Genomic DNA, 239,659 nt, shown 5'->3' on the forward strand with positions numbered 1-239,659 from the left:
TCTAGCCAACATTTGGTTAGTATCTAGCTCTATAATCTTGGGCAAATAACTTGACTCCTCTGGGGTGCAGTGTTGGGAGCAGAAAGTGGCTATCATCTTTGCAAACCATATACTCTCAAGCCATATACTCTGACAAGAGACTTGTTTTTCAACAGCCTACAACAGCTGAGCACACTCTAATAAACATCTTGTTTATCCCACACATTTTGTTTTGCTGTTTAGTGCCCCCAGCTACAAGGCACACACAATATCCATGCCTACAAGACACACATGGTATCCATGCCTACAAGGCACATGGCAAAACATACAAATATCCCAGATTTCCTTTCAATAAAGGAGACTTGAGACTTGATCAAAACCTCTGTCTTGTCTCCATTCTTCGAGTCTCTTCCCCTCTATCCCCACTCTCTCTCTTGCTAGACTCTGACCCACAGACCAGAGCAACAGCTCAGGCTGAGACACAGTGGCGCCCAAGCCAAACAGTGTGGGCCTCAACATAGTGGCCCCCAGGTGTGGGGCAGAGCAGTCTTCAACAGTGCAGGAATTAGTGTGTTTCTTTAGGACAATGATTTCTGAACTTTTAGAAGTTGCACATACAATGACTTGAATGTTCAGTCTGGAAGATAGAAGTAGACATGCTGGCTACTGTTAAGGGTGGACAATTAGCTCCATTGCTCCCTAACTCCCAAGTATTTGCTGACATGTCTGCCAAATCTCAAGGTCTCCCCAGAGGATGGGGACAACTATGTTAGAAGACCTCTTCAGAACATCTCAATCATACACGGTGAGGATGAAAGCCACTCAATACATTGCCATACATCTCTCAAATGGAAGTGGAACATGGCCTTCTAGCTATTAGTAGATTTATAAGTCTGCATGCAAATGTCCCTCAAGATCATGTTAAAAAAGACACACAAATTTTGTTCCTCCAAGTGCCACACCAACTCAGTGATGTGTGCAGACGTGACGCTGGGGGGTATCTGAGTAAGATAGAATACATCTTTTCTCCAAGAACTCAAGAGAATCATCAGAATGTCTTTGAACACTTGGTTTGGTTTTCCTGTTGGCAACATGGTCTCTTGAAATGAGCTCTATCTGGGTTGGCTCATCAGTTGACTGTTTGTGTCCTTTGAGTCCTGATGGGTGATCATTATTATCTCAGCGTGACACAATGGGGGATTATCTTTGGAGGCAGCCACAGAGGACACATTTGACTCTTTTTTGTTTCTTTTGGGCAAGTTTATGTACCAAATTGTGTTTTCATTAAGGAGTGGAGAAACAAGGGCCACGGGACAAATGAGAGACAGAATCTCTTCTAATGAGGCCGAGGCTTGCTCTGAGTTGCTAATGAGGAGAAACCTTGACCATAAGAACTATCACTTGTTTTCTGGTCCATTAGATTTCTCATCATCATCGTCATTGTCATCATCATCATCATCATCATCATCATCACCACCAGCACTACATTACCACCACTACCATTGTGTATCTCATCATCCAGTTAATACTGTTATTTTTGGAGACCCCGTACATCACTGTGTTGTGTAGTATGCTTATAGCTAATATTCACTATCCCACCACTCTTAAAATTGTTATTCCTTTTCTTTGAGACAGGGCCTCATGTATCTCTGGCTGGCCTCAAACTAACTGTATAGCTCTGGATGATCTTTAGTCTCTGATCTTTCTGCCTTTGCCTCCTGAACACAGGGGTTACAAGCATACACCACCGTACTGGTGGTTCATGTGGAAGGGCTTTATTCAAGCTGGGCAAGCTTTCTACCAGCTGACCTACATCCCCAGATCCTGCCTCTTACAGACAAAAAAGTAGGTTTAGAGAAGTGTGTGTGTGTGTGTGTGTGTGTTTGTGTGTGTGTGTGTGTGTGTGTGTGTGTGTGTGTGTGTGTGTGTGTGTGCCTCTTTTGGGCACACAAGAACAGTTTCAGATATCACTTTAAGGAATGCCAGGGTCTTTCACTGTTCTGGAGCTTACCACTTACGATAGACATCTGGCCCTAGAACCCTAGATCTGTTTTTTTGGTTTTTTTTTTTTGTTTGTTTGGTTGGTTTTTTTTTTTGAGGGTACAAGTTGTGTGCTACCATGCTCTTGCATTTTCACCTGGGTTCTAGGGATAAAACTCGGGTCCTCATGCTTTTGTAATGGAGTCATCTCTCCATCCTTCTTACTCACTGCTTTGGATTTTTCATCTAGCTAGCTAGTAGCTGAACTAGAAACAGGCATGAGAGTTAAGCCATGTCTCAATTATAAGCCCTGCTACTCTACCCCTATCTTAAGAACCACACAGTGCAAGCTTATTGCACCATGCTTTTATCATATTAACAGGGTGATAGTACCAACATCAGTGTGTCTCCTTGCTCAGGAACAGATTAAGGTCTGTGAGGTATCCAGGGTGGAGCTCGTGACAACTAAGCCCTCATTTGCTTTCTTTCTATGCTTGAGGCAGTTATGCTGCCTGTTGGACAGCTCAGGAGACCCACTGAATCAAGATCAAAGCCAATTAGCATGGAAAACCTGCCAGCTTCTTTTCTGGGAGCCCAGCTAGTAAGAACTTCCCACAAGCAGTGTGCTCAACCCTGCAGGGGACTCCCCAGAAAGAGCAACATGTCTGTCTACTAGCCTCAAAAAGTCAATGAATAGTTGTAGAAGCAGAAGTAGAAAAGACGGTGGAAGAGAGATGAATGCAGAGAACATGAGGATGGAGAAATGACTGCAGAGAAGGCCAAGCCATGAGGCTCTGGGCCTCATGAGAAGGGATGCTTAGGCTACAGGGTAGGAGGTGTCAAAATGAGGTCATAGTTACAGGAACATTAGAGGGACAGTGCATCTTGGTTTCCATCCTCAGATGACACTGACTTACAGTGCTTTCTGAGACAAGCTCCACCCCCCCAGCCCCGTTTGTGATTGTGTAGGATGGAGGCTAAGAGTGAGATCCCAGAGGCATTCCGCTTCAGTTAGACCCTCATTTCCACCACTGACCAGTGGGTTGAGATCAAATAATTTAATCTTTTCAAGCTTTGTGTGTCCCTTTCTACCAGTCTAGAAGAAGGAGATGGGGTATACTCAGGGCAGTATGGTTATAGATTTGCCCTGTATAGAATGGGAATAGTGTGTAACCCATTTCACATGGTTGTCACAAAGCCCAAGGAAGGATGTTTGCAGAGTACCAAGGGCAGTAATTGGTACACAGCATCATCTAATTTAGGATGCTTTCTGGCTTCAGTCAAACCTCCTTCTCAAAGTGGCTTCAAAATGCAAGTGCGGTGACTTTGTGTGAGCAGAGGTTGAAGAAGAAACATTTTCTAGGGCTGGTTAAGTTAATGTCACAGTGATGTTCTTACAAGTCTGGGTCTGGGCTGGGGAGATGGCTTAGAGGTAAAGTTCTTGGGAGGACCTAAGTTCAAATCCCCAGGACCCATGTAAATCTGGATTCAATGAGGTCATTGTGTCTGCAATCCTTGTGCTCCTACAGTAAGATGGGAGGCAAGACAGGAGATCTCTGGATGCTTGCAGATCAGTTAACCTGTTGTACACAGTGACAAACAACAGAGAGACCCAATTTCAAAAAAGTGGAAAGTGAGGACAAACACCTGAGGCTGGACAAACACTCTGAATGCCAAATGTGTGCTGTGGTGCATGCATTCCCACCCTCCCCCATGCACACATGAACACAAACACACATACACACACACACACACACAAGGCACATGTATTCCTACCCTCCCCCATGCACACATGAACACACACACACACACACACACGGCACATGTATTCCTACCCTCCCCCATGCACACATGAACACACACACACACACACACACACACACAAACACATACACACGGCACATGCATTCCCACCTTCCCCCATGCACACATGAACACAAACACACATACACACACACACACACACACACACACACACACACACACACGGCACATGCATTCCCACCTTCCCCCATGCACACATGAACACAAACACACATACACACACACACACACTCACACGGCACATGTATTCCTACCCTCCCCCATGCACACATGAATACACACACACACACACACACACACATGGCACATGCATTCTCACCCTCCCCCATGCACACATAAATACACACACACACACACACACACACGGCACATGCATTCCCACCCTCCCCCATGCACACATGAACACAAACACGCACACACAGAGCCTGGATCTCCCTCTCTTTCTATTTTATAACCCTGAGCCTCAGCAATACAACCTTAGTTGGCAGCAAGATGCTCACACGAGTCTTAAGCATGGCTTTTAGATATGTCTGTATGAACCGGAAGTGACAGGATGTCTCCCTTAGTACTCTATTTGGAACAAAGAAATACTTCATAGAAAATAGGATCCCAACCACAAACGAATACCTTCTCGTGCCTCATTGGCCAGAGGTGTGTCATGTGCTTATTCTAACCCATCACTGCAAGAGATGCCGGAGCAATGCTGTTTGCTCATTTTTAAATTAAAGACTGCCATTCCTTCACTAGAGGCTTGTGTGGCGGGATGTTGGAGGCCTAAACAAAATGGATGAGCTTTTAAAAAATTGGTTAGAATATGGCTGCTGGCTAGACACATGATAGAAATCTCTGCAATCCATAAATGAGGCCAGTAAATCAAAGTGAATGCTTGTAAGGTGTCTTTGAACAGAGTATTTTAAAGACATTCTCGTTGTTGCTGTTGGACTAACTCGGGCGCTGGAGTGACGGTGATACCTACTACACAGAGGAAAATAGAGTAGGGTTATTGACATTGGCTTCATATCTCTGCGTCACGAAACATCCCCTGCATACTGTCACAGCTTTCTGCCCAGTTGACGCTTACAAATATTTGTCAAGTTGGGGAAAAAATGTGCTTTCAGTTTAATTCGCACCACATGAGAGAATAGATTTCTTTAAAATTGAGTCTCTGTGTACAACCTCCAGAATGTGGCTTACATGTAATCCAGTAAGAGTGTTGCACAACTGTAGTTCTACCTACCCAGGAGACTAACTCAGGAGGATGGCGAGGGTGAAGTCAACTTGGCAGACACACAGAGCCATTCCCCATCTCAATAGAAGAAAAGGCTTCTGTTAAAAACACGAATCGGAGAAACATCTGCTACAGGTGGTGGCCATCTTGACAAATACATCAAATGTACCCTCTGAAGAAGTTTTGTCCTCAGCATCTCTCAAACAGCAATTATTTATTTTTTCTAGGGTCCTATGCCACCCATATATTCTCACTCATTGTGTTTTTATTCACAGTTTACTTTGCAAATGGAAGAGACTTTTATGCGTTCACAGCATAGGTAACATACACAGATACTTTTATGACACCTCAGAGGATAACAAGGTTTTCTGACTGAGTCTCCTTGGTTTGTGCCAGTTTTATTGTCCTTTGCAAGATGGTTTCTTCCTCCTTTTAACAAGAATCTCAGATTTTAGGCAGGCCCCAAGGTCATCTTACACACTGGCTTTGTCTAGAGGAGATCCACTGGTTGCTGTTTTTGCTGATATTACTGGTCCCTCTCTGGGGAGGAGTATGAGACTCTGAGGTTTGCCTTTTCTCCAGTTCCCAACTTCAGACTTTAATTCCATTGCAATTGTGAGTATATAGAGAAGTTGTTGTATTTCATTGAGAGGAAGAGCCAGTGGAATGTGTGGTGTTATAATTTTATCGGTAGCACCAGTGATTTTTTTTTTTCAGTTGGGGTAAAACAAATTACATTAAAGAGATTTCAGTTTATTTCACAAAGTGCAGATTTTCACTTGTTTCTGTTTAAATGAAGTGAAGCCAATATAAAGTCCTGTTGATTTTAAATATTAGTTGTCTATTTCTAGATTGTAAACTGTAGTGCTCACCAGGAAACTACTGTGTGCATTTTTCAAGTTGTTTTAATAATTGCTAACAGTAGAAAAAATTGCTAAGAGTTTTTAAAGGGTACATGCATGTATGTCTATGTGTGTGTGTGCATGGCTGTATGTGTGTGTGTGCATGGCTGTATGTGTGTGTGCATGGCTGTATGTGGGTATGTGTATGCCTGTATGTGTGTGTGTGCATGCCTGCATGTATGTGTGTGCATGCCTGTATGTGGGCATGTATATGCCTGTGTGTGTGTGTACATGCTTGTATGTGTGTGTGCATAGCTGTATGTGGGTATGTGCATGCCTGTATGTGTGTGTGTGTGCATGCCTGTATGTGGGTGTGTTGCTTGTATGACTGCACTGTGAGGCAGAACATTACATTAAGGGGCATGTGGTAGAGGCTACTGGTTCCCTTTGTGGTGTACTGGAAGGAAGAGAGAAGAGGACAGAGAGGAAGACAGGGAGGGGAAGGAGAACATAATAGACCTTTAAAAGTCAAGTTCCCAAACAACTCACTTCCTCCCACTAGACCTCACCCATTCAGGTATGACTTCATGAATGGCCATGTAAGAAGTCCTTGAGATATAATCAAGACTCAGCATTGCCACTTGAGGACCAAGTGGCCATTTTACACCTAGACTACAGTGTTTTCAAACTTAGTGGAGAAGTGCCATTAGGTCAGTAAGTTGTTCAGAAAACAAGTTTTCTCTCTCCATAAAACAAGTGATAAGGTCAACAAGCTAATGGCTGTGTGTTTCTAGATCTGCCCATCAGTACTTCCTGGAGATTTGTTCTCCAAAGAGGGCAGCAGGGAACAATCATCCAGAATATAAGCCTTGCCATCTGATGATATATTCATTCACCAGTGTAAATCAATCCAAAAAAATTAGTGTAGAGATAAAAGCTGGTGAAACTATGTCTATCATGGTTGCCACCATAGTGGGCACCATTTGTAACTATATGTGGATGGAGGGGTTTGTGCTAAGATAGGAACAGTGAAATTACCAAAGCTTGCTGGAAGCAGGGTTTAATATTAGGGATGGATGCCTGGAGGAAGGAGAGAAAGCAAAAGAGGACAGGGAAAGAATTTGAGACAGCATCCTCACTAGAATCGTTTCCCAGTGGGTCTCTGTGGCAAAATCTTTAGTGGTTACTGTCCCAGGCCATTGTGGAATGGTCCCATTCTGGCCCTATCTGCAGCTGATAAGACTAAATACAAACTATTCTAGGTGTTTGCTGTCAGTAATTTTAGCTATGTGTTCCTTTCTGAAGGGAGTTATGAGTGGTGGGTCACTATATCCTGTACAGAGTCCATATCCTGAATCTGGAGAAGGCTTTCTGCTAATGATTTGTGAAACTGTCTCTTAGTACCTCGAGCTAATTCTTGATCACAGCTGTTGGACAAAGTCAGTGAAATTCTCTAATTTTTACCATGATCCTCAGAAATCAATAGGTACCCATGACTTTCCATTTTATAGATGAACAAAATGAGGCTTGAGGCATTGGGTCTGCCAAAGGTCATCTGGTGGAAGAGTCAAGATTAGAACCTTGGGCTGTCTGTGTCCTGAGAGAATATTCTTCTCTTGGTACTATGTACCCTACCTAAGAGCTGGAGCTATGAGGCCTTTGTAACTAAGAAGGTGACAAGATCACATGTGTGTCCCTCTCCCAGCTAACCTCTTGAGCACTGCCTGTGTCAGGAAGAGTTCTAAGCACTTGTGAGTCATAACGCATGAGGCCTAAGGCCTGCCCAAAATGCATGATGCCCAACAACTCCTGGTTTTCTAGTGTCCTTCAACATCTGACAAAGGGCTGGGGAGATAGCTCAGCCAGCAAAGCCCTTGCCTTAAAAGCACAAAAATCTGAGTTCTATCTCCAGAATCCAAATGAAAGAAAAGCTGGGCATGGTAGCACACATTAGTGAATCCAGCCCTGAAACAAGCACCCACTAGCCAACCAGCCTAGCCTACTTGGCAAGTTCCAGACGTTGGGAAACCCTGTCTCAAAAAATAAAGTGGTTGGCAGCTGCTATTGAAAGACATGGTTGTCCTCTGGCCTTTGCCTACACATACATGCATATACACATATATGTATAACACACACACACACACCAACAAAGAAGCACCACCTCCTCAGAAAAACAGGACAGGTCCCTGGGTGCATATTTCCCATGTCATGTGTTCTGTTTCTTACAGAAGCATGACAGAGGTAGGGGCATCTGGATGTAGGATTAGACTGTGTCATTGTGAATCAAAACAACATCCTTCATGATCAGTGGCCTCTGTCAGCCTAGAGAGATTCTATTGTTTGGGGTTTGGGAAGATTTGCTCAGATTAGCATAGAGATTTCCTGGACCCTGGGGACAGGGGTTCAACAGCTGATGAAGGAGCAGCTGGAAGACAGTCAGCTCAGTTCCTCCCTGTAGCTCTGCAGCTCTGGAGTGACACAGCACTTCTCCAGGTTCCAGAGCAACAGGCGCCTGCCTGCAAGAGAACACAGTAGTGGGAATGACATCTTTCGGTTATCCAATCACTCTCCATTGGTAGTACTCCTTGGGAATGGTTTCAGCCTCCCTCTTGAACAGTCAGAGCTATAAATAAAGATCCCCAGAGAGGCCAAATTCTGCCCTTCATTCTGTTTGCTTCTGTGACTCATCCCACAAGCCAGTTCTTCATGCATCCCCCTGATTCTGAGGGAAGGGTGAGTCTAGGCAGGTGTGGAGGTCAGAGCCACACATGTCCATTGTCACTGCATCTCATGAGTATCCACTCATGTGTTGTCCATGTGTACTCACATGTGTGTGTGTGTGTGTGTGTGTGTGTGTGTGTGTGTGTGTGCGCGCGCGCACATCGTGCACATGGGCATCTCTGTCTCCTGTGATGGGTTGTTTAATTTTAAAGAAGTATCTCTCACGCAGGTCCAGGATGACAGCCATTAGATTAGCTAGGACTCCCTGTTATATCACAGGACCCTCTCTGCAGAACTGTCCTATGCTAAGCAAGGCGAACAAGGCGCTTTCTCCTGTGTCTCTGTGGACTACCATTGCTTAAAGCAAATAAAATCCCTGAGTTGCAGCAGAGCTTGAGAAAGCAATATTTCATTCAAAAAGCAGAACTTTTTCTGAAAGAGAACAAGGAAGGCAATGATTCCTGGGGCCTTCTTCTTCCAACCAGGTTTCCACTGAGCCCTGCACACCTATAGCCCGTGTCATGTCCCAGTGTCCAAAGATGGCAAACCCACTCCAGAGAAGCTAAACAACCTTCCTAAAATCACCGAAGCTGTAAGGGTTAGCAGTGAGCTCTCCAAACGGGAATTTGGGGCAGAGTCCAAGTGACCTTTTCATCTCAATGTTCATTGAATGCTTTCTGTACTCCTCAGACCTGGGAACACCCGTCATTCTGTTCCAGGGTAGAAAAAAATGCAAAGCTCAAGGCAAGCTGTTGGCGTCAGACAGCTTCCTGACACCGGGATGGAACGCCTGAGGCAGGCTAGTTGTGAAGCATAGTGGTTGAGAGCCCGACACCTGTAGTGGCTCAGCTCTAGCTAGTGGTATATTGACATGGTCTCATGGTGGAGGGCAATGGGAGTCACTCATGCAGAAGCAAGGGAGACTAAGAGGCACCACTGCCAGTTCATTCTCCTGAAACTTTACCATAGGCTATGAGTGCTCCCATAAAGAGTGTTCTCCCTTTTGACTGGAGGACCTTTCTCCAAGCTCCACCTCTTAAAGGTACCATATCTCCAAAACTAGAAAAACCCAGGCTTTCCATCCAAGAATCAATAGGGAACACTCCTGGAAGTGCTGACTCCCAGTCTGCCTCCCTTTCACCTCTACCCATAAGCGTTCTTATGTCCTCTGGCAAGAGAGACGCCTGCTCTAATTCCTTCCTCTTATCATTGCTTTTCAAATAGCCAGTGACAGCCACTGTGCCACTTCCTCCCTGAACTGGACTCTCAACCATTTCACACTTGAAAAAATTTCAAATCTCCAAATACATTAGCTCATCGCTATATCCCATGGGCTGGTACATGCACTGCTGTCGAGTTCAGGTTAGATAAATGCCAGTTGGGAGGATGAAGGAAAGAGTGAGCCTTGTTGTGGGGAGATGGTGCCATGACTTACTGCATGAAGTCTTTTGTCTTAATTATGTACATGACGCAAGAAGAAGAAAAGTCTGTCCTGGCTTGTTCGAGAAAAAGTTCAGGTTGAGTAGAAGGATGCATCAAGCTCAGAAGAAAGCTCTATGTGGGAAGATTCCAGAGACTTGCAAAATGAGATCAGTAGGAAAAGCTGCATCCCTCTCACATTCCTAACTCTACCCGCTCCCATTCCCTAACTCTGTGTGTCTCTCTTGGCACGAGTTTGCATCAGTATATTGGCTGAAGGGCTGTCACTAGGCAGATATTCTGTTGGGACAACTTGGCTATAAAGTTGCAGTTTTAGAGATATTAAAGATAAACCTGTAGAATCTGTGTACATATTGAGGCATACAACACACATTCGATTCATGAAGAATAGTAGTTCTCAACCTTCCTAGTGCTGTGACCCTTTAATATAGTTTCTTACACACTGTGGTGACCCCCAACCATAAAATTATTTTCATTGCTACTTAATAATTGTAATTTTGCTACTGTTACGAATCATAATGTAAATAAACTGTTTTCTGATGGTCTTCGGTGACCCCTGTAAAATGGTCCTTCAATCCCCAAAAGAGTCATGACCCACAGGTTCAGAACCACTGGTGTAGAAGGACTCTCTTGTGGCACATGTGATCTTTGGAACTGTATTTATCTTCAGCATCAGGAGTGACTGCTCTCCTTGACTCTGATGTTGAGTGTAAAAAGACCAATTTTATCTCTGTATCTGCATCTCCTCACAGCATCAATGTGTCCTCTGAGCATGTAGCACTCTTAAGAATCTTGATTTTTTTAATGAGGTCTTTTTATGGGACATTTCTTTGTGCCAGCATTGTTACCAACCCATTTTTTTTAACAGTTTGACAGTGAAGTGAGTTTCAAAGTAGCCTCTGAGTTTTCACTGTTGTTTTCTTTTCAGTGTTTTTCTTGTAGGGAGAATCTCAATCTCTCTCTCTCTCTCTCTCTCTCTCTCTCTCTCTCTCTCTCTCTCTCTGTCTCTCTTTCTCTCTCTCTCTAACTAGTTTAACCAGAAACTGTAAAATTAAAAGAACTTCTTTGAGATCCTATACTTAACAACTCAAGAAACATAGGTTCAGGAGCCTTTGAATCTATGTTCTAAAGAAAGCAGGGGAAAGTGGGGATTTGTGTGGGCAAACAGTTCTGGCTGTGCAGTGCTGGGGAACAGGATCCATGTGACCAATGGAAGACAAAAGAAAAGAATCTACACATCTAATAAAATGTCCATAAAACAGGAGCTGAAGGGCTAGAGAGATTGCTCAGAGGTTAAGAACACTGACTGCTCTTCCAGAGGTCCTGTGTTTAATTCCCAGCAACCACATGATGGCTCACAACCATCTATAATGAGATCTGATGCCATTTTCTGGTGTGTCTGAAAACAGCTACAGTGTACTCATGTACATAAAATTAATAGATAAATCTTTTTTCTGTTTTTCTCTCCTTTTTAAATAATTTTGTTTTGTTTTTAATTCATTGTTTAATCTTTTTTTACAATCCAGACTTTATACCCCTCCCGTTTGTCCTCCAACTGTTCCACATCTCACAACAGCTACAGTTTTCTCATATACATAAAATAAATAAATAAATCTTACAAAAAAACCCAAGAGCCAAATACTTATGAATATGTGTCCCAAGTCTCCAGTCGTCTGGCCTGTCGATGTATTTGTCTCACACATCCACAGTACAGGGTGGAGGTGACCAAGCTCCCTAAGCAGCAACATTGGAAGAGAAGAGGCTCCATCAGCTCTTCATTGGAAGAGCTTCTGGGGCTCCATTTTGAAAAGTGTTCAACTTAGCTTTTATTGTAACCTTACTTTTCACAGAGGATAAACTCTACATTTTAAAAGCATGCTGCGTTCTATCCAGTATCTGTAGGTACTTCACCATGCAGGCGTTTCCAGATTACTTAGGTCTGGGATATTTGTAGATCATGTGGAGATACATATGTAGAAAGATCATTGTTATACATATTAACTGAGATTTCAACACCAGTTTTCTTTTGCTTTGTATCTTAATGGTTCTGTCATGAACATATATTATTAAATAATGCATGATTAAGCAAGCATAACATAAGTTAAAAACTATCAAAACTACTGCTAGATGTATTTATAGCTCTGTGGTAAACTGGGTCACTAAACCATGGACTTACTCACCAAATGCTCCAGAATTGTCATCTAGGCTCTTTAGACATTGATGCCCTGATGCAAAAGGAAGGAGTACCTATTTGTTTTATTTTAATGGTGACAAATGTCATTAATAATACCCTTAAACTGACTGAGGGCATCTCTGCAAAGTCCCAGGAGTTTATGACTTTCTAGGAAGACCTTACAGGATAGAATTGAACTCCTAACACCAAGCATCCCCTGTTCTCACCTTCTCAGCCCCATATCCCACAGCTCAGCAAAAGTGTACCTGAAAATTGTAGCAGGGATCCAGACCCTACATCCAACTCACTCCATGATGCAAGTGCCATTCAGGTTGTAAAACTCAACACCTAGACAGTACCACCTGCCAAAACTAAAACAAAGGCCTAACCCATCAAAGTCCATAGTTCTTGGAGTCTCAAAACTCACTATCCTCACTTTTTGGCTTCTGTTTCTGGCTAATTGTTCCTGTTAACTGAAGTATGTTAACTCAGAACATGGGTTTTGTGCTTAAAAGGTCACCCTGAAGAAGGCTTGGGGCTACACTGGGATCCTGAACATTCATTGTAGTTGCCAAGTGGCTAATAAAGACTTCTGTTGGCTTAAAGCCATGTCTATCCAGTCCTCTATGGTGAATGCCCCACCACAAAAATTACAATATACCATTTTCAGTGATGTCTTACTTGCTTATAATGGTTTTTTCCCAGAAATCAGCTGATTCTCTGAGCTCTAGCACAAATGGAAATTTATGGAGTAATTCTTTCATTCTGTTTAAGGAAATCAATCAAGGTCTTCTGCATTCTCTGATGCATTTCTATTACATCTACCACATTTTAAAAAATTGTGTGTGTGTGTGTGTGTGTGTGTGTGTTTGTGTGTGTGTACAGGTGTGCACATGTCATGGGACATAGAGAAGTAAAAAAACAACCTGCAAGAGTCATTTCTTTCCATTTACCCTTGAAGGTCATAGGAGTTGAATGTAGGATGCCAAGGCTTGGTAACTGTCACCTTTACCCACTGAGCAGTTTTGCTGCTTCCCACATGGTATCTTAGCTGTTTAGGTGGCTGCTTTCCTTACTAATGCATGTCTCTAGAGTACAGGGTTCATATTTATCTTTAGTCTCAGTATGCCATATAATAATCTAGAACTTAGATTTAAAAAACACTTTAATAACATGTATGAGTGTGTGCATGCATGCACAAATGCCATAGTGTGCATGTGGAGGTAAATGGGAGAACTTGTGGAAACTGCTTCACTCTTTTTACTAGGTGAGCTCCAGAGATGGAACCCAGGTCCTCAGGCTTGGTGTCAGGCACCTTTGCCTACATCTCACTGCTTCTTTATTATATTTAATAAATCATTCCCAAATAAATTAGTAACTAATGATATGATTGTAGAAGACAGCTGAGTTAATACCTGATATAAAACATATGAATATCCCATGGGTAAGATGAGATGTATTTTCAGTAAAATCTCCAATCTATAACATAAATCTAACTTTGTTTCTTTTGTGTGTGTGTGTTTCTCTAGGCTTCATTGCAACATATTCGTCAACAGATCAAGAAACTCACAGGTCAGAATGACTATCCCTTATTGTTAGCTCAAGACTGATGTCAGATCAGCTGTGTTTCTGCTTTAAGACATAGTGTGTGGAAGAAAGTTGAAAAAGAGGGTGTGACTAGAGTAGAGCCATCTTTCCAACATCTTCACTTCCAATGTCATGCAAACAGCCCCATAACTCCTCCATGGTCCCTTTCCCCATGCTTCTGTGTCCTGTATGTTTTCATGGAAAGCCCAAAGTATGGGAAAGAAACTCGGTGGGTCAGGAGAATGAACAAAGAATAACTACCAGGAGTTTGACAAGGGAGATCTGTTACCTTTATTCTTCTACTATGGATTCGGGGTAGACATCTTTAAAAAAAAAGATGTATCAGGATCTCTGTGTATCCTGCTGCTACGTTCCCATCCCCATGCTTCTAATGGGGACACTTCTGGTCCATGATGAAGACAGCAGAGTTTATGGACTTTTAAAACGTTGATAGCTGTGCCATGCCATTAATTAGCTTCATGACAGGCATGACTGTTAAATGAAGGGGTTCTGATAGATGATATCAGTAGTTACTATACTAAATAGTTTCTTTACTCCTATTACCAGTTTCACAATTGGAAGACTCCAGGAAGAATTTTATAGAAAGTGATCTGACAAGGTAAGAGTCTGTCTTCAGACTATCCTACTGACTGTTTCAACTTGATACAAGCTAGCATCATTTTTAGAAGATTACTCCTTCCAGATTGCCCTGTGGGAAAGCCTGTGGTGCAGTGTCTTAACTGATGATTGATGTAGGAATGCCCAGCACACTGTGGGTGATGCCACCCCAGGCTGGTGGTCATAGGTGATATCAGAAGGCAGGGTGAGAAAGACATGAAAGCAAGCCAGTAAGCAGAGCCTCTGCATCAGCTCCAGCTACATGATGCCTGCCCTGAGTTCCTACCCTGACTTCCCTCCACAATGGAGTATGGGATTGAAAATTGAAAGATGAAACAAACTCTTGGACCCCAAGCATTTTATGGCCATGGTTTTTCATCACAATAAAAACCCTAACTAAGACATCACCTTCATTGTAAGTGCTAAAAGTATAAAATACCTGGTACTTTTACTTCCTTTACTATGGTAGCAATTGTCTTGTTCCTAAATTAACTTTCTATTCTTACTGGTTAGCTTTCTGGTACTTTGCTATCACTTCAGTTCCACTGACCTACCCTGCTGTGTCCAGTATTTCAGGACTTCCTATGGGCTGGAACCAGGGCTATATATTATGGTCAATAGACAAGAGCCTTGAACGGATCATCCAACATCTGGAAAATGCAAGGTCAGGAAAAAGAGTTTCTGGGTAGGGGGTAGAGAAATATTTAAAATAAAGGGAAGGAAGGAAGGAAGAAGAGTAAAGCGGGGGAGGGAAAGGAAAAAATTGAGTCGTAAAGAAGGATTTTTTGAGATTTATTTGTATTTTATGTGTATTGAGTGTTTTGCATGCATGTATGTCTGTGCGCCACATGCATGCCTGGTGCCCACAGAGGCCAGAATAGGGTATGCAATCCTCAGGTACTGGAGTTCCTGATGTTTGTGAACCACCATGTGGGTGCTGAGAATCAAACCTGTATCTTCTGGAAGAGCAGTTACTGCATTTAACTACTGACCCATCTCTCTAACCCCCAAAGCAGTGAGGTTGAGTTATTTTTTTTTGTTGTTTCTCTGTTGTTTTTTTGTTTTGTTTTGTTTTGTTTTGTTCTACTAAAAAATACACTTATTTGTTTTTAACTTTTCTTTTCTTTTCTTTCTTTCTTTTTTTTGGTGCATGTGTGCACATGTGTGCCATATGTATGTAGAGGTCAAAGGGCAAGCCACAGGTACCAACTCTTTTCTAACATGCAGATCTTAGGGACTGAACTGAACTCAAGTCATCCAGCTTAATGGCAAGTTTAATGGGAGTCTCTCTCTCTCTCTCTCTCTGTGTGTGTGTGTGTGTGTGTGTGTGTGTGTGTGTGTGTGTGTGTGTGTGTGTAAAACTTGGGTGTCATTTCTTGGATCTGCTCACCTTCTTTGTGAAATAAAGTCTCTCAGTCAAACTTGCTAATTAGCCTTGATTGTCCAGTGAGCTCCAAGGATGTGTTTGTCTCTGCTTCTCTGACACTGGCCACCATGTACTTTTATTATCGTGTGTGCTCTGGGGATAGGTTACAGCTTCTTTATTTATATAGCATGCACGTCACTGATTCATCTCCCTCACTTCTGGTAGAGGGATACTTTACAGAAATAACTGATGCTTGTGAACGCAACCCCTTTTCTAGCCTCACCTCCCTTAGACCAAAAATATTTTGTACTTGAAATGACCACTTCTTTTTTTCTATCCTAATTTTCCCACTACTGGTTCCAAAGAAAACAAAAAAACAAAAAATTTCTCTTTGTTTTTCAGCTCAACAGTCATGAAATTGAGTTTGTCTGAATCCGATAGTATGTCTACTACCTCCATCTCTGACACTGTGGCTCAGGAGATTCTCCTAGATCATTGTTACTGTAAAAATGGGAAACGTTCTACTCACTACAGTATATCCTTGGAATCGTCCAACAACAGCTCAATCCTGTCTTATCCTTCAATCTTTTCTGAGCTGACACCCAAGGAACCATGTTCAGCCACAGACAGCATAAAGGTCACTCCGATGGCATTGCGTCAGTTTATGGATGCAATGGGCATGATCCCAGATTCACAGTCAGAGGTAGCAGACTCTGCATGGAAAATAAAAGATAAGACTAACTTATCACAGCCACCCTACCAAGCTGAAACAGTGAGTATACCTCCCAAGTCATCAAATCCAGTAATTGCATCACTAAAAGCAGCAAGTCCTGAGCATCAAATGAGGGACTCAAGACCAAATCCAATCCCAGGTATCTCAAAAGTAAGTCCTGTAGCATTGTTTCACAACATGGATTCTAGGGGGCTGATTAATGAACGTGTCATACAATCAGCAGGACTAGCCCCAAGGCCACAACACCAAGTCATAGAATCAGAGCAGGTAGATACATTGCATAAGGATCAAGCTGTAGAACCAAAAAGACAAGTCCAGAGCCACATCATACAGTCTTCAAAGCTAGGGAAAGGATTCTGCAGCCTCAGCATAAAGTCATGGACTCAGGGTCACAGAATCAAGCCACAAAACAGATCAGGTTTACTCCTAGGCCACTTCAACGTCTATGGCCACCACCTAAAGTCCTGGATTCATCAAGGATGATTCCAAAATATTCAAAGAAATCCATGAGTGCTCTAAAGATAAACTCAGTGGTACAGGAGTCACCCATGGGAGTGATCACACCACTACTAGCTGGTTTGACTGCACAGTCAGTGGCTCAAACCAAAGAATATATAGAGTTGCCTTCTGTGCCCAAGGTACAAGTCAGAGACTCCATCGGGATGACACCATGTCAAGGCACAGAGTATGTGTCATTGACTCCAAAACTGCCTCATCAGGTCATGGACCCTTTGGAGTTCACCCCACAGCACCAAAACTTAGAGTGTTCAGAGGTGAGCCCAAGACAAAGTCACAAAATGACAGAACCTATGGGGTTGACCTCTGATACCTGGCCACAAAAGAATCCTACAGAGATGACACCATCACATCATCAAATAACAGAATCTATGACAACAGCCCCAAGGGCACTAGATCAAGGGACAGTACCTATAGGAACGAGCCAACAACATCAACTTATAAAAATAAAAAGAGATGGACTGTTGACCCCAATGGTGATATCTACAGATTTGACCCCAGAACAACATCAGCAAAGCATGCAGTCTGAGGAATTAACCACCACACCACAATTACAAACTCAGAAACCTGTCCTAGCAGCCCCAGAGTCTCAGCTTCAAGATGTGAAGTCTGGCCAACTGACAGTTGAACCACAACTCCAAAACATACAATCTGCTGGGTTGACCCCAAATTCACAGGTGCAAAGTGAATTAGTAAATTTGATTCCTGGTTCACGGTCTCAAGGTATGGAAGGTGTTCATTTGGCCCTACCACAGGAGGTAAAAGAACATATAAAAATGGTGGCATTGACCCCAACATTCCAACTTGAAGATATAAAACCTGCAAACTTGGCTCCAAAACCATGTTCCCGAAACACCAGCTCTGATAAGATAGCCCATGTACCACCACTGCTTGAAGATACGGAGATTCCTTTATTAGACTGTAGGAGTCTAATTCCTGAGACCCTGGTGGAAAGTACAAAAGTTGGTGAGTTGACCACACACCTTTATGCAGTAAAATCTGCAGATGTGAGCCTCAACTCAAGTTATTCTTTCCCAGAACCTGAAGGGCTGACTGAACAGCAACAAGTCTCAGAAACAAGGGTGACCTCTGACCCTTGTCATCAGGTGAAAGAATCTGCTGAGTTGACACAGTCATCAGCAGGAATGACTCCAGCACCACTGAGCCAAACCTCAGAATCTATGGAGATGAGCTTACCACCACTCCAAGATACTCTTGAAACTAGGACTGAGGTTGTAAAAGAGATGAAGGAGACTCCAGAATTACAATCTGAAAATAAAGATGTTCTTAATTTGCTACCAGAGTTAGAAGTGCCCACCATAAACCTAAAAAGGATGGCCCCAGAACCACAGTCCCCGGATATGAACGTTGTTCATGAGATGCCAGAACCATGTTCAGAAGTTACTAACGCATCAACAATAAGTGTATGTGAATACACAGAAAGCACCGAATTGACATTGCCTGAAGTTGATGATACACAGGGGACTATTGTAGAAACAGATTCAGAGATGGGATCTCAGGGGTTGAATCTAGAACCAAAAGTACAAATCAAGGAATCAGAGTCTTTGGCAGAAAAATTGAAATTTGAAGAATTAACCTCTGAACCATGTGTGCTAGTTGTAGAACCTGTAGAGTTAACTACAGAACCCACACCACATATTATAGATGTGATCCCAGTGCCACAGCTCCACAATGTACAGTCTATGCAAATAGATCCAGGACTAGAGTTACAAAGTGAGATATCTGTGGATTTAGTACAACAGTCATCTATTGGAGTGGTAGATTCTGAAAAAGCAAAAACAGAGCCAGGGCCACAGAGTTTACCACCAAAGGAGTCAGTTGAGGGGACACGGATTCCAAATGTGAAATCTGTGGATTTGAATCTGGGCCAAGAGCAGCCAACTGTCAAGTCAGGATTAATTCCAGGGCCACAACTGCAAAGTGTCAGATTATCAAACTTACATCAAGGGCAACTTCTTCAAGGGGAAAATTCACATTATAGTGTAAAATCAGATGAAGCAATATCATATACCCCAATATCAGAAATCAGATCATCTGATTTTATTCCGGACCCAAAGGTTCCAGAACCACAACCACAACTTGTGAAATCTACAGAAGTAAATCTAGGACCATGTTTGACAGATGTGAGATTTTCTGATTCGATCCCAAAACCCAAGCACCAAGGTTTCAAATATACACAGTTCGTAACAGGTTTTCTGCATCATGAAAGGACGTCTCAGGGATTTATGCCAGAATCATTTTTGCCATTAAACCAAGAGCCCAGGGTCAAATATAGGAAGCTTGCTCTGCCTACACAAGGATCAGAGTTTCACAGCATAAAATTTGCAACACAAGCCTCTGAACTAGAGCATCCACACGTGATATCTGAGGTGGTCAACACAGGACCTCAGAAACAAGATACTAAATCTTCTGAGCTGGCTTCAAGACCAAAACTTCAAGGGGTCAAATTTGGGGTGCAAATCTCAGGATCCATGCTTGTTAGTGGAAGTTCTATGACTCCAGAGTTAGGGATACAGGATCCAAAAGTAACAAAGATGACTCCAGGGCTACAGGATACAAAGCAGGGAAGTTTTAACTCAGGGCCATGGCTGCAAGATGTCCAATTTTTGGATATAATACCAGGAATTCAACCTCAAGGTATGAAAACTTCAGAGGTAAACTTGGAGCCACATTTAGAATGTGTAAAAACTTTTGAGTTGACCACACAGCCAGAGACACAAGGGATAAAGCCAGAATTGATAGTACAAGAGTCCCCGTTTCAAGATGTAAAATATGTCACAGGGAATCAAGTACCAAGCTTTGAAGACAAAATGTCTTATAAAGTGGGAGCTGAGCCACAGGCACCAATGGTGGAAACAATGAAGTTGGCTCCTGGGAGACACTTAGCAAATGTAGATCGTTCTGAGTTGATCAGAAGACCACAGACCCAAGGCATGGCATCTTCTGAATTGATCGAAGGACAGCTTTCGGGACATATGAAACCTGTGGAGAAGAGCACAGTCTCAAAGCAAAAAGCTCTGACATCTGTGGAATTAACACTGGGGGCAATTTTTGGAGGAGGAAAATCGACAAACTTAAAATCAAAGTCAGAGCTGGAGCATGTCAGATTGATGCTGTCAACCCCAGGGATGCAAGCAGGAGATAGGAAACTTGAGCTGCCTCTAGGCACCAGCTTGAAGGGTTTAAAACCAAAGTTACTACCTTCAGAGCCAAAAGTGGAAGATAGGAAATCTGTGACCTTAACTGTAGAAGAATGTCTCAAGAGGATAAAATCTACTGTGGTATCCCCAAGTAGTTCCCTGAGAGGAGATATGAAGTCTGTCAAGTTGATTCCAGGTCCAAGAATTCAAGATGTGAAAACTAAGGGGTTGGCCCATGGTACCCATGTTCAAGATGTAAGTGCCATGGACTTGAAACCTGAACCAAAGAAGCAAGGGGAGAGTCCTGTGACTTTTATACCAAGGATGTTGTTTCAAGAAAAGTCTATGGAGGTGTTTCAAGACCTCAACTGCAAAGTATAAAACCCAAGGGACTGACTTCACAGTCACAAACGCAAGACAGGAAACCTGTGATCTCCCCATGTTGGAAACAGCAAAGTCTAAAACCTCCAACTGTAGCCAAAACACAAGGGATCCGAGGAGTAAAATTTGTAGATTTCACCTCAACACAACAAGGGTCTCAAGGGATGGCACCCAGGGACTTAACTCTTAAGTCTAGACAGGATGACCAGATAACTGTAAAGTCACTAGAGTGGAAAGGTGGGATTTTTGACCAACAGAAAAAACAGCTTGAATCAGAAAATACATTGCCCATGGAGTCAGATCAAGGACCCAAACTTGCAGATATGAAACCCATAGAGATCAACTCTCAGTTACCATTCAAAGATACAACCTCATGTGAATTGACTCCTGAGCCAGTTGTTCAAAGTGTAAAAGCTAAAGAGTTCCAACATGAAGTACAGGTGCCAAGTCTGAAACCTTTCCAGTTGACTCCAGGGTCCCAGATGCACCAAAAGAAAGCCTTGGATGGGTATGGGAAGTAAACCCATTACAATATCTCATTTTGCACAGGGGATCAGGCCTCTGCTTTCCCTCACTGAGTTGGTGCCGCGCTTGATAGGCAATAGGCTGTTCCATCTTAAATATATAGATAGGGGGAGATGTTGGGAGCCGAAGTGCCAAGATGGCGCGGACATCCTGTCCTCCCACTTGTAAACAACTGACTGCGCAGGTGCAAAAGGCAGAAAGCACGCCAAAGTCACTGCCCATCCCGGGGCGTAATATTGGGTGATGAGTGAACAGCCAATCAGAAGTGAACACGCCACTCTAGGGTATATATAGCAGTGCCATTCCCGGGCTTGGGGTCTTTTCCGCTTTTGCTGTTACAAGAAGTAAAGCCTCTTCTGTAGTGATACCGGATTACTGCCTCTGTGTCCTTATTCACAGGCAAAGGGGACACAGAAGAGGTGCGCGTAACACCACAGCTTCAAGGTATGGAAACTGAGGCACTGAATACAGAACCCCAGACTGAAAGCACAAAATCTATTCAATGGATACCAATATCTCAGTTTAAAACTGAGAAAGGTATAGGGTTAAACTCAAGGTCACAGTCTCAAAATATCAGACCTACAGAACTGAAGCCTCCTATGCTATGGAGAGGTGTGAGGTCATCTGAACTGACTGCCAGGTCAAAAATTCAAGAAGAAAAATCTGTGGCATATCATCTTGAGCCACAATTACAGGGCGTAAAGACCTCTCCATTAGCAATAGGGTTGCAGGAACCCAAAACTTTTAACTTGACTACAGAAGATAAAGAACTTTCTGGGTCAGTCCAGCAATGCTTGTTTCATGGGTTCAAAACTATTGGCAGTAAATCAGAGCTGCCATTTAGAAGTATGAAAACATTTGACCCAACCTTGAGATCAATGATCAGTAATATAAAACCAATGACATTCAAACCCAGGTTCCATATAGAAGACAGGAGCTCTCTAGAACTGACCCCTGGGACACAATCACAAGAAGGGAAACCGTTAAAGTCATCCCCAGGAATACAACAGCCTCAAGATTTGACATCTTCAGTTTTTAAAGAAGAGTCACAATCTTCAGAAGTGAAATCTGGGGTATTAGGCCAAGGGTCACAGTCAGAAAAAAATAAAAATACAGGGTTGAAAACTGAAAAATCCTCTGAGTTGGCACTTCAGACAAAACCTCAAGGTATGAAATCTGAGATGAAGTCTGAGCCCCAGGGACAAAGTGCAAAATGTTCTGACTTGACACCCGAAGCAAAGTCCCAGAATATGAAATTTAAGTTAAGTCCCAGCTTACAGTTGAAAAGTAAACCATTTAGTAATTTAAACATGGGGACCAATATCCGAAGGGTCAAGCTAGACTCTAAACCTGGGCCACCGTCCCAAGTTATAAAATTGGATACAGTTCTGAAGACAAAGCCTCAAGAAATGGAGATGGAAAACTGTGAATCAGGACCACAGTTACAAGATCTGAAATCTTTGAGGACGATCCTGGGTGTAAAAGTCCAAAATGTCAAATCTATGGGCTTCAGTCCTAGACCACAATTCGAACGTGTGCCATCTGAAGTCATTACAGAGAAGAATGTTCATGGTATGGAATCAGTAGAAATCAAACCTAGTCCAAAATTACAAGGTGAGGAACCTGAGTTCACCCCAAGGAAGTTGTTTTTAGGCACATTGTCTATAGGGATGGATTCAGACTTTAACTTGCAAGATTTGAAATATCCCCAGCTGATCATGGGCAGGAAACTTCAAGATGTAGACTCTATGGAACAACACTTGACAAGTAGGAAACCTTCTGAGGTGATCACACAGATAAACTCTCAAGGTGTAACAGCAGTGGACTTCAATTCTGAACCACAGACGCAAAATAAAAAGCCTTGTGAGTTGTTTCAAGGAGAAAAGCTCCAAGATATGTAATCTATAGAGTTTAATCAGGGCCCAAAGTTACAAAGGATGACTGTGGAGTCAATAGCAAAGACAAAACCCCAACATGGAAAATCTGTAAAGGTAAGCTCAGGCCCTCAGTTGCAAGATAAGAAATATTCTATATCAGTTTTGCGGACAGAGCTTCAAGATGGAAGACCTCCAGAGATCAATTCTGGCCCACACTTACAGGGTGTAAAGTCTTTAGAAGGGATTTCAGGAGACACAGTTCAAAAAAAGAAACCCATGGCCCTGTGTATCAGCCACTTGGGCAAGATGTAGATTCTTGTAAATGGATTTTCTCAAAGGCACTTGATGGGAAACCTTTGCAGTTCAAGGTACCCTCTGAGTTACATAAAAGGAAGCTATCTAAGTTAAAACCAGAATTACACCTTCAAGGTATGGAGCCTGAGGCTTTCAAGCCTGGATTAAAGTTGGAAGAGGTGAAATCTGAGTTCACATATCCACAAACAACAAAGGATAAGGAGGTCAATTATGATGCAGACTTACAGGTTGTGGGATTCTCAGAGTTGGCCTCGCCAATTTATAATGTGGTACCTTTTGGACTCAAAGCCAGAAATCAGAAGCAAGATGTGAAACCTCACAAATTAAGTCAAAAGCAACAGCCTCAATATATGAAATCAACAGAGTTCAATCATGGGCCACATTTGCAATATATCAAGTCATCAGACTTGTGCACAACACTTCAAGACCTGAAATCGATGGAATTCAACTCAGAGCAACGGTTGCAAGATGTGAAGTGCAAGATGTGAAGTCCTCTGAGTTGGGCCTGGGAGCAGGTACACAGTCTTTAGGGTTCAACCCTGGGCCACAGTTACAAGAGATAAAACCTTCTTCAGTGACCACAGAGGTCAAGCTGCTGGAAGAGTCATCTCCAAAATTCAGTCATGAACCTAGATTGCAATGTAGGAAATCCTGTGCCTGGAGTCACAGTAAAAATGTTATGGCACCCAACACCGGGATACAAGATGTAGAATCATCTAAGTTGCACCCTGATCCAGACCTTCAGGGTGTAAAATCTAAGGTGCTCTGCCCTGGGTCAAATGTGGAAGATGTGAATTCTGCATGTACTCCCAATGTAAATTCTCAATATGTAAATTCCAGTGGGTATATATCTGGGTCATATTTGCAAGATACAAATTCCTCTGCATGCATTCCAGATCCAAACACTCGGTGTATAATCTCTGAGTGCAATACTGAAATACATTTGCCTGGAAAGAATCCTTCTTCATGCTTTTCAGGATCAAAATTGCAATGTCTAGATTCAACTGGGAGCAACCCTAAGTCACATTTGCAAGACATAAATTCTACGGAATGCACCCCAGAGCCAAGTCCTCAGTGTGCAAATTCTTCTGCACGCTCCCCAGAGCCAAGTCTTCCATGTGTAAATTCTACTGAGTGCAATCTTGAATCACATTTGCAAGGTGTGAATTCTTTTGTATACACTCCAGGGCAAAATCCTCTGTGTGAAAGTTCTAATAGATATAATCTTGGGCCACTTTTTCAAGGTATGAACTTCTGTAAATTTCCACCACCACAAATTCTGCATGTCAATCCTGTTTGGTGCAATACCAGAATACATTTGCAAGATATAAGTTCTCCTGCATGTACTCTAAATCAAGAATCTCAGTCTGAAAATTCTATTGGCTACTACCCTGGGCCACATTTACAAGCTCCAAAACTTCAAGAACAGCACTTGAAAGATTTGAAGTCTGAATTAACTCCAGAGTCAAACGATTTGGGTATAGCACCTATGGAATACAACCCTGGTTCACAACATCAAGGTATGAATGGTATGAATTCTTCTGGGTTTAATCCTGAGTCAAAACCTCAATGCAAACGGTCTGTAAAGTCCAGTTCAGGGCCACAGTTACAAAACATTAAGTCCTTTGACTTGACCCCTGGCTTAGAGTCTCAAAGTATAAAATCTGTTCTGTTAAACTCTGAATCATCTTCTCAAGGTGTGAATTCATCTAATTTAATGATAGGGGCAAAGTCTGAAAAGGCCCCATCTTTGAAGAACTGGCTTGGGTCATGGCAGCAAAGTGCACCACCTATATTTACGTTGAGGCCTCAGTCAAATAGTTTGAATTCTGTGGTTTTACCAGAATTGCCTTGAAGATAGAGAGTTTCCAGAGAAGACTACACAGACTATGTTCTCTGCAAGTGTTGTAGAACGGACTCCTGGCTGTGGTCTGAATGACCTGAGAAGTAAGGCGTTTTCACCAGAACCTTGTTTTCAAACAGTTCAAGCTGTGCAGTTGAAATTAGGGTCACAATCTCAAAGAATCAGTTCTTCAGAATTGACTTCATGCCATAGTTCACAGCATCCTATGTCTTCCCTCCCACCAAAGCCATGCCTCCATGATACAAATCCTCAGCAGCTGAGGATGGGATCTGAACAGCAAAGTCTGAATTGCCAATTGTTTCCTTCAGAGGAGAAACCAATGATGGCATCAGGACCACAGTCCACCAAGAAGCTCTTAACAGGACCAGAACTGACTAGTGTCAAATTCTCAAATTTGTCACTGAAATCACAGCAGCAAAATATGAAATCTTTGGCATTTACTTCAGAGCCAAAGTGGCAAGGTGTAAAACATGTGAAATTGTCATCAGTGTCTCTGCCAGAACCTGGAAAATCTGTGGAGTTACCACCAAAGTCAATTCTTCAAAATATGAAATCTGGGAACCTAATGGCACAGACAATTGATCCAGTCACAAAATCGACTAAAGCCACATATATACCAGAGCGACAGGTGGTGGACTTAGCAGAAATGATCATGAAGCCTAGGTTTCAAGTCTCTAAATCGGTGAACTTTACTTCACCACCAATTTATCAAGACGTGGAATCTTTAGAAAGGACAAAGGGATTGGGACAGAAAAGCACAGAAATGACGGAGAAATCTATGGAGTTGAGCTTTAAACCAACAGATAAGGTCATAGACTCATTAGATAAAGTCCTAGAATCATTACAGATGCCCCTGAAGCTAGATCTTCAAGTACCAGAATTTGTTGATCTGACTCCAACACTAAGTGATCAAGATTCAAAATCCTCAGAGCCAAACCTACAGAAAAGCTACCAGATCCCAAAAACTCCAGAGTTACATTCTTGGTCATGGCCTCAATTTCAAGATTTCAAGAAGTTACAGACAAATGAAGTTACAGCATCTGATAGAATGACCCTCGACTTGAAGAATCACGTTGCAGACAAGCTAGAGCTGACTTGTGAAGCAAGACAGCAAGGGAAAGAATTTCTTAGAATGACTCCAGAGCCAGTAAATAGAGAGACTGGATTTACAGAAAAATCTCCAAGGTCATGTCCTCAAGACTCAGGACCTCTGGGGTTGGGCTCTAAGAAAAGATCTCAAAGGGAACAATCTGTAGTATCAACACCAAGGTCATTCTGTCTTGTCCCAGATTCTGCTTCAGGAATAACACCAGGGCCAGGACCTCAGACTCCCAAATCTAAAAATTTAGCCTCTATGCTGTGGCTACAGAAAGAATCCTCTGAGTTATCATGCAAGCAAGCCAGTCAAGTGGTGGGAAATACTGACTCTGTAGAGCTCACTTTTGCTACACGGCAGCCAGGAGGGGTAGCAGCTAAGCTAACAAAACCTCAGAATCTGAGCCAGGAGAATGCAAGCATCACTCCAATAGAATCGCTGGATCAAATGATAAACTTTGTAGGGGTTAGTCCAAAGCCGCGAGATCAAGTGACAGAATCTGCAAAGACACAGCTTCCAGTTCCTCAATCAGTTGTCCTCCAAAAAGTTTCTGAAACTGTACAAGTGATCCCTGGACCACCACTTCAAGTTATAAAGTCTGAAATGATTCCAGAGAGTATCCCTCAAGAATCAAAATACAATGATTTGACTCCCAAAATACATGATGTGGTAAGTTCAGAATTTGTTCCAAGCCTTTGGCTACAAAATGTGCAATCCAAGAAATTAATCATAGATCCAACACATCAGGTTTTAAAAATAAAACGCCGGCCAGGCTTTCAAATGATAAAGACTTCATTAACTCCCAAACCACTGGTTCTGATGGTAAAATCTGAAGAAGTGGCACCAGGACCATGTCCTCAGACTGTAGAACTAATAGGACTCACCACGAGATCTAGCATTAAAGTAAGAGAATGTTTGAATTTACACCCAAGACCACATCTTCAAGACCTGGTAAAACCTATGGAGTCAACTCCAAGGGCAGATATTCAAGTGACTTCTGCAGAATTAGTATTTCAGCAAACATCTACCCTTAAGGAACCTACAGTGTTAACTCATGAGCAAAGGCTTCAGGCTGGAAAATCTCAAGGCCTCAAACCAGAATCTCCCAAAGTAATGAAAATTGAGGATTCCAATCAAGGATGGGTGTGTCAGAATAAAGACTCAGAGATGATCACATCAGCAAAGTTACAAGCAGAGGACTACTTATCTACGTTAATACACAGCCCTCCAATCCCATTTCTCTCAAGCGTTGACAAAACAACTGAATTAGAGCACATTCAGGGTTCTGGGGTGCCAGAAGTTTCAAGAGCTTTTGGTATGAAAAACCTTGGTGTTGGTATTTTGCAGTCTTCAAAGTCCTATACAGACACTATTATGATAAAATCTTCAGTTCTTCCTTTGGTCCTTTCAAATCTACCCTCTGATAAGACAGGGGACACCAAGGAAGCCCCATATCCTGAGATCTGGAGCATGACTATCTTATCTAAGGAAGAGAGTGAAAAGGAGAAGATGGAGGAATTCCAGAGGTATTCTTCATGTTCATTGAGATTACTATCTGAAGAGTTTCAGGCAGGATTAGGGGCTCGAAGAAGCTCTATCCGTTCTTTCCTGGGCATACAACAGAATGCCTGGGAAAGACATGTCTGTAAGCAGCGACTGCCTAGGAAATACCTCTCCAATATGTTACTGCTGGGGAATGTCCTGGGAACCACTCAAACTATGCATAATTTGTTTGGGGTTCCAGCTGAACTGATGGAATTTTCTCAAAGCCTGCTAGAGAGGGTTCCAAAGACCATTTCTCAGACTTCAGTGGTTAAAAACTATATTCAGAGACATATTTTATGTCACAGTAAAGAGAAAAAAATGCCTTTAAAGATATGGACACGTGCCTCCACGTCTTCCATAATACAGCAATACTCTGGTATTAAGTTAAAAGTAAAGAAAAAAAGTTCAAAGCTCAGCGATCTATTCCAGGAAGTCACTGAGCATGTGTCTGTGTCATGTACCAGGGCCTGGATTCCTGCCTTGATGAAGAAATCAGATTCTACTCTTGAGATACTTTACACTAGGGAAGATTCTGTATTCAGGGAGCAGAGTAAAATCCCACCATGTGGCTCACCGACTAGGACTTTTGAGTCTCAGACTTCCCTCAAGACAAGTTCTCTCTCCCAGTCCAAGACCGAGATCTCAAAACAGCAACTGCTAAGAGAACTAGAGCTAAAACTGACAGGAAGACTCATAAGCCAAATACCCCACAATGTCCCTCCACCTCTAGAGTCAGGTCTTGTTCTAAAGTATCCCATATGCCTAGAATGTGACCGATGCTCACAATTTTATTGCTCTTGTAAGTCACAGTCTGCTTTTGGGTCGTACCTTCTTATCTACTCACAGCTCCACCTTTTAAGCACCCCTGAAGGCCGTGGTGAGACTCGGTTGCATCTTGGATTTAGATTACAAACTGGGAAAAGACCTCGAGTCTCAAACCATTCTGCACAAAACAGAGCAGGTCCACGGAAGAGTGCTCAAAGGACAGCTAGATACTCTCCGCTAGCTTCCAAGAGTCCTAGTTCTAGAAGTTTCCAGTCCAGATCTTCCCTGTCTCCTGCTTCTGTACAAGGTCACACTCAAGAAAAGCAATGGGATAGCCACTCTGGTGTGACAGAAGAAACAACAGCCAAAGACTATGTGTTCTGTCAGGTTCACTCCGTATCCGAGAGTGACTATCAGGATGAAAAATGGGTTAAATCAAGCCCCAGAAAAACCTATCACCTAGCATATCCAGTGAAGACAACCACCAAGGGACCTAAAACGGAAACCACAAGGCTCTACAAACTCAGTCGTCCTAGAACACTGAGAAGCAGAATTCAAACTACTCAAGCAAGCACTGTTCCTTCCAAGAGACCTAAGAAATCCTCCCAGCCCAAATTCATCCAACTGCTTTTTCATGGTTTAAGGCAGGCATTTCAAGGAACACATAGAATGGTGACTTTCACCAAACAGAAACTTTCTTACAACATGAGGCCAGACAATTTGTGGTCAAGCAATAACTTACACCCCAAACAAAGAGCCAAGGATTCAATAATGGGAGATAGCAAAGGAGCCGGAGCACCTGTTGTCGGGCACAGGTCGACATTCTCAACCCCTAAGCAAATGGACAAGTTGCAGGGAGCAAGTGAGCACTGTAGACAAGCTCAACAGCCCAAACAAGTGAGCCCTTTCCTACTCAAACCCTTGCAATTGCAGAAGATCCTGGTTTGTGGAAGAGATGTCTTTAACCAAGCTACATCAGTCCCAGAACCTTTGAAGAGAGTTCAAAATGTCTACAGTAGAGCAAAGAAAGGCTGTAGTGGTGAAATGTTCAATCTAGAGTCTAAAAACTCTTCTAAAGTAGGAGCCAAATTTCAGGCCGAAGAGAAGGTTGTATCTAACCCACTCTTGAAAGGAATCCTAGGGAGTCACTTTGGAAAGAAACCCATATCAAAAGAAGAACAAGGCTTCTTCAGGGAGAGAACCCTATGTAATAAGCCATTTGAAAGGACCCATCGCAGGCATCCTCAGAGAAGTTATTGGAGAAGTCTCTCTGAGAGTAGACATCATAGTCCTTGGAGAAGGCATAGCAGTTCCTCTGACAGAACTCTCTCTGAGATTAGTCATCTGAGTCTTTTTAAGGAGAGAGGCCACAGTCCCTTAAGGAGGAGCCCTCAAAATCCCTCAAGTAGGACCCTTCCCAGTCCCCCAAGGAGAAGAGCTTGCAGTCCCTCAGTGAGGGGTCCTCACAGGTGCTCAGGGAGAAGCCCTTATAGACTTCTGGAGAGAAGAGGACACAATTCCTATATGAGCTACAGTCTACAGAGTCGGTCCGGGTGGATCTGCCCCTATTAAGTGTATTCCTGCTTAGCCACTGCCTGCACCCTCAGCAATGAAAGAGCTATCTGCCAGGGAAGAGGAAGAGAATGTGTCTGTAATTAGATCAATAAAGGGGCGATTTGAACTCATTTGCCTCTGTAAGACCACTTGTGGGATGGGTGGGATGCTGCTTCACCAGGAGCCCTTAAATCTTCAGACTCCACCCATTTGCTCCAACCCTCTGGCCCTGAAGGTCTCCCTATTCCCCAGTTGAGATGGGGGCGGGGTCTGAATAGAGGCTGAAGATGAGTCTTCACCTGACTCCTTTCCCACCACAGCCCCCTCGGAAGCCAAGTCGCCAGGCAGAAGTAGATGTTCAGAACAGAACTAGTCGAACAGCCAGCAAGACCACATCCGGGAGAGGCGAGGAGAGCAGAAGTGGCTTTGGTCTGGCCAGAGCCCTTGGGTGAAATTGGTAGGTGTGGAGGGGGAGTGATGTCTTCCAGACTCTGTGCAGTCACCGCCCTGAGGTTCTTGGTGTGACCATTATACTTTACAGATAGAACTGTCGGGCGAGAACACGTGGTCCTTTGCTTTTGTCTTGTACTCAGAGTTGGGTTTTTCTCAGAGCCCATCACCTACGCCGCACACTTTTACATCAGATTCACTTGCCCCTCACCCCATTTTTGTTTTTATTGCCTATTCCTCATATCCCCGTCTCAGTTCCTCAACAGATTATTTTTTATATTTCTTCAGCATCCCCAGTGCCTCCCATTTCTATATAATATGTAATATATAATATATACATATATATGTGTAATATATATATATATATATATATATATATATATATATATATATATCCATCTTTTCTTTCAAGCCTTCATCTAGGATAGAGTTTTGAGAATGGACAAAGATGAAAGCTTTGGTATTGTCAACCCATCTTTACATTGTAGAAAAATAGGATGGCACACATTTCCTAAAACATGTCCCTTTCGGTCCATTTGAAGTACCTGCCTGGGACAGCTTCGCATCTAGGTACAAGGGGGATTCATCTCTCTGTGGATGAGGTTCAAAGCTCCCTAGCACTCACTCGTATGCTTGTGATTTGCTAGACCCCGGGACCCACATCCCTTAGACAGCAGAGGAGCACCAGGATGGTGGGAGCTAAGAAGTGAGGTTTTCTGAGGACATTTTTGTAGTGCTGCTAAAGATGTTTTGTGTCTGCACTGTGGAGCATCATAGCCACCAGACAGGTGTGGCTTTGGGGCACTTGAGATGTGGCTAGTGCAATTGAATTACAAATTTTATTTCGTTTTCATGGACTAAAACTTCAGTAGCCATCTGTAGGTTTAGTGGCTACTGAATTGGGCAGTGCAGATATCAGCCTAGTGTGGGGGAAAGAAAACCTAGCTTGCAATTAAAATGTGGTCTAATAAAAATGGAGTGTGTGTTTCAGTTAGTGGTATTCCTGCATGTCCTCTGCCCTCACATCACGTGTGTGCTCATAATTAATTTGATGGACTTGAGGAAAATAAAAATAGCTATAAGCAATCTTTAAATTTCCAAGCTACTGCGTTGCAGCACTGATTTATTATTTTGTGTAATGAATGTGCTAAGTTTGTCCATGGCTAATACAAAAGAAAAGATTTTATTAACTTGGACCTACCTGGTGAGATCATTCACTTAGATAACACTTAAGAAATGTCTGTTCTGTACCAGCTGTGTAGTAGGTTGGGCACCCAGGCATGAAAACAGAGCTGTGGGTTCAAGCGATGAGGTGGGTAATTGTGGCAACACAATCCAGTGTAACAGAAAAAAAAAAAACTATTTTTTGAGGTAGGGGCTCACTATCTGGAAATTCCCTGTGACACTTAGGTTGGCCTGTAACTTGTAATCCTCATGCATCTGTCTCCTGAGTGCTGGTATCACAGGCCTGTGTCACCACATGCTCCTGTTTTTGTTTGAGACAGGGTTTCACTATGTCAGCCAGGCTGACCAGGAGCTTACTATGTAGCCCAGGCTGGCCTTTAACTTTTGCAGTCTCTGCCCTCAGCCTTCCAGTGCTGAGATCACAGGCATGTGCTGTGTTTTTAATCTGTGCACTGCTAGTAAATATTTTTATAATGGAATTTAATACCACTTTTGGGAAGTGGAGTGACGATTTCAGTATTACCAGAACAGTCCACTCATAGACAGAGGCTTAAAGGTCAGAGAATAATGCAGTTAGCTAGTGAGGAGTCCCAACCTCCTGTCCCAAGAGAACAGCATTTGAACTGATAAAAGAAGCTTATAATAACTAGTTCTGTATCATTGGCATGGGGGATGATAGGAGGTAGAGGGTATTATGGGGCGTCGTTAAGAGGAGGTAGCAGGAGCAAGGTCCATTAGGGAATGCTAAGGTGCTGCGATTGTAATGATCCTGGAGGGGAAAGGTCACCTTTGTGAAGAGATGGAGTGAAAGAAGTGTGAAAACTGGTACCAAGACCATTCTACTCAAACCCAAGGAAGAAAATGAAATATGGTGTGTGATTGTAACTGTATGTGAAACATGGCATGTAATTATAACTATGTCACAGATGCATGTGATGAGAGGAGGTGAGAGTTAAGGGGGGAAACAGGGTGTCAACAGGTTTCTGTCTTTGGCAACAGTTGGATTTTGGATTCATAAACCAAACTGGGAATTTTTTTTTGAGACAGGGTTTCTCTGTGTATCACTGGCTGTCCTGGAACTCACTCTGTAGACCAGGCTGGCCTCAAACTCAGAAATCAGCCCGCCTCTGCCTCCCAAGTGCTGGGATTAAAGGCGTGCGCCACCACCGCCTGGCCTAAACTGGGAATTTTTGAAACGAAATGTAACATTACCAACAAAATGAATGGGTTTGCACTTAAATGAAGAGCTGATCTGAAGTGCAGACTTAAGAATTACCTTCTGTGAAAAATAATTGGGAACATGTTATTGTTTCCCCCACAAGATGAATGCATTCATAAGCTCTTCTAGGAATTACAGTAAAAGCGATATGTGTGAGTGTGTACCTCGAGAAAACTGTTAAACAGTATGAAAGCAAATGGGTCTGTCTCTTAACCAGGATTAGAGTTGCTGGGAGTACTCACTTAACCCCTTTAGACTTATTTATATGTTTGTTGTTCTCACACGAATGTGTGCACCACAGACACCTCCCTTTCCTCCTCCTCTCCCTCTCTCTCTGCCTGATGTCCTGCCCATTCTCTCCTGCTTCACTATTGGCCATTCAGATCGTTATTAACAGGAGAATGCTTTTACACAGTACACAGGAGATTATCCCTACAAGAATCATTTGGCTTACACATCCTGAATTACAGTCCATTGAAGGAAGTCAAAGCAGAAACTCAAGGAGTGCAGGAACCTGGAGGCAGGAGCTGATGCAGAGGCTATGGAGGGTGCTGCTTTCTGGCTTGTCCTTCTGGCTTGCTCACTCTGCTTTCTCACAGCACCCAGGACGTCAGTGCAGGAATGACCCCACCTACAATGGACTGTGCCCTCCCCAACAATCACCAATTAAGGAAATTTTCTATAGGCACTGGGGTGGTGGCCCATGACTTTAATCCTAGCACTCTGGAGGCAAAGGCAGGTGGATATCTTGGAATTTGAGGTCAGCCTGGTCTATAGAGTCCTACAAACCTGCCTACAGTCCAGTCTTATGGAGACATTTTCTAAATTAATGTTCTGTCTGTTCAGATGACTTTAGTTTGTGTCAAGTTAACATAAAACAGCACAGAGGGCTTCATGGAAGATATTACTTTTAAAAGATTCATTTTTATTTGATGTATGTGAATGTTTGCCTGCATGTATGTATATGCACATATGTACAGGGCCCTGAGAAGACAGAAGACAGAAGTGAGCATCAGATCCCCTGGAACTGGAGTTACACACAGTTTTTAACCAATAAGTGGGTGCTGGGAAACAAACCTGGGTCCTCTATAAGAATAACAAGTGCTCGTTGGAGGTGTGGCTTTTGTAGCTGGGATAATACTACTGCAAACTATGGCCACTGGGTACTCCCTGACTCCCTGTAGATGTAGAGTGTCATCTCATGTTCTTGGGTTCTAGGAGTAGCCCTACTGTGGGGATCTATGTACCTCAGCACGTTTCTTTGCCTTTTTGCCTTCAGTGCTACAGATCAAACTCATGGCTTTGTGCATGTTAGACAAGTGCTCTGCCATGAGCTGCAGGCAGAGGTCTGTGCACATCTGTTTTGTGCTTGTTTGCTCTGTGTATGTGTGTGTGTGTGTGTGTGTGTGTGTGTGTGTGTGTGTGTGTGTGTGCCTGAATGTGTGTGTGGAGGTCAGATGTACATGTCACGTGTCTTCCTTAGTCACTTTCCACCTTGTTTTTTAAGACAGGGTCTCACTGAACCTGGAGCTCACTGATTGGGCTAGAGTGGCTGGCAGTGAGCCCCATGGACCTAGCTGTCCCTGCACCACTGTCCCAATGCTGGGGTGGCAGATGTTTTTACATGGGTGCTGGGGATCCAACCTCAAATCCTCATACTTGTTCAACAAATACCTGTCCTACTGAGCCCCCTACCTCTCACAGCCCATCCATTAGAGTTGCAGAGAGTTCTGTGAGAGTGTAGGCTCTCCCCCTCAGCTCCACACTCTGTTCATGTCTACAGACTGTGGCAGGCATGCTTTAGGGCTCACTTTGTGCAGCTTTGGAGACTGAGGCAAAGGAGGAAAAAGTGTCCGGTCTCCTGGGGATTTCCCACCAGCCACACTGGTGGTTCAGATCCAGGGGGCATCTAAGGTCAGCCGGCCAGCGATGTTTGGGCAGGGCAGCAATAAGTTTTGTGATTTACCCTGGGCCAGGAGTGAGAATGAAACCTCTTGACAGCAGAAAGAGCCTGATTGGCAGCTAGGCTTCAGTCTGAGAAGCTAGGAGGGTTGGGGTGGGGAGAGAAGGAGGTGCAGGATGAAGGGGCAACTCTTCTTCCTATCTTGGATCTTTGGCTTCTTATTGTTCATAGAGAAGCAGGTGTAGAGACATGGGCCTGAAATCTCAGCAACAGGGAGACTGGCAGGAGGACCAGTCATTCAAATATAGTAAATGCTGGGCACGGTGGCACACACCTTTAATCCTAGCACTCAGGAGGAAGAAGCAGGTGGATCTCTGTGAGTTCCAGGCCAGCCTGGTCTAAAAAGGAAGTTCCAGGGTAGTCAGGGCTACACAGAGAAACAGTCATGAAAAAAAAAGATATTATATATAATACATATAAAAATTTAAAAATATACTTGAATATTTTAATTAAATGTAATTAAATTAATAAAATCTAATTTTAATTAAAAGTTAAATATAAAAATTTTAAATACATATTTAGAATATATGTGGGAGGACATATGTCTCATCCTCCTAGCAACAATAGATAAATATATTAAAAATGTAGGGTGCGCTCAGCCGGTGCTTGGCTGTATGAAGGCAGGAAGTTTGAGGTGGTCGGCAGCAGGTGTCTGAACCTGCTGTGGTTTCAGTCAGTGTGCCGGGTTAGTATTGCTGAAGCTGAGATGATCTGCAGCACAGGTACAGGGAAATCCCTTTTAAAAAACAAGATCCGTACCTCCAGGAAGAAGGAATACACGTGTGAGTATCGAGATTACAAAGATGAGTCCAGATACAAAACTGTTGCAAGGTGCTGAGCAGTCACAAAATGATCCGGATGCAGGCAGTTCAAATCCTTGCCCAGCTGAGGGAAGCCCTAGGGAAATGGGTGACGGGACTAGAGTAGATCCACTTCCTCCAGTTCATTTGGCCTCTAAAGAAATCATAGAGTCCAAGGCACACAAAAAGAAAGCTAGCAGCTTGCATAAATATTTCAGTGTTGTTTGGTGTAAAGCTTCCAAGAAAAACAAAGAAAGGGAAGGCGATGCTATTCTTATTGTGAGAGGAAGGTCCTTCACATTGAAAGATTTGGAAGGAGAATATATTGGAAGGGGCATTGGATATAAATTCGAAGAGCTTGAACATGTAGAAGGCCAAACACTGATGACTGATGGGAAAGAGATAGAAATCCTGGGCACAGTCTCTTCTGAGCACTTCAACAGTGGCAAGTGTTTTCAGTATGGAAGTAGAAAGTCCTGCTGTCCCCAGTGCTCAGGCTGCCGGGAAGTGCTTTTCTAACCCTTTCAAAAGTGTGTGACCATCAAGCCAAGCAAAGGGAAATAGATGGAACGACTGGCAAAACTGCAAACCACGCCATGACCCGAACACACCAAATGCCCTGGGTATGCCGCGACCAGACAAGAGTCACCAGTGGGTGTTTAATAGGAACTGCTCTCCTATTGTGGATGTGGTGATAGGCCCTCCCCTAGTCCATCACCTCCGACCACATCAGAAAGACAGAATCATCTTCCTCTAGAGTGTGTGATGAGAATGAGAGCAATTGGCCAATGTGGTGCTCTTCTTGCTGATAAAATGGGTTTAGGAAAACCGTTGCAGTGTATTTCGCTCATCTGGACCCTAAAGTGTCAGGAACCCTATGGGGGCAAGCCAGTAATAAAGAAGACATTTATTGTTACCCTGGAAGCTTGGTGAATAATTGGAGAAAAGAATTTCAAAAATGGCTGGGAAGTGAAAGGATGAAGATATTCACTTTTGATCAGGGCCATAAAGTTGAGGGGTTTATCAGTTCTACATTTCATTCTGTCCTTATCATCAACTATGAAATGTTACTTCATTCCCTAGATCAAATTAAGACCATAACATTTGGCCTTCTGATCTGTGATGAGGGGCACCGTTTGAAGAACAGTAGTATCAAGACAACGGCAGCCCTTTCTAGCCTCTCTTGTGAGAAGGGAGTAATTCTCACTGATATCCCAGTTCAGAATGATTTGAAAAATTTTTTTGCATTAGTTGATTTTATTAATCCAGGAATATTAGGGTCTCTGTCCTCTTATAGAAAAATACATGAAGAACCCATCATTATGTCAAGAGAGCCTCCTTCTTCTGCGGAAGAAAGTTAGGGGAGAGAAGAGCAACTGAGCTCACGTGCTTCAGTGGACGTTTTATCCTTAGAAGAACTCAGGAAGTCATCAATAAATATCTCCCCCCTAAGATAGAGAAGGTAGTCTTTTGCCAACCAGGGGCACTACAGATTGAACTTTACCGAAAGCTCCTGAGTTCTCAGTCTGTCAGGTTCTGTCTGAAAGGACTACTGGAAAATAGCGCTCACCTCGTCTGCAGAGGAGCCCTAAAGAGCAGTGCAGTCACCCTTGCCTCTTGTTCAGCTCTGTGAAGGGTAAAGAGTTTAGCTCAAGTTGTGATGAAAATGAAGAAAGGAATCTGTGTCAAGGCTTGCTGACTGTTCCCTGCTGGCTACAAACCTCTGCAGTTCTCTGAGAACAAGTCAGGAAAACTACAGGCGTTAGGAAGGCTCCTGCCAGTGCTCCCTGAACTTCGTCCCACTGAAAAGTGATGTTGGTATCCAGCTACAGACAAACCTTGAATATTTTAGAAGTTTGCAAGCGTCATGGATATGCTTGTGTGAGACTTGATGGCCAAACACCAGTCTCTCAAAGGAAGCAAATTTTTGATAGTTTCAATAGTAAATACTGTACTGATTTTGTTTTTCTATTAAGTTCAAAAGCTGGTGGTATGGGACTTAATCTTATTGGAGGATCTCACTTAGTTCTCTATGATATGGATTGGAACCCAGCTACTGACATCCAGGCTGTGTCTAGAGTATGGAAAGATGGTCAGAAACATCCTGTACATATTTACAGACTCCTGACTACAGGGACAATAGAGGAAAAGATGTATCAAAGGCAGGTCAGTAAGCAAGGCCTTCCTGGGGCCGTTGTAGACCTAACCAGATCTTCTGAGCATATCCAGTTTTCAGTGGAAGAGCTTGAAAACTTGTTCACATTACATGAAAATTCACAGTGTGTTACCCATGACCTGCCTGACTGTGAGTGCACAGGGGGAGAAGATCACACTGAAGATGTGTCGGAAGGCCCCCGTCGCCTCTAGACAGTGTCAGTTCGGCTCTCAGAAGTCTAACTCCTTGAGACCTCTGTCCATGTCACAGCTGAAGCAGTGGAAACATTTTTCTGGAGACCATTTCAATCTTCCAGACCCATTTCTTGAAAGAATAAGGGAAAATGTGTCGTTCTTGTTCCAGAATATAACCAACCGAGCTCCTGCAATCTAATGAAGGACTACTTCCTAAAATTCCTTTGTTCCTCTTAAAAATTAATATAGGAATTAAATGTAATTTTGAAAATGAACAAAATTATTTAAATTATGATAGTGAACTTTGCCTTTTTAAATACAATAAAAGCTGATTTGTTTGCAAAAAATGTATATATATCATATTCTAAGATAAGTACTGTTCTATTGAACTACTTCCTCAGCCCAAGAATACACACACATATACAGAGAGAGAGAGAGAGAGAGAGAGAGAGAGAGAACAATAAACTCTGTACTACAGCCCAGATTGGCTATGCAGTTGAGGAAAACCTTGAATTTCTTACCCTCCTGTTCTTTCCTTTTGAATGCTTAGATTACAGATGTGCATTCTATACCTGGCCTCATGTGGTGATGAAGATCAAACTCGGGGCTTTGGACACCTTAGACAAAGAGTTCTACCAACTGAGCCAAATCCCCAGCCCCTAGAACAATATTCTTGTATCAGACTGGCTCGGCAAACTCGTTTACAAACCCTTTAGTTGTCTAAGCACAGCACTTTGTACAAAGCAACTCCAGGTTCACACAGACGCTCTAGGATGTGTTTTGGGGGCTGGCAGCTGAGGAAGGGAGGAGCCTAGCAGGCTTTGGGCTATGGTCCCTCAGCACTCATCGTCCTTGGACTCCTTGTTCGCTTGCTTTCGGACCTTTCCTGGTCCAGGGGCCATCAGCTGTCCAGGGGAGGCTGGAGCCAGGTTCACCCAGCCTGGCCCCTGGGGCAGCAGGTGGCTCTCATTGAGTCTGATGACCCGGTAGTTCTCGTAGTGTACATTGTGGGTGATGTCCTTCAGGTCTTGGAGATGGGAGCTGAATGAGGGGAGGCAAGTCAGTCTGGGCCACAGTGGTCCCAGGACCCCTTTGCAGCCACCCGATCACAGGGGGCCCCACACCTCACCGGATGAGCAGATCTCTCAGGAGAAGAAACTCACAGTGCGCCATGTTTTCCACTGCAAGACATGGACCTAGCACAGCTCTGTACTCTCAGAGTACACAGCTGCTGCCTGCTATGGTACCTTCTGGGACCCACTATTGCCATGGGTCTCCTGTCTTCCCCCACTTCCTCTTTCTTGGTTTATTCAGTCACTCATTAATTCATTCATTGACATACTCATTCATTCATTATTGTATCCTTGGGGCTTGGTTCCTACAACTAGTTGCTAAACTAGTGAATCTATCCTTCGTTACAGATAACACTAGGACCGTTACACCAAAGACAAAATTCATGACTCTTTTTTTTTTTTGAGCCCAGGTCTCATGAAGCTGAGGTTGGCCTCAAACTTGATCAGTAGCTGAGGATGACCTTGGACTTCTGATTCTCCTGCCTCCACATCTCCTACGCTAGGAGTATGGATGTGCTACCATGCTTGGCTCCATATGTTTTTAATAATGGTGATAATACGGTAATAATAAATCAGGGAGCTGGCTGAGGTGGTCCAGGTTTGTAAACTCGGCACTTGAGAGGCTGAGGCAGAAGGAAATCCTATTTTCAGGCACTTCGTGGGGCTATGTTAAGTTTTGGCAAGTCATGGTTGCCTTCCAGGTTTGGGCAGATGCCAGAGGAGGCATGTGAAGGATGCCACGGATGTAGGGTATGCCCTGATTTCCAACCTCCTACTCATTGCATGCCTGCTATCTTCCCAAACTTGCCTTCGATGATGCCCCATTTGGTCTTCCGGCCCAGGACACATCTCCCATTCACTATATGTTCTCGGTCAGCCCCAACCACAGCAAAAGGGATCTGTTCCTAAAAGAGAGAAAAAGAGAATCTGAGGCAGGAGATGGGCACATAAAACTAGGAAGTCCCAGGGCTGGAGAGATGGCTCAGTGGTCAAGAGTACTGTCTGATCTTCCAGAGGACCTGAGTTCAATTCTCAACACCTACATGGCAGCGTACAACTGACTAAAATTCCAGTCTCAGGGGATCCAACATCCTCACACGGAAATTCGTGAAGGTAAAACACCAGTACACATAAAATAAAAGTAAATAAATCATATTTTTAAAAACCCTAGGAAGTCCCAAAACGCCAGCTGGAGTTCATAGTACCCTCACTCCTTCTATTAAACAGATGCATAAATGGTGTTGACGTGGGCTGTTTAGCTCATGGTGAAGTGCCCACAGGGTTGGTTAAGTGTTGGCAGTGTAGCCCATATGGTGGTGCTAGCAACTCCTACATGGATAGCGCAGTTTTGGACCCAGGTCATGGTGGTGCATGCATTGCATTGGGCACAGCATTGGGGAGGCAGAGGCAGGCAGATCTCCATGAGTTTGAGGCCAGCCTGGTCTACATTTGTGAGTTCCAAGACAGCCAGGGTTATGAAGATAGATCATGGCTCAAAAACAAACAAACCACATAACAACAAAAAACTCCCATAAGTAAGAGGTTACTTTAAAAATTAATTACATGTATACATTTGTGTGTATGTGTGCACGCCTGTATGTGTGTGGTACCTGCAAGCCATGAAACATTGTCACAGGACGATTTGGGCTGGTTATCTCCTGAGGGTGGAACTCGGGTCATCTAGCTTGGCAAACACATTTATCCACTGAGCCATCTCACCAGCTTTGTCATAAACCTAAAATATATAGATCTTTTAAATGTATTATTGTAATTAAAAAATATTTTGCTTGAGACAGGGTCTTGCTGGGACCCTGGTTGTTCTTTAACTTGCTATATAGACTAGGCTGGACTTGAACCTACAGAGATCTTCCTACCTCTACCTCCCAAGAACTGGGATTAAAGGTGTCTGCCACCATGACCGGCTTTGTTTTGGGTTTTTTTTGTTTGTTTGTTTGTTTGTTTTAATTATGTTTATGTATTTATTTTTAATTTTTAATTTTTTATATTTATTTATTTTACTTATATGAGTACACTGTAGCTGTCTTCAGACATACACCAGAAGAGGGCATCAGATCCCATTACAGATGGTTGTGAGCCACCATGTGGTTGCTGGGAATTGAACTCAGGACCTCTGCAAGAGCAGTCAGTGCTCTTAACTGCTGAGCCAGTTCTCCAGCCCTATGTATTTATTTTTCAAGATTTAAAAACAGTGGTTGGAGAAATGGCTCAGTGGTTTAAGAGCACGTGTTGCTTTTACAGAGGTCCCAAGTTCCATTTCTAGTATGCATATCGGGCACACGCATAACTCCCTGGATCTCCAGCTTCAGGGAGCAGACTTCACTCACTTCTTTGGGCACATACACAGACACACAGGCAAACACATAAGTACAAAATAAATTAAAAATATTCAAAAATATTATTTTAAATTATGTATATGTGTGAGTTTGTATGCGTGAGTCATGTGATGGGTGTTGAATTCCCTGAGCTGAGTTACAGGTGATACTGAGCTGCTTAACTTGAGTTCTGTGAACAGAACTTGGGTTTCTGGAAGAGCATCCATCCAATCTCCTGACCTTTGAGCCATTTCTCCAGCTGTCTGTCTGTCTGTCTGTCTGTCTGTCTGTAGTTGGTTCTTTTCTTCCACTATATGGGTTCCAGGAATAGAATTAAAATCACTCAGCTTGACAGAACTAATTATTGAGTCTTCTTACCACACCTTATTCTTTGGATTTTAAAAATTCGTTTTCTGCCGGGCATGGTGGTGCATGCCTTTAATCCCAACACTCAGAAGCAGGCAGATTTAAAGCAGATAAGTGTGAGGCCAGCCTGATCTACAGAGCAAGTTCCAGGACAACCAGGGCTACACAGAGAAACCCTGTCTCAAAACAAACAAACAAACAAAGAAACAAAAAAACCAAAGCAAAAAAAAAAAAATTTGTTTTCTGAGACGGGATTTCATCTATCCCAGATTGGCCTTGAACTCATGTAGCCAAGGATGGGCTTGAATTTCTGATCCTCCTGCTTCCACCACCCAAGTACTGGGATCAAAGGGTTACAGGTATGTACCACCATGGCCTTCATCATTAAAACATATTTGATTTTATTATTGTTGTTTGGAATGGTAGAGATTAAAATCACAGCTTCGTGCATAGCAGGTATGCATTGTGACTCTGTGCTAGTTACCGAGGACCTGGGATGTTTCTTTTCTGTGGTGATGGGGACAAAGCCCAGGGCTTCCAAACACTCTACATACAGGCTGTTTCATTGGCATAGAAGGAAACCCATTGTTTTCTCTCCTCTGCAGCTCCTCCCAGGCCACAACTGCAGGGTTGAGTAATTGCACAGAGACTGTCTAGCCCACAAAGTCTAAAATATTACTGTCTGGCCATCCACGCAGAAGTTTGCCAGGTTCTACACTTGTTGACTTACTTGCGGTTGAAAGCAGAGATTCAAACTTGTCAGCTCCACAGTCCTTGGCCTGGTTTTTTGAAATAAGGAATCACGATATATCCCAATCTAATGTAACATGTAACACAGACTGGCCTTGTATTCACAATCCTCCTGCCTCAGCTTCCTGGGTGCTGGGATTACAGACCTATGCTACCACGCCTGGAACTAAGAGTTAAATTTTTGTTTGTTTTCTTCCAAGACAGGGTTTCTTTGTGTAACCCTGGCTGTCCTGGAACTTGCTCTGTAGGCCAGCTCAGAGATGCAGTTGTTTCTGCCTCCTGAGTGCTGGGATTAAAGATGTGTGTGTGCTTCACCACCACTGTCTGGCACATTTGTATTTTTTACTCATTTATTTTTGCGTGAGCGTGTGTGTGTATGTGTGTGTGTGTGTGTGCATAAACATGTCAGAGGTATATGTTTTGCACCATGTCTGGCTTCCCTTGTATATTTTACATTTTGATTGTCTCTTATTGTTGAGTAGTAAGAGTTCTTTATATGTAAGAATGTATATAAGGATGTATGTAAGAATGGCTCTCCAGGTAGAGCCAGGCTGGCAAGCATTTTTTTCTATGGGTTGTCTGATAAGAGCCATTTGTTGCTCATCTTGAATTTGTGGACAGATGAGGAAACTTTACACAGATACACACATTTCCTGGGATTGCAGAGAGGGATCAGTTTTCAGATGTAAAGGTCAAATGCCATTGGTGTTGCTGGCCTTCGCACTGTCTGCATCTTACCCGGATCTTACTGTTGAGGAGCCTGTCATTGACGTCCTCGTCGAAACACTTCTGTGGGTACACATCAATGCAGTGAGTTTTCAGGTTTTGCTGGATCTGGGGAGCCAAGTACAAATGACCTCAGTTCACCAACCACTCTGTTCCCTGCCCATTGACCCAGCTCTGCCTTGGACACCCAGATCACCCTGCTCCTGAAAGCATCTCGTTCTTCAATGGTTAGGCTGTCAGCCCTGGCAATCACAGGTACCACATTCACAGTCCGGCACAGCCGCCGCAGGAACTCAATGTCCAGGGGCCGTAGACTATAAGACAGTAACAGTGGGGCTTGGGTGGATGAGTGAGGGAAGTAAAGCCAGCCCAAAGCTGCTATCAAGGATCCTTCTCATCATGCCTACCCCCATCCAAGTGGCCCTCCCCACAGCCAGTGGGTCACCTCACCAGTGGCCAGTGGGTGGCACAAAGTACACACAGCAATGCACACGGGTGTCGGGGATGTGGCGCTGGCGGGTGATGAGAAGCTCCTCCTGTAGATACTGCTCATACTGTTGGTTGATGTAGCTCAGGATAGGGTCCCAGCTGGGGCAGAGATGTCTCCTCAGTGCCACCCCCAGGACCCACATCTCCTGGCCTCTGGGTGGTCTATCTACATGAGCAGAGACACACACAGAGACCTCTGCCTCTCGCCATTGAGGTTGAAGATTTCCTATTCATAAAGTGAGCATATTAATAGCATTTATTGGCTCAGCCTGGTGTAATAGGCCAGCTCTTCAAGAAACTGAGGCAGGAGGATTATAGTGAGTTCAAAGCCAGCCTGGATAATTTAGGAAAACTGAGTCTTGGAATAAAAAGCAAAAACTGAAGCTGGGATACCATTCGATGTTTGCTAACACATACCACACTCTCTGTTTATTCTCCAGCATCAACACATGCATATGCTAACATACATGTCATCTGTATATAAAATGCATAGACTAACATACATATCATATGTATATAAAATGCATAGACTAACATACACGTCATATGTATATAAAATGCATAGACTAACATACACATCATATGTATATAAAATGCATGTACTAACATACATGTCATATGTATATAAAATGCATAGACTAACATACATGTCATCTGTATATAAAATGCATATACTAGCATACATATCATATGTATATAAAATTTGCTTGCTTATTAAATGACAATTGGTCACCAGCATGGTTCAGGACACCATTATTTCTCACCTGGTGACTTGGTGGGTGCAAGAGTCATTGTGTATATGTCTCTCTGTGTGTGTGCACGCGCGCGCACATGTATGTACATGTGTGTGGAGGTCAGAGGTCAGTCTTTGGCTCTTTTCCTTAGTTGCTCTCTATGAGCTCTCTGTGTAGCTCTGCCTGACTTGGAACTCTCTATGGAAACGAAGCTGTTCTTGAGTTCAGAGAGACGCACCTGCCTTTGTCTCCTGAGCAAGTGATGGGATTAAAGGCAGGTGCCAGCTGGGCATAGTCGTATGTGTTTTAATTCCAGCACTTAGGAGGCAGAGGCAGGTGGATCTCTGTGAGTTTGAGGCTAGCCTGGTCTACATAGTAAGTTCTAAGACATCCAGACCTACTATGAGCCAGAGCTCGCTATGTATAGTGAGACCACGTTTCAAAAAGAGCAAAAGACGGGTACTACCTCACCTGACTTTACCTTGTATTTTGAGCTAGACTGATTAGCCAGCCAAACCCTAGGACCCTCCTGTCTGTTTCCCCAGTAATAGGACCTCAGGAATGCATGGCCATCCCTGGCTTCTCTTCCCACCCCCACTCCCCAACCCCCACATGAGCTCATGGTTTTTAATCTGGGAACTAAGCTCAGATCCTCACGTTTTCAAGACAAGCACTTTACATCTCTCCAGCCACCCAAGAATCTCTTCAGTCCTCTGCTGGGTCCTCCCTGCTCTTGTCAGCTCAACACTCCAACAAATCTGCTGACCATGCTCTTGGAGATGGAGCCCAGGGTTCACACATACTGTGGAGGCATTCTAACGCTCAAGTGTAACTCAAAGCTATACATATGCTCAGCCCATTCTTCACTTTTTCTTCTGACATGACAGTCTTGTAGCTCTGGCTGGCCTTGAACTCATGACCCTTCTGCTTCAGTTGGAAGAGTCCAGGGATTACAGAAGTATAGATTTCTGGTGCTTTTATTGAGCACCAGTTCTGTAGTAGACAGCTGCCTGAGACCTGTGCATACTCAACACGCTTCAATTTTGGAGAAAGAGAGTAGTACACACATTGTATACAGAAGGAAACAGAGCAGGATGGTTTCTCACAGACCTTGCAGGGACAGGGGCTGCCCACCCCAGGACCCACCACTTGTCATTGTTGATCTGGTCTCCAAAGCCAGGTGTATCTGTCACCGTCAGCTTCAGCTTCAATCCCTTCTCTTCGATGACTGTAGAGGGAGAGACATGAAAGACTATGGCCCTGGCTGGGCCTCGGGGGGTGGGGGGCAGGGTCACTCACCATGGGTCACAGAGTGCAGCTCCAATGTCTGTGGCATGGGTACATCCAGGTTGGGTACAGTTGACTGCCATACTTTGGACTTGAACAGTGTGTTCACCATGGTGGACTTGCCTAGCCCACTCTGCCCTAAGATGCAGAACACAGTGGCCATAGTCTGTTAGGATATGTATCTCAAACTATTTGTATATGTGTAAGTGAGTGTGTATGTGTGAGTGTGTGTGTGCGCACACGGGTGTGTGTGCACGTGTGTGAGTGTGTGTTCGCACGTGCACATGCACCTCTGTGGGATGGTTTGAATGAGAGTGGCCTCTGCAGGCTCATATGTGAATACTTGGTTTCCAGTTAAAAGCAGTAGATGTGGCCTTATTGATGAGGCAAGTCACTGGGCGTGGCCTTATTGATGAGGTAAGTCACTGGGCGTGGCCTCGAGGTTTAAGAAGCCCAAGCTCAGCCAGTTAGTCCCTCCCTCTCTGCCCATGTAAGTCTTCAGAGCAAATGTGAGCCTCAGCTGCTGTTCCCATGCCTCCAACCCATGCTTGCCTGCTGCCATGGCTTCCTGCCATGAGGATCAGAAACTGACCCTCTTAAACACTAAACAAACCCTACATAAATGATGGTTTTTATAAGTTGCCTGTAGCCGGGCATCATGGCACACACCTTTAATCCCAGCACTTGGAAGGCAGAGGCAGGCGGATTGTTGTGGGTTTGAAGCTAGCCTGGTCTACATAGTAAGTAAGTTCCAGGAGAGGCAGAGCTACATAGTGAAATCCTGTCTGGAAAACAAACAAGCTGTAGTGGGTTGGCCTGATGCTGCTTGTATTTAAATGCTAATGTTGGCTCCTCAAGACAGTTCTGCTTGGGACAGTACCCCATTCCACTTCAAGGAAGATACTGAACATCAATTACCTCCATATAGAGTTGCTTCAGTTGTGGCAGGCTAGCCACTGAGGGAAAAATGCCCTAACTTTATTGCAAACAAAATGCTGTCCAAAAAGAACAAATGGATGCAGGATAGTTGATTGCAAACTCTCCCAAGACAGGGTAAACTAATTCATAATTCATAATTCATAACTCCTGCTTCATTTAAGGTCTGTGAGATGTTCTGGGCCAGAAGTCTGAAGACAGATGCTCCAATGTTACAAGCAATACTGGGGACTGTCCAGCAATATAAGCTATCTCTGTTATTTCTTGATTTTTGGAGGCTGCAACCCTACACTTCATACATTCTCAATTTTGTTCCTTCTCAAATCTCTGATGGGGTTGAAAATTAGATATAATCTCACAATTGAACTTGTTTAGTGTAAAAGGTGGTGTTCTAGATTTTTTTTACAAAATGTTTTCTGGATGGTAATACTAAATTGAAAGATGATTTAGGCACAAAATTTTAAACTCATTAAAATAAGATAGATGGTAAAGTACCTCATCTAAATTACAAAATAAAAAGACTAGACTTTTAAATGTAATTCATACTTGATAATTTTCATAATTGTTTGTTACTATAAGAAAAAGAGCCTTTTTAATTGGACAAAAAGGGGGAAATGTAGTAGATTGGCCTGATGCTGCTTGTATTTGAATGCTAATCTTGGTTCCTCAAGACCTGGTTGCCCCAGAGGAGAGGGAGTCTGCACTTAGACTCAAGTGACACTGTATGACCTTGCCCCCCAAGATATTTCTGACTGGTAACTAAAGATGCTGACAGCCGATAGCTGGGCAGAAGGGACATAGGCGAGGTTTAGGATTTCTGGGCTTGGGGTTGGAGGAGAACCAGGAGAGAGAGAGAGAGAGAGAGAGAGAGAGAGAGAGAGAGAGAGAGAGAGAGAGAGAGAGAGGAAAGGAGGGGAGGGGAGGGGAGGGGAAAGGAAAAGAGAAGAGGCAATGGAGGAGAAGCCTCCACAGGTGAGGTGAGTTATGAAAAGGTGGCCCTGAGGACTGGCCATTTGGAGTTAAGAGCAGCCCAGATGAAATATAGTAAGTAGTAACTCAGAGTTCTCATTAGTAAAGTAGATGCTAATAACATAGAGGGTAGGTAGGTATCTGCCCAGCTCTTGCACTGTTCAAGGCTTAGTGTAAATATTAAGGTTGTGTGTGCCTTTTATCTGGGAACTAAATGATCAAGGCAGGGTAGACACCTCAGATTGGGATTAAAAAATCTTTACAACACAAACAAACAACGAAAAACTCAAAACAATAACAACAACAAAGTTGCCTTGGTCATGGCATCTCTTCACAGCAATAGATCAGTTAAGTAAGACAACGTGAGTGGGCATGCATGCATGCATTTATGCATGTGAAGACTAGATTCACCTTTGTGAGTCCTTTGCACTGCTGGGAATGCAAGCAGGCACTGCAGCCCGCCTTTCTACTTGGCTCTGCAGCCTCAGCCTCCAGTTTTCATGGCTTATGTGGGAAGAACTACTGAGTTGCTTCTCCATCTCTCTGACCCACTGCTTACAGATGCAAGTACAGTCTCAGGGATCTGTAGCATCTGCTTGTTTGTTCCTCTAAAGATATGTTTATGTTTATTTTACATTTGAGTGCTTTGGATACACACACGTCTGTGATAACATATGTGGATCGCCCTCAAGAGGCCAAAAGAGGACATTGGATCCCCTAGAACTGGAATGACAGTTGTGAGCTGCCACGTGGGTGATAGAAATTGAACCCAGGTCCTCTGGAAGAACAGCTAGTGATCTTAACCACAGAACCATTTCTCTAGGCCCCTCTCTTTCCCACTCCCCCAGACAGTGTGTCATGTAGCCTAGGATGGTTTCAGGCTGGCTAGGTTACTCATGAAGACTTGAATGCTTCCTGACTCCATTTCCTAAGTGTTGAGATTACAGGCATGCATCACCATGCCCAGTTTCTGTAGTGCTAGTGACTGAATCCAGGGCTCTCTCTCTCTCTCTCTCTCTCTCTCTCTCTCTCTCTCTCTCTCTCTCTTTCTCCCTCTCTCTCTTCTCTCTCTCTCTCTCTCTCTCTCTCTCTCTCTCTCTCTGTGTTGGGAGCCGACTTTAGTAGAAAGCAGCTAGATCAACTTTGCAGCCATCTGGAACCATATACCCTGATGAAAGACTTGGTTGTCAAAAGCCTATAACAGCTGAAGCACACTCTGATAAATATATTGTCTATCCCACATAGCTTGTTTTGCTGTTTAGTGACCTCAGCTGTATGGTGCACGTGGTAAAGTGTTTTCACCTGTGTTCTCCTGCTTGTGTATATAAATACCTCAGAATTCCCTTCAATAGAAAAGACTTGATCACACCCTGTCTTGTCTCCATTCTTCATGTCTCCTGCCCCAAGAGCCCCACTCTCTCTCTTGACTAGAACACCTTGCCCCAAAGTGTTGAGGCAGAGCACAGGTCCCAACACTTTGGCCCCCAAGCGAGTAAAGGCCACAACATCTCTCTCTCTCTCTCTCTCTTTCTCTCTCTCTCTCTCTCTCTCTCTCTAGGGTTTTTCTGTGTAACCCTGGTTGTAGACCAGGTTGTCCTGAGTGCTGGGATGAAAGGTATGTGCCACCACTGCCCAGATCCCTCTCTCGTTTAAAACACCTTGTTTTGTTTTGGTGTGTGTGTGTGTGTGTGTGTGTGTGTGTGTGTGTGTGTACATATGTATGTAGATGCACATACAGAGGAATAAGAGGAAAACTTTTGAGAATGGGCTCCTCTTCCACTCTGTGGGTTCTAAGCCATCTACTGAATCAGGATCAGTACTGCAGCACAGTCATGTGTGGTGAATCAGGATCAGTACTGCAGCACAGACATGTGTGGTGAATCAGGATCAGTACTACAGCACAGTCATGTGTGGTGAATCAGGATCAGTACTGCAGCACAGTCATGTGTGGTGAATCAAGATCAGTACTGCAGCACAGTCATGTGTGGTGAATCAGGATCAGTACTACAGCACAGTCATGCGTGGTGAATCAGGATCAGTACTACAGCACAGTCATGCGTGGTGAATCAGGATCAGTACTACAGCACAGTCATGTGTGGTGAATCAGGATCAGTACTACAGCACAGGCATGCGTGGTGAATCAGGATCAGTACTACAGCACAGTCATGCGTGGTGAATCAGGATCAGTACTACAGCACAGGCATGCGTGGTGAATCAGGATCAGTAAGTACTGCAGCACAGTCATTCGTGGTGAATCAGGATCAGTACTGCAGCACAGTCATGTGTGGTGAGTCAGGATCAGTACTGCAGCACAGTCATGCGTGGTGAATCAGGATCAGTAAGTACTGCAGCACAGTCATTCGTGGTGAATCAGGATCAGTTCTGCAGCACAGTCATGTGTGGTGAATCAGGATCAGTACTACAGCACAGTCATGTGTGGTGAATCAGGATCAGTAAGTACTGCAGCACAGTCATTCGTGGTGAATCAGGATCAGTTCTGCAGCACAGTCATGTGTGGTGAATCAGGATCAGTACTACAGCACAGGCATGCGTGGTGAATCAGGATCAGTACTACAGCACAGGCATGCGTGGTGAATCAGGATCAGTACTACAGCACAGTCATGCGTGGTGAATCAGGATCAGTAAGTACTGCAGCACAGTCATTCGTGGTGAATCAGGATCAGTTCTGCAGCACAGTCATGTGTGGTGAATCAGGATCAGTACTACAGCACAGGCATGCGTGGTGAATCAGGATCAGTACTACAGCACAGTCATGCGTGGTGAATCAGGATCAGTACTACAGCACAGGCATGCGTGGTGAATCAGGATCAGTACTACAGCACAGGCATGCGTGGTGAATCAGGATCAGTACTACAGCACAGTCATGCGTGGTGAATCAGGATCAGTAAGTACTGCAGCACAGTCATTCGTGGTGAATCAGGATCAGTTCTGCAGCACAGTCATGTGTGGTGAATCAGGATCAGTACTACAGCACAGGCATGTGTGGTGAATCAGGATCAGTACTACAGCACAGTCATGCGTGGTGAATCAGGATCAGTAAGTACTGCAGCACAGTCATTCGTGGTGAATCAGGATCAGTACTGCAGCACAGTCATGTGTGGTGAGTCAGGATCAGTACTGCAGCACAGTCATGCGTGGTGAATCAGGATCAGTACTACAGCACAGTCATGTGTGGTGAATCAGGATCAGTACTACAGCACAGGCATGTGTGGTCGCTGCACTGGAAGGCTCTTCATGATTATCCTTAGCTGGAGCAATCCAGTTCTGGCTGATATCTCATATATTTCATTTCAGCCTCCTGTGAGCTGTTAGGTCAGATGCCCCTGCAGATCAGAAGACTGAGTCCAGGACAGGTGAGATGCCTTCATTCATCCTCCCCTCTGTGGCTCTGCCCCTAACTCACCTACTACCATGATATTGAACTCAAACCCAGTCTTCATAGCCTTGATCCGCAGCTGGTCTAGCACAGCCTCAATGCCCACAGGAGCAAACATCTCACAGGGTGGGGTCCTGGGGCTGGAGGGCCTCGAAGAGCAGGGAGAGGGTGGTCGCCTCCCATCCATGGGGCCAAGGGTACAATGGTACCTGTTGCTGGGAGATTTTTGGAGAGAAGTGTTGTGTTGCTATGACTGGGCTCAGAGGGGCTACTCTGAGTAAACTTTTAAGAAAAAGTCTTAGGTGGCAATGGTGCATGCCTTTAATCCCAGAACTCTGGAAAAGAGACAAAGACTTTTTATACTGCAGTTTTATACTGTAGTCTAGGCCAATCTGGAACTCCCTATGTAGCTTAGACCAGGACAGTCTTGAGTTTGTGGCAATCCTTCTGCCTCAGTTTCCTAAGTGCTGGGATTATAAATGTTTACCAGCATACCTGGCTGGAAGTTCTCACTTCTAAACGCTGACTGAGGGTGTTGTTCCTGGCTATGTTCTATATCCTCTGGTAAGACTGAGTCTCCATGATCTCAGGTGGAAGGCTGGGGGCGTTGAGTCCCCATCCTGAGACATGCTGGTTTCAGAAATTCCCCCTCATCCTTACAATAGGATGTCAATGACCCTCCACTCAGACCCTAGTATTTATGTCTAGACTGGAGTCCTTAAAGAGTTACAGTTGGCAGGAAAGTGCTATTCATATCCCAACTTGGGGAAGGAGCTCAAAGAGCAGGGTTGGAAGAGATGAAGAGACAGACAGATCTCAAAGGAAAGACACACACACTCACACACTCATTCACACACAGATCAGAGGTAGGTTATAATGCCTGGGAGGAAGAAGAGCAGAAGGACAGGGACCCGTGGGCAAGCAGCAGAGGACACAGAGAAAGAAAAGCTGACTCATATAGCACCTGGTGGATGAGTCCCTTTGGGGAGCTGGGAGTAGCTGGCAGGCTGTGCTGAGGGGGAGGGGAGGGCTGGCAGTTAGCCACAGAACCCCAGCTTCCTTCCTCCTTCCTGTGACCTACCCCCTCCCCCTCAGGCAGGAGGGGCTAAGGCCAGGGACTTACCTATTCCTGCTTCCTAAGCCCTTGACCCCAACACCTGGCAATGACCCTGACCTAATCACACAAGACTCCCAGATAGAGGGGGATCCCAGGCACCCAGTCAGCTCCTGCATCAAGACTCTAGGTTGATAAAACCCAGTTCCGTTTCCCAGTCCCTGAGCCTTAGCTTTTGGGCCACTGTCTAGAAGTAGGCATCCTCCTATGGGTTAACTACAACTATCCACTGGGGAGCCCTGGGATGCTAAGGAATCTGTACCCTATAAAGTGATGTTTACATCTCAGGCTAAGAGAAGCTCAAGGTCACCCTGGGAGGAAATGGCAGAGCTGGAGAAGCAGTCAGGCTGTTTCTTCCTGTTTCCTGCTTACAGGAAAATATCTTATACCAGTATACTTTAGATGAGAAGAAGGCATGGTGGAACATACCTGAAATTCCAGCACTTGAGAAGCTGAGGCAGGAGGATTGTGAACTTTAAGCCATCTTCAGCTATACAGCTAGATCCTGTCTCAAAAAAGAAAAGAAAAAAAGGTATGAGGTAAGGCTGCAGAGATGGCTCAGAGTTAGAATGACTGCTCTTACAGAGGATCCAAGTTAGATCCCTAGCACCCATACATGATGGCTCACAACTATGAAAAACTCCAGTCCTGGGGGATATGACAACCTCTTTAGCCTTCTAGGGCATCACACACACAGTGCACAGACATGCATACAGGCAAAATATCCATACATAGAATAACAGCAAAATTAGGAATAACTTAGAAAGTATTAAGGCAACATAAAAAAATTAAGAAAGTAATATGCAGAGTGCAGAGGGAAAGGGGAAAAAAGAAGAAGGTGCAGAGGGAGCAGAAGGAGCAGGCAGCCTGGCGGTGGTGGCGCATGCCTTTAGTCCCAGCACTTGGGAGGCAGAGGCAGGCAGATTTCTGAGTTCGAGGCCAGCCTGGTCTACAGAGTGAGTTCCAGGACAGACCGGGCTAAACAGAGAAACCCTGTCTCAGAAAAAAAAAAGAAGAAGAAGAAGAAGAAGAAGGAGCAGGCAGCTTCTCCTTACCATGGGACAGAACAGGTCTTTTCTTAATAACAAGGCAGGCTTAGTCTTACTAAAGAGGACAAAGCTTTCTTCATACAGACTTGGGTTTAATTCATTTAGCAGTAAAAGGGTAGAAGCTTTTTCTCTATATATGCAATAAAGATTGGAGCTCATTCTTCATCCAGAATGAGTAAGTTCTTTCTGTACTGGTGCTTGGGCTTTTGCTCCATAGGCATATGTAAGTGTGGATGTGTGTGTGTAAGTATGTAATTGTGAGAATGTATGCAAGCTGGACCCAACTGGTTTGACTGGAGATGTCTGAATGTGTATGAACCTGTACATAAATTTATGTGAATTTATCCATATTTATTTGCATAAAGTTTTTTTTTCTTCATGTGTGACTTTCTTCTCCTTGTTCAATAGAAATTTATTACTCTAAACCTCCCCCCAGCCAGACAAAGAGAGGCTTCTGGACAAGAGGAAAAAAGATTTAGCAATTAACCCTTTACTTAATCTCTCCCACCCCCAAACACCCGAACCCCAGCCTCCTGCTGTTTTACTATGAGGTACCAAATGCCAGAGACTGCAGTTTTCTGACCTGAAAGGAACTCAGACAGGCAGGTCAGCTACCACAGCAAAGTGACTTAGACTTAAGATAGATAAACATTTTATTATTAAACAGCAACCCTAAATATCTCCTAAGACCAAGTCTTGTCCCCCCACCCTCCTGCCGCCACTCTTCCCACTCAGAGAAATGAAAGGCCTAAGACTCCCCAGAAGGGGACCCCAGGGGGACCCCACTCGAGTCTCAGGATGGCAGGCACCCAAGGACGCACAAGAGACCGACTTGTTGCAAGCACACGAGGTGGTTTAATATCAGAGCTCTGGGCCAGCCCATATCTCCATATCTCACATAGAAGATAGGGGGACTAACCCCTCGGCTCAGGGGTCTAGGGTTTATATATGGGCGGGGTGGGGAAAGGGGGAACTTTTGTGCAGGTGTACATGATTGGTTGTTTTATTTTTTTGAACATCAGCAGGCTGTACTGGTCCATGGGGGCAGGGTGTAGTTCCTCTTTTGGCCAGTCAGTTTCTGGGATGTTTCAACAGGCCTTTGTCTTGTAACTCCACCTCCTCTGTAACTAATTAACTGGGCTCAAACCTGCCGACAGGCATTTTTAACTATTTAGGTTAAGGAAAAGGAATCACAGGGCTCTGCTATTTTTATTAGTTTGGGCCTATTTCAAAATTTTCTTTCAGAACCACAAGAAAGAAGTGGTGTTTGGGATGCCCCTCTCCTCCCCAGCAACAGCCAACTGTAACTATACCTTCAGGTGATACAGCATTCTCTTCCTGGCCTGGGAAGGCACAGTCTACACACACACACATAAATAAATAAATAAATAAATAAATAAATAAATTTAAAAATATAAAAATAAATCTTTAAAAGGGGGTGGGGAGAGGACTGGAGGAGATGGCTCAGTTTGTAAAGTTTTTGCCATACAAGTATGAAGATTTGGGTTGAGATCCCCAGCATCCATCTAAAAAGTCTGGCATGGTGATATGTGCCTGTAACCCCCAACTTTGTCTCTGGGAAGCAGAGACAGGCAGTTTCCTGGGGGTTCACTAGCCAGCTGGCCTAACCAATGAGCCCCAGCGAGACCCTTATTTCTCAAAAAGGTGGGAAATGACTACAGAAGATCCAGATATCAACCTCTGTCCTGCACACACGTGCATCCGTATCCACACACAGATGTGCAGACACATACAAACATGTACATATACACACTGAAAATAAATAAGTAAGCCCCTGGACACTGTCCTCTTGAATGGGCCGGATGCCTCCTTAACACGTTACTTTTAAAACACTGTCATATGCCCAGGCTGTTCCACATGTAACCAAAGTGCTTGGATTACAGGTGTGTACAGCTGCATTTCGCTTTTTCTTCCTTAACTCTAGACATGGTGGACTTTCTGTAATGCAAGCTTTGGTTGAGCTGTTTCAAATGCTAGTCACATAGAGGACCAGATCCTATGACAAAGATTCCACAGCCTCCAGCAGCAGGTGTTAAAAGTGGCCAAACCTTAGGGATGGAAGGCTGTGAGAGGGGTGGAGCTTAGGGATATGAGTGCCTGTACAAGACCTGTTGGCTTTTAGATTACTGGAGATTACCAAGCAGTGAAGTTTACTCATGGAGAGGGTACTTGAGTGGTTGACTGTTAGATTTTAACCCAAAACTTTTAGGCTGCTGAGGTGGCTGAGCAGGTGTGTTGTTCCTTTCAACTGCTTCCATGAAACACTTGACAAAAGCAAGCTGAGGAAAGGGTTTATTTGGCTTAACCTTCCACATCAGTTCATCATCAAAGGAAGTCAGGACAGGAACTTAATTAAGCAGGGCAGGAACCTGGAGGCAGGAACTGATGCAGAGCCCATGGAGGGTGCTACTTACTGGCTTGCTCCTCATGTTCTTATAGAACCCAGGATCACCAGCCCAGGAGTGGCACCACCCACAATAGGCTGGGCCCTTCTCTGCCAACCACTATTTGAGAAAATGTCCCACAAGCTTACCTACAGCCTATCTGTCTGTCTGTCTGTCTGTCTGTCTATCTATCTATCTACTTATTTATTTGTTTTTTTTTTTTGTTTTGTTTTTTTTTTTTTTTTTTTTTTTTTTTTTTTTTTTTTTTGAGACAGGGCTTCTTTGTGTGTTCCTGGAACTCGCTCTGTAGACCCAGCTGGCCTTGAATTTATTGAGATTTGCCTACCTCTACCTTCCAAGTACTGGGATTAAAGGCACACAACCTCACCACCCTGTGTAGAAGTATTTTTTTTTCAGTTGATGGTCCCTTTTCTCTGGTGACTCTAGCCATGTTAGATTGACATAAAACTAGCCATCACTCATTGGTGACAACGGGTGACAATGCCATATGGCTTGTCTTTACAGGCCTTACCCCCAAAGTACTCACTTTACCTACCCTAGTTTCAGATGGTCTCTGCTCTCTTTTGCTCTCTTCCTCTTGAGCTTCCCCACTTCTCGCTTGCCTTCAAGACAGCACTGTACTTCGGAATCAACTCCAGGCTGGAGTCATCTGAGAGAAGGGAACGTCAGTTGAGAAATGCTTCCATAAGATTGGGCTGTAGGTAGACCTGTAGGGCATTTTCCCCCCTTTGTTCTAGACAGGGTTTCTCTGTGTAGCCCAGGCTGTCCTGGAACTCACTCTGTAGACCAGGCTGGCCTTGAACTCAAAAATCCACCTGCCACTACCTCCCAAATGCTGGGATTAAAGGTGTGCGCCACCACTGCCTGCCAGGCATTTTCTTAATCAGATGGGGAGGGCCCAGACCATTGTGGGCAGTGCTATCCCAGAGCTGTGCTTTAAGAAAGCAGGCTGAATAAGCCATGAAGAACAAGCCAGTAAGCAGTACTCCCTCATGGCTTCTGTTTCAGCGCCTGCCTCCAGGTTCCTGTCTTGTTTGAGTCTCTGACTTAGCTTCCCTCAGTGGACTGTGACTCAGGATATGTAAGTCAAATAAGCCCTTTCTTTCCCAAGTTGCTCTTACTTATGGTGTTTTACCACAGCAATAGTAACACTTACTAGGACAGACATTGGTTCCAGGGACTAAAACCATGATCTAGAGTCAACCCTGCCTTCCTTGTTTTTCCCAGCTACTTGATCACAATGAAATACAAGCAACTAACACAGCATCCCACTGTTCTGAGAAAACTTCACAGGATCACGGAATTCCCACATCATCCTGAGGCTGGGTGTGGTCGCACATACCTTTAATTCCAGGGATGGATTTCTATGAGTTCAAGAACAGCCTTGTCTACATAGTGAGTTCTAGAACAGTCAGGGCTATATAGAAAGACAGTTTCTCCAAAACAATTTAAAACAAAAGAAGACAAGACAAAACAAAAACAACCCCTCCCCCCAACCTAAGTACCTGAGGAAGACACGGGCCATGTTCCACTTTATAGACATGACTACTAAAACAGACAGTCAGAGGATGTACCTAATCTTACACACTGCCATGGTCTTGCAGGCTAGAAAATCAGAAGATATCTATCCCCTAACAGCCCAGCCAGTCTTCACTGGAGTCTGGTCTGTATACCTTTAAGAGAATCTGCATGCTCTCTTTGGAGCTTCTGAGCCTGAGGTCTGTCCCAGTCACAACAGAAAATGAATCAATTAAGTGTATTTATGACTTTTCATTAGTTGCTTAATGTCACAATGCCCCAGCTTTCTTTCTTCCCTTTCCTTCTTCCTTCCTTCCTTCCTTCCTTCCTCCCTCACTTTGTTTCTTTTTTCCTTCCTTCCTTCTTTTACTGCGCATGCGAACACATCAACCCACGTGGCACAGTGTGCACGTGGAAGTGAATGGACAATCTGACAGAGTCCTCTCCATCATGTGGGTTCCAGGAATTGATCTCCCGCTTACCCAGCTCGTTGGCAGCACCATTACCTGTTGAGCCATCTTGCTGGCCTCCCCAATCCTTTTAAAAAATAGCTTCATGAACTTCGGCCTGGCTTCAAGTTTATTATGTAGTTGAGGACAGCCTTGAACTTCTTATTTTCTTTTACCTCTAAGTATGGAATTACAAGTGCAGTTCATGTGGTGCCGGGGATCAAATCCATTGTAGGCAACACACCAACTCGGCTATGTTCCCAACCCCCAGTTTGCACATGTGGAGGGAGAAAAAGGGGGGACTAGTGAGGTTATCTCTTTGTAATCACTCTGAATAAGCCAGGGATGTATGCTGTGTCAGATGGGGGGCCCCAACACTGGATACTCCCCCTGCCCAAACCATTAAGAGCCACACGAATAAGAAATTGTTGACATATGTCCACATGTGTCTAGGCTGAGCACAGCATCTAGACTCTCAGGTGCCAAGAATACAGGAACAATGAGACCTGCTTTCACTGGGGGTCACCATTCCAAGGGCAAGGACCCCAAGCCCTTATGGACTCTAACCCTCTGGAATGTGAGTCCCCATTAAACGCTTTTTTAAAAATAAGTTATCTTGGTCATGGTGTTTGGTCACAGTAATAGAAAAACAACTAAGGCATCTGGGATACTAAGAATAGGTGACAAAAATTCCAGGGTGCAGAGCAACTGTTAGCTCTGTGGCTTTCCTTCCTAGGCCCCTGCAGTCAGCTGGCCCCTGGCCTTTGCCTGGCAGCAGGCCCTGGAGAGGAGGGCGGGGCTGGTTGCTAAGGCTTCAGGTGGTGCAGGATCCCGGAAGCAGGAAGCAGTGTGAATTCCCAGGACCTACCTGGCTTGGGGGAGAGGGTGCCACTAGAGACAGGTGGGGACACTGGAAGCAGCCTTGCTAGGGAGAGAGGAGGTAAGGGGATGGTGGGTGGGTTGGGGCTGCCCAGGTCAGGGTCAGCGTGGGGGCCAAAGGTCTAGGGGAGACAAGTAGGTCTGCGGAGGAGCTGGTGGGGCAGAGGTTGCTGGGTCTGGAGCAGAGGGAATGGAGGAAGGGGGGTGGAACAGTGCAGAGGCTGAGGAAAACAGAGGGGTCAGGGGTCATTTCAGGGTAGGGTCAGACTGTGTACGGCCTGAGAGAGGCCTGGACTGAGGTGGCCCTTTGGGGGGCTGGGGCAGGTAGCTGAGATGGGACTTTCTGCTGATGAGCTGAAGCATAAGCTGGAGGTCACTGCAGAGGAAGTACTGGGGAGGCTGAGGAGCCGGCAGCTGTTCCAGTCTGAATGGGACATCGCTGCCCTTGTGGTCTTTCTCACGTTTGCAGGTGAGTGCAGCTCCTGATACAAGGCCCTACCCTGGTGTTAGGGCAGGGCCACATTTGGGTGCCTCTCTGGTCTCCAGGCACTGTGGTGGTGTTGCTGTTCCTGGTTGTTGTCCACTGCTGCTGCTGCTGCTGCTGCACCTCCCCCAGGCCCCGGAAGGTGAGCCCCGGGAAGGTGAGCCTGGGAAGATGAACTTAAGAAGGGCGGGTGCCCCTCAGAGATGAGGGCTCCCATAGAAGCCGCCCTCATAGCTGCACTGGGGTGGGCAGGCAGAGCTTCAGAGTGTTACTTACCAGGCCCTTCTGTTTCTCTTGCAGGAAAAGCCTAAGGGCATGGACAATTTGGCCCTGGAACCTTAATGCTAGCTTGCCCTTGGCATGGGCCCTGCTGGATGACAGTAAAGAGCCATGTTTGCCAAAGCCTGAGTTTGGATTGTGTTGTAATCCTGCTGGGGGCAGTGTGGTGCTTCCCTTTTACAGTCTGAACTTCCACTAACCCGTGGGGCGCTCTGCAGTCTGGGCACAGGTTGTGATGTCAGCATTCAAGAGGCTGAGGCAAGATTATGAACTCCACCTCAAAGGCGGAATTGAAAATCAGGAGCCGGGCGGTGGTGGCGCACGCCTTTAATCCCAGCACTTGGGAGGCAGAGGCAGGTGGATTTCTGAGTTCGAGGCCAGCCTGGTCTACCGAGTGAGTTCCAGGACAGCCAAGGCTATACAGAGAAACCCTGTCTCGAAAAAACAAAAAAAAAAAAAAAAAAAAAAAAAAAAGAAAGAAAATCAGGGCATGAGAACAGGGGAGACCATGGGTCACCAGGGACCTTCAACTAGTCTCTACTAAGTAGGGAGATAGACAGACAACAGGGCTCCAGTCAACATCTGATTTTTATTTCTTAGAGGTGGGTTGAGGTCACAGAAAACAAATGGTCCCAGTATTGCACCTTATTTACAGGGAGCCTCCCCCCCCCCAAAGTCCCTCTCCCCTCCCCCACCTCACAGCTTAGTTCTAACCTCATCCCTCACTTTCTAATGGGAGCTGAGGGTGGGAGAGGGGAGAGGCCTGGGCTTGGTCCCACCCTTAGTCCAAAGGTTCCCAGAGTGTCCAGGAAAGCAGGGTTAGGGGCATGGCTACACTTCTGCTCATCTTCTTGACTGCCCCCCCCCAATCAAAAAAAAAAAAAAAAAAAAAAAGCCAGCAACGCCTTTCCCCAGGTGCCTCTCATATTTACTTCCATCAATACCACAGAGTAGTGAGGAGGGAGAAAAATAACTCTGGGGGAGAGGGGGTGGCGTGGGGGGTGTCTGACAGTGACAGGCACCACAGGGGAGAGGGACTACAAGTCAGGGCTACCCTGCTGGGAGGATTCAGGCAGGTGCTTGCTCAGAAGGGCCTGGAGCTCCAATAGCTGGAAAACACAGAAATCTGCAGGGGTGGTGGGGGGGGGGAGATGGTGGTGGTTAACATCAGGTTCCGTAGGGTGTCCACTAGCTTCAGGCTATGACCAGGGGGGTGCTATAGGTGTGGTTTCTGGGGTGCTATAACCACTAGAACCTAAGTGAGATGTTAAGGTTACAGGAGGGGACTGTGTCTGAGAATTGTTGCCGGATGATTGGTACGTATGGTCTGGTGGGTTTTACAACTTGGGGGCACTTAGGAAGTGTGGAGTACCCTCAATGGCCCTGTTCCCCTGCCCCACATGCCCTGGACACACCTTATCCTTGAGCTGCTGGCAGAGCTGCAGAGAGACAGTGAAGTACACCAGGGCGTCGTTGAGCCAGGGGATCACACATTCTACCTTGTGGACGTGGCTCACCTCGAGGCGCTGTGAACCCCACTCACTGGGGGGGGGGGGGCGTGTGATAAGAAGTGGATCCCTGAGGGTAGGCCTGGACCCCAGACCCCAAGAGTAGAGAGAGGAGGAGAGAAGGGGCTCTAGGACCCCTTCCTGTACACTTACAACATGGCTCCAGGGCTGTGGAGTACCGCGCCTCCTGCGGGTCGGAAGTTCTAGGCAGAAGCAGCGGAGTTGAGGTCTAGGTGGAGGGTCCTCGGCAGCGTAGTTTTGGGGGCGTTGGGAGGTGGGGAGGACTTTACCTTAGTGGAGGTGGGCTGCAGAGTGTGCAGCTGGTACACGGTGAGGCACAGCTTGTTGAGATTGATGTAGACATTGACCAGCAGGTCAGAGGGTAGGGTAGGTGCAAACATCCGCTGGAGGAGGCAGGAGGGATGAGACCCTCTCCCACTTTAGGCTGCACTGCTACAGGGTATGGAATTACGGGGGGGGGGGGGCAGTCCAGTCCCACCCCCAGGTGCTTCTCTATAGGCTGGAGCACCAGGGGCTTCCCATCATCTCTATGTGCTGGCTGCTAGGTTGGAAGCCACTGGCTGTAAACTAACTGGGTTAACATATTGGGGGCAAGATGCAGACTAAGAACCCAACCCAGAAAACTGCCCAGGCATAGAAGTCCCTCTGGCTGGACCTCTCAGTAGAGACTTCTTTCTTGGGGTAGGGGGACTGTCTGAGGTACTGACCGTGAGGCCGCTGGCAGCAATCTCCGGCAGGGTGAGGGTGGCTGGGGTAGTGAGCCGGTTTCTGGCTCTAGTCAGTTGCAGCATAACAGCATCCATGAGCTGGAGAGGGGTCGGCACCCACTGCTACTTGGGTAGTAGCAGTTGGGGTCCCCCGTGTCCCAGCCCCTAGCACCAGCAAGCAACATCTGTAGCTTCTGTTCTTGCCAGGTGACCATGGTTCCCAGGTCTAAACTCTGCAGCCCCACAGATGCTGTAATCCAGGTCATAAGCTAATATATGTGGTCAGACCTGTGAGTCATGACTGGGGAAGGAGCAGGTTCTAGAGAAGCCTGGGGACATAGAGCTGGCATTGTACAGGGTAAGGTGCTAGGACGGGAAGGGTACCTTGAGGACCTCCGCTCCTGTCTTGAACTGGTAGCTCTCATCCCGGTTTGCTAGGAGATAAATAGCTTGGCTCACGTGGTTCCTGGCATCCTGGATCTGGAAACAGCCCCCCACCACCCACATAACCAGAGTCTGTCAGTTTCAGGGAAGCCACATTTCTAGGTCTTCAGCCTGATCCCAGAACATGGGGCCCCACTTGAGAGGCTGACCTCCCAGGAGAAGGTGGTGCCATCTGTGGTCTTGATAACCTCCAAAGTATTTGAACCTGGATGGCCAGGTCCTGGACAGTCACGGCAGCCAAGACATTCTGGCTTTTGGCCCTATGTAGTTACTGTTCAGAAGACAAGCCCTAGTCCACCCATAAGGTGGTAAGTGTGCAGGGCTCAAGGGAGAAATGAGTGTGTCCAGGGAGAAGCAAGAGGGGAGACATGTGAAGCAGCTGCAGATCAGGGTGTGTGTGTGTACATGCCCATGTGTGACACATGGCCTATAGGTAGGCAGGTGGCTTATGTGTGATTGAAGGTACATGGGAAGCCCCTGTTAAGTGACATTCAAAGAGACCTTCAGCTGTCCTTACATGGCCGAAGTCACAAAGTACGGCAAGTTTCACAGACCTAATGTGGAGAAGGCTCTGGCATCCCAAGGCACCAGCCCCCTAATTCTGCTATGTTTGCTGTGGTCCCAAAGTCCCCACTGCTAGACTTCTCTGGGGAGGCCTTAGCTTGGACCCAGGTTGGGCAGTGGACCTCACCTGCTGTAGCTTCCACTGCTTGTCCTCCCGGAAGGCGAAGTGCAACAACTGGTTGTTCCGAGGCATCTTCAAGTTCACATCCTATGAGCCGGCAATGCAGTGGATGGGTGGCTGAGGGCCCAGGCCCCAGGCCCCAGGGAGATAAACAGGAGTGTCAAGAGATAGGAACTCAGGTCCGGCAAGAACCACAAAGTGGTAAGAGGGGGAAGAAGCTGAGAAAGGAGAAGGGCTGGAGAAGAGGGGAGTGGTGGAGACTGAACCATGGAGAGGGGCTATCTCTGGGCCTTGAGACCTTAGCTCAGAGGGTGGCTGATTCAACTTCAATGTGTGGCCAACCTGCCTAGGCTTCCCATGTCTGTATTTCAGAGTCCAGATGCCAGGTTGAACTAAGTATAAAGCCACCCGCTTCTTGTCCCTCCTTGAACCTATCTCATGGAGTAGTGTGAGGGTTGCCTGTCATGTTACAGACATACAAGGAAACAGGTCAGAGAAAACAAGGATCAGACCCAGGGCCACACAGCTAGCTGGTGGCAGAGCTGAGAATAGCCATCATCATCCTTGTCACTAGCAGGACTGTTGGATAGGGCCCCAGGGGACTCACCGCCTGGCTGAGGGCATCCCCTTGCAGAGTCAGCACCCCTTTCACCTGGTCAGTGCTGTAACACACAGGAGTCAGAGGGGTGCCTGCCACTGCTCCCTCCCCTTGCAGGCTGCCCCACAGTTCCATGGGCATTTCCTCCCTCAGGTACACCCCTTTCAAAGGCTCCTGTCCAACCCAGCTCACCCACAGCTGCCCAGGATGAAGTTCTCCTGCTTGGCAGGACCCTCGGTGCTGGGGCCTGGGAGAGTGAAGCGGAGCGAGGCCTCCTGTGGAAGACAGGGCAGTCTCAACACCTCCCCTCAGTCTGGCCAGCGTTCCATTCCAAGGCCTAGATATTTTGCCGATTAGCCTGGGAAGGGACAAGGAAGGCAGGCCTGACCTGGCTCCTCTGCCTTTGTCCTACCAAGCCTCCAAGATTCTGTGAACTCAGTCCGGTTCATTCCAGTCCTGAGTATGTCATGAGCAGGCAGGTGGGAACACAGACCAGAGAGGCACAGTACCTAGCTAACTGGAGTGCTGTGATGTATGTTGGGAGCAGAGTCACAGAATCACACAATCAGTAGTCACAGTGACATGCTTTCCTAGGTCACTGTCCTAGGCATTTTTGAGATGGTTTATTTATCTTTACATCAGCTTTGTGAACCTGGTTAGGGTAAGGGATCAGGCCCAGTAATCGGGTCATTTGGCTGAGATCACGTCAGAGCTCAGATTATCAGTTTTTGTTTTGAGACTGTTTTCTTTGAGACAGTGTTTCATAATGGAGCCTAAGGCTGGCTTCTAACCCGTGAATCTCTAACCTCCCTCTTCCTAGTGTTGAAATCACAAGCTTTCACCACCACCCTGCTTGCTCACAGATGAAATGTCCATTTCAAAGATAGTTCACACTCAAGACCTGGTCTAAGACCTTGGCTGGCACACACTGCTTGTGTAATTACACGCCACCATGCCTGCGTCTGGACTGTACTCTCAGAAGTGGTTATCTGAACGGGCCACGCTCAGCAGCCGCGGTGAGCGATTCGGTGAGACCCGGTGGATAGGAAGGACGACGGCAGGCCGGACGGGACCCGCGCGTGAGTTACCTTGAGGATGTCCTGCAGCTGTCTCAGCACGGCGTGCACCTCAGCGTGCAGCAACCAGCGAAACTCCTCCTCCTGCGGACAGCGTGGCGTCAACCCCATCCCGTCCCCGCTGCCAGTCGGCTGGCCGCCCCCCACCCTCCGCCCGCGTCCCACCAGTACTGCCCGCTCCGCGGCGCTCGCAGCCATCACGGTCGCCATCGTCCTGGCTGCGTGCTTTCTTGAGGTCTGTCAGGAGCTTGGCGTGCAGCGCCCGCCCCTTTTCCTCCTCCTCCTGTGACTGATTGGCAAATCGGCACAAGCTCCGCCCCCAAGACAGGGGCGCCTCAAGCGACCGGCTGCAGCTTCCAGTCCTGGCTGTTGAGTGGCTAGGCGGACAGGCCACGCTTCGCCTTCTATCAGCCCGCTCCAACCAGTTCTTCAGAGGGGCGGGACACTTTGGCTACCAACCTAGCTCTACTGCTCACTGATTGGCCGGTAGGGCCGCCCATCACCAAGTTGCTCCCTCAGGTGGCGCCAGCCCAGCAGGGTTGCAGGGGCAAAGAATCAGGTGGGTTGGCTCCTACCTATGCCCCTAAAGCATTTGGGCACAAGTGGCACAGCTATGGTACCAAGAAATGTTTTATTTTTTTTTCTTGCAGTAGCTTTGTTAATTGCACAAAATCATGTTTTGTTTTTGCCATTTAAACATTATCACACAATCCTATTCTGAAAGACAAATGTTCATCAAAAACAGAGTGAAAATAAAAATTCACAACCTTAATCACCTAGATTTGTCATTTAAAGGAAAAGAGGGAGTAGGGGCTTTCTTACAAGCATTTTCACAATGTCACATTTTCTCCATAAAAGGAAAGGATTTCAAAATGAAAGGTGAAATAGCTTAAACAGAAATAGTCATAAAAAGAAACTTTACAGAATTGTCAACAATATTAAGACAACATTGACTAACCGGTTTCCTTACAGCATCTTCCCCACCCCCAACCCCCAGGGCCAAGACAGGCTGTGTCCAGACAGAAATTGTTCAGCATCCCAGCGAATGAGCAACTGTGCTGAACTCCACAAGCACTCCCTGCTCCATGCCCATGTCCTGAGAGCCTTATCCCAGGTGAAAAGTCAAATCGTGGCTTTGGAAATCCAGACTCATGAGGAAGGTTTCCTCAGGGGATTCCTCTCATGTGACATTCTAAGCCTCTCTGGTCCCCCTTCAAGGAGAAATGCTAGGGCCTGGCAGAGGACTGGATCCAACTGAGGGGCAGTTAGGTTAGAACAAGGCTCCAGTTCAAGTCTGTCCCAAAAAAAAACCCAGGACTTGGACCCACTGCTACTGGCAGAAGTTATCAGTGAGGTTCCTCATCAAAAGCCCAGCCTATGAAATGCTCATCTATGAAATGTTCATTATTGGTGTTGGTCAGGCTGGGTCTGGGTCAAAAGAGGATGGGACAGAAATATTACCTCCATGGAAGGATAAGGGGAAGAGGGGCATGCAGGGGACCTGTGTAGAGCAGGCCGAACAGGTAGCCCACCCAGCTCAAGAGACTACCATAACGGAAACAGGAAGGAGCCACCCCTACACTCACTGCTCCCAGTGCCCTAAGACCCCTTCCCATGGGCTGGAATGCAAATCCAAATAAAACCTCCTGGGAGGAACCAGCTCCAGCTACAGAGACAACAGCCAGGGAGCTGAAGACTGTAGACTCTGCTCCCCCTAAAGAGGTGTCTATGTGGCCACGCTGGTCTCTCTTCAGTTCACAGAGACATTCTGCGAGCTGTTGCATAATGGTAGTGTCTACAGGAAAATCCTCCTCAGCTGGAGGTCCACAGAGCCTGCTCAGGGAATCTGCTGGTTCATGATGGCTGAGGGGCCTCTCCTTTCATAGGTCCAGTGGGGGCCTTGGACCCTCTGCCAGTCTCTGTCCTGGGGAAGTTGAGAGAAGGCTTCCTGTGCTCCCTGCCAATTCTAGTCCCTCTAGTCTCTTGCCCAGAAGGGGGCTGAGATAAGACAAGCTTGCAAGAACAGCCAGGCAGCAGTTTCTGGACAGCTTCTATCGTGTGTGTGTGTGTGTGTGTGTGTGTGTGTGTGTGTGTGTGTGTGTGTGTGTCACACAGAGACAGAGAACACGAGAAACAGAGAGAGGATACACAGGCTCCTGCTCCAGGGCCAATCAATGCCCAGCTCAAGAGCTTCTTCACAGCCATCTGTGGAGACAGATCCTCTTATCCCTGGCCAGGGCCTCAGGGAGGGAGGGTGCTGCTGTGTACTGTGCTGATGCAAGTCTCAAAGTCTGTATAAAAGGACACGGAGGCAGGTGACTGGTCCAGAGCTAAGTCCCAGAACCCTGACCCCCACTGCGGAGAGAGGTCAGAGGGAAGGTGGGAGGGTAGATGGGCAGGCAAGGCTTAGTGTATGTAGGCTCGGTACACGGCAGACATGTCATTGTCAGACTGGTCCAGTGCCTTGGCTCTTTTGTATACCTGGGGAAGAAAGAGGGAGAGGTTGGTGTGTAGCCACAGCGCCACTATGTGGAAGAGCCCTGACCCCTGGGGGCGTTTCCAGATGGGTTCAGCCTATCGGTTAGCAGGCAGGACCTGGAGCTTGAGGTATGTGGGTATGAATGCTGACTTGATGTGGGGCAAACGCCTGAGCCTGTGGGCTTCTGCCACAGCCCCATCTGAAGGAACTGTTACCACCGTCATGGCTTTATTGAGAGGAATACACTTACTCAGATATGTGAAGTGCTCAATGCTGTTAGAGGTGGCAGCCCTCAATGCAGCTTTCCGAGGATATTTTATTATCCCCAGGATCACTGTGCCCTACTCTCTTTAAAAATGGCTGGCACCTCCCAGCCAACTTTCCAAAGACACCTTTGAGCTCCTTATCAGCACAGCAGCTGTGCCCTTTGATGGACCAGCTACCTCTGTTTTATTACCTTAGAGCCTACATACACTATTGTATTTGTTTTATTCAATTTTAATTTTTTTTTTTCACATCTGTTTGCCTGCATGTATGTCTGTGCACCATTTGGGTGCTTGGTGTTCGGAGGGGCCAAAAGAGAAGTTTGGAGATCCTAGAACTAGAGTTACAGATGTACACGATCTGTCATATGGGTGCTGAATTTGAACCCGGGCCCTCTGGAAAAGCAGCTGGTTCTTTTAAATCATGAAGCATCAGCCCCAGTGTTTGGCTTTTCTTGTTGAGACAGAGCTTTTCTTACAGTCTACAATGATATCATGTTTGTTTTTCCCTTTATCTTCTTACTATGAAGCCCCAGCTCTCCTGGAACTATATCATGTCTGGCTTGTTACTATTGCTTTAAAGAAAGGGTCTCACTTTGTAGCCCTGCCTGGTTCCTTATGTAGACTAGGCTTGCCTCTAACTTACTGATCAGACTGCACCTGTCTCCTGAGTTTGGGGATTAAAGGTGTCACTGGTCCCCATCCCCACCCCACCCCCAGACAGGGTTTCTCTGTGCAGCCCTGGCTGTCCTGGAACTCACTCTGTAGTTCAGGATGGCCTTGAACTCAGAAATCCCCCTGCCTCTGCCTCCCAAGTGCTGGGATTAAAGGTGTGTGTCACCACCGCCCGGCTGCCACTGATTTTTATGTATATGGGTGTTTTGCCTGTGTCCGTGCACACTTTTAACTGCTGAGCTTTTTCTCCAGCTCAGCCTCCCCCAAATGGTATTTATTAGACTCTTCACAGTCTTTACTTCTTTAAAAGATCCACACTTATTTTGTGTTTTTTTTCCATTAAAATGTAAGTGAAGATGGGAGGAGCTGCTTGTATCCCAGCACCTAGAGCAGGGCCTAGCAATAGAAGCCATCCAAGACTCTGGTCACTGCATGAAAGCTTGAAAAGAATCAAAGCCACTGTGTGCAAGGCAACAGGGCACCTAGTTTTACTGAGGCGATCTGCAGGTGATCAACCTAAGCAAAGCACATAAAGGAGAGTACACAAAGCTCTGGCATATCTGTTAACCCATAATGAAGGCTGAGTAGCATTCTAGACTGAACACCAAGAACACCATCACAGGCAGGAATGTGATTAAAAAATAATGGTTTTTTGAGACAAGATTTCTCTGTGTAGCCTTGGCTGTCCTCAAACTCAGAGGTCTGCCTGCTTCTGAGTACTGGGATTAAAGCCATGCACTATTCCATTTGGCTTGATAAGAAACCTAGTCTTCCAGATGAAATGAATAATACTGGAAAACCTAAGTTTTAACAAGAAAATAAAGATGGAAAGGGCTACCTACAGGAACTAGCTAAGAAACTATGGTTACAAATGAGTAGGTGGCAAAGTGAGTAAAGTGGTTGTGTTTCTTTCTGGTTCATGCAAATTGGCACAGGATAAATTCTGAGGAGGCCATAAGTTAATTAAGGGTTTCTACTCAATACTGACAACAACCATTACAGAAAAACAAAGTACTGTGAAAAAGCCAATAAAATATGAATAAAAAGGAAATTCTACCACACACACAGATAACCTTAGAGAAGATGAAAAAGAAGGAACAGATAAAGACAGGGACTGACAAAAACAAATGCTAAAAAGGCAGCTCTGAATCCAACTGCTTTCCAATACAGGAGTGACAGGCTAGTGGGCAAGTGGCCAGTCTTGGGAGCCTGCCCTCAGGGTTTGCACAGTGAAGAATATGAAATCACATGATCCAGGGATTTCACAGTCCAGGTTCCACTGTGAAATGAACTGAAGCTCTGCTTCCAATGTACGCTGCAGAGCCAGAGCAGATGCAACCTGGATTCACCAAAAAGCTCTCCCAGCACAAGCCTACAAAGAACCCTTCAAAACCATATCTAAGAGGAGTTTTATGTAGAAGCTACAAAATACAAAAGAAATTCCCTGCCAAATTAAATAGGGGATGCAGGACTGGCTCAATGGTCTGGGCCACTTGCTTCAATTACCTCATTGGCTGCAGCTGCCATGGGAGTGGGGTGGTTGACTGCATCACCCAATGCAATGGCCAGGCGGAGATCCTTCTGAATGTATTTCAGGTAGAAGTCAGGTTTAAAGTTTCCTTGTAGGATATCTGAGAAGGGAAAGCCATTCACCAGAAGTTCAAGAATCTACATGAAAATTGGCTGCAGAGTATCAGGCTCACCTCCAGCATTTCCAAAGGGCACAGCCCTGTTCTTCCCCATGTCCAAAAGACTCAGGACCCACGCTGGGGCCTCAAATACCATTTTCACTATGTATCTGGGCCTCCACTGACCTGGGCAAGAACTGACTGGAAAGGGGGCTCTTTAAACAAATGAACCATGGAAGGACTCTCTTTCCTGGATGGTCTGACCCAGCTGCTTAGCTCTAATGAAAATAAAATTGCAAGAAGAGAGGTCACTTACTTTGGCACTTCTGGTCCAGAAAGATGCTGGCCAATTGTCCCTGATTAAGGATATCCAAGAGTGTCTGCTGTGATTGGCCTGTCACCTGGGCCAGCGTCAGCCCCTCAGCAATGGTGGCCATGAAGCTTCCTTGGACCATGTTCACAATCAGCATCATCTTGGCTGCATTGCCAACTTCACCTGCCCAGGGCAAAGGTCATGTCCCAAAAATTCTATAGACAGGTCATCTCTACTTGTCTTCACCCATGCACCCTGAAAACCTCTTTCATCTGTCCTAGACAGTACTGGTTCTTTTTTCTTCCAGGTACTAATTGTGCCTGGCAAAAGAAGCCTTCTTTTAGGAAGCCTGGTGAGAAGGCCATATGGGACAGATACTGTCAGCAATGTAGCTGCCCTACCTGCAAGCCTTCAGGCCCAGTGTGGCTAGAGAAGTGGGTAGGTATATTACCTAAAAAGAAGGAGGTCTTCCCCATTGCTTGGAAGCAGCTGCTGCAGTCCTCATACAAGCCCCTGTCTCCGGCTGCTAAGATCACCAACATTCCATCATTGGATAGCTGCTGATTCCCTGAGACTGGGGCTTCTAGAAAGCGCCCCCCTCTGGATACAATCACCTGTAAGGAAAGCCATAGCTTCTGATTGGTCTTGCTTCTCTAAGTATGAAGGAAGGAACATCTTTGAGGGTCATGTTGTCTCATCATAGAATATGTTAGCATGCTGCTATCAAAAGTCCCAAAGCCAACACATGTACCAAAGCCTACTACTGTAGTGGGACAGACAGGCTATCCTTATACAGAAGTTGAGTCACAGAAAGTAAGGGAGGTAGTATCTCTATCATGTTTCCCAGTATTCTGATTCTCAGAGACCAAGGGGCAAATATGGCCATACAGATGCCTGGGCTGAACTCCTGCCCTCTGAACCCTGCCCATCCCTGAATTCAGCCACCCTCAGAATACAAGTGGGCCCATAATATTGGGAAGAGGACACTATGCTAGACTCAACTGTAGACAGCTGTTTAAGCCAAAAAGGCCACACTGGCAGTCTGGAGGCTTCTCACTGTAGGAGGGCTGACAGCATGGGACCTCCTGTCTACTAGCCTGCAGTGACCTTCCATGGCCGTTCCAACCAGCTGAGGTTCTGAAGGGGGACAGTCAAGAGACTAGTCCCAAGGCTCCCGACGTCCGCTCTGGCTTTGGCTCTAGTGTAACCAAACTGCCCGTACTTGGGTGTGGTCAGCCTGGATCTTGGGCTCCCACTGAAAAGATGATCCAGAGCCAGCCTACATAAGGCTGCTACCTGGGCCAGCTCGGTGACTGTATCCGCATCCACCGTTGACATGTCCACATAGCACTTCCCGGGGCGGATTCCTTGCAGCACACCGCTGGGGCCCAGCACCAGCTGTGGGGACATAATGAAGAAGCAATAGCCCAGGCTTGCAGTTAAGTGCTCAGGAGTCCCTGCAGAACACAATCTGTTTTGGTTTTTTTTTTTTTTTTTTTGGAGTACACTTCCTGATCAGAGGCTAACTATTAAAAATGAAAAGGAAAGAGCCACTGAATATGTATGGAGAGAAAAGTAATTTCAGGCAGAGGGATCACTGAGTTCCAGGCTAGTCTGGTCTACTTACATAGCAAGTTCCAGGTCAATGAAGGCTACATATGAGATTTCATATTAAAAAAGAAGACAAAGCTAGGCTGTGGTGGTGCATGCCTTTAAGCACAGCACTCAAGAGTCAGGCAGGTCTCTGAGTTTGAGGCCAGCCTGGTCTAACTAAGTTCCTGGGCAGCCAGGCCTACACAGAGAAACCCTGTAGGCAAAAACCAAAAACCAAAAACCAACTAACCAACCAACCGAACCAAACAAAACAACAACAACAACAAAACAAAACAAAACAAAAAGTCATTCCAGAATGGTCCCTTTTATCTTCGTGTTCTCTTCCCAAGGTTCAAAAGACAGAACTTCACTACATATTTTGGGGGCTTCTTTGGACTAGATCACTCACAGTTTCATAGGGTCATTACTATACTTAAATTTGTAACACATGCAAATTCAGCAACAGCTAAAATAGGAGTTGGCCCTTGGACAAAAGAAAGGCACACTCAGCTACAAAAGAATCCAGCTCAGTAGAATATCTGGAGCCAGTTCAGAAAAATGTTTAAGCAGATTTCAAGAACCCTAGAAGTTCTTTCTTTGAATGAAAGGAAGTCTGTATTCAACTTTGACATGTTTCCCGAAAGGAGTTGGCCCACAGATGGGATACCCCCCACATGCAGACACTCACTCAGTGTGTAGGGGAGAAGGGGAGGAGGCCAGCCAGCTCTCTTGGCTACGACCTGAGATGCAGAGGGAAGGGGGATCCTTACGTCCTTGGCTGCCTTTGGATCCGACACACAGGCAAAAGTGATGTCACAAGTTGAAACGACTTCAGCGGGGGTTCTTCCTAGGCGGGCCCCCTCCTGGATGAACAAATCACACTGCAAAAGTCACAGATCCTAGCGTGAGCTGCATGCAATGCACAACAAACATGCCGGGCAGGCCAGAGATGTGTAGGCCCCTGATTGGTCTCCCAAGGCAGGAGGCTGAGGCTGAAGCCCTGGGACACTAGAGCTGGAGAACCAACCCCTTGAGTGTGAGAGGACAGAGACTTTTATAGACTCCTGTTTCTGTAGATGAACCTGGTAACTATCTAGAATAATACGGTGTTCACACAAGGCCAGTGTCTGCTGAAGGTTGGCAGTTTAAAAAGCAGGATACAAACAGTGGCTGTGTCCAGCTCCTCTTTGCTAGTGAAACTGGCAACACCAGTCAGTGACCTGAGCAACTAGCATATACAGAGGGAGTAGGGTGGGGCTGTGTGGTCCCTTCCTTTTGCCCACCATTCCCTCTTGGGCAGGCTGGCTCCAAATCCTATAGCCAGGTTAAGACTTATGCAGGGTCTCAAAGTCCTAACTTCTTTTTTTTTTTTTTCTAAAATTAAAATCATCCAGAATATCCTATAAAACAGATCACTGGTATTAGTGTACTCCCTCCCTTCCACAACGTATTGAACGAGATAATCAGAATAATCTGAACACACTATTTTTGTCAGTAGGCTTTAAAACAAAACAAAACAAAACAAAACAAAAAAACAAAACAAAAAAAACCAAAAAAACAAACAAACAAACAAAAAAAAAAAAAAAAAAAAAAAAACTTTTTGATGGTAGTGGATCACCTTAATCCCAGAACTTCAGAGGCAGAGGCAGGTAGATCTCTCTGAGTTTGTGGCCAGCCTGGTCTACAGCATGGTTTCCATGACAGCCAGGGATACATAGAGAAACCCTAAAACAGGATTGTCTTGAGAAAGAAAAAGTTTATCTTTTTTCCTTTTTGTGAGTATTTTCCCGGTGTATGCGTATATACCACATATGTGCCTGGTGCCATCCATGCTCAGAATGTGTTGGAGTCCCAGGAACTGGAGAGAGGGATGTTTGTAAGATACCATGTAGGTTCTGGAACTAAAACTAGATCCTCTACAAGACCAAACAGTGCCTTTAACCACTGAGCCATATCCCCAGAACTCCTAAAAATGTTTGTTTTTTTTTTTTTCAAATTGTATTAACTTTACTGTGTGCATGTGCATGAGTGCACACATGTGAAACACATGAATAATGCTGGAGACCCTTCTATGTGGGTTCTGAGACTGGGGGACATTCAGTATTGTCCAATTCTTGTTTTGGGAGAGTTATTATCCAGTAACTATGGATCTCGAACTGTAAAAACGACTCACTGGTTAAGAGCAATTGTTTTTCCAAAAGACTTAAGCTTAATTCCTAGCACCCACATGGGAGGGTGCAACACTCTCTTCTGACCTGCATGGGTACCAGGCATATATATAGTATAGAGGTACACATTTGAGCAAAACACTCATACACATAAAATATGAAATAAAAAAAAAACCTTATGGTAGTGCTGCATACTTTTAATCCTACCTAGTACTTGAGAGGCAGAAGGTGAATCTCCGTGAGTTCAAGGACAGCCTAGTCTAAAGTGTGAGCTCTAGGCAAAGCCAAGGTTATATAGTGAGACCCTGTCTCAAAAGCAAAACTTAAAAAAAAATGCTTTGAAAAGTTATTTATTCATGTATTTTATGTATATGAGTGGTCTGTCTTCAGACACACCAGAAGAAATTAGACTCATTACAGGTGGTTGTGAACCACCACATGGGCACTGGAAATTGAACTCAAGACTTCTGGAAGAGCACCTAGTGCTCTTAACCAACGAGCCATCTCTCCAGCCCCCATATTTACCTTTTTCTTTAGCAAATTTTGATTGCTTATAGATGGTCTTGGCAAATTTCCTGAAGATACTTCTCTGCTCAGTCTTTGCTATTCCTCCCTGGCTTATGAAAAGCCACCTTTATTGGAGTTGTCAACTTCTGGGACTTAAATAAGTTCTATGGCAGCCATCTTGGAATGAAGTTTTAGGTTTTATTTCTAGGCTAAGTGAGAGAGTTCTCACTGTGTGTCTGATCTTTTGATTTTTTAAACAGATTTTTTAATTATTTGTATGTATTCATGTTTATAGGTCTACATATGTGTGGACTCTTGCGTATATGCATGTGGAGGCCAGAGACAAACATCTACTGTCTTCCTAAACTGGCCTCAATTTTAATTAAAAAATAATTGTAAGTGCCCAGCTTTCAAGTGGGTATCAGGGGATTTGAACTCAGTGCACAGCAAGCTAGTTAGTTAACTAGCCATATTCCCAACCCCAGCTCAATTTTAAAGAGAAAACAGCTCTTAGTACATTTGCTACAAAAAACAGTGGGCATGGCAGCAACAGAAGAACCACTTGCCTCCTCCTCCTTTAAAGATTTATATATTTTATGGATATTAATGTTTGCCTGAATATAGATATGTACATCATATCTGTACCTGGTACCCTCAAGGGCCAGAAAAGCAAGTCAGATACCTTGAACTAGAGTTATAACGGCCATGAGCCTCTACTAGAGTGCTGAGAACTGAACCCTGGGCGTCCGCCAAGCACTACTGAGTTATTTCTCTAGCCTACCATGTACCCTCAAAAAAAATTTTCTTTTTGGACAATGTCTCATTCTGTAGCTCAGTTAGCCTTTAACTTGCTAGGTAGCCCAGGCTGGCTTTGACTCATGGTCCTTCTGCCTAAATGCAGGAGCCATCAAAACTCCATTTTACTCTTTCTTTCCTGAGAATTCAATCCATGTTCTTTATTATTTCAGAAGCACCAGCAGAGCATTCTATTTTGTCATTTTGATAGAGTGTCACTGTATCTATCATACAGTTAGTCTGGCCTCAAGAGATCCTCTTACCTCTACTTCCTTAACAGCTGGGACTACACTGTACCTGGCCAGAGAGCTATTCAAAATTTTTTTCTTGCTTTTGCTGAGTGAGTGATGTGTGTATATGAATATGTGGGTCAGAGGTTAGAGGACAAATTGCAGAGAAGTTGTGTCCCTCCTTCCACAATATGGGTCCACAATTTGAAGTGTGTGTGTGTTGGGGGTGGGGGGGACAGACACACACAGAGAGAGAAAGACAGAGAGAGAGAGAGAGACAGAGACAGAGAGAGAGAGAGAGGGGAAGAAGAGAAAGGAGGAGGGGGAAGAAGAGGAGGGACGGAGGGAGGGAGGAATGAACCGGGGGGGGGGCAGGGGGGGGAAGGAGACACACTTCATTAGCAGCCCTGGGTGGCCTATAACTTGCTATGGAGACCAGTTTGGCCTCCATTGAACTCAGACATCTCCTTGCCTCTGCCTCCCAAGTGCTGGGATTGAAAGCAAGGATTATTGTGCCCAGCCAAAAGATCATTTTTATCAACAGCCTTAGAAGAAATTCTAAGGGGATTACCAGAGGACTAACTGGCTTTTTCACAGAAGTCTCTTGCCAGGCCTGGTGCCGGGTACTTTAGAGCTGACTACTAATGGTCTCTGGCCTCTATAAAGTAGGTGTTCTCAACTCTACTACTCATAGGGGAGACAGGCAGAGTGTCCTGCCAAGGAAGGTAAACAGCACATCTGTGATTTGAATTTGGGTCTGTTTGACTCAATTCTTGGATGCTGTGCTGTCTTGTCCATTTTTCCTCATCAAGAAAAAGGGCAGCCAGAGGCACTTCTATCAAAGGGAAATGTTCACACATGCCCAGAGCCCTGCCTTCCCTTGCCTGCTCCATCCAGACTGCAGTCCCGAGGAGAATGTTGGAGCCGTCAGGACTGCAGTGCATCTACAGTGCTCAATACCTGTACCTAACTAGAGCACGGCCTTCGAGGCCACTGCCTAAGGCTCCCTACACAACTCCAACCATTTCTGTGTTCTTGTAAAGCACCTGACTCAGCAAGAAACAAATTTGGGAGTGGAGTTTACTGAGGAAGAGAACCAGGCCTTGCTCTAGCACTGAGCTATACTCCAGACCCTAAAATATTTTGTTCTGTGTTTTGGAACAGGGTCTTACTATGTGACCCTAACTAGTCTGGAATTCACACTGTATGTAGACAGACTTGTCAATAAACTCAAGAGATTTTTTTTTTTCTTTTTTTTGGCCCTTCTGGGATCAAAGGCATATACCACCACACCCAGCACCTATGATATTGTCACTATTTTGTCATCATTTATCTCCAGTATCTCCATTAGTGGTCAGCTCTAACTTCAGCCCTGCAGTTATCATTCACAGGGCTCAAGCACCCCGTATGTCTTAAGAGGGAGTACTTTTCTAGTCTCTGGTCCTTCACTCTCATTTCCTGTAGCAGTTTCTAACTGCACAATGGCTTGCTGCTCAACCTGCTCAGTATGGGCTACATTATAGATACAGTATGGTGGTTACAAGGACAAAGCTGGGTCTGCCTACAGGTCCCATGTAATGAGATACCCTTCATTTTATAGTAATGGCTATTTCTGTTGCTACTGTTATTTACATATTTTTTTAACTAAAAAAAATTTTTTTTTTAAAAAAAAGGTTTATTTATTTATTTTATATGTGAGTACACTGTAGCTGTCTTCAGACACACCAGAAGAGGGCATTGGATCCCATTACAGATGGTTGTGAGCTACCATGTGGTTGCTGGGAATTGAACTCAGGACCTCTGGAAGAGCAGTCAGTGCTCTTAACCTCTGAGCCATCTCTCCAGACCAAGATTTTATTTTTTATTTTTATTTTATTTTATTATTATTATTATTATTATTATTATTTTTTTTTTTTGGTTTTTTGAGACAGGGTTTCTCTGTGTAGTACTGGCTGTCCTCGAACTCAGAAATCCACCTGTCTCTGCCTCCCAAGTGCTGGGATTAAAGGCGTGCGCCACCACTGCCCGGCAAGATTTTATTTTTTATGTATCTGTATATGTGTGTACACATGAGCACAGGTGCCCCGAAGCCAGAAGAGGAGACTGGATCTGCTGGAGTTACAGGTGGCTATGAGCCACCTGATGTATATGCTGGGAACTGAACTCTAGACCTCTGGAAAAGCAATACACTCTTTAATTGCTAAACCATGTTTTGTCTTTTTTTATCGTTGTTGTTTTGTTTCTTAGTAAAACAGGTATAGCTACATAGTCCTGGCTATCCTATAGGTTGTTCTGTAGACCAGGCTGGCCTTAAACTCATAGAGATCCACCTGCCTGTCTTCCAAATACTGGGATTAAAGATGTGCATGTGCCACCATGGCAGGCTTGTTTGTACTTCTGAGAGAAGGTCTGTGGCCTAGACTTCCTATATAACCTAGGCTGGCCTAGAATGCGTAGCATCCCTCATGCCTCAACCTCCTAAGTGCTGGGATTATAGGCATGTGTCATCATGTCTGGCTATGCCTTGAGTAGTTTTAAATAGTTACAATTTTATAACAACATATTTTTCAAGATATCCTATATATCTTTCTGCCTGGACAAGCTCAGCTCTTGTTTTACTGGGTGTGAAATGTCGAGTAGAGACACAGATGTCTATTACCCTCAGTTACTTTACTTTCCAAAGCCTAACAAACCTCATCCTTGATACTTACTTTCTCTGCAGTTCGGTTCCAGACAGTCACTGTGTGACCCATTTTTAGCAAGTTGGAGACGATGCCACTTCCCATTAAGCCAAGGCCCAAAAATCCTATCCTAAAAGAGACAGAGGTTGATAAGTCCAGGCAAAGGAAGTCATCCTATAGCACAAATGACAATTTCTTTTTAATGGTGTTGGCATCAAACCCAGAGGGTGTTTTCACGTTAGGCTAATGATCAACCACTGAGCCATACTCCTTGGCAAAGCACTGTACCTCTTGCTTTCCTGGACAGTTAGTAAGGGTCCCTAAATGCATATGGCCAAGTCTAAATCTTTAACCATTAGAGAACAAAGCATGACTTTCATGGCTCATGGCAAGTCTTCCAATTGTGGGCCCCCTTTGCTGCTCTGATAAAGCATCCAAGCTTCTAACTCCACTCCAGTGACAAAGCACTGAGCTACAGCTCTTTAATGGCAACCCTTCTGGATCAGCAACCCTGTGCACTAGGCTTTCAGACCATCACAACTGGTGCCCTGAAATGCACAAGACACAGAGACAAGAGATGAAGTTGAGAGCCAGGCAACATCCACAATAGGCGTGCTATGCTCCACCCTCCCCTCCCAGGCTCTCACACTCAGCCTACCTATCTACATCCTCCAAAGCATCTTTCCCAACGCCTTCCTTTCTCTGCAGTTGGCATGCATACAGCAAATATTGCCTACGTTTAACTTTCATTACCTACTCCCTCCTGAAACTGGAGAACTTGGTGGCACTGCTTGCTATTCCTGCTATCTTTATATACTTGTACAGAGATCTACATCTTGTCTAAAAGTCTTCTCTAGTTCCTGTAAATTGTGAATATGTATAGGTCAGAAGATAACTTTGAATCTTATTCCTCAGACATTACCACCCTTTTTTGGAGACAAGGTTCTCACTGCCCTGAAACTTGCTAAGCAGGTGAAGCTGGTTGGCCAGAGAGTCCCAGTAATCTACCTGTCTGTCCCCAGCACTGATATTAGAGGTATGTACTGCCATGCCTGACTTTTTCATGAGGGTACTGGGAATTGAATTTAGGTCAATTATATGCTTAACCAATTGGGCCAATCTTAAAAATTGTTTTAAAAATTGAGATACGTTCTTATTTTGTAGTCCAGTCTGGCTAGATATGTAAGATACATAGCTCAGTAACCTCAACTTCACAGCAATGTTCCAGTGTCAGGCTTCTGAGTGTGAGGATCTGGAGTGAAGCATTATACCCAACTGGTTCTTACACATCTTTGTCTGTTCTTGCACAGCACAATAGTTAAATAATGCCTTTTTTCTTTTAGAAACTCCACTATTTTTTTGTTTTCCATTTGGGTTTTCTCTCAGCTCTCTGCAGAATCGCCATGAAGACTCTGTGCAACCTCTCCTTCCCTTTGGTATTTGGGAATTCCATCTTCAGGCATCCTTGGAAAATGCCTCCTTTACTTGGAGGATTACACTTACAGGAATACCCAGTACCCAACACTCTCTGTCCTAGCACATACAACATCTGAATCAAAGACACCACCTTCCTCAACAAACTAGGGTTCTCTGACCACTAGGTTTTATGCTTAGACAGCTGCCATTTGTAGCTCTCCTGTGTAGTACAATTTCCCCTAGGAATGCCTGTCAAAGGAAAATTTCTTTCCTTTTGTGTTTTGGAAAACCCAATAGATTATGAACGAAATATCAGTATTTCCATCATGACAAGTAACAGTCCAATAGTCTCTGTGTCAGTGTAGATTAATGTTGCTTTGTGGCTAACTTCAAACTCATGTTAAGAGTCAGTTGCCTTGAGAGGCAGTCAAGATCTTGGGTAAGAATATGAAGACTCAAGTCCTTAGCCCTGTGCTGGTCTTGTTTTTAAAACAAATACAATCCTTATTAAGAGATATCTACCTGCAATGCCTGGCCCTCACCTTTTTGTTTTGATACGTGGCAGTGCTAAGCAGCCCGTGTTAGCCTAGAACTCCTAATCCTTCTCTGTCCCAGTGCCTCAAGTGCTGGCTGGGATCACAGGCATGCACTGCCATCTCTAGGCTATACCTGGGATCACAGGCGTGCACTAACATCTCTAGGCTATACCTCCCCTTTGATCAGCTCCTGTCTTCGGCATACAGCAGAGTGGAGTTCACAAAAAACTTGTCTAACTAGGGATTTCAATAGTTTGAACTGTCAAAAAATATACTGAGTTTAGTCTGTGAGAGAACTGTATGGAAGCTACAAACTAGTTATACTGTCCATAAGACAGTCTCTTAGTAAAGACACCCTTTTCACAAAATGACTGCAGACTTAATAGGCTCACAATGAAGCAACAAAGGCAAGTAGGTGTATGGAAGGTTTGGGGCCCATATTCGAGGTAAGGTGGAAGTAGACGGCAGGTACATGGGAAAGGCTAGGAGGTGACGAGAGAGAGCGAGATGGGTAAGGCAAGACAAAGGGCTTTATTCCAAAAACCTTCATATCTTTCTCCATGGCTAATCTTGGGAGTTCCCATCATGGGTCTATTGAGCCACATTTCCAAGAATGGTTCCAGACTAGCAGTATCGGCAAGGGCAGTTCTGCTACTTACAAGGACATGAATTCTAAGGCTACACCTTCTATCAACTGAGAAGGACTATTTCAGGCTTGAGGTAGTGCTTAATAAGATATCTTTGGACTCCCAAAGAGAACTTCTGAAGCAGTTGCTCAGACTTACTGACAATTATGGAGCCAAGCCCTTAGCCTATTCCCAAGGGATAGACCTTGGGGAGAGATGGCAACTTCCACTTCTGAGAAGTGAAACTGTTCCCAAATTAGTATTAGTGGCTTGGACGCAGCCCTTCAGGGTTTTCTTGGTGCCCCCTCCCCAGCTTTGCTAGAATCCAGAGCTTCCAGGAGGTCCCTCATCCAAGGTCTTACTTTTTGTCTGTGGGTGTAATGCTGCCATTCACGGCTGTGCTGTCTGCTGCCTGGATGGAGGTGGAACCAGTTTCCTAGGGATAGGAATACAAATAACCAAACATTCAGCATCTGCCCAAGATGAGACCACAGGTGAAATAAAACCTCGAAGGCAGGGAGCCTACATACCTCTTCACAGATTTTCAACTTCTTTGTGATTGCCTGGTAACAGACAGCTGGCTAATAAAGAGGGAGAAGAACAGACCATTTCTTAAGTGTAAGACTTCTACATGGTAACTCCCCAATTTAGGCCTGAAGTGAGGTTGTAACACAGAATCGTTTTTTGTTGTATGATTTTATCAAATGCAGAGTAAACATTCATTACCTCAATACTCCACATAGTTCTTCAAAGGTCTCTGACTCTGAGCATCAAAGGTGCCAACTTATGTGCCTCGTTTTGGAGTTGGTCAGAAGAGCTGGGCTGAAAATGACATCTGCCCACTCCCACTTCCAAAGCCACCCACTGCCATAGGATCTTTGCAAAGTCTGGCCCAACCTCTGGCCTTCCTGCTGCATCACAGGGCTGGGAGGCCACCCTGACCACAGGATGTGGCACCAGGAACATGGGCAGCCTCATGGAGATGGACAGCCTGTATGTCTAGCTCCTCCTGCCTCAGAGTCTGATTTCCTCATGGGCCCACACTGTCACTTAGCTTGTTGCTGTGGCATTGATAAACAAGTGTGTCCCAAGTAAGCACTCACCTTCTCTGTTTGGCTCAGCAGAAAATGATGGAAGTGAGGATCTGCATCTTTGACTGGCTGAAATCGGAGTACAAAGAAATCAAATGAGCCGCCCGCTATCAGTCTCTTCCTCTTGCTTAGAAGAGGGACTCCCTCTTGCGACATGGCTTCTCCAACCAAATCTCCTTCACAGCTGTCTGGAAACTTCTATTTCTGAATTAAGTTTGTTTTTTTTTTTTTTGAAACAGGGTTTCTCTGTGTAACTCTGGGTGTACTAGAACTTACTCTGTAGAACAGGCTGGCCTCAAACTCAAAGAGATATCTGCCTGCCTCTTCCTCTGTGGGTTTTTTTTTTTTTTCTTTCTTTCTTATTTTTTAATTTCCTGAACTAGAGATGGAATCTAGGGCCTTGCCCATGATAGGTAAGTGTTCTACCACTGAGCCTCTCCTCCAAGCCTTCTTTTCAGTTTGTTTTTGTTTTAAGAGATGCTTTCACTTTATAGTTCTGGTTGGCCTTGAACACAGAGAGAGCCACACACCTTTGCTTCTTGAACATTGTCTTTTTTGAGATAGTATCTAAGTTCCTCAGCTAGCCTTCAACTTACTTGGTCACTTGGACAGGCCAAGAACCTGTGATCCTCCTAGGAGATCCTCCTTTGCTAGGATGACATGCCTATGCCACCAGCCTAATTCTGGTCTTTCATAAACAACTGCCATTCTAGCTAAGGGAAAAGTGCGCTCAAGTACAAAAGACAGATGTTTCTGCAGGTTGAGATCAATCACTCTAGTAACTCTGTGGAATAATATTACAAAGTTCTCCTGCATTTTAGTACTAAGCATTCACCAGACATATAGTTGGCCTGGCTATATAAACTGAAGCAATTCCAGGACTCTTCTACCTTCAGAGTGCTGTTCTCCTTGGGTTTGAGGCCAAACCCTTATAGGTCTTGACTTCCTGGGGCCAATTCTGATTATAGTCATTATGACCACAGATCTCTATAGCTGTTCATAACAATGCCTAGAAGCAGATACAGGCACAGTGAAGCCAGTGTTTTGACTTCTCGGATCCCCAAGCTATGAAACATCAAGAACTGCTTTGGTGGCTACATGTCTGTAATCCCAGCACCTGGGTATCTGAGGCACAAAGATCTTCAGTTTGAGGCCAGCATGAACTACACTGTCACAAGACAAAATAACTTTTCTTCTTAACCCTCCCCAGAAAAAACAAACACCTCCCCCCTGGGGTGGCAGGGAAGCAACAAAACAGAACATTTATGGAAGACAGGGTATTTACAATAAACACAAATGCAATCCCACCCTAAACAATGAGAATGATTGGGTCTATAATCCCATATGACACTAAACAGGCAAACTACCTGGAACCTCTCAGACCTAAACACCCAGTACTCTGAGGTACTTAGTGTTTGTTTGTATGTATGTATGTATGTATGTATGTATGTATGTATGTATTTTACCTCCAGACTTCTATAGTGCTTTCCAATAAAACAACCCCCCCCCAAAAAAAAAAAAAAAAAAACAAAAAAAAAAACAAAAACAGAAAAGGGAGAAAAGGAAAAGAGGACCACACAGGATAGCCAGAAAATCTATGTTCTTGTTCTGACATTGTGGCCAGTCCTACTAGCAGGAAAAGTTCTTTACCTCGCTCGCAGTTGGCTGCCATTTAAATGCAGCCATTGGTCCAGTCATTATCCCCTTTACAGTGCTAGACTCAGGGATGGTGAGGTCCTGCAGGAGAAAGGCAGAGAGCATCAGCAGTTTGCTTCCCGTTTTGGCCACATTCAACCCTCAACTAAGCTCCTGGCAAGTGCCATGATCTAAGTGTAAATTCAAGCCAATACCCTGGGCAAGGCTCTAAGTGAAAGAAAAAGAACAACTGCTTTCTGCAGTTTTGTAATAACAAATCCCGCTAATATACTCATGTCACAAGGAGGAAAGTTAATAAGAGAGCTGCCAGCAAGTCACAGGGAAATTCTTTATGGGAGTAATAATCACTAACAGTGGGCCAGAGGGAAATCTATCTTGTCTTAAAACAAACAAAAAACCAAAACCAAACAAACAAAAAAACCCAACTGCATGGCACTGCTGAGACCTGCCCAGATTTAAGTTATGATGCAGGTCAGAGTACACTTGGGGTGTTCTCAGACGAACAACTCTTCATCTGCATGGCTTGTGCCCCATTCCCTTGTACAAAGTTGGCTACAGCTGTAATAATACCTCATACCTCATATTTCACCCATCTAAGTGGGATACCAGGGTGAATGCTCACGTGCCCCTCTCTGGGCCTATGGAGACTAGTCTCTGAAAACCAGCCCAAGTCAGACCTTACCATACTTTCCCAAAGCCAACTCCCCACTTCTCACAGTGAAGCTAAAGTCTGCTGTGGAGCCTTCAGAGAGGGCTCTAGTTGGACACTTTATTCCACTTCATCATTCCTGTGATGAAGTCCCACCTCCCTGGTGCCAGGCTGCTTCCTCTACTGCTTTGCCACCATAAAGTCACATTTCCCTTTGTCACTTGTACCAAACTGGCCACCACACCATCAGCATTGTCAGCAGGCAGCTGCAAACTGAAATCTCCAGCTCCCTCTCTGGGCCTATGGAGACTAGTCTCTGAAAACCAGCCCAAGTCAGACCTTACCATACTTTCCCAAAGCCAACTCCCCACTTCTCACAGTGAAGCTAAAGTCTGCTGTGGAGCCTTCAGAGAGGACTCTAGTTGGACACTTTACTCCACTTGCATCTCTACCCAAATCCTAATTCTGTTCCCTTCCCATCATCAGTACACCATTCCCCTATTTCAAGCACTCCAAACATGAACCTGTCTCAGGACCTCTGTATTACTGGGGATGGTCTTCCATCCTGTCTACTTGACTCACAGGCTCACTTTAGGGCACTATGGAAAGGTCTCCTCATCACAGATGCTTTATTTGACCTCTTTGTACCTTTCCCTATTTGAAGGTAATGTTGATTATAGTGACAGCAAAGGTTTCGATCACCTTAGTACTAATTTACATATGTGGTCTCATATAATCCCTATTGCTCACAATGAAGAACAAATATTGTCTTCCTTTTACAGAAAAGAAAACTGAGATGTAGAGAGCTCAAGCAGGATTGGCCAATTGTGAGACAGATTAAAAATTCAAACTCGAGGCCTGGTGTTGACTCATGTCTTTAATCTTTGCACTCAGGAGGCGGAGGCAGGCAGACCTCCATTTGAGGCCAGCTTGGTCTACAAAGCAAGTTCCAGGACAGCCAGGGCTACACAGAGGAGCCCTGTCTAGTCTCCAGGGTGGCAGACATAGGCATATCTCTTTGAGTTTGAGGCCAGTCTGGTCAACAAGCCAGCCAAGGTTACAAAGTGAGACTCTGTCTCAAAATATATATCAAACCAAACCAAAAGAAAAAAAAATTACATGAAACAACTCACATTACAGCAATTTAGACCCAGGGTTGGTACTATTACAAGTATGTTCTCCTTGCCTTGCCTGTTTTGTCCACTCTACTCCACATTGGGAATCATGTTGGTATGCAGATGAAGCTGAATATGTATTAGAGAAGTGAGTATCTTTCTTCCTGAGAGGGGCCATGTCTGCCTCTTAGGCTATATCTAGATGTGGCCTGCAGTAAAGCTGCCAAATAAGCACCTGTCTAATAGAAAGTCTAGTGTAATGCTGCTACAAAGACTGTTCTGAAATTACAGATACAATCTCTATCTGTGCTAACACAGAAGCCTCCAATAATGTTACGACACAGCCTCTGACAAAAAGCTGGTGAATTTTAAATTGCAGTCAATGAAGTTGAAGCAGTGGAGCTCCAGAATAGAGCTTACAGCTCTTGGTCCAACCCTGGTTTATTCTTCTTGGTGTGAGTGTAAAATTTTATGAGTACCACAGATCTGACACATTTCTGCAGGGATGGTCTGAAGTTGAAGCTGTAGTTCTCAGCTTCAAAGTAAGGAAAGGAGAGCCCAGACAAGACATAGGAGCAGGGCTCCAGGCTAGCTCTCAAACAGAAGTCTAGACATAAATTCAGCCTTGTCTGTAGGTAAGCATTTGACACCTCTGAGCTCTAGGATGGCCTTTTGAGTTATTCTCAGGGGGCAGAAGATTACACTACAACAGAATGGCACTCACCTGGGACTTTGCAGCTAGGAGCCTGTGCTTTATTGCTTACTTCCAGTCAAATGACAATTGCTATGGCAACACACCTGCACTCTGTGAGCTACAGGATAGATGGGGTCAGCTGCACTGTCATTCCAGTGCCAGCATACTCTACCTGAAGCATCGAGCACAGGTCCAGCCCAAAACACCCAGAAAGAACCCTTTTAGGGGTGGCTAAGAGGATGTTGTTCTCCTAGACTGAAACCTGGTTAAAAGTTACTACATCTGTGTTGTAGGGGTAGATTGTTTGAGGAAAGCCTTGAGATCAGAGAAGCCTTGGCAGGATCTAGGGAGGGGTAGACTAAAGACCTTCCACTTCAGTTCTCATTGTATACCCAGCTCCTATCCTTGGAAACAGCCCACACAAGGTTTGGATCTGATGCCCACTATTCTCCAAGTCTCCCAGTAAACCTATGAGAGTTGCAGGATCAGACTAGGAAACTGAGGGAAAGGAATTAGGCCATGGTTAATCAGTTGCAGCAAGCCACAGGTTATAGTACAAAGGCAGGACCTTTGTCCTAACCTCTCCATTGTATTTCCCTTCCAAAGGCAGCTGTTTTTGTCCAGGAGTCTGTGAGAAGCTTGCCTGAAGACAGTACTAATTTGGAAGGCCATGTAATACCTGAAGGCTCCAATTTCTTCTCTACTGAAAACTGTATCTTTTGGGACTCATCAGGCCACATCCCTTGCAAAGTCTAGTCACTGAGGCTGGCAGTTCCCTGGTTTCCTACTTCCTAAGCATGGGCATAGGGAGACTCTTGCTCTCTTCCTTCTTCTTAGCCTTAGGACAGCGTAAAGAGCCTTCTCTGATCAGAGGCCCACAGAGGCAGACCAGACTGTGCCTAGCCAAAAATATTCATATGGAACCCTAAAGTGTTTTTAAAAATGTGAATCATATTCAAACATTTAAACTTAGGGTACTTGACGTACAATTCTAAATTTACAGCCTCTCTCAAGGAAAACCAGACAATCTGGCAGCAGTTGGCCAGGCACCCTGTGGATAGAGTGTAATTGGGCCAGCCCCAAGATGCAGTGAGCTCTTTGCTCTTTCTGCAAACTCAAGGCAGCTTGAGTTGTTCAGTGCCCTGTTCCACTGGTGTCTGAACCTGCCGGTCCTGCTCTGCCGTCTACTATCTCATCAAAGTTTTATCCTCCCCTGTTCCATCAGCCATCTGACTTCTGTTCATTTTATCATGGTTGCATATCTCCCACTGTGCTCTCACTATTCACAGGCCACCCACTTTCTCAAATTCAAGGCTTGTTAACCAGAAGGTAAGAGATATGCCATTTCCTCCTGGTTTCATCTGGCCACACTTACAACTTCATTAGCCCTGACCACATACTTTCTTTGCAGTGCAGCCTGTGCTCTTGAGCACCCCTCCACATATTTCCAGGAAAAGCTCATCTAGTCTCATGGATTAGACTGTTTTTTTTCCCCTCTAAGATAGCTCCCCAAGTCTATAATTCTAGTAGTTTCTGGGTCATGCTTCACACTAAAAAAGATCTGAAGAATAGTTTAATGGTAGAGTGCTTGTCTACCATGCATGAAGTTCTAGGTTCTACCCTTAGTTCCATAAACAAGACAAGAGCAAACCCCAAATCCCTCTAAAAGCCACAGAACCACTTCTCTCTTCTTTGAACATGTAGGAAACAACACTATCTCTAGGAGTGAAGCTTGAAGCTTCCTTACCCTCTCATCTTCACCTTTCCACATAACCATGCCAAATCACAGGAAGGCTGCCTCTGACATGCTTCTCCTTGACTCTTTTAGGAAATGCTACCTCTTGTGGATATACCTGTGTCTTTGACTTCAGGCCCCTTTTTCTGACCTTGCAATTACTAAGGCCCAGCTTGGCACACTACCATGTCAACAACCAGCTTAAACAGCTTCCTAAGTACTTCCACTATCTTGAGTTTACTGAATGGCAGGCAACCCAATGTCAATCTATCTGTACCTCTGTTTGCCCCGTCCCTCAACCTGCACAGGGATACTCATGCCAGAACCAGGCCTCATGCATGCAGGAGTGCATGCTCACCTCTATAGTGTTTTCCCTTCCTTCTTGCTAGTCTTGCCCCTGGCCTGAGCAACTCAGGAGAACTCCTGCCGTCACCACCTGCTCCTATGTCTGTGCATCTTGCTCTCACTTTGGCTATAGAACATGGCGAAGACTCCACACTCACTAGATGAGCAAGATCATATTTAAGAGCATGGCTCTACTTTACACCAAAAAAGACACTAGTCCCGGAAGCTACAGCAGTAAGACAAACCTTCTCATCCTTTGGGGGCCGACCCCGCTTCCGGGGACTTTGCTCTTGGGCTCTTTTAAGGCATTTGGAGCCTCTGTCTGTAGAGCCTGAAGTCACCCTCTTCTTTCCTTCTCCCATGTTCTTCTTCACCTTCCCTTCAGACAGGCTAAGCTTGCGTTTCTCATCACCTGAGTTTGGCCTACTTCTCTCCTCACTGGAATTACGCCGATTCTTGTCATCAGCAGAAGTGTGGGATGATGTCTGAAAGTTCAACAATAATAATGATAACCACTACAACAACCACTACCACCACTGCCACCAACATGGGCCACATAGTTCTCTCAGCAGTTCTGTGAATTGTCTTCATAGCCACCCTGAGAAACAGGATCCTTGCTCACCTCTGTTTGCGCTGGAAAAGCAGCTTAAAAAAAGAAAATCATGTCACTTGTCTACAGCCCCAAAGATGGGAGGTGGCTGTATTCCTAAGATCTTTGCCTGTAGTGTGAAGTTCAGCTACTCCTCCCCAAAACAACATGCCTCAAAAAAAGTGAGCCTCAGAAAAGTAAGCCCAGGCATGAGTTCTGGACACAGTTGTTCTCTTGCTAGCATCTCATGGGAAAGAAGTGTGTCTGAAACAAATCATCTGCTGGTGACCATTCAAAACCACTGGCCTGATGTTGGAGGGGAAGGACTGCAGTCTCTCTCACCTGGTCTTTCCCTTTGGCTCTCCTGAGGAACTCTTCGACAGCATCCACAGCTTGCTGGAATCGTTTGCCCTTGTTGATCTTTATCATCTCCTCCTTGTGAGCATGGTAAGGCTTTAGCTGTTCCACTTTGATCCACGCACTAGTAGAAAACAAACACAGAAAGAGTTTCATCCATACTGCATATGCCAACACACTCCAAAGAGCTCACTAGGGGAGGATTTTAACACCGTTTGGTTTTTGTTGTTGTTGTTGTTTTTTTGGTTTTTGTTTTGTTTTGTTTTGTTTTGTTTTGTTTTTTGCTGAAAACTAAGAGAGGCAGAAACCTTACCAACCATCCATTGCTAACTCTTGAGTCTCAAGTACATTTTCTTGAAATGAACAGAACCACAACAGGTCAGAACCTTGCTCCAGTGAAGTAACCATATCATATACTGTATTTCCATTCTCACCTACTAGTTTTCTATACCCAACTACACACACCTACAACTTGCTCAGTGCAGGCAAAGCCTGTAGATTGTCTGCATGAAGGCCAAGGAGATCTGCAAGCATTATAAACCATGGCAACACTTTCACACAAGGAAACAGCTGTTGCCTGCTGCTGATCCACACCCCACCTTCTCCTCTCTTTTTCTCTTTTCTCTTCTCTTCTCTCCTCCCCCCCCCTCTTCTTCTCTTCCTCCCTCCCTCTCTCCCTCCCTCCCCCCCTCGCTCCCCACAGGCTTTCAATACATTGCTCTCTCTGGCCTGGCACTCACCATGTAGACCAGGCACTCTTTCTATCTTTGTCTCTTGAGTGCTGGAATTACAGGTGTGAATCATCACATTTGACTTAGTCAACTATTTGAACCAGATTACAAAATCTGTCCACCAACCTAGGGTCAGGAATGTAACCAGAACAATGAAATATAATTTTGTTTTCCAAGACAGGGTTTCTCTTTCTCTATGTAGCCCTGGTTGTCTTAGAACTTACTCTGTAGACCAAGCTGGCCTCAAACTCACAGAGTTCCACTTGCCTCTGCCTCCCAAGTACTGCGATTAAAGGCATGCACCACCACAGGCCAGTCTTAAAATAAATTAAAAAAAAAAAAAAAAAAAAAAAAAAAAAAAAGGTAAAGACTCATCTATCTTCTCTTCCTTTCTTTCTTTTTTGTTCTTTTTTTTCTTCCTTCTTCTTCTTCTTGGAGATAGGGTCTCACTATCACAACAATCAGGCTAGCCTCCAACTAATGGGGATTTGCCTGTTTCCATTTCCTAAATAATGTAATTAAAGCTGTGTGTGTCACAATACCTGGCAAGGACTCAGTGTATAGTAAACTGGCTAAAGTCTACGTAGCTAAGGATGACCTTCAACTCCTGATTCTTCTGCCTCCACCTCCCAAATGCTGGGATCACAGGTATGTATCACTTCTCCTGGTATATACATGGTGCTAGAGACTCAACTACCTATCAATCAAGCATTCTATCCCAAACACAATATCTAAAAGTTTGCTATTCTTATTATAGACATTTGCAGCTACTGAGTCTACATTTGTTCTTAAATGATGGTATCCATGGCTACTACATCATACCCACATATGCTTTGGGATGAGGGCAGCTGTCACAAAAGGAGACTTTAAATGACATTCTTTTTGAAAGGCAAAATGAACTGTATTGTTAATTTCAACTGCCAATGTGTAACACCTTAAAGTTAAAAAGCAGTCAGCTGCTAGTTCTGAAGTATCTGGCCTGTCATGAATCCTGAGCAAGTCTGCTGCATTCGGCTTTCTGTGGCTTTCCTAAATGATGCTCTGGAATCCAAGTGCAAATGAGAACATATTACAGGCTTGGCAAAGTATGAGTTAATTTATATATGTATTCACCTACATTACTCATTGGGTCTCACAGCATAACCTTCAGAAAAAAATGGGCCAGACTAAGGATATAGAGACTGGGTTACATCAATAACTGTAAAGCATCTTTCTTTAGAGAAAGTTGGAGAATATTTACTAATCATGGCCAAAGTGCTTGTTATCCACTCTTGCTTTTTCATTCTGAGTACTGTGGGAACAATTGTGAAGACAGGTCAAAAACAAAAGTGGCAGTCCTGGGACACAGTTCAAGACAGCATACCAGGGCAGACATGATACCTATGGCTAAAGCAAATAACACACAGGGACAGACAGTGGTCCCTGACACACAGTGCCAACCATATCTATCAGTGGAGAGAGGTTTTTTTCGTGGCCAGCTCAACTAGAGTTGACAACCTGACATGAGAGCCATGAATCCAATCCACAGGGAAGAAGCTAAGGTATTGACCCCCTAAATGTTGGCCAGTATGTCCCCAAGGACCCACCCACAGCTCTTCACTCTATTTACAGAATCCTAAGGACAGAGGTGAAGGTAGTAGAGCTGCAGTACTAACTGGTGGCTCAGCTCTGAGATCACACCAGCGTCAGGGATAAAGCTCAAAGATGGTTCTCAAGACACACACTGTCCATCCTCTAAAACTAGGTTAGATGCTTTGCAGGCAGTAATCCCATTCACTCCTTTTGTCACTGTCATGTCTGCCTCCTCCTACCAACCTGATTGACAGAAAAAGCAAAGGTGAGGAGGACATCTATGTAATAAATGCCAGTAAGTCAGCCCCCATTTTTTTGGGCAACGTGTTTTAAACAGATTTCCGATTTCTGCAAGAAGAACACACACAAAATTCTACTCACCTTCCAGATAGGACTTTGAAAAACTATAGTGAAATCTTCTTCAATACAATGATCTTTAAAATGTTCAAATGAACTAACTGACGATACAAATACAACTTTGAGAGGATAAATGCAAAAAATGTTAATCTACTCAAAAAACTGACCAAGTGACCTGCCTCACCAGAAATATAGTCAATAAAATGCCAGCTCACCAGAGCACAGGATTACCCCTAGAAAGCAAACCACACTTGAATCACTTCAGTCATCAGAACAAAATGTGTTCTGTAGTGGTCACATCGCAAAGCCCCGCCTGCTTAATGACTTGGTGCCTTTTAGCTGAACTCCAGCAATGTCTCTAATCCTGGAAGAACAGCAGTATAGGCTGGCAGGAAACTGGTGCTCTCTAGTTACCCTTAAGTGATGCCGCCGCCTTACAGCCATTTTTAGGGGTAGAAGACCTGTTTGACAGTGGGTAAAAGGTGATAAAATGCTCAGCTGGGTAACTATTTTATCTTATTTTAGTTCACATATATGAATATTTTGTATACAGGTATGTTGGTATACCCCGTGTGTGCCTGATACTACTCTTGGAGGCCAGAAGGTGGTGTCCGATTCCTTAGAACTAGAATTACAGAAGGCTGTAAGCATACTAGGAGTCAAACTTTGGTCCTCTGGAAGAGCAGCCAGAAGACTCAGTCACTGACCATTTCTCCAGTCCCTTGGCTGGGTAACTCCTTAACATTTTTTTATTGTAATTAATTAATTAATTAATTAATCAATCAATGGTGGTAGAAGGAAGGTCTAGCTTGGTCTGGAGTTCACAATGTAGACCAGGATAGCTTCAAATGCATAGAAATCTGCCTGCCTCTGTCTCTCAAACGCTGCAATTCAAGGTGTGCACACTATCATAGCTGGCCTTAATTAAAAAACAAAAAACGAAACAAAGACATTCTCTATGTAGCCCTGGCTTTTCTAGAACTTGGCCCACAGACCAGAATGTCCTTGAACTCAAGAGATCTGCCTGCCTCTACATCCCAAGTGCTGGGATTAAAGGTGTGTACTGCCATACTATTTTAATTTCTGGAAGTATGGGTCTCATATAGCTCAGGTTGGCTTCAAACTCCATATGTAACCAAGGATGACTATAAACCTTTGAACCTTTTATTTTCACTTCCCAAGTGCTAGGACTACAATTTTATGAGTGTATATCACACCTGACTAATAATGATAGGAATTAAAACTAGAGCATTGGGAGGTTGGTGAGATGGCTCAGTGGTCAAGACTGCTCTTCCAGAGGTCATGAGTTCAAACCCAGCAAGCACCAGCAAGTGGGGGCCTGGAACAAGCGGGAGCCGGAGTGAGCAGGGGCTGAAACAAGAGGTAGAAGGGAAGGGGGAAAAACCGTAGAGCATTGTATATGTTAAGTAACCTCTACCTACTGAGTTACATCCCTGCTCTTGTAATGGCATTTTAAAGATCTTTTTTGGGAGGTGGGGGGGGGGGTTGTGTGCTAGGATGAACGCAGGGTTTGTACATGCTAGTCATGTGCTCTACCAAAAAGCTTAAGACTCAGCTTTACACAACTGTTTTGTTTCTTTACTTGCAATGAGCTGTAACCTATGACTTGCCTAACAACCTTGTCCTAGGACCCAGAAGCTCTACCCATTTAGCACTTTGCCATGGATCAAAAAAAGTCAACCTTTATCAAGTCTGTGCCTAAAGTGTGAAGTCTTGGTTTTATGTACAGTAGAGTTAGTTATACATTGTTTGTGATAGAAAATGATGGAAAACAAACTAACTGGCAATCTGTGAGGCTACTTATTCAGATACTTGGTTACGTGTAAAAAGCAGAAAAAGCACTATGTGTAATATGCTACAAGCTACACAAAGGAATATACAACTTTTTGATTCTGCATAGCATTTCTGGGGTGGTACAACCCAAGAAACTAGTCTACTTGAGCTGGGTATGTAGGAATACACCTTTACTCCCAGCAACTGAGAGGCAATGGCAGGCAGCTTTTGAGTTCCATGCCAGTTAAGGCTACACGGTGAGACCCTGTCTCAAAAACAAAAAAACCCTACTCAAACCACAAAAATTAAAACAAACGAAGAGAAACTAGTTAGCCAGATGATGGTGGCAGCACACACCTTTAATCCCAGAGCTCAGGAGGCAGAAGCAGGTGGATCTCTGTGAGTTCCAGGACAGCCAAAGGTACACTGAAAAAAACATCTCAATAAGCCAATGCCTCCTTCCCCACAAAAGAAATTAGTTTACCTAAATGGCTGAAGGACAAGAACAAAAAATGAAATTGCTTTGTTCTTTTCAGAGTCATTAAAAAAAAATCTCTATCTCCATCATGAGTCCAAAAACCAATATTAAAGGCCTTTATGTAAACTTACCATTCCAGCTACTCAACAGGTGCTGCCCTAGACTTTTTGGCTTATAGGCCTGATGTGAGAGGGAAACAGTCTGTCTGCTGCTGCTGTGAATACATCTGACATGGCCCACAGCACGTTCCTTAGTGTCTTGTCATATTTCCTACAAACTCTTCAAATGGAACACAAACCTGCCACTAAGCCATTCTGAGATTACTCCATTTAAATAAAAATTTCTATACTTTGGAGCTGCTTTCTCCTTAAGTGAAAAACCATATGACAACCTCCTACATGTGTCTCATCCACTGTTTAGGTATAAGGACCTGGGCTGGAGCTTTGAAATGGAAGCACACAACATCCAATTAATCAACCAAACAAAGCAAACATTTGAGTCCCACAGTGGTTCTCACCTGGGAAGTACTGGGTATTGAACCCAGGGCCTGATGAATGCTAAACATTTACTACACCACTAAGTTTCACCATGAGCCCTTTTAAAATGTTTTTATGTGGAACTCCATCAAAGGGGCTAAGACACTTAAAGTCATTTATAGCTACTAGCTGCCCTGTAGCTAGCTACTTGCTGTGTACTCAAGAGAGCTTATTTTCCAGAAATCACACCATCACTACCAACAGCAGGTAATTATTTATGTGTTCAGCACATTCCCTTTATCACTAGGTGCTCAGTTTACACAATTCCAATTTCCTGTGTCTTATTTCTAGTGTTTTGTGTACAGAGGGAAACCACTTTATCCTTCTAGAATTTTAGCATTTTTTCAAAAAAATAAAATAATGGCTTTTAGACCTCAGATAAAATGAATGAGTTCCCACAGTTCTTTCAGACATGTCTGAATTCTTCATTGAGCCACCCTTAGAGTATGGTCAATAATACTGCCTGTTATTCCCTACTAGGCCAGGCAAGGAGCTTCTCCTCCCTCCCCCCCCACCCCCCAACCTCCCAAGCATCTAGCTCTGTGGAATGTAGACTCATATCCAATATAACCACCACCTGTTTTTCATATCAGGATAGTCTTCAAGTAGTCTATGACAATACCATGCTCCTGCCTTCCGGCGGTGATGGGGATTGAACCCAAGGCTTTACACATGCTAGACAAGGGCTCTACCCGAGTCCAGTCTCAATCATTGACACTGAACAACATTCCTTCTTTACAGGCTCTGCTCTCACAACTCAGGGCAGTCTTCCTTGCAATACTGCCAGCACAAAGCTGGTAATTGCCTTATGAAAAAAAAATGGGGGCAGGGTATATCTGCATTGTGAAGGTCAACATACTATGTAAACTGAAACCTGGAAGAGCACTCTGAAACATTAACTCCTGAATGTGTAAAGCAATTTGTAAGAGACCTTTTTTAGGAGAAAAATCACTCTTTTTTTTTAATTTAAAGTAACATTTTTCTTTAAACAATAATAAGTATAGAAACAACTGCTTAAAGAAACCAGGTCACCTAGCCAGGATCAGGCAATCACCTTGTATTGAGGAGAAAGCTAAACAAATCACTGTAAATTAAATTCAATACACATTCTTCCTTCAGTATAACTTTTTTAACTGTTTTCTGTAAAGTTAAACTCTCAAAATAATGGTCCTAGATTCTTCCAGTTCTGAACACACTGGGAAATAAAGCTTTTGTAAGTGCAATGACACAGTAAGTTACTTTGTTTTACAAATCAGAACAGGATCAAACAAGTACTTTTATCAAATAACACTTTATTTCAATGTACCTCAGATTATACTACATGGTCAATAAAACGAAATCAGCTGGGCATGTAGCTCAGTGGTCAATGGCTTGTCTAAAATGGACAAGGCTCTGAGTTCTATCTCCAAGGCCACAGAACATTTTTAAAAATTGATGAGAGAGAGAGAAAGACAGAGAGAGAGAGAGAAAGAGAAAGCGAGACAGAGAAACAGGAACTATTGATAAAGCAAAGATACAAGAAACTAACTTCAGTGTGCCTAGAAAGTTATGAACTCTGGTTCTTAGTTGAAGGAAATTATCATTGGCTAATAAGAACACCACTTTTTATTTAAGCATAAAGCCAGAATGAGGTACTATTTTTCACACACTGCAGTAAGCTTGAACTAAGGAGCCTTAGAATACTCATAAAGTAGCTTAGACTCAGGGGAACAACCAAAAACAACACGGAACTCCCAGGGTCTACTACTCACTGATCTTCTGTTCCAAAAAACTTCACAAAGAAGCATTTCTTTCCACGTGGTTTCTTTAAGTCCTTGGGTGGATTAACAATCTGAAGGAGAGAAAGAGAAAAGGTGTGAGGCAAACACAGCAGTCTACAGGGAAAGTAACTCCCGTGGCTCTAATGAGGCTGGAAAGACAAAAATCTGAGAAGGGACAATGTCCAGAAGCAAACTAAGGCTCTATACTTGTCCCATGGGACTCTGCTATTGTGATATGAAGGAATATGCAAATATTCTTTAAATTCTCAATAGACAATAGGTAGTATACTGTTCAACAGATAGTTCTTACTGCAATGGCTTATGGTATAGAAACAGTTAAAACTAACAGCAACATCACCCCTCCCTCTATGCAATGTGATCAATGAAGAAACAGAAAACATTCTTTAAAATACTTTTGGTGTGGGTAGCAAGAGTTAAGACAGAAAATAGTGAAAATAAAGGACCACCGAGGCACAGGAAATACCATATTGCAAAGTCTTCAGACGTTTCCTGGATTCCTAGCAAGACTAAAAAACAGAACATTTGGAAAGCTATGATGGACCACCTCTTGAAAAATCTGGAATGCCATCTTCTCCAGAGATGCACTGGAGCAGCACATATGGTAACAGGGGAAGAAGATTTAAACTTAGTTGGGACAAAAATACTTTTAGCTTTTCGCTAACCTACATTTAGACTTCCCTCTTCTTGGAGGATCTGTTTCTTCTTCCTTAAATTTTTAGCATGCTACATTTTGAGTACAATTGACTTCCAAGATAAAAAAACAACAAAGTTCACAAGCCATCTGACTGAAGTAATTACCTCATATTAAACACTCTGGTTTATGATATAACTTTCAAAACCAACTGATAACTAGAGGCAAAACACTAAGTTTTATCGGAATGAGCCCATTTTAAGTCAGTGTTAGAGAATGAAGGAAACTCAACACATCATCCCACCCCCTTAACTTCAGCTGTCTTCTTTTAATAGTAGCAATGCACTCACCTTTCCCGGCCAGGGAGGATACCGGCCCAGTTTTCCCCTAGAGAAAATAATACAAACAGTCAGAACTTGCCCTGGAAAAGCCAGTCCATCTCCTTCAGCCCACTCAACAAACAATTTATGCTAACTCTAGGCTGGCATTTTCAGGGGCCAGAACAAAAGCAGGCAAACCAGAGTTCTTAATGGGCCTTCCACAGCTGGGCTCAGGGTGCGCGCGCGCGCACACACACACACACACACACACACACACACACACACACACGCCTGAGATCTGTGCATTCTTCCCCTGAGAAGGAATATAGAATAACAAAACCATTAGGAGTCACTGGTCTGGTACCTCCAGTGACAGTGCTGGAAACTTCTCTCTGTAAACACAGACTTTCCCTAAGACTGGTTTAATTCACCCCATGATCCGCTTTCCTTTGACAAATGGTCATGGAAACCTTCCTCTAGGTCGGAAAACTACGCAGTTCCAAGGAGACAATGGTCACTCTTGGTTCTAGCTGTTGTAGGGGACACAAGGAACAGAATGAGAGGCACTGGTCACCGCCTAGTCATTATTTGCAAAGGAGAAGTCCCCCCTCCCCCTGGTTTCTTCATGGGGCAGCGCCGGGTAGTCGAATTTCGCCACCTGGAACCAAGCCTCAAGCCCACGTCTGTCCCAACCGAACGCGGGTAGGGACGGCTCTGTCTCTCGCAAGGTATCCTCTCCTGCTTTGAGAAGAGCTCTGGAGAGACCCTGGGACTCTACGCCACACCAGAGTCCTCTGCAATGGCAGCCAGAGCCCGGGTTCTAGAGCTGTAACCCTCCCCTAGGATGGCCTCGGGGTTCAGAGCAGGGACCGCTGCGGCCCCTCTCGGCCTCGGTCCCCCGGGGACCGGACAGCCTCTTCCGCTCAAGCGTCGTTCACACCGCGGCAGCGCCTCCTCTTTCCCACTCTCTGTTGTCCGGAGCACATAATAAAACTACTTCTGGGCCAGTTGCCAACCCTGCGACCAGGAAAAGCAGCTTCGCGCCGTCTTTCGTTCAGGGCTGGTCGCCAGGACTCACCACACCAAGTCGCCGAGCCGCAGACTCACAGCCGCCATCTTACCACCCAACCACCGCCGCCGCACGGGCAGCCGGGAACTTCAGGTCGCCGCGGCACCGCCCATTGGAGATGGCCGGACCACGTGACGGGTGCTTGCTGTCATCCGCCAAGCGGATGCGCTGATGTCACCGCGCCGCGGTCGTTCATTGGACTGCTTGGAGGCACGTGACTTGAGCGCCGCGCTCACGGCGCGTCGAAGCCCAGAGACTCCAAGCTCCTGCCCCCCCACCCACCCACCCCCCTCCGGCCCGTGACAACGAAGCATCCGCGGTCCAAAGCAGCGGCGGCGGAGGCGGCGCGGCCGGACTAGCGCGAAAGGGAGCCGACTGTGCTACCCGCTCGCTTCCGGGACTCTAGACTCATCTCCAGTCTTCCTCGGTGGTTCCGTTACGGCCGTTATGCAGGCGCGGGCCCCGGGCCGTTCCCGAGCCTGAGGTGCCGGGCGGATGGTTGGTAGAGTCCCGGTGCTGCCCTGACTGACCCTGGCGCGGCCTGGAAGCCAGTCTCGGTCCAAGCCCGGGACCGAAGAGGCCCTGGTTGCCCGCGAGCCCGCGCTCGGGGCGGAAGCTCCAGACTGCTGAGGAGCGCCCAGCTTCACAGTCCGCTTCCGGAGCGGCGTCCCCGCCAAGCGTCCTCGGCGTCGCCCGACTTGTTTTCTCGGACGTGGACTTGGCACATCTCGGCTCCCCCCCCGCTGGCTGAGGAGAGAAAGCGGCAGTTTGTCGAGAGGCTTCCTTCCCGCGGGGCTGGGGACCCGGCCATGGGCCGCGGCGCGGGCCCTCCGCGCGCCCGCCTGCAGCGCTCGGGAGCGGGCCGCTGAGCCGCGCCGCAGCCCGGGAGCCCCGGGCAGGCATGAGGACCGCCAGGGGGGGACGTCTGCGGCCCGCGTCGGCTCTCGGGACAACGGTGTGCGCCGCGGTCTGGTCCAGCCTCCCGCGTTAGCCTTCGTAAGTAGTGTGACACTTTGCAAGAAGTTTTGACAGCTGGAAGACAGATGACAGATGACAGCGTAGAGGGAATTGGTACCTGCCGAGGGGCAGGGCGGCTGCCCGAACTTCCGCAGACCGGGTGGAAGCCTGACTGAGCAAGAAAGTCTCACTCCCCAGAAAAGACAGCAGGGAGTCTGAGTCAAGGGTGGACTTAACTTAAATACAGCCTTACTTTCTTATTTCTTAAGTCGACGCCTGCCCGGAAGGCGACGGGTTCACGCCCCTTTCCCCAAAGCAGTGTCCTTGTAGAGACTTTGATTGTAAATTGCTCTGGAAGATGGTGGGGTGGAGAAGCTGGGGGGTTGCCGTGAATTGACCCCAGCTTGTTTTTTCTTCGGAAGAAGTACCACAGATCAGTTGCAAGGACTGTCATTTACACTGTGTGTTAATTAAACACAAACTGACCATTTAAAGCCTATTTAAATTTCATAAAATTTAACAAGTGTTCTTAGTTTAGAAATTAGAGTTTTCGAGGAATTAAAGAATGTTGTAATGACTTGTCTTTAAATGTAAATATTTACAACTAGATTTAGAAGCAATCCCAGTAAAGTCAGGAATAGAACAAAGGATACATTGTCTAATGTCCTGGCAATACTAGTTAATGAAATAAGACAGGAAACAAAAATAAATGTAAAAAAACATTTGTCATTCTTGTAGATAATAAAACTTTGCATTTTACAATAAAAAGGGAAAAAGCCATTAAATAGAGAAAGAAATTAATGAAAAAATTAGCATACAAGTTTTTGTTTTATCGGTAGTCAGTTCAAAAGTAAAATGGTTAAAAAGAATGTATTTATGATAACAAAAACATAAAACAGTCCCTAGGAATACCTGGAAGTAGGCTTTTGCATAATATGGGTTTTTTGTTTTGTTTTGTTTTGTTTTTCAAGACAGAATTTCTCTGTGTAGTCCTGGCTGTCTTGGAGCTCCTTGTGAATCATGGTGGCTTCGATCTGAGTGCTGGGATTAAAGATCTGCCCACCACTAACCCATAATCCCATAATCTGCTTTTTAAAAGGAAGAATTTTTCCTGTGTGGCATACTAATATTCAACTCATTCCAAGTATTTAAAACCTATTCTGTGGGTTTTTTTTCCTTTTTGTATTTTATTCGGAGACACAGTCTTATGCAATCCAAGCTGGCCTCAAACTCCTTGTATGTCCAAGAGTAACTTGAAACTTATGATCCTCCTGCCTCTACCTCCACAGTGTTTCTATTACAGGTGTATGTTACCATTTCCATTTTAATTTAATCCTAGTGTGGGGATTGAACCCAGGGCCTCCAGTGTTCAAGGAAAACACTTTGCTGAGCTACATCCCCAGCCCATTCTTGGCTATTTTTAAGACTTGTAAATTTTCACTAGTGTTTTATTTACAAATTTAAGAATTTATATGAGAGTCTGCAAGATGGCTCAACGGGTAAGGGTGTCTGCCTCCAAGCCTGAAGAACTATGTTCAATCTCTGGAACCCACATGATGAAATGAAAGAATCAACTCTTGTAAGTTTTCACACACAGACACACACACACTCACAAATGCATGTGTAAATAAAAGTTACTTAATCTTAAAGCTTAGAGAAAGCACCAGGTTAAATAGATTAAATTTTCTTAAACAATCAACTCTTTTAGATCAAGTTAATTAAATTCTCTAACATTTTAAACTACATTTAGGTTTTTCTTAATTCTCAGATACTTCTTTCTTGGTTTGTTTGTTTCATATTTCTTTCTTTCTTTCTTTCTTTTTTTTTTTTTTTTTTGGTTTTTTTTTTTTGGTTTTTTTGATACAGGGTTTCTCTGTGTAGTCCTGGCTGTCCTGGAACTCACTCTGTAGACCAGGCTGGCCTCAAACTCAGAAATCCGCCTGCCTCTGCCTCCCAAGTGCTGGGATTAAAGGCACATGCCACCACCGCCCAGCTTCATATTTCTTTTGTTTGTTTGTTTGTTTGTTTGTTTCTTCCAAGACAGGGTTGTTTTTCTGTATATCCCTGGCTGTTCTGGAACTCAGTATAGACCAGGCTGGCCTCAAATTCATGGAGATCCACCTGCCTCTGCCTCCCAAGTGCTGCTTGCTATACTATCTCCAACTACTTAATATTTCTAAAGAGGTAAACTTGTAAACTTTATAGGAAGCTCTTTCCAAGATCATAAACAACTCATAAATTAATTGTATAAATACAATTTACGTTCTTTTATGGGCTTTACAACTTACATTTTCTTAAGCATTTGGAATTAAATGTGTAAGTTTAATATGGCCTTTAACATATATTATTATCTTAAATGTTTCAAATGCCCTAGTTCATGAACATGAACATGAAACTTGACTAAAACCTGACTTCTGAGAGTTAATAGGTGGACTTACTTTATCCTCTAGTCCTATGGGCTAAGGCTTGCACAGACTTTTATAGTTGACAGGAACATTGTTACTGGCTATGTGGATTAGTGTTGTGTTTTCTAAAAACATGGACTGAAATGAACCTACATTTTAAAAATTTTGGTTAGACAAAAAGACACTTAGACCTGGTTGCCAATTCCTTCATTACAGTTGAGTGATCCAATTCCTGTAGTAAGATTGTGCCTCCTCTCTCAGTGGGAGCTGGAAGCCTTTAATTCTCAGTCCAGGTGTATTTTCACAGCCAGGGGAGTTTCCAACAGTGTTCTGAGTGAGGCCCTTGAAACTTTGTTAGGGTGCTATGTAGAGTATTCTAGTGCATGTCGATAAACTGCACAGGGCATCTATTTTACTAGTTATGTCTTTGCTTTTTGATTAGAATCTTTTTTTTTTTTTCTTTCTTCAAGACAGGGTTTCTCTATGTAGTCCTGGCTACAGGACGCCTGCCTCTACCCTCTCAGTGCTGAGATTAAAAGCGTTCACCATCACTTCTTGGCTAGAATGATTTTTTTTAACTCATTTGTTAAATGAGTTAATTTATTTTTAACTCCCTTATATGGTCTTGCATCACTTTTTTATGATAACAAAATGAATGGATTTTGAATATATGCTAGTATATCTACATATATGTAGAAATAGACAAATCATCCTGAATTCATATTTGTGATTCAATTTTGCAAAGTACAGTCACATTTTGGAGGGCACTTGCAAAAATGATTCTGAAATTGATCTGAAATAGGCTAAAATCCAATTATTTTTAAAAAGACAATAAAGACAAACTTTTAATTCAGGATACTAAAAGTTTTCAAGACAGTTCAGTACTGGATAAACAGTCTCTCAAGTACTTTATTCATGTAACACAGCTTTTAGGCATGGACCATACATATATGAGGTCTGCTTTGTAATTAGTACTTGGCAAAAACCAAGTTAGAGCCTGTTCTCACAGCATAGAGCCCAGTAAGTTCACCATGGGTTAGAGTTGAAAGTGAAAACTCTTTAATAGACTGACTGATTGATTTCTTCCATGTGATCTATTTATAAAGGGCTTTCTAGGCCCTTTATAAATAGATATAAAAAAATAAATAGATATAAAAAAAGAAGTAAGTCACATGCATCAAAACCCAAGTTTTGACTGCATTAATACATAGGCTTTTGACTTACATGGTGTGAGATGATTTCTAAAACAGGAAAAAATTGTATTTAAGACTATTTGCTTAAACGAATAAAAGCAATTATAATTTATCAATGGATTCTTTTTGACAATGAAAATTTTTAAAAACTGAATAACTGACAAGGAAATGCCTATTTTTGTTATTTTGAAAATGTCTATCTTTGCTATTTTGGTTTGACCTGGCCCTTCTTTTCAATGTTAACAGAAACCATGCAGTGACATCTGCTAAGACTTGTTGGTAGCCATGTCGGAGCCCCACAGGGTCCAGTTCACCTCTCTCCCAGGTTCTTTGAATCCTGCATTTTTGAAGAAATCCAGGAAAGAGGAGGTTGGAGGAACAGAACAGCATCAAGACTGTGAGCCAGCTGCAGCAGCTGTTCGGATTACACTCACTCTCTTTGAACCAGATCACAAACGCTGTCCAGAGTTCTTCTACCCAGAGCTGGTGAAGAACATCCGAGGGAAGGTGAAAGGCCTTCATCCTGGAGACAAGGTACATTCTGGTTGCTCTATAGACCTAACATGAAGCTACCAATATGTTCACATGGACCTTTGTATTAGGGAAGTGAGGGTACTCTAGGCCTCAGCTGCCCCAGGTTCATTTCACTCACCTAGAGTGAGCAAGCACTGGGTGAGAAGGAAGAAAATTCTTTTAGGAATCCTCCTGACTTATGCTAGAGAAAAATATGTGGCATATTAAGGGATAGTTTGAATTATGGCTAACTATATAAACTTTTAAAAAGCACCTTTTTTGTGCTAATATTTTTATATGACTCACATGGGATCATTTTTTTGATGGTTGCAGTGTTGCATGCTTTCCTTTGAGCACTCTGGTAGAAGGACAGACAGGAAGATACCCACACTGCTCATCATTTCTGAACAGCAGTCTTGAGTAGTTTCTGGTTTTGGATGTGTAGAAATTTGCTTTTGCTTGCTTGTTTGCCTGCCTGCCTGCCTTCTTCCTATGTCAAAATTGGCTTTGTGAGCTTCAAGCTGTTTGAAAATCAGTTTGATTTCTTCAAATGATTTTTAACTGATGTTTTCTTTTTCTTTTCTTTTTAAATTTTCAAACATTTATTATGGAGAGAAAAAGGAGAGAGTGAGAGAGAGAATGTGCACATGCATGCACGTGTACACACACGTGTAGCTTGTAGGAGTCAGAGCTCTCCTTCTCTCAGGTGGGACCTGGGAATGGAACTCAGGGTATCAGACTTGATAGCAAGTGCCAAGAATCTCATTCTGCCCAGGTTGACCTCTCACCAACCCTGATGTATTTCTGGGTTTTTTTGTTTGTTTTTGTTTTTGTTTTTTTGCATATTTGTTTTGCTTTTCTAGTATGCATACTTTCAAATATGCATAGATTACCAGGTGTGGGTAATATCTATTACCCATCTTCAACTGTTACAGGATTGGTCAGTCATTAACTTTTTAAAGAAGTGTTCGTGTTTTTATATATTTTCAAGATAGTGAGTATGTTTGTTTTCTGTTGCTGTGATAAATGTAGAAATCAAAAACAAGTTGGGGAGGAGGAAAGGGTTATTTCAGCTTACAGCCTACTGCTATTATGAAGGGAAGTTAAGGCAGGGACAGAAGCAGGAGCTGTGAAGAGTGTTGTGTATTGACTTGGTTCTTTTGGCTTGCTCAGTTACCTTCTTGTACAGCCCAGGGCCACTTGCCCAGGCGTCTCACCACCCAGAGTGGGCCATTCCTATATCAATCATACCAAGAAAATATTCCCATAGACTTGCCTACAGGCCAGTCTGAAAGTTGCATTTGTTTTCTGTTGAAGTCCTTCTTCTAAGATGACTCTAGCTTGTGTCAAGCTGGAAAACAAAACAAACAAACAATCAAGTAACACACAGTCTTACTATGTAGCCCAGGCTGACCTTGAACTTAAACTTATGATCTTCCTGTGGCAGACTCCTAAATGCTGGGTTTATATATTTACACCACTATATCCAACTAAAAAAAAATCTAAACAAATTTTTAGTTGTATCATACATACAATTTTAAAAAGTATGTAATGATAAAATTTGTAGATTTTTTTTATAAACTTAGCATAGCCATGCAACCTGCACATTGCTCATAAAACACAACATTTACCAGGATAGTAGAAACATTTCTACTTGTCTCAAACACTGTCCCCCTTCCTCACAGGGAACTGCTGTCAATCGAGACCAGTTTTCTATTTCTTTGTGCTTGTGTGTGTATATTGTATGTCTATTATATATTATAAGTAAGAGCTAGGTGAAGAGCATTTTAGGCATTTAGTGTATGTTAGTATGCTCGCAGGCTTGACAGAGAAGGCAAGTAGGACCACACTTGGAGCGTTTTGGTCTCTAGTGGCTTTTAATAGAACAAGGTTGAGGCCAGCACCTGGCTCACAGAAGGGTAGGATGAGATAATGTTGGTAAGTCTCTAGCATAGCGTCTTGGTGCCAAGGACTCACCCAGCTTGATTGATTTTGGGAATGTATGGAGGAAGCATGTCTAGTTAGAAGGATTCCTCACTTGAATATAAATGTGTAGGGTTATGTTTTGTTGTATTTGAGGTAGGGTCTCATGTAGCCTAGACTGGCCTCTTAGTTACCATATAGCAATATGCTCCTGAATTCCTGATCCTCCTTACCTCCTCCCACCACCACCACCCCCAGTGCTGAGATTAAGGTGTATGTCGCCACTTGACTAAAAATGTGTTCTGTTTATCTCTTAAATTTTATTTTATGAGTCTTTTTTATACATATACATATATATACATACACATGTATATATATATATATATATATATATATATATATATATATATATATATATATATGTATGTCACTGCATATGTACCTGTAGAAACTAGGTGTCAGATCCCCTGGAACTGGAATTACAGATGATGGTAAGCCATCATGTGGGTGCTAGGAATCGAACTCAGATTTCCAGAAAGAGCAGCCAACATATTCTCAAGTACTGAGCCATCCCTCCTGCTCCATTATTTGCTTTTATGTGTATTAGTATTTTGTTTGTATGTATCTGCACCACATGTGTTACCTGTAGAAGCCAGAAGAGGGAGTTAAATCATCTGGAGTTACAGATGGTTCGGCTGCTATGTGGGTGCAGGAAGGGAAGCTCTCCAGATGCTTGTAACTGCTGAGCTGTCTCTCCAGCCCAAACTCTGTTATCTTGATTGATAATCTTACAGGCAGAATGAAGTCAGTGCATCTATTCCAAGGATCATCATGTTGTATAAGGGTCGGTAAACAGGATGAGAAAAATAATTTAAAATCTGTTCACAATTCCTAGTACGGATAGTGTCCTCATTCTTAAGAGAAAGAGACATTAGTAGGAGTTGGTTAATGTATTTATTTATGGGCTCATACTAAATGGATAAAACAATTGAAATTAGATCTCCAGTGCTCTGACTTACCTTGTTGTTTTATTTTTGACAGCTGGGGAAAAGAAGTTTCATATTACTTTCAATATTACAGAAAAATGAATGGAATATACACAGAAAAATTTGGATCAAGTTTCAAGGGAATCACTCCTTTTCAGTTTTACAAATTCTGAGTGGATCTGTCTTGTAGTGTTAAGAGTACAGAAATGTGTGAGGTCCTGGGCACCTTCTCCTAGTATAATCTGATACATTTGTGTATTAATTCATTTAACACATATTCTTTACAATGTGAAGTGCTACTGCACAGGGAGGACCATATAAAAGTGGGAAAGACTGTTCCTGCCTCATAGAATTTTACGGTCTTACAGGTACTTTTAAAAACTTCCAGGAGCACAAGTAGCAGACGTTACAATATGTTGAGGTTTAAGCCCCAGAGGCCCTTGGCTGAGCTCAATAATGGCCAGCATGCTGTGTTTGGTCAGAACTGAGTCTTCAGTTCTGGGTAGTAATTGAAAAGATGTGTTGGTTTTGAGGAGTTCATGTTAAATTGGGTAGTGCTCAAAAATAGCTTTTTTGTTTGGTTGGGTTTTTTGTTTTGTTTTTTGTTTTTTGGTTTTTTTTTTTGTTTGTTTGTTTTTTTTTTTTTTTTTTTTTTTTTTTTTTTTTTTTTTTTTTTTTTTTTTTTTTTTTTTTTTTTTTGAGATAGGGTTTTCTGTGTAACAGTAGTGGAGCAGACTGGCTTTAAACTCACAGAGATCTACCTGCCTCTGCCTCCCAAGTGCTAGGATTAAAAGTGTAACCACCACCCATCCAAAAATGGAATTTCTAAAAGTTACTTTAGCCATTTAAGCTGTATGTGGTCATTATAGAAATAGAAGATACAAATAAGCAGCACATGTTTTTTTACAAAGCCGATGTAGGTTTGGAGAGACAGCTTAGTTGTTAAGAGCACTGCTTTTTTTTTTTTTTTTTTTTTTTTTTTTTTTTTGAGACAGGGTTTCTCTGTGTAGCCCTGGCTGTCCTGGAACTCAGAAATCCGCCTGCCTCTGCCTCCCAAGTTCTGGGATTAAAGGCATGTGCCACCACCGCCCGAGCACTGCTCTTTTAATAGGACCCAGGTTCGACTTCTGGAACCCATACCGAGGCTCACATCCATTTGTAACTCTAGTTCCAGGGGATCTGATGTCCTTTTCTGACCTCTTTGGGCACCATGCATGCACATACTTCACATATAAACATGCAGACAAAAACATGTAAAAACCACTCATTTATTATCATAAAATGTTTGTACTTTGTATGCACCGTAGTATTCCAGTATGTATACACACTGTAAGTCATGTAAATCATTTTGAGTCGGTGGGTTTTATTAGACTGGAAAATAGAGTAAAGAAAATTTTTTTCTTTTTATTTGTTCAAGCAATACTATGTAGTCTGGGCTGGCCTTTGACTCTTTTTTTTTTTCTTCTTCTTTTGTGTATTGGTATTTTGCTTGCATGTATATTTGGGTAAGAGTGTCAGATCTGGGAGTTACAGACAGTTGTGGACTGTGGACCACGTGGGTGCCAGGAATTGAACCCTGATTTTCTGGAAGAACAAACATTCAGTGCTTTTAATTGCTGAGCCATCTCTCCAGCCCTAGAACATTATTCTTTTGCTTCTGTTTTCCAAGTGCTGAGATTACAGGAATGTACCTTCATGCTTGGCTTCGAAATGTCTGTTTTAAAGCAAGCATCTATTTTTCAGTATTTTATGTGTACTCTGAAGTCTTAGCATATATATTATAATCACTATTAATATTAAAATTCCTTGCCCAAGAACATGGAAAATTTATTTAATTAAAAATGTAGGAGTTGGGGCCTAAAGAGATGGCTCAGTGGTTAAGAGCACTGACTGTCCTTCCAGAGGTCCTGAGTTCAGTTCTCAACAACCACATGATAGCTCACAGCCATCTATAATGGGATCTGATGCCCTCTTCTGGTATGTCTGAAGACAGCTACAGTGTAAATAAATAAAATGTAAATAATATAATTTTTTAAAGAATAATAAATAAATAAAATAAATATAAATAAATAAAATAATTTTTTAAAAAAATTGCATGAGTAAACTTATGGAATAAAGCAAACTTTAGGTTACTTGAAAGTATTTGGAATGATTATTGAGGTTGGCAGAGAAAAGAGTCATGACAGAGGACCCTTGAAGGTATGTTTCCAAGGGTAAGGATTCTGTTAATCAATGTTTGACTTGAGAAGTACTATTTAATAATAATATAATCATCATCATCATCATCATCATTATTATTATTTTATGGTTTTTGGCTCCTCTTTCCTTTTCATCAATGCCTGTGCTTGCTAGACAAGCATTCTACCGGTAGGCTAAGTTCTTAAACCCCTCATAACCTTTTTTTAAAGCCAAAATGGCTGTCGAAAAACTTGTACTACATTCTGTGGGGTCTTAAACTTTTTTTTTCTTTAAATATGTATCACTTCATGAATTTGCATGTCATCATTGCAACAGGGGCCTCATTAATCTTCTCTGTATCATTCCAATTTTAATAGATATGCTACCAAAGAGAGCACAGTTTTTAACTTAAAAAACTTTGTTTATTTATTTAATGTGTGTGGGTATTTGCCCTGCGTATGTATCTATGTACCACATACATGCAATACTGTCGGCCAGAAGAAGGTCTCAGGTTCTCTGAGACTGGAGTTGGATATGGCTGTAAGCTGCCATGTGGATGCTGGGAATTGAATGCAAGTTCTTTAAAGGGAAGTTGGTGTTCTTAAGCCCTGAGCCATCATTTTTAACTTTTTTTAACCTTGACTATCCTAGAAGTTTCTTGGCGCCTATGGACCTTTCTTAAAATGTTTTCAAATGCCTACATAAGTATTAGAGAAAGAATCAACTGTATTGAACACATTCCTCTGGACATTGAGTATCTTTAGTAAAGACCCTTTGCTGTATTTGAAGCCCCAGTGTTAGGTCATTGTAGATATTTGATCAGGTTTTCTTGAACTGTGTTCTCCCTCCGCTTTTTCTCTTCAATGTATGGTTTTGGGGTTGATCATGCAAGGACTATAACACTAAACTATAAACACTAAATATGTACATATATGGTACGTATATGTACACATATGGTATATGTACGTCTAATGCCAGAAAAGGGTGTCAGATCCCAGTATAGGTGGTTGTGAACCACCCTGTAGTTGCTGGGAGTTAAACTCACGACCTCTGGAAGAATTGTCCATGTTCTTAACCACTGAGCCATCTCTCCCACCCCCCTTTTTTTTTCTTTTTAAGACAAGTTCTTGATGCATTGTCTAGGCTAGGTTTGACCTCACTCTGTAGTAAGGGCTGGTTTTGAAATTGAGATCATTGTAGTCAGAGCTGGTTTTAAAATTGAGATCATTGTGCCTCAGCCTTTCTGGTAGCTAGGATTGCAATCAATTGATACACTTGGTGAAATTCTGTTTTATAACAGTAAAATATGGTATTTTATCTTGCTATTTCTAAATAATAGATTTTATTACATAGTTTATAAGTGTTGGGTAGTCATTGAAGGTTCTTTAACTAGGACTAGGACTATAGCATTTTGTGTGTGTGTATTTTATTTTTTGTGGAATGATCTCTTTCCAGAAAAAAGATGTCTTGGATCCTTTCAATGATGAAGAAAAAGAAAGGCATAAGGTGGAGGCCCTTGCACGGAAATTTGAAGAAAAATATGTAAGATTTCTGTGTTGGGCAAGACAACAACCTCATTAGTGAGAACAGTCTCCAGGCGTTTCCTGTTCATTTAGTGGATAGTCAGCAGTGATCTGGAAATAGATGTGGTATTCAGAGGAAACACAATGCAGCTCTTAAACCAGTGCATCAAGGTGCAGAACTCTTATGTGGCAGAGCGATGTGTGAGTTAAATGGGTAAATAAATAAGGCCTTAGAGGATCTGTTTCATTACAGAGCAGAAGAATCTATTTTGTTCTTTCTTAGGTCATTTATGCAAATTAAATCTGCCCTATTTCAGAGGTCTTTAGGGGAGGGGTTGGAGTATGTATGTGTGTGTGAGAGAGAGGAGAGACACAGAGACAAGTTGGGGGATAGTATGTGTTTTCATTGCTTTACAACTTAATCACCAGCTAAAGGCAGTGTTTAATTGTACTTACCAAAATACCATGTGATACCTTGCTTTTAAATTTCAGGGTGGAAAGAAACGTAGGAAAGACCGAATACAGGATTTGATTGACATGGGATATGGCTATGATGAATCTGATTCTTTCATTGATAACTCTGAGGCGGTGAGTACTTAGTGATATGATATTCTATGATACTGACAGTGGGGAAATGGGGTTGTGGCATCTCAGTATGTCCTCTTTGCACAAGCAGCATTGAACTTAAGAGGAAAAGACCTCCTGAACCCAGAACTTGGTTTTTTTTAAATTTCAAAATCATGACCTCTTTTTTCCAAAACATCTAGTAGCTTCCATACTAGTGATTAAAGAGAAGATGTCTTAGCATGGTGTCTAAAGAATGACAGGAAATCCGAGTTGCATCTCTTAAGGTGTGCTTTGTACCTTGGACCATAGAATCAGAAGTGGGTGCTGATGGTATGTTTTCTCTCTTTAGTATGATGAACTTGTTCCTGCTTCTTTGACTACAAAGTATGGAGGATTTTACATCAACTCAGGAACGTTGCAGTTTAGACAAGCTTCAGAATCTGAGGATGACTTCATTAAAGAAAAGAAGAAAAAATCTCCAAAGGTTAGGATATTCTTTCTTTTGGACTTTAGAAGTATTTTTTGATGTGACTCTGAAATTAGTTGGTTACTCTAGAATATGTAGTCTCTTAGGCTGGCTCAGGAGACTGGTGAACAAGTACATGATGTAAACATGGGGATGCTGGTCAGGCCTTAGTCATTTCATTCGTGTCTCAAAATGGTCCAGCAGGGTCATGTTTCCAGGGATGTCTCAAGGAAGGCTGTGAACTCACTCTTCCTGGCTTTTCCACGGTGGACTTGGAGAGGACTTTCATTCTGGGGCTGTCACCCATTGCAAACTGGTCAGCTTTAGCTTGAGTGTATTTCAAGGCTTGCCTACCACTGCCCATTACTTAAAATGAGAGGGTTCACTTACAACCAATTCTGGAACAGCCACCAGAGCCTTCACTTGGATGTTTGCAGGAAACACTGTGTTTGGAATGCTGTGGGTTCTTGACCCAGGGACGGCTTTGAGAGACAGCTTTTTGTTCATGAAGGAAATGAGATGGGTCTAAAGATAAACCCCACACAGAGCAAGGCCAGTGCAGAACCTAGTGTACTTGCTCTCTGACCCAGGGAATTGTGTAACTGCCTTGTCTTTAATTCTTAGAAGCGGAAGTTGAAGGAAGGTGGTGAAAAGATAAAAAAGAAGAAGAAAGATGACACTTACGACAAGGAGAAGAAATCGAAAAAGTCCAAGTTTTCCAAAGCCGGGTGAGAGGCAGCAGCTTTTCACTAGGAAAAATTCTGGCCCATGAGGGCACATGAGGGCCCTGGGATACCTGGGAACTGACTTTTCCCTCCCTCTCCTCTCCAGCTTCAAAAGGGACTATAGGGCCTGACTCTCCTCTCCTCTTTCTTCTGACAGGGCTGTTCTGGGCAAGTCACCCATTCTCACCTCTATGTGTTGGATAGCCTGTGTGCCTGTGTTCCTTTGTCAGTGTCAGCAGCTATTTCTGTCACCCTGTGATTGCTGGTGTTCCTCGTTCTCTTGGCACTCCTCTCTGCCCCAGTTCTTCTGTGTCTGTTATTTTCTTTTGTCTTCTCTGGTCATGATTCCTCCTTACCCAGTCAAGCCAGCTGCCTTCAAGTTGCTGCTGTTCTCTGCTTCTCACAAAGTCTTCCTTGAAATAGTTTTCCTGCCCCTCACATTTTTTTTGCAAACTTTTATTTTACCCTGGTAGTGATTCTTAAAAACTCACTGGATATTTAGCATTATATGACATGTATTGCTAATCTGTAATCATGCTCAAGCTTTGGTCCAGCAAGAACAAGTTCTCTATGCCAAAGGATGGAGGCATAGTAACAGAGTGAACTGACAAAACAAAGACTTTTATGGAGACCCTTCCCTGGGAGCAGGCTACTGAGTTTCCCGTGGGAAGTCCTTCAACCTTCGTAACCAGTTTCCCTCTTGCTTGCAGCTTCACAGCCCTCAATGCCAGTAAGGAGAAAAAGAAGAAGAAGTACTCTGGGTCATTAAGTGTTAGAGAAATGCTCAAGAAATTTCAGAAGGAGAAAGAGGCTCAGAAAAAGAGGGAGGAGGAACATAAGCCTGTAGCTGCATCATCAATAGAAGCTCAGGGCCTAAGGGAACTGGAGGGCACTTCTGACCCATTGCTCTCACTCTTTGGCTCTACTTCTGATAATGACTTGCTTCAAGCTGCCACTGCCATGGACTCCCTGACGGATTTGGACTTGGAGCAGCTGCTCAGTGAGTCTCCAGAAGGAAGCCCTTTCCGAGATATGGATGATGGAAGTGATTCCCTTGGGGTGGGATTGGATCAGGAATTCAGGCAGCCCTCTTCCTTCCCCGAAGGCCTGCCAACACCCCTGGAGAAGCGTGTTAAGGAGCTGGCTCAGGTATGGTGACACAACGTGGCAGGGCTTTCCTGGAAGCCATTTCAGTAGATAGGCCTTAGCTCTGTAACTCGTGAGGCTTGATGACCAAGAAATCTTTTGTGAAAGTGTAAGCCTTTCCCAAGTTCTCATTTCATCGCAAGGAGGAAACATTGTAAGCTTTGCTGACCAAGATTCAGTTTTTCACCTTTTTTGATTCCTCCATGTCTGGAAATTTTACTTTGGGGAAATTTTTCTCTTGTTCTGTTTTCTGCCAATTTCTTTCTCACAACTCCTCTTTGCGTTTGATAACCAGCCCTGATGTTGACAGCAGGCAGCTGAGGTAAAATGTCATCTTTAGTTCTTCTAAAGATTTTGAAAATTCACTGGTTTGTACACACATGTAGAGCAAGCACATGCTTAGCTGTTACTGGGTTTTACCTGCTCCCTTGCGGTATCATAATCAGTGTTGAGGTATACCTCCTTGGTGCCAAGTGGAAGCTTAGTTTGAGACCTCTTCCTGTCCCAGAAAGCAGCAAGCAGTCTTTAGCATGGGATAGCCATGTTGCTGTTTCCCTCTAGGATTTGGAGATGATCCCTGAGTCCTAAGAACTGTCTATTCACTGATTTACTACTAACTGTAATCTAACTGTGGATCATTTGTTTTGATACCATTGCCTTGGTTAAAGTGACATTTCCCTGTAGACACTGTGGTTTGTACAGGAGTGTTTGTGTTCAAAAGCTGTATGTTTTGAACTAGTGATTCTTACAGCATTTTCAGAATCACTATTGTGAGTGACTATTTCATGTTTTAGGACAGTGTAAAACATCAGCTTCAGTATAAATGTTTTGTCTTCTCACCTAGAGAAGATATTTAAACACAATATACAAGCAAACAAAACACCTTATTCATAGCTATAGTTTCTCCTTGTTAGCTTATGTGTGGTATATCTAAGTGTTCTTAAATGTAATGCTTTAATGAATTGTGCCATGTCAGGGACTCAGTTATCTGAATACGACATTGAAGGGGGAGGAGTTGAATCTGCATTTGGCATGCTTGAGCATATTGTCTTGTTGCTCAGAATTTATGTTTAAAAATTAGCTCTTGTTCTTTTCAATGCTTTGATTTGTAAGCACACTGTTTTGTAGTCTCTCAAAGTCTTGTTAACTAAGTTAAATGAGACCAAGTGATAGTAGACCATTGTTTATTTTAACAGAAAAGTCAAAATAAAACTCCCGGTTATGTGCTCACTCCCACAGTAGATTGTGATCAGAGTAGTAACCTATTATCTGACCTTTATGGGAAAAGATATATTGGGAATGAAGTGCCACAGCCTGAAACAGTGTTGAACTGTGGTGCAAGAACGCTGTCTGGGTAGACATGCTATCTGGTAAGTTGTCTCTCCTGAATAATGGCTTCTCTACAGCTTGCACTACAGATTTTGCTGCACCTGGAGCCCTTCATATGTGTGCATGGGTACCTGGGTACCTGGTCCTTTGTGATCATTTGCTAGGAAAGGTTATCTTTAATCTATTTAGACATAGAACATTATATAGAGTTCCAAAAGCCACATGGGGTTATTTGTATTCTTAATAAAGAATTCTGTGCTAGCTCTTGAAATGAACACAGCATTTTAAAAATTAAATTTGAGGGGGCTTGAGAGATACCTCAGCAGTTAAGAGCACTGACTGCTCATCCAAAGGTCCTGAGTTCAATTCCCAGCAACTACATGGTGGCTCACAAACATCTGTAATGGGATCCGATGCCCTTTTCTGTTGTGTCTGAGGACAGTGATGGTGTACTCATATACATAAAATTTAAAAATCAATTAAATTTGATAGCCAGGCTTGGTGGCATTCTCTTATAATCCCAATCGTTGGGAGGTGGTGACAGGAGAATGTGTTGTTAAAGATCATCCTGGCAACAAAAGAAGTTCAAGATTAGCTGGGCCACACAAGAGCCTGTCTCAACCCCAGAATTAAACTTGATGTGCATCATTATTGGTAGCAGTTTTAAGTATTTCTCCCTTTTTTTTACTTCCCTAAATTTATTTTTCTTTCTTACTCTTTTTAAAAATAAGATTAGATAGATTTTAAATCTTGACTTTAGAGGAGATACATGTTCATTTCTATTGCTTAAATTTAAAAATGGATGTTAAAACTTGGGCTTACCTACATATTATTCCTGACTATGCTGGTTAAGTGGCTCTCTTCTGATCTTGCCTGCACTCACACTTGAGACTGCATTCAGCCAGCACATTAGCCATATGCTGACTAGACCTTCCTATCAAGGGTTTCTACAGATCATGGTAGTCTCTCTAGTTACTCAGTCTACTTCAGATTTGGAATCAGCTTCAGTCTCCAGAGTAACTGGGATTATGGGTGTGTGCCAACAAGCCCAACTTCAGTTAGTCTTTAATTTGGATTTATTTAAAAATATAACACTTAAGTAATTTACTATAAAGCCAGATCCTCCAAGATGCAGTTTAAAAGGCTTCACAAAAAAAAAAAAAAGTTTAAAGGTTATACAGGCAGAAAGCTTTTGAAGTACTGGAGAAATGGCTTATTATCTAAAAATAAAATTTGTAGCCTGCTATGGTAGTGCATCCTCCTGTAATTTTAGCTCTTTAGCAGAGGCTGGAGAATCAGAGTTAAAGGATAGGAGTGAGAAGGGCGGATCAGTGGCTAAGAATGCTAGTTGCACAACCATTGAGGACCTGAATTTTGGATCCTAGCACTTACATAACGTGTGGTCTACCATGTGCCTATAACCTTAATGCTCTCAGCATGGGATGGAGCAGAAGGATCAATAGGCTTCGTGCTAAAAGCCTAGCCCAAAATACTGGAATTCCAGGTTCAGGGAGAGACCTTACCTCAAAGGACTAAGGCAGAGAGTGATTGAGAAGGACTGTTGACATGCTCCTTTGGTGTCTTGTGTGCACACACAAAAACCATACATATATACAAAGTAGATATAAACACAGAGTTCAAGTTCATCCTTGGGTTAATAAAACCCTGTCTCAGAAAAGGAATATTTATTTGCAAACTTAAACTGTTGACAGGCCTGTTGAACAATGTGACATTTAAATATCTGTTAAAGGAGTGAGGTTGAATTAACTAAGGATACTTCTGGGTCTTAGAACTAGTAGTATAAGTTTAAACAGAACAGTAACTTGTCTGGGGAGATAGTGAAGTGCTTGCCACACAAGCATGAGGACACAAGCTTTGATTCCCCAGAATCCTTGGATAGTAAGCCATGGCTTCTAAGAAACAGCAGCTGAGGTAGTCTGCTAGCCTATATTTGTACCAGTACAAACATATGCAGCCATACTAATGGGAACACACACATACACACTCACATATACACTCCACACAGGATTCAATTTTGTTTTCTTCCTATATTAACTGAGGCTATAGGTCGGTAGTGCAGGGCTTGAATAGCATATGTGAGGCCCTATATTCTATCTCCAGCAGTGCAAGGGTGGGGGAACAAACTAACCCAAATGCAGAAACAAAACCCCCAAATATCAAAGCAATAGAATCCTACTGCTCTAGAAAAGCACCAAGATAGAATTCTGGATGCTTTTTAAAAGTATAAGAAATTGCACATAATAGTAGTTTATGCCTATAATCTTAGCACCCAGAAGTCAGGATTACAAGTTTGAGGACAGTCTGGAATATATTGTAAGTTCAAGGCTGGCCTTAGGTACACAGCAAGACTCTGTCTTTTAAAAATTAATAAGTAAAATAAGTTAATTTAAAAATAAAATGCACAGTGGGTGGTGGTGGCATATATCTCTAATTCTAGCACTAGGAAGGCAGAGGCAGGCAAATCTCTGAATTTGAGGCCAACCTAGTTTACAGAGTTCCAGGATAGCCAGAGTTACACAGAGAAACCCTGTCTCAATAAAATAAAATATAGACCACACATGTCTTTTCTTTTACTCTCCAGTGTTTGTCATACCTTTTGTCCATTTCCTCTTGGCTATGTTTTAGTCAAGGTATCCTTAGAAGCTTGAATTTTGTATAGTTTCTCCACATTAATTTCTGATTAGTCAATATTTAATTTTTTCCATTTAGTTTGCCTTCTTAAAATCATATCTGTTGATGTGTTTTCTTTTTTTCACTCATTCATTGGCCCTGCGACTTGATAGCTCTAATGAGTATAATGGCATAGATTCAAGTTCCTATCCTCCGTCATCCTGTCATGTAAACAGATAGTAGGGAGGTAGACAGCAGGCTGAAAGGAGATCAAAGAGTAGCTCTGAACTACCCACAACTCAGACTATAGATCACAGTGTTGGTTTTCAGGACAAGAGGTCCTTGTCATAAAATAGGGCAGAGCTGAGTGAGTGAGTAGTTGGACGGTGGGATCCTCAGAGTATATGGTAGGCGATGAGAGCTGAAGTGTATAGCTAGTGGCAGATGGTGGAAAACCATGTGCCATGTTTGCATTTGAGTCTCAGCTTGAGGAGAACCCTTATAAGGTTCTAAGGAAGTTAGTGAGATGTTTTAAGAAGGCTAAGGTGCAAGTGTGAGTAGGAATCTAGGAGGTCAAGCAAATAAGTTTTAATAAGTTGTTTGCTTATCCAAGGCCACTACCCCTTTACAGAAGTAATTGGAAGTGATTTAGAGGTCATTGGAAGTACTAGTTCTGAGTTCAGAAAAGAGGGTTCAGGACTTAGAGGTTTAGATTTGAGGATCTGCTGGGATGTAGAAGCCTGAGGATGAGGAGTCAAAGGTCATTCTCAGCTTTTGATCTGTTTCTGGTGGCCAGTATATAAATGACCTAGTAGAATAGGTAGGTGGAATGGTCAGAGGAGCCGGGGGACCAAGAGGTTGCAATTACAAGAAGGCAGAAGAGTAAAGATTTATATATCTTTTTCAGAGAGTCACCTTGTTGTCTCCATTTTATATAAAGTTTGATTTCAGAAACTATATTTTGCCTTAATTTTCAGATCAGCATCTTTTTGTTTAGACCAGTGATTCCCAACCCTCTTTGCTCATGAGAATCACTATGTGGTATGTTGAAAGAGATCTGATGTTTGGGCTACCTGTCAAGAACATACATTTCTCAGTTCCAACTCCTAAGATTGTGTTTTGATTGGCCTTGGGTAGGGAAAGCTGCCTAGGTAACTTCCATGTACAGCTAAGAGTGAGAACTACCAGGTTTAGTCTTGGCTCTGGTCACTTCGGGGATCTCCAGACTTGTTCTCCAAGGTGTCATCTTCAGTATCACATATTATTTCAGGAGTCTGGGTGTGAGATATCGTACAGATTTTTCAAAGGATGTCATTTAAATGCTGAAGCTACATAGTCATTTTTTTTCCTTCTAATAGGCTTCTCTCTGGGTACTAGGAATGACTGAAATACACAGTATTTTTATTACTTTTCGTTATTTTTTGATACATAAAAGCCTTTAAGTCAGCAGGTCTGACTTCACCCATGAGTTACAACTCTTTCATAGAGTCACCTAAAACCATAGAAAAATACAAATACTTACATTATGATTCATAGCAGTAGCAAAATTACAGTTACAAAGTAGCAACAAAAGTAATTTTATGGTTGGGGATCACCACAACATAAGGAATTGTATTAAGGGGTTATAGAATTAGAAAGGTTGAAAACTGCTGCTTTAAATGGTGTGGGTTTGCTGAAGGTCTTAGTTGTTTTTCTACCATTGACAGTATAGAAATCCCAATTTACACTGTAGTTGGTAAGAGTCTGTACACAGAGGCTAGAAAGCTGGCTGAGTTGGTCTCTAGCCAGATGTCTCAGGATCACTTCTTTCTGTTCCATGATTAATATTGTAGTAGGTCCCAAGAAACTCAATCCACAGATGCTGCAACAGCTTTAGGACGACCTTAATCTGGGGCTGGAGAATAGTCAGGAAGATGACAGAGAGTGTTGGCAGCTGCTCTTTGGGAGCGGTGACCGTGCCTGCTGGTGAGTGTGAAGGATGCATGAGGAAAGAGGGCACTAATACCTCTTACTGTCTCCTGTGAATCAGGCTGCCAGAGCTGCTGAGGGAGAGAGCAAACAGAAGTTCTTCACTCAAGATATTAATGGCATCCTGCTAGAGTGAGTATCATCTGTTTGTTTGTCTCTGCTCTCCTATTTAAAATGAAACAGGAGCACTGCATCTGTCTCCATAAATGATAGACCTTACTAATCTTCAGCAGCAGACATTATTAAACTGATGTATTGTCATAGTTGGAAGAGGATTTCTTGGCAAGTATGAAATGAAAAAAAGAGAATGCAGAAGAATTAATGACAACCTGGTGACCTCAGGTCTCCTGGGAATTAGGTGTCTCTCAGGGTTGCTCCTCATTTTCACTTGTGCTACCATTACACTTCATCCCATCATACTTTGCCCAGAGTCCCCAAAACCTGAGGTACTTGGTTGTCTAATCTATATTAATAAGGACAACAGCAAGCACACAAAGCTAAGCCGTGTCAGGCCACAGCGTTGCAACCTTTTTCCTGGTTGTATTAGGTCGCAGGAGAAGCCTGTTGCTTAACAGCAGGGTTTTGGTTATGTAAGAACTCTTGTCAAGACTTGAATATTCTACAAATGACCTCTACTGAGTAGAATGTGGATGGACCTTTTGGCTCAGCACAGGGCCTCAAAGAGTACCTTGAGGATCAGGTGAGAGTTTTGTGTCAACAAAGAGCCTGCTTGATTGTGCCACATCCAGAGAGCTCAGACTTTTTCTGTTTGTTTGGCTGGAGAAACTAGAGAAGTGAGGATTTTGCCGATCTCATGATCATGGGTAGAATTAGTAACTGAACATCGAAATGTGGTGGAGAGGGCCGGGAAGATGCTACGAGAACCAAGTGCCTACGAGAACTTGCCATGGCTCTCACAGAGGACCTAGTTTTGTTCCTAGTACCCACATGATGGCTCACAACTATCTTTAACAACCTGGCTTCTTAACTTTAGATCCAGGGGATCCAGTGCCCTCTTATGGCTTCCATGGGCACCAGGTATGCACATGGGACAGACATATGTATAGGCAAAACACTTCGTGTAAAAAAAAATTTTTTTTTCAAAATATTGTTGGAAAATATTTCTTGTCAACTACAAGCAACTTATTACTTTAACTTTTAAAGCTTTCATATTTTCCTTGTTAATGAAATTTAATACTCATATCTTTTTGTCTTTGGTTTTGTTCTCTTGAGTACCTTTGACTTGGTCTTATCCTTGACCTAAGAGCCTTGACTCTTTTTTCCTAGCCAAGTTCATCAAGCTTGAGGGTTTTTCTTGTTGCTGCTAGAGATTTTGTTGCTGTGGCCACATGGTTGGTTACATTGTGTGACCATCAAGATAAGATTCAACCTACTTTTGGTGCCTAGCTTTCTTCTCCAGTCTGCTACCTAAGGAAGAGGAAACTTGCAGTGAGCTGCAAGCCATTGATGACTGTGTTGTGTTCTTCAGCATAGAGGTGCAAACCCGGGAGCTGACTAGCCAAATCCGTTCTGGGGTATTTGCTTATCTGGCTTCATTCCTGCCCTGCAGCAAGGACACTCTGGTCAAGCATGCTCGAAAACTTCACCTCTACGAACAGGTGGGTGGTAGAGTCTGCCTAAGGATCCCATTGATCCCATCTGTTACACTATCTCCTTTTGATAGCTCATTATGGGTCCTCGGTGTAAGACTGGTGAATGAGCCAAGCCTGAACTCTGTCCTTTTTTTGTAGGGTGGGCGCCTGAAAGAACCACTTCAGAAGCTCAAGGATGCCATTGGTAGGGCTATGCCTGAGCAGGTGGCCAAGTACCAGGATGAATGCCAAGCACACACACAAGCAAAGGTTGCTAAGTAAGTGTGTTCCATCTCACTTGAGTACCATTATCTTCCTGTATCTTTTTCTACTTCCTCTTAAAATTACTTGTATATATGTGAGTTGTCTGTGGGAATGTGCTTGAACTTGGAGAATCCAGAAGAAAGTCAGATGTTGTCAGGTGATTGTGAGCTAGGGTGCTAGAAACTGAATTTGGATCCCCTATAAGAGCAGTATATGCTTTTAAACACTGAGCTATCTCTCCAGGTTCCTGTCTCTTCTTTTTATACTTCTCCAACACAATTCTAGACAATTTTAGCACTTTCTGATCTTAAGGAGAGCATTGTAGAAGGGAGGAGTAGGAAGCTGGTGGGCAGGAGGACCTCAGAGTTCCTTCTATTCCTCTATAGGATGCTGGAGGAAGAGAAAGACAAGGAACAGAGAGAACGGATTTGTTCTGATGAAGAAGAAGATGAAGAAAAGGGGGGCCGGAGAATAATGGGACCCCGGAAGAAATTCCAGTGGAATGATGAAATCAGGTGTGCACAAACTGGGATCTTGCGTCATTGGAGGGTTTGTGAGACCAGTGTCTGAGCCTGTCCCCATATTGCTAATGAAGGTTAGGATTAATTACTTTCATGCGTTGCTGAAAGCACACAGTGGCAACTGTGAAACAGCATTTAGGGTGGTGGGTGGTTTCTGACCTCTCTCTCTCTGCTCCTCAGGGAGCTTCTGTGCCAGGTGGTAAAGATCAAGCTGGAGAGCCGGGATCTGGAGAGGAACAGCAAGGCCCAGGCCTGGGAGGACTGTGTGAAGGCTTTTCTGGATGCTGAGGTCAAGCCTCTCTGGCCCAAAGGCTGGATGCAGGCCAGGTGAGGCCCTTGTGCTGAGGCAGGGAAGTCTGGGCTGACAGTGATCTCTGCCCTCAGAGGTCACTGTCTCATTGATTCAATTCTGATGTCACTTGAGTACTTAGGGATATACTGGGATCTAGAAAGGAGTCTTTTTAATCTATAAGAGGGATCTTATTTGTGGAGTTCAGTCCTTGTTAGTCCTCATCCCACTTTAGTTGGAGAAGGATTGGCTGCATTCTTTTTTTTCTCACAGTATGGACTTTGTTGTTTTGATGCAGTGGCTGTAGCAGAGGCTAAGAGATAGAAGTCATCTTAGAGAGTTCCTCATGGTTCCAGTTTCATTCACAAAGAGCAGTGGTAATTCCATGCTGGAGCTTAGTGTTGAGCTTCTGTTCAGAAGCTCCTTCATGTATGTTGTCATCCATGTAGGGAGCACATGTGCTTTATGTAGGGCATGGGTGGTTAGATAAGACAGTGTTAGATGTTAGCTAGATTCATTGGTGCTTTAGACAACTGAAAGAACCTTGGGAATTATTATTCATTCCTTATAGGTTAGGTTATATGAAGATAGTTTTTGTTGAGTTTCTCTGGAAAAAAAGATGTACTATATGTGCTACTTCACATACTTTCCTTGGGTGGATTTGGTACTTTTCTTAGATTAAATACCACTGAGTACCAGAACCTTCCGGAACAGTCTGGAAGCAGAGTTGTGGCAGAGTGGGGCAGATATGATACCCCAGCCCTTTTTCTTTCAGGACTCTATTTAAGGAGAGCCGACGAGGCCATGGGCACCTGACATCACTTCTGTAAGTACCTTAGAATTTTATTTCTTGGGGAACTGCTATTTTAATCTTTTCTTGTGGATGTCTTCTGAACCATTTCTGTGTTCCTTTCTTTGAACAGGGCCAAGAAAAAAGTAATAGCTCCCTCAAAAATCAAGATAAAGGTGAGTCAGCCTGTTCAGGTCATGTGCCAACTGTCCTGAAGCCATGCTCAGGAAATCTTTACTGAGAATAATTATTGAGATGGCACTCTTGAATGAGACAGACATCTGAGCTGGGCCACATAACGCTCTCTAGCCTCAGTTTTCCCAACAGTACTCAGCCAGCCCAGTTCTTGTGGTTGTAGGACTCAAGTGTCTGAAGCAGCCCCAAAGGAGTGCAGTGCAAGGCCACTGTAAATGTGAAAGGTCACGTGTGGTAGTCTTCTTGGAGAGGAAGAAATATACTCCTGCTGTGGAACCGTTAAGTTTGTAGCAGTGTCAGGAAAGAGAAGTGGCTGTTAGTTATCATCTGGGAGAACCACAGGGAAGTACAATGGATGGAACACAGAAATGTGGTAACTGTTTTACACATCACAGAAACTTCCCTGTAGAGGCCTTTGGTATTTGCCAAACTTTTACCAAGGTAGGCTTGCAATCCACTTAGCACTGTTTAAAGAGATTGTGAGATCAGATGTTTGGATTGTTTATTCCTGAGTATCTGGAAGGTTCCTAAAATCTGTGAGAACATACTGTGTTAAGTACTGGGGAGGCAGGGACAAAGGGATAGATCCTATTCTGTTCCCATTAGAATGGCTGGGAGACAGATATTGTAAAAAATTAGAGGAAAAAGAAGTTAATTGAAAGTAATTCTCATTAGTCTATAGTTTTAGCCAGCAACATTCAAGATAATGTAAATGCCAGTAGGCTCAGTCTTCTATTGCTGTGATGAGAAACATGACCAAGCCAGGCAGTGGTAGCACACACTTTTAATCCCAGCACTTGGGATGCAAAGTCATGCAATCTCTGTGAGTTCCAGGACAGCCAGGGCTACATAGAAAATATACAGAAAGGGGGAAAAAATTACAGAAAGCAATTTGGAGAAGAAAAGGTTTATTTTATCTTATGGCTTATAGTCTGTCACCCAGGGATTAAGGGCAGAAACTCAAGCAGGGCAGGAGCCTGGAGACAAGAGCCGATACAGAGGCCATAGAGGAATGCTGCTGGTTCCTTATGGCTTATTTAGCCTGCTTGCTTGCTTGCTTGCTTGCTTGCTTGCTTGCTTGCTTGCTTTCTTTCTTTCTTTCTTTCTTTCTTTAATTAAATTTTACATCTTGACTGCAGTTTCCTCTCCTGCCTCTCCTCCCAGTTCCCACCCCTTCACTTTTCCTTTGTTTTTCTTCAGAAAAGGAGAGTTCTCCCATCTATATCAAGCAGCCCTGCCATATCAAATTGACCTAAAACTAGGCATATCCTCCCTTATTGAGGCTAGACGAGGCTGCCAAGCAGGATGAAAGGGTCCCAAAGGCAAGCAACAGAGTCAGAGACAGTCACTGTGAGACTCCTGTGAAGACCAAGCTGTACAGTTGTAGCATATGCAGAGGGCCTAGGCCAGTCCCATGCAGGCTTCCTGGTTCACAGTTTAATCTTTGTGAGCTTCTATGGACCCAAGTTAGTTGATTTTATGGGTTTTCTTATGATATCCTTAACCCTTCTGGCTCTTACTCCCTTCCACAGAATTCCCCAAGCTCTGCCTAATATTTGGCTTTGGGTCTCTGCATCTGTTTTCACATGAAGCCTCTGATGATGATTATGCTAGCCTCCTATTTGCAAGTATAACAATATCTTTAGCAGTATCAGGCTTGGGCTCCCTTTCATGACATGGGTCTCAAGCTGGACCTGTGGTTGGTTGGCTACTCCTTCAATTTCTGCTCTGTCTTACCCCAGCATTTCTTGTAGGCAGGACAGATTGTAAGTTGAAGGTTTTGTGGCTGGGTTGGGGTCTCAGTCCCTCCATTGGAAGTCTTGCCTGGTTACAGGAGATGGACAGTTTATCAGCTTGCTTTCTTATCACTCAAGACCACCAGCCCAAGAATGGCATTGCCCATAGTGAACTGGGTCTTCTACATCAACCATTAATCAAGAAAATGGCTGGAGAGATGGCTCGGTGGTTAAGAACACTGGCTGCTCTTCCAAAGGTCCTGAGTTCAATTCCCAGCAACCACATGGTGACTTACAACCATCTGTAATGACATCCAGTGCTCCCTTCTAGTGTACCTGAAGGCACCCACAGTGTACTCATACACATAAAATAAATAAAATACAAGAAAGAAAACCAAAGGGAAAAAAATCAAGAAAATGTACCACAGGCTTGTCCACAGGCTAATTTTGTGTGGGCATTTTCTCAGTTAAGATTACTTCTTCCAGATGACTCTAGCTTGTATTAGGCAGTTGATATACAATTAGCAAGTACAGTGAGCAGACCTTATAGTATTTCAGAAACTAAAAGAAAAGTTTTAGCTGGGCGGTGGTGGCGCACGCCTTTAATCCCAGCACTTGGGAGGCAGAGGCAGGCGGATTTCTGAGTTCGAGGCCAGCCTGGTCTACAGAGTGAGTTCCAGGACAGCCAGGGCTACACAGAGAAACCCTGTCTTAAAAAACAAAACAAAACAAAAAAAGGAATTTTAAAAAAGAAGAAAAGTTTTGCTCTGGGCATGTGTATACTTAGCAACAAAGAGTGCTTGCCTAAAACCAGCCTCCACCAGGTAGACGCATATGACCAGACAGTACTACAAGTCAAAGCAGACATGGTACCTACCTACACTCCTCTATCACTTGTCTTGTAACTACCCATTAAGCTTGAATTCACTTGTTGACATCCTCATAACAGGCCACTGTTGACGTCTTTGAGTACATCTAACTATGGGCATCTCTATTTTCCTTTAGGAATCATCTGTTAAGCTTGACAAAAAAGTTTCTATCCCATCAGGACAGCATGGTGGTCCCACTACTTTGCTCTCAGAACATCAGAGTGGAGGCCTGAACACTGGGGTAAACAGCAGGGAGCATCCATCCCAGGCAACTTGTAGCCTCACTGACCCTGTTCCTGTCAGCCTGGAGGACTCACTGGATGAAGACTTGGTCCAGAATCCAGCCTCCTCTGTGGATGCTGTGTCTAAGGAGCTGGTTGTATTGAACAGCAGAGCAGCCAACAGTTCTGAATTCACACTGCCTGCACCCTCCAAAGCACCAACAGAAAAAGTTGCTGGTGTTTTGTGTACAGAAGAGAAACGGAACTTTGCAAAGCCCAGCTCTTCTGCACCAACCCCCACAAATGCTCTGCAGTCACCTCTCAATTTTCTGGCTGAACAGGCTCTAGCACTAGGGCAGTCCTCTCAGGAGAAAAAGCCAGAGGGTTCTGGCTACAAAGAGCTATCCTGTCAGGCTCCCCTTAGCAAGGGTATGCCTGAATTGCACCAGTCCAAAGCAAAGCACCACAGTTTGCCACGGACGTCTCATGGACCCCAGGCAGCAGCTCCCATGCCTGGTCCCCAAGTCAAAGTCTTTCATGCAGGCACTCAACAGCAGAAAAGCTTCACACCCCCATCCCCATTTGTCAACAAGCTGCAAGGCCCAAAGGCCACCTCTCCACAGTGTCATCGTTCCCTCCTGCAGCTGGTAAAGACAGCAGCCAAAGGCCAGGCCTTCCATACCACTATGCCAGCCTCCTCCGGAAGTTCACCAGCCTCCAGCAGCAGCTCCCATAAGTCGACAGCCTCAAACTCTACCACCATCAGCCATCCAGCAAAGCTGCATCCAGCCAGCTCTGTGGGGCCCTCTTATAAGAATAACCCCTTTGCTGGCTCAGTCTCTAAACATGGGGCTTCTTCTAGCAGCCCATCGCCCGGAGGAGGAGCCCAAGTGCAGAGCTCTGTTTCTGGGACCTTGCTCCCTGGTGTGCAGCCTCCCTCAGCAGGACAGCCTGCTAGCCGAGCTGCCCCAAGTTCTACTGCGAAAAAAACACCTGTTACTCAGAAGCTGACCCTTGTGGCTCCGCCTGGAGGTCCAAATGGAGATTCTGGTGGTGGGACCCAGGGAGTGGCAAAATTACTGACTTCCTCCCTGAAGCCTGCTACAGTTAGTAGTGTGACATCGTCTACCTCCTTGCCAGTGAGTATCCTAACATTGCAACCTTGCCCAACTGCAAGGTTTTGGGGATAAGGCTGCTTGTCTTTCTCAGGTCTGTAAAAGTGGTCTGAAACAGAAAATCAGGTGATGACAGTAAGTAATATTACATACTGGGGAGCAATACTGGGTTTTTTGTTTAGTCTCATTTTTACTGATAGTTGGAGGACTGGTATAGCCTGAATGGCTTAGCATGGGGACTGGGAGGGAAAAAGAAAGGGAATATCTTTTGGCATTAGGGCCCTGTAGAGGTCAAGCCTTTGAGGAATAGAGTGAGCCCTAGAACCTGTCTTTGCACAATGATTCAAAGATGAAGTACCTTCAGCTATTAGGTGGCAGTCAGAATGTGTTTATACCTCAGTATAAAGTGGCAGTACCTTTTGGTTGCAATTCTCTGATTAGCTTGAAGGAACTCTATAGGACAAAGGTGACTTGACAGAGCCTAGCAGGGAAAGTGTGTGTGGGGGGGGGGGGTGTTTATGTAAAATTAGAAGTTTGGCCAAGGGTGGTGTTGCACATCTATAATCCCATAGGTAGAAGCAAAATCAGGAGTTAAAAGCAAGACTTGGCTATATATCTACTTTGAGACCAGCCAGATACATGAGACCCTGTCTTAAATTGAAAAGAGGTCTGGAAAGATAGCTCAGCAGTTAAAGGAAAAAAAAAAAAAAAAAAAAAAAAAAAAAAAAAAAAAAAACACATAAACCAGAACACCAGGCTATAGTGTGCACACCTTTACTCCCAGCACTTGGGAGGCAGAAGCAGGCGGATCTCTGAGTTCCAGGACAACCAGAACTACACAGAGAAACCTTGTACAGGACTGGGGTTGGGGTGCACAATACCTCTCTTGAAGAGGGCCCAAGTTTGGTACCCACCACCCACATCAGGTAATTCATAAGTGCCTGTAACTCTAGTCTGCGGGATATCTGAAACCTCTGGTCTCCTTTGGCACACATACACACACGTGCACATAATTAAAAATAATAATTGAAAAGTGAAAAGGAAAGCTTGAACACAGAAAGGAGACTTGGAAGCTTTTTTCTTTTTCTGTATATACAAAAAATTGTAGACAGATTGGTTTAGAAAGGTCTTGATTCTTTCTCCCTACCACTCCATATAGTGACTGCACATTAGTTTCCAGGAAAAAAATTGGTATATACACACGTGTTTGTTTGAGTGGTGGCACATGTGTGTTATGATGTATATGTTGTGTTCAGTCTTTACCTTCTGTCTCGTTTGAACTCTGTTGTTCACTGCTGCATACACCAGGCTAGCTGGCCCTTGAGCTTACAGGCCTTCTCGTCTTATAGGTGTACTGGCTATAGGCTCATGCTAACATACTCAGTTTTATATGGGTTTTGAGGTTTCGGGCTCAGGGCTCAAGTTCTAGCTCAGTGGTAGAGCACTTATCTAGCATACACAAGGCAGCACTACATTCAGTCTCCACTACTGCTAGAACAAAAAAGGAAAAAGAGAAATCATTGACTTAATGTTGCCTTGACAGTATATTATAGGCTGGTGATACAGATCAGTTGGTAGAATGCATGACTAGCTTGCATGAAGCCATGATTTGATCCCCAGCACCATACAAATTGGGTGGTGATGTACACTTTTAACACCAACACTGGGAAATAAGAGTCAGCCAGATCAGATGTTTAAGGTCACCTTCAGCTATATAATAGGTCTTTGTGAGCCTGTTATGAGACCCTGTCTCAAAAATAGAACAAGGACTTCTTATTTCCTGTGAGCCCTTAGATTGAAGTTTGCAGCCATGGTAAAGATCTCTATCATGTTAGGTAGGCTTCTTAGGCTTTTTGTGACAATCTGTGGCCTTCCTGGGATGTATATACCCTGTCAAAGTGAAACAAGGGCCTATAATGGATAACCTGCAACTCAGCCCAGTGAACACACCACCACCACCACCCCCCCCAACACACACACACACACACACCTATAATACCTGTCTTTGCTTCCTGGGTACTGGGATTAAAGGTGTGTGCAACCATGCCCAGTTGAACAGGACTTTTCTTTAGTTCATTTATGTTGCAACTTATTATGGCATCTGGGTTCATGAATACATACTAGCTAGTCTTATTCAAAGTATGGGCTTGTGCAGTTAGATTTCACTAGCCACATTCCACTGTAGTACTAGTATGAAGTTTCTAGTTAACTTTAAAAATCCAATGATGGGCAGAAGTGTTCACTTTCATGTGAATGTGAAATGTGGGGAACTAGTTATGAGTATTACTTAGGAACACCTCATTCTGGTTGGACTATAAAAGTCTTTTTGACCAGTGTACAAATTAAGTTTTAAATTTTGGATGGTAAAATCTAACCATCACCTTTATATTTAATCTTATATTAATTATATATTATTTATATATATATATATATATATATATATATATATAAAATTATATATTCAGGTAGATCTTTTAAAATGAGAATATATATATTTATGTATGTTTATTGTATATTACATATCCATTTAACCATACATTTACATGAACATAATATATACATATATATGTGTGTGAGTGTGTATAAGGTTTTATAACTATAAGCTTATATTTAATCTTATAGTGCACTCAGTGTACTGCCTGTGGGAGGGCATCACTGTCTCATGAGAGAGGACTGCCTGTTGCCATCATCTCATCTTGTATCATTTTCAGTTGTTTCTTTTTCTTGTTGTTTTGTTTGTTTGTTTGTTTGTTATTTTGGAGACAGGTTTTCTTCTGTGTAGCTCTGGTACTCTCTTTATAGACCAGGCCTTGAACTCACAGAAATCCACCTGCCTCTGCCAGGATCCTGAGTGCTGGGATGAAAGACTTGTGCCACCACTGCCTGGCTTCAGTTGGATCTTTTTAAATGAGAAACTTGCCACACTGCTTATATCTATGAAAGCTTTGTGTGGGGAGCAAAGGTTCCTCTAGAATTAAAATTTGTCATGGAGATAACTTTGTTTTATTTTATGTGTATGAGTGTTTTTTCTGCATGTGTATTGTATATGAACCATATGCATACCTGGTGCCCACAGAGGCCAGAAAAGGGTGTTCAAACCCTTGGGAATGAAGTTAAAATTATCTCTGTACCCTGGAATCCCCTAGATGCTGGCTCATAGAGACTTCCTAATTTCTCTTTTGGATGCTGAATAGTAGGTCCTTTGACAGGGTAAGTTCTGACTGTGTGTGTTTCCTCCCCAGAAAGGGACTGGCGGGGCAGTGCTGCTGTCCAACTCCTCTTCCTTAAGCCTGCTGTCTTCATCCTATAAGTCCAACAACCCCAAGCTTCCGGGGGCTATGAACTCAAACTCATTGGGAATCCTAACCCCATTTCCACTTCATGTACTCTCCTTCAGTGCAGACTCCTCTGCCAAAGCAGGAGTCTCTAAGGATGCCATTGTCACAGGTCCAGCCCCTGGCACCTTCCACCATGGCCTCAGCCACAGTAAGTTCTTGCCTCCTGCATCTGTTCCTATGTTGTGTGCCATGTTGGGTCCTGTATGTGTTTGGTGTGACCATGGGAACATCCCCTGCCTCTGGAAGCTGCTTAGTGCCCAGGATAGCTGTTTTGTTACAGACTGGCCCACAGGTTTCCTGGGGCTCTAGATCTCCCAAGCTGCTTTTCTGTTCTGTCTTCAATGTGTGTGTTTTGTTCTCTCTCCTCCTGTTTCTCTCAGGTCTTCTGGCTGGCTTGCACTCCAGCCCACCCCACACAGCGCCTCTCCCACATGCTGCTGTGTCTACCCATGTCCCACAGAGTCTGCCAGGTAAATGCCAGTTGGGCAGTGTGCCGTGCACTCTGTGCGCCATACCCTTCCATCTGTGGGTGCTTTGCTGCTGGTGCTGTTAGCCATCTCTGCCTCTTCATCACTGTTTTGTATTTTGCTTTGTCTTTTGAGGCTATGGCTTTTTGGGTTCCAGAATAACATAAGCCCATAATACCAGAGGCTTTTCCTGGTTTCTTATTGGAATGGCCATTGGGTCAGACTGTGTGGCAGTATATGGTGGAGCCTGAGCATTAAACAGGTGTTTCAGCCCTTAATATGCACTTAAAGAAAAGTAAGGTAATGGTGTTACTTGTCCAGAGACTAACCAAGCACTTTAGGGCCTTTATGGTGAAATGCTACATACCTGCCAGGCATTGTCAATTGGTAGAAACTCTTTGAAAAACTGTAACTATCTGTAGAACAGTAAGAGTCCATAATACATGATTGTGAGAGAAGGACCTTTTTATCTCTGAAATTAGCACAGATCCAAAACAGAAGCAGCTTTCAGTACTACCTGGTATAAACCCTTGAAACAGCTTTGGAAGTACACCTGGAATAAGGCCAGTGTCTCCTGACAGAATGGTGCTTTTGGAAGCACCTGGTACTTTGTCAGCTTATGAGCATGAGAACAGAGAATAGTTACCAGAGACATGCATCTTGTAGTAAATGAACTGGCCTTATCCTGTCCTGATTCCTGGATTCTTGCATGTAGATACTTCAGGAAATTTTGGCTTAAGAACCCGATGAGAACCTGATTTTGACCTAGTATTGTTAGTACTTTAGACCTGTTCCAACCATGTCCCTGGGCTAGCAGGAGAGAAAGGCTGAACTTAGGGAACTTGGGGTTTGAATAGGGCAGGAGTCAGATGCATACTCTAGGGATGTGTCTTTGACCTGCTCATGGACAGTGTGGGCCCACAACTCATTGTCTGCTTTAGGATCTGTCTGTGGGTTCCTTGCATCCATGTCTTACAGCTGGGAGCTCTGTAGTGGATGTCAGGGGCCTTGTTAGGATGAGGCTGAGTTTTCATTTCTCAGAGGGAAACCTTTGGACCTTCTTTGAAGAGCAAAGCCAGTAGCAGTAGTCACTTCTTTGAAGAAGCAGTCACATCTGAGGACTTCCTCTACTTGGGTGGGAGGCTGCCATTTGAGTGAAGTGCAGTGTTGGCGTCTCCCCAGCTATGGAGAGAGAGCTTGTGTGCTGTGAAAATGAGATGGATGCCACCTCCACCTGCTTTGGAAATGGCCCTTTTTGATAGAAACAAAGTAATTGAAAAGGGACTGGAACCAAACTCTGGGTCTGTAGAGTCTTCAGCAACAAAGGGGAGAGGGAGGCTGATAGGAAAAGAAAAAAACATTTTTTGAGCCAGTTTTATGTGGTTCATAAAACCATTTTATGTGGTTCCCTACCCCCAGCCCCTGGTCTTCCAAAGCTTTCAGAGGGTTAGGGATATAGTTCAGTGGTTGAATACTTGCCTAGCATATAAAAAGCCTTGTTGTGTCCATTACCAGTACCTCAAGGAGAAAAGGAAAAAACATGGGGGCAATCAAAAGAGCAGCCATGCAAAATGGGTTATCAGACAGAGTAAGCTTCACTTTGAGCTGTGTTACAGATGTGGGGCTCTGTAGGGCTAGCAGGGAATACCCTGTATCTAGCAGTGAGCTGAGACTTGGTTCTGTGCTGCTTTCCCTTCCACGTGGATTTGATGCTGTTACCTTTGCCTTTGAACCTCTGGTGCCTGAGTACATTTTGATGGCAAGAGAATGAACATTGTCTGGGTTCTGTGTGGTCATCAGGCCTTGCCATGGCCCTTGTCATGTTGCAGAGTGCCTGTTCTACAGACATGCCCAGTGGTCTCCTGCCTGAAAAGTGCTAGTGCTCATGCATGACGCAGAATGCTGCAAGTTGCAGTGCACACAGCTGCGGTTTGGGGGACATTTGCTGCTTATGTTCCCTGGGAAGTTGGTTTATGCTGTCTTAAAGGAATTGGAGCATTTAAAGAATGATCTGATTTTGCTTATTCTTTTCCAGATACTTCACAGCTTCATGGGAAAGGGCCTGTTGTACCAAGGAAATTGTGACCACTTTGGAGGATGGAACTGAATGACATAGGTCTAGGAGGAAGCCCAACATGTATGTCTCTGATAACAGACATTGCTGTGCTCTTCTTGCCCACTGCTTTTCTTCTGGAGCAGACGTGAGTTTGAAATGGAGCACTTCTTAGCACTTCAGATGGGCCTCTAACCAAGGGCAGCTTCTGCTGCTCACAAAGCGCTTACTGACCTGGTGCTCTAGGCCTCATGGCTTTGTCGCTGGACGACACGAAGGGGCAGCTCTGTGCTGAGAAGTGTGCCTAGACTGTGTTGGGAAGCATAGTGTACACGAGTACCTGTGGCACATCTGTTGGCTACTGGGTTCTAGATCTGCCTAACTCCTGGCATTTGGTGTATCTCAGAGCTTCCTACTGGTCAGGGACTCCTTCTGGCCACAGTAGAATCCCTGGATGGTTGTGATTCTGTCCCATCCTCAGGCTATGTGCTCAAGAGGACAAGACCCAGGCCAGAGCCACATGTGGGAGACCTTGCAAAATACTAAGAACACATAATGTGTGCTCCTTGTAGGGGCCAGTTTCTCCTCAGAACATGACAATGAAGCTCTTATAGAGAAAAAGACCTTTATAGAGTCAACAATCGTAGGATTTTTAAAGACACCTATCCTGGGCTGTTTTCGTCATTACCATTGAATGCATTGGATAGAATGGGACTGCTCTTCACACATCACATTATAGGAAGACTTAATTCCAGTGCCTTTTTGGTGGAGCAGACTTTGACAACTCACACCTATCCATTCAGCCCACTGAATGGATCTGAGATGAAGATCTTTTTTTAAAGCTAGTCTGTATTTAAGACAGTTTTATTTAATTGGGTTTTTAATGACCGCACACTATAACCTGTGCCGTCTTGACTTGAAAGTCATCTGAGCCCCCAAATCCCAGGTTCCCATGGAGCTACAGCTCTGTTTTGTTTTTGTAGAGTTGATGCAGGTGGACTACAGAGGAGTCCCTCGGCCCTCAGTGTCCGAGAGCCCAGGGGTTCCAAGCCACAGGTAGACATTCCACTTTGTCTTACTCTTAGAAGTCTCTCTGGCAGAGCCGCAGAACAGGCCCCTGAACCATCTGCCACAGAGAACAGGTCTGGGGTGCTGGTGCTCTCTGGACAGTGAGCTTCTGTGTGGACTTAAGAGGGATGTCCAGAGGGTCTGAAGAGTAGACAGAGGACAAAGATCGATGATACAGAGCTTCCATCTTCAGGCCGTCACAGTTACCCAGTGGCTAGTTCATATGGACTTGGAGCACTCTTGCCTGTCCTGTAAATCTACCTTGCAGTGGGTCTGGCTGACTGCCCAGCCAGAAAACATTTAGGGAGGTGATCAGCACTCTCAGTACGCACTGTAGGATGGGTCAAGTGTGCTTTTGGTTCCTGCCTCAAGGGTATGGAGCTCAGTAGCTCTCTATTCCTGTGGAGGTGGCCACCTTTCCACTTTAAGACCTTTGTCAGCTTTTTGGTCTGGCCTCTGCTCTGACTCCTTTTGTATGGAAGAACCAATTGTTTTCACATTGGCCATGTGGATTCCTTATCCTTTTATTACATATATTTTTTGCAACTTGGATTTCCAGTTTGTTTACAGAATAGTCTTAGGTAGTAGCAAAAAGAGCCAAAGAAGAGATTTGTATAGCTGAGCTCTAAGCCGAGCTGAGGCCGCCAGCAAAGCTAAGCAGTGGGAACTCTCCAGGCTCCTCTGCCCGTTAAACAACGGGCCCAAGCACCCCACCCCTTTGGTGCTCCCTCCTCCCCATGTGCCACTGCTTGTGCAGCTAGAGCAGGATGCCCTCATCTTTAGGAATCTAGCGATGCCTCTTGCCTCAGGGAAATGTTTCTTTGATGGGGAGTTTATGAGATTTCTTTTCCTTGTTTATGCTTTATTTGTGGTAATGAACGAGTGAATGACTTAAACAGCTATGGCCAGGGAGACCTGCGGCCCGGCTTCAGCAGAGGGTGGAGGTAGACCAAGCTCAGTGGGATGCAAGGGTTTCTTTGGTGGGTGCAAGGTTCTGAGACTTAACCAGGCGTGGCAGTTTCTTAGGTGTGAGAGGGGCTTTTGTGCTGCAACTATGTTGGTGTTGGGGGGTGGTGTGGAAATTGTTAATCTTGTATAAAGCAACTCAATAAATTGTTTTGAGGTTTCCAAAATGTCTTTCCTAGTTTTTTCATTACTATTTTATTTGCAAGTGATTCTTCAGTGCATAGGAGCCCTGGTGTGTATGGAATGCCCGTTGTGGCTGAGAGCCAAGGTTCAGCCTCATGTGTAAAGGATTCATACTTTATGAGTTAGAATCAAGCCACCAAGTTTTTATTTTCATGCCATAAATAAAGTTCCCTATCACTTCCCATTTTCTTACATAATACATGAAATACAGAGAAGCAGAGATCCATTTGGTGAACAATCAACTTTTGTATATCTAAATGCCAGTGCGATAATGAGGAAGACTTGTAAGGCACCGAAAGCACACCATCCATTACTAAGAGCCTTTCATTTCAGAACTAGCAAGCAGTTGTTGGTGCCTGTCTTTCTGGCACATCCTGGCTAGTTATTCTAGCACCAAGAGCCAGGCATTAAAAGAGTCACTACTGAGCAGGCACTGCTGATAGTTTCCCAGTCAGAAAAATGGAATGGCAAGAAGGAAGGTCAGCAGCTCCAGTGAGTCGAAAGAGGCAGAAAGAAAGCCTTCTGCCTTCAGTGTCACCGCGTGATAATGCTAAAACCCATGTTGTTTTGTTGAGTGTGTCTATATTTTCTCCTGCTGTGGTTTCCAGCTGGTGTACTGATGATGGGAGTATGTAGGAAAGGGAGAGAAGATACCATGGTCATTAAGTCATCAGAGGTGGGAGCAGGTCACTCAGACTGAATGAGACTGGCCTGAGAGATGCTACCCAGCTGGTGTCAATGCTGATGTTACAGTAGCTGAACTGTAAGCAGCCTGCTACAGTGTGGATGAAACACTTAGCTCAGAAGTCTATATGAGGGCTAGGGAGCAGAAGACACCCAGGAAGTTGCCGAGAACAAGTTAGCTAACCATCCATCTCCTAGAAAAGCCCAGGCAGAAGGGTTGGGCCTACTTCTGCCCAGACACCAAGACTGCCAGCTCCTGAATGGACATATCCTTGTTGACATAGCGGTCATACTGAGCAGGGGTTAGCCTGCCACTCTGCAGAGCATCCTCAATGGAGAACTTCTTGCCAGACTTCCTGTCATGGATTACTGATGATTCCCCATTAGGACCTTTCACTGATATCTCCTCCCAGTCGCACTCCTGGCTTCTGAGCTTCACAAACATTTTCCAGTCGATGAGCCCAGCCCGGTGGGCCTCTTCTGGGGACAGCTCACGACCTGTGTCAGGGTCAATGACCACTATGGAGCGCCTCAGGTGGTTCTCCCTCTGCTCTCTCTTGACGGCCACAGAGCCCAGACGCCTCTGCAGCTCATCGATCTCCAAATCCTTGTCCTTGGACATCTTCTTGAGGTCATCCAGTTCCTTCTCTAGAGACCACAGCCTAGAGTTTAGGTGGGTTCCAGAGTCTACCATGGTTATGTTCTTCAGATCTCGACTTTCTGTTGCTGCCATCTCAATCTCTGATTGCAGTCTCCGGGTCTCTAGCTGCAGGTTTTGCCGCTCTAGCTGTAGCTTGTGATTTTCTTCTCTCAGGAAATCTAGTTCCTTGGATGACTTGGAATTATAGAATTCTAGCTCAGATAACTTGGCTTCCAGCCGGGTCACCTCTGAATCCAGCTCCCTCTTGCTTCGGCTCTCCTCTTCCAGGCTTTTCTTGAGCCGCTGGATCTCTTGCTCTGTGTCACCCTTTTCTACCTGGACACTCTCAGAGAAGACCACCTTTTCTTTGATCTCTGCCTTCTCCAGGACAGCCAACTTTCTACGCAGGGGCTCAAGCTCACCCTCCAGTAGCTGCCTCCGGTGCCGCTCTTCCTCCAGCTGGGCTCTGAGCAGGGCATGCTCCCTGGTCTGCTGTGGATCCTGCTGCAGCACTACCTTTTGTGTGTGGGTCACCTTCTCCCCAGTCTTGGCCTCCTCCTGCTCCAGTGCAGCCAGCCGCTGTTGCAGCCTCTGTACCTCCAGCTCAGCTGCCCTCCGTGCCTGCCTCTCACGCTCCAGCTCCTCCAGCTGCCTCTCCAGCTCTGCTCGGCGATGCTGTAGCCGCCGTAGCTCCACGTGCAATTTATCGATCTGCCGCAGCTCTGCATCAATGCTGTCTGTAAAGGCAGTCACCTCAGCTCGCAGATCTGGCTCATCTTCATACTGGACCACCTCCTGGCGTACAACCCTTTCTTTACCCTGTGCCAGCTCTTCCTCCTTGCGTTTGATCTTCTCTTCCTGGGATGCCCGCTCCCCTTCCAGGTCCACCTGTTTCTTCTGTTCTTCTGACAGCTGTATACGCAGAGACTCTACCTCCTTCTTGGTTTGGGGGTCTTCCTGGAATTGCAGGATTTCCTGGACCACCTCTCTAGTCTGCACCTGTGGCTTGGTGTCCTTCAGGGCCTGGATCTCCTGCTTCAGCTGGTAAATCTCCAGATCACACCTTTCTATTAATCTGGTCTTGTCCATGATCTCCTCCCTGAGCCGCTGGAGTTCCTGCTCCGTCTCTGGGTCAGTTGTGTATTTAATGACCTCTTTGGTCACCTCTTTGACTTCTACCTGTGGCCCACGGTTCCGAAGGGCCTCCAGCTCACTCTGGTAGCTCTTCAGCTGCTCCTCGGCACCCCTGAATTTACGCTCCTGCTCCACTAGCTCCAGGCGGAGATTGGCCACTTCACTCTCTGCCTTGGGATCTGGCCGCACGATCTCTCGGACCTTCTCCTGTACCACTACCTTGGCATTTTCCTCTTCCAGGGCCCATATCTTTCTGAGAAGCTCTGTCTTCTCCCGCTGGCCACTGCGTGCCTTGGCAGCCTCGTCCTCATACTGGCGGGTGAGGTCATTGACCTCCCTCTCCATGGCTGCATCTTTCTCCACCTTGAGCACCTCTTTGACAGTGATCTTGCCTTCTGCCATGGCTCGTTCTTTCTCCAGTCTCCTGAGCTTCGCTTGTAGGAAACTCAACTCCTCTTCCTGCTTCTCCCTGAATGTGCCCTCCCGCTGGTGCTCCTCCTGCAGCCTCCGGTATTCTGCCTCCAGCTGGGGGTCATTCTGTAGCTTTACCACCTCTCTCTCAGTGACCTTTTCCTGTACCCTGCTCTTCTCAGCAGCCAGGGCTGCTACACGCTGCTGTAAGAGTAGCACTTCAGCCTCTCGGGCACCTTTCTGGCGCCGCAGTGTCTCCAGCTCCTCCCGAAGCTGCAAGACCTCATCCTCCTGGGCTCTGTCTGGCTCAATGCGCAAGACCTCCTTGACCACATACTCTTGTCCCCCGTCCCTGGTCTCCTGCTCTAGGGCCTGCAGCCGGAGCTGCAGTGCTCCCAGCTCCTCCTGCAACAGCTGGTTCTTGTGCTGTTCCTCAGCCAGGGTCTGCTGCAGCTGCTGGAAATTCTCCTCCAGGGCGGGGTCTGGCACCTTCTTTAGCACCTCCTTCCTCACCAATGACTCCTGAGGCCCTTGATCCTTCAGGGTCTGGATTTCCTCCTGGGCACTCTTGACCTCATTTTCCAGCTGTTGCCTTCGCTCCGTCTCCTCTTCCAGTTCCTTCTTAATCTTCCATGTTTCCTCCTTGCCAGAGCCTGGCTTTCCCCTTTGCAGGGTCTCATGGGTCACTCCTGCTTCTGGTTGCTGCGGCAGAAAAGACAGCAAATGCATGGTTAAGAGACAGACAAGTCTGCTTACCCAGACCAGGTTAGGCTAGCTGCCCTATGATCTGGGGACTCCACCAATGCTCTAGGGTTACTCTTTAAAGCTTTTAAAAATTGAATAAGGCAAAATGTTTTACAGTCACAGAGGAGTCTGAAGTGACACCAGTTTCCCATCTCTGCTCTGTCCCTAGGGGATGTCTGTTGTCCTTGGAGACATTTTTAATGTATATTTTTTAGTGAGCACCACATGATTATTTTTTCTATGCAGTCATCTGTTTTGCAGTTTCTGACTGAAGGGACAGTACCATCTTGGCCTGGAAGGTGCCATATCATTGCTTAACAGCAGTGTGTCTACTGTGTGGACAGGTTAGGCCAGAACATTTCTGAGGAGTCTCAGTTGCTTCTGGTTCCTTTATATGTCAGATAATAGTCAAAAATTTCATTGGGTCCTAAAATAACTTTGGGGGCTGGGAGAATCCCTTGCAAGCATTGAGTTCTGACTCCAGCACTGGTGTGAAAATCCTGGGGTTTGGTACTCTAGTATAGGTACACTTGTAATTCCAGCATCAGGGAGGTGGAAACTGGAATTTTCCTGGGCCTTGCTGGCCAGCTAGCCTAGCCTGATTGGTAAACTCCAGGCCAATAGGAAACCTTGTCTTAAAAGGGTTATATAGCAGGATGACTCTTTGGTTGTCATTTGCCATACACACGCAAGCATGTACACATACCTGAACATAAGCGAATCCAAGTACAGAAACACAAACATGCCATTAAAAAAATAACTTTGAAGCTGGGCGGTTGTGGTGTACGCCTTTAATCTCAGCAGAGCAAGTTCCAGAACAGCCAGGAAACCCTGTCTTGAAAAACCAACCCCTGAAAAAAAAAAATCCTAAAAACTCTGGGGGCTGGAGAGGTGGCTCAGCAGTTAAGAGCACTTGTTGCTCTTACAGAGGACCCAGGTTTAATTCCTAGCACCTACATGGTGGCATACAGCCATCTGAAACTCCAGTTCCAGGCCATGCATTGTCTTCTTCTGACCTTGGGCACCAGGCACACGTGTGGCGCACATACATACATGCAGGCAAAACACTCGTAAAAAAAACAAACAGAAGCCTTTGGTAAGTGCTCAGCAAGCATCTTTTGAATTGGTATGGAAGTTAGCCCATGCTAGTGAAGAAGGCTGGCTCAGCATTTGCATTAATCCTTCTCAAAAGCATCAGTGGAGGATACTGCCTTTGTTTACAGGCTATGTCTCTAAGGCAGAGGAGACAGATTTCTCATCTTGTAGGACGGTTTGTAGTATTTCTAAACTAACTAAGATAGATTACCTGTCTCAAGAGATTCAGTGCAAACTCCAAATTCTGTAGCCTCTGTCTGTTGATGGCGTTAACCTCTGTGAACTTGGCAGCAAGAGTAGCTTCCTACAGAGACATTTTTAGGACAGAAGTTAGCAGACAAGCCAAAAGGCTAGGAGAGAAAATAGTGAAAACTTGTGTACAAGTCTGACAAGGGACTGGCAGGTGGAGAAAACGGTACCCCTTGCCCGTTCCTCATTCCCACCCATAGCTCTATCCATTGGTGGAAAGGTAGACTGAGATGACCCAGGTTGAGTCTTGGTCCATGACCCTTGAACAAGTCTTTCTAAGTATTCTTTTTACAGCTGTTGCAGGCTGTACTGCCCTCTACTACAGACTTGCACAGGGGAGCAAGGTGAGAGCTCCCAATGTGTCTGGCACGAGACCAGAACCTCTACAAACCTGCCTCTTAGGCATATTGATATGTCACTGCTCCAAAGTAAGTTCTTCCTCCTCTTCCAAGTGTATCACAGAGGACTGCATCCTGGGGACCCTTAGCAGTCTTCACTTACAGCTCACCTCTTCCTTCACTTTGGCAGCAGGAGACTGCAGCCTGGCTCTCTTGTTCACGTGGCTGTTCCGTCCGTTCTCCAGGTCCAGCAGGGACCTTAGCTTCTCTGCTTCAAGCTCGTAGTCCTGGGTAAAAGAAAGATAGTGCAGTAGTCAGCTAGGGGCAACCAAGAAGAAGCGACTATGATTTGTGCTCCCTCTAAGGACTCCAAGCTGCCAGGACCTGGTTTAGCAGTCTTGCACATCTTCCTTGCATCTGTACCTGAGCTGGCGACTAGGAGGTCCTGAGAGCTACTAAGACAGTGATGGTAAGTTGCTACCTCACTTAGCGACATCCATACAAGAAAATGTGCCTGCAATCCCAACTACTGCAGAGACACAAACCAAGTTGACTCTTCAGGCCTTCTGTCAGGCCCAGAGGCCAGATGCTGTTTCCTTAGTGAGTACTGCATCCCAGGCCTTTCTCCCTTTCTCCACCAGAGACCTTGGCATTGGTCATCAAGTAGATGTTTGATCCTTCACACAGACATTCCTGCATAAGGCTTTGCTAGCTAATTTTCCTGTCATAACAAGAGCTGTTAGATAATTTTGTTTGGTGTACATCATTTTTCACTTTGTTTTGTTTTCCTTTAGGGTAAACACCCCCAAAGAGTTTACTGTTTCTAAGAATATGACTCCTGGATGACATCAGATGTCTAGTGCCCTACTGTTTTGTCAAAGGGGTGGACCTACATATGGCTACTGCCCATTTCCCCAGCAATCTACCTAGATTCCTCTGCTGCAACTCTTAATGCAAAAGCCCCTCCTGTGTGCTCTGACAGGGTTCATGGCTCACCTTCACCGCTTGCTGGTACTGCTGGGAATCTGCATAGACCTTCTGCACCTCTTGTTCCCTGCTTGCTATCTCATCAAGCAAGTTCTGTAAAACAAGAGATACTGGAAACCAAAACTGAACCCCACACACACAAGCCTCCCAGAAGTCTGAGTCCTTAGAACCTAAAGTCAACATGCTGCAGTTCAAAGTATAATGAATGGGTGGCTTTCTTGTATACATTTGTTCACCAGGAAGGGTGATGCCAAGGCCTGGAGCAAGGGCTGTGAAGATAGTTATCTGTGCCAGGAAACAGGTGTTTATTGTGTGCTCTGAAATGCCAGGCTCTGCTCTGATAGAGCATGTAATCCTCCAGTGAGCGTGTGAGCCAAGTCTGAGGGACTTGTGTGAGAATGAGAAAACAAGTCAAGGAAAGGACAGCACATTGAATATCAGAAGCTGGATTTCTCTCAGTTTCCCTGTCTGTCTGTCTGTCTGTCTGTCTCTGTGCACATACGAAGGCTAACAGTCTACATCATATATCTTTCCTCTACTGTGCTCCACTTACTTTTCAAGACAGGATCTCTCACTGAACCCAGGAATCGATCAATTTGGCTATGCTTGCCGGTCAATAAATTTCATGGATCCATTTGTTTCTTGTCCTTGCTCAGTGCTAACATTATAGCCATGCATGGCCATGCATGAATTCTTAGGTGACTTCTAGTGATTAAATTTAGGTTTTCATGTCTGCATAGCAAGCACTTTTCTGACGAAATCACTTCCTTAGACTTAGCCACTGGAATTCTGAGGTCCTTGTGGCACCAAGGAAGCAGGAACCCCAACTTTGATAATAAGATGTTTCCCACAGGGTTCCTGGTGTTTTGGTCATGTGGCACCATGTAGCCAAGCCATAAGAGTATCTGTTGGGTCAGGCCCTGTGAAGGGCACTGAAAGGAAAGGGGTGAGCAAGACATGCAGTGCACGTGAGAGGATGCAGAAAGCTATGGCCCCTTCCTTTGTCTTGCCCCATTGTCCTTGAGGGCTCTTTTTTTTTTTTTTTTTTTTTTATGTGAATACACTGTAGTTCTCTTCAGACACACCAGAAGAGAGCATTGGATCCCATTACAGATGGTTGTGAGCCACCATGTCTGGAAGAGCAGTTGCTGCTTTTAACCACTGAGCCATTTCTCCAGTCAGGCCTTGAGGACTTCTGATCCTCCCAAACATACATTACAAAGTAGAAGTAGCCATCTTACCTTCTGGTTCTTCAGCTTGGTCTCCATCTGGCTGAGGCTGTCTGTCTCCTGGGGCTCATAGCTGGGAGTCTTGGCCAAGAACTGGAGCACCTGCTCATAACCACTGCAGTACTCATCATAGGCAGCCCTGGCACTCTGCAGGCTCTGGGCCCTGAGGGGACAAAGCCAGTCAGGTCTCTCTGTATAGCAGGCAAAAGCCTCACTGATCCCTCAGTTTTTGGCAGTCCTCTTTTGGGGTGTGTGTGTGTGTGTGTGTGTGTGTGTGTTGGGGGGTAAGTAGGTCAGATTGACTGGTCAGTAAGCTCCCACAGGATCCACCTATTTCTGCCTCCTCAGCCCCAGAATTATAAATCTGTGCCACCATGCCTACCCTCTACATGTGTGCTGGGATTAAAACCTGGGTCCTCATACTTGTGTGACAAGGAGTATTCTGCCTGGAGCTATCTTCCTAGCCACACTGAGTTTTGAAAGACAGCAGAAAAGCCAAATGTAACTGAACTGGACAAGTTCCCAAATGGTCAACAGAAAGAGATGCTTAACAGGATGCTTAGGAACTGTATCCTGACAGGCAGAGAGGCTCACTGTGTATCACTTGAGCAAAGGAAGGACACATGGAGTTTGGGAAATCCTCAAGAAGAGAATTTCTGCACTGCTGGGGCTGGGTGGAAGCAGTACTTGCACAGTGTTCAGTGTTTACAGGAGGAAGGGGAAACTACCTTGTAACAATGATCTAAGCTTCCGTGGTAAGAAAGGAAAAGAGATACACATTAAACCAAGTGCAATCCACTTAAAGAAAGTTAAGGCAAGGGCACACAGGAGAGAAAGCGCTGGAACACAAAGCTGTTCTTTGAAATGATCATAAACCCGTCAACCTCAGACAGACTTACTAGAAATATGCACTCTAGCACACAAGCAGAAGTGGAGTGGAGGAGACAACACAGGAAAGCCCAGGAAGAAAGACAAGCAACAGCACGCATGGATGCTGCCACATCCACCTGCCCGTGGTGTGGATGTGTGGGCAATGTGTGAGCTAGGCTGGTAGGGGGAGGCTGGGGAGGGGACGCATTTAGTGGGTTAAAGCACTCGCTGTACAAGCCTGATCACCTGGGCTCAGACCCTATGTAAAAACCAGACACAGGTGTCTATAATTCCAGTGTTCCTACAGGGAGATTCGAGGAAATGGGGGAAGACCAGGAAGCCCCCAGCCAGCTTCCTGATCTCAGCTAGCCTGAGATCCTGTAAAAAAAAAAAAAAAAAAAAAAAAAAGAGGTAGAAAGCAGAACATTCAAATTGTCCTCTGACATTCATACATCTCCATGGTATATACACTGACACACATACATAGATCATACCTCTCTCTCTAACACACACGCACACACACGCACTCACAGAGGGCTAATGGCTTACCTGGGGGCAGGAGACTGGTCATTGCACAGAGTTTCTTACTTTGTATGTGTCATTTTAATTTTTTTTTTTTTAAAAAAAGGGCACTTGGGGGGGAAAAGGGGGGACACTTGGGCTGGGGAGACGGCTCGGCAGTTAGGAGCTAAATTCTGTGCATGCATGAGGACTGGAGTTTGGATCCTTAGAACCCATGTAAATTCTGCATGGGCATGTGGCTGAACTGTAAGTTCAACCCTAGAAAGTAGACACGGGATCCTCAGCATAAGTGAGCTGACCAGTGAGTCTAGCTATGCTGGTGTGGGCTTGACTGAGAAATCCTATTTCAGTGCATAAGGTAGAGGAATGATCAAAGATGATTTCTCTGACGCCACTTAGGGCCTCCACCTGAACAAGTGTTCCCCAACATGTACAAACATGCACATGAACATGTACACTGTACCACACACACACACAGCGAGAGAGAGAGACAGAGACAGAGACAGAGAGAGAGACAGAAAGAGAGAGACACAGAGAGAGAATGAGAGAGAATCTCTGGCCTAGTGTGGCTAAGCCAGGCCCTCACCTGCGTTCCACCTGCTGGCTCAGGTTGTTGAAACGTTGGTGGAGCTTGTGCACCTCAGCCTCCTGTCGCTCCAGGTCAGGGCAGTGCTCTTGGAAGCGGCTGGCCAGCAAATTGGAGCACTGCTTGGCCACCTGCAGGTTCTGTTCCACCTCACCCAGGAGGGACTTCTGGGCCTGCAGCTCAGAAGCCATGGCCTGCCAGACAGGCAAAGAGACAGAGCTCCTAAGAGCCTGGCACATCACTAAGGTACTGGGGCCTCCTGCTGTGAGGGGAGGTTCAGGCCTAAGAGCAGGAAGGAGGTCTCCTTCACACTTATCAAATCTGAGCCACGTTTGCAATGTTCCTTTTCATTACAATAAACACAGCTCTGAAAAGTCTCCTTTGGCAAACTGTTAAAGGGGTGGCATGTGTGCCTGCCATCCTCCAGCCACAAGGCTCTCTCTGAGCCCACTTTCTTTGCTTCAAGGCTAGTCATGAAAAGGGGACAGGAGGGTTGCTGCAGGCCACTGTCTGAGTGCCTCGGTGCTCAGACAAGCAAGCCTGCGTCCTCTGCCACTGGTGACAGTGGCTATACTCTACCCAGGAACTGTAGGCCCAGGCTTCTAGATATGCTCACCAGGAGCTTCAGAAACCTATATTTTCTGTAGACTCTCTGTTGTGAAATTGTGGCTTTAAAACCTCCCAGACTGCACAGACCCTAGGAATAGCCAAGAAAGAGCCCACTGCCTGTGACCCTCTGGGAACTCCAAACCTTCCGAGCCCTCACATCCTCGTCTAGGGATGATGGTGGCAGATGTCCTGAGCCAGGAGAAAGGACCCCATGGCCCCCAGATCCTAAGTTTACCTCCAACTCCTGCCTCTTGCTGTCCAACATGTAGCCACTTTCAGGCATTGTGTCATCCTGGATCAGCCTGTTCTCGTGAGAGGCCAGCAGCTCCCTGCCCCGTTGCAGACTGTTCTCCAGGCGATTGGCCACATCCACCCTAAGGACACAGGGCACATCATATGTGTAGAGGTCAGGTGCCCTCTTGACCCCACCATGACAACCCTTTGACTGTCTACCTGCCACCTACTTCTCCTGGGCTGCCTCTAGCAGCCGTACCAGTCGTTCATATTTCTGGTTGGTGTCTTCCACCCGGGTCTTCAGCAAGGGTGTGGTGCCGCTGCCCGGGAGAGCCTGCACAAAGGCCTCACTCTCGGCTGTGCACTGTGTCTTCTCTGGCTCAATCTGTAGCAGCTCATTGGTAATGTTCTATGGGGATCAAGATTGCACAGGTCAACCACAGCTCAACAGCTCTCTTCCCTCAAGGATGTGCCCTGGGACACTGAGAATGGCTGAGAAGGCTCACCTCCCTAGAGTGTCCATCTGGGGCCCAATCACCAACCTGGTAGTCTGTGGGTTTTCTGTTTGTTTGTTTTTGTGCGTGGATGTGCACATACATGGGTGGGTATATGTATGAGAAACCAGAGGTCACCCTCAGGTATCCCTTGGGAGCCATCTATTTTATTTTGAGAGGAAGGGAGGAAGGGAGAGGTGGGGTGCAGTGGGTTGGTGTGAGTGTAAATGTGGAGACCAGAGGTCAGTATTAGTTCTCTCTAAATCACTATCTTGCCTTCTAAGACAGGGTCTCTCACTGAAAACAGTGCTTACTGATTGGCTAGACTTACCGGTGAGTAGGCGTTACCCAAAGTCAGATTTATGGACCAGTGCAACCACGCTGGGTTTTTTGATTTTTGTTTTTAAGCATTGGATGCTAAGGATCTGAACTCAGTCCTCATGGCTGTGTGTGGGTGCTTTATAAACAGCCTCTCTTGAGCCCCTACCTTGATTGTTTAATTTTGAGCTGGGGTCTCTTAGTAGGAACTGGAGCTTGACAATTAGGCGGGCCAGCCAGCAAATCTCACTGCTCCTCGTGATCCTGCCTCCTCAGCGGTGGAATTAATTATGGGGGTGTCCTGCCACGCCCGGCTTTTGATGTGAGAGCTGGAGGCTGAGTTCAGACCCTCCTTCCTGCCTGTGCATTATGTAAAGTAAGCACTTCACTGACCACGCTGTCTTCTCAGCCCCAGGGTCTGTGTTTTTAATGAGGATCTGGTACAAGTGTACAAATTCGTAACTCAGACAACAGCTGGTTGCCACTGGACACACAATGTACCTTTCATCAAAGAGCTCATGAAATCTTGGGTAACCTGCTAGGTAGATACCATGATATGCCATCCCTTGACTCCACAGAGCTTAGACTCCTGTGATACCATGGGCCTGTGCCCCTGTGCCCCTGTGCCCCTGTGCCCCTGTGCCCCTGTGCCCCTGTGCCCCTGTGCCCCTGTGCCCCTGTGCCCCTGTGCCCCTGTGCCCCTGTGCCCCTGTGCCCCTGTGCCCCTGTGCCCCTGTGCCCCTGTGCCCCTGTGCCCCTGTGCCCCTGTGCCCCTGTGCCCCTGTGCCCCTGTGCCAGGTACCAGACACCACTGAATTTTTCTGACTCTTGACTCTAAAACAGGGGTGGCAGACCCTAGCACAGGGTCAGGCAGAAGGACATGAGAGTAGGTAGTGGTGAACAGAGACATAGGCATCTTGCCTGGTGCAGCAGCTCATAGGAGGACCAGCCCATTTTACTTTAGAATGGCCTGAGTTGGGCAGTGGTGGCGCATGTCTTTAATCTCAGTACTTGGGAGGCAGAGGCAGGCAGATCTCTGAGTTTGAGGCCAGCCTGGTCTACAGAGCGAGTTCCAGGACAACCAGGACTACACAGAGAAACCCTGTTTCAGAAAAAAAGGGGAGGAAGAGGAGGGATAAGAGGAGAAGGAGGAGGAAGAGGAGGGGAAGGAAGGAAGGAAGGAAGGAAGGAAGGAAGGAAGGAAGGAAGGAAGGAAGGGAGGGAGGGAGGGAGGAGAGAGAGGAAGGAGAAAGAGAGAGAGAGAGACAGAGACAGAGACAGAGACAGAGACAGACAGAGAGAGAAAGAGAACCCTGGCCTATCACAGGACAAGCAGAAGCAAACTGGATCTGCAATTCCACATACCTCTTGCTCACAGCATCACTCAGCAGGGACCTGCTAGGACCCCAGTTCCTGCTATCAATATTATGATTATGATACCAGGCTGAAAAGCCACTCAGAAGCAGACCCAGAACACATCTGGGGGTATGGCTGAGTGCCAGGACAGGACATCTATTTGGAGCCTGATCCTTGGGACAACCCTCCATAATTATTTCTATAATTATTCAATACCTGCTCTGAATGTCCCAAGACCCCACAGAGGTAGAACCTGGAGCAGGAGCCCCAGCCTGGCAATACCTTGAGGTCCTTGGCCCGCTCAGCACTGTCCTCTATTGCCCGTCCCTGCTCAAGTGGTGGCCGTAGGATTCCTGTGATAGCCTTTTCCTGACGATCCAGGTCACTGGCCACTTTGTCCAAGCCAGCCAGCAGCTGTCGCCCCTGAAGATCAGAGGCATCTGTCATAGGGAGGACAAATCAGGGATGAAAGTGAAGGAGCACGAGGCCCTGAAAGCCAGCCAGGACCTTGGGCTGGCCTGGCCTCCCTCTCTCAGCCCTCTAGTAGACACCTGTCACCCATGCACAGCACAGTCTAGTTCAGCCCTTTTCCATGTCCCTGACCCTGTACAGGATGCGCTGGTACCCACCTCCAGGGTTCTCCGTCCTTAGCACCTCATGCCGTTGCTGGAGCGCGTGTTTGCTCCCAGTCGCCTTCTGCCGCAAGCTCCGGTACTGACTGCCCAGGCTGTGAGAGCAAGAATGTGCTGGGGACCCTAGCCTTGTACCACCCACCCTCCTAGACGGTGCCCAGGCTGGGTTGGGCAGCAGCCCACGGGAGGCAAGCAGCCCCTTGGAGGGGTTTGAAGTCAAAAAGACTGTGTGGGCTGACAAGATGGCTCAGTGGCTAAAGGTGCTTGCCACCAAGCTGATGGCCTGAATTTGATCCCCGGAACCTATACGGTAGGAGAACCAGCTTTAGCAAGTTGTCCTCTGACCTCACACATGTGCTGTCACACGCACATGCATCTTCTCCTCCACAAGTAATGAAATAAAGGTACTGTGTGAGCTACAGCAACAAGATTGGGAAGAATCTCATCTGCCTCTGTCCCTCCTCCTCTCCTTTGCCTTCCACTGCAAGCCCTGCTACTTAGAACCAACTGACACTAGTATGCATGGTGCACAGGGGGTGTTTGATAGATGTTAGAAGATGAATAAGTACAGGCGTCTCCTTGAGTCTACTCATTGAGCAAAAGCTCCTCACGTGACTGAACAACTTGCCACCTGACACTGACATCAAGGGGCCAGGACCCAGGGAGGCCAACTCACAGATCTTAGGAAAATGAAGTGCAGAAAGATCATGAAAACAGAAAGGAAGGGTAGGAGACCTACTGAGTGCAAAATGAGGGCCAGCATCACAGGACACAGGGTGCCACAGGTGAGATGGTTAAGACTTACAAAGGCCCAGATGCACTAAGAAGACATGTTTGCTGCACTGGCCCCTAGGCAGACATCCAGTTCAGAGGTGGCACATCCCACTAGCCACTAAGAGGGTTTAACTAGGAGAGGCTGCAGAGCCCAGGTGTGGGCCCACCCTCCTCCTCTCCCTCCTTTGTGCCTGTACCTGTCAGCAAGAGCCAAGGCCTCAGGGTCAGTGGGGGGAATGATGAAGCAGACTGCTGGGGCAGTCAGCTTCTTCCCAGTGCTGTCCGTCAGCTCCCAGCTCTCTCCGTTGTTCTTCTGCAACATGTAACTATAGCCCCGAGAGATCAGGCCCTGGTGGGAGCAGACCCAACATTTCAGATTCATTCTCAGGCCTGGGAGCCTGAGGCCCTCTGTCTGCCCCCAAGGACCTCTTAACTCTTAGACACAGAGTCTTAGCCGCCTTCTTCCACAAGCCTCAGAGCGAGACAGAGCCAGCACGAAGGGGATCCTCTTGACTGCCAGCTCAGCTCCAATCTCTGTTTGGACTTCACTTTTGTTTTTGTGATAAGGTCTCACATAACCCTGGCTAGCTTCAAATTCACTACGTGGTGGAGGATACCTTGAACTTCAGATCGCCCTGCCTTTAACCCCAGAGTGGTGAGTTACAGGTGTGTGCCATCATCCATGCCTGGTTTATGCAGTGCAGGACCTCATGCATGCTAAACCAGTGCTCTGCTAACTGAGCTCCGTCTCCAGCCCCTCAACTTCACCTTGGGGAACCATCCCTGCTCATCCCTAGTCCACGCAGCACACTTAGATTCCATTCTACAGATGGTCATGTGACTGAGGCTTGGCCAATTAGAGGCTCACATTCCCAGACACACGAACGGGCACGTTATAAAATGGGCCAGCAAGAGGCTTCCCTGGGACTCTAGCTAGAATGGCTAGGGTGTAAGAAAGGTGAAGGCAGGGCAGTGGGGGAGAGTAAGGGTATGGGGTGCATATCCAATGCCCAGGAGAAAGGGTGGACAGAGAATGACACCCACGAGACATGATGGCTTGTGGCTCCAGCTCTACCTGTGCCACCCCTAAGACTTCTGTGCTGTAGGTCCAGGCTGCCTAGGGTCAGGTAATGACTGACCTGGTCACCCTCAAAGTCGCAGAGGGCCTCCACAGGGATGGGCTTGAGCGGTGTCTCGCGGCGGTACTTGAGTGGTACCACTTGCTGCGCTCGCCTCTGCAGGCCCCGCACCACATCCTCATACTTGTCCAGAGCCTTCTCCTGGTCCTGTAAGCGCAGCACGGCACCACGTAAGGCCAGCTACCACCACCCAGGAGGAGACCGAGGCGGGCACTGGATGCTGTCTGCTCAGGTCCAGGGGGGTGTGGAGACCTGTGCCCCGTCTGGCAGGGTACCTCACAGCTGCCACTCACATCCAGCTCCCGAAGCAACAGCTCTAGCTGATACCGGTCTTTGAAGTCAGGGCTGTATTTCTGGTTCAAGTCTGAGTCCACCTTGTGGAGCAGCTCCTGAGCATCCTTCATGTCTTTGTGAAACTGAGGGAGACCAGAAGACACCGTCACAGATGGAAAGCTACCACAAGCACCCTGACGTCTGGCTACGGCTGCACGTTTATCCCCTAGGTGGGCCTGAGCATCCCACTCACCCTAAATCTATGATATGGCCTGTTTGAGCCTGTTCAACTCCCTCTTCAGCCTGGCTCCTCAGGGGGGAAAGCTGGCTCCCCAACATCCCACCTCTGTATATCTTCAGATGCCACTAAGTTCAGGTTTTCTGTCGGTGTGCCAGGAGTACCCTGACAAGACAGGTACTTTAGGAACATCTCCCCCTGTGAAACCATCTGGTGTGAGTGTACTTTGTGGGTTTGCACAATAACAAAACCACCCATAATGCACTTCTCAGAAGCTAGCTGTACTGTTTGGCAGCATTTAACCATGCTTTAATTCTAACCCCTACTAACTACCTCCTCTTCTTGTTCTGGAAAGTTCCCTTGCCCAGTTTTTGGTTCATCAACTCTTGTTTATTTCAGCTGTTCCCTCGGCTGAACGCTCGGACTGGTGCCCTGAGGAGGACTTTTGGACTTTTGTGAAATTCTGTGTCGCTCAGATACTCCAGCAAGAGCCATGAGGTACCCTCTGAGTTCAAGTTTCAGTCTTAAGACCCTAGATGAAGTGTGTGGATACTGTCGTCCTAGCCACTCGGGAGGCTGAGGCAGGAGGATCGCCAGTTCAAGTTTGCCACATAGTAAGACGGTCTTCCAACAAAAGGTAAAGGGATGCTGGGAATACAACTTAGGGGTGGGGCCTGGCCTGGCCTTGTGAGGCCCTGGGAAGGTGTGAGGGAGACCCTGCATTATGGTGATTGCCTACAGTTCTTACTGTTTCCGTGAAAACACAGTGTCTATGAATAGATGGGCATGTAAACAGGTGCCCACCTGGACAGCAGGCAGCTGCTTGGCTACAAGAATAAAAAGTACAGAAACATAGACACAAGTTGCGCTGTGCCCAGGCTGTCACACTTAGTGAGAAAAGCCAGACACACGAGGGCAGGAGACATGGTTCTGTATCCCTTATGCTCTCTCTAGCTAATACCAGGCAAATCCAAAGACAGGTCAGAGGTCATCAGGCTGCTCTCTGTGTGTGTGTGTGTGTGTGTGTGTGTGTGTGTGTGTGTGTGTGTGTGTGTGTGTAGGAAGCAGGCACTCAGTTTCTATTTGTCTGATAAGAAAGTTCAGGAAATAAGATGAGGTTGTCCTGTATGGTACAGTTGTAAAAATGAGCTAGGCATAGTGGTGCTACTCAAGAGGCTGAGGCAGGAGAATGCTTGAGAGTTTGAATGTAAGGACAGTCTGGACTTTATATTGAGAACTTGTCTCAAAAAGGGGGTGGGGGTAGGAATGTTAGTTTTCTTGAAAAGGGGTCTAAAATAGCAAGTTATGTTTTGTATAACTCAGCAAAATCAAACCCAACAGGTGGAGTGGAGGCAGGAGGATTGGGGGTCAAGTTCATCCTCTACTACATAGAGAGTGGTTAGCCTGGGCTACATGAGATCCTATGTCAGAAAATCAAAACCTTAGGCTAGTGAAATCTCTCAGCAGAGAGAAGTGCTCATGGCATTAGCACAATGACCTGAGTTGAGTCCCCTGATGCCATGGTGGAGAGACTCACTCACAGCAAGTTGTCCTCTGACCTCAACCTACCTGCGAGGGGCTCTGTAGGCACCCAGGAACTTCTGAACCCTATTGCGTGCCTGGAGCCAGGCAGGAACTTACTTGGTGGTAGTCTTCCATGTATTTCAGATGGCTTTCCTCACAGATGAGCAGGTTCAGGTACTCCTTCCACTCTGCGTGCACGGCCTCCATGTGTGCCTGCCGGGAAGAGGAGAGACCCGTCACTGCAGCCCAGGTGCCTGGGCAGCAAAAGAGGGACTGAGAGAAAACCATGTGAGGAGGGCAGCGGAAGGAAGGCGCCTTCTCTACAAGGGGAACACGCACCTCAATGGAGTTCCTCCCCGGATGCTCAGCTGTCAGCAGTTGGTCGCCTTCAGTGTGCAGTTTGTTAATTCTTTCTTCTTTGGCCTCCAGGTTCCGGTTGATGAAATTCTGTCAGGAAGCAGGTGGGGTCAGCACCTAGCTTGGTGCCCCTGTGTCCCACTCTGAACTTGCACCCGGCCCTGTGCCCACCTCGTACTGGCGCCGGCGGCTGGGGTAGTCCAGGTTGCGGTCGCTCCAGTCATACTGCATGCGGCCCTTGGCTTGCTGGTCCAGCCAGTACAGCTCATTGGTGCAGCGTTGCATGTAGTCCTGCAGGGAGCTCAGGTGCTGCTGCCGTGCCTGTGATGCTGCCTGTGGGGCGAGAGCGAGGTAAAGACGGAACTAACTTGAACTGGCTTGAACTGGCTTGGCTTCCCTGCCTGCCTCCTACAGTGTCCACTCTGCCACTTCTCAGCCAGCTCCCCCCACCCCCCATAAGTCGCCTGATTCTCTGCAACAGACACTTGCAGGTGTTCACTGAACAGCACGTAGATATGTAGCCCAGTTTTAGGTACTGAGGACAAACCAGTGAACAAAGAAAAAAGAATCCTGTGGGACTAACATCTCCTTGAAGCTTCTGTTTGCCATCTGCCACATAGTTAGCACTCAATAAACACCAGCCATGTCGTCTACATTTGCTTTTTTTTTTTTTTTTTTTTTAATCATTATTAATTTCTTTATTCACTTGGGGCAGGGTCTCATGTAGCTCAGGCTGGCTTCAAACCTGTTGTGTAACTAAGGATGACCCTAACCGCCTGACTATCTTGCCTCTTTGCTCAGGTTCTAGGATGACAGGTGTGCACCCTCAGGCCTGGGCTTCATTTGGCACCGGGGATGGAACCCAGGGCTTCATGCCTACTAGGGCAAGCACTCTCCAAACCAAGCTACAGCTCAGCCCCTTTCGTGTGCTTCTAGGAGCATCTGGAGGCACTGGGAGCTAGAAGGATTAGAGAAGGCTAGGAGCCTTCCCGTTGGGTAAAATAAGAATAATAAGCACATACGTCATACATGTAGGTACTTGTGCACAGACATGCCCGGACCGTGTTCAAAGTGCATGGTATCTGCTTCGCATGCAACAATGCCACATAAAGAACTGAGCACAGCTTAGTGTAGCTCAGATGGCAGAATGCTGACCTAAATAGAATACACAAAGCCCCGGGTTCCATCCCTGGCATCACAAACCACTATGGTGACGCTGGAGCACACTGTCACCGTTAGAGGAGTATGTCCCCAGCCCATAAGCCTCCCATCCTATCCCGACTCCCAGGGCTTCTCACCAGCAACTTCTGATACTTGGCTTGGAGTTCGCTGTTCTGCTCCTGTGGGCAGAGTCAAGGGCTGAGGTTAGACCAAGTGTGTCCCCTCTCTGCCCCCCACCTCCGCAAAGACTCCACCACATACACACCTTGTCCTTGGCAAGGTGGGGCCCGATGGCTTTGACTTCATTGTGGAAGATGTTGTGTTGCTCCACCTGGCTGTCCACCAGAGGAAGGTCAGTCCCAAAACTCTGGCTGCTCAGCTTGTCCTGGTGGGTAGGTGGAGAGACACCAGGACAAAGATAAGGCTTGGGAGCAGACCCGGCCGAACCCTGGAAGCATGGGCTGTTGGCCTGAGGGTGGGCGGGGGATGCTTTTCCCCTTCTCCGGAAGGAGTGGTGCAGGCATCTCTCTGGACCACTGCTAATGCTCCTGCATCACACATGTCATCCTTTAATCTCACAGTGACTGTGGGTCCCTGGTCACTGTTTTCATTTTACAGGTAGACATGTGAAGGGAAGTCCCTGCCCCAGGGTCACACTGCTAACAGCTGCAGAGACATGCCACAAAGACACCCAACTGTGATTGCCACAAGCTTCTCCAGCCTGCCCACATAGCCTTGCAAGGACACCAGCAAGGTAGGCACGAGGGGGCGTGGCATAGTTAGCAGGCAACGAGGTCTGGCTGTGTGACTCCAGGCTGGGTACTGTCCTTCTCTGAGCCCCACTGTTCTCGCTTATACAATTTCAGAAGACTTCATAATGGTGTCCCCTACTTAGCAGGGCTGAGGAGGTGCTGAAAGACAACCCTGCTCCAGGCCATACCAGCTTCTCATCCACCAGGGCATCCCAGTTGACCTTCGGGTCAGCCTCCTTCACTGCCAGGCTGTACATCTGCTTGTGTTTTCCCCGCAGGTTGGTCACACGCTCTTTCAGCTGGCGGATGCTGTGTGTGGGATAAGTTACCATGTTAGTGGTCATCATGGAAGCCTCAGCTTGAGCTTCAGGTCAGTGTCCTGGAGGACAGGGGACAGTGGCCACGGGCAGCAGACTAACTCTGAGTCCTGTTCTTCTTCCTCTCCATGTCCCCAACCTTCCTTCTCTACTGTTGTCTGAAGGGCTACTACAGAAGGTTTTGGAAGAAGTGGGCAAGACCACTGCTCACTGGAGCACAAACCCAGCACAGGCACAAGCAGGGCTGTGTCACATAATGACAAGCACAGGGGACACGTAGCATGGAAGAACCCCTGGCCCGTGGTGCTGGTTCACCATGTTAAGCTGCAGTGTGACCTGAGGAGACACAATGGCTAGCCACGGAGTCCTCAAGCGGCATGACTGTCAACTCCCAAAGCCTCAGTCCCCATCTACAGCCTGGCCATTAAGTATAACTTAAGGCCTCTGGTGTGCATCTTCGGTGACCACCTGTTCTGTGTAACCCTACAGGAAAGGGGAGTCCTGAGGGCTCTCCAGGCCTTGGCCTAGATCCCAGCCTAGCACGCTCACTGGGGACCACACACAGAAAGGACTTACTCCTCGGCGATCATGTCCCCTTGTGGGTGCTTCATGTGTTTGGCGATGGCTGAATCTGCCTCCAGCACGTACAGCAGCTTTTCTGAGTCAGACACATTCTGCAGGGTCGCATCCTGGTGTTCAGGGAGCTGCCCCTCTTGCATCCGAGCCAAGTCCTGAGAAGGAAAAGAAAGGGAAATAGTAGAGAGTCAGAGTCCGTCATAATGCCTGAGGGGCAGGGCCAGCTGGGGGCTCCTCTGGCTTTGTCCAAACTGGTTCTCTCCAACCAGCTGTGCACCGAGACACAGGAGTCAACAGTCTCACTGGTGCCTAGGCATGGCTCTGCCTGTCTGGTGTTCATAACCCAAAGAGATGGGCCACGTGCAAGCTGATGGACACCCCACAGGCACCAGAGAGGAAACAAGGGGACCCACCCATATTTGCTCCAGAGCTCAGGGAGGCACTTCTCAGGTGCTGACCTAAGATAGGATGACGGACAGAAGAGAAGTGTATTCTGGGCGGAGGGAACAGCCTGTGCAAAGGGCCTGAGGAACGACAGAGCAAGCCATATTTGATGGACCAGTAAGAGACTAGTGCAGGCAGGTATAGGAGAGAGACCAGAGCAGAGCAAGGACTGTTCACATGACCTGTGGACCTAGTGCACGAGACTCTAAGGAAGGAGCCAATGGCACAGCTCCTTTTATGCCTAAATTGAGGCTTCAAGGAGCTACGCATTGGGGCGAGCTGGAATTGCAGGTGTTGTGTGGCAGTACCTGGTGAGCTGGGCAACTGCAGGGCTGGCCACGGTGGTGATAGAAGGAAAAGTGCACACAGAAGCCACTAGAGGGCGTCAGATCCCCTGGAGCTAGATTTACAGGCAGTTGTAAACTGCCCATCGTGGGTGCTGGGAACCAAACCCTGGTCCTCTTGAGTGAGCAGCAAGTGCTATTAATCCTTGAGTCATCCCTCCAGCCCCAGGGCAGTGTGTCTAGACATAGTCTGTCTACCCCAGCTGCCATGGAGCCTGGCTGTGTTTTTAGCACCAAGCTGGTGTCCAGGGATGAATCCCTAGGAGTCTCAGAGTTTATCAGTGGAAGCAAGGATATCAGTAAGTTAGGCTGAAGGCAGGATAAGCAAAGCAGTTAGGCCTCCTGCTGGCTGGCTGGCTGGCTGGCTGGCTGGCTGGCTGGCTGCCTTTGGGGTTCCCATCTCTTCCTGCCTTCAGAAGAGGAAAGCTGAGGCAGGGAAGCAGTTCAGCGTGTAGGTGCCTAACAGGGGCGAGGACCTGGATTCTGTCTGAGCAGCACAGAAACCAGAAGAGAGAAGCTGAGCTGGGGATGCCTCTCTGCAGCAGAAGTAACTCCACCAGGAAAATGAGACTGTAGAGAAGCATACACAGTGATGGGGGTGGGGCTGAGGTGGGGGTGGGGAAACACAGTGATCATGGGCATGGGATTCTTAAGGTGAAAAGTCCCCGATAGGTAGACCCAAGGGCAGGAGGCAGAAAGGCAGATGCTTGGCCTGGAGCTAGGGAAGGTCATGAGTAGAACCAGCGGAGAGAGACCACTGACGAGGATCTTTGAGACTACCTCAAAGCTCTGCCGAGGTCCTAAAAACACTGGGTGGCACACGGGACCACACACACTTGTAAGGTGTAAAGCAGATATCATGTTTAAATGTGGGAGGGAGGCTGTGGTGGTGAATGAAGGTGAGCTCGGCACTGGAGGGGCCGAGGAGAAGAACCAAACTCAAGGTCAGCCGCCAGTATATAGCAAGACCTTATTTGGAAAAACAAAGGGAACTGGGATTGGAGAGATGGCTCAGTGGTTAAGGTCACTGGTTGCTCTTCCGGAGGACCTGGGCTCAGTTTCCAACACCCACACAACTCATAGGATCTCCCAATTTCTGTGATCTAAAGCCCTCTTCTGGCCTCTGCGGGTGCAAGGTTTGCATGTGATATACCGACACAGATTCAGGCAAAACACCCAGACATACAAATAAATCTTTAAAAATAAGGAACAAAACTCAGGAAAGTTCCTGATGGGATTGCTGAGTGGGTAGAGCATCTGCCACCAGGCTGATGAGCTGAGTTCAACCGCAGGACCTACACTGTAGACAGAGAGAACTAACTCCTACAAACATGTGCCTTGTGATCTTCATACATGTCCCATGGTGTGAGTACACACAACAAACAAACAAACAAACAAACAAACAATTTTAAAACAAACAAAGGGAGGAAGGAGAAGGAAAAAAGAACCAGACCCAGTTATGTCATTAGTTCAAAGCCTGCCTGGGCTTCATGGGACTGTCTGAAAGAAGGAAGAGGAAGAGGACAGAGGCAAGGACCTGGAGGTGCAGCCTAGTGGCAGCGTGTGTGCTTAGCAGGCTAGACCTTTGGTTCCATCCTGAGGACTGGAAAAGTAAGAATAAACACAGAAATGCCTAAAGGGAAAAAGGAGGGATGGGTAGAGAGATGGGCCAGTGTCAGGTGCACAAGGACTCAGCTCCCTGTGGATGAGGAGATGGGATCCAGGTTTCCCATCCATGGCTACCTGGGGAGCTGGAGCAGGATGGGAGTCTGACTCTCCCAATGGCCTGAAGCTGAGGCTGTGGAGTAGAAGGCCCCGTGGGCCAGGCATCACTGACCTGGGGCGGGCAACACCACATGCTTCCTGGCTTGGGCAGAATATTATCTTCTCAGTCACTGGCTGACCCAAGGCCACCTGAGCCCCACAGTGTCAAAGATTAATGTTTCAGAAGCAAAGTCTGTTAATCATTACTGAATCCTACTGGTGAATCTGGGGTGGGAACATATCTGACTGAGATGAGGAAACCAGCTCGGGGCACACTGGGTGGGTAGCTGAAGGCTCGAGTCAGCCAAACTAATCGACAGTGAGAGAGGGGGGTATAGGGAGGGGTCACCTCTAGGGGGTGAGCACCAAAGGCTTTCTAGAAAATTCCTAACCAGGTATTCAATCCTGCCTAGGTGACTATCTACCAAAGCACAGATTCACAGGGGCGAATTTGTAGATGGAGGTCATTTCTGCAGTCTTTCTGTGAATTACACCCTGATAAAATGGTCCTTCAGGCCAGAGGAACTAATAGGGCCAGTGCATGACAGGTTCACTGATGGACAGGTAGGAGAGCAACGTGGTCCAGTGTGGGCACTGGGCAGTGTTGGTGGAGGAGCTACAGGGGAGCACTGCTCCATTCATCCTTCAGGCTTGTCTGTAGCTTCAGACATCTGCACATAGGGCACGGCACTGGAAAGCTCTGTGCATAGGGATATGTAAGTCATATAACACAGACACAGAGTAGGGGAGCAGCTGGGAAGAGAGAGCAGGAGTGAGAGGGCTCCCTGGGAATGGGGAAGATGCCACATTATACTTGTGGGCCCTTTAAGAAGTTCAGGTTATGTTACTCAAGTATCTCTCGCCAATTTAAAACATGGAAAGTTCAGGAAAACATTTGGGTAATATAATGATACTTTCTACAAACAGGAGAAAAAGAAAAAAAGAAAGGGAGAGGGAAGAGGGAGGGAGAAGAAAGGACAAAAGAAGAAGATGACTTGGCCCAGGTGCTCTTCAAAAAGCAGCTGCTGTTTTTTCAACTTTGTTCTGTTGAAATTAAGAAGCAGCTCAGAACCTTTAATCCCAGCACTTGGGAGGCAGAGGCAGGCGGATTTCTGAGTTCAAGGCCAGCCTGGTCTACAGAGTGAGTTCCAGGACAGCCAGGGCTACACAGAGAAACCCTGTCTCAAAACAAGAAAGAAAGAGAGAGAGAGAGAGAGAGAGAGAGAGAGAGAGAGAGAGAGAGAGAGAGAGAGAGAGAGAGAGAAACTGAAGCAGCTCAGGTTGCTCAGGGGTATAGCACCTGACTAATGTACACTGGGCTCTGTCCCCAGCACTGCATACACACACACACACACACACACACACACACACACACACACACACACACACGCGCGCGCAAGTTGTTACTATTTGAGTCATCCCCCCAGCAGACAAAGCAAGCCTGAACCTGAACCTGCATATTCTGCATATTCTCTCTCTCTCTCTCTCTCTCTCTCTCTCTCTCTCTCTCTCTCTCTCTGACTGTCTCTCTCCCTCCCTCCCTTTCCCTCTCCCTCTCTCTGTCTATCATACACACATGCACACATGACAGAAGGTGGAACGTACCCTGAAGGCTCAGGGCTGGTGGATGCCTCTGAGGATGGATTCTATGGAATTTTAGTTTCCCATAACACATTGTTTATTTGTCCTTAAATGTTAATAATGAGTACACACACTATTCTTGTTGTGAGGAAAAACAGAGACATCCCAACAAGATGATTTTCATTTAGGAAAGAAAACAAACAAAACACTATTGTTTGGTGCCAGGAGAGGGGGTGGTAGAAAAAAAAATCCCAGAGGCATGTTGGGAGGGGCCAGGTACTCTGAGAGGTGAGGAGTATAGTCTGGGGATGACTGCTCAACATCCCAGGTAAGAGGAAGGTGACCACAATTCTCCAGTCCCTGAGCCAGGACCTCCCTGACTTCCTGACCCCAGTGGCCCTATTTGCCACCAACCACCCCCACCCTATCCTCCAGGTACTCTGGGCTGTCTGCAGACTGGCCCTGGGATTGCACACCTGGTCTCCTAGAGAAAGGTTGTGGAGGCGGAAGCAGCCACAATAGTGGGGCCTGGTGGATCATGACTTCCCAACCCTCCGTCCCACACTGCTCAGGGCTGGCTCTTGGTCATTTGGTGACTAAGATGACAGATGAAGCATGGCTCCTGGCAACACTTGAGCTCCAGACAGACAACAACCCACACTAGAGCATGAGTGTGGCAGGAACAGACCAGGGCCCGCTGACACTCAGGGACACTGTGCTCTGAGATTCAGATGTAGCCTGGCTTTCCTGCTTACTTTCTTTGCCCAGTTTAACAGTTCCACGTACAGCCACTCCTGGGGCCAGCTGACCCTAACTAGTTCCCAGTTCTTTTAGCACCTCATCCAGAAGGCCAGAAGAGGACTTGCCTAGCATGCCCGATGCTGATGCCCTGGGTTTCACTCCCAGCACTGGGATTCTGGTGGGACAGGAGAGAGAAAAAATGGGAAAGTGATATGTATTCTCCAGCAAAGGAGGAGGTGTGCTGGGATAATGTGCCTGGTGTCTGAATGGAACCTGCTGGAGCCGGTGACACCCTGACTAGGTGAGTGCTTTTACCTTCTGAGAGAGTCACACAGTGGAGAGATAACTCAGTGAGTTCAAGTGCAGATCCTAACCGAGGTTAGACCCCTAAGGGTTCTCCTCCACAAGTGGAAGCTCTGCCCAGGGAAGCTTCACCCAGGAGGAACTTTTCATCTTCCTTGAGGACCACATAAGCCAAGGAATGGTTACTAGGTTACCAAGTCACCACCATCAGGTTTTCTTCCAGTGCAGGAACTCAGGATCTCTGAGCCACTGGGTGGGTGGCCATAGTGAGGGTAAGGACTGCAGGTCTCTAGATGCCAAGAGCCGTGCTTGTAGCAACCACAAAGACTCTGGATGTGGGTGAGCCTAGAGACCATGTTCCTGGGTAAAGACCAAGATGGAGAAGGCCCCAGTAGTTTGGAAGCTGGTACTCACACTCTGCATCTTGGCCTCGGTGTCCACAATGTTCCTTTCCACCTGGTCCGCATTCTTCTGCAGCTGCTCAATCAGATCTGAGAGTTCCTTGTTGGAGATGCTGTGGACGGAAGGAGCAGGAAGCTGGGACTCAGGGTCAGCCCAGCCTCCAGCCTCCCAGGCTGGCCCCAGGCAGGACCTGCCAACCCAGCCAGATTTCCAGGAGCTAGCCTGTCCCCACAGGATGAAGCCACTAACACACAAAGAGTGCACAGGGCAGGAGTATCAGCCTTTACTTTGTCCATTGGATTTAAAGACCCTATTCTGCCATGCTGTCAAAACATAAGACTTTTGTTCTCTCCACTGGAGTTGGCCTCTCTGTGTTGGCTGGCGTCCACCACTAACTCGAGCCATTCAAATTGGAACTGGGACAGATGAGGGGGACCCAGCTCTTCCTGTGGCACTTGGAGAGTTGAAGCATGTAACACTTTAAGTGCAGTTGAAGTCTGTGAAATCACTTTGAGTGATTAATGACAGTTCTTTGAGTTCTTACTGCAGGCACTGCTGACGTACATGGTCCAGTAAAGAAGCAAAGACACTGTGCAGGAACTGTCCATGCTGCCCAGGCTGCCTCATGCAAAAAGATGGTCAGTCAGACAGCAGGACTGCCTTTATGCCAGCTCTGTCTCCTGCACTCCACAGTCACCTTGAATAAATTACATGACAGCCACAGCTGGTTGTCATAGCTCCTCAAGGCCACTGGTGTCAGAACTGTTTGAAATAGTTTTACATTAGACTTTTTGATGTCACAAACCTCAGTGAACTCAAGATGACCCTAGAACTATTTCTACCCAAGCCAGAGGAGGGTCACCTTCCCTGATTTTCTATCAGGACTGCCATGATTGGTGCAAACAGGAACCTTCATTTACATGCAGGGTGTGCAGTGATTGGTGCAAACAGGAACTTTCATTTGCATGCAGGCATGTTGTGATTGGTGCAGATGCTCCTTTTGCCTATGCAAGCAAGGATTGCCTCGCTTGGGGAACTGGCTGGAAGTTTCTCTTCTGTAACGCCTTCCCTGAGACTGTCAGTTTGGGTATCATTGTAAAAGTGAGGAGCCCTGGATCCCAGCAGCCCTGACATCAGAAGGCGTTAAAGCCACAGAATAGTGATTAACAATGACAAAAGGAACAGAGGTAGCTGCAATGTGAAGCCACAGAGCCCTGTAGTGCTAGGCTGTCAGAGGCTGAGGAATTCTGGTTTTTTAAGGCCTGCTGGAGAGGTAGAACATTTAGCAGTTTGAGAGTCCCAATGGCCAGGCCTGCCTGAATTGGAATATGGCTGAGCCTGATGTGGCACAGCTTATCATTCCATCTACTTGGGAGGCTAAGGGAGGAGGATCACACATTCAAAGCCTGACAGGGTTACATAGTAAGTTCAAGGCTGGCTTGGGCAACTTAGTGAGACCCTGCCTCAAAATAAAAAGCCAAAAGCAGGCTAAAGATCATGTCAGTGGTAGAGCATCTGCCCTAGCGTTAACATGACTATGTCCAGAGTGGTGAAAACCAAAGATGAAAAAGTTCCATAACATTTTTAGGGCTAAAGGTCCTGGTACCAGAGGCCTGCACAAGGCTGGGGACTTTGGCTGGCTGCCCTTGCAGGATCCTACCTGTGATCACAGCCATCTGCTATCAATCACCCAGGGATAGTGCCTCATTAATGCCAAGGCCTCACCCTTGAACAGCTCCTCCCCCACCCACAATTTCAATAGAGCGGAAGACTTGGCTGGCTGGCTGGTAACAATGTAACAGGTGCAGGCGGCTATGCCAAGTTCAGTTTACGATTGGAGACTTAATTCATGCCGCATTGAAAATATACACTCGGTGGGTTTCAGGATAGGCTTCCACAGCCATGGCCACTGTCTAACTGAAGAATGTGTTTGCCATCCCCAAACCCCATGCCCATTAGCAACTGCTTCCGACCTCTCTCTCCTCTCCCCCTCCCCTGCCCCCTTGCAACTGCCTCTCTACCTGTGTGCATCCTATACTTGACATTTTACCTGCAGCCCTTCATGGCTGGCTTCTCCTTCTCCTTGTGTCTGGGAGACCCATCCCTGTCACAATCTTTGTGACAACTCTGCTTCTTCCCCAGCTGAATAACATCTCATTGTATAAATGGGTTTCGGAAAATGTGGATGAGTTTGGGGTCTTGGCCAGAATGTCCAGTAAAGAGAGGCTACAAAGAAAGGTAGGTCCTGGGTGCATCCTTTGGTTAGGCAGGGGTAGAGGGCAAGGGGCGGGGGGGGGGGGGGACTAGATCTTCAAAATGATCCCCTTCATACAGGAGAGACTAAGGATCTTATGCACTGCCGTAAACCCCAGAGTCCAGGTCACCAGAGCCTAGGATACTGCATAGTATCACTGTGTGTTTCTCGGGTTCTCCTGGGGACCTGGATATCCATCCCTCAGTGGTTGGGGACCAGCATGGCAGGTATTGATGAGGTGAGCAAAGCTGGGAACAGAAATGATAGCAGCAAAGGCAATTCTAACTGTACCTGCCCACCTCCTCACCTTGCGCAAGGGCCTGCCCTGTGTCAGGCCAAGGCAGTGGGCTGATGGTTCACAGTGAACAAAGTCCAGGCTACCTCTTCTACAGAATCAACCAAGAAAGCAGCACTTTCCCTAAGAGAGGCCCAGGAACCCTCATTCTATACGTCACAGACTGACCGCTGTCAGTTTAGGCAGCTAGGAACCCCTCTGCCACCCAGATGAAGTCACAAGCCTATACAGGGCTCTGAGAAGCTGCCCCTGTGTGAGAGATGAGCCAAGAGGGATCAGAATGGGGGAGCTCACGCAGAAGCTGGGTCAGGAGGAATAAACTGAGCTTCGAGGAAGGCCTGGTAAGGGCCCAGCCAGCTTTTCTGCTCCTCAGCTGGAGAAAGAAGCCCCTCCCCCCCCCTCTGCTCTCCTGACAATAACCAGCAGCCTGTCAGCTACATCTGGAGACGGAGAGACTCTCCCCAACATCCTCCTGCCTGCACAAGCCACTGTTAGGAACCCTCTGGCCTCGCCTCAGGAAATGTGCCCATGTGCTCAGCTAGCCTGTCACAGGTTGGTCACTTGCGGGACTCCATCACTGTCCCAGCAGAGTTTAGCATGCAGGATAGGACTCTGAGCTTGGAACAACCAAGAGGGGCCAGCTGGAGCTTGGACAATTGCAGGCAGGAATTATGCATTCATCCCCGGGAGTTTCAGTTTCTCTACCTGTCAAATGAGGATGAACACAAAGGCATCTGCTTGTCTGGTATTGGCTGAGTCATTGGCCAGACATCAGTCAATGCCACCTCTGCACCATCCTCACATCAAGACTTAGGAAGGCTTGTGTGGAAAGTTATGGATGAGATAAACAAGGCTCAGAGGTGTCAAAACACTTCCCCAGAGTCACACAGCCTGTGAACAGAGAGCAGCAGTTCTCCACCTTGCACTGACTGCTACCCAGAAGGATGCTGTGAATGCCACATGACCCAACACAGGGCAACAATAGGCGCCAATACTGACTTTCCTCGTGCCAGGGTCCTACTCCCTTCTGACCTTATCTTCTTAGAACCCTACAATTAACGTGATGGGGAACCATGTTATTATCCCAACTTTATAGATGTGGAAAATGAGGAACAGAGAGGTTAGGTAATCTTCCTCAAGTCACACAGTAATTACCCGACAGAGCCAGGATTCCAACTGAGACAGTCCCCAGAGTCCACACCCTTGACATCTCCATTTGACCGTCTTGTGAGCCTTGTAACACACAGCACGTAGTCAACAGATTGGTTTAAGATGTCACGTGCTCAAAACTGCCACACCTTTATCCACGTCACAATGGTTGTGGTAATAATAGAGTAAAGAAAAGCTGTATCATTTGCTACAAGGACATGGGGCAATCCCCCTGCCTCATAAGCCGCTGGTGAAGATGTGAAATGGTTCAGAGATGTGGAAAAAGGTGAACACATAAATAAACCAGGTGTGGCCCGCATGCTGCAATCCCAGCCCTCAGGAGGCAGGGCTGCAGTGTCAGGAGTTTAAGGTTGCATAATTTGGGGCCAGCCTGGGCTATCTGAGGCCCTGTCTTCAAAGGGGTGGGGGAAAGCTAGACTAGAAAGATGGCTCAGTAAGGATCTGAGTTCAGATCTCAGTCCCTATGAAAAAGCTGGCATAGTACCATACACCTGTGTAACCCTACCACTGAGGAAGATGCCAGCCAGAGAGAGAGAGAGAGAGAGAGAGAGAGAGAGAGAGACAGAGACAGAGACAGAGACAGAGAGAGACAGAGAGAGACAGAGAGACAGAGAGAGACAGAGACAGAGACAGACAAAGAGACAGAGACAGGAAGACAGACAGATGGACAGACAGACAGAGAGACATTCAGGTTCATTAAGAGACCCTGTCTCAGTGAAACAAGGCAGAGTGATCGAGAACTCAAGGTGGATTCCTGTGACTACCTACACACTCACTCACACACACACACACACACAGAGAGAATAAAGTCAAGTGTGGTTGCTCACACTAGTGATCCCAACACTCAGGAGGTAGAGGCAGGAGGATCAGGAGCTCAAAGTCATCCTCCAACATATAGCAGATTGGGGACCAGCCTGGGCTACATAAGACCCTGTCTCACAAACACACAAACAAACAAACAAACAAAAAAAAAACCACACAAACAAACTAGATATGCCTTTAATCCCAGCACTTAGAAGGCAGAGGCTGGTAGATTTCTGTGAGTTCAAGGCTAGCCTGGTCTACATAGTAAGTTCCAGGACAGCCAGAGCTACACGGTGAGATCTCATCTCAAACAAATAAACAAAGCAACAGCTGAGTGTAGACTTGCCTGCCCTTCAGCCCAGTGAGTCTTTACATCTGGGTCGAAACCCAAGAGAGAGAGTTAATATGGCTTCCGTCTGCCAAGTGTTATTCATAACATATGAGAATTTGAAACAACTCAAATGTCTACTGAACAAAGAGCAGATAGGTAAGATGTGACCCATTGGCTCAACTAAAATACAGGGGAGGCTCTGACACAGGACGCCCAGGGAACGATGCCAGGTAAGAAGGATCAGAGAGTGGGTGGATATATTGATGTAAAATCAGAGTGGAGGAATTCCCTGGAGTAAAAAGCAAGTTAGATGAGGCTGGGGACTGGCTCAGGAGAGGGTTCAGGAGTGCTAAGGATGGTGTGTGTTGTGTGGGGGCCACTGGGGATTGGGGGTGATATGATGTTCTAGAATTACTTGTACAGTTGACTGTACACAGCTATGAACGCACTAAACCTAGGGAATCACATCCACGGAGTGAGGTGCAGAGTCAGGGCATTTTGTCTCATGAATGAGCTTTCTAAAGAGATCCGCTGGATGGGTACAGTAGCACACATTTGTTCCCAGAGGCTGAGGGATGGCGATTATTACAAGTCCAAGGCCATCCTGGATCAGAATTCCCTGGCTACATAGGGAATTCTAGTGTGAGATTGTCTCAAAAAAAGAAAAAAAAAATCAACAACAGATAAATAACAAGACTCATTGGAGTGAGTCTGGGGTGTGGCTCGCTAATTGGCAGCTGTTGAACTCTGGCTTGCTGCCATGGCAGCCTTGAGCAAAAATACTGCCAGTCAAATTGCCAAAGGGACTGCCTTTCGTGAGAGGACTAGCTGTGGAGAACAGTCCGTAGTCACCTTTAGAGAACCACACATCGATCAAAGCAGTACACCCCAACCCTGAAGGTTTGTAGGACATCTTTTGCTATCTCAAGCTTCAGCGAATTGGAGCTCACCTGAAAGCTTGTTTAGCCCGGTAGAGGGACGCACTTCCTGGATGGCCTAGGAGAGGGATTGTTGTGATTGGTGCAAACACCACCTTCATTTGCATGCGAGAGGCTGTGATTGGTGCAAACACTTCCTCTCTGGCAACACTTGCAGTCTCATTCAGACATTCTTAGGAGATCACCACCCGGCCTGCAGGAGCGGGGGTTGGGGAATTTGAGGTTGGGAGTGGGGGAGGTATCCTGACACTATGGCCCTGAGGGGCTGAGACAGGCCAGGCTGAACAGCAGAAGCCAGAAGCTGAAGGAGCCATCGGTGGCCCTGCCAACCCTAAGAAGCCAAACCACCAGGTCGGTGGCCAGCAGCAGCAGCAGCCGGGAAAGCAGAAGGTGGCTATAGCGTTCCGAGCTATGGCCTCTCAGCAGAGCTATGGCCTCTCAGCAGAGCTATGGCCTCTCAGCAGAGCTATGGCCTCTCAGCATGCTACAGCTGGTGCTATAGCTGGCTTCTCAGGTCCTGAGATTACATAGTTTGTTCTCAGGGTCAGGCAACTCCAGCTACCTGGAAGATGCCAGAGAATGCTTCCAGAGGCTGTCACCAGCCCAGCGCTAAGCGGGGCCCATATGTGTGTGTCTGTGTGTGTGTGTGTGTGTGTGTTCAGAAATCCCGCTGCCCTCTAAAATAAATGACATTACTTATTTTAATTTGTTTTTGAAATTTATTTTATGTATATGAGTGTTTTGCCTGCCTGTATGTATGTCTGTGTACCACATATGTACAGTGCCCACGGAGCCCAGAAGAGGGCGTCGGATCCTTCGGAACTTGAGTTACAGACTGTTGCGAGCCTCTGGTGTTCTAGGAATCCAACCTAGGGCCTCCGGGAGAACAGTCAGTGCTCCCAACTACCGAGCCTTCTCTCCAGGTCACCATTATTTATCCTGCTTTACAGAGAAGCGGTGAGAACTAAGTCTGGAACATTCTGTGCTTTGGCTCTTCGGGCTTGGGGTCTGAGTAAGAGAGAGATGACCATGCGTGTTTCTGTGAGAGCTGCAGCGTTCCATGCCAGCAGCACAGGAATGTGGGTGGGGTGGCGCACAGTGCACAGGGAGGGGCCTGGGAACAGGCCTGGCAGGTTGGGCTTTTCATCTCACTGATGAACCACACTGGGTATCCACTCTTGGTGGCCCTGATGGAGGCTGAGATACAGTCCTTCCCACCACTCTCATCCCAGTCCTGTCCCGCCCACAGTTGGCAACCACCTGATTGGTCCAGAGAAACCAAGGCACGCCCAGCCACCGGCCCCTGAACTGTGCAGGGTTAAGTGCCCCACCGAAAGGGCGTGCCCAGGCTTTACTTCCGCTCCCAGAAGTTAGTAGGAGTGTGAGCAGTCAGGGCAGGTAGACATTGTCATTTGAAGGTGTCTCAGATGTCATCAACCCCATCTGCCCATTTCCGGAGTCGCTTCAGAAGTAAAGGCACCACTCAGGGTCACGTGGGGGCAGCTGTGGAGGGGAAAGATCTGTGTCTGGAACCAGACAGGGCTCAGAGCCTAGCTGTACTGAGAGTTGTATTGAGGATTGAAGCTGGGGCTTTAAACATCCTAGGCAAGCATTGTGCCCTACACTACAGCCCCATCCTTCTTTTTAGTTACTTAGAGACAGAGTCAAAGTTGACAGGCTAGCCTTGACTCACTCTGCACTCAGGCAAGACTTGAACTTCTAATCCCCCTGCCTCAGTTTCCCCACTAGCTCTGATGACAGACCTGTACCACTACGCCCAGTGAGTTGCTCAACTAACAGCCCTCAGTTTCATCCTCCATTCAACGGGATCAATACATCCTGCTGCTTAGTTAAAGATTGTGCCTGACATCTGAACTGAGATTCATTGATGGGGCTGAAGGATTGAAGTGGGGGTTCAGAGCCGCATCTGTCTAACAGCAGATATGTGGTCATCTATGCTCCTCAGTGGGGCACTACTGTCTGCCTGACCACACAGAGGGCACTCAGCCTGCTCCTGGTGGCTTGTGGGTGTCTTGGCACCTCAGTAGGGCTCGGTGGTAATGATGGCCCTGTGGTCACTGGTCCTCTGCAGCACTGTGTCACCCCTCTAAAGTTGCCATTAAAAATGGAATCAAGGCTGACACTGGTCCCCATTGAAGCCACACACAGGCCCAGGTGGAAACTTCCTTGACAGCAGACAGAAGGACAAGGAGGACCGTGGGAATTCAATGCCTCCAGGGTCCTGGGGAGACAGTAACATCAAGCAAGCGAGAGCAGACAGAGCAAAGCTGCATTGCACTTAAAGGGACATGGTTCCTTCTATATTTCTGGGGTTTCCCACAAACCAAGAGGGGCTGGGTGAGGCCCATTAGACACCCGTCTGTGGCAGTCAGGAAAGAGGTCATGCTGAGGCCTGAGAAACGCCATCTCACAGTCTTGGCTCAGACTCCACAGTATGAAAAGGAACAGGAGGGATCCAGGGCTTCGAAGGCTCCAGAAATGGCCCTTTCAGCCCAGGTCTGGATGTGGGTTGGCATTGCCTGCCAAGAGGGTCTTGCAAGCAGAATGTGGTCCTCTTATGTCCCCTTGCTTCTAGGATGGAGAAAGTGGGGGCAGGCTGGCTGGGAGGATGCTGGGTGCCTCCTTGGAGCCTGTGCTGGCTAGTTAAGTCATCTGAGAGAAAGAAACCTCAATTTAAAAGATGCCTCAGAAAGATCAGGCTGTAGGCGAGCCTGGAAGGCACTTTCTTAATCAGTGATCAAGGGGGAGGGAGTCCATTATGGGTGGAGCCATCCCTGGGCTGGTGATCCTGGGTCCTATAAGAAAGCAGGCTGAGCAAGCCACGAGCAAGCCACGAGCAAGCCAGTAAGTAGCACCCCTTCATGGCCTCTGCACCAGCGTCTGCCTTCAGATTCCTGCCCTGTTTTCCTTCATGAAGGAGTATGATACGGAAGTGCCAAATGAGCCTTTTCCTCCCCAAGTTGCTTTGGTCATGGTGTCTCACCACAGCAATAGTAACCTTAACGAAGACCCGAGCTCCAGGGCTGTGTCTGAGAACACGAGGACCTGACAAGAGCTTCCTGGGGACAGGAGCAGGAACAGGCATCTCTTTGTGTGCCTAGGATGTATCTGGAGCAGAGCAACCTAGGGGGCAGGGCAGGGAGCTGCCAACTGTTAGAAGTTCAGTAGCTCCAGCCCTGCCTGCTTTATGCTGGGACTCCTTCCTTGGCTCTGACACAGCTTGCAAAGTGGGAAACTGGAATTTGAGCCCAGTGCTGTGTGACTTCACAGCATGGCCAGGACAGATCATAATTTTGTCAGTATGAGCAAAAGAGACATCCCTCTGAGGAGACAGGAACATCTGCTGGGTATACCCCTATGCAAACACTGCTTGTGTAAGAAGGAACACAGGTGTCTTGAGAGCTCCTGACCTGCTGAGCCCCTGGACAACTGTAATTTTATGCGTGGGGGGGGGGGGGCACTGGTCCCTGTTTGGAAGCTAGGGGTGGGGGTGGGAGGAGAAGGGCAGCAGAGCTGTTCAGTAAGCACACAGGCCAGTCAGATGCCTGGGTTCTTCCCCTCTTACTAGACTGTCAGCAACATGGCTTCTTTGAATCTTAGTTGTCCTATCTGTAGCGTGGTGACAGGATAGAGTGCCTGCACCACCAGGGACCCCTCACAGTCTTTCACATGAGGTCTCCTGAGGCTGACATGGAAGTCACGTGGCTTAGATGGTGGGTAGGGGGGTTCTGGGGGGGGGACTCTGGGAGGTTCTGGGTCCTCTGTGTAGCATTGGGATGAGGTAGATGAGCATCTGCCTCAGGGTCTGGTAACTATGGATACCTAATAAAGTCAGTTCTTTGCTCCCTGGATCCTCCTCCACCCCCAACATGCATGCACGTGCGCACACACACACACACACACACACACACACACACACACACACTGGCCAGGCATTTGCTTCCATGTCCTTGACAACCTGACTCTTAAATGACCCAGCCTTGCCGAGCAGAGCCCAGATGGGAGTATAGAAGGTCAGTCAGTGCATGAAGATGGACCTGCAGTATTGTGGCCTCCCAGGACACACAAAGCAGCAGTGGAGGCTTGGCTTGTCCCTAGGCCGGGAGAACAGCCTTTTCCAAAGAGCAAACACTCTGAGTGCCAATTGCTGCCCTGGAGCCCTGGAGAGGTCTTCTCTCTACTGGAGCGGTCCCTTGCCTGCCCAGCATGTCACCCTGCCTCTCCTTGTGTGGAGGTGAGACTTGGGGGGCTTGGGGGGGTTAGCACTCCATTCCTGCCACAGACACCCGACTCCCTAGGCCAGAGTCAGTCTCCATGCACCAGCCTTTGGTCTTGCTTTAGTTCCTTCCTTTTGAGGTTCATTTGGTCTTGGTGAGTGTGGGGGCTGTGCAGGTGGGGAGACCTGAAGAGGAATGGCTAGGATGTGGAAGTGCAGACTCCCTCCCAGAACGACTCACCTTCCCAGAGCCGTCTGCTGTCTAGCGCCCACAGCCTCGTCATTCTTATCTCACCTGCCTCTGGAGTCAGAGGTGGGCTCGGTGGCTCTGAAGGGCATCAGGTCCGATAGACGCTAACTTGGGTGTGGCAGAGCCCCCAACCTGGTCTCATCTAAACAGTGACTGGACTGTGCCCAGGCTGTCAGGAGTTAGGGAAGGGAGCATGTGCTGGGTACCCACTGCCTGCTCAGACCTTTATGTGTCATTTATTAAAACCAAAGGGCACAATAGAGTTACTGGGGCTGGGCTCTTTTCCCCCCCCCCCTTTTCTACGTTTTATTTATTTTATATGTATAAATACAGACATGTACGTCTGGAGGTTGGAGGACAATCTGAGGTAATTGGTTCTCCTTCCGTCAGGTAGGTCCTAAGGAACAAACTTAGGTCATCAAACTTGGTGACAAGAGCCTTTACTCACCGAGCCATATACCAGCCCCCACTTTTGCACATTGTATCTTAGTGTGTGTGTGTGTGTGTGTGTGTGGTGGGGAAAAGTGTACGAGTATATGTGTATAGGTATCCCCGTATGTCCACGGTTGTCTCAGCTATCCTTTCTCAGCTGCTTTCCACCTATAACTTGAAACAAGGTCATTCATAGCCCAGGACTTGACTGAGTCACCCAGGGTAGCTGGCCAGCGTGCTCCCAGGAGTCCATTGTCTCTACCTCATCCTGCCTATATCCTCAGGACTACGGGATGGACACAAGATACAACACCCAGCTTTTAACCCGTGCTACAGGGATTGGACTCAGGCCCTCACACTTGTGAGACAAATTCTGTACTGTACTGACCTCCTTTGAGTTTGGTTTTATTGGGGTTTTGTTTGTTTGCTTGCTTGTTTTGTTTTGTTTTTTGTTTGTTTGAGACAGGGTTTCATTTTACAGCTCAGGTTGCCTCGGCCTCTCGATTGCTGAAATCGAGGGCTCCATCAGCAGGCATCGAACTGAGCAGATACTTCATAGAGTGTCAGCAACTTCCACATCTCTTTTCCAGGTGAAGTTACCTGAGGCACAGCACATTTAATGAACCTATCCAAGGACACACAGTTGAGAAACTATAGTATCAGGATTTGGGTCTAAGTAGCCAGGCTCCAAAGCAACATCCCCAGTCCAAGGGGGACATCAATACTAACCCTAACCCACACCACCCCAGACAAAGTGACAAGAGACACTTGGGACAGAAGGGTGAGGCAGTCACTACCAGGAGTGTCAGGGTAATTGACATCTTGTTGGCACCCTGGTCAGTAGATTAATCTCAGGTAACAGGCAAGGTGACAATCAGTGATGGTAAACCAGGTTGAGTCATTCAGACTCAACCTTTTAGATGTGACCACAAGGGACTCCGCACCTGTCCCTTTGAACAGGACTTTCAAGTGCAAGGAACCAGCAATGCAGGAAGCTGGACAACACACCCCACCCAGTGATGACACAGGCTCCCTCTCCGACCCTCAGGCCACCTGACAAGATGGATATTATTGGCTCACATTGGGGTGGAACACCGCGCTTCAAAGCAGTCCGGGATAGTGGGGCCTCACAGATTCTCCTAACACATCTGCATGTCTTTGTGGTAGAATTGCAGTTTTTGTGGGGGTTTGTTTTTGGTTTTGTTTTTTTTTTTTTTTTTTTTTTTTTTTTTTGCTTTTTAATGCAGCTATTGATATTAGGAACCATTTTGAGAAAGGGTCTTCCTGTGCACCTAGATTGGTCAGTAAACGTCTACACTAATAACTGTAGCAGCCCAGCAGGTACTCCCTAGACATTCAATAGCAGCTCAATACATTTCACTTCTATCCTCCAACTCCATAATATCTCCCTTCCCCTGTCACAGACCCTGGGGACAGGACTTTGACCATAAGCCCCTGGAGATATGAGCTATAGACAGACCATAAAATGCCTGGTCCAATTAATGCCTATATCCTGTATGCAAGCCTTGGAATTAAGGGTTACAGAAGGGCCCACCCTAAAGATGAGTAAATCTTTATTGTTCTAAACTTTATAGGTTATTAGGGAGGGTTAAGAAAACACCCCAATGATTATAATTAGGAAGATTGCCTAGGTCAGGGTATTTTCAGCCTCATTAGTTCCTATTCAGTCCTCCTAATCCAACTTGTTTGTTTGTTTGCTTGTTTGTTTGGAGAAACAGTCTTACTATTGTAGACCAGGCTGATCTTGAATTTGCAAACCTCTGCTTTCAGCCACTTGAGTGCTAGGATTACAGGTGTTCTTCTGATCAAATTTAATTGTGGAATATATAACTCAGTCCAATAAAAAAAGCGAATAAAGAACAAAAAAATAAAAAAGGGAAGCGCTATAAATGGCAAAGCAGCAGAGTGGGTCCAAACACATTGGTCGCTATAATAAACATAACTGAGTTAAACTCGCCAATTAAGGGACTAGGGATCTAGTTCAAGTTGGTGGAGTGCTTGACTAGCATGCATAAAGCCTGGTGGTTTCAGTTCTCAGCCTTCATAATTTGGGTATTATGTTTCAAGGTTGTAATCTCAGAATTTGGGAGATGGAGGAAGAAGGATCAGGAGTACACGGTAATCTTTACCTATATTGAAAGTTCAAGGCCAGCCTGGGCTACTTGACATCCTATCTGTCCAAAGATAGATATCCCTCCCTGGAACTCACAGAAATCCACTTGTGTCTGTCTTTCAAGTATTGGGATTAAAGGTATGCACCACAAGCCTGGCTTGTATGACATTTGAAGACATACCTACAACTATGTGATACAGGAAAGATGAGCTTAAAGAACAGAAGGTGGGGGCTGGAGAGATGGCTCAGAGGTTAAGAGCACTGACTGCTCTTCCAGAGGTCCTGAGTTCAATTCCCAGCAACCACATGGTGGCTCACAACCATCTGTAAAGGGTGTGTCTGAGGACAGCAATGGTATACTCATATACCTAAAATAAATAAATAAATAAATAAATAAATAAATAAATAAATAATTTTAAAAAAAGAACAGAAGGTGACATTCCAGGAAGCTGCCACTGAAAAAGGAAGTATAATCTACACACCCCTAAAAACAGGACAGAGCATGACATCAATATCACTTCTATGGTCACTCCTGACTGCACAGCCCAGGGACAGAAGCAATTGCCTCTAAAGGTTCTGATTTAATTAGCCTGAGATAAGATATATCCTGGTAGACCTCAGGGTATTCTGAAATACAGCCAGGGCTGGGAACAAGGAACTGAAACCCAGCAACTGTTAAAGCTGAGCCACAGGAATGGGGGAGAAATCCCAAGTCTCCACCAGAAGAAAATCCTAAGAGAAAGCCATATACAGGTGGTGTTCAATAAATACCAGATTGATTAGCCAATTGACTGATACTTTTTCTATTAGAAACTTCTGTAGTAATTAGACAGTCAATTCCCCCACACCCAGTTATTAATCCTGGGGAAGTCAACCCTACACCGTGTGGGTTGTTGGAGCAGTAATTCCTGCTCTGTATTTAAGGCCTGAACTGTTTCTGCCCAGGGAAGGCCACCCACCTCCTGGCTTCCAGGCCTCCAGTTCTCACTACAGACACCCAAAGGTCAAGTCATGAATCTAGTCTTGAAGGTTCTTATGGTATTTACGGGGCTCAAGCTGACTATAGTGCTTCTGGCCATTAGAAGGTCATTCTGAGTTAGAGTTAAATCAGCATGACCCAGTTGAGCTAGCAGAATAGTGCCAAAAAGAAGTGGTCACCCCTGTGTCTGCCACCAGGACTTAGTGGGTGTCCCTTCATGGTCATAGTCACTACAGACTCTCCTTAACAAGAAATAAAAGGTCATTTATATCAATCATTTCCCAGTCCCCTTCTTAGGAGTATATAATTTTATTTAGTTTGACATTTCATTAATTTTATGTGTGTGGGTGTTTTGCCTGCATGTACATCCACACACTACAAGTGTACTTGGTGCTTAAGGAGGTCAGAAAAGGGTATTGAACTCCCTGGAACTGGATTTGCATAAGGTTATGAACCACCACGTGGTACTAAGAACTGAACCCGGGTTCAGCCACCTCTCCAGCCCACCATTTACACTTTTAATACATCTCTTTGTCTACATCCAGATGTTAGTGATAAACTTCCTTTTTCTCTTTTTTGTTTTCCTTGCTGTTGTTAGTTGCTTTTTGTTTTAAGATAAGGTCTTATTATGTGGCCTAGATTGGTCCTGAGCTCACAATCCTGCCTTAGCCTCCCGGGTGCTGGGATTGCAGGCCAGCATCACCACACCTGCTGCAGTTTGTGCATTTTCAAACCTCCTAACATTCTCTCTCAGCTTTCATCTGCGTGCTTTGGCTGCTCAGCAAATTGTATCCCCACGAGAATACAATGTGTCTCTTAAAATACCTTCTAAAATGATCTTTATCAGTCCATCTCCCGACAGCCCTTGGGCTCTGCTTAGATGCCCCATCTCTTCCTCCTTCTTACATTTCAGTACCTCGTGCTCTTCACTGTTCCCCTGTCCTTTGCTCTACCCCCTCCCTCGTCCAGGTCAGAGACTGAATGGGGGTGGGGCACTCTGCTCAGGCTTAGTCCCTTTCCCAGACAGAACTCTACCCTTGTCTGCTCACCTCCTTTCCCTAGCCTCTGATCCCATGGCTGCCCCTGTTCTTTCATTCATGGTCCAATAGGCTACCACACAAACCCAAAGGACACCAAGATGAGACTGACTTACTTGAGACAAAGTGAGAATGGGTGTGTCCCAATACAGAGGCTTTCAAGGGCTCCTCCTGGGAACCCAAGTAAATCAGGGAGAAGGGAAGGGGCGCTTCAGGCGGGAGGCACAGCCTGGGCAAACGCCTTGTGGCTGGCTGGGAGCAGCATGGAGACAGGATAGGCACTCATCCTGTGCAAGGTGGTGTTTTCCAGTGTTCCAGAAAAGTTAAACCATCAGGAACATTGTCATCACATGCAGCAGTGGTCATGCCTGCAGCAGAGAGACGGACCATCTATTGGGTTAAAACAGGAATGGCCAGTTGCAGGCATCCAGGCCCCAAGAGGCCCTGTGGGCTATGAGTTCTGGAGGCAGCAATGGGGACCCATTTAAGGGAGAACTGGGCAACCCGAGGCCTCTCAGGCTTAGAAGGCTGAGACTAAAAAAGCAGAAAGAACAAAGCCCTAAGGCCCGTTTTCTCTTCTGGCTGCCTAGACAGGCTGAGGCAGGCAGGAGGGCACAGACGGTTCCAGGGAGGTCCCACACTGCCTACAGGGGGTTGCTGTACCCTGGGAGTGCCTGATTCCCATCCCCTCAGCTTTGGGTAGTAACTAACACTGATAGGGTGTTGGCTGAACCATGCTTCCCCGTCTTTCTCTCCCAAGGCTGGTCCTTGACAGTGCCTAGGTCTTTAGCAGTGCTTTCGTGGCTGAGCCCACCTCTGGTCTACGTCTCTTCATGTGCCAAGATGTTTTGCACAGAGAGCTGGCCAGACTGGGATGTGGTGGCTCCTAAAGGCAATCTCAACACATGGCAAGCTTAAGCAGAGCTGTCAGGAGTTCAAAGCTAATCTGGGCTATTTAGTTAATTGGGGGGTCAGCCTGGGCTATATGGTGAGTTTGAAACCAGCCTGGGATATATGGTGAGTTCAAGGATACCTTAGGCTACATAGTAAGTTGAGACCCTGCCAAAATACATCCCTCACACACAACCTTACACATAAATAGATTAAGCAATTAATTTAAAATGGGACAGGGGCAGTGATAGAGTCTGAAGGCCTAGAGTCAACATTTGGCCCCCCTGGCTGGAGAGTCTCTAGACTGGGCTGCCACCATCCTCAGGCATGGGAGTGGGATTCCTCCTCCAGAACCCCTGGGCCCCAGTAGAGGCCTCTTGTGAGCCCAGGTGGTTACTTCTACATTCAGCTTCAGTGTTCACCCCTGGGAAGTGGAACCCAACCCATCTGGTGGGTCAGAATGATACCTTACCATATTTCAGCCACGTAGCCCTTCTTCGGCAGGTTCAGGGAAGTGTTGGGCAGTTCACTGTACACAAGACATCCAGGTTCTCAGAGGGTGGTATGTTTTGCTGGCAGGCCCTCCCTTAGATCATTCTCCTTCCAGCTGTTATGCATCGGTGGGTGTGTGCATAGCCTACTTGAGTCTGCTGCCTGGCAGGCTTCTAGACTTAGGACCGACCATGTCCCTCTTAGCAGTGTGCGATGGCTACCTCCTTTGACACTGATCCAGAGCTGAGCCTATCATGCAGTCACTTTGCTGCCCCACCCAGCAGTTGGTCTGAGTGGGGGGCTGTAACACTGCTCCCGTTACTCAGATGATGAAACTGAGGTTCAGAGATACCAAGTGATCTCTTCAAGGTCACACAGCTCAGGAGACAGACATGGGGCTTGAACTCATAGCCAGTAGACATCAAACACTACTCTTAGATACCAAGATGGTCAGGGTGCCCTAAGATAGTCTTCTTGCTAGTCCCCTCCCTGCACACAGGCTCCTCCCACTGGGGCAGAGCCATTCGTGATGGTTACCCTTGATTGTAAACTTGATAAAATCTAGCATCATTTTGAAACAAACTTTTGGGCATACCTGGCAAGGAGTTTCTAGACTGGGTTAGCTGAGATGGGAAGACACATGCTAAATATAGTCAGCACTAACCCATGGGGGCAGGGGAGGTTCCCAGACCTGAAAGGTCTCCTCTCCCAGAAGGAAAAGGAGACAGTGAGCCAAGCACTGGCATCCATCCAAGGCTGCAAACTGAGGGTGCAGGGTGCCCAGCTGCCTTATGCTCCGGCCACCATTGCCTCCCTGCAGACAGAGTGTGTCTTAGAACTGCGAGGTAAATCCTTCCTCCCTTAAGTAGCATCTGTCAGGCATTTTGCCACACAGTGAGTAACTAAGACAGTCTTCTTGCAAGCAGACTGAACAAGGCAGGGAGAGGGTATGATGGTCAGGCTGTGGGGGACACGACTGGAGGTGGGCATATGAGATCAGTCCTATTAAACTTTTTAGACAGGATCTTCCTGTGATGTAGACCTGGCTGGTTTGGAACTCACGGAGATAGCTCATCAAGGTCAAGCATTTGTCTTTGGATTCAGTGGGACCCCAAAGCCAGGTCTTAAGTGCTTCACTCAGACACCTTTCCCAGGAAGACTTCCCTGATGCACTCTGATCTGACAGCCTCACGCACACCATTCCAGAACACAGAGTGGGTAGGCTAGAGGACTGTTCTGACCCATCAGTCACATGGTCATACCTATGTTTAAGCTTAATGTCATCTTATCTCCCCTGCATGACGTCAGCAACTGTCAAGGTCTCCTCTCTCAGCTTTGCTCCGCCTACGGGGATATCCCGGTTTGTTCCTGGAATTACAGTAGGTGCATCCTCTACATTCATATGTTCGTGTTTACATAGGGTCTCATGCAGCTTAAGCTGGCTTCAATCCCTCTGTATAAACAGGAATGGTCTCGAACTTCTGACCCGCCTGCCTCCACATCCCAAGTGCCGGGTTGACAGGCATGTACCACCATGCCTGTTTTTACATAGTTCTGGGAATCAAACCTAGAGCTTCATTGATGCCAGACAAGTACTCTACCAACTGATGTACATCCCCAGGAAAACACCCCTGCATTTGTTCATCATCATCATCATCATCATCACCACCACCCTCATATGTCGATGGTCTCTCTGCTTCTCACCCTTTTCTCTGGGTTATTTCGTTTCCTCCTTAGACAATACTCACAGGCAGATACCCTGTTATCCCCATTCCAGGTGAGAAAGTGTCTCAGAGAGGTCAAGAACGCCTACTATAGTTGCACAGCCAACAGGGTGAGAGCACGTACCCTACAGTACCTTCCTGTTAGTCTGGATGCTATCCTTAGTCCTGCACCAGCAAGCCTGGCCCTGTCATTAGCTCAGGTGTGAACACCAACTTCCACACCTGTCATTAGGAACTAGGGTGACAGGAGCAGCGGGGTTCACACCCTGCCCGGAACCCCTAAACCCATGTCATCTGCTAAAAGACAGACAAACAGGGAGGGAGCATCTCTGTTCTCTGGATGCCTGGGCGTAAAGGTCCTGACTCAGGGCTGCTGGGTCCCCTGAGCTTGGGAAGGCACTAATAACCCTTGTTTGGTTACTTCTGGTGTGCTGGGACTTTGCTTCTCCAGCCCTTTACTCCACTGAAATACTTGGCAGGCAGGGAAACTGAGGCTCAGCGCTTCACACCAGTGTAGCAAAACCAGGATGAGCAGTAAGACTTCTGCTCCCTGGACATGAGTTCCTCCCTCTCTTCCCTTATGGTCTCCTTCCCCCAGGACTGTACCTTCCCTCAGACAGAAACAGAGGAGCCACAGAGAACCCAGACTGCAGGGATAACTATGGGGACCAGCAACCACGGTTGAGAACAGTAAGGGGACACACACACACACACACACACACACACACACACACACACACACTGTGCTTGCTACAAGGCTGGCTGGGTACAAGCCAGTGCTGCAGAGTTTTTTGCAATCCCCAGCTCTGGGGAGGCTGAGGCAGGAGGATGGAGTTTAAGGCTGGGCTGAGTTACACAGTGGTTTCAAGGTAAACCTGAGCTACATAACAAAAGTCTTGGGAGAGAGAGAAAGAGAGGGTGGAGAGGGAGAGAGAGAGAGAGGAATAGGCACTAGGCTGCCCTACCTCAGTTTGGTAGGAGCTAGTCCTCCAGCAAGAGGGTGGGGACATAGGGCACCCTGGGCTAGAAAACCATGAAGGGAAGTGTCTGGTCTCTACTCAGGGCTGGGTGACAAGAGAACCTCTAAGCTGAGGTGCATGGCCAAACCTGCCAGGCAAAGACTAAGTGGGGCTACCTAGACCAGGAGGAAGGCAGGACTCTGGTACTTAACCACCAGGTTCTGAGTCCCTGTGGCTGGAAAGGTTCTTCCCTTCCAGGTTCTCTTTCCTTTGCTGTTAGGTCCAAGCCCAGGCCTTCCAGGCTGGAGGGCTGGGAGTGTGGGGGTGGGACCTGGCCCAGCTCCTGGGATGTGTGACTCTCCTCCTGGTGAAGACCACAGGGACCTGACCCCTTGTGGGACTGGCACGGAGTGTCCAATTGTGCAATACTCAAGAGAGCAACCCAAGGACTGGATGGGACCCCAACTGACTCTGACAGCCAGCTGGATCAGTCACAGAGGAACAGTACGAAGGGCCCTGCCCAGCCTCTGGGGTTGTGAAAGACTGAAAGACAGGGTTGATGAGGAGAAGGCAGGCGAGGGGAGGGGACCTCAGAACAAGCCAAGAAATTAGCTGAGTTTCAAACAGCCCTGTCAGTGGGACTATAGGAAAGCAGAATTTCTGAAAGCATAAGAATATGCAGGCCACACCCCAGGCTGCAGTGCCCAGGGCTCCTGTCTCAGTAGGTGGGTCTGGGCTGAAAGGCAGAAACAAATCAGTGGGAACGCTCTGGCTCCAGACTCTTCCTGTCTTGCCTCCAACTGGAATCTGGGGAGCAGGGAGGTACTGTTCCTGGACCAGTGGAGGAGTGCAACAAGGTGTTGAGTCTCTCCCCTATAGGGGTGCCAAGACAGAGGAACGAATTCCACCCCTCCCTCAATCTCAGCAACTTCACCAGTCTCCCCCAAACCGGTTATTAAGCGAATGAATACATTAGGCTTATCAAAACCGACGTGGGCTGTCTCTCCATCCAGACACATCAAGACATGTCATTCGCTTCTCGGGCGGTCCTGAGAACCCAGGGATCGCAGACGCGGCCAGTTTCGGGGATGGGGGGGGGGGAGCGCCAAGAGCCACACCCCTGAGAAATCACGCAGTGAGAAATTGTCCTGTCCCCACCCAGCCGGGCCGAGCGGGAGTCTAAAGAGCCCAAGAATGCTTTAGCATGAGCCCCCGGGGCCCAGAAACTCCACCACCACCATCCCCCCCACCCCCCCCCCCGCGGCTTCCGAGTGCTCCAGGGCAGGCAGGCAGGTGCAGCTGGGGACAGGTGGCGCACCCTCAGAGCCACCACATCTCTCAGCCCAATGCCAGCAGCAGCACCTGCGCGGTCTACAATTCCCGCAGGGGATCATCCTACACACAACTTATTTTCCGAGTCCCAGGGTGGAAACACAACGTTTCATGACCAAGATTCCAGGTTCAGGACGACCCCACAGCTTGGTGGACAGTCAGTGCCTTGTACTTCTTACTCAAGTCCCCACCATCTAGACCCCCAAAGTAACGCACCATGGGGCTCTAGAGTCCCTCCTGTCACTTTTGGGATCCCCTCACCGGTCCCATCCCATCAGGGCAGAACTTTCCAGTTACAGAGGAACCTCCGCACAGCGTCCCCACGCATCCCGGACTCCTGGCTCAGCTCTCGGTCTCCCTCATCCTAGCCCAGGACGCCCCCTCACCTCCGCGTCTGCACTGTTGGGCTGTATTTGCCTTTGTTTTTCTTCCTGAAGAGCGAGTGCATGGTGGCGCTTGGGACGGAGGGATCTGGAATGCGGCGACGGGCCCGGCGCGCACCGAAAGCGGGCGGCGAGCGCAGGTGAAAGGCGGCGGCGGCGGAGGCGGCGGAGGCGGCAGCGGCGCGCGGAGCCCCGTGTGCGGAGGGCCGCGGCTCTGGGTCACTACAGGAACAGGGCGGGGCGATCGCCGGCCACTTGCTTGCCTGCCGCACCCCGGGAAGGTGGCGCTTACCTTGAAGGCGGGGCTTCGGACGCGCTCCCTGGGTCCCTGCCGGACACCGCCCCCCGTTGCCCGGTACTGCAGAGGCTGCGCAGTCTGTCGCCAGAACCTGGACGACCTGGCCACCTGCGCCAGGCCTCGAGGCCGCTCCCACAGTGCACATAGAGCCTAGCGCGCCCCCTGGCTGAAGGGTTTACCTGGGCAATCCCAAGACACCATGACACTTCTTTTGTCATGACCCACAGGTGGAACCTCAGACAGGTGTGAGAGACCCGGAAGTGATAGTGGGGTCTCTGCTCCCTGCAAGGTCAACAAATCACACTCAAGGTGGGGGCATCGGGACTGGCGATGGCCACAGCCACAGCATGCGACTGAATTCGATTCTTATGCCCACCTATGGTCAGTTAGGACGTCTCTGAGATTGATTTGGCTTACTGCCCTCTGCCTCAGTTTTCTCCTTGGCCAAGGGAAGATAACGATGATCCCCCGCCCCCCATCCGGAAGGGTATAGGAGATTCCTGTAGCTAATTCACCAAAGAGCTTGGCACACGGTGGCAACTCAAACAAGCAGAAAACAGCTGGGGAAGGACATAAACATCCCTTGAACGTTCATAACCCCAGGCCTTGGCATGATAGAGACTTCATGGTGGATCATAAAATCTTTAGTTCTGGCTGAGAATAGCAATGTTGCATAATCCTGCCCGCATGTCCTGGAGTGAGGCTGAGCTGGGGGTAGAGGCTGTTGGAAACATGGAGCTTTTCCTGTATCCCCATCTCAGGAGCTGCGGCAAGGGACACAGCTCAGGTTTTGTTGGCTAATGGAAAAGTGAGTCTGGGTAGGCGTTAGAGTGGAAGACAGACAGCTGAGAGGACTCAGTGCCACCCTGGGTCTGGGGGTGGAGGGTGGGGGGTGGGGTGGGAGCTCATCTGGGAAGAGGCACTGGAGAGACTCTAGAGACAGCCCAAGGGTTTAGAGTTCAAGTAGGGGAGACGAGATCTTGAGAGTGGGAAGAGACAGACAACTGAGGAGCTTCTCACACCATTAAGAGACTGGGGATCCAAGCTCAGCTATCTGACTTCAGTCTCTGTCCCACGGGTTTAAAATAAGGAGGTTGGTGTTCAGGGGGTGGCTCATTAGCTAAGAGAACACACTGCTCTTGAGAAGACCCTGTTAGTTCCCAGAACCTGTTAAACAGCTCCAGCACCAGGGGATTTGAAGCCTTCTTCTGGACTCCTCGGGCACATGCTTTCATGTGCACATACCTATATATATAGCACCCCCACACACACACACACAATATTATATGTATACACATACACACACACACACATATATATATATATATATATATATATATATATATATATATATATACATACGTGTGTGTGTGTGTGTGTGTGTGTATGATATAAATAACTTTGGAGGTTAAGAAAAGAAGTACTGCACCTCAGAGTCGGTGGTCAGGAATACCTGTACAATGTGCCTTTGCATACATGGAAGGCTTCTGGAAGGATCCATAAGAAACTGTCCTTTACTCCCCTGAGGAAGAATGAGACTCTTCCTTGGGGAAGATGGGGATGCAGCCAGGATAGACTGGTGTTTGGATCTTTCCTCTGTCACTTTTCAGCTGTGGGGAACAATGAGTGAGTCCTTTTGCCTCTCTGGCCTCAGTTTTCCCCATCTGTGAAGTGGATATAAAGGTAGAGTCGCCACCATGGCATGAGATCCTTCAGAGTGGGCCTCTAGCACAGCCTGGTTGTGATTAGACAGAGCTTGGTGAAAACAGAGATGTGTTTGCTACAGGCTGTAAACTCATTGGATGCCCGCAACAGCTCTGAATAAAAAAAACCTGCAAACACTCAAATCCTTTTCTCAACAATTCCTGGGTGAGTGTGAAGTGGTGTTGGGGAAGTGGTATGAACCAGGAGCTCCAGGCCAGTCAGCTCAGGGCATTGCAGAATACCAACACTGATATTATCTTCGGGTCTCACTCCTGATGATCTGTTCTGAGTACTCCTTGTGAGGTGAAGCCCTCAGACTCCCTGCCTAGGAGGGGCTTGATTTCTTGGCCTTTTCTCTTGGGAAGGGAGTCATCTGAAAGCCACAGTGCCTGACTGGTCTGCAGCCATCAGCTGCAAGTGCCCAAACTCTCTGGACGCCCTATCTCTACCCACCAGAGCTTCCAGTCCCAGGCTCAGGGCAACCGGGCTTGGTGCCCACTGACTCAGCTGGGCCCGACCCAGGAGTGTTGGAGGGAATTAACAGATTAAGGGAGGAATTCCACTTGGCCCTCAGCCACTTTCTTACTCCATGTTCGAAGATAGCCAGCCCAGGGCTGGTGCAGCTGTGTGTGCACGCATGGGTATGTGTGCACGTGTACATGCACATGTGGGCTGTGGGCAGGCAGGATGGGGTCGGGGATCTGCCCTCACTTGTACATCCTCTGGGAGCCAGATGGGGTTAGTGCAGCACTGCCAAACTGTCTTCTGCCAAGTGACTCATCCCCTCTGCTGTGGCGGGGGCGGGGAGGCCAGCAGGAGGATTTCGTAGGTACTTGTTACAGGATGGTTGAACCTCACTGCAGGAGGCACCTGCAGGGCTGTGCAGTGAGTGCCCAGCAACCAGTGACCCTTGGCCTCCCATACTTGTCTCTTTCCAAAGCTGGAACAAGGGCTCTGTTTCATTGTTGCAAGGGTCACCCACACCCTCCCTGTGCTCAGTGTTTCCCCAGAAGTTGGAGAGGAATGTACACTCCAGGCTCCCTCACTTTGAACCAGTTTGAAACAGGAAGAACAGCATTCTCTCAGCCCAGAAACAGAGGTCCCTGCTTACAGGACCGGGATGGAGCCTTCCCCTCCCAGGGCGGAGGCCCAGATTTACCCCCTCTCATCTCTAATATGGCTCTACCATCACCCAAAGAATCTTACTTACATATATAGATTCCTGTCAGACATGGTGGCATAGACCTGTCTCTTCAGCTGAGGCTGAGGCAGGAGGAATAACACGTTAAGGCCTGCCTCAGCTCCAGAATAAGTTCAAGGCTAACCCAAGTGACTTAATAAGACCCTGTCACCAAACAAAAACTGAAAGAGCGGGGGGGGGGGGGGGGGGGGGGGCAGACAGCTCAGTGGTGTTCGGCTTTCCAGGCATGTGGGAGGCCCTACGTTCACGTTCACGTTCACGTTTCTTTTCCTGGGATTGTAGCTGAGAGTCTTATCAGTGCCACACTCTACCCTCTGAGATAGCCAGCCAGATGAACATGGTTTTCAGTAAGTAGCTACCCTCTGGAACACAGAAGCAAGAGGTTTGGGACTTTATGGAAAATACAGGTAAAAGCCAGCCTGGGATTGAGTCCTGGCTGTGTGATCTTGCAGGTGGCTTAACTACCCTGTTTCACCTAATACATGGGAGATAGCCAGAGCCAATGGATGGGTTCAGAGCTCTGGGTGTAGACCTCCCACCCTCCCCCCACCCCCCCCCCACACACACACACAGTGCAGGAGGGGGCTGGCCCGGCTTCACCCTCTATTGTGTAACATATATTTACTTTTCTTTCAGAACAATTCTTGGGATGGAAAATGAAGCTGGCCCTCCAGCTCACATGGGCTGACTCATACCTACCCCTGAGCTGGGGCCCTCCAAGCTCCCCATAGTTCATCTTTGGCAAGAGGGGAAGCTGAGCCCTGAAAGCAGGCACAGAAGAGGGTCCAAGGTGACTCATTGAGTCTCTTGCTCCTGAGTCACTTCAGGCCCTCACCCACTGGGGCCTCTGGCAGCCTGCCCCTGTCTGATAGGTACCCCACCCTGTGGTCACTCCAGGAAGGCAGGCTCCCATGAATCCCTGCTACCCTCCCTAGACTCAGGTATGCACCTGTGCAGTTGTGTATGTTGCCAAAATATGGAGACAACTCCCACTATGTAACTCCCACTATGGTGATTGCTCTGATCCCCAGGGCCCTGGCCCTCTCCCTATATGGCCTGGCCACAGAAGTGTGACTCTGAAGCTCAGACATCCCACTATAGGGTTATCCTTGGGCCTCTCACACTCACCAAGAGGGCTTCTCTGCAAGGAAGTCACCCCATCAGGGCAGAGTGGCTCTAGGTGGGGCTCAACAGGCCCTGCCAGGCACAGCATCCCGCAGGGCAGACTGCCCGGCCTCCCATCCACGCCCAGCTGCTTCTTCCTGCCTGCTGCCTGCTCCTCCCCTTCTGAGCTGTGCCAGGCTCATGCAGAGCAGACCAGTACAGCTGCATTCTTGGGCAAGTGTCTAGGGTGTGAATGACCCTGGGGCTGGTCAGGTCAGAAGGTCAGGGCCTTGTTCCCTCCAGTGCCCAAGTGATAGATGAGTCAGGCTACAAGGGGCAGAACAAGAAACCAAACCAGGTATTAGCTTGAAGCCCTTCTGGGTTCAAAAGCCAGCTTAGCCATGGCCTCAGCTGTGTGACTTTGGGGAGGTACTTGGCCCTCTCTGTTAAATGAGAAGAACTTGGGAACTGAGATGTCCAGTCTGAGTTCTTTCATTTCCTTGTGGTGTGAACCTGAGCAAGTATCTCCAACTCTCTGAACCCCAGTTTTCACATCTGCAAAATGGGAGCACACTGATAAAAACTCCATAGACTCAATGAAGACATAAAGCAAACGTAGATAATGCAAAACGCATCGTCACAGTGATGACCTGACGAGCCTTGACTAGAGCACCCAGCTGCCTAACCCTGATGGAAATGATGGATGGGCCGCTGCTCTCTGTGCTTTTCAGCTATAGCTGTTTGAACCGGACATGCTGCTCAAGTCCCTGGAGACTCAGGACTAGGTGCTGGACCAGCCCCTCATTCCAACTGCTTTAACCACTTGCCAGACAAAGACTGTGTGACTGGTATTCTCACTGAGTGAGTGAGTGTGGTCCCAGGGACGATCCCCAGAGCACTGGGCAAGAGTTAGTAGTCCTGAGTCAGAATTATGTTGGAAAGACATAATTTAGTAGTTTAGACAGAGTAGTTTCTTTCTTCATCCGTCTGTCCATCCATCCGTTCAATATTGACATATTTATAGGCAGGATCTCATGCAGCCTTAAGCTCCCTTTGTAGGCCAGGCTAGCCTCAAGCTCATTCTACAGTGCTCAATGACCCAGAATTTCCAATCCTCCTGCCCCTACCTTCTAAGTACTGGAATTACAAGCATGTCTAGTTTGTGTGGCACTGGGGATGGCACCTGGGATTTGTTCATGCAGGTCAGCATTCTGTCACCTGAGCCACATCCCCAACCCATCACACCATCCAATATTTATTGAGCAGATATTATTTGACAGGTGATACCAGGGTGGAGCCCTCTACTGTGGAGAAGCAGAGTGAGGATAAGAGATGGAGTAAGCTCAAGGTCCCCAAACGGAGCAGCCCAACAGACATTGCACGCAAGGACATTGCACACAGACACTACTGAGTGTGAGGAGGGGGGAAGGGGAGCTGGAACACTCTAGGGAAACTGGTCAGACTTGAGGCTAAGCGTGGAGAGGAAGGAAGACCCTCAGTTATAAGCACCCCAAGGTCCCTCACGTCCTGCATTACTGGCATTTCCATGGCAACCAGGCTTTTCCCACCTGTTGCTGGGGAGGGGACGTGTACCCAGGGGTCCTAGTGCATCCTTCATGTGCAATGGTCCATGTGGGTAGCATCTGCTGTATGTCCAGCCCAGGAGTTACAACAGCGAGCGAGCAAGGCACATCCTTGTTCAGGAGATGATGGAATGGGCAGTCACATGGTTCTTCTCTGTGTTTGTGCTGTTACATGCTCTGGTGTGTTTGTGTGCATATGTATACATGGGTGCACATGTGCATGTGGAGGTAACCTGAGGTGTTTCTCAGGCACTGTCTACCTTGGTTCAGTTAGCTTTTGTTTCTGTTTTGTTTTTGGTGTTTTTTTGGGTTTTGTTTTGTTTTTTTTGTTTTTGTTTGTTTGTTTGTTTGTTTTGTTTTGCTTTGGCTTTTGGAGACAGGGTTTCTCTGTGTCCTGGAATTCACTCTGTAGATCAGGCTGGCCTCAAACTCAGAGATCTGCCTGCCTCTGCTTTCCAAGCTTTTTGGTTTTGTTGTTGTTGTTTGTTTTAGTTTTTTTTTTTTCCTTTGGGGGATGTTTTTGTTTTATTTTGTTTGAGATTGGGCTTCTCACTTTGACCTGGTTAGAGAGATTTGGGTAGACAATCTAGCCAGAGAGTTCATAAGGATCAGTCTGTCTTTGTTTCCCAGTACTGGAACTGTAAGTGTGCCCCAAAATAGTCCCATTTTAAAAATGTGCTGTATTTTTAGTTTATGTGAGCAAGTGTTTGGCTGTGTGTGGTTTCATGTACCGCATGTGTGCCTGGTGCAAAAGAGGGTGCCTGGTCCCTGGAACAGGGGTCTCAATCAATTTTGAGCTGCCCGTGGGTACTGGGAAATGAGCCTGGATCCTCTGGAGAAACACATATTGCTCTTAACTGCTAAGGCATCTCCAGCCCCAGTCCCAAGTTTTAAATCAGGTCCTCATGCTTGCACAACCCATACTTTACGGACTGAGCCGTGTTCCTAGCCCACCATTTAAAAAAAAGAAAGAGAAGAGGAGGAGGGAGAGGAGAAGAGGGAGGAGGAGAAGGAGGAAGAGGAGGAAGAGAGAGGAAGGAAGGGAGGGAGAGAGAGACGAGACAGAGAGACAGAGAGACAGAGAGACAGAGAGACAGAGAGACAGAGAGACAGAGAGACAGAGAGACAGAGAGACAGAGAGCGAGTGCTCAAGTGCCAATAAGCGAGCAGGTGAACGGCCTCCACAGTCGTAACACAGTTTTGCAGGCCGAGAATGTGGGGAATATGACGTCACAAGAAAGGAAGCCTGTGATGAAGTGTGAGCAGATGCCATTAAAATATGCCTGCCAATCTGCCATGATCTGCCCATGAGGTCTCCCCTGACCTTTGTCCCCGCTCTGCTGAGCTCAAACATTCCAGCCTGGGACCCAGTGGCCAAGCTCTCATCCGCTGCTCTCCCAGTCGTTCTCGGGTCACAGACTCAAATTTAATCCCAAGCCTGGGCCGAGGGCCCAGACTGATGAATCAACCTCCCTTTCCCCCCACCCCCACCCCCACCCCCCCCCCGCAAAGTTCCCTCCTCCCAGCCCTGGGTCTCCGCCCCATCCTTTCCTGTGGGCTGGCCAAGAGCCCGCCCCTGCTGCATCCTGAAGTTCAGGAGCTTCCCAGGAGATGCTGGGGTGACCCTGGAGCTGCCAGACACTCCCTGCTGGGATTGTTTTCTTTCCAATTCTGAGGATTGAACACAGGATTGCATGAATACAAGCCTCCTTCTGAGCTACATTCTCAGCCCTTTAAAAATATTTATTTATTTATAGCCAGGCATAGTAGCTCATACTTTTAATCCTAGCATTAGGGAGCCAGCAGCAGGTAGATCTCTGTAAGTTCATGGCCAGCCTACATAGTGAGTTCCAGAACGACCAGAGCCATATAGTAAGACCCCGTCTCAAATTAAATAAGTAAATATATAAAAATAAAAAATAAATTACAATTTAAAATATATGTATTTACTTATTATTATTTATATATATATTTTTTGAATTAGGCTCCCACTAAATTCCCCAAGCTGGATTTGAACTCACTCCGTAGCCCTTGAACTTTCGTCCTCCTGCTTCAGTCTCCATTGTGGCTACGTGGCTACAGGGCTCCAATTACAGGCCCATATCACCAGGCCGAACTAGGAGGCTGACAGTCTGGCCATTTATATTGCTTACATGGAAGTGTCCAAGGTTTCTATTTGTGTCAAATTGACCAGCTGTGTGTTGGGCATTGTGAAATTGAGAAGCTCCAGAGAGTCAGCTGGTTGGTGGGGCTGAGGGCCGAGGACCCCCGAGTCTGCTCATGGCACTCCATGGTCTGCCCAAGCCTGTGGACAGAATTCTGCAGGGAGGGTGAGGACCCAGCTGACCTCTGCCCTGTCTTTGTCACAGGCTCTTTGTCTGCCCTGTAGGTGTGACCCTGCTGGAATGAGATTCTCTTTTCTCTGGCTGCAGGCTCTCCTCAGTTTCCCCTTCATCCACAAAAGTTGTCCATGTGGCATTTACCTGAACTTCAGACCCGAGGCCTCATCCCTTGCCTACTCTTCATTTCCGATGTGCTGCAAGAAGTTCTGCGTGCTTCTAAGCTCCTCCTCCTCCTCCTCCTCCCCATTCTCCAGCCCTCCTCCTCTTCCTTCTCCTCCCAGGCCCCTCCCCCTTTCTCCCTCCTCCCAGGACCCTCCTCTCTCTCTCTCTCTCTCTCTCTCTCTCTCTCTCTCTCTCTCTCTCTCTCTCTCTCTCTCTCTCTCTCTCTCCCCCTCTCTCTCTCTCTCTCTCTCTCCTCTCAGTCCCCTTCTCCTTCTTGTTTTAGGCTCTTCCTCCCTCCTCCCTATTCTCAGGCCCTTCCCAGTGTCTTCATCTTCCCTGTTCTCAGGCCTCCCCTCCCTCCTCCCTCCACCCTCCTTTCTCTCCTGTTCCCTCCTCCTCCTCCTCCTCCTTCTCCTCCCTCCTCACTGGTTCACTAGTCTTTCCTAAGCACAGCAGGCAGAGGCTGAACAATCTCGAGATCTGTGCTCTCACGCTTAGCCTCTGAAGCACGCTTCATACTGATGGCCTCCCATTGAGTATACCTCAGGGCCTTTGCACCTCCTCAGTCTCTGCCAGCTCGAAGCACTCAAGCTTACCTTCATCCTGCTTTTTACGGCCCCTGTCAAGTGCTCAGTGCAGTCTGATGTGCCACATCCACATGCTCCTTGTCTCTTTCTGAACCCAGGACCCAGATGTGCTATTCCTTTCTTGGCCACTTCCTAATGCCCAGCACCTGCCTGGCCCCCTCAGCACTTAAGGAAGTATCTTCCCCAGGGACACGAAGGTGAAAACCTGTGCCCAGGCCTCCCCTTCCCCACTGATCCTGAGAGATAGGGTGTTAGTTGTCTTTCTCCTTTCCTGGAGAGCTCAGGGTGTGGCTGGGAGGAACGGAATCCCCTCCCTCACCATGTTCTCAACACGGTGAGGAGAGGGTAGAGGGAGGGGACCCTAGGGCAGGCTGAGTCTTGTTCCTGTTTTGGGGTGCAGTAGCACACACCCAGCCTTCCCTTTGCCTCAGCAAAACCACATTGTATGCTCTGTTTGTTTGTTCTCTCCCCACATGAAGCCTCTCTTTTCAGATGGCCTGGAGTCCAGGTGAGGCCAGAAACCAGCTCCCTTCAGAGCTTGCAGAAGGATGGGCTAGTTGACACCCACCCTTAGCCCAGTGGGGTCCATCCCAGCTTCCAGGCCTCTGGGGTTGTGAGATGGGAATTTGTGTTGTGCTTCAAGCCATAAGTTTGCTACCCATTACAGCAGTCCAGGAATCAGCATGGGGTGTCTTCCCCAGTCCGCAGGGATCCTGTGTCTGGGCCAGCAGGAGCACTGGGACAAGCAGGGAAAGGACCTTGGGGAAGGTAGGGAGTAAGGAGTAAGGAGGACCTCCTTTCTGCATCCTGTCTTTCACCATAGATACCCTCTAAAATATTCACCCAGAGGGTAGACAGGTAATCAGTGAGCACCAGAACCCTTAGGGGACAGTGTGGGCAGAGACACTTCTAAAACACACGCTGCCACTGTCCCCTTTGATGTGTTCTAAACCCAAGAGCTGGGCATGATGGTGCACACCTCCTGCTTCGGAAGCTCAGGAGGCTGAGCCAGAGGAGTGGGAAATGGAGCCTAGCTTTGCTTCATGGTCCAAACTTGACTTCTCTCTGGCAGGCTGCCTGTCTGGATTATCTCCACATTATTGACATGCTTTTTATCCACCTGTAAAGCCACACTGTAAGCTCAGATGCTTGTCCACAGGGGAGTGGGATGTGGCCTGTCCACAGAGGAGTATGACTCAGTCACAGAAAGGAAAGAAGGGTGGTTGGGGACACTACACTTGCCCAGCAGCCTGGAGGGAGGTCCTAGGGGTCCATCCCCAGCTACGGATAAAACAAAGCAAAATTTTTGACCAAATCTATGATAGCTCACACCTGTAATCTCAGCTCTCAGGAGGCTGAGATGAGAAGATTTTGGCTGATAAACTTAGGGCTAGCCTTGGCTGTAGAGCAAAACTGTCTAAAGGGGAAAGAGACACAAGTATTACAGAGATGGCTCAGCATTTAAGAGTGCGTGATGATGCTCTCAGAGGACCTGAGTTCAATCCCCAGGACTCCTCCAACTCCAGTTCCAGGGCATTTATGGTCTCTGGGCCAGCTTTTGCCCTCATGTGTACACAAAATTTAAAATAAAAAGTAAATTTAAAAGTGAAATGCAATGAAAGAGGGGACAATATGATCACACACCTGTGAACAGAGGGGCAGAATTCACGGGAGGGGGGGTGGATCTATGACAGCATCCATGTTACCTATAGAGCCACTCCGTTCTGTGTGCCCCCTTACCCATACTGAGGTTTCTCCACTATTTAAAGTCTTCTCGATTTTATGTGACCTTTGGCTGACAGGTGACTCTGGATGGAGTCCAGAAGCCTTTATGGAAGTGAACAGACTTAGAGAAGGCTAGGGATCAGAGTGGGCAGGGCCTGACTGTGCAGGCCTCTGGATCAGCTCCTCTAGACCCTGCTCCTGACTAATCAAGGCTTCAAAATGACCAGGAATACTGGGTGATATTGTGCAGGTTACAACCGGAACAACTGTGCACAGGGGCCCCAACTGTGACCTGGATGGCCCTAGAGGGTCCCCAACAAGGAGGCCCTGAGCTGTGAGCTGAGAATTGGAGAAAGCACAGGTGTAGGACATCAGGGGCAGATGCGATATCTGTCAGAAGTGGTGGCTGGGCCGTGTCTGGGGCAGGTTGAGAGGAGAGACAGCTTCCTGAGGATGAGTGTTATGAAGACAGCCCCACTCTGGTTACACAGCCTTCTGAATGCACCAAGAGCTGCTGTGTTACACAGTGAGATGGTTGCAGCGGGCACTCTCATGTTATATCTAGTTTATTTTACTCTGTGTGTGTGTGCACATGTGTGTGCGCACGTGCGTGTGTGAGAGGATGCAGATACTTGCGTGTACAAACACATATGGAGGCTAGGTGTTCACTCTCTCTCTTTTTTTTTTTTTTTTTTCGTTTTTGAGACAGTGTTTACTGGCTGGTTGTATGTCAACTCAAGCTAAAGTCATCTGAGAGGAGGGAACCTTAATTAAGAAAATGCCTCTGTTAGATCAAGCTGTAGGCAAGCCTATAAGGCATTTTCTTAGTTAGTGATTGATGGGGGAGGACCCAGCCCGTGCTGGGTAGAGCCACCTCTGGGCTGGAGGTCCTCGGGTTCTATAAGAACACAGGCTGAGCAAGCCATGAGGAGCAAGTCAGTAAGCAGCACCCCTCCATGGCCTCTGCAACAACTCCTGCCTCTGGGTTCCTGCCCTGTCTGAGTTCCTGCCCTGACTTCCTTTGATGATGAACAGTGATATGGAAGTGTAAGCTGAATAAACCCTTTCCTCCTCATCTTGCTTTAGTTCATGGTGTTTCACCATAGCAATAGTAACCCTAACTAAGACACGGGGTTTTTCAGTGTAGTGTAACTCACTCTGTAGACCAGGCTGGTCTCAAACTCCAAGATCTGTCTGGCTTTGCCTCCTGAGTGCTGGGGATTAAAGGTGTGTGCCACCACACCCATCTAGGTGTCTTTTTGAGCACTATCCACCTTACATTTTGAGGTGAGGTCTCTCACTTGAATCCTAAACTCACTAATTCTTTTAGTGAGCTTGCTTTAAGGATCTCTGTTATCTGCACACATGGCTGTCACTCCTGCCTGGCACTCACATGCTTACTAAGGAGACCTGCCCCAGAACTTGCTTGGTAAGTGCCATTAACCACTGAGCCATCTTCCCAGACCCACATTACTGATTTATACCTACTTATTTATTTATATTTTATTTTTATATGCATTGGTGATTGGCCTGCCTGCATATCTGTGAAGGTCACAGAGCCCCTGGAATTGGAACCACTATAAAAGCTACTATGTGGTTGCTGGGCATTGAACCCAGGTTCTCTGGAAGAACAGCCAGTGCTCTTTAACCACCGAGCTGTCTCTCCAGCCCCTCTACTTATTTATTTTAAAGATTTATTTTTGTTTTATTTACTTCTACCTGTTCATGTATGTGGGTATGCCATGTGTGTGGGTATCCTTGGAAGTCAGAAAGGAGCACTGGGTACCCTGCTTGGTGCTAGAGTTAAAGGCAGGTGTGAGGGTAGCTGCAGGGAATTGAACTTGGGTCCTCTGCAGGAGCAGCGAGCACGCTTAACCACTAAGCCATCTCTCCAGACTTATTTATTTATTTATTTGTTTGTTTGTTTATTTATTTATTATTTGAGGCAGTCTCATGTAACCCATGGTAACTTCAAATTTGCTCTGTCGTTATGTCTCGAGGATGACCTTGAACTTCTGATCCTCCTGCTTCCATCTCTGAGTGCTGATATTCCAGGTGGGCTACATGTGGTGCTGAGGATGGAACCCAGAACTTCACCAGAGACGGGCAAACACAACTCTCCAGCTATTGTTTTAGTTGAGGTGAAATTTGTAGAACATACAACCAGCCATCTTATTGTAGACCATTTGGTGGCATTTAACTCGTTCACAGTGTTCTACCTGCACCAGCTCCCTCAAAGTTCTAAGCCCTTTCTTCATTCACGACAGCAGCTGTTTTGGGATTAAATGCTTTTATATTTGAAAGGCTTTAGCAGAATGTATGGAACGTACAAATGAATCGGTGGGGATCATTAGCAGAAGCGTGCTAGGATGCATGTGTGTGGCGATAGTGGTAGTATTAATTTGTGTCCCTCGTACTGGAGCAGCTTGTCCGTCCACGCACAGGCACCCCCCCATCCCCCTTTCCTCAGACTTCCCTATATCAACATGTCACCCACTCTTTTCCCAGCGCGGTCACATCTTCCCTAAGGTTTGGGGTAGAGAAGGTTGTGATTTAACTGTGGGGTTGTGAAAACACCAGATGGCGGTGTTAAGGTCATGATGCTGATCCTGGGGAAGACCACTAAAGTCCCCTCAACGAACCGAGGAAGGGTAAAACACCTGAGAACTGGGACCGAACAATACCCTGTGGCTACTTGGGTTGTCTTTTGCTGCCACCTTGTGGTAACATTGGAAATTTCGACTTCTGGTTCTGTACTTTATAACATAGATGATAGCGCTTAGCACTTGCTGTTTGCGAGGTCTTACCTGAGATGCCACGACGAACGGATGGCAACAATATCAGGGCCATTTCCTTTGCTCTTGCAGGGTGAAATGATAGGCTGAGACAAGGGAGGGCGGATGGGAAGGAAGCTGGTCCCTGGGCACTCTGGGAAGTCTGGCAGGGTTAGGATGCGGCTGAAATTAGAAGAATGGACAAAAGCCTAGGGTGACTCTTCCTTACTGTCTCCGCCTTGGCACTCTCTTTCATGTCTACATTATCAATTTATAAGCATTACCTTATTTATTTTTTTAAGATTTACTTTTATTATTTTAAAGTATGTATATGTTTATGTAGCTGAATGCTGGTACCTGCTGAGGTCAGATAGCTGGATCCCCCTGGAGCTGGGGTTACAGGACCCCAGGTTGTGAGCCGCTTGACCTGGGTGCTGGGAATCGAACTCTATTCCTCTGGAAGACTAGTACCTGCTTTTATCGGCTGAGCTGTCTCTCCAGCCTACCTAATTTATTTAACGTCGGAGGGCCCAACTTCTAGTGGACGCTCTGTAAAGGTGTGAAGATTGAATAAACAATGCGTACAGAAGGGTTTGGGCTGGACCACTGCAGCCTTTGAGGCGAGAGCAGGTGGAGAATGAGCTCGAGGCCAGGGGTCAGCCGGATGAGGTGGCGCACATCTGTAATCCCAGCACTCCGGAGGTTGAGGTAGTTATGCTCGCGACTGGTCTACAGTGTGAATTCCGCCTCAAACAAACCGAACCGGAAAAAAAAAAAAGAAGTTCAGGTGCAGTAGGTTGAAGACGAGGTTACTCATTACTCAGAGCGAGGTAGCTGTGGACTAAGGTTGTCGCGCTCTGTAACTCTGGGCAGGATCAAATGTACCGGGTGGTGGGGGCGCGTCCTGGGGGCTGGGTCTTCATGAGGGCGGAGATTGGGCTGGGGGCGGAGCCTTTGTTGAGTCTGGGTGAGTGTGGACAGGGTCAACATGGGTGGGGCCTTCTCGAGCCATGGCCAATAAGGTAGCAAGGGTGGGGCTGAAGGCGTGACCAAGCGAGGGATGAGTAAAATTGAGGGGCAGGCTTAAAACAGGGGGGCAGAGTTTGGCCGGGGCGGGGTTAGGACCAGACCAATCAGGGAGCAAGATAATCTTGTGGAGGTGGTGCCAGGCCAGGCCGAGCTCTCCCGCTGTCCCGGGTCCTGGAGCTCTCCGGGTCGGCACTTCTGTGAGCGCTCTGGTCCGTCTTCTGCCGGCCAGGCCACTCACTGCTTGTGTATGAGGCTATTGAGCTCCTGGGTTCTGCGCTCTGGGCAAGACGCCTCCTGGGGATCTGGCGAGCTCAGCTCCCGGATCAAGCAGGTGCCAGAGCACTGTGCTGTGTCTCCAGCAGTTCTGAGGGTGAGAGCAGCGGGGCCTGTGCACGTATGCGTGCTTGAATAGCTTTGTGTGGGTGCGCACTTGTGTGCACCTGGGGGGGAATAGAGTGCGCGTGTGTGGAGTTGCTGCAGGGAGCTGAGTGCCTGTGCAAAGTTCTGCGCTGCGTGTACAAGGGCTGTCCTATGCGGGAGTGGGGTGCAGGTGAAACGTACAGAAGGGTGCACGTGTCAGGGTATCATGGAGGAAAATGAAAGCGCAGGCACAAAAATACTGGGGGTGGGGGTGGGCATAGGGCAGGATGTCCGTGGCAAGTCGAGGAGAGAATGTGTGAGGACAATCGTGGGAATGTAAGAATTGCAAATGTGTGTGCCTGCTTGAGTAGGTGGCATTGAGGCTGCCTCTGAAGGAATGGGGATGGGGAGACGCATGGAAGTGCTGCTTGCTCCCAGAGGGGCTCAATGTGGGTTGGGGTGCTCGGTAGTGGACAGGAACCTGGCCTGGGTTAGCTGATAATCCTAACAGTTTCTTACTTTGAGGGCTGGGGCTGCCTAACACCTGGTAGGCAGTGTCCATGCTTTGTGTGAAGGGAGCTGCCACCTCACCAGTAACTCTTCGTTTCCAGCTTCTGTGCTCACTCTGTCCTGGTGATTTCTGAATTTGAACATGGTGCAAAAATACCAGTCTCCTGTCCGAGTATACAAGTATCCATTCGAGCTGGTCATGGCGGTAAGTGACCCCTGCCTGGTTCTTGGGCCCCTCTTGTGACTGGAGGTGAATGGTGGAAAAGAAAAGAGACTTTTTAGGCTGTGAAATGGGGAAAAAATTACTCACCTTTTCAGCTGCCCTGATTCCTGACTTCTTTGCCTGGCCACCCCCTCCCACTTGTCATGACTCTTGGAACCCTGCCTAGCTGATAAAATACAGATCTATAGTGATGGTATGTGCTGTAATCCTTGCATTCAAAGACTGAAGCAGGAGAATCAGGAGTTCAAAGCCATCCTGGGCTACATAGGGGATGGAGATGAAGTCTTCCAGTATGAGTGTGTATCTGAGTGCCTTGCACGGGGGCAGTTGTGTGCCTAGGCATGACCGCAGAGCCTTGACCTTCTGGATCAGGTCTTTGCACTGAGGTCAGGGCTACAGCACACTTGACTCCTTCTCTGGGTTCCACCACTTTGCCTCCTGGGGCTTCAGTCTCTCCTTGGAGAAATGGGGCAGTGCTACAGGCTTGTGGGGGACAGTAATAAATGTGACTGGTCCCAGAAGCCACACAATTAACACATAGTAGGTACGTGTGACATATGGCATTCCTTGTTACCACACAGGGTCTAGAGCTGGAGGGGAGGTACAGTGGTGAGTGCTTGTGGAACATGCAGAAGGCTCTGAGTTTCATGCCTAGCACACACACATACACATGCACGCACATACACATGCACACACGCTCACACACTCACATGCACACACACTCACATGCACACACACATACACATGCACGCACATACACATGCACACACATACACACTCACACACTCACATGCACACACACTCTTCACACAGGGATGGGGAGAGGATACGGTTTTATAAATGATTATATTGAAATATGTTGCAAATGTGTCCCACCTGTGGCCCATGGGTTACATGTGTCCCAGGATAGCTGTGAATGCGGCCTAATGTACTTTGTAGACTAAAACATCTTATCAGTCTCAAAAGGTTGGACACCCCTGCTAGTGTTTAAAACACCAGTGTCTCCCTACTTTGCTGCACCCCACCCCCAACTGCCAACCCCAGCCTTCTTTTCAAGAACCTAGCTCAGCAAGGGGATCTGCGCATGCGCATCTCACAGCTAGGGGGATCTGCGCATGCGTCCTGTCTGATCCACCTCTAGGAGCCCACATACTTATGTTTTTCTAGCCTGTGGAAGATAAAGGCCCACAGAAGGCATCATTGCACACGGCTGGTTTCCAGGATGGTGAGGCTGACAAGCCGGGGAGCCTGGAAGCAGGCAACCCCACTCCTGATCTTCTGCTGCCCATCTTTAAAATCACTTTCCAAATCACGCTGATGGGCTGTTGGTTACGTGAACCGGTAGCTGTGGCTCCTACAGCAGGCTCTGATGAAGAGGAAATGAGCCATGAATTCTCGCTCGCACAGTGACTTGTACAGGCAGGCTGTAGGGCTCCCTATCTTTGCATGGGGCTGTAATTCCAGAGGGTGAGGCCACTTTGGTCAGAAGCACAGGATCCATGTTGCCTTTTGCCACACTCTGGCATAAGGTTGTCATGGTGATTAACAGTGTGTGTGTGTGTGTGTGTGTGTGTGTGTGTGTGTGTGTGTGTGTGTGCGTCTGTTGGTCCCAGTACACAGCTCACTATATGCCAAGCAGATGAGAAATACTGGAAGGGTTGTTCCTCAGTCTGCGGAGTGTTCAGTCCTCAACAGCTCGTCATTCTGTATGGTGGTGCTCTACCATAATCCCAGGCCAGAAGTTTAGAGGTGGGAGGCTAGGTTACCCTCAGTTTGTCATCATGAGTTCAAGGCTAGCCTGAGCTATTGAGACCCTGTATAAAAGAGAAAGGTTGATGAGATGGCTCACTTCAAGCCTGATCACCTGAGTTCCATCCCTGGCATCCAAATGGTGGAAGAGAATAGACTCCCACAGATTGTCCCTGACCTCCACATGCACAGCCCCCCCAGGTCAATCAATCAATCAATCAGTAAATCAATGTAGTTTAAACACTTATAAAATCTTAGGGAGGGGAGAGGAAATGGTGGGTGACTAAAAGTCCTCTCTGGTCCTGGCTACTCACGGTTTCTAAGCTTCCGAGCCCATTCATTCACTGAGTAGAAGAGAGAGCTTGTCCTCTCCTTCTGGAATTGTTTCAAAACCCTTTCAGCCATGAAGCCAAGACACATGTCTATAGGGTGGAAAATGATCTCCTGTGTGGGCTTAATAAATGTAAATTCAGCTGGGAATGGTGTCATGTTCTTTAATCCCAGAACTCAGAAGGCAGAGGCAGGTGAATCTTTGAGTTTGAGGCCAGCCTGGTCTACAGAGTGAGTTCCAGGCCAGCCTGGTCTACAGAGTGAATTCCAGGATGACCAGGGCTACACAGAGAAACCCTGTCTCAAGAAACAAACAAAAAATGTAAACTTAATTTATCATGTATAGGTTATAAAAATATTCACAATCAGGTGTGGTGGCACATGTCTAGTCTCTCAGCAGTAAGATGAGGAGATGGTAGACTAGGATTGGGAGACCAAAGTCATTGTGAGCTACGAGGCCAGCTAGAGCTACATGAGACACTGTCAAGTCCTCACCCTCCAGCCCCAATTAAAAAAGAAGAGAAAGGAAGAGGAGGAGGAGGAGGAGGAGGAAGAGGAAGGGGAGGAGGGGGGGAGGAGGGGGGAAAAGAGAAGGTTTATCTCTGTGAGTTGGAGGCCAGCCTGGTCTTCACAGAAAGACCCTGTCTAAAAAAACCAAACCAACCAAACAAACAAACAAACAGATTAGTAAATTGCATTGAGTCATCTTCAAAGTGTGCTCTAGAGGGCGGGTCACGGCCGACTCCTCTCTTCCGTCCTGTTCTTGTCTGTGTCCAGATCCTGCAGCTTCACCACAGACAAAGACGCTTTGCTGACTGTTGACAAAACGCTATTGTCCCTCAAATATCCACGTAACTACACAGAACTTGTGGCTTTGGAGGCACAAAGGGGTTTTTCTGCCCTTAATGCCCCTCTTTGTTCCTCAGCTGATACTTGCCCTCAGCGTGGGTTCCAGGCTGGACCACTGGGGATGAACTCAGATGCCTCCAGGCGTCTGAGCTGCTAGCCTTTTGGTTTGTGTTTGACAGAAGTGTCTGGAGAACTGGGTCACCCATGATACTTCAGAAGCCCCACCAGCAGAAACGGAAAGGCTTCCTAGATTTACTGATCAGCTTCTAAAACTTTTTAAAGGTTCATTTATTTTTCTCATGTATGTGTATGTAGGTATGCCTGTATGAGTTTATGTGCATGTAGACACACACCAAGGCCAGAGCACATTGGAAGTGAAGTCACAGGTGGCTGTGAGCCACTATATGTGTTCTGAGAACCAAACCCTGGTCTGCTCTGGAAGAGCAGTAAGTGCCTTAACCTCTGAGCCATCTCTCCAGCAAGACTTCTAAAATTTTTATTAGACCATTTTAGAGATAGATGATAGATAGATAGATAGATAGATAGATAGATAGATAGATAGATAGATAAGTAGATAGATAGATAGATAGGCAGGCAGACAGACATATTTCCAGTCAGAGGATAACTGTCTGGATTCAGTTTTTTACCATGTGAGTTCTGGGAACTGAGCTCAGGTCTTCAGTCTCAGCACAGACCCTTCAGCCACCTCACTGGCCCAATGGATTGGTGTTTATTTTGAGACAGGATGTCACTCTGTAGCTCAGACTGGCTTAGTGAACAACTGCACCTCAAAAATGAGAGCTGGAGAGACACGTGATGTCAGCTTTGATGTCCACACTTGAACGTTTTGGAGCATTTACCTTCGCGCGCGCACACACACACACACATACACACACACACACAGCGACAGAGGGAGGAGTGGGAAGGGAGAGAGAGAACTTGGTCTGTAGACCAGGCTAGCCTCAAACTCAGAGATCCGCCTGCCTCTGCCTCCTGAGTGCTAGGATTAAAGGCGTGTGCTACCACTGCCTGGCTGAGTATAATTTTTTTTTAAAAATTTATTTATTTATTTGTGTATCCAAGTGCTCTATCTGCATGTACACCTGCATGACAAAAGAGAGCGTTGGATCCCCATTACAGATGGTTCTGAGACACCATGTGGTTGCTGGGAATTGAACCCAGGTCCTTCTGTAAGAGCATCAAGTACTCCTAACCACTGAGCAATCTCTCCAGTTTGTAATAGCCTGATATAGTTTTAAACAGATGAAAAAGCAGGGGATTTTAAGGCACCCCAGCTCCCACTTAGTAGGCTGAGAGGGATAGAACAAGACACCATCCTTTATTGGAGACAGTCTCTCACTGAAACTGAAACTCACTGTTTTAAATGTGGTGCTGGGGATGAAACCCAAGGCCTCATGCTGGGTACCCACACCATAACCAAGCTACGTCCCTAACCACAGTCTGTTGCTTTGAACATTCTCCTTTGAAATATTTTTAGCAAGACAAAACTCTCTCTGAATGAGGTTTCGGCTTTATCAGCTGCATGGAAGTTTCTCGACCCAGCCCCCAGGGAACAAACCTCAGACCCCAGGGGACATGTCTATAATCTCACTTGGGAAGTGCATCTACAGTAAAGGCACACCCTGTTCCAAACTCCCTTCCCTGCTTCCTGCAGGGAATCAGACAGCCCACAGGCTTGCTGTGGATACCCCCTCCCCCCAAAAAAAGCTACAGGAAGAGCCTCCCTCCTCTGCTCTGTTAACCTCCAATTCTCTTCAGAGTCTCCACCATGCCTCCTGTCTCAGAGCTGAAGCCTGACCTCTTTATAGAACTTCCACCATATTGTGGCTACTCTGGCACAGAGTTAATAATTCTTCTAGTGAATTCCTTTTTCTCCAGGAATCTGTCTGTGTCCTTCTGAGCCCCCTCCCCACCCCCATACAAACCTAACACTATGTTTCTTTAACTTTTGCTGCCATTCTGTCCTGTGTCAATAATACCCAGCACACAGCAGAACTTAGACTAGAATTTAGAAACTTCCACTGCATACAATGAGTTTCTATCAGACACTTGGTAAAACCCCCGGGACAAAGCCTTGGTGGTAAGGCTTCAGAAATGCCCTCAATCTTTTCTTGCGTGGTGGCTACTGTCCCAGGGTGTTCTGGGCTCCACATCTCCTTCAATCTGCAAATGTAGAGGAAAGAGGGCCTGAAGCGGAGGGTTTTAAGTCGCAGGATTTCCACTGGTTGTAGAGACAAGCTTTCACCCTCCTGCAACCCAGTGTTAAAATATTTAAAGCTTTGGCCGTGCTGTATTGATACGCAGCGTGTAATTGAGCAAACGGATAGTTAATAAGGAGCCGGATACTCTTGCAGCCAAGGCCAAAAGCAGTTGCAGCAGAATGGTTGCTGTGAACATCCTTTTAATAAAGCAGCTGGGGCCTTATTTAAGTGAGATTAAATGAGTTCCCTGGGGCATCATTTGACCTGGTTGCTAACTGATGAAGGGAAGCAATTCTGCCTTGGTGACAAACTCTGATTTGGGGTATCCCTATCCACTGCCCATCAAAGAGCCTCCCGATGCCAGAGGCCTTGAAGTGGACGGGAGGAGGTCCTCAGCCACCATTCCTGTCAGCTCCTGCAGGCACTAGATTGTGTTTGTGAGGACGGAGTGTGTCATCTTCCTGTTGACATGTTGACTTGTTTTTAAGGGTCTTTTTCATTCAGGAAGGTTCTGGAAGCTGACACTGTGTCTTCCTGGTGATTAAGTTCTCTTTCCCTTCTTTGTGCATATGTACCTGTATGGATATGGTGTCTGTGCTCGAGTTCTATTACTCTCTACCTTATTCCCTTGAGATAGAGTCTCTCACTGAATTTAGAGCTAGCAAGCCCCAGTGACTCTCCTTTATCTCAACACCAGTGCTGTGTGTCGGAGATTACAGCTCAGACTCTCATGCTTGTACATGCTTACCCACTGAGCTTTCACCCCGTCCTTATTTGTTTATCTTTATTGTTTGTTTTTTTGTTTCAGACAGGGTTTCTCTATGTAGTCCTAGCTGGCCTGGAACTCTCTATGGAGACCAGACTGGCATCACACTCACAGAGATCAGCCTGCCTCTGACTCCCGAGTGCTGAGACTAGAGGTGTGCACACCCACTCACACCCTCATCCCGTTTATTTATCTCTTGAGACATAGTCTTGCTCTGTAGCTCTTGTCTGGCCCAGAACCCCCGCAAAATACCATGATACCATGATGGCCTTGAATTTGTATGCATCCTACTGCTTCTGTTTACTGATCGATGAGATTACAGTCCTGTGCTACCATGTCTGGCACTTAAAACATTTTTTTTATTAAAAAACTATTATGAGTATTCTAACTACATACATGTATGTGCACCATACACATGCCTGGTGCCTACCGAGGTCAGAAAAGGGTGTTAGATCTCCTGTAACTGGAGTTACAGATGGTTGTAAGCCACCATGTGGGAGCTGGGAATCGAACCTTGGTTCTCTGGAAGATCAGTAAGTGCTCTTAACAGCCAAACCATCTTTCTAGCTCCCCCCTCTGACACATTTAAGGTAGTTTTGGGTCCCTTTTCCCCACCCTAAAGGTCTTATGTAGCCAAGGTTCAAATGCAGTATGTGGCTAAGACTGGCCTTGAATTCCTGTCCCACCTCCTAAGTGCTGGGATGGTAGCCATGTGCCACTGGCCTGCTTGGGTAGTTGTGGTGACCAACACAGACATAGAGACCTTGATGCAGAAACCAAAACAAACATACTCAAGATGCCATTCCACACGTGGAGAACGGCTGTCAGGACCACGTGCTTGTCTCTCACAGTGAACACACAAGACTCAGAGTTCCCTGCCTCAGGTCCGGCTGCAGCTCCACAGCAGAGTGCTTGCTGAGCACACAGGAGGCTCTGGGCCCCAGCTTCAGCTCCCTAACACAAACAACAGCAACAAAAAGCCCAAACAAAGCCCCACCCTGACAACTGCTTTAAGTCTCCTGTCAGTGACATTAGGGACAGAGGCATTGCTGGGCAACTGGCACTCCCAGAGGCTCTCACCGCCCAACTGAGACTACCTGCAAAACACCTCTTGCTCTACCACTGCCCAGGGCTCTGGAGACCCTCCTCGTTGCTTTGCCTGCAAACAGAGACATCCTCGGTATCAAAGGGAAGAAACCAGACTATGTTTTCCCTTTTGTGCTTGGTTTATTTCAGTCAGTACCATCCAAGTTGTGTGGAGTGTTTGCACCTTGTTTAGGTTGTGTGTGTGTGTGTGTGTGTGTGTGTGTGTGTGTGCAAGTGTCTAGCCCTCATGCCATGATCAGGTGTGAAAGTCAGAAGACAACTCTCCTCCTACCTCATGGGTACTGGGATCAATCTCAGTCACTGTGCTTAGCATCAAGCACCTTTACCCACTGAACCTGCACTCCATTTTTTTTTTTTTTTAAATGATTGAGTGATCACCCATTATCTGGAGGAACCACACTGCTAACACATTTGCTTGGCTTTTGGTTACTGGCAACATTTCTGCTCTGAACATCAAAGTCCAGATACTTATCAAATCCCTGTGGAGCTGTGGTGTGAATATTCGTTCATTTAGCTTTTTTTTTTTTTTTGACAGGCTCTCTCTATGTAGCCTGGTTGTTCTGGAAGTTGCTATGTAAACCAAGCTGGCTGGCATCGAACTCACAGAAGTCTGCCTGTCTCTGCCTCCCAAATACTGGGATCAAAGTCATGCACAACTACACACGTACAACACACACACACACACACACACACACACACACACGCACGCATAGGGGTGCAGGGCAAAGGCATTGGGTCCCTCAGAACTGGCGTTACAGGCAGTTGTGAGTCAGCCAACCTGAGTGTTGGGAAGCAAACCGAAGTCCTCTGGAAGAGCATCAGGAGCTCTCTGCAGCTCAGACATCACATTCACAACTCTATAGCCTCTCTGTAGTCTGCCACTGGAGACCAATTAAAACTCATCCCGCACGTGTCCTTTGTGGAAGAGGAGGCCACAGTTAGGGGAGCGTTGAATCTGAACTCTGCTGCCTGGAGGCAGGAGTGTACAGCTGGGAATGCAGGGCTGCCAGGCCCCAGGCTTCCTTCTCTGCCTGCTAAGGGTGTCAATCTCCTTCTGCAAAATGGGAGCCCTTTAAGATGTGGCCTTACAAGGACAGGCTCTGGGGTCCCCATAAGATGCGGCTTCTCGGCGACAGGCTCAAGGCCTTGGACCTGCTCTTTTTCTGAGCAGGCAAGCCTGTTGTCCACCCCCACCCCACCCTACCCCCGTGCTACCTGGCAAAGAGACTGTAACTGGATTCTTCTGTGGCCCTGTGACCCCGGAAGGCCACACTGCATACCTATTTGGTCTGGACAGACTCAGGCTTTCTTACTGGGTGACCAGGCCAAGCATGGGGACATGAACTGGTAGCTGAGACCCCTTGGCGAGAACAGATGTTGTGTGAGCAGATTTGTGGCACAGGCAGGTCCTTTTTGGTAGGACATCCTGTTAAGAAAAGGGCTCTTCAGCCTCAGAATCTAGGCTGGTGTCTCTCTCAGTGCAGGACAACAGTGCCTAAAAACTTTTCAAGGCTCAGTCATGCCAGGATGGGGAAGAGGGTCAATATAACAATTCTAGAACACAAAACAAACCCTGTAGTTTAAAAAAATGAATGTGCGCCTGTTCTGTAGCTCTGTTGCTGGAGTGTTGGCCTCACACACAGAGTCCTGGGTTCAGTCCCCAGCACTGCCTAGAACAGAAGGGCTGATGCACACCTGTGACCCCAGGACATGGGAAGTGGAGGCAGGAAGGTCAGAAGTTCAAGGTCATCACAGAGTTTGAGCCCAGCCTGGGCTGCATAAGTCCTTGTCTTAAAACAAACAAAAGAAACATAATGTGTCCAAAGAAAAAAAAGAAAAGCAGCAACAACAAAGAACAAAACAAAGAAAAGAAAGAAAACATCTTTCTTTTGAAATGCCACCTCCTTCAGGCTCCTCTCCTCAGCACTACCACCCTGATACGTGACAAAGGTTTACCTTGTGGGCTGGGATTGCCCGTGTACGACTGTGGCAATGTGTATAATGTGAGCACACTGGGTATGTTGTGGGCAGCAGGTCCTTGGGAAGACCTGACCTTAACATGGTCTGAAAATATGAGCTGGATTCCCCACCCCCACCCCTGTATACGTGTGTGTGTGTGTGTGTGTGTGTGTGTGTGTGTGTGAGAGAGAGAGAGAGAGAGAGAGAGAGAGAGAGAGAGAGAGAGAGATTTGGCTTGAGGGGTAACATGATGCAAGAACCAAGAGCCCATACTCTGGCTGCCAAAGGGTCAAAAGGTCAAAAGGGTCAAAGGGTTAGGCTTTTCTCCTCATAAGCTGTGTGATTGTAGGTACGTGGCTCAGCTTCTCTGAACTTTGGTTTCTCCATAGTCACATGCCGACTTCCTACTTTGTTGAATTGTTGGAAGGGGCAGTGTGAAATGCCTGGAATGTTCCATGTTGACCCACTGACTGACCCTTAGTGCTCACTGTTCTTGTCGGGGCGGTGACAGTAAGGCTGACTTGGGACTCAACACTAGGAGCTCAAGCAAGCTTTCCTGGGCAGTGACCAAATTCTAGAACATTCTCCTATAAGAAGGCAAGGGCCCTCTTGGTTCTTGTTCTGGCGGGGGAAGGAATAGCCCATCGTTCTGCAGTGGGAGTATGCAGCCTGTTTTCCTGGCTTTAGGACTGGAACACGAAATTTGAGAGGCAGGAGAGTGGCTCAGATATGGAGTGCTCTCCACTAGGCCAGTCCCCTGCCTCTGTCTGCCTTCCCTGGTCTCCACTAACACATCTGTAAAGTGGGACCACCAGGAAGATTGGATGGGATACCCAGCTTCTCTATCATTATATCTGTGGGTAGTGTTCTGTAAGAGGAGCAGTGCCCAGTGTTTCTTGGTGGCCACTGTCCTCTACACTGGCAAATATCTTTGGGTCATCTACCTTTACACTGTACCAGAGCTCTGAGGCCTCTGGGTGAGGATGAAGCCCTCTGGTTTACAGTTATGGACAGCCAGCTGCTTCCAGCCAGCATTCCCCAAGTCTGTTATCTGGGGTCTCCATCTAGGCCATCCACTGGCTGTGGTGCTAAGCTTGTGACCTGTCCTTTCTCCCTGGGTGCCATTCAGGGGAGACCATGGCATGGTTACGTGGGTTCCCTGGCTGCAAATTGTTATTTCTTCCCCAAAGGCGGAGCTGGGGATGGAGCTGAGGACTTCTGGGGGAAGCGGGCCATGATTAGACCCTCCCCCACTCGTCTATCATTGGGAGTGTTGATTAGAGCTGTCAGGGAAATGAATGGGCCAGAAGGATGGAGAGGAGGCAGCTGTTCAGGGGAGGTGCCTGAGATGAATCCCTGGAAGAAGGGTAGCTCCTTCCAGAAAGTCCCAGTGACTCATACCTCCCGATCTTCTCGGTCTTTGAATAGCTGAGTTTTCAAGCCTGGAACAGCAGGTGCAAGGTCCCATGGCAGGACAAGCTGGATGCATTCCAGAACTAGCAAGGCTAGTGGGGCTGGAACAGGGTAGGGGGCCAGTGTGGTGGGAGGTGGGTAGGTGGAGTTGGAGGCCAGAGTAAAAAGTGTGAGGTTAGGACTACTCTGTGTGTGTGTGTGTGTGTGTGTGTAAGTGACAGAGACACAAAGAGACAGACACACACACACACAGAGAGACACACAGAGAGAGTCTTTGCAGTGTGTGTGCAGATACATATGTAGAGGTCAACCTCAGGCCTTGGTCCTCAGGTGATATTTACTTCATTTTGAGGCAGGGTCTCTCACTGGCCTGGGACTTTCTCACTAGTTCGATTAGCCCTGAGCTCCCAGGATCCATCCACCTGCCTCCACCTCCCACCTTTTCCTTGCTGAGATTAGGAGCACGTGTCATCTTGCCCAGCTTCTTGTACGTGGGTTCTTAGGAATTAATGTCAATCCTCGTGCTTACAAGGCGAGCTCTTTACTCACCGAGCGGCCCCCAGCTCAGGGCTTGCCCCTTTGTCCACTTACCTCACTAGTGTGGTGGTGGGGACTTGACAGTGGTCTGAGGGAGAGGGTGGTGCTGCTCTGGCCTGGCGAGAATTGAAAGGCTTAGGGCAGAAGAGAGAAAGACATGGCTGGCTAGGCCCTGGGCACAACGCCTGGCTCTGTTTCTGCATCTCCCTCAGAAAGAAATGCTGAGCAAGGAGTTCCCGGAGGAGACCTGGGGCTGGGTCATCTCATTCTGTGTGACCTGGCTGAATCATGGAGCCGGTGAGCTCCAGCTTCCCAGTAGTCAAAAGAGGACATCATCCCAGGGATGATACAGAAGAGCTTACAGCTGAGGAGCACAGGCCAGACTTGCCATGGTGACAGTGTTGCTTGATTCTCCATCAGTGACAACCTTGCTGATCTCTGGTGATACAGGAACTTAACCATCTCATTCTAGAGATGCATATAGAAACTCTGAGAGGGCTTATCCAAAGTCCCACAGTTAGGAAGCAGCAGAAACCCAGTCTGCCTGACCAGGTAATGCACCAGCCACTCTCTGCCCACTTCCCAAATTGACGACTTGCCCAGTAGCTGTATAGATGGAGTAATTCTTTCAGTTAAGCTATACATGCCAAATTCTTTAGCACCACCTGAAACAATCAAGGCCCCATGCACTTAGGACAGAATTGCATATGAGTGGCAGAGGAGTGACTGGATTGTCAGGTAAGGGTCCAGTGATTCTCCCCACCATGTTCCATGAGAGACTGTCAAGAATGCATCAGCCTGAGGGGTAGGGACAACTCTTGTGAGCAGGTGCAGCTGAGCTGATGAAGATGGCGTCTGCTTTGCTCAGGGAATGCCACTCTACAGCAGCTACTTAGAGGGAAGGTGGCGTCTAAGCTGGCTCCACCCTACCTCCTGCATTTGGCACCTGAGAAGGAGCCAGCTTGTCCTATCTTCCCGGGCTGTCATTGGGCTCTGGACACCACCCGTCCACTCAGCAACAATGCTGTTTCAGGTCCAGAGAAAGGAAAGGAAGGGTTTTGCTTGGACTGGGAGCACGTGGCTGCCCAAGGCGCCATCAGGCTCTTATACCATCTGCTCTGCAGCCCTGCTTAGAGGGGGAGATGCTTGTCCTGGGGGTTCGATGACAGAGTTCTCAGGGGTCTTCCTCAGCAGCCCTTCCAGTTGCTTGGGCCTGTTAGAGTTAGAGTCTGGGATCCAGAGGCTCTAATGAGCTAGGCTCAGCCATCCATCCTCAATGAGTTAGTTGAACAGAAACATTAACAGTGAAATGCGGAGAAAGGAGATTTATTCACTATGGGTTCTTCTAAAGAGCAATTAAAGTGGACCAGTGACTCCTCCCTCCCAGCCCCAAGTCCATCTTTGATATCTTGATACGAGGTTTGGGTTTAAATAGAAGGTAAGAGGTCTGGGTAGCTAAGCACTTCTGACTAAGATGTGGTTCCACCCATCACTGACCCATCCCTGTCTGGGATCCAGGATCTTCTGCAAAGTGCTCTAACAGCTTGTCAGAGCTGTGTGACATCTTTTCCTGGGAGACGAGCTGCCCCTTTGACTGACACCAGACTTCAGCCTTTCCCTTCTCCTAGCATAAGGCTTCTAGGAAAATTCTAATTTCTTGAGGACCATTGTTTCAATAACTAAAGGGAGAGGTACAAGTATTTCTCTCTTTTTTTAAAAAAAAAAATTCTTTTATTTTTGAGATTACAGTTCCCCCTTTCCCTTTCTTCCCTCCAAATCTTCTCATATACCCTCCCTTGTTCCATTTCAACTTCATGACTTCTTTTTTCATTAATTGATTATACACACATTCACATATATGCATATTATTCCTGAATATATAAATATAACCTGCTCAGTCTGTAGAATGTTACTTGTTTGTTTGTTTTCAGGGCTGACCATTTGGTACTGGATAACCAGTCAGTGTGCTTGTCCCTGGGGAAGACTGTTGCTCCTGGTCTCAGCGTTCCTTAGTTCATTCTTTGTGTAGGACTGAGGCCTCGTGGGCTTTCCCCCTCATGTGTCTGTTTAAAATGTCTCCATTCCTGCCAGGGTGAATATAAAACAATCCTAGAAGTCAGAGGTCACCGGATGTGTTGCCCAGGGAGATAAGACCTCACATACATTAACTATGGGACACCATGCTTCCCTGAAGTCCAGCAGGACCATGTCTGTCCTCCACACTCCTGTGGAGGAATGGCCTCCTTGGCTTCTAGCACCTTTCTGTGCTTCCTGAGGTCCCCTTTCCTTCAGGGCCAGGGCAATGTCTCCTCCCTGGTGCTGAAGGGACAGAGAGGATGTCACTGTCCTTAGATGTTGCCACTATTTTTGGAGTTTGTCTGGTCCCAGGTCTGAGGTGTGTAGGTTGTGCCAGGCTAAGAGCTGACTCTAGAGTCATCTAGAGCATCTAGACTGGGTGCAGAGTTGCCATATCTGAACATTTGATCATTAGCTTGGGTTTCCTCTCCAGCTACCTTCCTCTGCTACCTGGGGAGGACCTCTGTACTCAGAAAGAAGAACCCCCAGTCCAAGACCTGAAGTAGCTTTAGGGATGGCAGCCTCAGGGACACTCCTTGTTGTGGGGGCCGATAACATTGATAAACCAAGATGAAGGGTTTCCAATTGCTATTCCCTAGCACCTAGTACTACTTCAACAGGGAGCACAGAGAGGCTAAGTGCCCTGCCTGAAGTCACACAGCTCATACATGGTAGAATTAGCACCCAGGTAGTGCCATAGAATGGACACACACACACACACTGAAAATATACCATACTAGGCAGGTGGCACCTACCTATAATCCTAGCAGCTAGATCAGAAGTTTAAGGTCATCCTCTGTGCACAGTGAGTTCAAAGCCAGTCTGGGCCAGATGAGATTCTCCCTCAAAAAAAGGAAAAACAGTAAAAGCCCTGAAAGCAAGTCTGACAGCTTGTTTTGCACGCACGAGGCAATGGGTTCCATCTCCCCAAACCATCCATATGTATATACTATGATAAATATATTCATATACAAGTACCATACCATACTACTTACATGTTTGTATGTAGAACATCCTATATATCTCTATACACACTTATACAGTTATAAATGCGTATCAAATATACACACATTCTCTACATAGACTGTAAATAGTTGCTAACAATATTTACAATTGATTTTCTGTGCTTATGTTCACGCCCCTTTTGCATCAGATATTTGTCCACAATTAATTAATTAATTACTGAAACTGGATCTCATGTATCTCAGGCTAGCCTTGATTTTGCTAGGAAGGTAGTCCTCCTGCCTCTCCTTTCTAAGTGCTAATTCCTAATTACGGGCATGCACTTAAGGTTTTTGTTTTCTTTTTTAAAATTCATTTTTATTTTATAGGTATTTGTGTTTTGCTTGTATGTATGTCTGTGTGAGGTTGTCGTATCCTGGAGTTACAGACAGTTGTGAGCTGCCATGTGGGTGCTGGGAATTTAACCTATATGCCCTCTAGAAGAGCAGCCAGTGCACCTAACCACTGAGCCATCTCTTCAGCTTCTTGTTTTTCTTTTTTTTTTCCGAGACAAAATGTTATTTGTAGCCTAAAACTCACAATGTAAAACAGGCAGGCCTCTGAGGTGCATGGTATGATTCTCAGAGAATTTTTTTGATTTCCCCAGAGAATTTTATTGATTCCCAAGAGAATCAATAAAAATGCTATGTGGAAAAAGAAAAAAGAAAAAGAAAAAGTGGAAAAGGGTTGGCCAGACATCTCAGTGGGTAAAGGGGTCGCTGCCGAGCTTAGTGGCCTAAGTTTGTCACTGGGACCGATATGGTGGGAAGAGAGGTCCAGTCTCCTGCAGGTGTTCTCTGACTTCACATATGTGCTGTGGTGTCTCCTCAGACAAATTAATAAACAGACTAAAAACAAACAAACCAACAGGCAGGCTTCAAGCTTCTGTTGCTTCTTCTGGCTCTGTCTTCTTGAGTGCTGGGATTATAGGTGCCTGCGAGACCAGGCCTGGCTCATTTTAACTGTTTTTAGTCCTTTTTTTTTTTTTCATCTTCTTCTTTCATTGTTGATTTAAACTTTCCCCATTTATTGTGTGTACACATGGAATGTGAATGTGCGAGCTGACCCTCTCTTCCATGTAAGATTTGGGAATCAGACTCAGGTTATCAGACCTGTTGGGAACTCAGGTTATCAGCTGTTGCCTTTAACAGCTGGGTCATGCTTTCTTTTTTCTTTAAAAAAAAAAAAAAGATTTCAATATATTCGTGTGTGTGTGTGTGTGTGTGTGTGTGTGTGTGTGTAAGAGAGAGGGGGTAGGGAGAGAGTTCAGTGATTCTTTATATAAGGCTATGTAGTCTATAAATAGAAATAGTTCCTCTTCCTTTCAATCTAGATGCCTAGCTTGAACCTGAACTGTAGTTTTAAATAGAAGCAGGAAGAACTTCACACTGGAGTCTTATTTCTGACTTGAGGGGCTAAGAATTCAGTCTTTGACCCCTGAGTATGAGGTTACCTATGGGTTTTTCCCTATGTGGCTAACAGTTTATTGGCAATTTTCTCTAATCAGGAGGGGATGTTGCATTTTATCAGGGTCTCTGGCTTCCTGTCTGTCTCTGTCTGTGTCTCTGTGTCTCTGTCTCTCTTTCTCTCCCACCCTCAGGACAGTTGTGTAAGTTCATTTAACATTCAGTAGTTAGCTTTCATCCATGTTGACAGCAGGCTTTTTTGTATGTGGTAACAGAAACTCAGAGCTTGTTTGGAGAATCCACACTCTCGTTGCATTTTCCGGGCAAACATACATGCACGAAATATGGAACATTCCTGCTTAATGTGCATGTCTGAGGTCCCATGTCCTTAATGTGAATTTGCAGATTTCTCTGATTGCCCGAGGGTCGCACTTCTCAAAGCCATCTACCTCACCGATGCTCGTGTGGGTGTTGGTGGTGAATTCCCAGTAATGCCTTGTGGATGACCAAATAACCCTTATTTTCCTGGAAACCCTTCCTTGTGGACCCATTCTGCTTGGCCCAGGTTGGAAAAAAGGCTCAGGTGCTTTTCTGAGAAAAAAAAAATGTTTTTTCCCTTTAGTGTTGAGGCTAGGAACTGGGCGTAATGGCCAGGCTGTCCTCCCCACCACTGAGAAGGCTGCAAGATGGCTTTGGACTTCCGAATGAGTTCAAGGACAAGTTGGTCAGTTTAGGGAGACCCTGTCTCAAAATAAAAAATAAAGAGGTCTGAGGATGTGGCTCGGTGTCAGGGTGCTTGCCTGGTTGGGTTCGATCCCCAATACCACCAAAGTAAATAAATAAATTTAAAATGTCTCAATGGCTTCTTGTATCACTGTTCTGAAAGGGGGCCAAGATGTGTGTGCTATCATTGTGGCTGGGTGCTTCTGTCTAGCGACAGTCTCTCTTAGGAAGGAATCCCCTCCTTACCTTCTCTCTGTCCACAGGCCTATGAGAAGCGCTTCCCCACCTGTCCGCTTATCCCAGTCTTTCTGGGTAGTGAAGTCCTAGGAGAGTGGCGAAGCGCAGATGGGGCGGTGCACACGGTGGAGCGGAGCTGCAGGCTCAGAGTGGAAGCCCCGCGACTGCTGCGGAAGGTGAGCATGAGGCCGGGGTCCCGGTGTGCAGGGTGTGAATGGGTCCACTTGCAGTACAATGGGGATGCCAGAACCTTGAGATCTGGTAGGGCTAGCATCCGGGGAGCCCAGGCTCAGGGTCTGGGAACCAGAGCTAGATGAGAGTCCAGGGACATGGAGTGGAGTGCGGATCTACAGGTTTGGCCACGGCTGGGTGGTGAAGGTGGCTGGGAGGTGAAAGTAACCGGGTGGCAGTGTTGTATCGGCACTGGGCAGAGGGCCAGGGCAGAATGTCTGGTGGCAGGACAAAGGACACCCGATGGCTTCAAGTGTGTGTGTGCGGTGTGTGTGTGTGTGTGTGTGTGTGTGTGGGTGGGTGTATGGGTGGGGGGGTATAGGTGGGGGGTGAGTGTGTGTGAGGTGTGTGTGTAGGTGTGTGGTGTGTAGTGGGGGGGTGTGGGAGTGTGGGGTGTGTGCGTGTAGGTATATGGGTGTGTGTGGGTGTGTGTGGGTGTGTGGGAGTGTGTGGTGTGTGTGTGTAGGTGTGTGTGTGTGTGTGTGTAGTGTGTGGGTGTGTGTGGGTGTGTGTGAGTGTGGGGGGGAGTGTGGGAGTGTGTGGTGTGTGTGTAGGTGTGTGGGTGTGTAGTGTGTGGGTGTGTGGGGGATGTGTGTGTGGGTGTGAGTAGGTGAGTGTGTGGGTGTATGGGTAGGTGGGTGTGTGGTGGATGTGTGGGTGTGTGGGTAGGTGAGTATGCAGGTGTGTGGGTGGGTAGATGGGAGCATTCTTGGCTTGATGGTGTTGGCAGTACAAAGCACTGAGGGTCTTCAGGGTGTGGGTTACTTGAGCAAGGCTGAGTGTCCACCCAAGGGGTCTGGATTCTGAGCCAGTGTGGATGGTGGTGGGAGCAGGTGCTATCCTGCTCAAGCTGGGTGTCTCTTGTTGGGCTGAGAGGCAGAGGGAGCAGGGGCTTTGTTTCTAGACTGGGGAATGACACAGACCAGGCTAGGGAGTGACAAGAGATGGAACTTGAAGTACCAGCTAAGGGGTGACCCAGGTTGGGTGAGAGTGGGAGCGGGAACCAGGGGTCTGGGTGACTTTATGCTATTTCCTCTCTCCTGGTCTCCTCCTTCAAAGATCGCTGGTGTGGAGCACGTGGTCTTCATTCAGAGAAATGTCCTGAACTGGAGAGAGAGAACCCTGCTGATAGATGCTCACAATGAGACCTTTGCGAGCCGAGTGACGGTGAAGGAGAACTGTCGCTACACAGTGAGCCTTCCTGGCCTCCGGTGGTCTTGATGCTGTCCCAAGGCCGGCCCTGTGTGTCCCGCCAGTCTCCCCTCCCTGTGTTCTCCTGACCCCTCACGAGCGGGTTTTATTCCCCCTTCTTTTTTTAGACTGAGTGTCACTACGTAGCCCAGGCTGGCCTGAAAACTTTCTATCTTCCTACTTCAGCCTCCTGAGTGCTGGGGTTATAAGTGTATGTCACTATACCCTGCTAAAATGTCTTTTTATTGCTGACATATATAAATGCATTTATGGACATTTAAGGATATGTAATGATGTAATGTTTTTATATACACATATAACACAACTATTGAAATATATCTAAACATATACTGATAACTCGTATTATACAAATGATCTGCATATTTTACATATAATTTTATCTCTCACTGTGTATGTAATTTTTTTGTGGGATTTTGTGCTGGAATTATAGGTGTGCACCAGCTTGAGAAAGGGCTTTTTGATCCCCGCAGTTAGACTCCACATCACTGTCTGGGTGCAGAATGCTATCCGTGGCAGGCCAGAAGAACCCTTGGAGAGAGCACAGTATCACCATACTGAGGCCCCGCCTTCCCATCCTACAGGTTCATCCTGAGAATGAAGACTGGACTTGCTTCGAACAGTCCGCATCCCTGGATGTCCGCTCTTTCTTTGGCTTTGAAAGCACTTTGGAGAAGATCGCCATGAAGCAGTACACTGCCAATGTCAAGAGGGTGAGGGAGACTGAGCTAGCTACAGCAGGAAGGTGCACAGGTCAGATACGCTACTGACAACACCTGTGACACCAGGCGACAGCTCCGACTTTCCTGGGCATCAGTCTTCTTGTTTTTAAACACGAACACTGGGGTCATGAGGCCACCAGTGGGGAGAGCTGGCCTATAGTGGGGGCATCCTGACATTGTCCCAGCACTCCAAGAGACTGCAGCAAGTTCAAGCCTGGGCTACAGAGCAAGTTCAAGGCTAGCCTAGGCAACTCAGTGAGACAAACAGCTGGAGGCTGAGATCAATAGTGGAGCAAGCACTAGCCTAGCATGCGTGAGGCCCTGGCTTAGTGATTTAGTGATAGAATACCTGCCTAGAATCTCCCAGTGAGGGATGAAGGGTGTGGCTCAACAGCAGAACACCCACCTAGAATTCCTCAGTGAGGGACTGGAGGTGTAGCTGGATGGTAGAGCATCTGCTTAGAACATGGGAGACCTTAGGTTCCACTCCCAACACCACAAAGTCACTGCTTGGTTCAATGGCCTTAGGCTCCAGGTCAGAGAGTGGACTGTTCACCAGATGAATAGTCTGCTTTTGGGGATATACTTTACCTGATGCATTACCAACATAAAACTGAGCTCGGTGCATTTGCTCTGTGTTTAGTCTTGTTCATCTCCGCTCCTCCTGGCCACATTTTAGCTGTGCAATAGCTATATGTCAGGGCTGGGACCTGAGCATGTATGATCCCTCAGGGCTGGTGTGGTGACCTTGCAACGCTGCTTGTTTGGTGACATCTTTTGGGTCTGTTGCTTCCAGGGGAAGGAGGTGATTGAACACTATCTGAATGAGCTCATTTCCCAGGGGACGTCTCACATTCCCCGCTGGACACCAGCCCCCATTCAGGAGGAGGCTGTCGGAAGCCAGCTTGGGCCCCGGTGCCCTCGCTCCCTGGAGACCGATGGCCCCAGTGATGCCCCAGGCCCTGCTCCTGAGATGGTCATGGCTGATGGTAGGTGGCTGCAGAGAGCCATATCCAAGTCTGTGCCCTCACCTCTGGCTCCAGGAAGCCTGCCACACTGCCAAGTTCCCTGAGAGGCAGGAGAGGTGCTGCACATTGCCAGGGCTGGGGACAGTCTGGCACCCACTAGGTCTCCTCCCCCTTCTCAGAGCTGATCTATTTCTAGCCCAGGAACTGACCTCTGGTGGTTTTAAGATATTTTTAATTGCACGAGTAATGCAAGATCATGGTAGAAAAATATCCAAGTGAAGATGAGAAAGGAGAAGTGAGGGCTAGAGAGGGGGCTCAGTTAAGATCGTGCTTGTCCTGCGCACATGAATGGCGTCTCCCAGAGCCCACACAAGAAGCCAGGAGACGTGGTGGCATTCAGGTGTAATATTAGCTCTAGAGAGGTGCCAGCTGAGTCTCATTGATCCTAACTGGGGAGCCCTAGGCCAGCAAAAGGTTCTGCTTCAAACAAAACCGAGGTAGATGGTACCTGAGGACCAAACCTAAAGTTGGCCTCTGCGTACACACATGCACACACAAGAGAATTCCTTCCCTCTCCCAAGAGTCTTCAATAGTTTGTGTTTCATGAAGGGGCATATGGCACAAGAGGGCATACATCTCCTCCCCCCAACACAAGTGCACACACATACTCACACTTGGAGAATATGGAACAGATGAGAGCATGCCCTGCATCCCGAGGGTGTATGCTACCATTTCTTACTAACATTGCACAAATACCAGGCATATCCTTGCCCTTCATAGTACAATGAGAACGATTGAAGCCTCACTTCCTAAAGCTGACTCATTGTTATCATTGTTTGAGACAGAGGCTGGCCCTGTTTTTGGTAGGCAGTTGAGGGTGACCTTGAACTTCAAACCTTCTGATGACCCACCTCCTACACGCTGGAATTACAAGCATGTGCCACTATGATGCAGGCAATTTTAGCCTCCTTCAAAACTTCATACAAATCACATAGTATGTAAAATCATATAATATGTGTGTGCACGCCATAGCTCAATGTATATGCCAGAGGATCCATGGTTTGACATAGGGTCTCTCTGTGTTAGCTCAGGCTAGCCTTGAATTTGAGGTCCTCTAGAGTTTGGAGATTAGTAAACACTTCTGTGCCTGGGTACTTTGCACACGTTCTTTAAATATTTTTCTAAATTACATTTTTATTTATTGGTGTGTGTGCAGGTGCGTGCCACAGCTCATATGTAGAGACTAGAGGACACTCATGGGAGTCAGTTCTTTCCTTCCACTGTGTGGGTTTCGGGGATCGAACTCAGGCCGTCGTCAGGTTTGGTAGCAAATGCCTCCACCTAATGAGCCATCTCATCAACCCTCAGGGTTTTGTTTGTTTTAAAATGGGTCTCAAGTAGCCCAGGTTACGATGCTATGGAGGTGAAGGTGATGTGAGGGATTATAGATGTGTATCACCATGCCTGTCTCAGGTGTACATTGTGTGTGTGTGTGTGTGTGTGTGTGTGTGTGTGTGTATGTGTGTGTTTTGATTACACTCAAGGAATGAAAAAAAATGTCACACAGGACAACACTGTTTTATTGGTGTTTTTTTTTTGTTTTGTTTTGTTTTGTTTTGGTTTTGGTTTTGGCTTCTTTGACTTTTGAGACAAGAGTCTTACCATGTGACTTTGGCTGACCCAAAACCTGCTCTGTAGACCAGGCTGGCCTCTACCTCACAGAGATCATCCTGTTTCTGCCTACTGAGTGCAGACCTGGCACCATGCTTGTCCTTATTTATTTATTTTTGAGATAAATTTCTTTTAAGATATTTTCTCATGTAGCCCAGACTGATCTTTAACTCCTGTCTCCACCTTCCAGGGGCTGAGTTTATAGGTGTGCACCACCATGCCCAGGGACAGTTCAGTCTGTTGATATAGAAAGTGCTCACAATATGATGTTAAAACAAAAACACAGGCAGGAGAGTCAGCAGTCTTCAGACCCTCATCCCAGAGAGTGAGGATCATCTCCACACCTGAGGCCTGGAGGGAAGCCTCCACCCATGGAAATGTTCAGGCTTGCCCACCATAAGTTTTCAAAAACATTTGGAAAAATGAGTTTGGAGCTTTTGTGGCTGTTGCCAAATCCTGGCCAGGAACTGCATTCCAGAGCTCTGACAGTTGGCAGGTACAGGCGGCCACACAGAGTGTAGGCCATGTGGTAAAGACCTATGTCACCAGATGTGGTGGCTGGTTCTATGTCACCTTGACACAAGCTGGGAATTATCTGAAAGGAGGGAATCTCAACTGAGAAAATGCCTCCTCCACAGGATCTGGACGTTGGTCATCTCTTAATGAGGGATTGATATAGAGGGTCCAGCCCACTGTGGGCGGTGCCATCCTGGTATCTCTGGGGTTTATAAGAAAGCAAGCTGAGCAAGCCATGGGGTGTAAGCCAGTAAGCAGCACTTCCCCATGGCCTCTGCAGCAGCCCCTGCCTCTAGCTTCCTGTCTTGTCTTAGTTCCTGTCTGACCTCCTTCAATGAGGAACAGTGATATGGAAGTGTAAGTCAGATAAACCCTTTCCTCCCCAGGTTGCCTTGGTGACAGTGTTTCATCACAGCAATAATAATCCTAGCTAGGGTAGCAGATATGGTAGTGCATGCCTGTGACCTAGCACTCAGGAGGTGTAGGCAGGAAGATCAGGAGCTCAAGGATAGCCTCTACTTTATGGTGTATTTGAATCTAGCCTGGGGTACATGAGACCCTGATTCAAAACAACAACAACAAAAAAAACCACACAAAGAAAACAACAACAACAACAAAAACAAAACAAAGGGAGGGAGAGAAAGGATGGCCCCTTGCTTCCTCTACCCTGAAATCCCTATTTTTCTTCCTCCAGTGGACAAGCTGGATGCAGACTACATTGAGAGGTGCCTGGGCCATCTCAGTCCCATGCAAGAGAGTTGCCTGGTCCAGCTTCGGCACTGGTTACAGGAGACGCACAAAGGCAAGGTGGGTGTGGGCCTCGCACTTTAATGACAGGAGTCAGCTGAGGTAGTGGGGAGGGAAGAGAACAAGCTTGTGCTGTCAGTAACACTAAGAACTCAGGGTTGTCTTCACTGGTATTACATCTGTCCTGTCTGTCTTTTACACATGCGGAGGAGGCCACCCTTCTCTTGCTAGTGAAGTTTGGAGTCGGGAGGTTCTTTGTAGTACTGTTTATTCTGTATATTGTAACATGTTGGTAACTTCCCTAGTCTCCAATCAGGAGATGCCAGTATCTTGCCCCATCCAGATAGGACAACTCAAAAGGACCCTTAGTATGAACATATGTCCTCTGGGGACACTTGTGTGTGTGTGTGTGTGTGTGTGTGTGTGTTGCAGTCATGTGCAACTAAGAATCATAGCTATACCATGCTCATTTGACCGTGGAAACTGCCCTTTTCTAAGAGACAAATGACTTAAGAAGGGTGATTATTGATTGTCTATGGATTTTGCCTTTAAGGTTTAGCTCTGGACATGTGGATAGGGCACATACCTCAGCCCCAAGCAGACATCTGTTTTCAGTTCTGACAAATCCGAACTTCTTGCTTAGGCATGGATTCTGTACATTTGCTTCCCCTGCCCTGGGGCCAGACAAGACAGTACCTCAGTGTCGGCCTGCAGCATGACTGGTCACTTCTATTTCTGCGAATGTAAAATGTGGGCCACAAACACTTGCTTAGGGTGGAATCCGATGCAAAGAAAGAACCCCCCAAAAGGCAGCTTTCAATATGGCTGGTTTTGTACCAATGGTACATTAGTAAGGGAGGAGGAGAAAGCAGAGGGGGAGGGGAGGAGGAGTTACCCCAAGGAAAGATACTATTCTTAGGACAGACAGGGAGGGATGCTAGGCAGCCACACTGCACAGCTGTTCACCACAGTGGGCCCCCACCCCACCCCCGCCTCTCTGCATTGGGCTACTTTCCCCAGCTGTTTTGCAGATGAGGTAAGATGAGGTAAGAGGCTCTCTGCCTTGGACTTCCTTCTCCAGCTGTTTTGCAGATGAGGTAATAGGCCCATTTCTGTCACTTTATGTCAAGGGTTGGAAGTACCATTGTGTGGTCTTCTCTTTCCTCTGTCTCTCAGATCCCCAAAGATGAGCACATCTTGCGCTTCCTGAGGGCACGAGACTTCCACCTGGACAAGGCCCGGGATATGTTGTGCCAGTCCTTAAGCTGGCGGAAGCAGCACCAGGTGGATCTCCTTCTGCAGACCTGGCGGCCCCCCGCGCCCCTGCAGGAGTTCTATGCTGGAGGCTGGCACTACCAGGATATAGGTTCGTCCCACACCTGAGCCACGCATGAAAGCCAAGGGTTCTCCCTAAATGATGCACCCATGCTGACACCTCAGATTTCCTTTTAGCTCTCTGGGGCATCTGGAGATACCTATGACGTGTTACCCAGCTCCGAAGAAGGTGGAACAGGCGTAGATTTATGGTTTGGGGAGGATGTTTCTGCTCCCAACATCACCACACATAGTCTCACCAATACAGTATTGATTTACTTAGGTAGCCATAGCAAACTAAGTACTGAAACAACAAATGCCGGCCTGGTGGTTGGAAGTCTGAGATTCAGGAGGCAGCAGGACTTGGAATGTGGTTGAGCTGATAGAGTGTTGCCTAGCTTGCACGGAGCCTTAAGTCTGCTCCTCAGTACTACACAGCTCCAGTTTGGGTGGTAAGCATCTGTCTTAGGGTTTTATTGCTGTGAAAAGACACCGTGACCAAGTCAACCTTTATAAAGGAAAATATTTAATTGTGGCTGGCTTACAGTTTCAGAGGTTCAGTCCATCATCATCATGGTGAGAAGCCTGGCAGCGTGCAGGCAAACATGGCTGCAGAAGGAGCTGAGAGGTCTACATCTTACTGTATAGGCAGCAGAAGGAGGCTGTGTGCCACACTGGGTGTAGCTTGAGCATAGGAGACCTCAAAGCCCACCCTCACAGTGACGTACTTTCTGTAACAGGGCCACACCCACTCTAACAAGGCCATACCTCCTAACAGTGCCACTCCCTATGGCTAAGCTTTCAAACACATGAATCTATGGGGGGCCATACCTATTCAAGCCATCACAACATCTGAAGTCCCAATACTCAGGAGGTAGAGGCAGGAGGATCGGAAATTTAAGGTTAATCTCCGCTATTAAATGAATTCAAAGCCAGCCTGGGCTAGAGATTCTGTCATTCATAAAGCAAACAAACAAATGAACAGACAAACAAAGGAAGTTGGGAGGCTCTAAGAGAGTCCTACACCACCTCTTCAAGCTTTTGATGGCCCCCGAGGTTGTAGCTGTATCATCCTCAATTTCCGCCCCTACTTGACACGCATGGCCTTCCCTGTGGGTATCTCTGTGTCCCTCACTATCTCTCAGGGGCTCTGGGTCATTTAGAACCCACCCCACCTCCATCCTGATGTCATTGGGAGATCCTTAATTGACAGCTGCAGCTCCAGTAACAAGGTTCTGGGGGACAGAAGATTTTCGGGGACAGTTTTCTTTCCACTGTAGGTTTCCTTTCCAGATTTAAAGAGTATAGAGCCATGAAGCCAAATCACAGTTGTGCTCTTTAAGGTCTATTATGAAAAATGGCGCCCTCTGAAGGAACGGTGTGCTCTCTTAACCGCTTGCACCAACTCTCTAGCTCCCAATTTTTGAACTTTTACTGGTTATTTTGCTGTTTCAAAACGGCTACTCAGTGTGGTGCCTAGTAGCTCAGGCCTGACATCTCTACTCCTTGAGAGGCTGAGGCAGGAGGATTGCAAGTTTAATGTCTATGTTGGCTAGAGAGTAAATTCAAGGCTGGCCTGGGAACTTAAGTGACATAAAGTGAAAAGAAGTTGGAGACGTGGCTCATGGGTCCGTCACCTGTCTGTATGAGGAACCTGGGCTCCAAGCCTTAGTGCCGCAAGAAGGGCAGACAAGAGAGCGGTTGGGTATGCAGGGCTGAAGCGTCGGTCCCTGCATGCAGGGCCTTCCACAGAAGACACATGTGCCCAGTATGTTTCGTCCTCTGAGTTACAGTCCTTCTGGTTTTGAGGTCAAGGTTGTTGAGTCCACGGACTCTATTATACTGTCCTTAGAATGCAGCAAGCAAGGCCGTCTGGTGATAAAGACACGAAAATGTGACCGGACAAGAAACAGGACCAACTCCATGTCCATAGAAACCATGGCTGATTGTTTACTAGCTCAGGGTTCCAGTTCACAGAGCACGGCTCTCAAGACTAAAGAGAACCACCTATGTTAGTAGTCTTTAAAGATAACTGGCCGTGTTGACAGTCCTTCATGTTCCTCTAATGTCCTGCTTGGTGGGAAGCCAGGGGCTGAATGTGTGCTCTCTGGGTTTCTTCATGACATGACTCATATAATCTTTAAAACAAAATTTTTTTTTAAATTAAATGTGGTTTGAGTGCATGTGTGAGCGTGGAGACAAGAAGACAACCTTCTTGTTTGACATGTGTGTCTCACTGAACCTGGAGCTCATGGATTAGCGGAGACAAGGTTGAATGTCCCGAAGCCCCAGGGACACCCGTGTCTCTGACTCCCCAGCACTGGGATTACAACTCCACACCACCAAGCTGGTCTTGAACTTACAGAGACCCACTCACCTCTGCTTCCTGCTGGGACTAACGGTGTGCACCATTGCTCATGGGCACCATACTCACAACTCTGCCTGGCTTCAGAAAACATGGGATCCGTGGCTGCAGAGACGGCTCAGCGGATAGGAGCACTGACTGCTCTTCAGGTCCTGAGTTCAATTCCCAGCAACCACATGGTGGTTCACAACCATCTGTAATGGGATCTGATGCCCTCTTCTGGTGTGTCTGAAGACAGCTACAGTGTACTCATACATAAAATAAATAAGTAAATCTTAAAAAAATAAAAAAAAAAAAGGAATCTGAGGATAAGACTCAATTCTTCACACTTGCTATGCAAGTGCTTTTACTGACAGCAATCCCCCTAACCATTAGAAAAAAGAAAGGGAAAAAAAAATAAGTAAACTACTGATTTCAGTTTTAGGTAGAAAAGGTAGCAAGGTGGTGCAGGTGCCCCGTGCCCCTACTCAGGCTCTCCCCTCTATTTTTGAATGTGTTTCTGTGTTCAGTTTTCATAAGGGGTGGCTAGGTGCTGCACTGGTCCCTCAGCGAAACCCAGCAGGACCTCTGCTTTTAGCTGGGGAGTTAGGTTCTTATGTAGAGCTTTGACTGGTTCCAGTTGTCAATACCCCCCTAAAGATGTCTCTTCTCTTTTCTGGGCATTGCCCACCCACAAAGATGGTCGCCCCCTCTACATCCTGCGCCTGGGACAGATGGACACCAAAGGCCTGATGAAGGCAGTAGGAGAGGAAGCTTTGCTGCAGCATGTGAGTCGGGGGCGGAGTCTGAGCCAGAGATCTTGGCCTGTGGGCGGGGCAGCATAATCAGCTGTTCTCAGTACCGCGCCTGCCTTCTAGGTTCTTTCTGTCAACGAGGAAGGACAGAAGAGATGCGAAGGAAACACGAGACAATTTGGCCGTCCCATCAGGCAAGAACCCGAGTTGGGGGCAAAACGCCCAAAGAATGCTATTGAACGTTTACTGCTTCCCGCGCATGTGTGTGGTCAGGTGGCTGGCTGGGCGCTGTGGACCGCGTTGTCCTTAATTCTTACAAGGAACAGGTGGGGTAGGACCCCTTTCCTGGTTTTTGCTGGTGGAGAAACTCTGGCTGAGCTAATCTGAGCTGTTCCCGACTAGTTCCGCCCCCAGCTCCATAGGCTCCTCCCCTTTGCTTCCTCAGGCCAGCCTTCCTCCTCAGCTCTGAGGTGACCTGTGTTCTCTAGTGACCCATGGTCTCCCTCTTCCTCCTTCACATTTCCATTTTTGTGAAAGTGTCCTGTGTCCCCTGCTCCCAGCCCTGCCTTTCTGAACCCTTTGCTCTGTCCCAGGTGTCCGGGAGGGTGCTGGAGGCCATGAGACAGGTAGACTAGCCCGAAGTCTTGTGTCTGTCACAGCTCCTGGACTTGCTTGCTGGACCTGGAGGGCCTTAACATGCGGCATTTGTGGCGACCTGGGGTGAAAGCCCTGCTGCGGATGATCGAGGTGGTGGAGGACAACTACCCTGAGACTCTGGGCAGGCTGCTCATCGTGCGTGCTCCCCGCGTCTTCCCGGTGCTGTGGACTCTGGTGAGATCCAGAGCGGCGGGGGGGGGGGGGGGGGGGGGGGGGGGGGGGGCATATAAGGGGTGAATCTTTTACCTGAATGATCCTGAACACACAGATCGGTGGAGATGCTGCGGACCCAATGTTATCGGGGTCTCCTCTCGCAGAGATGAAAATGTAACTGGATTATGATGAGGTTTTGTGACTTGTTTGAATGGATCAAAGCCGGTGAATCCTGCACTTTTAAATTCTATGGTTTTGTGCATAGGTGTGTGTTCACTTGGGTGCATGTGTGTGTCAGGTGCATGTGTACATATGTGCATTTGGGTGGCAGTCAGAGGTCAGAGGTCAACCTTGAGTGTGCTTCCTCAGGGGCTCCCCATCTTATTTTTGGAAAGTGTCCCCCCACTGAACCTGGAGCTCACTGATTAGGTTAGATTAGCTAGCCAGGGAGCCTCAGAGGCTCACCTGTTGCCCTGACCCCCAGAGGTTCACCTGTTGCCCTGACCCCCAGAAGCTCACCTGTTGCCCTGTCAACAGCCTGAGTCACTCACTTTGAAAAGATCAACTCAACCCAATGTAGTGGTGTGTACACCTTTAATCCCAGCACTCAGGAGACAGAGGCAGGAGGCTTTCTGTGAGTTCTAGGCCAGTCAGATCTATATGTTGAGTTCCAGGCCAGCCAGGCCTACATAGTGAGACCCTGTCTTAAAATAAAAATCAAGTCAGGGCTGGGGACAAGGCTCAGCAGTAAGATGCCCGGATATTTGCAAGCCTAGATTAATATATTTTCTCCTCCGGATGTCTTTTGCATAGTATTTTTTAAAAAGTACTTTTTTGACATAGCTATATTTTAAATTGATATGTTCTTTAATTTTTCTATCTTGTTGAACTCTAAAGAAGTTATACAAACACATAAGCACACTGTCACTCTTGAGACTTCGGTTTCTTTCTTTTTTTCCTTTTTTCTTGAGACAGCATTTCATTTAACCCAAGCTAGCCTCAAATTTGCTTCTCACCCAAGGGTAACCTTAAACTTCTAATATTCCTGCTTCCATCGTCAAGAGTGTCGAGATTATGGGCATGTACCACTATGCCTAGTTTAGACAGTGCTTGGGATCCAGTCAGGGATGGAGACAGAGCTCAGCAGGTAAGAGAACCCGTGGCCAAGCCTGATGACCTGAGTTCAATCCCTGGAACACACTCATTGGGATTCTTAGAGCAGAGACCCATGGGTAGTAAGAGAAAAACAACTCCTAAAAGGTGTCCTTTAATGTCCACAAATGCCCACCCCAAAATAAATACATGTAAAACAAGTTTTTTAAAGATCAATTCTGACTGGGTGGTGACACATGACTTTAATTCCAGCACTCAGGAGGCAGAGGCAGACAGATCTCTGAGTCTGAGGTTAGCCTGGTCTACAGAGTGAGTTCCAGGACAGTCAAGACTGCACACAGGAAACCCTGTCTGGAAAAACAAAAACTAAAACAAAACAAACAAACAAAGAGCTAGGTCTGCTGGTGCACGCCTGTCGTCCCAGCACTCGGGAGGCTGAGGCGGGAAGATGCTAAGTTTGATGATGGTCCACAGAGTGAAACTCTTCTCAAAAACAAAACAGGAAAGCCCAAACTAAAAATCAATAAATAAATACAACCACACCAGAAGCAAAATAAAACAAAGCCAACCAATAAAGTGGCCGATTCTCTGCTTTATGAATCCCATTGAGTAAACAGACTCTGTCTTGCCCCCACCCCCAGGTCAGCCCCTTCATCAATGAGAACACTAGGCGGAAGTTCCTCATCTACAGTGGCAGCAATTACCAGGGCCCTGGCGGCCTGGTGGACTACCTGGACAAGGATGTGATCCCTGACTTCCTGGGAGGAGAGAGCGTGGTGAGGCTGGCTGCCGGCCCTGGGTTCCAGAAGGGGGCGGGTCAATGGGGCTGATGGACAGTACTGATCTCCACAGTGTGGAGACGCTGGCTTTAAGTGGGGACAGGGTTGTAGAAGTTCCCCCAGAGGGGTGGCATCGCTTAAGGAGGAGCCTTCCTTTGCTTCTCAAAGGCAGTGCGGGCTGGAGGTGGTACTTGCTGGGGCTGAAGTGATGTTTCTGCAGCTAAGGGCACTTTCCCTGAGGACCTGGATTTGATTCCCAGCCCCACCTGGTGGTTCACAACTAGCTGTGACTCCAGCCCCAGGGAGTCCAATGCCCTCTCCTGGCTTCCATAGGTACTGCATGCATGTGGTACAAAAAACATGCATGCAGGCAAAACACCCATGCACATAAAAATAAATGTTAAAACATTTCAAAAACAAGTACTTGCTGTGCACCCCCTCAGTTCCCCGGCACAGACACCCGGCAGCAGGCTTGTGCCACTTGTCGGTAAAATGATTTTCTTAGAAATTCTGCCCAGCTCGACTGTGCTCTCTCTTGTGATACAAATGTCTGGCTTCCTTTTGGGGTCCAGTTTATTGAAGGACAATGGGAAAGGACCTTGCTCTGTTATCCCCTCTCCCACTTTGTTTTCAAAGTGAACCAAGAAAAACTGTGGTGTGCTGATGCGTGGGGTCTGAGGCTTGGTCACCCAGAGCAGCTTTGGTTTTGAGACCTCTATAGAACCAGACAGGCCCTTCACTGGTCAGTTCCCACGGAGGAAGGGAAGATGCTGCCCTTACTTCGAGTGTATTGCAGAAGCTGGAACCACATCTAGACAGTATGAAAAGGGTTCAGAGTGCAAGGGTCTACACACACATGCACATATACACACACGCACACACAAAATGAGCACACGCACAAGCTCATGCACACACATACATGCACACATGAACAAGCTCATGCACACATACACATGTACACACATGCATTCACACATGCACATATGCACACACACAGAAATACAAACACATGCAAGCTCACATACACATACATGCACATACACATGTGCATACACATGCACACATGCACACACACACACACACACACACACACCACAGTGTGCATATGGAGGCTGGAGAAAGCCTGCAGGAGTCATTCTCTCTTTAACATGTGGGCTCCGAGGATGGACCTCAGGTCTTTAGACTTGGTGGCAAGTGCCCTCACCTACTGAATCTTGTCACCAGATTCTGTTTGTTTTGCTTTTGAGAAGGGTCTTACTGTTTAGCCCAGGCTGGCCTAGAACTCAGGATCCCCTGTCCTCAATCTCCTGAGTGCTGGGATTATAGGCATGTACCATCACGCTTGACTCATAGTTTTGTGCTCTGATCAGCCATGTTCTCCTGTGTGATCTTGAGAAGGTAGCCTGACCTCTCTAAGCCTCCATGCCTCTTTTGCTACATGAGAAGCGTGCATGTTACCCTGCTATTGGTTCTGTGGGCTTCAGAGACTGGTGTCACAGGAGCCAGTGTCCAGATCAAGGGGAGTCACAATCCTAAGCTGTTTCAGGGTTCACAGGACACCTAATGGTCCAGAGGGGCCTTGGCAACACTGACCTGCCAACTTTTTTTTGTCTTTGAAACCTCCTCTCAGTGTAATGTTCCAGAAGGAGGGATGGTCCCTAAGTCCCTGTATCTGACAGAAGAGGAGCAGGAGCAGGCCGACCAGCTACGGCAGTGGAGTGAGACCTACCATTCAGCCAGTGTGCTCCGTGGGACCCCCCATGAGGTACCACCCGGTGCCACCTGACCCGAGAGGGCATGGGAGGGGTGGTATCATGTTCCTTCAGATTGGGAATGAGGTGATTCCAGTCACTCCGTTTCAACTCTATCCAAGAAGCTCTGGGACATGGGATGGTTGCCGAATCCCGGGGTGTCTTCACATCCCAGGCACCTGTCGTTCATCACAGGTGACCAGGCCTTTCAGAAAGAGGCAGAGTTCTGGGATAAGGGGATAATGAGAGAGTCTTAGCAGCTCATGATGACCACAGGGAGACTGATAGATGACCAGTGACGAGCACCCTGACCTTGGGACTCTCCCATCTCTTCTTCCATGATGCAGGTTGCCATGGAGATACCAGAAGGGGAGTCGGTCATCACCTGGGACTTTGATATCCTCAGAGGGGATGTGGTGTTCAGTCTGTATCATGCAAAGCAGGCACCCAAGCTCAGTCCCCGGAGTCAGGAGCCTGGGGTTAGAGCCAGTGGGCAGCTGATCGACAGGAGCTGGGTCCTGGGGGTGGATTACAGCCGTGTAGAGGCACCGCTCATCTGCCGGGAAGGGCAGAGCATTCAGGTGTGTAATTGTGGGCTTTTCTTACTAACTTAACGTGGGGTATCAAGTTCCAACCCCCAGGCCTCTGGGGAGACAGCTACAGACAAATTGCATGTGCTAGCAGTCTCTGGAACCCTGCAGAGCAACTGGGGAGAGACACTCACTGTGTTTGTGTAATAAGAGTCCCCCCACTGAAGACGGCTATGTGGAGGGAGCATGGGGCTAAGCTAAGAGGCAGCTAGTAACCTCTTGGAGCTCGTGGAACCTCAGTTTCTCCATGGGGAAAAGAAATCATTAAAGGGCCCAAATAATTTACATGTGGCCAGGCGATGGCCCAGGCAGTGAAGTGCTTGCCTTGCAAACACAAAGACTTGGGTTTGATCCTCAGAACCCATATGGAAAAGAGCCACATGTGGGGACACACACACATGCACGTACACATGCACCCACCCACTCGTGCACATGCATGTGGGTACCCCAGATGACTACAAAGTTTCTCATCTCTAAATTCAGGAGGGCTCTAGGTCCAAAGTTGAGGAGCCTGCGGGGTTCCCTAAGGGCTGAGGGAGTATTCCTTCCGGGTTCCCTAAGGGCTGAGGGAGTATTCCTTCTTGCTCTCTTGGAAGGCCTTTGTCTCATGGACACATAACTGCTGGCCCCACCCTGACCTTATATGGCTCCGTCTTCCATATCTGTTTTGTGCCCCAAGGTCCCCTCCCCTCTCTCCTATAAGGATAGCAGAAGTTGTGTTTAGGATTGACTCTGAATCTTTAGTTGAAAAAATGGGAGAAATATCTAAATGATATTATCTTCTGAGGTTCTGGGTGGATATGGATTTGGGGGATACTGTCAGTCCATGTCATCACCCTGTGGTGGGTGGAGTCTTCCCCCCATTCTTCCCCATATGAGCTCATTACAGAAGAGGGTTCTGAGGGTGGCTGGGCTGGGAGAGGTGGAGGAGCTGATGTTCCACGCAGAGGGGAACTAAGCTGGAGAAGCAGGGCAAGCCAGGGGCTGGGGTGAGTTGTGGAGCCAAAAGGCAAGTGGGAAGGCCACAAGGTAGCAGATCCAGCACCCCAAGACCCTGGCCTCAGAACCACCCCCACTATGAATTTCCAAATGAAGGCCTGTGAATCCATCCCAGGTCTCTGACATACAGGTTTCCACAGACAGCTAGAAACTATGGGTCAAGGAGCAGAATTTGGATGTGTATCTGGGTTGTGAGATGCCTTTCTCACCCCCATCACCTCCCCATGAGGCCAGTGTTACAGGTGGAATATTACATCCCAGCACACATACATACACACTCTCAGGCACACAAACATACATATGCACATGTACCCACACATTTATACAGACACATATATACACATGCACATAAATGCATACATACACATATATGTACACACAGACACACCAAAACACACATATATACTCATGCACACACTCTGACACACACATATGTACACAAACATACACACATTTACACATAAGCACTCACATGCACATATATGCACACATAGATACACACTAACCAAAACACAAATACATACACATTATATATACACACACACACACACACATGCACACACATATCAGTACACACAGTGAGAGTCCTCTGGCTTCATGAGTATCATGGACCTTATTGAAGGTTCCATGGAGGTCACAGCCAGCTCCAAACACCCCCTCAGTGCTTCCTCAGAGCTGCCCTCTAACCTTCCCATGTCCCCCTCCCCACAGTCTCCCTAACACCCACTTAGTGGCTCCTCTGAAGCCCCTGGATTGCAGACCTCACCTCATCAGGGGACATGCTAGTGTCACTGCCCTGCATTAAGTGGGAAGCTCCAGTCCCTGGGATACGGCAGTCACCACAAGGAGGCTTTAGAAGGCTCTTAGAAAGGATTTCCCCGGGGGTATCGGAAGGGTCCAAATAGAGAGAAACTTGTTTCCCAAGCCTGCTTACAGAAACTCCAGGAAGGTTCAACCTCCCATCTCAGCCCCAGGAGAACTCAAATCCCTGTCTTGTCCTTAGGTCCCCAGACTCCATCCTGTCCCCACAGACCCTGCCCCTCCATCTTGTCCTCAGGAGTGTTGGAAGACCCAGCCCCCAATCTCATGCCCAGAGGGACCCAGCTCTCTGTCTTGTCCCCAGGGGAACCCATCTCTCCATTCCTTCCCCAGGAGGAGCTGGTCTTACTGTGGGTCTGTGTTTCAGGGCTCCCATGTTACTCAGTGGCCTGGCATCTACCTGCTCCAGTGGCAGATTCACAGTCCCCCTGAGAGTGTGGCCTGCAGTCTCCCAGGTGTGGATGATGTCCTGACAGCTCTGCACAGCCCTGGCCCCAAGTGCAAGCTGCTCTACTACTGTGAAGTGCTGGCATCTGAAGACTTTAGGTAGGCAAGGCCTCCCACAAGCACTGGAGGTGTGGCTATTTCTGTGATTGTTGATGTTTCTGCAGTGGCATGGGGTCAGACTCTCCTGGGGTGGACATCAACAGCACTCTATAGGAACTCAGAGGAGTCCCTTTGCTCAAGCTGGGCGAATGGTGGTGCTTGCCTTTAATCCCAGCACTCAGGAGGCAGAGATAGGCAGATCTCTGAGTTCGAAGCCAGCCTGGCCTACCGAGAGAGTTTCAGGACAGCCACAGCTACACAGAGAAACCTCATACAGAAACAGACAGACAAAACCACAGAGAGAGAGAGAGAGAGAGAGAGAGAGAGAGAGAGAGAGAGAGAGAGAGAGACAGACAGACAGACAGACAGACTCACTCAAATGCTGAATCTTTACCCTTTGTAGCTTCAGGGTTCAAGCGTCTCTGTGCACTGGGCCAGGGGGGAGAAGGGGCCTTATCACCTGAACCATCCTTCAGTCCCAGAATTCCTCAGAGTTTGCAACCACTCTAAAGTATTCTAGAGCAGTGCCTTGCAGGGAACTGTCAGTGGGTTGCTACTTTAAGAGGCCTTCCTCGGCTTCCCGCTTCCCGTTAACCTTGTCTCTGAGGAGACAAATCAATTTGCCCCTCTGAGATTTACAAAGCCCAGCTGTTAAGTGGGAACCAATGAGGATATGGTTCACTGGGCACATAGTAGGTCCTCAGGAGAGAAGCAGGTAGCCTGGAGGTGGAACAGGCAAGGTCTTAAACTTCTTCCCTATTCTCCTAACTTTTTATTAGTGTTGAGTCAGGGTCTCATGAAATATAGGTTGACCTCAAACTCATGACGAGGCTGAGAAAGAGTTGATCTCCTCCCTCCACCTCCCTAGCCCTGGGATCACACACATACACCAACATACCTGGCTTTTATGTGGTAGTGGTATCAAACCCAGGGTTTCATACATGCCTGGCAAGCACTCCAGAGGCTGAGACAGGAGGATCCAGCCTCTGGAGGCCAGTCTGGGCTAAATAAGAAGCTATCTCAGAAAACCAAAAGAAACTAGAAAGTTCTCTCAGGCCAGCTCTGATCTGACACCTAGAACGAGGTTAATCGGTAGCCCAGGCTGGCTTGGAACTCACAATCCCCTTACTTCGACCTCTTGAGTGCTGGGCTTGAAGAAGCTGTGCCACTGTATTTAGTTTTGACTGAAGGAAACCAGAGAGAATGAGTCCAGAGCGGTGGGATTTCTGCTCCATGCCAGTCAGGGCAGCTCCTGACTGCTACGGGCCTAGCTGGGCCTTGGCGGACTGGGTAACTCATCTTCCCTCACTATGGCATCACTGGCTTTTCCCTCTGTGCTGGTTACCCCCGGTGGAGGTTAGCAGCCTTGAAGAAGGAGCCCTGGGGACTCATTTGCAGTATTAACAGCTTTTGTCAGGAAGATAACTTAAGGTGTACACATGCTTGCTCCCCAGGGGCTCCATGTCCAGTCTGGAATCCTGTGCCAGCCGCTTCTCTCAGCTCAGCGCCACCACCTCCTCTTCCTCCTCTGGCCAGTCCCATAGTGGCTCGATGGTGTCCAGATAGCTGGCTGGGGACCTGATGGCAGCCTGTGAGAATGAGAACGAAGCCCATCTAGACAGACACCTAGGATCCTGTTGGATGCAGATGGTGCGGTGCCACAGCTGGGGTGTGGTGACCCCACGGCAGGGACCCAGCTAACTACCTATGTGCAGAGGGAGCTTAACTTCATGCCCCGGGAAGGGACAAAGGCAGACAGATCCTTTACTTCTGACTTTCTTTTAAAAGCCGAGACTTCCTGGATGCTCTACCTCCTGTCCCCTGGAGTCTAGGATGGGACCAGCTGGGACCCTTCTCACCACTTGCTGTGGCTCCCCTCCTCAGGAAGGCTGTTCTACCGCAGGGTCATCACTGTTTGGTGCCAGGAAACTGCACAGGGGAATGTCTCTTCCCAAAGTCCCAGGCCACTCAGAAGCTCTCCTTAGCCTGCTGGGTCCATTCTGAGCCAATCACAGTTGCAGGAAGAGTGAAGGAGCACGTGATTGCCAGCAGGATCACATGTCAAATCTGGACCAATCACTGTGATTTAGGTGCAGTGCAGTGATTGGCCAGCTTGGATTATAGCATTTGGGGGGCCAATCACATGGTCTGGAAAGGGCAAAGTAGACTGAAGGACTACTGGGGGTTGGGTGACTGCCTTAGAATTTATTATTTAGCTGTTTGTGACTGAGCACTGTCCAAGGAGTTGTGATGGGGAGTCAGGGCTGTGCTTCCTGCTGGAAACAACCTACCGTGGACTGTAGTTCCGTTTCCTCCTCTGTGGAGCACTTAACCTTGACCACCCCTGATTTGAGGAACAGAGGGAAGCCCAGGCATTGCCTGCCTAGTTCCGGGCAATGATGAGGTGATGGGGTGACTCCAGCCATTCTTGTCCCTCCAGAGGTCTCTTCCTGAGGCGCTGGCCCCCTAAGCATTTTTTTTAAAAAGCTAAAACCCCTTATCTCTGAGTGGCGGACATTCCTGGACAGTCCAGGAGAACTTAGTTAAGGCGTGATTGGAATCAGTTTCAACGTGGTGCTGGGGACCCCCTTGGGGTAGAGGTGGTCTCTCTACCCTGGAGTTGCTCTGACTCAGGGACTTTCTCCAAGACTGACATGGCTTTCCCAAACACACGTCATGGTAGAGTAGTGGGCCTTCTTGGAGACCACGGACTTCTCTCTTTCATTTCCTGGATCCACAGAAGGCGAGAGGCCACTGTTTGGTGACTTTTGGCCAGTCTCAGCCTTCCTTTGGTGTTTGGCCTTGACAGTGGCTTAAGATTGAGGCATAACATATAGAAATCAGGCTTTCTGGTTTTCCTTAGCCCAAACTGGTTTCCACCCTTACCAACCAGCACCAATCCACATCGCTGCCCTGGGTTTCTGCCTGACTGAAGCTTTGTCCACAGCTCCAGCCTGGCCTAGAAGGTCCTCATTGCTGTTCTCTCTCAGCCTGGCATAGAGTCAGGGTCATTTCTACAGGTAACCAGGCTCAGAGGGGTGGTTTCTGGTTGCGGGGCCAAGTGAGCAAGCATGGACTTTATACTGGCAGCCACCCCAAATCCAGAGCAGTAGGGAAGAATCCCTTGAAGAGAGAACCTTCCAGTGACGGGAATCATGATCAGAATTCTGCCCTGTTCTGTTCTTCAGGAATAGCAATGGATCACAGGGTGTGTGTGTGTGTGTGTGTGTGTGTGTGTGTGTGTGTGTGTGTGAATCCTCCAGAAAGACACTTAAAATCAGTTGTCACCAAATCACCAAGAGCAATTGGTGATATTTTCAATGACCATTATTATTATTATATTAATTATTTGCTGTTGTTGCAGCACCAAGGCTCAAACCCAGGCCTTGTTCATGCTAGGCAATCACCACCACTGGGCTCCATGCGAGGCCCATTTCTGTGGTGATTGTTATATTTTTGTTTTGTTTTGACGTGCTTTCGTGTATCCTGACCTTGAACTCTATGCAAGGCTAAGGATGACTTAAGCTCCTGATCCTTCTGCTTCTTCTGCTTCTGCCTCTAACATTCTGAGACTACTGGTGTGTGCCACTATACCTCTCGTATGTGGCGCTGGCTTCCTTCATGCTGGGTGAACATTCTCCCACCACACCTCATTCCCAGCCCATCTCAGTGTCCTTTAAATGCACTGCTAACCTGACTCTCAAACCAAAGCCTGACTCAAGAAGTGCTCAGGGGAGAAGCTGTCTGGCAGCCTTTACACATTTGCCCTGCAGACCCTGTGAGGAACAGAGTGTAACGGGGCCCTGGGGGCCTTTTCTTCTCTCTCCACCCCCATCTAAAACCATTTGATCGTGGGGAATGCTTGACCCTTTATTTGGGGTGGAGACCCTTTAAAGGGGTCTTGCTGCAGGTATGGCCCTGCAGGGTTCCCAGCTGCCCTCAGGCTCTTGACTCAACCACTTTTTGCACATTTGCCTCATACCCTCTCCCCACTGAGAGGCTGCTGACAGCAGCTCCAAAACTACTCTGGGGTTTCAGCATCTAAAAGAAAGATGCCCATAACTACAGTCTCCTAAAACATTCTGACTGGCCCTGCTCCCGTCACACGTAGCGCACATGAAGTCCTTCTGGAGGAGGGCTGATGGCTGTGGGGACATCCACCGTGCCCTCCTATATTGGCACTTGGGAAAGCCAGCAACTAAAGATAGCCCAAGGGTGCTGGGGGGCTGATTCAGGAGGCAGAGTGACTGTGGCACAAGCATGACAGCCTGAGTTTGAATCCCCAGAAGCCAGATGCAGAGATGCACCCCTGTAGTCTCAGTGCTGGGTGGATACCTGGATCTCACTGACCAGTATAGTTGAACTGGTGAGCTCCAGGTTCAGTGAGAGACCCTGTCTCAGAAAAGTAAAATGGAGAGCAAAGGAAGACACCCGACATTAATCTTTGGCCTTCACACATGCGCACACATACCACACACAGGCACAAAACATCCCATAGAAGGGCCTGCCAAGCTGCCCATGGCCTTACCTTACCCCACACCCCAGGGCACGTGGTGTGGGTTTCTTTCCCCACTCTATTCATTTGTCCACTGTGGCCAGATCAGAGCATCCTATAGCAATATGACTATGGTCTTGAAATCCGAGCCTTTTTTTCACTAGCTGTGAAACCTCGAGCAGATGACTTGACTTCTCTGTGCCTCAATTTCCTCATCTGTAAAATGGGAACAGCAGTGCCTATCTCACCAGGTGACAGTGGGACAAAGGAGAATGTGGCTGGAAAGGCCTCCACATACAGAAAGTACTCAGGGGGAGCACTGTTGGAATCGGGCTTTCGAAGTGCTGAGTGCTTCTACCCTGGAATCCCAGGACACTTCCCTTAACTCTGAAAAACTAATCACCCAGCGAGAACCATGTTCTTCTTTTCATTGAGCTGGAGAAATGGGTGTCTGCTTGATCCTGAGATCTGACAGAAGCATTAAATACTTTACATTTGAATATCTGTCTGCTGTCAACTTCCTAGAATCCCAGTGGCTGTCCTGGGCCAGTTTCAGAATTTCTCAGCTATAGCCAGATGTGGTAGGGCACACCTGTAATCCCAGCTCTTGGGTGTAGGGAACCTCAAGAGTCAGGTCAAGACACCCCAAGGCCAAGTTCTCAGCACTAAGGAGATTTATTGCCCCAGAGGGACAGAGGGCAGGGATAAGGGACAAAGACAGGAGACAGAGAACAAAGGAAGGGAATAAAGGAGGGGGAGAAAGGGGGCAAGGAAGAGGGAAGGGGTGTTTGTCCTGTGGGGACAAAGGACTGCCTCTGGATAGAGAGGACACAGATGTAGCCCATAGGCAAATGGTGGTTTATACAGGTAATGGGGAAGCTCGAGTTAGGATGAGGTGTTTCATTTTAACTGGGCATGTTAATGAGGGAGCCAAAGGGGCTTTTGATTGCTGGACTCCAATACTTTGATAGTTGGGCCTTGGTGGTTAGCATCAGGAGGAGGAAGTGGCCAAATAAGGGAATAGGCCTTGATGGCTGGCTTTTGGAATGTGATCTAACACTTGAGCAAGGCAGAGGGACTGGGGAAAGGGGCAAGGCCTGCCAGAGCCATGTTTGCCATGCTTGGGCTGGCCAGAGTCCCCTCATTGGGTGGTGGAGGCAGGAGAATTACCATGTATTTGAGGTCAGTCTGGTCTGTGTTGTGAATTCCAGGCCAGCTTGGGCTGCAATGTGAGACCCTATTATAAACACACACACACACACACACACACACACACACACACACACACACACACACCTCAAACAAAACTCAAACTTGAGAATTTCCCAGCTGTTTTTCTGTTTTTTTCTGTGGGCCGAGCCACAGCTGGTCTTTCACTTCAGAAGGAGCACAAGGAGGCTCGGTCTTGTTCCCTCAGGCTGGGTGAAGCAGGGGTGCTGGTTTCTGTGTGGAGTTTGTACTAGGCTGGGGCTGTCCTGTGGAAGGTCAGAGGATAATTGGTTCCTCTGAGTGACCTGAAGGTTACTTATCTAGAACTCAGCATTTGTTTGTTTGAAACAGAGTTTCTCATTGCCGCTCAAGCTGCCCTGGGATTCATTACTCAGTTGCTGCCAGCCATGCATTAACTCACCCATTCATTCATTCTTCACTCATTCATTCATTCACTCACTCACTGCTATTCACCCATAAATTTCTCTGCAGACAGGGAGAAAGGTATACCAGAGGAAGACAAATCCCAAGAGGACATGGGCTGGGTTCAGGGCTGAGCTGCTGGCCTGGCTGCCATCTTTCTCAGCCCTCGACCCGCCCCCACCCCAGGCAAACCCTGCTCTAGTCCCCTGGTGGCCCTGAGCTGCTTCTGGAGTGCTACCTATGAGACATCAGGGACTGTCTTGGCAGAAGCAGCCACTGTGGGAATTTGGGCAGGGTTTTGGTGGTAGGAATCATAGCTGCCAGGAGTTGAGTGTGGGTTGCCAGGGAGACAGGTGGCTGGGGATGACTACTCTCCAGCTATTCTAGAACATACTGGACCTACCAAGATATTTCCCAGGAAACATGGTGTGAAATCCTAGAGCTATTTTCTGGATTTCAGATTTTTCCCAAGACATGAACTCCTTTGAGAATCTATATAAACCGTGTGCACACTGGGTTTAATCTCCATAGCATCTTTTAAGATATGGAAATTGGCCTTGGGCAGTGCCAATGTGACAGGATGCCTTCCCCTTTGTCCTCTGCCACTTGCCTAGGCTGTGCTGGGGTGGCCAGCTACACACAGGACTGTGACAAGGAAAAACATGACTGAGCCAGGCGTGGTGGTGCACACCTGTAATCCTAACACTTGGGAGGCTGAGCTAAGAGGACTGTGAGTTTGAAGCCAGCCTGGGCTATTTCTCAGGACACTATATAAACAACAAACAAAAAGCCAGGCACAGTGGTTCACCAAGGAGAAGCATTGAAAGTTCAAGGCCAACCTGGGCTACATTGTAATTTTTATGCCAGCCAGACCTTGTCTCCACAAAACAAATTTTAAAAGAGTGATTAGAAGGTTGGATAGACAAAGACAGAACCCTCCAGCAAATTAAAAAGTATTCTGTAGGGCCACAGGGAGGTTCACATGGCTTAATTTGCCCAAGTTATTTAACCATGGCTCTAGAGTAACCTTGGCAGAGCCTTTCACACCGTCCTGTGTTCTTCTGGGTCTGCATCTACCTAGTAAACAGTCCTGCTGCTTGCCCTGGCCTGTGGTAGTGGTAGCAAGCTTAGCTGACAGCACATGGTGTTGGGTGTAGCTTTTGCTACCCTGCTCAAGCTCTGGGAACGGACCATGCTACCATCCCCAGCCCAGAGAATATTGGATCTGAGTATGAAAAACACAGACACACACAGTTGTTCAATTTCAACTTGCCCTATCAGCTCAGCTGCTGGGCACCTCCAATCTACCTCGACCAGCAACTAGTGTACGCTTTCCAGTGCTCCCTGAATCTGCACCTCGGTTGCTCAGCTACCTTCAGTCCCAGCCCAACACCCCCAACCTCCTGCCTGTAGAAGCGGCTCATGGCTGCCCTGCCTGAGATCTCACATAGCTGGTTGGCATTTTTACCTCCAAAACACGTTGAAAACTCTCTCCTCTCCTTGCATCTGCTTGCTTGCCTGTGGGGTCCCAGAAGTTCAGTCTATTCTGTCTGCCCCGAAATTGGCTAAAATTTGTCTAAAGTCACTGACCCTAGCCCAGATTGACAAAATCTGCATAATGTTAGAATCATTTGAAACGGTAATTTTAAAGATAAACAATAATTGGGATACTGACTTTAAACATGGACACCTGTCTTAAACTGTGTGGATGTGGGTGTGGCTCAGTTGACAGAGCACTTGCCTAGCATGCACAAAACTCTGGGTTCAATCCTTAGCACTATGCAAAATGACTGTGGTGATTCATGACTGCACTTCTGGGACTAAGAAGGCAGAGGTAGAAGGATTAGGAGTTCAAGGTCATCCTTGCCTTTGTAGCAAGAATGAGGCTAACCTCATTCTTCATGAGATCCTATCTTGACCCAGCCCCCAGCCCCCAGCCCCCAGCCCCCAGCCCCCAGCCCCCAGCCCCCAGCCCCCAGCCCCCAGCCCCCAGCCTAGCCCAGCCCAGCCCTGCCCCCAAACCAAACCAAAGAGATGGCCCTTACAGGCTCATGTATTTTAATACCTGGTTCTCAGCTGATGGAACTGCTTGCTTGGGAAGGTTTAGGAGGTGTGACCTTAGAGGATGTGTGTCATTGGGATGATCCTTCAAGTTTCAAACAACTAGTGCAATTCCCAGTGTTCCCCTCCTCTTCCTCCTCCCCTTTCCTCCTCTTCCTCCTCTTCCTCCCCCTCCTCTTCCTCCTCCTCCTCTTCTTCCTCTTCCTCCTCCTCCTCTTCTTTTCTTCTTCTTCTGTCTTCTTCTTCTTCCTCCTCCTCTCTTTCTCCTCCTCTCCTCCTCCTCTTCCTCTCCTCCTCCTCCTCCTCCTCTTCCTCCTCCTCCTTCTTCTTCTTCTTCTCTCTCTCTCTCTGTCTCTCTCTCTCTGTGTCTCTCTCTCTCTGTCTCTCTCTCTCTCTCTCTGTGTCTCTCTCTCTCTCCTTCCTCTCTTTTTCTCTGCTTGGTGGTTGTGAATCAAGATGTGATCTCTCAACTGTTCCTTCTTCACTCTGACATCAGGGACTATAACCCTCTAAAACCACAAGGCAAATTAAAATACTTTCTCTTTCTAAGTTGCCTGGGTCATGCTGTTTTATGACATCAATAGAAAAGTAACTAAGACAAAAGTCGTATGTACCAGGAAGTGGGCCATTTCTGTGATAGGTCTGGCCATCATTTTTGGAGGAATGTGGAAGACTCTAGGACTTTGGACTAGGAAAATAGTTGAATGCTGTGAAGAGGATTCAATGGCCCGCCCTCGTTGGAGCTTAGAGGAGCCAAGAGCAATGTGGATTATGAAAGCCTAGGTCAAGAGGTTTCAGAAGAGAGTGAGATTAGCAAGTGGGCTAGAGACCACACATGCAATATTTTGGCAAAGAATGTGGCTGCCTTTTGCCCTTGTCCTGAGAATTTGCCTGGGAATGAGTTGAAAAATAATGAAGTAATTTCTTTGGTGGAGGAGATTCTCTCTTTCCTCCTCCCTTCCTCACCTCTGAGTCAGGGTTTCTCTGTAGCCCTGACTGTCCTGGAACTCCCTCTGTACACCAGACTGGCCTCATACTCAGAGATTCATTGCCTCTGCCTCCATGTGCTGGGATTAAAGGCATGTGCTTTTGGGAGACTTCAATACAGCTCAATAGTCATTCTACTCTGTGGTTATTGTCAATCACTCTTATGCAGGTCCAGAATGAAAACTAGCAAGTGGGAAAAAAAACAAAAAAAACAAAAA

At 46.7% G+C, this 239,659-nt stretch overlaps 7 protein-coding genes, 1 long non-coding RNA gene, 1 other non-coding gene and 1 pseudogene across 22 annotated transcripts; 4 read left to right on the forward strand and 6 right to left on the reverse strand.

The window, feature by feature from the left end:
• Positions 1 to 35,499: 35,499 nt before the first annotated feature.
• Positions 35,500 to 38,639, forward strand: LOC117710379 (DNA repair and recombination protein RAD54B pseudogene; annotated as a pseudogene).
• Positions 38,640 to 38,753: 114 nt separating this feature from the next.
• On the reverse strand, positions 38,754 to 58,467 carry Septin12 (septin 12). 3 transcript variants are annotated; one of them, XM_076937338.1, is made up of 12 exons: positions 57,730 to 58,467; positions 56,241 to 56,354; positions 52,660 to 52,735; positions 51,144 to 51,331; positions 45,827 to 45,952; positions 45,674 to 45,755; positions 43,755 to 43,892; positions 43,501 to 43,618; positions 43,317 to 43,412; positions 39,938 to 40,034; positions 39,186 to 39,237; positions 38,754 to 39,097 (listed from the first exon to the last, which is right to left on the reverse strand). In XM_076937338.1, exons 4-12 carry the CDS (start codon positions 51,301 to 51,303, stop codon positions 38,893 to 38,895), a joined length of 1,074 nt encoding a protein of 357 aa, XP_076793453.1. In that variant the 5' UTR covers positions 51,304 to 51,331; positions 52,660 to 52,735; positions 56,241 to 56,354; positions 57,730 to 58,467; the 3' UTR covers positions 38,754 to 38,892. The 3 variants fall into 3 exon arrangements, with proteins under 3 accessions (XP_076793453.1, XP_034362423.1, XP_076793455.1); XM_034506532.3 differs by having other exon boundaries at positions 57,048 to 58,467; XM_076937340.1 differs by lacking the exon at positions 51,144 to 51,331 and having other exon boundaries at positions 56,241 to 58,467.
• Positions 58,466 to 59,437, forward strand: Smim22 (small integral membrane protein 22). 5 transcript variants are annotated; one of them, XM_076937341.1, is made up of 4 exons: positions 58,466 to 58,612; positions 58,876 to 59,020; positions 59,098 to 59,192; positions 59,336 to 59,437. In XM_076937341.1, the coding sequence occupies exons 2-4, from the start codon at positions 58,885 to 58,887 to the stop codon at positions 59,375 to 59,377; spliced, it is 273 nt and encodes a 90-aa protein (XP_076793456.1). In that variant the 5' UTR covers positions 58,466 to 58,612; positions 58,876 to 58,884; the 3' UTR covers positions 59,378 to 59,437. The 5 variants fall into 5 exon arrangements, 3 of the variants coding, with proteins under 3 accessions (XP_076793456.1, XP_034363181.1, XP_076793457.1); XM_034507290.2 differs by having other exon boundaries at positions 58,468 to 58,612; positions 59,098 to 59,177; XM_076937342.1 differs by having other exon boundaries at positions 58,478 to 58,573.
• Positions 59,080 to 59,644, reverse strand: LOC143442880 (uncharacterized). Its single transcript, XR_013111462.1, has 3 exons — positions 59,515 to 59,644; positions 59,312 to 59,405; positions 59,080 to 59,211 (listed from the first exon to the last, which is right to left on the reverse strand). It is a non-coding gene; the product is annotated as an uncharacterized LOC143442880 (long non-coding RNA).
• A 240-nt stretch (positions 59,645 to 59,884) lies between these two features.
• Positions 59,885 to 64,667, reverse strand: Rogdi (rogdi atypical leucine zipper). Its single transcript, XM_034507763.2, has 11 exons — positions 64,519 to 64,667; positions 64,366 to 64,437; positions 63,470 to 63,552; positions 63,287 to 63,341; positions 62,686 to 62,766; positions 61,935 to 62,030; positions 61,551 to 61,649; positions 61,113 to 61,226; positions 60,976 to 61,025; positions 60,730 to 60,856; positions 59,885 to 60,440 (listed from the first exon to the last, which is right to left on the reverse strand). The coding sequence occupies exons 1-11, from the start codon at positions 64,561 to 64,563 to the stop codon at positions 60,399 to 60,401; spliced, it is 864 nt and encodes a 287-aa protein (XP_034363654.1). The 5' UTR covers positions 64,564 to 64,667; the 3' UTR covers positions 59,885 to 60,398.
• A 298-nt stretch (positions 64,668 to 64,965) lies between these two features.
• Glyr1 (glyoxylate reductase 1 homolog) lies at positions 64,966 to 98,025 on the reverse strand. Of its 4 annotated transcripts, none has more exons than XM_034505503.2 (16): positions 97,773 to 98,025; positions 96,725 to 96,761; positions 95,714 to 95,793; positions 88,480 to 88,618; positions 87,794 to 88,033; positions 83,005 to 83,091; positions 81,367 to 81,423; positions 80,794 to 80,844; positions 80,626 to 80,699; positions 77,716 to 77,815; positions 72,075 to 72,185; positions 71,008 to 71,109; positions 70,163 to 70,325; positions 69,715 to 69,894; positions 69,277 to 69,401; positions 64,966 to 66,834 (listed from the first exon to the last, which is right to left on the reverse strand). In XM_034505503.2, exons 1-16 carry the CDS (start codon positions 97,808 to 97,810, stop codon positions 66,760 to 66,762), a joined length of 1,659 nt encoding a protein of 552 aa, XP_034361394.1. In that variant the 5' UTR covers positions 97,811 to 98,025; the 3' UTR covers positions 64,966 to 66,759. The 4 variants fall into 4 exon arrangements, with proteins under 4 accessions (XP_034361394.1, XP_034361395.1, XP_076793452.1 ...); XM_034505504.2 differs by having other exon boundaries at positions 72,075 to 72,167; positions 97,773 to 97,919; XM_076937337.1 differs by lacking the exon at positions 87,794 to 88,033 and having other exon boundaries at positions 72,075 to 72,167; positions 97,773 to 97,923.
• A 14-nt stretch (positions 98,026 to 98,039) lies between these two features.
• Positions 98,040 to 133,924, forward strand: Ubn1 (ubinuclein 1). Of its 4 annotated transcripts, none has more exons than XM_034505500.2 (18): positions 98,040 to 100,299; positions 102,565 to 102,852; positions 109,374 to 109,460; positions 109,934 to 110,029; positions 110,358 to 110,492; positions 111,099 to 111,202; positions 111,910 to 112,348; positions 118,335 to 118,405; positions 119,763 to 119,892; positions 120,025 to 120,143; positions 120,516 to 120,644; positions 120,831 to 120,977; positions 121,715 to 121,765; positions 121,863 to 121,905; positions 124,666 to 125,889; positions 129,108 to 129,351; positions 129,584 to 129,673; positions 131,706 to 133,924. In XM_034505500.2, exons 2-18 carry the CDS (start codon positions 102,604 to 102,606, stop codon positions 131,753 to 131,755), a joined length of 3,408 nt encoding a protein of 1,135 aa, XP_034361391.1. In that variant the 5' UTR covers positions 98,040 to 100,299; positions 102,565 to 102,603; the 3' UTR covers positions 131,756 to 133,924. The 4 variants fall into 4 exon arrangements, with proteins under 4 accessions (XP_034361391.1, XP_034361390.1, XP_034361392.1 ...); XM_034505499.2 differs by having other exon boundaries at positions 98,040 to 98,759; XM_034505501.2 differs by lacking the exon at positions 129,584 to 129,673 and having other exon boundaries at positions 98,040 to 98,759.
• On the reverse strand, positions 108,209 to 108,316 carry LOC117712102 (U6 spliceosomal RNA). The gene has a single exon (XR_004607180.1). It is a non-coding gene; the product is annotated as a U6 spliceosomal RNA (small nuclear RNA).
• Positions 133,925 to 134,062: 138 nt separating the features above from the next.
• Positions 134,063 to 180,826, reverse strand: Ppl (periplakin). Its single transcript, XM_034505352.2, has 22 exons — positions 180,408 to 180,826; positions 159,775 to 159,874; positions 154,184 to 154,338; positions 153,479 to 153,599; positions 152,804 to 152,923; positions 152,676 to 152,717; positions 151,549 to 151,710; positions 151,360 to 151,467; positions 151,138 to 151,233; positions 149,279 to 149,401; positions 148,986 to 149,132; positions 148,044 to 148,195; positions 147,070 to 147,167; positions 146,723 to 146,880; positions 144,503 to 144,681; positions 144,274 to 144,412; positions 143,430 to 143,623; positions 141,464 to 141,614; positions 140,232 to 140,315; positions 139,406 to 139,522; positions 138,860 to 138,952; positions 134,063 to 137,511 (listed from the first exon to the last, which is right to left on the reverse strand). Exons 1-22 carry the CDS (start codon positions 180,467 to 180,469, stop codon positions 134,848 to 134,850), a joined length of 5,265 nt encoding a protein of 1,754 aa, XP_034361243.1. The 5' UTR covers positions 180,470 to 180,826; the 3' UTR covers positions 134,063 to 134,847.
• A 14,190-nt stretch (positions 180,827 to 195,016) lies between these two features.
• Positions 195,017 to 235,261, forward strand: Sec14l5 (SEC14 like lipid binding 5). Of its 2 annotated transcripts, none has more exons than XM_076937343.1 (16): positions 195,017 to 195,283; positions 195,885 to 195,988; positions 212,409 to 212,558; positions 213,673 to 213,804; positions 214,407 to 214,535; positions 215,341 to 215,533; positions 218,394 to 218,506; positions 219,623 to 219,812; positions 222,804 to 222,892; positions 222,983 to 223,053; positions 223,519 to 223,690; positions 225,424 to 225,558; positions 227,192 to 227,326; positions 227,660 to 227,893; positions 230,088 to 230,266; positions 231,721 to 235,261. In XM_076937343.1, exons 2-16 carry the CDS (start codon positions 195,926 to 195,928, stop codon positions 231,830 to 231,832), a joined length of 2,097 nt encoding a protein of 698 aa, XP_076793458.1. In that variant the 5' UTR covers positions 195,017 to 195,283; positions 195,885 to 195,925; the 3' UTR covers positions 231,833 to 235,261. The 2 variants fall into 2 exon arrangements, with proteins under 2 accessions (XP_076793458.1, XP_076793459.1); XM_076937344.1 differs by lacking the exon at positions 195,017 to 195,283 and adding an exon at positions 195,367 to 195,463.
• Positions 235,262 to 239,659: the final 4,398 nt, after the last annotated feature.

This window comes from Arvicanthis niloticus, chromosome 6 (assembly GCF_011762505.2).
Source record: "Arvicanthis niloticus isolate mArvNil1 chromosome 6, mArvNil1.pat.X, whole genome shotgun sequence".
Taxonomy (NCBI): domain Eukaryota; kingdom Metazoa; phylum Chordata; class Mammalia; order Rodentia; family Muridae; genus Arvicanthis; species Arvicanthis niloticus.

Coding starts and splice junctions, on each gene's coding strand:
- Septin12 (XM_076937338.1), bottom strand. CDS start 51,303: ATGGATGGGAGGCGACCACCCTCTCCCTGCTCTTCGAGGCCCTCCAGC. Junction 43,413..43,500: donor GAGATGCTTTCAGGAGCAGG/GTGATCTGGGTG, acceptor TTGGCTCCCCAG/ATCCAGCAAAACCTGAAAAC. Junction 40,035..43,316: donor TCCTCAACAGTAAGATCCGG/GTAAGATGCAGA, acceptor TCTCTCTTTTAG/GAACAGATCCCTTTTGCTGT.
- Smim22 (XM_076937341.1), top strand. CDS start 58,885: ATGGGACTTTCTGCTGATGAGCTGAAGCATAAGCTGGAGGTCACTGCA. Junction 59,021..59,097: donor GGTCTTTCTCACGTTTGCAG/GTGAGTGCAGCT, acceptor TCTGGTCTCCAG/GCACTGTGGTGGTGTTGCTG. Junction 59,193..59,335: donor GGAAGGTGAGCCCCGGGAAG/GTGAGCCTGGGA, acceptor TTTCTCTTGCAG/GAAAAGCCTAAGGGCATGGA.
- Rogdi (XM_034507763.2), bottom strand. CDS start 64,563: ATGGCGACCGTGATGGCTGCGAGCGCCGCGGAGCGGGCAGTACTG. Junction 63,553..64,365: donor AGCTGCAGGACATCCTCAAG/GTAACTCACGCG, acceptor TGTCTTCCACAG/GAGGCCTCGCTCCGCTTCAC. Junction 60,441..60,729: donor GCCAGCAGCTCAAGGATAAG/GTGTGTCCAGGG, acceptor CCACCCCTGCAG/ATTTCTGTGTTTTCCAGCTA.
- Glyr1 (XM_034505503.2), bottom strand. CDS start 97,810: ATGGCGGCTGTGAGTCTGCGGCTCGGCGACTTGGTGTG. Junction 88,034..88,479: donor GAGCCAAAGGGAAAGACCAG/GTGAGAGAGACT, acceptor TTGAACTTTCAG/ACATCATCCCACACTTCTGC. Junction 81,424..83,004: donor GGCAGCCAACTGCGAGCGAG/GTAAAGAACTTT, acceptor CTCCGATTTCAG/CCAGTCAAAGATGCAGATCC.
- Ubn1 (XM_034505500.2), top strand. CDS start 102,604: ATGTCGGAGCCCCACAGGGTCCAGTTCACCTCTCTCCCAGGTTCTTTG. Junction 112,349..118,334: donor GTGTTAAGGAGCTGGCTCAG/GTATGGTGACAC, acceptor CCTGTGAATCAG/GCTGCCAGAGCTGCTGAGGG. Junction 129,674..131,705: donor TGTCCCACAGAGTCTGCCAG/GTAAATGCCAGT, acceptor ATTCTTTTCCAG/ATACTTCACAGCTTCATGGG.
- Ppl (XM_034505352.2), bottom strand. CDS start 180,469: ATGCACTCGCTCTTCAGGAAGAAAAACAAAGGCAAATACAGCCCAACA. Junction 151,468..151,548: donor GCCGCCGGCGCCAGTACGAG/GTGGGCACAGGG, acceptor GCTTCCTGACAG/AATTTCATCAACCGGAACCT. Junction 148,196..148,985: donor GCGACTTTGAGGGTGACCAG/GTCAGTCATTAC, acceptor TGCTCCCACCAG/GGCCTGATCTCTCGGGGCTA.
- Sec14l5 (XM_076937343.1), top strand. CDS start 195,926: ATGGTGCAAAAATACCAGTCTCCTGTCCGAGTATACAAGTATCCATTC. Junction 214,536..215,340: donor ACACTGCCAATGTCAAGAGG/GTGAGGGAGACT, acceptor TGTTGCTTCCAG/GGGAAGGAGGTGATTGAACA. Junction 227,327..227,659: donor TCCGTGGGACCCCCCATGAG/GTACCACCCGGT, acceptor TCCATGATGCAG/GTTGCCATGGAGATACCAGA.